The sequence below is a fragment of the Festucalex cinctus genome, chromosome 6 (genome assembly GCF_051991245.1).
Source record: "Festucalex cinctus isolate MCC-2025b chromosome 6, RoL_Fcin_1.0, whole genome shotgun sequence".
Taxonomy (NCBI): Eukaryota; Metazoa; Chordata; class Actinopteri; order Syngnathiformes; family Syngnathidae; genus Festucalex; species Festucalex cinctus.
The window spans coordinates 12260110-12524988 of record NC_135416.1 but is presented as its reverse complement, the minus strand read 5'-3'; the positions used below and the strand labels follow the sequence as shown (position 1 = coordinate 12524988).

Genomic DNA, 264879 nt, shown 5'->3' with positions numbered 1-264879 from the left:
AGAGACGCAATGCTGAGGCCACCAAACCGGAACCCCTCAACGCCTTTGCTGCGCCTAGAAATTCTGTCCATAAAAATTATGAACAGAATCGGTGACAAAGGGCAACCTTGGCGGAGTCCAACTAAATGCTTTTAAATCCATCTTAAACACATTTTAAAATCATGTTTTTATTATTTTTTAAATGTACTCTTATTTCTGTACTTTATTCTTAAATGTTATATAAGTTTTCTGTTAATGTGTATTAATGGTGTCAATGTATGTTTTTTTTTAGTATGTTTTGTTAGCTAGTTTTGTTTTCTTTGCTTAGCTTGTGAATGTTAACAGTTATGTTTGTTGATGCTTTTAGGTATTGTGTCTTTGCTCGTGTAAAGCACATTGAGTTGCTTTGTATATGAAATATGCTATATAGAAATAAACTGCCTTGCCTTCCAAATTACTATGCACAATGGTTTTCAAGACATTTTATAGGTTGTTGAAGAACAGAAAATAGTAATTTCTTGAATTGTAGCATTCTGAAATCAAAAGCCATTTCAATCAAAAACATCATCTAATAACAAATCAAGTTACATTTTAACATAGCACCTCTTACAGTATTTGGTAGCAGCCTCACAAGTCCCAAGTCCCCTCCACATAAGAAACCTAATAAGTAGTTTTTGCTTAATTCTGTAATCTGTATACTGTATTAATAATGTATATAATCTACCTTGTTGGAGTTAAAAGAGAGGATTTATTACAGGTGGCAGAGGGAAAAATACATCGTGCCACCTTGACTTCACACTCACACCTTTCTCAATTTGTTTCTGCAGTGCCAGCAGCATTCCTCTTTTCATTGGCACCCAAAATATGGCAGAGGATCAAAAAGGTGGCTTTGTGCTAAAACATGAGAACGTATTCTTATAAAACTGAAGGGAAAAGAAAATAATCTTTGCCACCTACAATCGAAAATCTGCTTCCAATAAAGACTTGGCAATCCACAGCATGGAAAATAAAGGTCTTGGCACTATGTGAGGAAATATGGTATTCAGACCGCGACCCTTGTGAGGAATAAGCGGTCAAGAAAATGGATGGATGGTATTCAGATAATACACCTACAAAAGCAATCAGGGACTGATATCTACTGAGAGAAAGGTGATAAATTGTGTAACAATGCAACAGAGGTTGCTGACACGAGTTGTAAAACACCTTTGACATTTGGGTGTTGTTACTTGTCTTGTATCTTTGTTCCGCAAGGTAAGTGAAAATTGTGTATGTCACATAAGAACCAGCTCTGCTTCAGCTGTGCAAGATCACTGTGACGGCTGACCGAATTTCTGACATGCTAAAAATGATTCAGATGGCCGGCCGGGAGTTGCCAATTGCTTCTGGTCGTGACACCTGATGTGACTTCAATTCAGGATCAGAATCAGAAAGCTTAATGTGTACTCAGTTTTGACGTTTAAGTAAGAAAATAAATGATAACCAAAACAACCGTATGCTTAATTGGAATAACATTACATTTCTTGCTTCATCAGTGACCAACAGCCATTACTTGTACAGTATATGTCAAATTTTAAACCCACATTTGCTCTATATTTAAAAACAATGGTTATAAAGCTCGACAGGCCTGTCTAATCTAACCCACATGCCAACAATGCTTTGCCGATTCTCTCATCTGTTCTGATGAAAGACTCTTCACACTCGTTATGTGTATACGTGTGTGTCTTTGTGTGTGTGGGAACACCAGACCCGCCAAAAGAAATTCTACCTTAGTCTGGGCCAACAATGAGATACCGCAGGGAGGGTAAGCAGAATTTTCTCACTGTAAATCGATTATGACTTACACACCCACGTTTGCGCATTCACATAGTCAAGCTCATCCATGTACGCACAGATGTTTCATCTAATTGGTTGTGAGTGCATGGTGGATAGACTCATCGCTCTGAGTGTATCCCTGGTTAATAGACTGCGGCATAGCACTTTCCCCTTATCCGACCGGTATGCATTGACAAGTTAATCACAAGTTGAATATACTGTAAGGCCTCTCTGATTCATAACTTCACGTCTACGGCATATAAAAAATAATGTGAAAATACTGAAAAGACATTTCAGCTGGAAATGAGCCACTATATTACGTTGCAAAGCAATGCCATGCCAGCAGGAATGTGTGTGAGCTTAATACAGGCAGTGTCATTTCACATAATGGTGAATACAAGGAAGTGAGGGCCAGGCAGGACTGCAATAACCAAGCTTGGCGTGTCTCTGTATAGATGTATGTGTCAGTTAAAGAGCAACATTGTGCTTTCAACAGAGGAAGTGAGAAAAAGGTCACTGTGGAGATTCTGTAACAAACAATATATGAGCATGTGTAGTGTTATTGTATGTATTTGTATGTGTGACAAGTGATGTTTTCGTTGCTAAGTTGGTGTAACATCCTGTAAGGATGGGCTATACTGTACTATAATCCAGGGGTTCTTGTTATGTTCTGGGGTTGGATCCCAAACACGCAGGCACAAATAAGATTTTAACTCTTTATTCGCATAACATCGAAAGGCCTAGAACAAACTTGACTAGACGAGAAAGAACCAGAATGTATCGAGAGTCACGAGACGCCAAGCTCCCTTGGGCTGTGGAGATGCACAGAGGAACAGAGGTAATAATCCCACAAAACACACTTCTCAGACAGCTTATAAAGACAGTGAATCGATCTGATTGGTTGTGGCTAGACATGTGGGTAACAGAACTGACTGGGAACTGATTGGCTGTTGATCAGATAAAGAGATTAAAGAAATCTTGACATCACATAGCTCCTGACATCACATAGCTTAAGAACAATTGAGACTAGATTTTGTTACATCAGTTCAAAACAGATACTTGATCGTACAGTCGTGACACAAACTTAACCCTGGCGTGACCCAGTCATGACAGTTCTTAACCTTTTTTTTTTTTTTTTTTTTACTTTAGGGCCCAATTTTTGCAATAAAAAGTGGCCCAGGGCAGATTTAGAAATTGATTTATGTTGACTTATTATTGTTTGTATTTAATAACAAAAATAAATCTAGTTAAGGTTTATAAGATCGTTATATAACATGATACAGTGTGGTCATTAATGACATTTATATGCTGTCTGTATGTGTTAATCACTGACGACACCCAATAAGCAAAGGATGCCGGAATAAACCTCTCAGTTTTTGTGCGCCTTTATGTGGATATGTGTGTGGGTTTTTTGTTTGTTTGTTTTTTAACAAACGTTTTTCACATGCTCAAGTCAAGCCCAAGAAAAGGCTCATTAGTTTGAACACTAAATTTCTTTGTACTGTATTCAAGTGAATGCAGGTTGAAAAGGATTTGCAAATCACTGCTTACACGGTTTTTGTTTACATTTTACAGACTTCATTGGAATTGGGGTTTGTAAGCAAAGGATAGATACAAGTTAGGACAAATGGTTTAATTAATCATTGGACATTGGAAGCAGTAGTTGATGTCATGATTTATACAAAAGAAATTTACCTATATTTCAATGAAGAGTTGTCGTGGAAAGACACCCCCACACACACACACACACACACACAAAAAACCCTCTTCAACCATTATGCTTCTCACGAACTCATTACTTGAAGCCAAATGTTTGCACTTTAAGTCAAATGACCTAATCTTTTTCTGTAATAACAACGTGTGAAATATGTGAACATTAGGGCAAGTGTGCCATGAATTCTCTTTTCAGCATTTCCATACTTTTAAATTTTTACAAGAGTGGATTTCCAGAGTCCTTTAAAGTGGTCTTTTCTTTTTTCCAGAGTCCTTTAAGGTGGTCTTTTTTTTTTTTTTTTTACCAATCATAATTTGTGCAGAAAAGAGCATGAGAAAGGGCACATTTGAGTTTATGTGCCAATGAAAGTAAAACTGTGAATGCATTGCACATATTGCTGGCATTAGGCCAAAATATCATACCTGACAATTTGGTAAATTTAATATTTTTTCCTAAATCTATACTCTTGGTCAGTCCACATGTGTGGGTGTTATTTTTATGCAATTATTTGACCAATCTCAAGCATTGAAAATGGCTTGTGCTATTTGACAATGTACAAACATGCTGTTTTGGGGGTCTCCTGAAAATTGATGATTTTGAGACGTACACAGAATGTATGGTATGTATAGAGTAGGCTATATATTCAACATAATATTAATGTTCTTTGTAGTGCTGCTCATGCAACCTGCATGTTTGCTTATTGGCCCATATTTAAATATGTATGGATTTGTACTCATCAGTGTCACCTTCCTGTCTCCTCCCTTGCTTGTTCACATGTTCCTGATCTGAATAAGTAATGAGAGAATGACAGAGAGTGAGGGGGTGGACATCTGAATCGTGTCAATCAGACAGGTGAACAAATAAACTAAATATATTGTGAAGTAAAGTTTTTGTAGCCTATATAATATGTGATGCGAATCTTTACCCATGGATTCTCATTAAAGTTGCACTTCAATACAAGAGCTCATCCTCCATTGGGATATATGACATCTCTCCAAGTATTTTCATTTGAAAGAGACATTCAGTGATCCCTAGCGCTGTCTAGTGGTCAAATAATAGCATTAGAAGCATCTTGTATTGCTCCCGATGACACGTTCGCAGCCGACGTAGGCGACATGAAGCTGTGACGAAACCAGGAAGTGTCTCTCCCTCTCTCTCTCTCTCTCTCTCTCTCTCTCTCTCTCTCTCTCTCTCTCTCTCTCTCTCTCTCTCTCTCTCTCTCTCTCTCTCTCTCTCTCTCTCTCTCTCTCTAATTGCCTCTCTTACCTTGCAAGATCTCCACAAACGTCACACCCAGCGACTCATTTATTGGCTACGAGCAACTTCCTTGTCTCTTGTCAACCTACGGGAGCAGTCGGGGTCCAAAAATAGCAAAGATGCCGATTGCTGCATTTCGTGTAAGTATTTTATTTTAAGTACATTCTGGACATGTCATCTACAATTCTGTCACCCACCCACTCCCAATCCGGCAACAGAAAGACGTAAGTTCGCCCCGGGCATCCTTTACATGTCATGAGTGTGCGCTCCAATATGTCGTCCAAAATTCCATCAGGCATCAGCATGCTTGCTAATCTATCTAGTTGTGTATTTAATTGGATGCTGGCAGCCTGGGTTATTGATTCACAAGGGTGTGTTGAAACTCAAGGTGGGCTTTCCATCTCTGTCTTCTGTCGAACAGAGATCCCTGTTGATCTGCATGCGCTGTAGTCTAATTGATCATCTGGCACGGGTGGAAGTGGCTGTTGAAGCAAGTCTGCAATTTCACCCTTGAGGATCAGTTACGCAATGCAGCGTATTAAATGCCATACAGATGTAGAGCTTGCGGGACCCTCACTTTCTTCCACTATTGAACCGTCAACCGTTTATTGTTGCTCATGTGCCAGATAGAATTTCCTTGTATTTGATGTTAGGTAATTAAAATGTTACAAAAACATTCACTGAAGCTTGAGTTGTGAAAAAAAAAAAAAAAAAAAGTTGGGTCGATACTTGTTCTAGGCTTAATCTCCCACAGGGATGACCTGTAACAACTTTGATGAGCCAGGGACTTTTCGTCCAACAAAATTAACATTTGGCTCCAGGCACAGCTCAGGAAAGACTTACGCAGCTGTCAACATGGCTGTAAATTCCTACCATTGTGTAATTGCCTGACCATCAACTATCCAGATCAAGTGTTTTACTATTCATGTCAACTTGACCCTAAATGATACCCTGAATTCCCATTTGACAACACAGCAACTTTCCAGATGAACGTTGTGCGCTTTCTCATAGTCAGTTGGATACATTTGTTGTGTGTTGAACCCAAAACGGGCCGGATGAGGTCATGGTGGAGGACATACTCATCGTGTCTTATTGTTTGTCTTAAAATGGGACGTGACTCCACAAACCAAGAAGGGGAAAACAAAACGAAAAACAAGACTCTTCAACTTCCAGTGTGGCTCACTAGTGTTTGGTCTGCATGTACCTGCAAAGACTCTCAATAAGGTCTGGTGATGCTCCTGATGAAACAATAGATGATCCCTGATCCCAAACGTGGATCAGCGCATCAATCAGGTGTCTGGCATGCAGCAAAACACAATGCCACAGCGGTGCTTGATTGGATTCTGGTTTGAGGAACTGGTGGCCAGTCAATAACATCAGTGCCTTTTTCATATCGGACCTGAATATTGTCCACAGTGTCTCGAGTCTATAGACTTGTATGTCTTTCACATGCTCAGTGTGAAAATATCTTCTGGGGTACTGGAGCACTGCGTGATTGTAATCACCACATGATTGACTGGCGACGAGTTCAGTGTAGTCTTTCTTTTGCTTATGAAAATGGATGGATGAAAGTGAGTATACTCTAATCCATGTAATAGCTTATGAAAAGGCAATCAAAACGAAAGCCATGATTTTGAATTGACTGCCCAGCATTTGAAATAGTATAAACACAACTTGCTCTGTTTTGTATGGTCAGCCATTCCTTCAGACTCATATTCCCAAACCACCAATTTTATTCTGTTCTAAATGCAGATGAACATGGCACTAAGTTAAGAACATGCGCCTGTAGCTGTTATAGCCTAATAGACTCAACATTATTCACAAACTCTTTCGAGCGCCACCATACTTGATTATATCTACGAGTGCCAGTGAATACATTACAGCGCCAAAAGGAAGTTGTAGCTTAACTTTGTCCAGAAACGTAGTCTCTGAGCTCAAAAGCTTCAGGGTTGGAGCATCACACAGTGGAAACACAATGTTTGGATGAGATTTTGCGAGAAATGACGGCAGCATGTACCAAAGATAAAAAAAGATCATCCAAACTGTAAAGTCCAGAAGCCAAGATCTGTCACGATGTGGGTTTGTGTCAGGGTACTTGGCAATGTTAACATACACTGGTGTGATGGTACCATTATAATGTATTAGAAGAGAAGATTAGAGTGATTTTGGAGCAATTTGATGTGCAGTACTATATGTATCATACCTTGATAAAGACATTTGTCATTGGTGCCCATGAACTGTGATGAAAAACCTAATTTGACTGTCACATGAGGTTCTACTTTTTGTTTAGCGTGAAGCGCGGTCTAAATTTGTTCAGAGGTGGGGTAGACCTTGTTTCAGTATTTTTACAGATGCGTGCCAATGAGCATTTATAACTAACTTGTCGCATTTATGAATTAAATGATGACTTCCACATACACATGATCCGCGGACGGCAGAATCCGTCTTTCTGCACCTCGATAAGATGCACCCAAACTGTATTAGACTACTTGCGCCCACACTTAGACGTGGTTAAACTGTCCGATGAGTAGCGGACATGTCAAAGTAAACGCCCTTGTATGATGTGTTACATACATTACATTCATTAAATGATGTAAGACAGTGAAAGATTTTGAACATAATGTGAAGCTAAGGTTAGCCTATCTTGCCAATTGGGCCCTTGTTGTCTACACACACACACACATTCTTAATGACATCCATGGAGAGAGGGTGGCCTAGACATGGTTATAAAGTGTCTCTCTGGCTGAGTCAGACGAACAGGATTTTATGAGGCCTGGCACTGCTGTGTACGTATTTGTGTGTTTGAGAGTGAAAGTGTCTGCCTGAAAGCAGATGTAATTAAAGTTAATATGTGCAATCACATTTATTTATTATCAGTCTGCAAATGTGCTCTGAGGATGGTTTATGAACCGATACCAAATCCATGTACGTAATTTGACATTTTAGGGCATCATCAGCAAGTTGTGACCATGTATAATTTTCTTTTGAGTTGACTTTCGTGACTAATGGGAGACGATAGGAATTAGTACTGAGAACTTTCTTTGAAAGAATTAAACATTGCACATTGAAATACTTGCACCGGCACGAAAATCAAGATGCGCCCGAGCATACAAGCCCTCAATATGAAAATAGTACCCAATTGACTTAATTCCCTTTGTCGGAGGACTCGGCTGTCGTATGACGCCATCTATATAACAGCTGTGGGAAACACCCCATCTGTAAAACAACAACAACAACAAAAACTAATGAACATCTGGAAATGAAAACATGAGCTGTTTGTCAACACCGACACCACTCAGCTAAGGGAAAGCTGTAGTCATAACATGCTTACAATTTCCCCCGTTTACAGTGTGTCATTAATCATGTAACCATAATAGTAACATACGGAGGTCCGACTGTCATCACACAGCTAATTTAGAGGGAAAGTGATGGAGCCAATAACTTTATGTTAACCCTATTTAGTACTTTGATGTTTAGGATGCTTATGACATGTAAACATGCAGTCTGTTCAAACTGGAATGTTACTGTAAGGCGTTGCATTTGAGTCAAGACTAAATACCTTGATTTCAAACATCTCCATTTACAGTCCTTTGTGGCCTTTGTTTGCGTGCTTAGCCAGATCAGCCTGAAAGCCAACGTAAATCGAGTTTATAATCACAGCAGTTTGAATGGATTATTTCAACGTTCATTATTCCCATGAGGGGGATTTGTTTTGGAAATCTGAACAAATCAGGAGTCATTTAGTTTAACATAATGGACTGCATTTGACCTTAAACGTTCCATTGTATTTCTTTATCTGATTTATCTCAAGTGTGTAGCAAAGTATTTACAGTAATTACAGTATTGAAATTCTTTTTTTTTTTTGTGTCAGCTTTCCCTCCGCCGTAGTTGTTTATGTTTTGCAGTTGCTCAGAGAGCTGTCCCACAGACCTCTGAGAGCACGCTGATCCTTCCTTCAATTCAAACTGTTCCAGAAACTGTTTGAAAGCGTCTCAGTAGACAGGAAATCGGCGTGTGGTTGGTTTTTGTGCTTCGTTAGACACCCTCCGGAGAAATGCACCCACCATGTCTGTTTGTACTGGCTACATCATTTATGACCACTTTGGATATGGTGGTTTATCTATGACGAACTCGCCGGATATATGCACCAAAAAAAGGGCCAGTGTGCGAAAATAAACAAATGCCACTTGGCATGTCAAGTTGTACATGATTCTCCAGAGCTTTAGAACCTCAGCTTTCAACAGTTTGAAAGCATTGATTGAATATCTACATGCATTGGTGATGCTTATCAGTCTTTAGGTTATGCAAATAAATTCAACCATTAATTGTGTTCACTCTTTATTTGTTTCCAGCATTCAAAGGGGTGTGTTCACTTGTCAGTATTGTACTGGCACTTGTTTCTTATGTGTCATAACCTAACTGTCTTTGTGAGGAACGATGGGGAAATTTCCTGTAACATTATCCCGAAAAATACACGTGACGTCTGGGAAAGGTTTTCCAAATGTCACTATTGCGGCTCGCTAGAGAAACAATTTCAACAACTGGAAATAAGAAAAGTCATACGATGGAAATGATAGGTGTGGAGGTAGGACCGAGAGGTCAGCATCTATCTTTGTCCGTCCGTCCGCTTCACTCTCTTTCCCCCCGTTGTTCAAAGAACACAGATTCCTCTCATTCTCCAAGTGGTAATTTCCTTACTGATGATGGACGTGTCCTGTTTAAGTTATGACAAAAGCGCCTACTAACACACGGTCACCTTGTGGGTTGGGGAGCGGCTAAGGGTTGGGTGACACACAAACACACACGTGTGCACGCGCGCAGGTCAATGAGGATGCAAAGGTTACGCTAATTGTTTCTGGAAGATGGATTTCATCGACTGCTTTCCAAAAAAGATACACAGATTGTCTCAATTTCACCCTTTCAATGAATTGTGTGTTTAAGCGACAATTTGCTGAAATTCGACCCTAAAATAACAGCTCTAAAATCTAATAGCGGTGCAGATATATAATAGGGAAACTAGTAAATTTGTCACTGACATAGCAACAATGGATGGATATAGCAGATGAATGGTTTAAGAATTGGAATTGAAGTGCAAGTGAAGGCAAAGGTGTTGTAGATTTTGGCTTAACTGGTTTTCTGTAGCTATCTGAAGCTGAATTATACCCACACACACTCCTCTCCCAGGCAGCATTTTTTTGCGTCTGCAATAGCAATACATCCCATCCCATTAAAAACAACAGCTATTAACCCATTAATTAATCCAAAAATTTGATGATGATGAGGTATTAGCCACCCTTAGTTTGTCTTGTCTTCTGCAGTTACTATGTCCCTTATGATGATAACGTGATCATTTTGTCAGTTGCTATGGTCCTGTATTAGTCACTGTAGTCACACTTATTTTATGAGATAGGCCTTTATTCTGTCATATGGAATTGTACATTGCCCTAGCAAGAGTTAGTGTATGAGATTGTTGTCAATACGTCAAGGTTGCTTCCGTGCAGCCAGCCCTGCTCTCTCAGACAAGGTTTCTCCTTCAAGTGTTTTCTTCAAGGCCATCTCAATCCAGCCCTGCTCACTATTCTTACTTTGTATTTTCGTATATAAAGACTCACCGTTTCCCAACTCCCATGTTTTGTCTGCATTTGGGTCCGAATCCCCACCTGATGTAAAAATAAATAAATGAAAATCTGCTGTTTAAGCAAATCATTCATGATAGATGCCAGAAAATAACTTGACCAAATGATATTCAGCCAGTTTTTCATTCAAATGCTTCCACAATTGATTTACCTGCTGGCCAAATTTTGAGACACAATACTGGTCTGCACACAATTTGATAATATCAGATTATTGTTCATTTTTGTCATTTCTGTCCAGCTTTTAGGTTGTGTTTCCAATTTGTAATGGTTGATAAAAAGCATGAAGAATTGGACATGTTTTTCCATTTAATTAGGCAACAAAGTCCTGTTTCAAATCTCCATGAGTTAAAAAAAAAAAAAAAAAGGCATCTTGAAACTCGAGAGCCGATCCTCTGTGGAGAAGTGGGAATATAAGTATGCAAACTTTCTACAATTTGAAAATGTTATCGTTGCTGTCACTATTATTTTATCTCAAGCTGGTGTGCAAATCCGCCTGTTGCACACATGGGATCGTACGCAAAATAACAGATATTTATAAATCTATTTTCATATAACCAAATTCCCAACAACTTGATCTGAACATGGACTTTCATGTTCTCATCATGTTTTAGTAATGTTGTGTCAGGCGTGGATGTTATGAGAGTAACATGAGACTGAGCCTCACTTCTTATCACAACCATCAGCAGGTGGCCTCTTACTTTTATAGACTCATTACATATACATACCGAAACCTGTGCACGGGTGCCCCCAAGTTAAATACCTGAGAGCCGAAGACTGCAATTTCAGCCTCTACCCCAACCCCCAACACCCACATACACACGGACACACAAATTCGCTCTCACATACCTCAGAGTAGAGCGACCGTAGCGGAGCACATTGCACTTCCCAGTTCAATCTAATTTCACATCCACAAACATCGGATCAAACGCATGTCACACTTAAACGTTTTCATGCACACATCCACTTCAAATACATACACAATAACTGTGTACAGTCTAAATGGGGAAGCCTTCCACCTGCCACAAATCTTGTGATGAAACGGAACCGACCCTCGCTTTTTTTTTTTTACAGCTTGTTTTAAGCCTCATTTCCAACTGACAGCATACTGTACTTTGAAGTAGTTAGTGTGCATTTTTCCGCGTTAACGTTGTAAAGTCCAGAAGATATGACTGTATTATATCATCCCACTGCTTAGCAGGCCTTCATTGAGTACCGGTTTCTGACTTGAGTGGGATGTGTAGCGTAGAAAGAAGAGAACAAAACAATTGCGAACAAAGAGGCAGTTTGTTTAACCTCCAGATAATCCCAGCTCATAGAACTGCTGTGTTGTTTAAACCCCTGAATTTATTTACAAGTAATGAGTTACTGTCGCACTACTCACAAGGAGTGAGAAAAAAATACAGGTATCAGTAGTTTTTGATACAGTTTCTGTCAGATGTCCAATTTTCTGCGTTACAATAATACATTAACTCATTCACTGCCAGTCATTATAGAAAATTTTTACATTTCCAATACTCACGTGATATTACATTCAATAATTATATATACACCGAATCTACCAAATAACAGAATAGACTCCCTACTTTTTGTCCCGTCCCGTTCTTTTATAATTGACAGCAGAAAAATGTAGGTTTGCCAAAATACAGCCATTTCTCCCATGGACTCTGAAACTGTGTTTATTTCCTATAAAATGGGGCTATGATGTCATCTACCGGTGGTTGGGCATCAGTAAAGTTGTTTCCAAGTTTGATATTTACAGTGGAGCATGCTCAGATTCGCCCCCATTTAGCACCGCTCTAAAAAATACAATTGACAAGTATACTTGTCAAAGGCAGTGAATGAGTTTTAATAGGACCAAATCAATTTTAGTTGTCACTTATTGTAATATCTTTACTCACATGGTAGAATGGATACACATGTGGACAAAATTGTTGATACCCCACTTTTAATAATAATAATAATAATAATAATAATAATAATAATAATAATAATAATAATAATAATAATAATAATAAAAAAATAAAAATAAAGTAAACGAAAGAAGACAATTATAATAGTAATGATGAATGAAAATGTAATAAACATTAACCAATAAACATCATGCATTGTTTTTGAATTGCGGTTCAACAGAATTGTTTAAAAAAAAAAAAAACTCCTGAAACAGGCATGGACAAAACTGGTGGGAATCGTAATATTTGTTGCATAACTTTTCGAGGCAATTACTTAATTCAAACGCATCTACGTAGTGTTTCTTAACAAAGTGACATCACCAACTACTGGCCTGGCATGTATATTACAGTCTTGTATTTGCTAGTTCTTGTGAAAAGAGTTCGTTTCAGCAATGTTGTCATCTGTATATGAAAAGCAGGAATGATTTCATGAGTTTGTCATTTTTACGAGGTCGCTGTTGTATACCCTAAGGCTTTTTTTTACATATCATTTTGTGCTGCTACCTGACCCTCAGAAGAACTTGTGTGAAGCCTTCAGCGGCTATGTGGTCCCGCGCAGGATGTAGGGTGGGGATTTTCTGCAGCGGCTACCACAAAAGCCCGGAGGCCATGATTACAATAAAAGCTTATTTCATGCTCTCCGTGGCCTTATTCCCGGCCTTCGGTTTACCAAAAGTATCTTGCAGCTCCTGGTTGTACGGAACAGCTTCAGGGCCTGAATAGGTGAATAATGTGACACTGCTTCAGCGATCTTTATTTCAAACGAGTAGCCTTACATTCCAAGAATTTGCAAGCGCTGACTCAAAATTATACCTTTACATAATGCTCTTGGTTGATGCTGTCAGCGAGATATTCATTTAATATCTACTGTATATCCTTGTGGTTGTAGTTTGTCATATTTTATAACTGTACTGCTACATTGAGGGAAATTTCACTACATGTAATGGCCAAAACAATATAGCCTATTAAATACGAGGGATGTAACGATATCCAGTCATCACGATACGATATTATCACGATATAAAGGTCACGATATGGCAATTATCACGATATTGTGAGGAGGTTGGCGATAAAAAAAAAAAGGTACAATATTGTCAAAAAATGAGCTCATACTAAAAAAAAAAGAAAAAGAAAAAAAATCACACTATTATGCTTTTGTACATTATAGCAATGCATATAAACACCTACAATCTCTAATAACACTTAATTTTGACACACTTACTTGCTAATACAAGCACACATTGAGTTCCTTTCACATTTTTAAACATAGAAGGGCCAAAACATGCCATGGGAAAATTAAATGGCACTAAAAAAATAAAAAAAAATAAAAAATAAATAGCGACCAGAGGATGCTATAACTGCACAAATGAAAATCAACCCAACTTTTTTTTAAACAGGTGTGCTGCTTTTATTATCGTAACATGATGATGACGATATTGTGGCGAGATTTAATATCGTGATATCACGATATTGCCATTATCGTTACGTTACATCCCTATTAAATACAGAAATTAGTAAATGAAAACAAGAGTCTCGCAAATTTGTATCACCTAGAAAATCCAGTATGTGTAATGTCATGTCTTTCTGTCTTCATGCTAATGTTGTCCTGTCTTCATGCTAACGCTAAAGAAAAAGTAAGCTAAGCAAAACAGTAGACACAGCTCTCAATAGGATGTAGACCTTAAACTACAAATGACAAACTTGAGTGTAACAATTACACTCTCAATTTTTTTTGGAACTCCCTTGGAATTATTAATTTGTCGCAAACGACGACCCAGTTTGCGCTACATGAGTGACAACACAAATGATGAGTGATGAAGCCGCTGATTGACAGGCCAGTCTGTACCAAAAATGTTGAGGTCAGGATGAAATTAAATCACCTTCATTTGTGTACCAATCTCCCAAAATGGACACCAGGATGGTATTGTAATTTCCTGTGTGTGTGTGCGCGTGTGTATCCTCTCTCTAACTGATATGATGTTTGACATTTCATTTACTGCTCCTGACCGCTGAGGTTAATAACGGCTACCAAAAGCAATCAGGTTCTCTCAGACACACACAACTGTGCATGGAGACAACATATCCAGAAAGGCACGTGCACATTATATGCACATGCAGGCAATCCTCACGAGTGGTTCAGTGAGCCGAATGAGATGTCACCCTAAACCAGGAGTGTGGAAACATCGACAAATGTCATCCATTTCAAATCCACTCAGTTGTACGTTGCTTAAATGAACACGTGTAGATGACCAATACAAATCATTTTGTCACTATCAGAAATGTAATCTCTCCAGGAAATGAATTCCTATGACTCTTAGTGAACACAAAAAACTAAACTTTGAGGTTGGGGCCAAGAAAAAGAAAGTGAAGTGGAAATTGGAGGTTAGAGCATAAAGAACAAGAAGTTTTCGGGTTGTTTGGGAGTCTGATGACCTGCAGGGTTTGAGTGATGAAGAACAGTGGGAGGTCTCCTTGAAAGAGGTCGTGTGTGCGTTTGTGTGTGTTGCTATTGCATGCGTATCATGATTTGATTTTTCTGCTTTAAAAGTACATGTACAGTTGGTGTGCTTTCAGCTGTATGCGTGCGTGCGCGGCCCGGGGACTCGTGCGTTTTGGCAGTGAGTTTGCTCTCATGATTGACATTACCAAGCAACCACAGAAAGGAAAATGGGAAGTGGACCAAGTGGACATGGTGGCAGGAACATAGAGTGATATCAAGGGACAAGTTGTGCAATTGAGAGGTTTGCCAATCAAAACCACATTCATTATTTTCACATAAAGAAATAAAATGGCATATGTTGGAACATTTTGTTATCTTATAGGGAGGGGGGTGAAACAGGGGTAGATTGGAACTTGTTGCCAGAGAGCGCATATAGACAAACAGTCATTTACACTTACATTTACACCACTGGGCAATGTAAAGTCTTACATTAACTTTACATGTCTATGAGGTGGCATAGTATGACACCTACAGATTCTTGTTAACTTCTGTATTGTCCTGATTGAAAGTCATTGTGACCCAAACTGCTTCTTCTGTTTGAGGATCACAAAAAAAAAAAAAGTCCTGCTGATGGGATCAATAGAGCTCCTTGCAGAATAAGAAATATGCCAAAGTAAGTAATAATGTGACCTCTGTGTGACAGTAGACTTAGTGAAGGTGAATCAATTTATGCACAAAAAGGCTTATTAAACACAAACGGCTGGCAGACACGTTCGCCGTCTGCTGCTAACTGACAGCTGTAAACATGAACAATGGGGCCCATCCTGGTTCATAGCTTTTACACAGTCATCACCTTTGTTTTGGCCTTATGTGAATACAATGATGGGATCATGATAGTAAAAGGATATTGGTGTTTTATTGTGTGTGCGCCAGGGCATGCAAGAAACATGAGTTTTGGTGTAAAACATCTCTTGTGTGGTGGGACTTGAGATGTGATCACAGGTTCTCATGCACATAAGTATGTACAATTAAAAAAAAGATTAAGTATATGGATACATAGTGTTGCAAAAGGATAGAACGTTTCTAGTAATTTAAAGTTGGTAACTTTCCAAGGGTATTACCCATCTAAACTGTGTTCCAAATTATTTGGCATAAGCATTTTTTGTTCACGTCCCTGAATAGTGTATGCAATTTGGACTTAATAAACATTTTCAAACATCAAAAGAGTTTCTACCAGATCTAAAAATAGTATTTTGATTTATTTTTTGGGGGTACAGATGAATCATTTTTATTCCATTGCTACCAAAAACATGTTGCTAGCTACTAGCTAGTGCTATGCTAGCAGCCTGTCAGTGTTTGCTGAGTCGCGAGGACAAGCTTAGTGTTATTTTCTGGGGTTGGATCCCAAAAACGCAGACACAAATAGGAGGTTAACACTTTATTCGCATAACATCAAGAGGTGTGGAACTAACTCGACTAGACCAGAAACAACGAGATGGCAATCGAGGAACAGAGGAGCAGGTGGCCAGCTGGACAGATGAATAAATCGGCACCAACAAACTTCTCTGTCAGACTTATATAGACAGCGATGTCTATGTGGCTAACAGGACTGACATGGAATTATCTGATTGGCTGTTGACCAGATAAAGAGATTAAAGATTCTTGACATCACATAGCTTCGAACCAGTTGAAACTAGCTGCTGATTACATGCTAATTGCATCAGTTCAAATAAAACCAAGCACTGTAGTTACATGCCCATTGCATCTTGCATCAGTTCAAATAAAGTCAAGTAAAACCAAACATCAGACTTTTGCCACAAACAAAACACAATCATGACACTTAGCTGGTGACTGCTGTGTTAACTTTAGCGAATACCGAAACATCTGTCCCTAAATCCTTGGTGCTTGTCTTGGATGTTGGCAAGGGCTTCTTTTAGTGTTCCACGGTTAACACATAAACATGTCATTGTTTCGCGAGGACTCAACGTGTAACATTTTGTGTAGGTGTGACTATGGGGATTCATGAGATTTCCATATCTCTGCCATCTCTTCTACCATTTAAACAGCTTGATGCTGTCAATCGCGTTCCACTCCTTTATCAGACAATTCGCCGACATATTTCCTTTAACACCGAAATACAGCGGGGGTACACTGTATTATAAATGTGATAGTTGAATTAAGTTGCTAGGCTCAAGCATTCAGAGCTTCCTCTGTGTATTTCTATCTGTCACATCAGAAGCTTTTGCTCTGGGCACCAAGTTGTGGGCATGATGTGTATGTAGCCTTCAGCAACAGTCTACAAGTGTCCTTCACTTTCCTTCCTCTCTCCTCTTGCTCTCCTGTCACTAGTTATCAGTCTTGAAGTCCAGCTGTGGTGTTTTTCTGCTGGGAGCTGTCACACACATGTGTCATGCCCATGTGACACTTCACACGCTGGCTGACAAATGTGCCACTCCATTCTGAGTGCTAATAAATCATTTTGGAATAGCCTGGCACATGTAGGGTGACACATTTATGTCTTTTACCCGTGGCCACCTTATTTCACTGTCGTATTTTGATGTAAAAATTTGCAGCTGTAACTGTTCACACTTGAAAATGTTTAATAATTACTCTTTAACAATCCTGCAGCATTTTGCTTCATCAGCTTTAATTTCAGATTTCAATGCTGGTATTTCAACTTAATGTTCTGTAGAGGTACCCTCGTAAGAATCACCCTGATTACATTCATATTTTCTTTTTTTAATGAACCTAGCCTGACATGGAATGATTTTCTTACAAAGTTATAATATCAACATTTTTGATAGTGTCAGAAAGTAGAAACTATTAGTTGGAGGATTTGCTCCACTTTCGCGAGTTTAAATTAGTGTTCATCATGTATGTGTGCATTTTGTATAGGAAATGATAAATACCACCTTATTTATTGTCATCAACACTGCTGTTTATGTATCCTTTTGCCAGTAAGAGGGACATTTATTGTGTGTTTTTCCAGCAAATAATGAGCATCACTATCCGCCTGCAAGTTCTGTTTGTAAATCCTCATTGATGCAGTCCAAAAATGGCGATTCCTTCCACCAACGACTCCCCAACATGACAGACGCTCTTCACTGACACCCAGTTATTTTTTGCCATATCTTAAACGTGTTTATGTTTTGGGGTTTGAGGCTCATTATTTTTCAGAAGACTGGCCTATGAGAAAATGATGTTTTTCCTACAGTAAACCCCAAATTAGCTCAATTTATACTACAGCGCATTGCAAGTACTGCTCAAATTGCCTACGGAATGATCATGTCACGGGAGGACAAGTCATACTTCATAGGCCTTAGTTGAGCAAGCGCCAATGAATTAAAACTCACAAGTTTCACTTTTTCTTTGGATTCTGTGGGGCTTTCAAGTCATGCCAAGTCAAATATGATACACATAATTTTACAATTGGCATTGCTAGTATTGGTTAACTCCTAAATATTTAGCTCCTAATATTAAAATATGAGATACAAAAGAAGATTTTTATATTGTCCAGCCTCTCTCCCTCTCTGTCTGTCCATTCATCCATTTTCTATACCGCTTATCGTGTTAAAGGTTGGGGAGCTGAAGCCACCTAACTTCTGATTTCAAGTAAAAGTCAAGCTATACCTTGAACTGTTGCCAATCAATCCACACTCCACCCTTCACACACAAACGCAGTCCATGTGATTCATTCTGAAACTTCACAAATGAAATTATGGCTTTTTCCTGGTCACATCACATATTTTCGTGGCCAGTCCGTTGCTAGGCAGGATTCCGAGCAAAATAGCAATTATGCTCACTGTGCTATTTACTATTTTTTCTTGATCTGTTGCTCCATAAATTAGAGAAAGCGTATCCTGGTATGTGTCCACACCAGAGGTGACAAAAGTGCTCACACTCTGTCAGGGCCGGACTGGGACTCATTTTCAGCCCTGGAGTTTCAGGGCTCAGACCGGCCCATTTTAGTTCGCAATTTAATAAACAGACACAATTTTACAGTTTGTGGATTAATGTAAATTATATGAGCATTCCCGCCAACGATATTCATATTGCATTTAATAAAAAATGGAATTTACAATTGAATGCTCTTATAAGAGTGTAGTCTTTTTTTTTTTTTTTTTGAACAAGAATGTGAACATAAAATGGGCAAAAGAAGACAGTTTGCACTTCACAAGACACACTTAACAAATGAAGTTAAACCAGCAAGATTAAGGCAGCTAACACTGTACTTCCTGTTAGTACTCTTACTTTGAAATGTGTTCTCACCATTTCTGGTGCACACTCTACTGAGCTGACTGACGCTAACTTGAAGAGAGCAATGGTAGTCGTAGGAGGCTTTGCCATCATGCTTTGTTGCTGTTACTAGTAACACTTGTGATTGTGTTTTGCCTCTTTTATGTGTTATTTTTGTATAGACAAGGTTTAATATTTACAATATAATTGATTTACAATCAGACAGTCAACATAAGATGATTTACGGACTGTTTATCTGCTGCCTGTGTAATTTTGAAACAATCATGCATGCTGCTTGGCAGACCGAAATATAGGACGGCCCATTGGGAATTGTTCCTCCTCTCCAGATGGCCCAGTCCGGGCCTGCACTCTGTACTCAAGTTAACAAAAATAAAAATATTTACTTAACAAAAGTAAAATTATAGACTCTGAAATATCCATCCGTCCATCCCACTTGACATTGGGTCTGCCAAATCACAGCATTGCTATTCCTCCATGTCACTGTTGTTCATGTTTTTTTCCCCGCCCTTTTCAGTTCACCGTTAACTTTACCTCATCATTGGTGCAGGTTGAAAAACTAAACTACTTTGACAGTGAGGCGTAAATAGACGAATATATGCAGTAAAGGTGTAGAAAGATGTCGGAATAAAAAAAATCGAAGGTAAAGTGCAGATAATTGAAAAGTATTTGCACCACCACTGATGCATACAAACAGTACACGCACCAGACACATGACACTGCTCAGCCGTACAAATTAGGGTTATTCAATCAGTGGGATACAGCATCAAAGCAAATAAAACCAGCAGTCACCATGCCACCGCAAGCCCTCTGTCTCCAGCCTTCACACGCTTCCCACACCCCTTTTGAAAATGTCACCCTGATCAAAGGCATGCATCTGACAGAAGTTTTGGGTGGTGAAGCAGGCGGCTGGCGCGCTGCATGTGTCAGTCGAGTCAGCTGCACGACTCCTCATGAAATTAAGTGTGGAGAAGGCTATAACCTCACACACTCGTACGAACTGCCTCCCAACAAGGGGAAATCCTGTGAGCCATCAACCAAGTATTCTGATTGCGCTTCCTCGCCAAACGAAAGTTTGGATTTGTATATTAAAAACAAGGCTGGGTGTAATTATCAAAATTACCCCTTTTCTTGGTTTCCAGACTCATTGACGTGAGGCAAGTTATTGGCCCAAAACTGCCTCGTGAGTGAGTCATCAGCAGCAGCGAAACTCCCAAATATCACCAAGAGACACTTTTGTGATTCATTTCGGTATTTCAGGATCCATCAATATTGTTCTTGCGGACGCTCCAAAGAGCATCGACTGAATTGCGCTGATTCCTTTTCCTGGTCTTGTTGGATGCTTGTTGCTAGGCAGTATTTGATTAAATCAAAACTGAATTTGTTCTCTTTAAAATATATAAGCTATTAAAACTCATTCACTCCTAGCCATTTTCACAGAAGCAATTCCCGGCTGTTTTACTGGATTTTGACTTATTTTGCAAGGCCCACAGAATATTGTGTTCTTTTGCTATAAAAACATGGAACCTATCAAAAGAAAGATTAAAGTCTCTACTTTCATCAGGAAAAAAAAGGATATTTCTTTCTGTTTCCGTTTTGCAGCAATTAGCATTACAATACAGCTAAGTTTAATCCATTTTCACAAATCCATTTAGAATTGTGAGTAATTGAGCTTTTTTTTTCAACATGGCCCTGGTTGATCTCCTTTGCTCTGCTGCCACCTGCTGGCCGTTTGTGTAATAAATACCATTTCTGCAACCGTTCTTTGCTGTTGAGAGGCTGCATCAGAGCCTTCTCTATGCTTTAGCATAAAAAAACAAACAAACAAAAAACGTATAAACACGCCTTTGGGACACAAGTTATTGGGAGCAAATGAGTTAAAAGGCTGACATGCCTCTAAAATACCATCTTCACATCCTATCATCTTGAGCCTTATGTTATGATGATGACAATAATGATGATGATGATGATGATGATGATGATGATGATGATGATGATATACTATATGTAATGTTTGGCATCTTCTATGGAAAATCAAACATCGCTCACACATAACAGTTAAATCCTAAATTATTTATAGTTTGGCCAAAATTTGAGTTTAAGTGAAATGTTTTACTATGTGTTTGTTTAAAAGTTATGCTATCGATATTACTCACATTTTGACAGTTATTTAAATTCCTGAACTTACTGGACAATTTTGAGGTAACACAATCTTTTTCACTATTTTAAAGAACCGTTGAAACAACTCGTTTAATTTAGAATTACAATCATCTCTCTCTTCTAGTTGAACCAGGAAATGTATGAGAAGATGTTGTGAACTTTACAGTTCAGCTCCTTTTTAGAGAACATCAAAGTTGTGAAAAGTTGGAAATGTGCTTACAAAAGTTTGGGGAAAGGTCAAATTAAATTCATCTGTAAATGTTGTGGTGCATTTTAGTTTCCAAGTGAGACGTGTAACTTTAGATATTGTCTTGTTTCATTCGCAGCTACACTATACTGTACCTTTTTTCTACAAGTGAAAAAAAATCACATGGGCAGGATTTAAATCATTTTGGACTTAACTGTACAGCACACGCCGTGTGATGTTATTGGCCAATCTCTGTCCCTGATGTCTGAAGTTGACACTCAGTGACCTGGCCATTATGGCATGTGCGTAGGCTATTTGTTTGCATGTGTGGACGTCATTTGTGAGGTAACACACAATTTAGTGTGAGTGTTCTCATATTTATTTCTCTCAAAAAGTTCCACACCTCACAACAGCCTCACTTCATCAGCTGACCTGTTTGAGAGGGTGGGACTGGATGGGAAGCTGCGGATTGTGTTAGTGGGCATGGCAAGTGAGGGATTCTTCTCAGAATATGAATGGAAGTGTTTTATGTGTCTTATGACAAGTTTGGTCTGTCACACACACGCACATACAGAGAAAGGGCTGCGAGAATACGTACTGCATTGACGCCATTTTGGCAGAGGTCACAGTGACACAAGCTGTATGAACCGGGAGTGTCCATGTCAATTTAACTATAAGATGCGATGCGGGCCTGACCAACATTTGGCTTGGCTGGAAGCCTGGAAGCTTTTTAAATGGACAACGTTTAATAACTTGTCAAGTGTCATTTTGCAGCAAGTTTAAAATGCTACGTTTTGCAACACAGAATCTGGCTTTTACATCAAAAAAATGTGTAATGTGTTCATCACTTTCTCATCTTTCTCAGAAATGACATGGGAACGAGGGTGGAACTTTGAGCACTTTCCAAGCTTTTGACATTGGAACCTGTTCTACTGGATGAGGTAAGGGCTTTAAATTCATTTCAATTCGATTTAATTAAATCAAACAATTCTGTTTTGAGTGGATAAGAAAAAAACAAAACAAATTCATCTCCAAATAATACACTGATAAGGCTCCTCCTTCATGTTCCTTAATTTGATCATTTTGTTCACTTAATCCCTGCTCTGTTCTCTGCAAAAGCACTAACTAAATAAATAAATAAATAAATAAATAATCTATATCTTTGGCCAGATCCACATCAGGCAAGGTTTAGCTGAAGTAGCTATTGTGTAATCTTGCTAACAAACAAAGACAAAAGTAGAAAAGCAGCAATCGAAGCAGAACTGAGATGTTGTTTGGTGATATGGATTACATTAATTTGGAACCTCTTTAAACGTTAAACATTTGATATAAAATTAATGTGAGGGAAAACAAATCTACAAAAGTCAGTAAAGAGGTAAATATGCCAATCATAGGATTATTAATTCAATGATTTGTGGCATCTAAAAGCATTTGTAGATACTGGATATGTTCTAAACTGACTTAAAAAAAATCTGCGATTATGGACATGCTTTAAAAACATTTAAACTTGTGAACAAACACATTAACTTGAGCAAAGTCTTGTTTTTATTTTATACCTCATACATTTTATTTTTAAACCCTAAAATGATCGCACACACGACAATTCTGTCAAACGAAAGTCTTCTAGCTTAATGCTAACATATAATGCAAACTGACATAGATGGGCTAATGAAATTAGCATTCATGTTACGCTAATAGTGTAACCCTTATAAATAGATCAGACTTGGGGACACGTCATTTAAATGCCACCAATGTGTGTTTATGGATATAGCCGTTGTCCACTTGAAGCCAAATCTTTCTGCAGCCGTGGCCTCAAGTTGGTATCATTGGGAGTCAATTAACACTTGGCAAAGCGACACTTTGCACCGCTGAGCTGCCCACAGGGCAACAACCCACATGTGCATGCATACACGTACACAAGCCTGATTCATACTCAAAGTGTGCAATCACACATACTGTATTCCTACTCGCACCACCAGCTGTGTTTGTGTGTGTGAGTATATTCAGCTTGATGTCAATGAGGCAAGCCCTACGCACTCTGACAGATGACACGGTCGGACGTGTGTGTCCCTGAGTGCTGGACTTATGGGAGAATGGGCACTGTCAGGATGGCTTTTTTGTAAGCAAAGAGCCACAAGGGACACACAAATGTGTGAAAACTGTCAAAGGAAAGCAACCATGGAAAGATTACAGCTAACCAACTACCGGTAATCATTTTGCATTCAATATGTTTACAGCATCCTAACCCTTGGGTCTTGATTTATTGCGTCTAAAATACGTGGAACAAAGGATGTTTTTTTTGTTTTTCTAAGAAATTCAATGGGTTGAAATAAGGTATGATTTATTTCATGTTTCATGTGCTCATAAGCTTTTGCTGCTCAGTGAGATCCAGATATTTGATTGTATTAACAAAAAAAAGTAGGCTGTTCAAGTTTTTTTTCTCTGAATAATCTTCAAAATGACAACCAACATAGATATGTTCAGGTGAATTTCATTGGCTTACATGTTAAAATAAATAAATAAATAAATAAATAAAATAATACCTTTTCCGAAAGTCGCATGACTTATTACGATGCGGGCCTGATCAACGTGGAAGCATTTTTATTTTTATTTTTTTTTAAACAGACTTTTAATAATGTGTCAAGTTTCATTTTGTAGCAATTTCAGAACACTTCATTTTATCACACAGATCTGGGTTTTACATAAAACATGTCCAAGACTGTCTCAGAAAATTTGAATATTGTGATAAAGTCCATTATTTTCTGTAATGCAATTAAATAAGCAAAAATGCCAAACATTCCGGATTCATTACAAATCAACTGAAATATTGCAAGCCTTTTATTATTTTAATATTGCTCATTATGGCTTTGTTTTTACTTGGTCTGAGGAAATATTCTAATATTTTAAGATAGGATATTTGAGTTTTCTTAAGCTGTAAGCCATAATCAGCAATATTAAAATAATAAAAGGCATGCAATATTTCAGTTGATTTGTAATGAATCCAGAAATAACATAGAATACAGAAAATAATGGACTTTATCACAATTTTGTAATTTTCTGAGACAGTCCTGTATGTGTAATGTGTTCATCACTTTCTCATCTTTCTTTTATAAGCTTTGAACGTTCCCAAACCTTTTTACACCAGAACCTACTGGATGAGAAGTGTTTTAAATTAATTAATATTAAATAAAAAAAAATATATATATATATATATTTTCATAATCTTTGAAATAATGACCATTTACATTCAAAATAATTTGAATGATTTGATCTGATTCCATTATAAATCCAGTTGTTGTAGTTACTTGGAAAAGTTTTTTATTTTTTTTTATTTTTCATTTTCACTATTTATATTTATATATATATATATATATATATATATATATATATATATATATATATATATATATATATATATATATATATATATATATATATATATATATATATATATATATATATATATATATATATATATATATATATGTGTGTGTTAATTACGGTAATTTTATGTGCATAGAATGACATGCTACCACTTTTCACTTTTATTTCTTTAGTACAATTTCCCCAAACAAATATTAGAATTTGTATTAGTTGATCTGTGCCTCTGAAAGTGCTTATAAGCAGACCCACCACTATTTCGTACTATGATTTTTATTTATTTATTTGTTATTTTGCTTCCTCTGCCATGTTTTGACAACTTCTTCTTTTTTTTTTTTTTTTTTTATCTCATAGCTGCAATGCCTTGCTGAAAAATGTGTCAAGTGATGAATACAATACAGCTCAGATCCTTTGGTACACTTTCCTAGTAAATTCTCGTGAGAACACGTCGCCACAGTTTTATATCCATCATCAGATATCCATCAATAGTGGCAACGCAAAGGAATTTATGATGCCAAGGAAAAAGAGCTGTGTGTGCTGGAACTCACCAAAGACAAGGTGTGTTTCACTTGCGTTCTGTGGAAGTACATAAGTGTTGAAAGACGAGCGACATTTGACATGCGACGCCCAAGGTCGAACGAGTCGTGCGTTCTCAGCAGATGCGTTCATTGTGTTTTTGTGACAGACGGCGACAAGGCTACAGTGGGGAAAATGCTACGCTAATGCCACATGACAAGGTCATATAGAGTTGACCTGATCTCCAACTTTCTCTCCTTTTCCACATCACTTTCCTTTTCTCTCTGTGAGCTCAGTTGACTGTTTGTGTTGAAGGAAAAGACCTCGCGGTGGTGTTTGTCTGTGTCACGTTGAAGCGTCGTCATTTAGCCTCGGACGCTTGTGCCAATTGTCGTCAGCGTCGATTCTTTTACCAAAGTGTTTGTTTTTATGGGGTTCCACATTCAAGCGACAGAACGTGATGTATTTTGATTTCAAATGAGACAATTAGAGCACAGTGACCGAGGTGGTTAACACTGCTGCCACATGGCACTTTGGGTTGGGATGTGGGTTTGAATCTCGGGTTACACTCTTTCTATTTGAAGTTCGCTTGTTCCCCTTGTGCTTGTGTTCTCTGGGTATTCTGGATTACATACACCCACAGTCCAAAGAAATGTACGTTGGGTTGGGTTGAAATGAAGACTCCGAACTGCCCATAGATGTGAATGCGAGTGTGAACCCTGAACGTAACGTGGATGAACCTCTTATGCTTATAGCCCATTCATTGGTGCCTATTTGTCCTCTCAAAAGAAATTTCTTTGAAATTTGAATTTGAAATTCTTTAAAAAAAAAATGCATCACAGGCATTTTGTTTTAATGTCATTGCTTTATTGTACTGAAACTCCTCATAGAGCAATAAGACTGAAAGTAACACAAGTAACATAGAATTAGCAAATATCTAAACTACAAATGGCATGTTGACAACATAATGTATTAATTCAACATAATTCAACATAAAGTATTATTAAAAATAAACAAATAACATTAAAAATATATTTACTGTAACAGGATTGTGGCAAGATTTTAGCTCCCTCCCTCATACTTGAAATATTATCGACTATAAGTGAACTTCCTTTTGGGCTTTCCATGACTTGGAGAGATGAACTTCCTGTTCACCACGTAACTTGTGGAATATTCCAACTTTTTTTCAGAGGATTTTTTATGTCATTCTTAAGTTTAATTTTAGGAAGCAGGGAAAGGTAACATGATATTTTTTCAATGCTCAAAGTAGGTCAAATAATATTTTTTTTTCTTAATATGCAGTCAGATCAATGTGCATAACACTTTCCTTTGTAAAAAAATAAAAAATAAATAAAAAATGAGGGGGGTATTTTACGATTTTTTTTTTTACACATCAATCAATCAATCAATCAATCAATCAATCAATCAATCAATCAATCTAGCACTTTCCCCAAAAAAAAAAAGCAACTCAAAGTGCTTTACACAGTTTAAAAACAAATCCCCAGCCTACCACATTACCGACGTGGTTGAACGGCAACATCATGTTTTGCGGGTTTTTTTTTCTCAACATGGCCACAAGAATGATGCTCAGTATCAGTACAGCGTAGGCGATCTTACATCTGAAATATGCATGTTTGAGTGAGAACAAATCACAGGATGCTCGATAGCACCTCTAGTAACATCATCCAGAACCTTCTTTGTAATATATCGGTTGCCTTATTTATTTACATGAGGGGCGCAGGCTAATAGAAAATCTCAAGGTGCAGTTCTACATCACTGCAAACTAATACCACTGTATTGAACAAAGTGGCGTGTAATGTATGTTTAAAGGGGTTGAGTGGGTGAAAGTAAGTAAGAGAACCACTCAGAAAGGAGTTTGAGGGTCAAACGAAGGGTGACGTAGTGCACATGTGTGTCATTTTGTAGAGAGGGCAACTAATGAGTCTTTTAATCATCTGGTTTAAGTCACTGGCCGAGCGCCAAAAGCCTTCAGGATAGACACGTGTGTGTGTGTGTGTGTGTGTGTGTTTGCATAGTACCACCGCACAGTTGTTGACCTCAGCCTGTCTATTGTGTTGGAGAACAGCAACAACTATTTTCTGTGGCCAAACTTATAAGATCCGCAATGCACGTGCTTAAACAACTAAGGTCTGGGTTATATCTTCAAATAAACGTTGTGGGCTCCCATTTTAACGTGCAAGTACTGCACATATATATGATAGATAGAGATAGATAGATGGATAGATGGATGGACACATGGACAATTTTGCTGAACAATTGAAAATGTACTGAATTGCATCCAACAACACTGCATCTGCAAATATAGTGTCATGTTGTATTTGAAAAAGCTTTAGATACGCAGGCGGACAGATGGACGGACGGATAGACGGATGGATAGATAGATGATAAATAGATGGATGGATGGATAGACGGATGGATGGATGGATGGATGTACGGACGGACGGACGGACGGACGGACGGATGGATGATGGATGGATGGATGGATAGATGGATAGATGGAGGATAGATGGACAGACACATGGACAATTTTGCGGAACAATTGAAAATGTTCTGAATTGCATCCAACAACAATGCAGCTGCAAATAAGCAAAATAGTGTCATGTTGTATTTGAAAAAGCTTTTTTTTTTAATTATTATTATTATTATTTTAAATCTGAATGTTGTTATAGTGCCAGATAAAAAAAAAAAAAAAAAAAAAAAAAAAAAAACTTAACAGCCTCAGTGAAATGGTTGATGTTCCATTGCTCTGTTTGTGTGATTGCACAGAGTATCTGGTCAGTGCATGTGTGTACGCACATCACCTTGCTCCTGGCGAGACGTAACTGTGAGCATCAATTTGACCTGCTGTGAGGTCACGCGCATGTACACTCCCGAAGCTCTACCTCCAGTCATCTCCAAGTCAGCTGCCTTTTCTCTGTTTTCTCCCGAGGTTTACGAGTGCTGCATAAGACTTGACGTCTGACTTTGAGGGGAGGAGGACACAACAAGAAGACAGAAAGTTTAAGGGAGGCACAAATTCACGATTAATAACTGAAGTTCGTTGGAGGCAGAAAATATTTTAGATTCCAGTGGGAACACCTACAGAGATTTGAGGAGTTACCGAAGAGGGTGTAATTAATCTCTCCACTATGAATTCTGCATGTTTACTCAAAAGCTGTAGAAGCACGTTTTAATCAATCAGACTCAAAATGTGTTCGATTTTTGAGGGGATGGGGGGGTAGTAGACTGGAGTATCTGAAATTTCCTCACAGCCTACTGTGTTGGAATGGTGATGGCATATTTTGTACCATCACCAACCACTTTAGCAAGGCTGACCTACTGACAGGTCAAGATTTAAAGACTAAGCAGGAAATTATGACAACAACTAAATTACTGGTAGCTAACTGTTTATTTGCATCACAAATGACGGCGTACTTCACCTGTTTTCTGAGTTTGGTCATGTGACATTTGCAAGCTGAGCCATGATTTGTTGTTTCCCAAGCAACATCGTTGTCATTTACTGTGGACAGCAAGTGACTTAATGGCCGCCCCTTCAGATGGAGGCAACACAGGTGGATTTTGCTGCTTAATTCATATTCCATAAACGCAAATCCAAATATTGTGTTTAGAAGACATAGAATATATTGTTGTAAAATAAATAAATAAATAAAATAAAATAAAAATATTGTTGTAAAATAAAAATAAAACAAAAATGTTTGGTTGATTTCCCCTTTCACTAATCCTACAATAGATGTGACTGGATATTAGGGATGGGCGAGTACCGATACCAGGTATCCGTATCGGGCCGATAACCAGCCTTTTTTCAAGTACTCGAGTACTCGTGACGCAGATGAGTACAAGCGACCGATGGCAGAGGGGAAGACGTTAAGTGAGTCCTCCTTGCCTGTAACTGGCGCTCGCTTGCAGCAGTTTTTCACCAAAACTTCACCGGTTTGGAAATACTTCAAAATTGTGAATTTTAAACTAAAGACTATTGAAGAGTGACTGCGCTGGGTTTTTTTGTGTCAAAATTAAAGGAAATATATTTGTTTAAAAATATATTTTAGTGATTTTTTTTTTTTTTTTTTTTATTTGTCAAAATGTACTACTGGTATCGGCAGTTGGTATCGGTATCGGTGAGTACTGAGGGTCTGAGTATCGGTATCGGTCTGAAAAAAAGTGGTATTGAACATTCCTACTGGATATACAAACAACACATTTTTTTTCTTTGTCCTCAAACTGACCTTTCTCTTATTTCATGGCTCCACTTCAGAATTCCTCACCTGTCTGTGCTTCTCTCCGCCTCTCCTCTGTGGATCTGCTTTCTCCATCACCCACTGAGGGAATCTGTCAAGGATATTATTCATGTGATAAAGACTTTTCGCTTCCTGCTCCTGCTGGCCTGTAATAAAATCTCTATGTAAACACGGCAGAGTGGTCCGCAGCAGACATGACACAGATCCTTGTCTTGTTCCCTCATTAACATCTCGGGCTTGTAGGCCGTGATGGAGCCGCGTAGTACAGCAATGTTCTTTGTACAGGAAATGTGGATGAACAATCTTCTTTGACATCTAGCCATTTGTCTATCTATCAGTCAGTCAGTCAATCTGTCAGTCCGCCTGTCTGATGCAGTATTTACTGTGCCAATATATGTAGTACAGAACCTCACGAGAAGCCTCTTTTTTTTTTTTTTGTTCCACCTTGTATGGCAATCAATGCACTGAAACTTTGTATTTCTCAATGAAACCTGTGCAACTGTTGACAAATATTTTGGCTCACTCCCCATGAGAAAAGTGCTCCAGCTTTCTCATGTTTGAAGGGTGCATTCTCCAAGACTGCATCCATCAGCTTCTTTTTTTTTTTTTTTTGAAGATCTCAGAATTGTTCATTCGATAGTCTTACCGATTCAACGTCTTGTCATCATTGCTCATTGCATGTGTGCGTGCGTTTGCGTGCGTTTGCGTGCGTGCGTTTGCGTGCGTGCGTGCGTTTGCGTGCGTTTGCGTGCGTGCGTTTGCGTGCGTGCGTGCGTTTGCGTGCGTGCGTGCGTTTGCGTGTGTGCGTTTGCGTGCGTTTGCGTGTGCGTGCGTGCAAATACGTATAAATTTATACTCATTCATTCACCTAAAACCTTATAAATATCCCATTACCCTTCGCCTTAACCAGGTACTTCAGAATCTTGCCAGAGTCGTGAGATTTAAATGGTCAGGAGACCAGAGAAAAGGTCAGAAAAAAAAAGAAATAAAGAGAAAAGAAAGGTAAATCAAAGTGACATCCAGCACCGACCAAACACTTCCTGCCTTCCCCATGATTACAAAATCAAAGTCTTACGCCAACCCCGGAAGCCTCTAAATTCCAGCAAATTTAGCGAGATCTCAAGAGCCCAGAGGAAAAACTACAGAGAGGAAGGAGGGAAGGATAGATAAAGCAAAGTGAGAACCACAGACACCAGCACCAACTGATTCAAGGGGCTGTGGGAGGGAGAGGGTACTACTGTTGAGTTTCAGTAGATGCTGGTGCGACGGATCTGGCATGCATAAGGACCACCACCAAAGAAAGAAGCCGTCAACCGCGGTCCAGCAAAGCGAGCCCCCCCCCCCCCCCGGAATCCCCAGGCCGCGGCAGCACCAAGGCCACCCCCAAGCCACCCGAGCGGACACCGGTCGGCGAGCCGACCCAGACACCCGGAACACCCCCGCCCCAGCCCCGGCCCACACCCCCGAGCCCAAGGCCGCAGAACGAGGCCCATCCATCAGCTTCTTTAGCACATTTCGCTCTCGAATGCCTCGTTAATTGAGAATGAATTCCTGCACGGATTCAGGGCATCCTCGGCCAGGTGGAGCAAGCAGCCCCTGTCATGTTTGTGTGCCAGTTATTTAGTTGTACCTTACATACTTCGTAACAGACCCAGAACATTACAAAGCTTCTTAAATATTTCACAGTAGATTCACACATTCAGCTACTAACATTTTCATTTGTTCTAAAAATACAAGTTAATAACAATGATCTTGATATATTTTTAAGTATTTTTTTTGTAGAATAATTTAATTTTTTTGTTTCATTTACAAGATGAATAAAAAAACTTGTGCTGTCCATGCTGTATTATTTATATTGATTTTGGGCTTTTGTTCATACAAGAACTTTGTCAAGGTCTTTTTAAACTCCTTTTGGACTGGAAGACACATTTTTAAAGATACTCTTCCCCGTAATATTTTTTGTTTTATACTACCAAATCTAATGAATTTCTTGGTATTGGTTTATTGGCTTCACATTCAAGTGTGGTATTCATAACTATATTTGACATCACTGTATTGAAATGCCATTGTTGTGTCTTTTCTAAAAATAACTTTCTTCTACTGACTGATGACAGCCAGAATGCCATTAGCAATCGGGGTTATATTTACAAGTTGCTCTGACATTGCCATCAAGGGATTTAGAGTGGAGAGATTTTTTATTTTTATTTTTTTGAGCCGGTAATAGAATGTGGACATAGTTTTACATAAACAGGCAAGACAACTTTTAAACGTATAACCAGTTTTATATGCACGGTATACATGCTGGGAAATAGTTTGTGAGGCTTTTCATCTGCAAATATACAGTATATTGCATTTTTCTGCATTACCGAAATGAAGAATGAATTAACTGGCTCTGCATATACTCGCTAGTCGTTTCCTGACATTATCGTCAAGGCAGCTGTCCCTGCGTGTGTGGTGTGAGCTTAAGTGACTGCAGATGATTGTGTAGCAACACCCTCGAGTAGCTCAAATGGGCACACGCATATGCACCTTTCTTACACATGCTACATATTTTTCCACAAAGCGTATAACCAACAGATGGATGAAAGGTGCCAAGAGCCCTAAAACCACAGGGAAATTGCATTTCATAAATCCAATAGTAATATCAATAACAGCTGAATGGAAGCAGGGAACGGGCTGTTTTTCTAATGATGCTAAAAGCAACAGATAATGACGCTTTTCAGCCATCTAACTACATCTAAAATTCCATATCACCTTCCCGGACAAATCGGTGGTTAAAAAAAAAAGAAAAAAGAAAAAAAAAGTTGCCCTTGGTGATTTTATTTTGTTTAAATGGGAAATTCCTAAGAGGATCTTTTAGTCACTTAGGTCTTTATGAGTGCTATTTAGAATGCTTCACTGATGCGGCTTTTGTTTATGTGATCTTCTTATACGGGAAAGTGAGCTTGCCTGAGTGTGTACACACAACAACACACAAACATATCAGTCAGAGGTGTACTTGGTTTCTTATAACATTGTTTCATTGCTGGCATATTTTTTGTCGCTCCTAACGTACGTCTCTGTTTGTTGATGCAAAGACTGGAATGGAATGGAATGGTCTGTGTGTGCGTGTTCATGGGTGTGATTAATGGGATGAGTCTTAAGCCGTTTCAAGTCATCTCTAAACACATCTATATTTATTTGAACATGCACATGCTTTCTTTGATTTGTGGGATTTTTTATAGAACTTATATTGCCTTCATATGTCTTTATCCTTCGCCCTGGTGGTTTTATTCTACATTCTCTCTTACTGCCTCTCTGGGCTATACTCTTTCATCCTTGTTTAGCCTTAAAAGTGTACTAAAGAAATGCACACTGCTACTCACCCCTTTTATCTTTATTTGGTTTACTTTTTTTGGTTAAAGTAATATAATAATTTGCAACCTAATTAAAAACTACTTATGTTTGCACATTTGCGTGTCCATGTTCTCCCTGTGCTTGAGTGCATTTTTTCCCCCAGGTACTCCAGTTTCCTCCCACATCCTCAATGTGAAATTTATAGTCTTGAATTAATATAGCGTTGACTATGTTTCCCAAGGGCAACAGCGTCAATTGCATTTTTCCACTTGTGGTCAACTGACGAGTGGTGACCAGTCCAGGAAAAATATAGAAAATGGTTGGACCGTATATATAAATAAATAATAATAATAAATCAGTGTAATATCATTAGAAAAAAAAATGAATGTGATAATTTCATTAAATCCTAAAATAATTGATTGATTACATAATGACTACAATTATTCACTCAAACCATTTTAATTAAGCTACATAAAGCTGCTGTGAATTTTTGGTTTGGAAAAACCCTCATCTATTTTAGTTTTCTACTTGTCAAATGATATATACACACACATTTCCCATGAGTTTACAGGCCGGCCCACATATCTAATCCCAGGACGTTTCGGAGCACTCTGGCTGCCATTCACAAATGTGAACAGTTGGAGAAAGACAGTTGCACTTGCACACAGTTTAGGGGAGCAAAAGGCATGAGCCCACTTGAGTTTATTTTCTTTGCCCCAACTACAGGCCTGATTGAAATGTTAATACAGCAGAGAGTGCTGCCGTTGCCTGCACTCCATGCAGATAAAATGTGCTTTCCGGAGAGCGCAGGAATGACAAAAAGAGCAGAAAAGAGAGAGTGAGTGTGAAGAAGTGGGACAAAGAGGCTGGAATGTGGGAACAAGCAGTAAAAACACGGGAGGCCTACACCCCGTGTAATCGCCAGAGTAATCCTTGTAAAATAACCCTGCGGAGGTGGGTTTGCTGTTTAGAACTAGGAAAATACAAGCATAGATATCACTTTCCTCTTTTTTTCTGAATTGATGCAATGCTTTAGTGTTGATATTTAATTGTCACGTGAGCCTGCTTATATTTGGTTGCGTTTAATCGTTTTAGAAGAAGAACAGTCCATTATCCTTCAAGGGACGCTGGATTTAGAAGTGCAAGCAGGGTGCAAAGAGATGTCAGAGTGAGTGGAATGCGCATGTAGTACTCTGCACTTCCAATGTGACCATTTGGTGCCTTGCTCAGGAGCACTGCTCTAGGAACAAACTGGATTTTCTCAAGGAAAGAAAACTGGATTTTCTCCTGGAACCAGTACCGATTACTTTGCAAAGATTAATGTGAGTTGTGGGATTATGTTTTGGAGCCTGAAAGCTTTTGAAAGAACTTTTAAGATTGTGACTTTTTCACCCCCCATTAAAAAAAGAAAAAAAAAGAAAAAGAAAGTAAAATTACGGGATTATTATGATAGCTTTGTTTTGGTGGGGAAAGAGAGAGGAGAAGTAGCAGTACAACATGCCAAAATCATGGCAAGGGTCTAGTGCAGTCCTTCTCAAATAGGGGGCTCATATGACGCCAGGAAATATTAATTAATTAATTAATTAATGTATTTATTTATTTATCGTTGTATTACAAAAAGGTGGAATTGCACATTCACTACAGTAGGTGGCAGTGACACGCAATATAAGACAAATTACTAATACTATTTAACTGGCACAAAAAAGCCGGCCCGGCATTTTGACTTAGGCCCGCTGGCCCAGCCCGACTCTTGCCTAACATGTAGTTCTGCCACTGATGTATTTGATGATGTTTCAGTTTGCAATCTATATTCGAAATGGATTAACGGACAGGCCAGTCTCTTGGGCTAAAATGTCGGGAAAGGATCATTGAAAACTACATCGGCCCTAAAAGACGTCTTGTATGCCAGATGGCTAGTTCAGCCCGGCCCAAAAGAAATAAGTCAAAATGTAAACATTTCTACAGAGGTAGTCGCTCTAATTTGAATTTTTGAATTTTTAGTCCTAATAAAGAATTAGAACCTGCTGACTTTTTCACATCAGTCATCATTTTAAAAACACTTTCCAGAGTATTAAGTATTTGCTTAATGTCAGCGAGTAAACAGATTTTTAGCGCCTGGAAATTCAGGCTGACACAAAAATAAGGGAACTTTTTAACAATAAAATAAAACCAAGAGTGATGGAAGAAATAAATTAGCTCCTAGGATCATTAGAAGACACAAACCCCTCCACCACGATAAGGTGACGGCCATTGCCGTCATACCATTTTCCTCATATTTCAAATAGTCCTACAAATGTCCAAATACAAACATTACCCTTCTGCTTATAATCCACCATCAACAAATGGAACTTTTAGTATAGTATGCTCCTGCAGTGTTCATTGCAATACTGTTCCCTGCTTGCTCTTTAGGCGGACTGTCAAGGGTAAAATCCCGCACTGCAGCATTAATAGGATGAATTTAATCTCCGTGAACCTCAGTGGATTAGTAATCAAGTCGTATAGGAGCAACACGCTTTCATGAGATTTGCGGCGCTGCATTAACATCCAAATTCCAGCCTTGATCAATGATCCTCTTGTTGCCGTTGCCTCTCTGAGCCATTGAACTTTATGTGGAACTGGACTGGCAATGTGTTCATATACAAAACATGCATATAGGATGCAGGCCACACTAACGCAGACCCCCTCCAATGTGAACACAAACAAACATCTTGATTGGGGTATTAATCATGCATGAATGCCCCGCGTGCATACACAATCATGCACCACGCCTCTGGGTTGTTAAGCAAATTAATTAGGCCAATGTTCAATAGGCTCTTAGCTTTAATGAATAGAGCTATAGAAATGAAGGAGGGACAGCAGGACAGAGCTGAGAGGAACGTGCGGCAGAAGGAGAAAAATGAGCCGGCTGTGGATCAATCCTTCTGGCGCTGCTTCGGAAGTTAATGAAGCTTCTTGGCTGACCAACACTCACTGATTTGTTTTTCAGTTTAAATATATTTATTATAATTTAGTGACTTTTATTCTCCTTGGGATAGTCCCTGCTGGGGAAGCTCTTACACTGCAAAACAAGGATATAAATTTGTATTTATGAGATGGAAAGGATTGTTTAACTAATGGTTAGCCATCCCGCTGAGGATTTTTCACGACACCATCCATCATTAGGTCAAAGCGTCTCATATTAAGTGAAATTGACTCTTTGTTCATGGTTCAGTTGGCACACTTGTGATGAACTTTAAGTGAAACATAAAAACGCAATGTTTGGAAGGTCCCTTTTTTCAGGAGCACAATGCCAGAAGATTCAACCACTACTACCCTAAAACTGTTATTTTCCTTTTGATTGTGAGTACTTGCATTCAAAGCAGCTCCAGTAACCCACACAGAAGAATGATAAACCTTCACCATGTGGTAAAATAAGGGATTGTCTTGTGAATACATATTGATACTTTAACGAGGGAATTAAACTTGCGGTGACGTGCACTTTCCAACATCGCAGTAAATTCCATTCCCTGTCTATGGTCCATGTTTTCACTCCTTGCTATTACTGGTACCATACTTTGGTGGCATCACACACACACACACACACACACACACACAAAAGAATGATAAGCAAAACAAACTTATATGACCTGATTTTTTGTTTTATTTTATTGCTGGGACAAGTCTAGCTTACCGTGTTTGAAACCGATTTGGGCCCCACTGGACGTTCCGATGCACCAAGCTGCCGCGCGCCGGCGCATCTCACAATTTTGTGACAAAAAAATAGAAGATATTTTAGACTCGCCAAAACCAGGTCTAAGTGGATGGCGCAGGTGGTGTAATGGAAATTTGACGGATTTGATCAAGGCACAGGCAGATTGATTCGGAGGTCCGCGGAAGTATGTGGTGCCTGTCATCATATCATCGAACTCATTTCATGATCATTATTATTATCATCTTACAAATATTTGTAATAACAGATTCTAAATTGAATGGTTGAGCGTTGTCTTTCTAATGCCCCTCTCTAATACTTGTACAGTTTTAATCTGACATTACAGGTGAATTGTACAACCAGTAATGCACGATTTATGACTTGCAGTTACCTGGCACAAGTGCATAACATCATACATAAACACACATGCACATCATTTTTGTGACTTGTCTAATATAGAAAATCAGGAATTTCTTTTTTTTTGTAATTCACCAAGAATACTTAAAAAAAAAACAACTAATGAAACTGACACGGAAAAAAAAGATGTTACTCTAAATGGAATATTTGGCGGCAGATACCACCAATTTTTCCATCGCTTTCTGATGAAAATGTTCCCTTTGTGATGATTTTGACATTTAAACATAATTGTCTGATAAAAAAAATAAATAAAATACAATTTGAAAAAGTTGATGGAAACGTGTCAACTTAAATAACTCATGAATATTGGTTTGTTGTGGAGAGCCATTATTATTGACTCTGCTTTCAAAATTATTACATTCAATTATGAAATTAAGATGTTTCTTTTAATTGAATTGCCATTAAAAAATATTTTTTGAAATGGACATTTTTTTTTATCAGACTAACAATATTCTTCAACTTTTCTATTTGCTCTTTTTAGGTATGTAACGATATCCAAACAACATGATACGATATCATCATGATATGAAGCTCATGATACGATAATTATCACAATATTGTTGGCGATATTTAAAAAAGGTCACAATATTGTAAAAAAAAAAAAGAAAAAAAAGAGCTCATACAAAAACATAATATTGTGCTTTTGTACATAACAGCAATGCAGATAAACCACCTACAATAACAATAACAATATTGAGGCGCTTGTTAATGCACGCACACATTGAGTTTCTTCACATATTGACTCTGTTCACTGACATATTATGTTCACCATCTGGCAATTAGCCTAGATTTTAAACATAGAAGAGCCAAAACATCCCTAATAAAAATTAAATTGCACAAAAACAACTAGCCACTAGAAGGTGCTAGAACAGCACAAATGGAACTCAAACTGACTTTTTTTCACAGATGTGTTCCTTTTAAATATCGTGAACATCACGATTAATATCACAATATCACGATATTGCCCTTATCGTTACATCCCTCCTCGTTTACCTATAAATGATCATTTGTTATTCTTGCTATGTTGTATTGTGGAAAACAAGACCCCTTTATTGAGTTTTGTGACGTGTGCGTTTGTGCCGACATGACCTTTCTGTGTGCGCGAGCATGTGATTCGATGTCGATGTGGCGTGTGAATGCATATGCTCCTTTGTTTGAACATGTGAACTTCTGAAGTGTGTGTGCCCGAGAGACGTCAGACCGATGTGTAGTTCACATTAGTCGTGTTTGATGTCTCCATCTGAGTCCTCCATCCTCCTACTTCAACACCACTGTTTGATCTGCGCCAATCTGCTCCTGATCATTCTGCCTTTGTTTACGCTCAAAGACACTTTCCCTTTCTCCGATGTTTCACCGAGCCGTGTTCACCCACTCTCCGTCACTCAGTATGCCGAGTGTGTGTGCGCGTCTGCAGCTTTCAGTGCCTTTTGTTGCGCCTGCAGATGTGAATGGAGCAAATGCAGAAAAGTCAAGGTTGTTTTACATCTGTGTAGCTGTCCTTTTGGCCTGGCCCTGGTATTTCTTTTCACTAAAGTTTTTTTATGATCTTGATTGGATTTACAAGAACTCACTTTTATCTGCCGCTTGATCAAGTATTTGGAGTTCCAGCATCTTGCACTGTTTTAGTCAAGGCATCCATCAGTTACAGCTGTAACTCTGTAAGATGTATAATCTAATCGGATGAAATACAATACAAGAGCTGCTTAAAAATTGCACAAAAATTCTAATGTTCACTTTTGATTGATGCTGTCAGAGTGGTATTCATTTAACAATATAGGAAGAAGTGTTTCGAATATTTGGTTGCCTTATCTTTGTAATGGCAGAGTTTTGATACAATGCAGTGTTGAGTGTCTAATGAAGTGTCCGGCGATTGTGCGTTATATATTTGTAACTTCTATTGTGCTCAGGAGTAACTCCTGGTTTTACTATCCTGCGTCGTCCCATCCAAACCACAACCTCACGATAGATCCTGAAGATTGGTGAGGTCATTCTTGCATATTGTTCCACTTTGAAGTCAAAAATAAAAAACCTGAAAATAATGAAGGCAAGGTCTCTTGTCTGATATGTGAAAAAAATTAAGAAACGAACAGTATATGACTCTACATGCAATGCTCATAATAGTAGCATTCTGCTTCGCATGGTAACAATAAAGCCTAATTATTGTTTGCAAGACAGGACAGCTTCTGTCAGATGGGATTTAGTGTCGTCATGGTAACATGTGTGGCTCTGTGTGTTTACTTAGCCCTGATCAAACAGTGGAATTTGTGACTGGTGGAGGTCTTTTTCGGCAGAAGTCAGCAATTAAGAAATCAATTAACCAAACCAACACAGTGCACTTGTAAGAGGTCCATGTTAGACAAAAGACAGTTGCAGCCAGCCAGCAGCAGGGGGTGTACAAGCTTGTGCTCTTTCACTTGCACGTGTCAGACCTCACACTGTCTTCCTTGGAATTCATAGTGTAATAGTGATAGTGGTGGAGCAGATTGCTGCAGCCGGGGCTTGTCTTGTCACTGTCCGTCACCCTGCCACCTCTCTTTTTCACAGCAGTGGACTTGCGCTGATTAGATGGGATGCAATTAGGTCATAGGACGTTGACATAATGGAAACCAGTCTCGTTGTCCCGTGTGCTCACAGTTCCTGTGGGACTGAAAAGAGGCCTGTTAAACTTTATTAGTGCGAGCAGACCACAACACGCTGGGCCACCGAGAGAGAGAGACAGAGAGAGAGAGAGAGAGAGAGAGAGAGAGAGAGAGAGAGAGAGAGAGAGAGAGAGAGAGAGAGAGAGAGAGAGAGAGAGAGAGAGAGATACAAACGCAACAACAAGAGGCTATTGTGTGTCAGAGTGGAGCTGTAGTTGTACCACAGGGTAGAAGAAGCATGAATGCAGTCTTACTTTTTTTTCTCATATGGACAGCATAGTGAATACTGAATGAAACGTATATGCATATCTGTTTTATTTCATTTCAGACTGATAATCTCCTTTACATTGTCCCTGTGTATCCTATTATGCAGAGTCGTGCGTATGTGTCACAATGCCAGGAAATAGATTTTCGTAGTACTGTAATGATTAAGCTCTTCAAAAGCATTTTTTTTTCCCTCTTGCGCTTCACCAATTTTTTGGTCTCAAAAACTGTATTCTTAATTATTAGATTGGGGTTTCTTGTGTCCAGCCACATTTGTTTTTGCGTGTAAAAAAAAAAGTTCCTAGGCGCTTCACCATGATGGTGAACGAGTGTCCCAAAACTGGTCAGGGGGAGGAAAAAGGAAACAGTCGTAAACAAAAACAAACATGTCCTACTTTATGTTTTGTATAAAAGTGGATTCCCCAGACAGGAAGTATCATCGCAAAGCAAGTCTTTGACACCACATGCTGCAACCATTTTCACAACGCTCTCACCTCGCCTCGAACACACTGATTGGTGCATATCCGGGAGTTTTTCTCTTCTTGGTTTTTGTAATGTCACATGAGAAGGCTGATGTCGCACTTCACTTGCTCACTGGATATGTCTCGGAGCAGTAGCTATTTCTTGATGTGAAACCAAACCCTCTGAGGAATGGGGCAACCCTTAGCCTGTAAAAATCCATAAACTTGCTGGATCATTGTTTAAGCAGCAGGGTCAAAGTCTGTGGAAAAAATAGATTTTTATAGTCCACAAGTTATGGTCAATCAGAGGAACTGAATACTTTGCAGTGTTTTCTCTTTCAAAGTAGTCTGGAGTTGAATGCACATTCCCCCCATGCATTCATGCACTCCTAGTGAGATTTTTCTGTGATCCTCAACAGCGCTGTTTTTGCGACCATTCGATGCTAATCGCATTGTGAACAGGCGTGTTGTCCTGCCACAACTCTCACCTCTTCTCACACACTGAACGAAGCAAACATCGCAGGATGTCTTTGTAGATGAGTTGGTTGATCGTTTGACCCACGTGGAAGGGGAGTACTTGCAGTTTGATTTTGAATGATATCTTTTCGAGGACCAGTCCTGGAATGTTTCTGTCACAACTCATATGCATGCACTTAAATCTGCCAACAGTCTTTCATAATCACAAAAGCTATCTATCTATCTATCTATCTATCTATCTATCTATCTATCTATCTATCTATCTACCTATCTATCTATCTATCTATCTATCTATCTATCTATCTATCTATCTATCTATCTATCTAGCTAGCTAGCTAGCTATCTATAGCTATCTATCTAGCTATCTATCTTTCTCTCTCGCTCGCTCGCTAGCTAGCTAGCTGCTAGCTCGCGGTCTATTTATCTGTCTCGCTGTCTAGCTAGCACATTTAAACTACATACAATATTATTTGAGGTAGTTGTTTGTAATGCAGTGGAATCTCTTCGAAGCATCACTTTCATAAAGTCAGACATTTTGTACCTAATGTTGTGTCCTGTGAATGTAGATTCTAGAGACTGTAACTCAAGATCAAACAGGAAATGATAAAAGCAATTTTGGATCTCCTGTGGATATCTGTGATGTGATCAGTTGGTGTAGGTTCTACATGTGAGTCTGCTTCTACTCGGTCTTTTACAAGTGAGCCAGCTCAGCATCCTGCAGGAAGAAACTGACATTGGGCTGTCATTAAATATAGAAAGCAAACCTAAAACAGCTCAAAGTCGAGTGTACGAGAAGCTTCCTGCTTGTCGAGTCTCTACTGACTTGATTTTGAACATCCTCAGTGTGTCATCACCGCTCAGATGGGCGGCAACATCTAAAGAAAGCAATAACATCCAGACTGCTTTTCCATCAAGAACAAACATGAATGTCAGAGGTCACAAATATCTTTCCATGTCTCTATCGGTATATGGTTGCCAGTTGTGTGACTCAGCAGCAACATGTGGAGGTCTGCATACCTAAAAGCCAATAACTCTCCTCAACGTCTGACTGATATCACTCTGCACACTTGCCCTGATCTGGAAATAATCATTTCCTGTGATTTGGGAATATCGTGTCATGGACATGAAACTTTTGCCTGTTTTCATTCATCACAGACGACGTAGCACATGTTTGTGTGTCTTTTCCATTCACCTTGAATGACGTGGTGCTCGTTTGCTGTGGGACCGACCGTGTTATGCTTCATTTTGATGTGTTCAACCTGCATGGGGGTAAACTTCATTCTTTGTCTGCCTCGCCATCTTAATTGTTTCCATATTGTTTGTTTGGAAATTTGTCGAGTTCTCCATCGCACACGACCAGGATCGCAGCCAAGGAGCCCCCCCACCCCCTCCCCAAAACCAACGCACACATGCAGGCACACACAAAATACCATGTTAAGTGCTTTAGTACTTCTATCCATCTGTGATGTCTTCACCATGTTTCTGTACACCATGTGCATGTGTGTTGCTGCTTAAAATGTAAACATAAATTGTTAACCAATACTAGAACCATCTTTATTTTGAAACACATCTTCATCAAGGAGGACTGAGGAAGCTGAGATCAGCACGATTATTTTTCAACACTATTGAGCATATTTAGTACAGTGGATCTTCTTCAGACTTGATTAAGGTCGAAAAGTCTTTGAACGTCTTTAGTATATATAAAAGCAGGTCACATGCAATATTCGAGCAGCACTGTGGCGTACTGCTCCAACTTCCTCCCACATTCCAAAACATGCATGTTAGGTTCATAACTGTGGATGGGAGTGAATTGGGGCTGATCAATTAATCAAATTCAAATATACATGGCAATGTAGTAGAATGCAAATGACAAAAGCTGCAATTTTTGGAGAGACCGTAATTTTGGTTGATCGGTATAGTTTTATTTACCGGTATTTATTTATTTATTTATTTAAATATGTACTATATATTTTATTTATGTAATGTCTATAAATGTTGAGTGCATAACAGAGTCACAGATTTCTTTACATTAGTGTTGTAATCTTGAATTATGAATTACTGATTTATGTCGACGCTTGTTTGGTAGATTTTTGTGAAGTTGTTGTTGCGAAAGAGTGTTTGATTAGTTCACATCCCTAATCAAAGTACAGTAGATTAATAAACTGTCTTTCATCCATCCATCCATCCATTTTCTTGACCGCTTATTCCTCACAAGGGTCACGGGGGCTGCTGGCGCCTATCTCAGCTGGCTCTGGGCAGTAGGCGGGGGACACCCTGGACTGGTTGCCAACCAATCGCAGCTGTCTTTCATTGTGACTCATTTTCCATAACTTTAGTGTAACCTCTAACACCAAATTTTTCATGTACGATAAATCTGATTTTTTTTTTTATTAATTTGTTGCTTTTATTTGATAACAAATAAATGATATTTATTCATTTATTTATTTATTTGTTTATTTATTTATTTCGAAAACCATGACCAAGAAGCAACCAAAGTGGCTACTTAAAGAGTACAAGGAAGACTCAGAATGCTGAAAAGGTTTGACAGAACTGGGCTGAGGATTTTGTTCCACCTCCACCAAGTAGACTTGAATGTTCTCAGAGAGTAAGGATCCATCCATTTCCATTCTTATCATCCTCACAGATAGCCTCACTCGTTCGCTCCCAACTTGCACACACACCAGCCCGTTTTGATGTTTGTTTGCGTCGTCATGGCAATGCCTCTGCTTTCCTGCCACTGCAAGAAGAAAAGGTGAGGGTGGCACCCTTTTCTTTCCGCTTAATCTTGTCACTTATCTGTCTCTTCATGTTTATCCCCTCTTTTTTATCTCACAGGCTCCTTTATTTTCCTTTCAGCTTTTCTTTTATCCCAGGGATGGTCTCACGTGAAACACTCACAGTCTCTCCTTCTCTCAGTAGCCACACAGAGACTAAAAATATTGCCCTTCCTTTCATTTGGGGTGCTTTACCAACTGTGCTCGCCCTCATCATGTTTCACAGAGGTCACATCATACAGTCGCAGCAGGAACTTCATTTCCCATCGTCCACTTCACGCTGAGCCAAGTCCATCTTTGCGCCGCTTTACCGTTAATGCCGCGCAGTCAGACGTGATGTTTGACAGATGAGAAAAGAGACTAGTTGAGACATATGGATGCTGTCAGCGCTATAAGTGGGGGATGCTGGGATGTGAAACGAGAGAGCGCAAGTGGTTGGCCAACTATAAGGGGCTTTCCTAACTTTAGTCTCCAGTCTATTGTTGTTAGAGAAACATGTGGTCTGAGTTTGTTTTGGGGAAAAAAGAAGGACAAGGTCACACAGTAGTTGTTCGCGCAAACATGCACATATTTTTATGGATGCAAATAAAATGTGTGTGTAATTTACACAAATATAAATGTCACACAAAGATTAAAGAATTAAATGATATGTAATTAGGTGGATAAAACGTGATTTAGTATATTAAAATGAGGCTTTTCCCAAAATTTTCATTACCCTAATTCTTCATCTGGACTAATTCTAGACTAATTCTAATCTTTTTCTCATTTAATTTGTTCTTTCCGCTTCTCTCCTTGTATGCCTCACCCGGCACTTTCTTCCCACACTTTTTGTCGAAGTTGGCCCAAGCAAAGACAAGGAAAACCCCACAAGCGTGCGGTTGCTGATGACAGGGATTGTGCATGCATGGAATTTCATCAAAAACACAATAACACACACAGTTGACTTTTTATGAAGTGCTGTCGTCGTGTATTTTCCACCTTAACCTATTCAGCTGTTTGGGAATGCCAACATTAATTCTTACGAAGGTTAATGTTTGAAATCGAACTTCCTGTTGGATTGTTTCTCGTTGGCAAAGGGATGCCAAGTGCATATAATATTAATGATTAACAATTTTTTGCTCACATGATAGCCGATGGAATTGACTCTTGGGACAGAATATGCCTTCCGCTTTACAAATGAACTGTTTGCTGAGCAGTTTGTGTGGCAGTAATGATATTTATCTTAATTCATACATGGTGGTAACAGATGATCAAGGGAAGACCACCTGTCTAATTTTGTTGCAGCAGTTATGTATTTAGGGACCTGTCTTACCTGAATGAAAATCAACTTTAATCATTTTGTTTTTGAGCCACTGTAAAGCAAATGTATCCAAGACAAGCTTCTGTTCTACACTATATTTCCCACATATTGTTTCTTTGCGTTTGACTGTCGGGACTCTGCAATGTCCAACGATAAGCAGAACTCAAGCGCATGCTATCTCATTCAGCGAACGAAATTTTAGAGGCAGATGACTCGCCCTATTGGCACACCTCTTCATCACAGGAGTAGATGAAAACTTCCTGAAATGTTACAATACTTTGCACCATTAAGACTGATGAGAAATGTTGTTTCCCATGTGGTATTTTAAGGATATTATTATATTTAGGTTTTATCAAACCTATTGGATATTAAATCAGAGCATGAAGCCATAGCCTAGGAATTAATTTCCTCCCGGGAGCGGGGCTGTTTTGAATATTTCTTCTGATCATGTTATTACCCGTAATCCATCATTCTGAATCATCCTCATTGACATTTATAAAAAGAGCCATTGGCATCACTGCTTCCATGCGTAAAGTTTATTAATGATTAAGAGTGATTAATATTAATTGGGAACTAAAACCGGTGATACTCAATGGCCACATTAACTCATGGAGCATTTTTAATTAGCTATCCAATGAATTTATCGTTTTTCTAAATGTGCGTGTTTGTGAATGATTTAACTGACCCGACAGTATTACGATATAAATGCGAGTAGCCTGCTTGCATGACGGACTTTCTGTAGTGCGTGTGTGTTTGTGCGCGTGCGTGTGGACATCAAACAGTAGATCCATAAAGGTGAATGTCAATCTTTGATGCAAAGCTTCCCACCATGTAACTTCCGCTTCAATCAACATCGACACTGCAACACAAACGCACACACTTCAAGTCACATCCAACAACATTTCCCCAATGTTTTCACATCAAATCTTTATAAGAATAGAGATGCAGCAACCATATAATGAATGCATCACAATGAGAAAGGTCAACTGCCCATGCCTCAATAAATTGTGTAATACTGTACATTACACCGCTTTTGTAGCCTTTTTGCTTTAGTGCAGCAACAAAGTATCAACAAAAGTTATGCAAAACACATCTGACATGACATTGCACTTATTTCTAAAAAGACCATTCTAATTCTAAGACTAAGAAAGTAAACAGAGGAGCTCCTGATCATTTGTAGATGTGGTATCAGTATGAATGGATTATGCCAGCTCGATAATGAAATAAGTTGCCTGTTGATTTTAAGTTTTCATCAGCTCTGTGACTGCATCTGCGTAGAAGTAGAACCAGTCCGATTTATTTATCCTACCTAAAGCACAAAATTGTTTTCTAACACCACAACTATTATTTAAAGACGGCATTATGGGAGATTAAAGCGAGTGGAGGCACATTAATGAAATAAGAGTCTGGATCCTGTTTAATTCAGCTGTTTCGTGCTGAGAATAACTGCGCTGCTGCTATGCCACACTGCTCTAAAGTGCACACAGGCAGAATATTTCACCCTGTAAAGCAGCAGCAGCAGAGGATGCAACTTGGAATAAAAATTTGATGTCTGCTCAGATGCGACACAGACGATGTTGTCCTAAGTTTTCAACGCTATATAAAGTTGCGGCATTCGAAATGACACTTTCGTTTAGTTAAGTCACACTGAAGGCCTGTTGGCAAAATCATTCACATTGTTTTCTCTCCTTAGTTAATCGATTGATGCTCGAATCTGCTCGATTCAATATTTCTTTGTTTGCAATGATATAGCAAGGATGTGTTTGCGTGCCCCCGCTGCAAGTATGTCATAATTGCCCTCCTGCTGTTCGCACCTCAATTAACCCTAAAACTTGACAGCCGAGCGACAAAGCAGGCATCATATTAAAGGGACAGGAGGGATAACACGAGTGATTGCTTGACTCCGAGAGGGCCGATAAGGAGATGATTGGCGACCTTCCCTCATTCGGACCCCCCGTCAACCCCTGAGAGGCGCTTGGGGGCAGATGGAGGAACAGAATTGAGTAGTTGGATTTGTACAATGGCAGCCTGAGCCGGCTTTACAAATGCTTCACAAAAACATGGAGTGGACGGTGGGTGAAAGCCACTAGCCTGGAGGGGTGCTAAAATATGACCAATCCACACATAAGGGAGCTCCTTTTCGAAAATGTGTGCCACAGCCGGTTGCTTGTGTGTGAACATAACCTCTTAGATGGTAGTGACGAGGAGGAAGTTGGAAAGGAAAGCAGGTGTAAGCAGGAATGAACCCATTTGCTGCTCTTAAGAGGGTCTTTCTTCCATCTGTCCTTTCTCATAATGTTGACAGAGGGAAGCTAATGAACTTTTATCCCATTACCTTGCTGGCATCATCCCTCAGCATTGGCTGCTCAAGGACATGCACACGATAGGAACAAAAGTATTTGGACACCTGCTCATTATACAGGAAGTGCTATTAAGACAATATGGAAAATTTAACTTTACTGTAGAAACATCTTGAGGATGACCAAAGGCAAAAGCGACAAATGTTTTTTTTTTATCTGAATTTATCCATCCATCCATCCATCCATCCATCCATCCATTTTCTTGACCGCTTAATCCTCACAAGGGTCATGGGGGGTGCTGGCGCCCATCTCAGCTGGCTCTGGGCAGTAGGCGGGGGACACCCTGGACTGGTTGCCAGCCAATCGCAGGGCACACAGAGACGAACAACCATCCACACTTACAAGCACACCTAGGGACAATTCGGAGCACCCATTTAACCTGCCATGCATGTCTTTGGAATGTGGGAGGAGACAGGAGTACCCGAAGAAGACCCACGCAGGCACGGGGAGAACATGCAAACTCCACCCAGGAAGGCCGGAGCCCGGACTTGAACCCAAGTCCTCAGAACTGGGAGGTGGACGTGCTAACCACTCGGCCACCGTGCCGCCCCCTGCAAAAATATATTTTTCAAATTGCAATTTCAGGCTCTTGTGTGAACAATTTTTCACAATAAAACGTATTGTAATCCCTTCGTGAATACTTTCCAAATTATAATAACTATCATTTGTATGAATTTTGTCTCTATATTTATATAAATACCTACTTTGATCTGACATGAAGTCACACTATTGTAGCCTGTACAAAGCATTTAATGGCTCATTAAGCGTCGTGGGTGCAAGGCGGTTTCAAATTGCTCACAACACATCACCCGCAAGGGGACATTTGAAGTTTATCTGCCAATGTCATGCACGGACCCCCACAAGTCTGTTTCCGCAATGTCAAGTCCGGCGTAGTTTGGCACACTGAGCGCTGAACCCGCCTCCCTCTGCAAATGAGGAAGGCTGCTATGATTAGCCGGGAAAATGCTTTGTTCGATTCCACAAAGGCGTGCAATGGCGCAAACGCCCATTACGCCCAATTTTATTGGCGCGAAGTCTTTGAAAATACCAAAACAAAGAAAACTCCACCCATGTTCACGATTAGAGTGTGCCGTAAACAAAAATAGGGCCAAAGGTGGCTTAGCAAATACTCAAAAAGAATGAGAAAACTTAAGATAAAAAAAATTCTAATACAAGACTGATTGATGAACTAATTAGACGTCTGTCCAAATTTGTCTCTATATTGTGTATGATTAAAGTCAGGATGGAATATTGAGCCACCTCAGACTTAAAATCAATGTGCAAATATGTTATGTTTACAAGTGTGCGCGTTGGGACAAACACAGACATTAGCGCCAAGGAGAGCGGAGGGTCAGGCAGGACACATTGTCTTTTTCAGTCACTCCGCAGAGCTTATTGATTTTTCCCACACTCCTCTTTTATGCTCCCTCACCTCCTGTGTTTTCCCCTCATCCCCTCCAAAGGTCCCTCCATGTTTTCCTCCTCTCCCTACCTTTCTACCATTGTTGCCCTTTTTGTCAAACCTCACCTTTTTCTCCCAAATCTCCCCATTATCTCTTTTACTCAAACCATCTTGCTGTTGTTGGGCCCACGCAATGTTCGTCATGTGTCTTGAATGATTTATTTACACGTGAACTACTCACACTCTCTCAGGACACGGGACTCCGCACTTCATCCTTCACATCCTCTGACAGAAAAGAGTCGTCTCGTATGAAGACTCATCTGCAGGAGATCAGTGATTTACACAGCACGTCAGAAGTTAAGACCCATGTCTTCACCACAGCTTACAAGCTCTATAACTCATTCACTCACTTCTGCTGAACGCTGCTCTCCAAGGTATGCATCAAAGATGGAAAAACAGACTTAAAGCATCAGTGAGGAATAATTGTTTTCTCCCGTTCACACCACCATGGTAGACAAACAACTGTGGCGAATGTTAGCCAACTTTAAACAGGCTAAGCTCATAAATATTCAACACATTAGCTACAGTAGTGGGCCACGCACACATTTGGTATCAGGGCCTCAGTGGGCATTTCCCGACTTAATCCACCACAAAAACACAGTATAACAGCATATATGTACTATCAAGGACGAGCATCAACATGAGTGTTAGGTGAACGTCTAACATGTCAGATTACTTTTGTCTAAAATGAACATGTGAGCCGTCTCTTTGTTGCCAACTTCAAGGTAGAGGGTTTGGTTTGCCACTTCCAGCCATTTTTTCGATGAACATTGCCTAGCTAGCTTGCTAGCTACCTACCTACTTAGCTAGGTAGCTTGATAGCTAGCTAACTACTTACCTTTCTTAGCTAGCTAGTTAGCTACCTTCCTGTCTATCAGGAAAGAATCATTTATTTCAGTTTTAAGGGTTTTTTTTCTTTTTTTTTTTTTTTTAGGCTTTCTTAAAATGGATGTCCTAAACAATAGGCTACTTTTGGAAGAACTGATTTATTTATTTATTTTTAACAGTGTCCAGGCACATGTAGTTTATTCCCGAATAAAGCATTCACTTTTCCTTTGTTCTTATCTGTCCTTTCTTTTATCAATAATTGAAAACAAATACGTGTGAAGTATAATAAATAATGTACATTTTTACAACACAAACGATGTTGCGTTCAGTGGTTTTGAAACTTTGTATGTATGACAGTTTTTGTTGTGTTTTAGGCACAGGATCAGAATACTGAAAAATGAGAAAATATGTTCATTTCTTTAACGCCTTATCCTCATTTGGCTGGATGGAATAACAACAGTGGGACGCAGAAAGAAGACAAAGAGATAAAAGTGTCATTAGTAGTCTAGTCTGTCCGTGTTTATTTGCACACTCGCACCTAGACTACAACTGCTTCTCCAATTTTGTCGAGACAAGGGATATATGGGATATATTCTATTCCCCTGCTAATCTCAATTTGGGTTTGGATTCAGACAGATATTTAATCTCTTGTCTCAGTGTTGCATCTCAACAAGCCAGCACTAGACAGTGTGCAATTAGGTATCACACACTGACACGTGTTTCATTTTGTACTTACAGGTGATTTTAACATGGTGGTGACACTTAAGTTTGGTCTAAGGAACAGCAGCAGAGTGAAAGCAATGAAAGGTAATAGTGTGAGAGGATTAGAATGGCTGAGAGTCTATTGTTGAGGGGGAATCATACCTTTTTGGATGTGTTCTTCTAGATTGAACTCACCTGAGCTGAATCTCTCGTGTGATACAACATGACATCTTTCATTTTTCTGCGACAGCTGCAATGTCGTGATGTCGTTTTTCTGTGATTCTAATTAAACTAAGGGTCAGCATTTTGACTTAAATTTAAGTTACCAGATATGGTTGCTCGGGACTGCAAGAAATCTCCATGGAAACCAATTTTTGGCAATCTTTAAGTGCATCGTCAGTGTTACTAGTGCAAACATTGTGGTCTTAATTATAAAAGGGTCTCCAGACATAATGCTACAAAAACTTTATTGACAATCTGACAGGTTAACAATCATTCAGATGATGCTGCGAATTTACATGTTCAAAAAGTTGAAGACCAGCAAACAAACAAAGACAACTTATAGCAATTGAAGTGGTATTTATATTAACAGTTGCAGAGATTTTTTTTAATTTTTTTTTAAGTATAGGCTACTATATTTAGAAAATGGTTATGACACACAATATAGTGCCAAATACATCTGAGTAACAAATACAGTCCAAAAAAGACATTTAGAACACATCCCTCAGACAGACTTATTTTTAGAAATGTACAAATCTTTCTTGTAGTTTGTCTCCACTACTACTTGTCTTTCATGTGATGCGCAGCGACAAATTATTTTCCAAAGAGACCTAAGTGACAAGTGAAACCTGAAACACTTTCCTCCAGCGACAAGGGAACGTTTCCGACATACCAGTCCGATCATGCGGGTCCCATTCAACCTCCTAGCATCTCCCCAGGCTGCTGGGAATGTGTGTGCCTGTGTACGTGTATGTCACAACAAAGGTAGTCAGTCCCTCACACACACTTGAGTCCGAGTCAGAGCTCTTTAAGTATATTCTCAAACTGGCAGTAGGTAACGGAAGAAATGTGTGTAGCTTTATACAGCTGTGCAACCAACCTCTGTGTTGACAAAGGCAGTCTAAACACAAACATCATTGGTTTTTAATGATGTGATAATCAGGCAAAACACACACACACACACGCACGCAATCAGTCGTAATGCGATTAATTAATACACTCCACGCCCCGTTTGTGTGTAAGGATGAGCTTTGAGCTGCATGTGTCTCAGTAGCAGCTGTTTTGAAGCCAGGTGGCTGACCAATACATACGCACACCGACCCCCACACCTTCAACTTTATTGCGCGGCCATCAAACAAACACAAACGGCTCCTAAATCAACAGACTTGATTGAGGAGCATCAGAATTGTATTGGACAACCAGGAACTCATTAGCAGCCATTCAGTACTTCCCACGTGCCAAATTCCACATCAGCGTACATTTAACACTGGAAATTGTTTTCTCCTTTGACTTCATAATTGCAGCGGTGGAGGTACAAACCAATGTCTTGGAAAAATGAAACCTTGAATGAATTTGTATTTTCATGGCAACCTGTTTCATACAGTTCAGTTTTGTTAGATTAAATTAATATTTTGGGTTTACCTTGCATGAGTTGAATACATTTGTGTCAAAATAACTGATAGCTAAAGAATATTGGAAATTGGGAGTATTTGTTTTCAAACAACAACATATAGAGACGTAATAGTGAGTGTTGTTTTCCATGAATAAACATTATGTCCAAGTCAATATGGAAGCAAGGCCGCAGTGTTAGCACATTTGGTAACGCTTTATATTAAGGTCCTATTAATATGCATTAATAAGAGGTTGTAAGAATTAATAAGTTATAATAAGTCCTTTATATGATGCTTGTTAAAACTATTATGTGTTTAATAGTCTACATAAGTGTTAATAATGGGATTATTACAGTTGTATGAAAAACTTAACTGAGCTTCTTGCAGCTACTGGATCTAAAGCGAGAACAGTGCATTATTAAGACTAATAAATCTTTATAGATGTTTTATTAAGCTTTTAATAAACGCTTAAATGAGCTTTCTGCAGCTACTGGATCAAATGCGAGAACAATGAATTATTAAGGCTTATAAATGTTTATAAATGTATTTTTAAGCCTTTAAAAATGGTTAACTAGCTTTCTGCAGCTACTGGATCTAAAGCGCGAACAATGCTTTATTAAGGCACATTAATTATTAAGGTTTATTAATTACACATTTAATAATTGTTAACAATGGTTTCAACACTTCCACATCTGGAATAAACACAAAATGTGATTATGGTTGATACAATACTGAAGAAAAAAATACAAAATAATACAGTTAAGGTTCTATTAATATGACCTTAATATAAAGCGTTAACGCACATTTTAGCATTAGCTAACAACATCTTCATCATTAACTTCTGAACACAGCATGATTGAGAGGCATTTGTATGAGACAAAATTACCCCCAGTTTTTTATTTTTTTTATTTTTTATTTTTATTGTGCTGTATGTCTTTATACTTTGTGTAATTTGACAGAAGGTCACACACCTTTGTTATAATGGCAAACAAGAAGTTTTTTTAATTGTGAAAAAAAATTGCATCTAATTTTGAGTCAGTAACAATAACAGTTTTCAAAAACCACCAAAACAAAAATTCACCAAGCAACATGGATCAATGGGAAACACATCTTTACATTCAATGGCGTTATGGCCATTTTGCTCATTTTCTTAGGGCTAAAATGCTGTAACAGCAATTCATAGTACCTCTTTGGTCAGCTTAATTAAATATCTTGTGTTCAGTCTCTCTACTTATACTTGATAGTTTTCTGGAGGTTGCTTACAATTAGTGGTGACTTATGTAACTGAATCCAAACTTCATGTGCAATATGTTTCACCTTTTAAGACATTAAATAAAATAAAAAAAAAAAGGAGCTCAAGTGAACTTGAGAATGCGCGCAAGGCCATATTTGACAGGGAACGCCTCATTTTAGGGTTGTGCATAAACAGCATGAAGGTGCATCAATGACAAACTCAAGTGGACGGGAGTTTGCACCTGTGTCTTTTCTGACATATGCACATGGAAGAAAATGACCTTTAGAGCTCATTAACAAAGTTCAGGCATTTGCAAGAGCAGGACATCTATGAAGTTATTAAACAATTTGGTCCTCGTCCCAATTTGTATTTTTCAACCTTGCTTCATTTCTGCTCTTGACTGAGTGCCATTCTAGTATACAGTATATGCGGCATCTTTACAGCAGTCTCACTCAGGCTGAAGAAGAACATCAGTTCCAGCACTCACTGGTAAACATCACAATTGATTAATTATTAGAATTATTCCATCCACAGGAGGAGGAGGAGGAGCTTCTTGGTTGACCAATTCCACACCAGCTGTTGTCCCACTGATTAACTCTCCAGTGCCTTGGCGCTTCCCTCTAAGCAATTCCTGACACACCGGCAGCTGCTAAAGGTCAACGGATCACAAAAGGCCGTTATGATACATCCTGCGGGATCCTATCACGCTCACTTTTTTTGAGCCGAGTAGTCACGTCAGTAAATGATTGTTGATGCACAATGCGTAGACGTGAAATGAAAATGGAATACTGTGTTTTGATACTCTTCTGGCAAGTGTTTGCCATTTGCCTGTGTGGACTGGGGGAAGGTCATGCATGAACGGAAAAACGCCTTCCCCAAACTAGGTTGGAATTAGGATTCCAGGATGACCTTAATGACTAGCCCTAATTTTGTACACGTCGTTTAACACCAAGTAAACCTCATGGTAGCACTACAGAGAAATAAGAATTCTGCTAAGACTTTTAATAGCAGTCATTGTAGCACTTGCATGATATTCTGAGGGTCTCATGTTGACTGACAGACATAGTGGTACATAGTCACTATGCGCTGGTCACTAATGAAATGAAGTGTCTATGTTCAGAAGTGTAGCCAAACTGCCATTTCCTTTACCTGTGCAATTCGTTTATGTTTGTTGACTTGTGTTTCAGGTCTTGTTTGAGGCGCCGTTGTGTTGTGTACGAGTAGAAGGTTACAACAGGTCGTGTCAGGTATGTCCAAACAAGTCCCATCCCCTGAAGCACTAACATGTCACTTGCTTTCTTCTTTTGCTCTTCCCTCACTTCCTATATGAATTATCGCCATTGGTGACCCTCCAGTCATAACCTCCCAATAACTGCCAAAGTTAAACACCTTGAACTCATTCACTACCAGCCATTTTCACTGAAGCAACACACTTCGCTCCCGGTTGTTTTGCTGGATTTTGACTGCTTTTGCAAGGCTCACAGAATATTGTGTTCTATTGCTATAAAAACATGGAACCTACCAAAAGAAAGATTAGAGTCTCTTCTTTCATCAGGAAAAAAAAAAGTATGTTTGTATGTGTTTCAACTTTGCAGCAATTAGCATTAGAATATAGCAACGTTTCATCATTATTCAAAATTGGCTTAGCATTGTGGGGAAACAGCTTGTTTTCATCATGGCCATGGTTGATCTCTTATACTGTGCTGCCACCTGCTGGCCGTTTTTGTAATTACTACCATTTTTTTAATCACTCTGCAGTTGAGAGGCTGCATCAAAACCTTCCGTATGCTCTAGCATAAAAAACAAAACAAAACGTTTAAATACGTCTTTGCGACCCTTAATACATGCAGTTCTTAAAAGTGAGAAGTAGAGTATTTTAATTGAAATTAAAACATTTTTTTTTACAGATGTTTATATTTGTTAGTGATATAAAACTTAGCCAGAAAAAGTATTTCAATAGATCAAATCTGTGACACATTGATACACCAATTTTCTGTATTCTGTTGTAATGTGTTTCTAGATTTTCACTAAAATCGCCTTTTGTGATTATTAACCTAGATTCGATCAAACCGCAGGTGTTCAGTGAGTCAGTCTCGGGGGTTCAACGGAGGTCAAGACATACACATTGTGTCTGTGTGTCCATTCTTTTAGGCCCACTCCCATAGTTTGTGACAACTCTTCAGAACAACAATGCTCTCAGCCTTTTGGAAGCACCAAATTGGAGAAAGCCTTTGAGAGGCTCGTACAGTTTGTTACAACATGCCTTTGAGAGCAGTTCATTTCGAGGCTGGTAGACAGAAAAACAAAGAAAATGAACAACAGATTTTGTTTTGAAAATAAGAACTTGTGCAAGTTCAAGTCTAAGAACCACTGTTAGAGAATTACTCCCCTTTACCAGCTAAAATGCATTTTCTATAGGGTTTCAGTCGACAGTATACATCGACCCGGCCTGTCTAAAACCATCCACTTGTTTTTGTCTGATGAACACTTGTTTCTACAGCAATATGTTTGGAGTCATTCTCCATCCCGTGCATGTGCTCGTCCAACCTTTCTGGGACGATTGATGTGAACCATACATTTGTCAAAAGAACTTTCTGGGTAAAACATGCCTGGACCCGGGAAAAATTACCTACATTATGATCAATCTAAGGTATTCAACACATGTGGGTAGGTGATGACAAAAATATCATCTGGGTTAAATATTTAATAACAAATCAAGTCATAACTTGTGAAACATAATATCCACAGGCGTATTTACAGTTTGCTCAGTAGGCACCACTTTTTCCAATGTAGTCATGTACGTATCTATAAATAGTTCATCATTTTATTGAGGAGGCATGTTTTGATTGAGGCGCTAGTGCTGAAAATAGACCAAACATGATTGCAACTCTTCTCGTTCTAGTAATATAATGTTAAAAGCCAAGTGTAAATCCTCACACAGTCCTATTAATGTGTCCGGCAAACTAGACACCGACTCCCCGAGCATGCTAAAAAAGCAACATGGCCTCTGGGTGTCTTAGATACAGCACATGATCATTAGGCTACTTGGAAGTCCTGCAACTAAACTCCAACGTGGGACGGGTGTTCCTCCTTTTGTCGCTTTTGGGGGAGGCGGCTAATTAAAGCCTCAGGTGAGGTGTGTTTTTATGCGTTGTCTCTCTCCTGACACTCTCTTCCTATTTTACAGGTACTTGAGTATACATTTTTCTGACAACTTTAGATTTTTACTCAGACATCAGAATTCAAATCTGTATTTTATACTCTTTTGTCAAACTTTTTCCAACCTCTATATATGACAATGTGATGTAAAAGAGTGAAATATGGATTTGATTGAGATCCTGAGGGATATAGAAGCCACATGAAGGCACGTGAACCTGAGCATTAATGACAATGACGCAATGAATTTGGAGTTGCAATATATTCCCCATCCTTAATTCATGTTGTCAATTCCAAGAATTATTCGTAGCTAATGTGTTGTGTTCTTTGTCAGTTATTATTGTTATTTACCAGCTTCTCACATCCAAGAATTCTTTGTAATATGAAAAGCACATATAGGTAAGATTTATTTTTGAAGCTGTTGTTAGTTAATGTAGCTTTTTGTTACTCTGTTCACAAGGTTTGTAATTATTATAACTGAGTTAATAAAAGTGGGAAACAATTTTGTTTGCAGATTTTTTTTTGCGTGTGTTTGTGAGAAGTTATTTAAATATGTCAGTGAATGACAAAACAAAACACTTTTTTACATTTAAATACATTTCAGTCTGTACTTTACTATTATGGAGCTGAATCAGGACTTACTGTTTCACCAGACTTTCTTTCTTTCTTTCTACTTCTTAAGACTACTTTTGCCCACCTTTGCTGTCTTCAAGTATCTGTTCTCTCTCTCTCTCTCTCTCTCTCTCTCTCTCTCTCTCTCTCTCTCTCTCCCCCCCCTTCTGCCCCCCTCCCTCTCTCGCCTCCAGTGTCTCTCGACCACACATTGTGGGCTGCAGCGCTTTGACGCACCAGACTCAGTTGGATTGTGGTGTTACGCTCAGCTCTCACTATAGTGTCCTCCTTCACCATAGCCACGCCACGACCGGTACCTGTGACTGACTGACAAGCGTTCAGAAACAGTAGCCTATACGTCCACATCACCTCTCCTGTTAGCCGTTTTTTTGTTGTTGTTTTTTTTTTTTTTTTGTTTTTTTGTTTTTTTTTGGAAGTAGACGGAGCGCGTCTGTTGTTCTTCGCTGGACGGTGTTGTGAATTAATCGCCACAAGAAAGCCTTTACCTGGAGTATGTGCGAGTGAGGTTGAAGGGGGTGTGCGTGTGCAGGGGTGCATTTAAAGTGTGCGTGTGCGTGTGTGTGTGTGAGTGTGGATCAGCACAAGAAGGATCGAAGTGCCAGGGGGATTTGGCCGCTGCACGCCGCGGCCATGTGGAAGTTTGTGCCGCTGTAGCGCAGTCAGAGAGTCGCTCCTCTCCGAGCTCACTTCTGGGGGACCCCACTCCCGGTTCTTAATCCATCGCACCCCCCATTAAGGAGATCCCAATGTAAATTTAGGACGTAAATTTTTAGAGACGACGAGGAGGACGGAATCCCGCTGAGTTTGCTGAACACTTTCCAGGATCTTTTTCATTCTCTCGCTATTTTGCGCTCCACTTTCCACTTGCCGCAATGCTGGGAGCCCTGAACCCCGCGGGCCTCGGCCGAGCTCTGTGTTCCGCGCCGGGGCTGCTGGTGGTCGTCCTGGCCGTCGCCGTGTCCGGCCGGGGCGCAGCCGGGCAACCGTGCCCGACTCAATGCTCCTGCACCGGGACCACAGTGGACTGTCACGGCCAAGGACTCCGCAGCGTGCCCAGGAATATACCCCGCAACGCTGAAAGACTGTAAGTACTTTGAATTTGCATGTTTTCACCATAACATATATTGAGATAAATGTTGACGCGCAATTAAGTTATTTAGTTCACATTTTAAGCATCAAGTTATGTTGTAATGGAAAAAGTTTATCATAACAAAAATGTTAGCATCAAGCATGATAAAGCAGCAAGTGGAATCTCATTTTAGGACAAATAATCTTGTAAGTAATTTCAACTGACGTGCGAGAACGCCCACAAAAGTATAATTTGACCGTGGGGACCGACATCAATAGACAAGTGAAGGGCCATGCATGCGTGATGTGGTCGTGTTTGGTGGTTTCGCACTGTTGCATTAGCGCGGCACCCGAGACCACATCGGTTTTGTCTGCAGACCAGTGAGTTAATCAAAAACGGATTTGGAAGCCAAGTGAGCTTCGAGTTAAACAGGCTGTATTCTATTAGGCGAAGATCAAATTAAAATTGGCCCTGCAGTGCAGCGCGGCAACAGCCGCAGCTCGACCGCCATCTCTCCCGGTGGATGAGACGCTTAAATTACATGTGCACACTGTGTGTAAGTTTCATTTGAGACATTCGACAAGCTGTATTGTTATTTTCACCGTTTCTCTTTCAGGGATCTGAACGCAAACAACCTGACTAAAATCACCAAGGCCGATTTTGCTGGACTGAGAAATCTGCGCGTGCTGTAAGTGTTTTTTTTTTTTATTTTTTATTTTTTTTTTTTTAGAGTTTTTCGTCCCATCCTTTTGCACTCATACACTTCCTTCTCTTCCACGACGCGCAATGCGCCAGAATCCGTCGCTGCAAGTGTGGTCCGTATGCGTTAAATTTTAGCCCAGGCACCTGTTAATCTGCCAGTGTAAGTGCGGGGGGTTTATTTTAAATGGCGGGGCCTCGGGGGCCCATGCGCCACAGTGAATTAAAAGCGCTGGCGAGGAAGTGATGGAGGCTGAGGAGAGGAGAAGGTCGTCATTACGCGCAACCACGAATGACAGGATGGATGAGGGGAGGGTGAAAGGGGAGTCAAGTAAGAACGAACAGGTTGCTTACACAAGTGCGCGCGAGCGTGTGTGCGCATGCGCGTGTGACTCAACATCCAAAAGTGAATGGCAGCGGATACACATTGTTAGAATTCCTCAGGAGATTATGTCCTTCTTGAGTGTGTATGTTTGTGTGTTCTTATAATGCTTGTTTCCGGTCTTCCGGTCATCAGCTTGCTTGGGTGTGCACCTTGTGTTTATCATGTGATTGCATCAAAATGTGTGCTCGTGCAAGGGGGCTTGCTCAGCATTCTGGTGTAAGTGAATGAGTAGTCACAGCTAGAAGGTTAGACGCGGACTAAATTGGATGATAGATGAGTCTGCGTTCACTTTTAAAGTAAATTCTCGGCGGCTATCGACCGCCTGCTGATTGTCTTTTCTCCCTCTCTCCCTGATGCTGTTTCAACAATCTATCACCTTTCATCTTCATCAATCTCTTTCTTTTCCACACCCACTGCAACCACTTCCACTTTCATCTCAGATTGCAATCTCTTGTGACTGCTTGTCAAACTCCTTTTTTCTGAGTCCATTAAGACACACATTTGGGGCCCCATTTTTTATTTTTTTTTGTCTCAAACTTTCGACATGCCATCTCACTCCTTTTTGCTTCTCCCTACAGGCAGCTTATGGAGAACAAAATCACAACAATTGAGCGAGGAGCTTTCCAGGACCTGAAGGAGATGGAGAGGCTGTGAGTGACCTTTTATTTTATTTTTCTGAATTCAGCAGCAAATTTTATACGTTAGTGAAGGGGTGCAGCTCAGTGGCCATGGCTACATCTTTTTGTATAGCCCGCTAAAGCTAATCATGTGTGCCTATGTCCTCTTTCTTGCCCAATTCCTGGCTAAAAATTGCATTGTCTCCATTTCTAATATAACATGAAGATATTGTAAGCATTTTTGCTAGGTGGCGGCATGGCTCAGTGGTAGAGTAGTCATCTCTCATCCGTGAGGTTGTGGGTTCTATCCACACCATGTCGAAGTGTCCATGTCGAACTGATTTGCTCCAAGTCGATATATGGCAGCAGCCAACCACTGGTGTGTGAATGTGAGGCTTCAATTTTAAATTATATAAAAAAATATCAGTCCAGTCCAGTACCTTCAAAACTTCAAGTGACACACCATTTACCATTCCCATTTAGCAAAAATGAGTTTGACACCCCTGTGCAATAGCCTCTTCCAATTTATGACTGTAAACAGACAAGTCTGTTGACTAGCAAACAAATGGTGATGAAAACAAAACATTGAACTAATGCGATCCATTCACACATACATGTCAAATATATGACTTTGACTTAAATCTGAGGAGACAATTAGGAGATGAAGATACCGAAATGCAAGTAAGCAGCAGTGAGAGGTTGTTGGGGTGCGCTGGTGCATTCTCTGGTATTTAGCATCCAGCCCTCAGGCAGTTATGGCATAATTAAGCCTTGGTAGTCTGAAAGCGACACAGCGAGTCTGGCATAAAGACAACAGCAAGAGGGAAGGGGGATGTGGACCCCTGACTGGTGAAACGTCCATTGTGTGGACTGTCAACCTTGCTTGATGTTTGAGCAACTTGTATATCTAAATGTGTGTGTATGTTGTCGGACCAACAAGCAATGGCACACGAGAATGCAGTCGGCTGTTACAGAGTTAGAAAGCTTTTAAGGCGTGTTGAAAAAATGCAGCGCATGCATCGACAAACCCGCAGACGAGCATCGGGGCACATCCTTTAATCAATGTATAAATCAATCGGGAGTTGCGCTAATTCCCTTGGCTCACTCCATTCTTCAAGTCCTTGTGTAGTCAATTCAGAGTTTTGTTTCTGAATACATTATAGGGAATAATTTGAGAAAAAAAATAATTCTGTTGAGTTAGATTTGTATGTTGATTAAAACTACAATTGGAACGCTGTTTCTAAATTTACAGTCAGGTTTTTATCTAGCACGTCAAGTTTTTAAGTTTTACCCGCCAGATTAGCAAAATTCCACTGATTCGCTGTAGTAAGAACAACTGTTAACAATCAGACTCATTTACAGCTCTGTGGTAATTTGTTTGTACAGTTACAATTGAGAGTATAGTTGGAATTAAGAGGATTAGTGCTGGCTTTTCGCTTGACAATGTTGTTCTATTTAATTTTTTTGTAGTTTTTATTTTGGGTTTTTGAGTTTTCAAAGATTTTAACTATTTTATCTTCGTGTTTTGTTTGCATACATTAGTTTCATATTTTATAAGAATATGGGTATCCCATAGCTAAAAGAAAAAAAACTGAGATCAGTTTTTGATTCCGATCTCTGACCTCTCAAATGACACACCCCGAAATATTGTTGACGGTCTTCTCCAGAGACTGTCCAATTCTATTTCCTTGCTTGTTGGTGTACCAATCAGGTCCACAAACAGTTCACAGACTGACTAGAAAATTCTTTAGTAGGCGTCATGTTGCGGCTATGGTGCGTTTCTCGGCATTGTAACTGCTCCTTGTCGCAACAGGAAGAGAAATGATGTTCTTGGGTTTGTCTGCAAGCAATGCAAGACTGGATCCAGCTAGGTTGCTCCCGGAATTGCTGCCTGTGGCTGTAGAGGGAAATAGTTAACTATGTTGACGCTTTGCCAGGAGCCTTTGACAATGATAGTGCCTTGTGCAAAAGGAGCAAACGTGCTGCAGTTAACTTACCTGGAGTTGAGTAAGACTGATTTTCTTTTATTGAAATGTAATCTATTGTATTAATAATGAAATAACTTAAAAGATACAAAGAATAAGTGATAGGACTAATAAGTTTTCAACTTCTTCCTACTCCCTTGGACATGTCAATTGTCATTAATGATTGTATGTTTCTTCCTTATTTTAAATTCTCTTTTCTGCTACTTGTCTACGTTAATATGTTTGTGTTCAATAAACAAACAAACAAACAAACTGGCTAGAAAGTGGTGTAATCCAGAATTTATTGCACCTCGTAGCTATATGCTAAATCGAAATTACTGTATTGAGTCTGCAGGAATGCCTATAAAACATACAGTCAATATTTCCATTGCAAAAAAAAAGCCATAAGAACAATCACTAGAAAGCAATTTTGAGATCCAACAAATTCACAATTTCTTCAGTTAAAATTGTTGAAATTTTATAAATTGGTAGATTACAGCATTCTGCAAATGATGCAAAAGGCGCATAACAAAAAAGCAAGTACAAGTTGAAAGGAGCTTTTAAAAACAAGATTTAGGACCAGACTGGAAGGAATAATCTAAAAGGAATCATCTTAGGACTAAAAGGAATTATCTTATGGAAGAAATCAAAGAATCCAATTCAAAAATTACATTTAAAAGAATGACTTAAAGCCATTTTTGTTGTTAGGAATGTCAGAAGTCAAATTGTAAACCGAGTACAGATATGATTCTGAGACATGCTGTCAAAATTGTATTTATTTTGTTTTCTTTTTTGAATTTATTTTGTTGTTGATGTTTATGTTGTTGTTTTTTTAGTTACTTACTTTACCATGTAAATGAACGGGGCAGATACTAGAAGACTTGTTTTCTTTCTGCTCCTTTTCATTAAATGATGAAGAATATTGTTGTATATAATTTTTTCCTTTTATAAATGATTGAATTGAAAATGAAAAATGATTTTTTTGGGCTATCTTGTTTGGTGTACAAAGTGGCTAAGTGGTTAGCCTACTTTCATAGCTAAAGTCCAGGGTTAGACTCAGAAGCGACATTTGAACAAAAGGTGTAGCAATTTCGTGTTGTCCAACAGGATGCGCTTGTTTCTTTGTTTGTTTTATTTCCGAAGGCGACAAACACCTTTTGATGGCAGCTAACTTTCTGACACAACACGGTTCTTTCTATAGCCCTTCGTAAGGGTCTTCAACTGTAATTCACCATCTCGGGCGTCGCATGTTCGCAAACACAAAGATGGAGCCAGCCATCAATGGCCCCCCTGCAGCTGCCGGACAATGGCGCATCTCCCAAGTCTGGAGTCTGGGGCTGATTTCAAAGGCCTCCGTCCGCCAGGAGGCTGCAGGGAGCCTGCTGGGCAGCGCTGCCCAGAGGAGAGGGTCCTAAGCTGGGGTGATGGATCCACAGTGACTGCCCCCCACCGGGTTGGAAAACGGTTCCTCCCTCTTTTTTTTTTTTTTTTTTTGTGTGACAGGGCCTGCAGGGCTCAGCCAGGGTGGGGTCAGGTGTGGGGCAGTAGCTGGAGGGTGTGGAGGTGGGGGCGTGTGTATAGGCATGTCGCAACATACACATTCACATACACAAACATCCCTCATGCATGTGCATTCTCTTTCGCAAGGCTGCACTGTCACTATCACTTGGATTCTTCGCCCGACAAAACACAAACTCACTTTCTTCTCCCTTTTCTTGTGATATTTTTCATCTCTCCGTCTCTATTTTCATTGTCGTGTGCGTTTTGGAATGTCACACATTCCTCCCTGTGGGTAGAAAAGGAAGGCGACTACTTGATCCTCTGATCATAATCTAACATTTGAATAGTATATGGCGGCCATCCAAAATCTGTGAACTAAGTAAGAAACTCTAATTATAGGATTTCCTAGAACATACAGATAACGGATAAACTAATCAGCCAGTAATTGAATGATCACATGTCAAAAGCTCGAAATGGTGAGTACGGTAATTTTAAGTTTTATAACAAGTCTTGAGACGCGTCCATCAACAGAGATTACGCAAGATTGTTGTAATGTTTTGACACCGTAAATAGCACAGAATCATTTGTCTGTAATAGACAGAGTGATTTAGAAATAATATACTCGACTTAAATCATTCGCTGGAGCTTTGAGTGATAGCATTGTTGCGGTTGATCATCTCTGAGCAAAGTCTTTGGGCGTGTGTGCGTGAATATGTGCGCGTGCGTTTTGTTTATTGAGCAGCGGAGCCTGAAATTACTTGCGCTGTGCGCTCCTTTCTTAAAAGGCACTGGAGATAGTTTCCCCTATTGGGCGCACTGCTGCAGCCGATTTTTTTTGTATTTGTTGCTAAACACTTGTTTGCTCATATCAGATGAAGACCTAATGAATTTGAATGATGCTTGCTGGTCAAGGAATTCACAGCCGAGATGAAGATTGTTATCTGCAATTCTTTTGGAGATCAGATAAGATTGGCTGAAACCTTGAGTGCATTGAAGGTTCTTTTGCAGTGTAAACCAAAAACATTGCTGTCGCACTGACTAGGGCTGCACAATATATCGGAAAAATATCGATATCACGATATTGGCTTATGCAATATGCATATCGCAAAGACATGCATTATGTTTGATATGGAATTTTATGCTTTGATCTGAATTTGACCAGTCAGATTGTCAGGTTTACCTGTTTGACATTTATTAAACGTGACAAAAAAAAGGAGAGAAGACACTCTGGCTCGAGGAGAGGAACTGACTGAAACAATTCACTACTGCGCTCTCTGTAAAAATCCCCTCCACACTCTCTTGTTTTATTTGGTTTCCACGCCCCAAGTTCCATGGGTGTTACAACCCTAATAATGCAAATGCAAAACATAGTTGGAATACTTAACGAAAATGTGCACTGCCATCCAATAGTTGAACATAATCAAGAGGTAATTACAATTAATTAAGAATACATTGAGTTGGATTATTTTTCCGCGTAAAAAAAAAATCTTTCATTAGATAATAAAAATGTAATTTCTTTAGGTACATGTTAAATATCGCAATAATATCGATATCGCTATATTCAGCAACTATATCGAATGTTTTTCCAATATCGCGCAGCCAAAGCAATGACTACATTTACATGCAATCAATAACCTTTTCAAAACCCAAATTTTAAAAATATTTGGGCTTTGAAAGGCCATGTAAACACACAAAACCACAAATATGCTCTTATTTGTGTTTTTAAAAACACAAAAAAAGACCCCTGAGTTACCCTTTTTTTTCAAACCGGAATACTTTGTCATATAAATGTGTATCGAGGTAGCTCAATTGAACGAGTCATTTGTTTTATGTTTTGCACATACTCTATTTAAAAGGAATTTTGGTCTTTTGAGTACTTAGAGTACTTGTACGTGCGGCCGTCTCACACGCACTTGCGCTACCTACCGAAATTACACAACTAGAGATAAACAAAAATAGTGAAAAAGTTTGACGTATCGCAAAAAATACACTTTTGGAGCGAGGAGGAAACCGACTTCTTTATTAGTCTGGTGAGTGATCTGAAGATAACGGTAGGAAATAAGAAGCGGAAGTGACGTCTATTTGCATCATTATACTGTCCGTTCGTCACCGTTTAGATAGAAGTTGACGACGTTACCAGGTAGCGAGTTACTCTGTCTACTGCCGCATGTAAACGGGTTATTCTAAATCTTTAAGTAACCAGAATTTTGACCTTAATCCGAATATTGACAGCATATAAACTTAGTCACTCATTTAGCAGACATTTGCATTCATCGGCCACAGTGTTAGGTTCACCAAAACAAACTAATGATGTTGAATTCAAGAGCTGCAGCAAAAATCTGCCAGACAAAAATGCTCAGTTAATTTTACGAGAAAAAAAAAAGTTGTCGTGCATGACAGTGAGTAATTTCATGAGAATGTTGTCAAATTTTGAGTGTCACTATGCAACATAAAGTAGTGCTGTCACTATCCAATATTTTTAGAATCCATTAATGTATTGATTATTCAATCGATTAATCAACTAATCGGATTCATTTTAATTTTGCATTAAAGTGTATTACAAAAGCATTATTTTTTCCTGATTACTGTTTATGAACCAGTGATTGGTGTTTATTTTGTACTAGGTATTTGTATAGTGATTAAAAAAAAGGGGGGGGGGGGGATTAATGTTGTATCAATCAATCAATCAATCAACTTTATTTATATAGCACCTTTCATACATTTAAAATGCAACTCAAAGTGCTGGACATCCATAATGCAATAAAATAAAAGAAAGAAAAAGCCCCCCCATCCCCATGATCGTACCCACAGACACACCCAAAACCCAACAAACACATGAAAACCACAACATGGCGGGGCACAGATGTACCCTGTAAGGAAAGGCACCCAGGAGGAGTTCATCCACAGTGAGATGGATGAAGACCAAGCATCCCTCTCACTGTGGAGGCTCCCCCATGAGAAAACACTGGAGCTAAAAATTTTATAACTACCAAATAAAAACATTTAAACACTAAAAGAAAACGGTTAAACACGATAGAAAAAAATAAATAAATAAAAACAAAGCTACAAGACAATATAGATTAAAAGTTAAATAAATAAAAGGGGATAAAAAAGTAAAAATAATAATAAGTAAAATAAAATAAAATAAAATAAAAATAAAAAAGGTCAATCAAATGCCAAACTAAAAAAGTAAGTCTTAAGCCTCCTCTTAAAAACATAAATATTCTCTGCAGACCTGATGCTCTCTGGCATGCCATTCCATAGGTGAGGACCATAGTGGCTAAAGGCAGCTTCACCATGTGTCTTGGTCCTCACCTTTGGAATAGTTAAAAGGCCGCTGCCAGAAGACCTCAGAGGCCGCGAGGGGTAATAGGGTAAAAGCAAGTCAGATAAATAAGATGGGCCAAGACCGTTAAGACATTTAAAAACTAATAAAAGCACCTTAAAATCAATCCTGAAACGCACGGGGAGCCAATGCAGCGATTTTAAAACTGGTGTAATGTGCTCCCGCCCTCCGGTCCCCGTCAGCACACGTGCAGCTGAGTTCTGAAGGAGCTGTAGGACTGAAATATTCTTTTTGGGAAGACCAGAGAGCAGGGAATTACAATAATCTAAACGACAAGAAATAAAAGCATGCATCAGCACCTCCGTGTTGGCCTGTGAGAGAAACGTACTATGTAACTCGGTCATTGTTTTCCAAGGACTACAAAAATCAGTAAACAATAACTGTTGACATGCTGAAATAGGATTTGGATGCATTTAAAATAAAAAATGGCTCCAAACGTTTACTCGATTATTAAAATAGTTGTAATTACTTGTCGATTAATTGATTAATTTTGACAGCTCGATAGCATTTTCTCATCTAACATGAAATTTTAGAATTTTATCATGTAACATGAATAAAGTTCTCACTCACATTGGATTTCCAAAATTTATTTAACTTTATTCTTGTGATATTATAATTTTTTTTCACGTGCTCCTCCTTTTATCGCAGCACTACTGTATAATCTCTAACTTTTCTTTTCTTTTCTTTTCTTTTCTTTTCTTTTCTTTTCTTTTCTTTTCTTTTCTTTTCTTTTCTTTTCTTTTCTTTTCTTTTCTTTTCTTTTCTTGGCTTGGGGGCTCCTCAGCACATGTGCCTTAAATTGTGGCCACTGAGTGCATGCTGCATGTTGACATCCAGAGAAAAGTTTAGTAAAGGGCTTAAGCAATAACTAACTTGTGATAGACTGTTTGTTGGTACAAATTTTATGTGTTAACAACACTAGTGGTGTTGGCGGTGTAATAATTGCCTTCCATGGCGATTTGTCATTTTCCTTGCCAGCAACAGACTGCAACTCACTTCATATCAGCGAGGCTCTGAGGTGTGAAAACTGAATGTGTGCGTGTGTTTAATATGTTTTTGAATGCTCGGCCGCCCAAAATGCCACACGGTGTTGGCAGAAATGCGTATGTGCGAGCTTGTGGGTATTTACTGTGTAGTTTGTGTCGCCCTAGCATCTGTTTATGACTGCGGGGATTATCGCCACGCTGCAGCGAGGCATTCACTCGTTGCAGAAACTCTCACACCTCCGACTTCTCTGACTTCATCCACTTTAAGGACACATTTTGCTTAATAGCAAGGAAGGTGATTTCGTACACAAGCACATAGTTAACTAATTTCAATGTGGATAACTGATTTGATATACACGTACATTGAGTTACGAGCTCTGTCATGGAACAAATTAAACTCGTAAGTGAAGGTATGCCTGCAATAAGTCGTGTAAAAGCAGAATTTCTGACACAGCCCTTGTATTGGAACATGTACCTAATGTTTTGGCTACAGAGCAATCATGCATGTATCGATGCAACAGATGATGTTAGCTAGTCTGACAGCATCGCATCTATTTTAAAAGGATGAGCTCATACCCCAATCTCCTCCACACCTCCATCAGAAGCAGCTCCAGCAGTCTCATACTCTTTCTCAGGGGAAGTGTCGCCCACTGAAACGGGCGCAGGACCTGCTGGAATTGCGGGGGCCTCTCTGCAGGATGTGGGGCTTTTAGCCTCTTAGCCTCCAGAGCAGCTGTGAGGGGAAGACGGGTGAATAATTTAGAAACATCACTTCTGCTGCATGTTAAATATTTATAATAGGCCTCTGATGTAACGGTGAAGGTGAACCTGTGTGCATGCGTGTGAAGATGTTTGTCATTGGGGATGCGTGCAGAAGGCTGAATAAGGGTCAATAGTTAAAAAGCTGATGAGTGACATCACACAGTTCGGTAACTTTCTCATGAGAAACGGTGGTGGTTCAGCAAGACCTTCTCTGCTGTCCTAAACCCAATCAGAAGCACTAAATTCCAATATTGAATCCATTCATTTGTATGAATTTATTCACAACCTTGGGTTACAAACTTAAAAGGAGACAGGACGACGGTCCTGTTTCAATAATAACACAGATAAATTCTGAAAAAAGTATTATGGTCTGTTTCTTTTCTAATTCATTGGTTGATTTTGATATACTGATACAGGGAAATCTGTATAGTTCTGTACAAAAACTAAAATAAATAATCATTCATGCCTCCCACATTTTGTACACAGTAAATTCTGTAGTGTACATTTGACTCTATTAAATAAGTAAATTTTGACTCAGTTTTAGAGTAAACTAGGAATTACACTAGGAAGACAGTAAAGCAAAAAATAAAAATAAAATAAACAAATAAATAAAACTCACTAAAGGGTTAAGGTGCAAACTCGCGACCTTCAGCTTGAGAGACTGAGAGACTAAATGTACAATAATATATTTTTTTCCAAGTTCAGACTCTTAACATAAAAGTTGGAAAAAATATTATACTAATAGGAATTTGGCTGCATCTTTTAGTCATTTATACAATAATTTTATAATCAAAAATTGAGTTAAAATTAAAAAGATGTACTGTAAAAAAGGAGTGTGATATCGATTTTGTGTTGAGGTAATTTTTCTGCCACTAGATGGCATAATTGCATTTGTAAGATGTTGGTGACCATTCAGTGCAATTTTCTTTATGGAGCTTTCTAATTTTTAACATGAAGTAACTTGTGAAATTCTGCACATTTTTAACATTGTAAACTACAACTTGACCTCAGTCTCCACAAATACGCATTATTATTACATTTATTACTGCTAAATTTTGACGTGGACATGTCTGCTGCGTTGCAACTGGAATTCCCCCAGTGCAGGCTTTCCAAGTAAGGCCTTAAATGCCAAGTGGCAATAAAGGAACTTTAAATTACCTCAAAATGAATGCACTAATTTTCACACCCCTAATATCAATACATAGGTAGTCGTGGGGACCAAATACACGACTCACCGTTAGTTTGAGGTCACGTTTTTCCGTTGATCCCCAATTTCTTTTTCCTTCTCTTAATTGCCTTCCAGTCACGGCCGCCACGGCATCTGTTGCTTGGACTCGTCAATGTGCGTGTTTGCGTGTGTGTGTGTCGAGGTTAAACAGTTTCAGCAGCCTTTCACTCACTGTGTCACTCAGTTGCCTCACTCTCCCCTGACTCACATCAAGACACATCCGCCGGCAGACATGGGCACACAAACCTCTTCACTCCACTCAAGCAGGGTTAAATGATCGCACCCACATTATTAAACTCACCCGAGTTCTCTCAACGCTTCTATTTGTGTGTGTATGTGTGTGTGTGATGACGGGCTGTTGTGAGTTCTTCCCCTGTGAGGGCCTTGTTTACTCAGTGGGGTCCCTTTCACACATTCGGTAGCCCGGCCAGACCGCCTGTTTGTTTTTCCCACATCGTCTTCTCCTCTCTCCCTTTTGTGGTTTAAAGAAAATCTCCCCCCCTCTTGCCTACATTGGAACTCGTCTTTTTCTCCCCATGCCTTGCCTGTCTTCCACCTTCTCCACTTCTCTATTTGCCTGGCAGCCATGTTGCCATCAAGAGTAACCTGGAGTCTGCTATAGCATTAGCTGCACTCGCACATTCTAATGGAACCCAATACAGTACAGGGAGCTGGAACAATATGATTTGCTACAAAGATATCACTCAGTAGTGGCAGGGCGGGACTGACACAAAAAAAAAACACAAAAAAAAGTCGGCCCTGGCATTTTGACTTAGGTCCACCTGCCCGGCCCAGCCCAACTCCTGCCTAACATGTAGTTCTGCCACTGATGTTTATTGATGATGTTTCAGTTTGGGATCTACATTTGAACTGGATTATCACACTAGTCCGACTAAATTGTGAGCCAGTCTCTTGGGGTAAAATGTAGGAAAATAATAATTAACTAATTTGCTCCAAAAAGGTATTAATATGTTCTATATTAAATGTTTTAAGTGTCCCAAAAACGTATTCAGACGTTTATGTTGTTGATGTTTTTTTGCTAGCGCATACAGCAGGCTAAGATGCACCCTCTGAACTACAGAGAAAGGTTGAAGCAATGGTAGTAATTACAAAAACGGACAGCTGGTGGCAGCAGAGTGTAAGAGATCAACCAGGGCCATGTTGCAAACAAGCTGAATTCCCCATAGTTCTAAATAATTTGTGAATGATGATGAAGCGTAGCTATATTCTAATGCTAATTGCTGCAAAACAGAAACAGATAGAAATATACTTTTTTTTTCCTGATGACAGAAGAGACTCTAATCTTTCCTTTGGTAGGTTCCATGTTTTTATAGCAATAGAGCACAATAGTCTGTGAGCCTTACAAAATCAGCCGCTGAAGGGGGTTGCTTCAGTGAAAATGGCTGGGACTGAATGAGTGAAAAAGCGCTGCATCGGCCCCAAAAGAGGCCGGCCCACCGGGCATCTGCCTTGTATGCCAGATGGCTAGTCCAGCCTTGAGTAGAGGGCACAACAGAACACAAGCACACACATAAAGTGAAATGCCAATATTGTTTGCAGTTTCTTTGTTTGTGGAGGATCTCACACAACACAATATTACCATTTCTGATTGTGGAGTGAGGCTCCATTCTGGTTCATGGAGTATAACAAAATGTGAGCAATAGGTTTATTTTGGGGCAGTGGTTGGGTTTTGTGGCGTGGCGCGGGTCCATTGTGATTTAAACTAAGTCCTCTTATTTTTGTGATCCAGATTCTCGTGATTTGCAATTTTTATGCCAAACGGTTGTGTAGTTTAAGTTTTATAAGCGGCAATAATGTTGCTTTGGCTGACACTGTAAGAGTGCTAATTATTTAACTGTTTATTGCTGTCTTCTTAGTGCAAGCTAATGAATGCTAGTGAGTGTCTTGATCCACCTTTTTCCTTACTTCTCTACAATGGCAGGCATTAAACATTAAACAGCTACTTTACAACACCCTTAATTTGAAAGACATGGTTTCCTGGTTTTCTGATACGCTTTCTGTCTTTTTTTAGGCGCCTGAATCGTAATAATCTGGCGGTTTTTCCTGAGCTGCTCTTCCTGGGCACGACGAAGCTTCACAGACTGTAAGTCCTGGTTTCCTTTGTCCTTTCGAACGTCCCCCGAGCTGCTCTTTATTGTTGTATGGAAGGCCTGACATCACTCGGGTGACAAATGGCTTGATGACATTATGATGACATCATTTTGGACAGAATTCTACAACGAGGTTATATTAAGTATCCATTTCTGTTCCACTGGGTACAAGCTACACAAATGTAGATATTTTACTTTTGGATATTTCTACACAAATCTTTCTGCATCTTTATTCATCTCATGGCCAATGATTGTTATCGAGGCCATTTTGACCTTTTACAAATAAATTCTAATCAGTGTAGCTTTCTGTAGATGTGTTGAAATGCTCTCCAAACAGTCTTAATCATTCCATTAAGGAATCATTAGTTGGACTGTAAACCTCAGTCCACCCAAGTCTTGATTTTTCATCTCATCTCATCAAGGTATTTTCACTAATTCTACACTCCTAACTTTGTGGAACTCATTTTCTCTTCCTAATCTGCGCTAACTAAATTGAGAAAATCAAAAGATGCAAGGGCCAATTTGAGGTTTTTTTTTTTTTTGCTTTTATTTATCAAACACACCAAAATTACTCAATAGAGCAATTGCATATTGTTTATATATTGCAGTGTTGTTGTTGTTGTTATTTATTTATTTATTTTACTCATTCATTCCCAGCCATTTTTACTGAAGCAATCCCGTTCGCTCCTGGCTGTTTTACTGGAGCTGGACTGATTTTGCAAGGCCTGCAGAATATTGTATTCTAGTGCTATTTGAACATTGAACCTGCAAAAAGAAAGATTAGAGTCTCTTCTTTCGACAGTTAAAAAAAAATAAATGTTTCTATCTGTTTACATTTTGTAGAAATTAGCATATTATTATTCACAAACCTGCTGAAAACACTGGAGAAAACAGCTTGTTGCAACATGGCCATGGTTGATCTCTTATACTCTGCTGCCACCTTCTGGCCGTTTTTTGTAATAACTACCATTGCTTTAAGTGACCTCTTCAGGTCAGAGGCTGCATCACTGCTCTAGCATTTAAAAAAACAAAACAAAAACTTTTGGGACCATGGCAATATTTAAAATAGAATGTTTTTATATGTTTTTAGGAGCAAATGAGTTAACTGCTACCTGAACAGCTTTCAATTGGGCAAATTTGGGGTGTTTGAGATGATTTTGTAACCCATCAGAAAATATCAACCCCTGGACTCAACAGCAGCCGAATCCCAGATCTACATTCAGAAACAAAGCAGGAGCAATATGTCTTAAGGTGACAGTTTTTAAAGCAGTTTTACCTGGGAATTATTACTGTGGTATTTTCACAATTTGGACCTTGGCACAGAGCAGAAAACGGAGAAAAGTTTTGCTTTTATTAGCTTTATTCACCACAGTGTTATGACGAAAAATTGTGTTACTTGTTTAATTGTAAATTAAGAAAAGCTCTACAGTATGGAAAACAAATTGATTAGTAGCAGATGCCATTTTTTAGTATATGCTGCGGCTCACTTAGGCCGTAGTTTGGACACAAATGCTCGACACAATCAGTGACTCCAACTACTCGTTTTCTTTTACACTGTAATTTATTACGTCTGGTGTCCCACTACTTTTGTCCATATAGTGTATCTTGCAGCCATTTTGGTCTGGCGCTGCTGTGGAAGCAGCTCAACAACAATGATGTGGTGGAACATAGACAAATGTGACGGAGACGTGTGATTTTCACTGGCTCTCTCCAGTGAGGCCAGTTCAGTAGCTAATGGAGATTAGCACCCCGACAGCTGCTGTTCACTGTGTGTGCATGCATGCGCCTGTGCGCTCATGATGAATCAGGTTTCTCCTCTTAAGTTACATTTGGCCTTTCATGGGTAGTAAATAGTTTTAGTCACAGAAAATCAACAGTCGTGCGCCTGCCTGCCGATTGTTCCCGCACCTTCCAGCTTTGTCGCAGCGCTTAGCGTAAAACGATCTGTACATCTCAGACTGTGGGAACTAACTGCTCGTCATGGTTGTTTGTGGTCTCGGGAGAATAATTATGGTGTATATACTGTATATACATATTTATATATAAATGCAGCTGAATATATTTATCTAAAACAATATTGACATGTTCTCAGATGATTCACATTGTGTGAAAGTTGTTTATGTTCTGCGGCAGCTCCGGTGGTTGGCTGTGCTCAACCTGTCATGTCTGAGGTTGCGTGTCTGCTCGTGCACCACTACGTGTGCGCGTGCGTGTGGGGGTGCGCGCGCGTGTGTGTGTGTGTGTGTGGGGTGTGTTGCTCAAGGCCAAGACTTGGCATTTTGCTCAGCGTGTGGTCCCAAGGTAAAAATACATCCCGGCTATGCTTCTCTCCACTCAGCTGTCACAGACAAACGGCCTCTGAGTGCGCCAACATACGTTTGTGTAGCGGCAGTTGTGTGCGTCGGAATCCCTGCTGGTGTTCCATCTTCCGAAAACAAGTCTGCCTCATCCGTCATAACACCATTCCCTGGGTGCTGGTATTGGCTATGGGAGGTGTGTTAGCATAAAATAGATCATAAAAATGCACGGAAAGAGACAAGTGTGCTCGTTGACAATGACGAAAATCGTTGCCAAGCCGACACCTCGGCAGCCACAAAAGTGTGAGCGCATTTGTCAGACGTATGGAAGTCATTTAGTGTGCATTTCAACCGCAAAGATGAAGTCAATATTAATTCTTTTGTGTTTGCCTTTCCCCCATGCGGTGTCTTATTATATTTTTAGAAAACATAACACGAAACCCTTGAGAATCTTGACGTGGAAGTGGAACCGTGTTAAGTTTTCAATTGGGGTCAGATGGTATGTGCGAAGTCTTGGCTTCTTCCAACAGTACTGCTATATATATGAACACTTACTCAACCTGCTATTATGAACATTTTTCTTTTCACTCTGTTACAGTTTAAAACCGTGTGTGTGTGTGTGTTATGCTTTTAAACGTTGCTTAGTGCAGTAGTTGAAGGCTTCATGTCCTCAATTTTCCTGTAAAGTAAATTTCATGCTGCGATTGGCTGGCAACCAGTTCAGGGTGTACAACCGCCGACTGCCCAAAGCCAGCTGAGATAGGCTCCAGCACCCCCCGCGACCCTTGTGAGGAATAAGCGGTCAAGAAAATGGATGGATGGAGTATATTTCATATTCTTTTTCTCACTACATTAACATATATTTACTATTGGAGACTATGATGTTTTACTGTGTAAAGCTCTCAATCTATCAAGTAATAATGGAATATTTTTGCTACATATCCTTGAGATCTCAAATTAAATTTCCTTTGAATATACAATTCAAATGTCAATTGATCAAACTATTTGGAAAAAGGGTTTGTAACATTGTGGGTTCATATAGAAAATGCAAATGAAGGACACGAGCCATTCCGCTGGTCATTAATTTGTTAGGAATTTAGAATGAAATGTTCTCATAGAAAATAATGAGGGAACGCCGTTCCAACTTTTTATTTTTTATTTTTTATTTTTTTTATGTAGATACTTGCACCAATTAAATGTCAGGTTTACTTGTTTGACATCTATTAAACATGACACAAAAAGGGGAGAAGACACTCAGTTCAGGGCTCGCGAGGAGAGATGAGAGGAACTGACTGATACAGTTCACTTCTGCACAACTGAAGATTCTTCTCCTCACCCTCTCTTTTTATTTGGTTTTCCACGCCGTTTGCACGCCCCGAGTTACATGGGTGTTCCAATCCTAAAAATGCAAAGTCAAGGCATAGTTGGAACACAGTGTACTTTGTTTATGTGTTGTGCATGCGAGTGGAAGATTGCTGAGTACATGTGTGGTCAAGTTTGCAATCATTTCCATCCATCCACCCATCCATCCATTTTCTTGACCGCTTATTCCTCACAAGGGTCAAGGGGGGTGCTGGCGCCTATCTCAGCTGGCTCTGGGCAGTAGTTGGGGGACACCCTGGACTGGTTGCCAGCCAATCGCAGTTGCAATCATTTCTTAACAGAAAAAGGCGACCTCAGCAGACTGGCTCGAACCATTCTGCTGCATTAGATGTTGTGGTTCTTCAGCTTTTTGTGTCATCTTCAAATAGCCAGGTTATGTGAATGTGAGTAGGAACAGAGAAGAGTATTCTTCATTGCAAGCAGAAGCAGTTCTTCTTTGCAGCAAATGTATGATAACTTATTATTTACAATTATTCCTACATGCGTGGTCACTGATACTGAGACCAAGTACCAATACCACTAGTACTTATTATACATAAAATTTCCACAAGAAAAAAAGATGGATAATTTTAAAGAAAGACTTATATATCACAATATAGCATTTCCCCCTAAAATTGCATGAAATTAATTGCAATTTTCTATTATTCTAATTTCTAATTTGTAGTTCCAGATAGTAAAATTGCCACAAGAGGGCGGCCATTACTGGTATCTGTCACCGTCACGAATACTGATACCTTAAAATGACTCACGCATCCCTAGAAATAATGAAAATCAAATGAATCTGTTCCAGCGTAAAACAATCACCATCTGAAGTCCTTTGTTAGCTATATTTAAGGGCAATATGTTGGGTGAAATATTGATAAATATTCTTAATTGCCATACAAGTGCAAAAGAAAATTAAATCCTGTTAATATAAAAAGGTAAAAACAATCATGAATCCTCTGCTGACTTTTCATGGTGGCACCCATGACAGCCGCTCACAAAAAGTCTGCAACATGCATGAAGTTACGAAAGTTATGGAAGAATTCTAACTCAAGTCAAGTCAAGGCTTTAAATTTAAAAAACTCGTTAAATGGATACTTGACTCATTTAAACATTTTTAGCAATAAAAAGTTAATGTTTTGATAACTTCATTATTTTTCATGTACAATTAATACATTTTAAAATAGATTTTTCCACTTGACATCATCTGTGCTGAGGAAGTAGGTAACGACCAGTTATGGCTCAACTTGCTGACCAAACCCAGCATGACCATGATTAGTCGTTACCTACTTCCTCAGCACAGGTGATGTCATCTTCAGTGGAAAAATGTCTTTTTAACGGTATGAATTGTTCATGAAAAATAATGAAGTTATCACATCATTTATAGACAAAATATCTTTTCACTGCTGAAAATGTCTCAATGAGCCAAAGCATTTATTGTTTGCACTTCTCAACCAAGCCAACATGCAGTGGACACACATAAATCATCACAATTGGGCCAAAACCTGAACAGCTTGTTTATAGACACATTTACAAAAAAAATGTTCTCTGTTGTCTAATTTCACAATTTCATTCACTCCGACTGTTTGTATACAAGCAATTAAAAAGTCAGTTTTCCAAAATATATTTCTTTTTTTAAACACCTGCGTCCTCAACAGACACGTTTATCCAATACCGCAGGGCACAGACTGCATTGGGTTACACACATCTGGAGACACCATGTGGCGGGCAACACCCCAGCAACCATGTCTCTCAGTATTTGCCAAGGCACACACACACCCACGCACGCACGCACACACGCACGCAGACACACACGCTGTCCCCGTATTGTAATGTAGAGTGCTGAGAACCGCAGCTGTGACTGTTTGCTCCAAGCGAGAGCTGAGAGAGCGAAAGGGAAGGTGATTGGGTCCAGCAGAGCCAGTTCATTAGATGGACTCTGTAAAACATGATGGCCCACTAAAAGATCAGCACCTTTGCCAAGAACCCCGACAACCGCCAAGCCGCTGCGCAAATCACCCGTCCGGGCTCACCCACAGACGTGTGTGCGTGCAATCATGGACTTTATGACCACTGAACTGACAAGGTTCACTTCTGGCACCTTTTATGACGTTCTATTCTTTTATTAAAACTGTAAAGTAAATGCTTGGGGATTGATGAAAGGATGGTGTGCTAGATGAAAAGAGAACCTTTTGTTTTTTCCATAAGTCTGGTTTTGTTTCAGTGTGAGTGAGTTCAGATTGATGAGATGTTTGGATTTTATTGTTATTTTCCTGACTTGCTTCTTTCGAGTGTCACATTGATCTCAGATCGTTCAAACATTGCATTTTCCTTTTAGTTAAACAGGAAGCGAAACTAATGTGTTGGAATTTTAAGATTCTCATCATAAGTTCTAACAGTCTACGGACCACACGGATTTTTTTTCCCGTACTTGTATTTTAAGAAAATTTATTCATCCATTCATTGTGGGAATGCTTCAGCATATGTTATTGTGATTTTTATTCTCCTCACTTTTTTGCCACGTAACAACTCCCACATAATACTTCCAATTTACACTGTTCAAATTTCAACTAGCTTCAGTCGGGGGCCGACGGCTGGATGTGCCAGTTTTATCTAAATTCCACCTTTGATGTCCGCCATGGGACGCGACAAATCCTTGTGAATTCATTGTTGTCATTCATTCAATGTGTATTTCACGCATGCGATATGTCACGAAGATCATGTGACTGTCCTAAATGCCCGATACAGTACGTAACACAAAAATATTTATAAAAAGTGCTATAAAATTACAACTGATCAACATAAATTGCCTTTTTTTTTTCCAAGGAATAGTTGAAATTAACCATTTCACAGAATAGCTGGTTAGCTTTTCATAAGTCTTGTGTTCCTTTAACACTACTCAGAACCTATATATGTGGTTGACGCAGGGTAGACAGCGTCAAACACTCTGAATCTATTATATTTTTAAAATCATCGTGTTGGGTGGCACAGTTATAGGCATACAAACAATCAGAGTGGAGGGTGATCTCGTCACACTCAGGTGCTGCATACCTGACATACAGCCAGAGAAAGAAAGAATAAATAAATACATAAATAAAACAGTGTTGTATACCTTTTGGTCCCAGAAACCGCAACGACATTGTTTTTATAAAACGATGACATCAACCACACATTTCAGCATAGCGCAGAAAGTCTGCATCTTGTTCAAATTCGCCAAAAGAAACGTTACACCACCTGCACCACAACTTAGACCTACTCCAAGCCGGTCTAAAATCTATTCTACTTTCAGTCACCAAACAAGAAAATGCCCCAGGTTCGATGGAACGACATCTGCCAAATTCCCAAACACAGTAAAATGGACTTGCCCCGGCACGACAATGAAGATGCGCCAGCTTTTATGCACGTACTCTGCCCATGAAAATAGAGTGCTAATTGTGTGTGTGTTTGTGCATGTAATAGCGGTTAATCCTCAGATAAGCTGTGCCATGATGGGGCTTTACCAAGTGGCATTGTTGCTTAGCAGCCTAGTAGGTTGTGCCTTTGTCTTTTGTAAACCCTGATACGCACACACACACACGCACACGCACTTGCACTTGCACTTGCCACCTCGGTTTAGACGACAGGCCCTGTACAATGGTCCAAAGAGTGCAAATGTTTGGGAACAAGTGGATCTTCTTGGTGTGTCGACAGTTAAATAACATGGAGGAGGAAAATGAGGAGAAAGCAAAATGGAAGGCGAAGGTCAGAGGTAGAGAGGATAACATTTTTCTCCTGGTAAATAATGTTTTTTAATTAAGAGAAAACAAATCCAGTGCTTTTAGTTACCCCAGTGACGGTGACCTCTTGGGTCCCAGAGAGGTGAAAGGTCAAGAATGTCCCAGTCAGGAGATCTAATCGGGAGGTGACACGTCCAAGGCGGAATGTCCTTCTAAATATTTACAATATTGTTTATTTTATTTTATTTTATTATTGTATTTTGTATTAAACTAATTAAAGTGGTGATATGTTTGAAGATTTAAATTAATATTTAATAATATGAATTTCATATGGATGCTGCCTGATATTTTTGACACTTTCCAGCATTGCTAAGGTTGTTTTGTGTGATGAATGAAGATATATTTAGCGATTGCTTACTCATAATCCAGTATATAAATATGTCATGGTGTCCGTCCAAGGGAATGATTTAAATCCCTCTAAGCATCTCGGTCTCCTTCCCATCGTGGACAAACACACACACACACTTGCACCAGCTCACCACTTCACCATTCAGCCCGATTTCCTGCCCCCTCCCGTTTCTTTGAATGCGCTTGAAGAGATATGAAACAATTCTCATGCACACACTCTCATAAAACAAAAGAGCTCTTTTCACATCTTCCCAACAGATGCTGTTCAACAGTCCAGGAGTCATTCGGACTCACAGGAAGCATCCAACTAAACATTTGTTACGTTTTTTTTTTTTTTTTTTTTTTCAGGAATCACCTTGAGTGCAAACAGCATGAAGGTGCTGAGTGTCAGTGAGTCACTCATTTGCCTTCGCATGAGTAACATGATTGACGTCTGAATTGCTCAAGGCCACTCATTCCTAAGAAGTGATTTTACCATTCATATCCCAACACAATGCCGCAATTCATTCGGGAGAGATTCGGGAGGGCTTTGCCAAAGCCAGAGTGGCATTTATGAGAGGGCACCTGCACAAAAGATTATGTGATACAGACAAAATGTAAACGTGAACTGAAAACGCCCCGCTTCAATTTGATCACAGCCAGAACAAACTTTTCTGTGGGTGAGCTGAAAAAAGTCCAGGCAGTTTGATTTGGTCACCCGCTGCTGCTGATTCGTTTTTAAAGACAGATTGTGTGTGTAAAATCACATTATTATTATTGTCCGTCACTTCATTAAGTGCCACCCAACAAAAGAGACTGAGAAAGAGTTTTATAATAAGATGCTATACAAGACTCGACTATTTCTCCTATGGGAAATAATGAAAAGGGAAATAACTGTCACCATCACACATTTAACTTTTAACAATATCAACTGCTAAGTGTATATGTAACGACTGTTAAAATTGACACATTGAATCAATATGTGTGCATTCTGTTCTTCTAACATTAAAATTCAAAATTTTACGACCAAGTAATGTTCATTTCCTCAGCATATTTTACTACTCTGTGATCACCGGCATCTCCAGCAAAAATGAGAAAAACAAAATGCTTTTGGTAATTTACTTATTCTCAGGGTTTCCCCCAGTGCTTTACAGGCCAGGTGGGCCGCCAGCCCTATAAAGCACTGGGGGAAACCCTGCTTCTGCACTGAAGTTACATGAAAAAAATATGCTGATATGTGATATCACAAGTTTTTTTCTAAGAAACTACTGACATTTTTTTCGTGGATTTCCAGAGTTTACTATGAGAAATCATCAGCTGCAATGTGGGAAATTATCCAATTTCACTGAGTTGGTCCAAAAATCTTGTACTTACGACAAATAATGTAACTTTTCTCAACTATCAATGTCAGTGACATATCGTGTTTTTTTTTTTTGTGGTGCATGAGTTATCCAAAGTAAAAAGTCTGCCTGGGCTCAGTAAAGGTTGTGAAATGTCTTTTAGTTCATAAAACTGTCCACGCCACTGATTTCATTTAAATTTGGTGTCCCTAACAATTTCAATCATATTTTAAAAGTGCTGTTCAGTAGGGATGTAATGCAATATCCATCCATCCATCCATTTTCTTGACCGCTTATTCCTCACAAGGGCCGCGGGGGCCGCTGGCGCCTATCTCAGCTGGCTCTGGGCAGTAGGCAGGGGACACCCTGGACTGGTTGCCAACCAATCGCAGGGCATGTAATGCAATATCATATCGCAAAACTGGCACAATATATCGTCGTGGTCATGTCACGATATTGAAAGCAACACATCTGTTAACAATATCAGGTTTATTTCCATTTGTGCACTTCTACTAACCTCTGGCGGCTATTTTTTTTTTTAGTACAGTGTGATTTTTACAAGGCATGTTTTGGCCCTTCTATGTTTAAAATCCACCTTAATGGTCAGATGAAGGGGCACGTAATATGCTTGTGAACCGAGTCAACATGTGGAGGAACTCAATGTCCTTGCATTAGCAACTGCTTCAATATTAAGTATTAGAGATGGTATGTTGTTTATATGCTTTGCTGTAATGTACAAAAGGACAATATTGTATTTTTTTTTAGCATGAGCTCATTTATGACCGTTCTTTTGTATCGCCAACCTCCCCACAATATCAGAATAATTATTGTATCATGACCTACATATCGTGACAATATTGTATCTTAATGTTACATCCCTACTGTTAAGTACGGCTGCCATTAAAAAAATAATAATTTTCAAAATCCACCATACGACAAAAGTAATCTTGCCTACAATGACCAAATATGTTGCCACTTTGGCACAGCGACTCACTCAATCACCTGTTGGGTGTGTGCTTGTCAGAGGTCGGTAGCTCACATGTGAAAGGTCACGCGGCGCATCCAACGAGATCTCCAGGATAATGAACATGCCAGGCGGGAGTGACGGCGAGAAGCTGCGAGGGTTATGCTCCGAAAAATGAGGAGACACCAGCAGGGGGGGGGCGAATGCGAGCCAGAATGAATGAAGCGTATTTAACGCAAAGATTTAGAGACGTGTTTGCTGTCTTAAATGGTGTGGAAAAAAAGAAGAGTGGAGGAAGACAATGAAGTGATGACAGAAGTGTTTTTGTACGTTGTGAGTGAGCTGTGAACGGGACAAGGAGGGAAAGTCAAGAAAGTAGAAGAGAAGGAGGTAAAGTTTATCAGCCATCACTGTGTAAATGGCAGGTAGCCTGAAGCCTGGAGTCTGCATGTCTGTTGCACACAATTACTCAGGTGTGCGTGTGAGTAACTTGAGCATGCATGATATGGAGTGATACATGTGCAATGCCAGCAAAAACTACAGTTGTGTGTGTGTGTATGAATACTTGTGAAGTCGTCGACATAATCACTAGCATGATATTAGCGTTACTAGTGTGTGGTGGCTCCGCCCACCAAGCATCTAAATCATAATTCGGTTTCATGTTGACTACTTTTTCATCACTTAACACGCCGTGCTTATTTTAATCATGCTAAGTGGTGGGCTACGCAGCAGCAGGACATGTTCATCTTCCTCGGCCACCCTCCCTCTCTCTGCAGGTATGGATCCGTGCGCGGCGCGTGTTGATGGATGCGTGGGTCCGCTCGATGAGTTATGGGAGGGATTATGAAGTAATCAGGACAATTTATCATGCACGGCTCCTCCACTCGCCCAAATCGCATCCACTCAGCAGTATTGACCTCGGCGTTATAGCTCTAGCGCGCTAATAAAGTGTCGAGATTCTCTTTTAAATGACTAAATAATCAGCGTGTAATTAGTCATTGGAGCAACACTTAGGACTTATCGCAGGAGCAGGTAATATTTCATCAACTGCTGCCCTAACGCCAAGCGAAGCTAAGCTGATTCTTCATCTCAGAAGCCGTTTCACAGACATCCGACAAAATTTCCGCAAAATGCCATAACCATACTTCAGGAATTTATCTGTCTGCACCATTTACACAGAACGCCGTAAAGCGGAATATTACCGCAGTATACTGTGTCAGTTCCAGTTTCTGCTGTGATGTATAAAATATATTTTACTAGCTTGATTTCAACATACACTGATGCTTGTTGCTGTCTTTCTCAGCCTGAGCGATGCTACATATCCATCCATCCATCCATTTTCTTGACCGCTTATTCCTCACAAGGTTCGCGGGGGGTGCTGGCGCCTATCTCAGCTGGCTCTGGGCAGTAGGCGGGGGACACCCTGGACTGGTTGCCAGCCAATCGCAGGGCACACAGAGACGAACAACCATCCACACTCACACTCACACGCACACCTAGGGACAATTCGCAGCGCCCAATTAACCTGCCATGCATGTCTTTGGAATGTGGGAGGAGACCGGAGTACCCGGAGAAGACCCACGCGGGCACGGGGAGAACATGCAAACTCCACCCAGGAAGGTCCAAGCCTGGACTCGAACCGGAGACCTCAGAACTGGGAAGCGGACGTGCTAATCACTCGACTACCGTGCCGCCCCGATGCTACATATTTTACAGTAAAAACATGTCATCGTACACCAGCGCCACGGCTTTGTCATTGCTTTGCAGTTGGCCTCTGACACTCAAGGTTATTTTAGTTTCTGTCCACAGAAACGTCCCGCTGTTGACAAAACAAACACAAAATAGCAAAATACAGGCTGGGTGGGGGGGATTAGGAAAAAAAAAAATCACCACCACACATAAACAGAAGCCCAGAGTTGTAGACTGAGAAGGAGTTCATGTGTATACATGCTGCATTTAGATTTTGCATTTTGAGTGAAAACGGAAGACCATGCCTTTAACTAAAACTACCAAAATAACTAAAACTAAACTTCAAAAAAAGATTTCATTAAGGAAATAAAATAAAAACGAAAATCCTTTTTTTTAAAACAAAAACTGACTGAAATTACCTTTTACATTTTATAAAACTATTCCGACTTTGTTACGTATGAATTGTGGGGGGAGGTCAGAAATTCAGAAGTCTCACTTTAAAAATTCTGAGAATAAAGTCAGAATTCTCACTTTAAAGTCAAAATTCTGAGAATAAAGTTAGAATCCAGTTTGTATTTTTTTATTTATTTTTTTATTTATTTATTTTTTTTTTTACGGTACTGGGGGGAAAAAAAATCTAAAAAAATGTTGCCTTTTGCCGGCAGTGTCACAGGGACGAACGAGGGCAATCTCTGCGAGAGTCGAATGGGGAGAAAAGGTTGTGTTGATGTCAATCAGTCAGCAGACCTAACATGGCCGTCTCTCTCCGCCCGCGGGTGCCGGCCTCCTCCCTCTCCTCTAATCCTCCATCTTGGCTACATGTCAAGCCGCCTTGTCCAGTTGCACAATATCCCCCCTCCAGGGCAGGCAACTGCATCGCCTCTCTGGCTCCATTAGTGCCACTCCACAGGCATAGTCGGCATTTTCCAGCGGGACCGTCATCGCCGGCCACTGGCACCCCCTGTCACGCTCAAAACTCCTTCCTCGGTCACCCTCATCTTCTTCCTCTCCATCGCTCTCCTTCATCCCTCCATCATCGTCCTCTCCCCTCCATCCAACGCGTTGGTTTGGAGAGGCTTACGCAAGACCCTCATGCATGCTAACAATGCAAAAGAGGAAACTGGAAGCTGACCAGTGATCCCTCCCTGCGATGTTGCTCACAAGTTTCAAGTCCCTGGCATTATTTCGCCCCGAAAGCTGAGTGTGTTTTGAATTGACCACGGCGACTTAGCCTCATTAAAACGCATCATGAGGCCAGGATGAGACCTGCGCACACCCCCCCCCCACACACACACCCCTGTCAGAATGTGATGCTTTTGAATAGGAATGAGAAGATCAGCGCTGTGAGAAGAATAGAGAAAGTGGAGCTGCGTATATGTCGCTAGTATCTAATGACAGCTTCCACCTCAGATGCGTTATTATCCCATTACTCTTCTCTATCATTTCGACAGTAGCACAGAGTGCACCCCCAACCCACCAAGCACGCCCCCCTAATTGAACGGCTTGCTCTTAAAGGACACTGACCTCTCTGCAAGTGCCCGCCGAAAAAGTACTCTCCAACACACACGCACACGCACACCTACACATGCCAACAAGATTGGGTAATGCCGAATAAAACAGATGCTATCTCAACCAGGGAGCCAATAAACTATGCAAGACAAGTTAAGACTCTCATCATTCAGGTGTTCTTCTTCTACACCACCATGTTTGCTTACCTGTTTCTATAGTAATATAGTCCACAATAATAAATGTGATTTTTTTTTTTTATTCTTACAAAATAATAGTCAAGTCAGAGAAAAAGAAGAATAATATAAATAAATGTATGCCAATATCATCTAAATAGCACAATGATAAAGTCATCATGTTAAGCAAATGTACAACAATTTCATAGAAGAGAGAACAGAATTATGAGAAAGATAACTGCCATCATTTTTTAAAGGGTAAATCAACCTTAAACATTTCTTGACAATAATATGTAACATCACTAGTCTAAACATGATGTTCTGATTAATATTATATTTGTGGAATATGAGTTATGCAGCAAAATCCAGCAGTTTTTCTCCATCTCATGGGGCGGCCATTTTGCCCCTTGAAGATTACATCACAGATGCTCAGGGCTGGCAACGACAAATCACAGCTCACCTGTTTTCTGAAGCTGAGCTGTGATTGGTTGCTACCTTAGACCTGAGCAACCATGATGTCATTTACACTCAACCGCAAGTCGCAAAATGGCCGCCTTCTGATATTGATAAAAACTGCTGGATTTTGCTGCTTAATAACTAGTATTTAGACTAGTGAGGCTGCATAGAACATACTATTGTCAAGAGTTTCATGTGGCCGTTTTACGATCATTACTTTAAGTAATAATAAATTAATTTCATGCAATTTTAAGGAAAATGTTCTTGCGGTATTTGTTCACAAATACTACAAGAATACATCTTGCACTGCTCCCACTGATACGTTCACAACCAACCTTTTTTTTAGGTTGGACCAATTGGGCGTTGTTCAGGGCGGGACATGCAGCTGTGACGAAACCAGGAAACGCAGACGCTGGGGGAAAAAAACAAACATAACATCATAACATCAAACAATACATCAAGTCCCTCCTTTGCCGAACGGATCTACCGAGTGAAGTTCCAGATTGAAAAGCACTAGTGGTATCAGTAACTACTCAAGAATTTAATACTCGTGCGGGTATCGGTTTGAAGAAAGTCATATTAAACATCTCTAATTTTTTATGAGAAAAAAAGTCACAGAATTGTAAGTAATGGTTGTTCCAGAACAAATTATACCAAATGCGTTCATCAGAATAAAGTGAAAAATAAAAAAAATAATAAAAAAATTCTACATGCATGAAGACGAGAACTGTCAAAGGCTGTAAAATCCTCACATTGAAGACACGTCTTGTGCTTGCTGAACCGTTTAGTAGCACTCAATAGTTTTGAAAGAAAAGTCCAATCCAAGTATTCCCTTGAATCCACTTGGCCTATGAAACATTTCACGCACGCACACACACCGCAGTGGACTCCGCTCATTCACCCACCCTTGTTTTAACGACAGACTTCTTCAACTTTATGACTTTCAGCGCGATGGAAATACAAAGACGAATTCTCATCCTTCGGGGAAATTCAATTATGGACAATTGGCAGGCGTGTAGAGACACAGAGGAGAGGGGGCTGGAGGAAGGAAGGGAAGAAGAAGAATCAGGAGGTTTGTGCGTGTGCGTTATGTGCAGGTCTCTTCCTGTTCCTGGGTCAGATACTCCTGACAGCTCATTGGCAAACTCTCCTATTAGCACACAAAGAGGAATTCTCACAATCCGTTCCTCCAAGCCGTGGATAAATAAACGATGAATCCAATTTTTTGTCATCATTAAAGCTGTCAAACAAGTGGCTGTAACATTTGCCCTCCGTCGCTCTTATTTCTCAGCTGCAGACATACTTCGAGTCAATAGTAATTATTAGTTGTTTATATTGTAACTTGGACTGCCTCATCTCATTTTGGCGCAGCAACTGCAGACAAAGTGATAATAATGATGTGTTTATGCGTTGCTGTTTGGGTCTTCCTTCACTTCTCTCTTTGTTTAATTCATTCTACCTCCATTATTCTTTAGATGTGCGTGTGTGCAATAACTGAGTGTATTGTTGACTTTAACGAGGCAAAAAAAACAAAAAAAAAAACGATGGATGGTTTAGTGCGAGGAGGAGGGTGGGCTCTTCCGGTATGACCGGTATGAAGTCAGCAGTGGGATTTAGACACCTGCAGGTTAATAAATACACAACTTTTACTGTAATGTGCTTGAGAAAGAGACACAGAAATGATGTCAGCCGGTTTTACGAGTTTCATAATTACAGTATAAGCACGAGCCCTTAGCAAGTGACGTACTGTCAATGTGTGAGTGCGTCCCATAGTTAACAGAAATAATAGTGACCTGGGAGGTAACATTTGTTTTGTATGGCGGCAATTCATGTTGTCAAATCAATATATTGATCTCTGGAGGAACCCAGTCTGGTTTTGTGTTGTATTTTTTTTCCCCCTAGGTGATTGTTCACCTGCCCAAAGTTCCTTTCAAAGAATCCAAACCACATTGGCGTGTTCAAAAACTTTCATTGCTTGGCTTTGTTTGCACGACCCCCCCAAAATAGTGAAACTATATCAGCATATCCAATCCATCTGTGTTTGAAAGCTGTCTTCGCTGAAATATTCACAGCATAAAAACACGTGAGAAAAGTGCCTGTTTTTCGGTTTTTTTTGACAAAGAAGCACATGTGGTTCACATTCACTCACTCATACAAACACTTTCTCAGCATTGGCTGCTCTAAATGCAAGTTTCATCTCTCGTTTGATTGAAAGTGGTGATCAAATGATAACAATTAGGAAAGAATGTGGACATTTCAGAAGTGCTATTTTATTTTATTCTTATCTTCTTTTAAGACAAACACATTTGATCAAATTTGAGTGACTGTTTTCAAAGATGACCCTAAATCTTGGTGAAATTTTAGGCTAGTATTCAGAATGTCAATTTCTGTTGTACAGGTATTATATTGGTGTTCCACCTTGAATTATCTACATACCAAGGTTGTTTTAGTCAACAAAAATACAGAAATAACTACAATTAAAATTGGGGGGGGGGGGGGGGGGGGCATTTTATTCCATTCAATTCAAACTTTTTATTTAATTCTTCAAAAATGAAATAAAATAAAAACGAAAATGCTTTAAAAAAAAAACAACTAGCTAAAACTACACCTGATGTTTATAAAGCTTTATAAAAAGTAACAATAATTATAGCAAAAATGTTGTTTGTTTGTTTTTTTGCCATACTTGAGCTTTAGGGATTCATTTTAAATGTATTGTGCAATGTCCTAACAGAAGAAGGGACAAAATATGAGTCGCAGTTTACTTTATTAATTACACAGTATTTAATAACCTTTTTTTGTTTTTTTGTTTTTTTTATCTTAATACAAATATTTAGAAAAACTAAGAGAAACACCAAAACTAATAAAACTAAATTAAAATGGAGCATTTTCAGAAAAATAAAAACTAACAAACCTGCTCTAAAAAAAAACAATTAAAACCGCCTGAAATTAAAACAAAAAAAGCCCAAACGAAAACTAACAATAATGAAAAATCCCAAACTACACTATTTTTACAGACTAGCATTATTCATACTTTGACATCCTTTTAGAGTTAAAATAGAACTTTTATTTGCTCAGCGGATGTCTTTTGGAGACAACACAACCTTTGGAATCATTTTATGAACAAGCCTGTAGAAAATGAATAAATAAATAAATAAATAAATAAATATAGCACATTTATTAGGCCCGCTCTGTATTTCCTCTAGAATTTCTGTAATGATATAGAAACATACTAGAAGCAGCTCAAATGCTGTGGGTTCAAATCGGGGCTCCGACATTCCTGTGTGTAGTTGGCATGTTCTCTCATAGCTTTCATGGGTTTTCTCCAGGTACTCGGGTTTCCTCCCACATTCCAAAAACTTGCATGTTAGATTAACTGACGGCTCGAAATTGTCTCACAGCCCATCTCAGCTGACTTTGTGCCAGAGGCGGGATGCACCCTGGACCGGCCCCCAGCCCCTCGCAGGCGCATACTGCATAGACAAAGATTCTTTCACACTCACACCTACAGACAGTCACAGTCTGCAGCACAATATCTCTACATATATCGTATATTATTAGCATTTACATGACTTTCTTTAAACTTGTGATCTTCTGTGAGTTTTAAAATATTCTAATATTCTTATATATACTCATGACTGCAAGATTGAAGTGGTTTGTGAATTATATTCCTATTGTTGTGTTGTGAAGGCTCACAGAATAGAATGCTATAGAATGCTATGAAAACGGGTGAGAGGAGGTGGGAGTGGGGGGTGATGGGGCGATTGACTTAAAGGGAGGAGAGAGGAGCGGAAAAGGTTATTAACTACATTATGGCCTGACAACCTGCATGTACAGACAAAACCCGCACAGGTAATAGCAGTTCTTAGTATGTGTGTGTGTTTGGAGAAGTTCATAAGTTTAGTGATGTCATCTTGACAAGGCTCATTTGAACTGAATGCGCATGTGTGTGCGTGTTTGTGTGTTGCTTCTAAAAGCACATTTTAGGTCACATCTTAAAATGTCTTAGCGCTCCCATCATGCACTGCTTCATTTCCCCCAGTCATCACTGTCCCACAATCATCTCATTCAGGAGATGGAGGCCATCAGACTGCCTCCACTTTGTTTCCGAGTCGAACCTTAGCCATCTCTTCTCATCATCGCTTACTCGCATTTGAACGGCAACATTCCTTCCCCGCCTTCCCACAGGTGATGTGCTGATGGTGATGACGGATGTTAGTCAAGCAGAATGGATGCTTCTGATTGAAGTGTGGGGGCAGGGGTGGTGCCAGAACAGTCGTTTCTATGGTAGCAATTAAACAGTGAGAGGTTTCAGGTCAAGCTTAATTAGCATGCAAAGATGAAAGACAGATGAGCATGACTGGACCAGACCATTTGTGTGTGTGTGTGGTCACGTGTAAATGGACAAGAGGGGATAACACTCCGACATATCCCTGAAAAGTGGGGACCTCAATGAAAAGATATTTCTGAGGTCCTCTATTGTTTAAACTTCCATGTGAATGTGTCAATCTTTCTTCAACAACAATGTACAAGAAAAATATTAAGACTAGTTACATAAGTGAAGGCTGTGAGAATTTGTATTTTCCAACTGTTGCAAAGTCACGACCCACCTTTAACTTAAAAGTATAGAACAACAAAGAACATGTTTTGTTTAAAAACAGCCTCTGAAACACACATGGAGAATATATTATATTCTCATAATCTGTTTAAAATGATTTTTTTTTTCTTTTTTTTTGTTAGCTGCCAGCGAACAAACCCAAAATGACTGCACGGTCCACTTTTGGTTTCCGACCCACGAGTTGAGAACCACTAAAGATATGAACCTAAATCTAAATTACACTGAATTAATGAAGTGAATAAATCGTTACACCATAACATAGCAAGTGAGGTGAAATTCACGACACATTTTTTGTCCCCTTTTTGTATGAGCAGCTTTCTAATTTTAAGGATTATTTCCTTTAAGACAAATTATTAAAAACATTTTTTTTATGTGAAGTGTTCCTTTGAGGAAGGACAGTGGCTGAGTTTAAGTTTGGGATGGAAAGTTAACTCCGGCTTTCCTGTGTGGAGTTTGCATGTTTCTCCTGTTACTCAGGCTTCCTCCCACATTCCAAAAACATGTTAACCGAAGACTCAAAATTGTCCGTAGGTGTGAGTGGAAGTGAACAGTTTTACTACAAAGGAATGTGATTTTTTGCGATTGGCTGATGACCAACTCAGGGTGTAACTCATCGCTTGCCTAAAGTGGGATAGGCTCCAGCTCGCCAACGATCCTTGTGAGGATAAGCCTCATAGAAAACAGATGAATGGATGGATTGTGTTTCACGAAGTAATATGTAAAACTTGTCATCAGAACATAAAATAAAAGTTGAGAAATGTGAAGACAAACACAGTTAGTTGTTGGGTGCTGATACACTTCAGAGTTGGCAGCAATGCTTCATGTACCACATTAACTTAGTCACTGTTTTGATTAAAAACATCGGCAAATAAGGTTTGGTGTAGATCTGCGCAGGGGCAGGCTGGACTGGGTTTGTGTATTTTCACACGCATCTTGGGGGAGCTAAAAACGGCTGTTTTGTGGGTGTGAACACAATTGACATGATTTGCTGCCAGTCTTTGCCCCGGCCCCATGGTGTGATTTTAGGAATATAATATAGTCTAATAAATACAAAAATAAATATTATTAACAACAACACATTATCGCACACCGTATTTCTGAATGAAATACGATGACATTTGCCACACGTATCCGCTGAGATCAGAATCTGTCTGCCTGCACTGCGATCAAATTCATCAAAATCGCATTCAACAAGTGACATTTGCCTTACACTACAGTTCCAACTTCCGCCAGGCACGAGTTTCACCAAGTTTAAACAATCACTTACTTCACATAACATCTGGTGTATATACACAAAAAGTCACAAAACCCAACCAGAATTGTGTGCCGCTTGTTTAGATCAGTGCTTGTGAGATTCACCAAGGTCAAATATAACATCATACATCTTGCCTGACCTTATATTCCTTGAAATTCACATCGAAATCCGGAACATATGACCTCGGCGGCTTTGGACTTTTTAGATTCCACGACATGGAAAAAAAAAAAAAAAAATCCTTCAGCTCACATGCTTCTGCTTTCACTTTCTACGCGCTAACAGCTCAATAGTCACTGCACAGGAGGCTGTCAGCTCTGTTATTCCCAGCTCAATGATAGAAACCCCACTGTGTGCACGTGCGTGCGCGCGCGCGCACATGCATGTTTACGCTGATTGATATGTATTACCGAAGTAAGGCGAGCTGCCATTAAAAGCTTGGAAACTGTGGGGCAACTTTGAGCTGTGACTATTAGGCTGAAAGTTTCCGGTGTTGGCAAAACACAAGGGATTGGTGAGGCAGATGTTAGTGAGAAGTGTGTATGCGTGTGAGGACTAACAGTAGCAGGTGGTAAGTTTTATTCACCCTACTGGCCCACACTCGGGCTCTCATGGGGGGGATTGTGGAGCCATCTAAAGCTCAGCTGTTCTTGTGTTGTAACTACACGTGTGAGCAGCACTGGGACACCTTTTTAGTAGAACATAATACGCTTTAAAATTAGATTCAAACATGCTCATAAATATCTCGTCCACATTATATGCTCTCTTTTTTGCAGCTTTTGTTTTGAATAGTTTTTAGATTAGTGAATCGCAACTGTAAGTCTTGCCTTGTTAGGCCTACTTGCAAAATGATACGCGTGTAATTCCACAAGTCCATATTTCCAAGATGAGACAGTTGGGAGTGACATGAGTCACACATCAGCAGCTTGTGAGGAGATACAGGTTATGGGATACCGTTCCGATAAAACGGAAAAAAAAACGAATAAAAGAGCTTTTCAAGATTGTTTTGTGCATTTCGCTCTAATATACAATATGGATATTGGCAGCCAGCCAAAGAAAGCAAAAAAAAAAAAAAAAAGTGGGAGTGGAAAGGGCAATGGAATTGATCTCTCCATTTTGGATTGTGTATGTGGGATTATTTTGCCTTACTGGTCAATTTGTCCAGAAACGGCTGCTATTTTTAAGAGGTGGCCCAAGACACACTTATTTAGTTTGGCATTTAAGCGATCTTTTTAACCCCTTGTATTTATTTAGTTCTTTTATCATATTGTCTTTTAGCCTTGTTTTTACCTTTTATTCTGTTTTCTTTTACTTTTTAAACCGTTTTTATTTTGTTTTCTTTTAGTTTTTAGCTCCAGTGTTCCTGGGTGCCTTTCCTCACATGGTTTCTCTGTGCCCCGCCATATTTTTAGCTGTGTTTTTGGGTATGAGTATGTGTGTGTGTGTGGGGGGGGGGGATTATTATTGTATTATGGATGTTTTAATTGTTAATATCTTGAGTTGCATTTTAATGTATGAAACATGCTATATAAATAAACCTTTATGGATTGATAACGGGTATAACAAGACAGACCTATTTTGCCAACCTTGCGAGTTTTGTCCGACCTTTTCCAAAAAGTGTCTTTTGAGTCTTTCTCAAATGGTTCATGAAACTAACCATCTGGCATGTCAAGTTTGGTCATTTTAAAGAGAAATTCTCCAAAGCTAATTGCTAATCTGGTCAGGTGTACACCAAGCCACGATCAAGCCAAAAGAATACGAGGCCCTCAACCTGGCGGCCCAGCCGGGCAGGTTTGCCAAGCCCAACATCAAATAAGAGTTACACACTCCAGCCAAGACAAAAGATGGCCAAAGTGGCTGTCAGAGAAAAGAAGGATGGCAGCGAAAAAAGAGAAAGGAGAGATTGTTTGTTATTAAATTCTCTTCCTGGGGTCAGTGACACTGAGGCTTTTAGTGGCTGCTGGGAGCACTCTCCTGTAACACCCTGTCTAATTGGTTAACGACATTTGTCATAACACGGCTCCACCATCCTTCATCCCTCGCTTCATGTTGTTTGCCGCTCTCCATTTCTCAGTGAGAAGGCTTTATGTCGTCGCTCTGTACTCCATTCTTCTTCCTTCACCTTCATCCTATCTTTTGCTTGAGATGAGTATTGATTGAGGGAAGGGAAAACTATCCATCTCCCTCTGTGTTTGTTCCTTTGAGAGATCAATACGTGTGTGATCGTTTAAAGTCCCCCCGCATTCGGTTTTGATGAATATCACCAAAACTTTCATGCCATTGCCATCCGTCAAGAAACCATAACGTTAATTAGCTTTTCTTCACTGTTGGTTTGTTTGTGGGGAGGATTTTGCAAAAACAACAAAACCGATTTTCACAGAAGTGGGGGATTAAGAGTAGGGATGCAACAATAAGCGCAATATCGTGATATTGTGATATTAAAACTTCCGCAATATCGTCGTCGTCATGTTCACGATATTTAAATGCAACACATCTGTTAAAAACGTTGATTTCCATTTGTGCAGTTCTAGCACCCTCTGGTGGGTAGCCTTTTAGTGCAATTTAATTTTCATTTGGGATGTTTTGGCCATTCTATGCTTAAAATCAACACTAATGGTCAGATGAAGGGGAACCTAAATATGCCTGTGAAGCAAGTCAATATGTGGAAGAACTTAATGTTGAGCTGTTGTGAGAAATGACAAGGTAGTGCATGATAGCAACATTCTGTTTGCCTCAAACTAAAATCATGTTAATGGTACACTGGCTTTTCTCAAGGTAGATAGCATCTTTGTCATTGCTGTCACCTCCTTCCGTGCGCTGTAAAATTGGTGGACCAAGCAGGAAGCATATCATGTTCTGTTAGCACTAGCATTACTGTTGGGAGCCCGCAATTAGTCCGTGTGCAAACTAAAACTGATCAGGGGCTTTAAGTTTCCGCTCATGCAAGTCCGTCCGTTTCGGTTCGTCTGTGTGTCCGTCTGGACTTCAGTTACCTTAGAAGCCTGCACCAAAAATAACAACACCCTGTCAGGCCTCTTGCAGCTCCCGTCTCACATTGCCCATAAACTTAACAGCTCGCCGCTTTGCCTGCGTCTGATTTCGGGGGGCCCCGTTTGCTCCACATAAATGTGATTCACTCATGAGCGACTCTCCAGAGTGCACGTTAGCAGCTCATCGTTGGAAAGTTCAGTAATTCTTGTTTCCGCGAATATATCATCCCCCTTCCTGAAACCCCAATTTTTAACCAACCCCCCTCGAACCCTTGGGGCTGGCAGCAGTGACCCATATGTGGCATGGAGCATCAGAAATACATCTGAACCCCTCAAACCGAGTGTGCACCCACAATGCATACACACACATGCGCTCTGTTCTCTCCCCGAGGAGGCCTAACAGCAGGCTCCACACGTTTTCTTCCTGTAGAATGTATTGATGCAGACATGCTTCCATTCACTCAATTGCACACGCACGCACGCACAAACTGTTTTTGTGAGGACACCTTGCAAGCATCACAACTAACCAATCGTGTCATAAATGATGTTTCAAGCCGCATTTCTTATTGAAAGCGCGACAGAAAAGCACACGCAGGCGCATGGATGATATTAAAGGGGCTAATGGTCTTAGCGCAGCAGAGCCTCATATGTCATAATCTTGTCATGATACTTTCCTAATCCTCCTCTAATCCACTTCCCCCGCTGGAAAAACAAAATTAGGATTAGCTCTCCATGTCTGCGTTACACGAACATCTTCTCGTTTTGTGTGCGTTGCTTCCATCCTCCTCCTGCTCTTTTGTTGTGTGCAAATACAACATTGTTAATACATAGACTGCAAACAAAGAAGCAACCCCGACACAAAAAAAAAATGACATCGAAACAGACACACACATATAAGCGCACACACTTTTATATTGGAGCAGATGGCGGCTGTATGTGCTTGTTTGCCCTTAGATGATCATTCATATGCACAGTGGAAATTAACATAGCTAAAAGCTGCCCGTGCACATGTGTGTTTGTTAGTGTGTCCGTCTTTGATTAGAGCGCCGTTGTGGGACGAGGGGGCCGAATGGGAGAACATTTGGCGAGTGTGTGTGTTATTAACATAGGGTCCAATGACTGCGACCCGCAGAAGAGCTTTACTTTGCTCCCTTCACATATTGCCTTTCTTCTTTAATACAATGTGATATATATCAAGAGTGGCTGTCATTTTAAGGTCATTAGTTGTATTTACGCTACTCCTCTTATGTGACGGTTAACCAATTTATTGAACACCGGGGAACAATAAATCACATATATATACAAAGAGGATACTCAGGCAGGCGCTGCTGTCAACCACAGCTCACGCCGAAACCATATTGGGGGCCACCCCACCAGGCCCCGCCTCTTAAAGGCACAAGCAAACGGGTGTTTCAATAAGTTTGTGTATTTAAAGCATAAGAGAGTGCCAAAGAAAGTGTTTTTTTTAATATGCCAAATTGTCACCTATTTCAATATTTAGTGTTGGAATAAATACAAAAAATGAAGTAAATTTAATATGCTAGGAAAAATGTTAACACATGTAGGCCTGCTTGATCAGAGGATAAGCTTTGCTGCTGTTTACAATTGAGATAGGCCGATGTTTTTTTTTGTTTTTTTTTGTTTGTTTGTTTGTTTTTTTTCAGGGCGAATACCGGTTAGTAGTAATCAAGGAGGCCACAAACCGATGTTTGGAGCCGATATTCATTTTCAGTTAAAGGGCAAATATTGCTGTCAAAATGTTTAAAAATGCAAACTCCAGCTATTGACTTTGTTGGATTTTTTTTAAGCATATCTTTGTAGAAGAACTTTTAAAGATTTGCAAAATATTGGAGTTAAAAAAAATATATATATATATATATATATATATATATATATATATATATATATATATATATATATATATATATATATATATATATATATATATATATATATATATATATAAATATATATATATATATATATATGTATATATATATATATATATATATATATATATATATATATATATATATATATATATATATATATATATACATATATATATTTATATATCAATAGACATATTTGTTTAAAAAAAAAAAAAAAGTTGATCGACCTCCCATTAAAATGATAGCTTCCTATTGTTTTCTACAGTAAATAAAGTTTTCCAAAATTTCCAACTATCTGAAATGTTGAATTTTTACTTATCTTAATTTTAATTTCAAACAAAAACAGAAGGTGCAGAGTGTTCCCATGCAGGGTCAGCAGCATCTCTTATGACGTTAAGTGTAAATTTAAATACAACGTTGATTCTAAATTAATCTATTATTGGCTGTGTGATTCTTTAAGAAGGCTAATTCCGACATTCGTCAAAATGCTGAATATCGGCCTGGCTGATAATCAGTCTGTCCCCAGTATACAATCGCATGTGCATCATGATAGCTGCATGAACATTGATGAAATTCTGACTAAATTAGAAATGCAAGCCAATGTGGAGCAATAAATGCTGAGTTGGTTATTTAAACTAATAATCATGATAAATTAATGTGATGGCACGGTTAGAATTTACTAAGATTCCAATGGATATAACATTATCAATCGATACTATGAATGCCTTACATCAGGGGTGTCAAACTCATATTAGCTCAGGGGCCACATGGAGAAAAATATATTCGCAAGTGGGCCGGTAAAATTGTACATAATTTTTAAAACATGTCCGTCAATTACATGCAGAGTTTTGCTATTTGTGGGCCAGCCCTAAATTGTGGGGCGCATCTGTACAAATATTGTCCCAAAATTTTTTTGCATAAACGTGTATATTGTTCACTGATTGTGTGCCGGGTGCCGTTAATGAAGTTATAAGGACGTTAATCCTTATCTAATGTGTAGTTGAATGTGTGTCTTATTCAGCATGTTAGTGTTTGATTCATGTTTTTATTTTTTAAACAAACTAACTTTAAATTGTGCTTAAAATAACGACATTCAGAGGAATTCCATGTTTAAGTTGCATTGCTCAACTGAGACTTACTTGTGTAATTATGAATTTATAAGCTTTGATTGTGGCCGGCTGATTAATTGGGCCGACATTACTTATTTTTTTATTTTTTTTTTTACTTTACAAAACCATCTCGCGGGCCGGATTAAACCCCATTGCGGGCCTGATCCGGCCCCCGGGCCTTATGTTTGACACCCCTGCCTTACATTATTGTTCCAGATCAAAGTACGACCTAACTGTAACTGGCGTTTGTAGGTGAGGTTAAAAAAGTTGTCTGGAGTGTCGCAGCTGTGGAAATGAGGTTAGAGAGGAGTGCAGTGTAATGGCGGGAGAGACAAAGCGTATAATACGACAGCAGGAAAAGGCTGCCGGGATGTTTTTGTGCGCTAGCGGCAGCGACGATCTTAAAGGATGCACAAAACTGGGTGTGTGTTTATATAAGTGAGAGTACATGTTTGTGCTCCTGCCCTGAAGCTTTGGGCCACTAATGGCCAGTCGAGTCTTTGTTAGCGAGTAGCGGCGCTTTTGAGCTCCCGCGCGCAACAACAAGCCTCCGTGACTGCGCTCGTGTCAGCGTGCGTATTTTGACTTGGTGTATATCAGCTTGTGGCGGTTTGATTGCTATCGCTCAGAGTCAGACTCTTGCAGGTCATTGGCTAACTGTTGCCCTGGGAGACGACTCAGCGGGCCATGATTGGCAGTTGACGCTAATGCACTCTGACAGCCTTGTTAGTGCAACCTGATTGGTCAATTAGTAACATCACTTACTATGAAAACCCCAGAGATATATAGAAGAAAAGTATAGTGGTACGACTCTATCCAGTCCAATCAAGTCATTACATTCTGTTTTTATTTTTTATTTTTTATTTTTTTTTTTTTTTGTGAAGCAATGATTGGGTTTGTTGTTTGTCACATTGCAAAAGGGATGTTGACAGATAAAAGGTAATGGAACGAGTGGCAATTTAATTTTGTGGAGACGGCTGCAATGTCCATTAATTATGGATGTGTTCCGCAGGAAAGCATTCAATAAGCAAACGACACATGCTACCATGTCAAGGATTCCAGCTGTCTGTTTGCGATTATGGCAAAGAGAGCAAGCAATTTGGATGTGCATTGTATAAAGGACCACATTGAAAAGAAAAGAATATGACCGTGAACTCTCATTTATCACGAGGGATACATTCCAGACCAACTTGAAATAGGCAATAGCGGTGATATACATTTTTTAGAGCGCTTCATTGTCAGCCAAGAGTGTGCACACATCATGCAGAGAAATACGGAAGAATGAGGAAGTGGGATTTCTTTTTTTTTTAATGTTTGACTTGACAGCAACAATGTATAAACCTCGCCGTCAGGCTGTCATGGCTGCTTTAGAGCGCCTCATTGTCACGGCATGCAAAAGCCCCCTGATGACCCGGAGGGATGTAATTCCAGCCACCAGAGACTTTTGCCAGATTTACTTTTGCGTCTTAACCATGTGGTTATGTGCAGGCATAAGTAAAATACTAGATGAATTAGCATCCATCTTCTGAAGTCATAGAAGTCGGACTTGATTGACATTTGACAGTTGAGCAGGATGTTGTTTCACTGCATTCAGCGGACATGCCTACTGCGGTATCCTCAATTTATATACATCTATACATGTATGTATGTATATATATATATATATATATATATATATATATATATATATATATATATATATATATATATATATATATATATATATATATATATATATATAGCGGGGGGAGAGAGTGAGAAAGAGAGTGCATAAACTGCATTTACGTTTGTATAGAAATGTATACATTCTCGAGTTGAAGTTATGACTTTATCTTCAGAAAATGACCCTTTTCTCACAAATGTACTTTTTATTCAGTGTCACTTCCTCCGTCGTCTTTTCTTGAGCAGCTGAAACAAATGCTGTCCCCTTGTTTGGCTTTGTAGCCTTTAATAAAGTTGTCTTATTTTGAAGGTCAGCCACGTGATGAACTTGTGATGTGGTTGGCCCAAGTTGAGCCAATTGGCCAGCTAATAAAGTAATATTATGTGGGGTGACAGGTGACCTGCTGCTTGCACAGAAATGCCACACCGCATGTGAGTTAATAAAGTTATGCATAGTTGCTTTGAATGGATGTAATGCGGTTGCCATGGGTGATGCGGCATGTTGAATGTGGGAATTTGTTCAACATTTCAGAATGGCCTAAAGTGATGATAAGTTGCACTCCGCACTGCAGGTGCTCACAAAAAAACGTTGAAGATTTTTGGTCCCTGTGAGCCCTCAAAAATATGTTTTTGTTGACTTATAGACAATCGATCATTAGTTTGTGGCGGCCTGTCAAAATATTTGAGTGACGTGTCAACAGAATTTGAATGTAAGAAAAATGAAAGGAAAATGAATTATGTTCTACCACTGCTAAATACAACCACAAAGATTCCCAAAAAAATAAAAAATACTACTCTCTTGTTGAATTGATTTTTTAAGCAGCTCTTTCATTGGATCTGGTGGATGCACTGTGTGAATGTGTGAATGAGGCACTGCAGGGACGCAGGCAGTGTATGTGAGATGAATGCGCTGATATGACAGTGATATATGGAGATGTTTACAGTAAATGGAGAAAATGAGGATGTCGGGAACAAAGAGAGAGAATGATTCTGAAAAGGTGTCAATGAATAAGCGGGCTTCATCCATCTCTCAGTATCACAATACTGCCTCCCTATTGTAGAGACAAAGGAATGTAGTTATCATGACATGGCTGCAAGGTCAGAGCACGCGCAACGCACACACTCACACACACGCGGAATTACTGTGGCGCCGTCACGCACCGGTTTACTTCTCTTCCGCAGGCTCGGAACTCAAAACACTCGTAGCTTAAGTCATCAAAACATCAACACAATTTCAGTTCATAGGAAAAAGAGCCTGCGATTGGCTGGGATAGGCTCCAGCACCCCCGCAACCCTTGTGAGGAGCAAACAGTTCAGAAAATGGATGGATGGATGGATGGATGGATGGATGGATGGATGGATGGATGGATGGATGGAGGAAAAAGAACTCTACAGTACTGTGCTTTATAAAGACATACAGTAAAGCATAATTAATTAAATGAAATTTACAGAAACAAATAATTTGTACATCATGATAATTCAAATGGATATTGTGCTACTCAATCTGTACAGAATGTTACAGACACCATGGAAAGTATTTAAAGAAAAATACAGCTGTAGTACATGTAGATTTAAGACAAAAGTACACAGTCGCATATTAGTCATTTTTGCAGAGGATAAAGAATATATACCTTTGAGTTGTATTGTATGATTTGTCTTCATGTACTTGTTGTTCCGCTCAAATGTTTGGTCGCAACTCAAGCCAAAAAAATAATAATAATAATAATAAGCCAGGCATCTCGTAAGTAGTACTGTGTTTTTCAAAATGTACACAGTGGAACACTCAAGTTTGATTGCATGCTGCTTCAGGTGGTTGACATCTAGTTTTCTCATGTTTTGAACTACGTTTTCTGAGAGGGAATGGCAGAAATAGAAATATTCTGTTTGAGTCGTACTATTTCCACCATAAAACTATTAACATTTGAACTGTATTACAGTGTAAATAAATAAATACATAAATAAATGATCTAAATGCGAGTTCACTATTGATATTTAGGACTCCACTTTAACTCCACTCTCAGTGCACACGAAACTCTTTTCGTTGATTCTCCGTTGTTATTTATGTGCCTTTTATGGAAATAGCTTTCTTGAAATGTCCTTATGATTTGGAGTTAATAGCACCAACTGTTGCTTTGGCATATGCTTGACATCCTGCGACATTGTTTTTGTTTCATTTTTGCTCCGTGGAGAGAGGTGGACATCTTCCAACAATCCCATTACTGTACAGTGTTTTCATTCTTCTTCAATGCAGAACCAATCCCGCACCTTACATAAACATCCATGCACACATTGAGCCACTTGTGAGGAATTTAACTCTGAGGTAACTTTATATAGATTTTATGATTACACCTCTATGCGCATAACTTCTATGTTTGCAAGAGTTCACCAGACATAGATGGAGTGTAGAATAATGTGACTTTGAGCACTTAATACTACTGCGCTTGATTTGTGCAAACTGTGTGGGAAGGTTAACTGCAAGCAGAAGAACCTCATATTACCTACCTCTTGAAATATGTTGGTATGCGTATGTATGTATGTATGGAGAGAGAGAGAGAGAGAGAGAGAGAGAGAGAGAGAGAGAGAGAGAGAGAGAGAGCTGATGGATGAACTTGCAGTCTGGTAAGCAGGGACATTCCCATCTCTGTTCCCTCTCCGTGCCATGGAAACCAGGCGGGAGGGCTATGGTGGCCCACAGGAGCCAAATGAGGCGGCAATAATGCAGCGCTTAACCCCACATTGAAAAATGACTTCATTCTCTCATCAATAGAGCAGCGCCTAACGCCCCGCCACGCTTATGCGTGCACATACACACGCAGAAACACACAAACATGGACGCAGAAGTAGTTGAAACGTGCCGTGGGTATTCCCCGTGATTAAGGTGTGATACAGTTTGCCGTTTTGTGGTTCACACACCCACGCACACGCAAATTAAACCTCTCATGCATACACTCAATGCAATACGCTGCTAGCGCTGGCAAAGTTTTTGTCTATTAGGGCTTGGAAGGAAGTTATTGTTACTGAGCGACTTCCTATTATCATTATTAATGTAACATATGGACTTAAGTAGTGTGATCAAGGAAGTTAATATGCCCCTTTTATCCATGGATGCCCTTGTGTGTGTCTATGTACAGTTGTGAGTAAAATACTGTAGTTGTATTTGATGTTCAATTTAAAAACAAATAAAGAAAAAAACTTGTGCTTATTCCACAATGACACACATTTTGTGACTGTTTTTTGTGTTGGGTCCTTGTGATGTTGTCAGTTGCTATGTATGTGCTGAATTTGTCACGCTTATTTTGTCCTATGAGCCTTTATTCTGTCATATAGACGTAAGCATGGCACTGGTGGGAGAATGCTCAAAGACACATTTGTCAGTATGTTGAGGTTTCTTCATTGAGATTTCTTTGCCAAATTCTTTCTTGAAAGCTATCTACATCCAGCCCTGCTCTCTGTTTTTAATTTGTATTTTTGTCTTTAATGTAATCTGTTTTTCAGCTTTCGTGTCCTAACTGCTTGGGGTCCAAATATCGCACCTCACCTTGACAAAACATATATCCCTCGACATAGCTTCTTTTGGTCTTTTGCCCTTTTTGTGTCATTTCCAGCCAAAAGATGCCTGCACAGTAAATTTTGTGTAGTACATCTTACTATAGAAAGACTATATCGTCACCCTCGTAAAATAATTGCCTAAGTCTTTTTTTTTTTTTTTTTGCAATTTTTTTTTTTGCCTTCATCATCTCCTCATGATGCAAATGCTTCTATTTTTGGTGTTTCCTGATTTTTTTTTTTTTTTTTTTTTTTTAAATGACTTAGCCAAAAAATTAAATTAAGAATGTGTCGATATTTCGTCCCAGTCTAAACTAGAATAAACTTTACACTTGGAAGAAAATTCAAAACAAACAAAAAAATCACTCAAGGGTGGAAGAATGATCACAGAACCTTCAGCCAATCAACCAGCCGTGCCAGGCCGTTCCTAATGTGTGTCAGTATATCGCTGATGTCAGGAGTCCTCATACCTCCCACCATTTTTGGACACACCAGCAATAATATCCAACAGTAGGCGTGGCTCAAGTGATAGAGTGCCCATTTCCCATGCTGAAGATTGTGGGATGGTTCCTGAACCCTTTTTTAAATTTAACTTTTTAAATTATATATAATATTTTACCGTCTTCCGAGTGTACAGTTCACTCTGTTTAGACTGGGACCGAATATAATCTTTTTTAGAATAAAATTGACTCTACGAAATTTACTGCATATTCACTAAAATAACTCCAAATTTGACCAGAATGTGTATCATTTTTGGGTTACTGTAACTAAAAATGTGTGTCTGCGAGAGACACAAAAACATGCACAAAGAGACATCCAAAAGGCTTTTTATGATGCTTCTTGTCGTGTCCTCTGGCTCTTTGCTCACTTTGTGTTGCTATTGTACAGTATGTATTTGTGCCATGCAGTGTACTGTCTGTTTTTGTGTGTGCGGGCCTCAGAGAGACTTGAAGGCAGCTGTAATATTACAAGTTCAGCCCTGAGGGTAGCGAAGAGCTTTTAAAGAAAGAGCAACAGGGACTGTTGATAAAAAAGCAATCAGGCATGGCAGACAGACAGACAGTGAGACATCAGACGGATAAACAGAAAGAGAAAATGAGAAGGAGAGCGTGAATAAAAGTCTGGATTGGAGAGGAAGATAAAAAACAAATGTTACTGTGCTTCTACGCAGCAAACAAACAGTCTGGGGTTTCCCCATTCCTTGCTGTGTTTGTGTGTGAGCGTATGTTTGCATTGGTGCAATTACAGAGAGGTGCCACTCACTATGTGTATATTTACCTGAGTAAGAAGAGGGCATGTGCATTTGCCTCCCCAAACCACTTTGCACAATAATCTGTCGAGTTTGTTTACATGTGTGGTGGCCACACCGTGCTTGCGTGCACGGGCACAATTTTTTTGTGTGTGCGTGTGTGTGTGCGCCCCAGGGCAGCCTCTTTATGCTGTCTCCTGTGTAGAGGCTCCAAGTGAAAGCCTTTTGAAATGATAAGCTTGATTTATCAATGGTTGCACACAGCAGAGTGAGGCAAGACCTACAAAGACGTGAGCAAAGATGAGCTCCATCAAAGCGAGGGCGGCCTATTTCAATAAAAAGGAGCATGTAAGGGGAATCAAGTCATTACTGGAGGTGAGCGACCCATCTTGCATCTTTACCCTGCTTTTGTTATCATGAGCTGAAAAAATAAAAGGGATCTTGACCAAAACAATTAATGTAAAAAATAATAATAATTAAAAAAAATTAAAAATACTCTACTGCAGAAGAGAGCAGCAGGCAACTATTGAGGGTAGGGAGTTTTGTTTTATGTTGAAAAAAAAAAGTGTATAAAAAATACAATTTTTTTTTCATACTTGAACCCAAATAATGACAGTTGTTACGTTGTCACAATTCAGACTTTTGGTTCATTTTGTAAACGCAAAATGTAGTCTCAGTTAGTTTGCTTTCCTTTTTTAAAGCATTTTCATTTGTATTTCATTAACGAGTAAGTCAACCTGAAACATTTCTTGATAATAATGTTACATGTGACCTCACTAGTCTAAACATGATATTCTGATTACCGGTCATATTATATTTGTGGAATATGACTTATGCGGCAAAATCCAGCCATTTTTATCCATCTCAGGGGGTGGCCATTTTGCCACTTGCAGTATCATCAGTTCACACTTTTCAGGTCTGAATTGGGTGTTCACTTGTGCACTGTTGGTGAGAATGTTGCCTGTGATTTACTGAGATTGTGTGCTTTAACTGAGATCCTAGTTGGTGCTATATTGCATGTTCACTCTCTCTAACAGTGGGGGAGACCACCATATATAAAAGAGGGATTTGTGCCTTAACTTGATGGTTTTCACCTTGGAACCTTTTGGGAGAGCAATGCAGTTTGAAGTGATGGAGTTGGAAGTTTTATGAAAGGCAAACAAAGTTTTACATAAGAAATATACGGTATTGTCCCGACATTTTTGGGGAAGCCAGCAACCTCATCAAAGCCATTTCTTGTTTGATTAACTCGTCCTGAGTGCTGTGAAATGACACAGTTGCAAGGAGTTGTAAAGAGTTTTGTCGTAGCGATATGGCATGACTCCTTCTTGTGATTAGCAAAAAGATAATTCAATACTAGGGGAAAAAAATTGTTAACCTCATCATGTTTACGCACAGCTGTGCTCTTCTGATGTACCATTTATTAACCTGCTTTGGACAAGATGAAAAATGGCTGGGCAAAGGTCACCTATTTGAGTGAAGTGAACTGTTTCCACCACCTTCTTGGATGGAGTCCGCCATTTGAGGAAGTTGGGTAGATGAAGATCTTAGGTGGGTCATGTAGGTGAGCATGTGTGAGAGCAAAGTGATGACAAGAAGTTGGATGTGTCTCATCTTGTTAACCTGTGCGAGACAAAGTGACAATTGCTCAGCAGGACCCCCAATACCACCCCCCACACCTCCCCCATCTCCTTTACCGCTCAGGCTTCAAGTGCTGCATGCCACTATTTGGAATGTTCCCTTTTTAGTCGGGCACCTCCAGCGTGACCTCCAAAGACCCCTGTGGTACAAAGAACCAACACAAGCTTCTCCACCAACACAGTTCACAAAAGCACTTGGGTACAGATTGACTACAAATGGTCATCCGAATGCTACTTTTAGCACTGCACTTCCTCTTACCGCCTGTCAATCACGTTAGTATGGAGGCGTCTTTGCATTGCATTCCCTTAAGTGCAGTCTGGGCCTCCAAGAGCACATATGCAGTCAGTGAGATCTCCTCCCAGATGCTCAGACATGTTTTTACCACGTTGTGAACTGGCAAACTGGCAGCTCACACAATTTTGTCTGTTGTCAGCCACGGTGGTTAGAGTGCGTACTCCAAGCAAACCGCCATTCCTGCTGCTGGAAACATTAAGCGTATCACTTCCTGCATGCGCTCCGCAGCAGTTTTTTTTTCTTTCTTTTTCTTGGAAATATGTATGTCACTTTCGAATAGGACTCATGAGGTTGTTTTGTGGGGACGTTGACGACGCAACATGAAAATAAAGCAAAGTTACCAAGCAACCGGTAACATGGAAATTTACACAAATTGACAATTTTCTTCTTTAAGAAACATTTGTGCAATTTTGTGGTTTTCTTCACTTTTAGCATGATTCTCATGGACAGGGAAATAACAGATGACCGAGACCAGAGTCAGAAAATGTGTATTTAAAGAGGGTGACATGTGTGTAGACTTCATGTTAACATTTGTGAACTAACACCTGATACCCTGCATACTGTATCTGCCAAGAAAATGAAAGTGAGTCTTCCACTGTTAATGCTGCAGACTGAAGCACATTGTATGGATATGGTGACTTGCGCGGTTATGATGTAATGCATTCAGAACAGACTAGTATTGCATATGCGATTCTCCACATGGGCAAACTTCCTGTCTCGCTTACATACAAAATGTCTAGTCAGTGTCTCAGTGTGGAATTAAAAGTGACACAATAGTTGTTGCTTTTGTTTGGTAATAATGTTTGGGAAAATTGCTGACATACATATATATATATATATATATATATATATATATATATATATATATATATATATATATATATATATATATATATATATATATATATATATATATATATATATATATATATATATATATATATATATACACACATTGCAACACTGCTACTTGTTTGCACCTTATTTAAGTGTGAGCTAATGAGTCAGGAAATAAATTCCTCATCTAACATAACAACGGAGACTTAAAGGAAGCACGCTCACCCTCGTTCGTATTCACCAGGCTACTGAGGAAGGGAGTGAGGAAGAAAAGTGACAAAAGAGATGTTATGGAATAGGAAAGGAATGAAAGGAACAAGGAGGCGATGGAGGCTAAAAGTCAATAAAGTTGTATTTAGAAGGAAGTGGAGAAGAATGCAGGACGGAAAAAAACGAGTCTGATATAGGGCACAGGCGACGGGAAAGGGCATGGAGACAAATAAACTCAAGTCGTTAGATTGTAGCAAGGAAATGAAAAAAGCAGGAAGTGGAAAACCGAGGCACATGTGTGACTGGTAAAATCTGAACAGGAAGGAAATCTTGAGGAAATATCTGTGCTAAGATCAGGAGAAAGACTGGAGGAACAAGAGCAAACCCTTTCGAAGAAACGGGGGAAACTAAGGAAGCAAGTGTGACCGAGTGTGGGTGTGTTAGAAGTGAGAGGTCAGTGTCTGTCTTCAGCAGGATTAAGCTTCAGCCTTATTACAGCTTCATTACATTAGTTCACTTTATCCATTACACACACATACACACAGTGAATATATAATACAGTGGACTCTCACATACTTGTGCACACTTGAATATGTAAAAACAGGCCCCTTGTCCGTCATTCTCAGAGGGATCAGGCCTCGGATGAGGTATCATGTTAATCACTTTAAATGTGTGTATTTGTGTGCGTGCGTGCGTTGGTGGGCGGGTGCTTGTGTATGTGCTTCACAGCTGTTCAATGCATTACCCACTCGCATGGACACTGCTAATCTAATTTAGCTAACAGCCCTCAAAAAGTAGCCTGTAAGCTTAACCAGCGCCCCCTATGCCCCCGTCGCTGGAATGTGGCCCGTCGAAAGGCACTCGCCAAGCTCGGACCAAGAGCGTATTTGCTATATTTGGAAGAAGCCATCACCAGGTGGCTCACGTTTCAAACCAAACAGCTCGTCGAATGCCGTGGTTGGTCAACCGAAGAGCGGCATCACTTAGCTCTGCAGCCGCCCACGTCAAATGTATCTGCTTGTCCTGTGGAAATGAGGTGCGCGATGCTAAATGAGTCCCGACCGATTTATGGGTCACGGCAGAAAGGCATTTTGTAAAAAAGAAAAAAAAAAGATGATAATAATAATAATAATAATAAGAATAATAATAATAATAATAATAATAATAATTTGCCACAGACAATGGGTGCCTGCTTCAGTAAGGATGTACTGATGATGACATCAGCGAAATAGTTTTGATTGAATTGGTAATTAGGCGATAACTGCAAGGAATAGTAAATCATTACTGAGGGTATACCAGCAGGCGGATAAGATTTAAGACTTGACCGTATATTGAAGATTGGAGGGGTTGCAGTTTCTGAAATGTGATGACGAGCCAGTGAGCTGATGAGAGGAACGGGATGATTGATTTCAGGTTGAATAACAGGCTGTTTTTTTTTTTTCCTGGGCCTTCCAAATTTGAGGTAAATGTCCAATAAGTAACAAAAAGATGCTGAACTTGGCTCACAACAGCATACAAACAAGGAAGTCACCAAAACGAACCCAATATAAATTTAAGGGGAATGTCTAAATGTACCCCACCTACTGCCCGAAGCCGGCTGGGATAGGCTCCAGCACCTCGCGGCCCTTGTGATGAGTAAGCAGTTAAGAAAATGGATGGATGGATGGATGGATGGATGGATGGATGGATGGATGGATGGATGGATGGATGGATAGATGGATGGATTTCTAAATTATTTTTTTCAGGGATTTTAAATATTTACTCTCCTTTTGGAGCTAAACATTATAAACATCAGAAACAAACAGCGACTATAGTGACAAGCTAGCTTACAACATTTGGTGGGGGTATCCAAGCATGCCAATTGTCCTGGTGAGGCTAATGTTGTTGCGGCACTAGCAAAAAGCTAGCTTTAAAAATTTAGAGGGATTTTTTTTTTTTTAAACATGCCACTTGTCCTGTTGTGCCTAATGTTTTGGCAGTAACAACAAGCTAGCTTTAAACATTTAGGAGGAAAAATGTAAACTGGAAATTGGCAAGTGTGTCTTTGTAATGTTGTTGCGACATTAGCAACAAGCTAGCTTAACTATTTAGGGAAGGGGAATTCAAACATACCAATTGTCGTGGTGTGCCTAATGTTGTGGCATTAGCAATCAGCTATTCTAAAAAAAAAAAAAAAAAGGAGGTAAAGCTCGAAACATGCCAATTGTCATGGTGTGTCTAATGTTGTGGCACTAGCAATAAGCTAGCTTTAAAAATTTAGGAAGAAAAATGCAGACTGGAAATTGACTAGTGTGTCTACGTAATGTTGTGACATTTGCAACAAGCTAGCTTAAATATTTAGGGAGGGGGAATTCAACATGACAATTGTCGTGGTGTGTCTATGTTGTGGCACTAGCAACAAGCTAGATATAAAAATTTAGGGAAAAATATTCAAACATTCCAAACAGAACTGTTCAATGTAAAGTGCATGTGTGTGTATGTCTTTGAGTGTGTGTCTGGATGTCGTCTGGCTGGTACCCAGGAGACTGTTTGCCTTCACGGCCCATCTTTCCAACCTGCTGCTCACAGGAATGCAACACAGACGCAAACACATTTGGATACACACAAATGCTCTTTTTTTTTTTTTTTTTTTTTGCTCACTTCATCACAATCTGTGTTATGCTAAAATGTAGTGCAAACATACAAAAAGCCTCAACAAACAACCATGATTCCGTACATGTAGTCCAACTCATGCATAGGTTTTGCAAATTCACCCCTCAGCTTTTTTTTTTTTTCTGGTGGTCTCTTAGCCTCTCGCTCTTTGTCTCACTCCCATAATCTCCACATATTGTATTTGTTTTGACACAGCCCAATAAACACAAATTGTTCTCAGGCGTCGGCCTCTGCCAGTAAGTGCCGCCTTCAAGTGCCAGGGCTGCGGTGCGGGCCTGCGGACAGATGGTGCGGGACAGCTGGGCCGGGGTGACAAGTGTGTGCGACCCGAGCCTCTGCGGTGCTGAAAGAAAGAAAGACAACATTGATGGAGAGAAACTATTTGAAGAGGAATATTTCAGCTAGTCTGTGATTGCCAGGAGCTGGCAAACAGAGGCAAGGCGGTGGGTCGGGGGTCCGCGGAGACATCTTGAATAGATTTGGAGCTAGAGAAAGACAAAGAGTAGTGATAAAAGGGAGCACAAACTAGATGCTTTCTGACAGTTGGTTCCTTTTTTTTCCTGAATAGCGCTTCGATTTCTTTCCAATGGCCGCAAACGTTCCGTGTTTTTGTCTGCCTCTCGGGCCCCGCCCCCTTCCTCGCTCCTCGCCCGGTCCAAAGGCATCACGCAGGTGTCGGACCCACCGCCTGTAAACCCTCATGGGCTAATCACTCTCAAATAGCCTAGCGGCTGACTGATGGCTCGCTTATTTCGCTAAACAGCCCCGAGTGGACGATTGACGAGTGGCTCATTCTCACGCCGAGTTCAAGTGAGCGGCCTCCAGGGATGAAAAAGCAGGAAAGCTTCTCTTGGAGCACACGTGACGCATCATCCCAACGTGACCTTCTTCTGCCCCTGTGCTGAAACCTCAATGACCACCTCTCATTATGTCTTCAAATGTGTCTCCACCCAGCACATTTTTTCCACGCTCGTGGACATTTGCATGCGCAGACACGGCCTGTGAACTGGACAGAACACCTAAAACATGGACGATAATACATTAGGGAAAGTCGTGTGTTTGTCATAGCCATCTTTCCAGCCAGACTAATGGGAACACATGCTCGGAATAAACAGGGTTGAAGGACAAAAACCCACTCCTAAATTAAACTCCTGAAAATTCTTTTAAGAGAGAGAGAGAGAGAGAGAGAGAGAGAGAGAGAGAGAGAGAGAGAGAGAGAGAGAGAGAGAGAGAGAGCACATTGTGTTGTGTGCTGAGAGGTAGGATCCCAAACACAGGCACAAATAGGTCTTTATCTATTTATTCACAGTGAGAGGCAGAAACTAAGAGAGCGATACACAGGAACAGTTGAGCAAAAATACGGCAAAACACACACAATTAGATAGTCAGACAAATAGAGAGTCAATCAATCTCATTTGTTGTGGCTAGACATGTGAGTACTAGTACTGACATGGATCTCTGATTGGATGTTGACTCTGTAAATACAGATAGTTCCTGACATCAACAAACATCATATAGCATAAAAGATCCTTGACATCATATAGCCTAAATCTAGTTGAAACTGGATGCTGTTCCATCAATACCAAAACAGACACGGAACGGGTCGTGAACTCTGGTGCACGGTCATGAACTCTACTCAAACTTAACCCAGGCGTGACCCCAGACATGAGACCAGACCCAAACATGACTCCTGCATGACTGATGGGCCAAAACTGACAGTTTGTTCAACCATTAACATTGCATCCTCAAAGAGAACAAACAATTTTCAATACTTCAAAAAGTATAGATTAAAAAAAAGAAAAAAAAAAAGAAAAAAGAAATTTACCAAATTGTGATTTAGAAGGTGAGCTAATTGATGGTAAATTCTTTGCAGAGGTGCCCACTTTTTCGGCGAATGCTTTGATGCAAAGTCTCATAAAAAATATACTGACTGAACCGGGTCAGTACCTGTGTTAATTTAACAAGACATTTTAATTTAGTTTTATTTATAGTCTTTTGACTAAAATTCATTCAAGTTTTAGTCATTATTTAGTATTTTAGTTTTAATTAAATTTTATTCGACAAAAAGAGCAATTGTATTCAACTAAATTGTCAAATTAGTCGATGTTTTCCTTCAACATACATTTAAACTTTCATACAAAACAATTATAACACACATTTGTAACTGTAGTTTAACACGCAAAACACATTTAACACAATGGTGTTTTTATTCAAATTTATTTCAATTAAACATTTTGAACTGACAATGTGCCACCTAAATTAAAAGAAAAAAAAGTGCATAATCGCCTGATTAATCTTACAGCTGCATGAAGAATGTAAACATGTTTGAACATTAAATAAAGTGCAGTGAACAGTTTCTGAGTGGTTCTTTTCACCCACCCACGTTTCATTTCTTCTTCTGATTGGATTTTGTGAATTTTCATCACTGTTGTTTTCATTTTTTTTTTCAGTCATTGACGAAAATTTAGTTATCGTCATTTTCTCAATGAATGGCTTCTGTTTTAGTTTCTGTTGGATTTTTGTATAGAACAAAATTTTCGTGACGAAAACTGTGACGAAATTTTTTTCAACGAAATTATCACTGGTCAGTACAGACGGTCCTTCTCATAAAAAAGTGCAACGATACATTAAAAACAAGGTACAAGAGTACAATTAAACAAAACAAATACTCAGTTATAGTTATGATTAAGGACGGTACTTTTTTTGTTTTTGGACGTTTGACACTTTTTGGGATTAAACATGTACGTTTTGGCCCTGAAAAGGTACAGTTACCATTAAATCCCAAAATTACCCTAGAGTTTACCTTTCAGACAGCTATAAACCCGTCTGTGTCTCTCGTGTAATTTTTCTGCATGTTTTTATTTTACTCAGAACAAATTAGAACTAAATTAGAGCCTCTCTGGTTGGAAAATGTGAACTCCAAGTGCTGCAAATAGACGCTTTGCATCACGATGGCTCATGACGTACTTGTGTGCGCGAGTTGTGATTAGTCCCAGTTTTTTTGTTTGTTTTTTTGAAAGCATGACAGGTCTCACACACAGACACACACACCGAGACGCACATGCACACACTGCGGTTATGCCACTAATATGCTACTTTGCCGTTCATTCCTGACAAATTCTCTTGAACCACAAAGGCTCTCTTCCAGAGCTCAGCTGTCAATCACACCATGAACACTCAAGGGAAGCAAGAGATCTTATTTCGTGTTTGTTGAGTGATTTAAATCCTTTTTTCTTTTTTTTTAATCAACTTTCAAAATTCGTTTGCAGATGACAGCCAAAACAACGTATAGACTGTACGGTTTATGAAAATGATTGAGGGTTACAAAATGATTGCATAGCATTAGAGCCTGGCCAACCATATTCAGTCTCACCGTCTTCGCATTTCTGCCGCTTCGACTTTCATCTTCATTCTTTTGGTCGTGCGCCTGAGCTGGAAGCTGGATGACATTTGAAGAGAATGAGGGATTGAGTGATGGATGACAGGAGTGAGCGATGGGCGGGAGGGCGCATTTGTGATTGATAGATGAAACTAATCACGCAGGAGGAGAAAGAGACAGAAAAGTATTTCTTGGTAGCTCAACAATACATTTTCTCTTCCCATGGGATTGATGCAGGCAAGTAGGGAGGAGGCTGCTCCAGTTTATTGGGTCATGGAGTTTGCGACAGATCAGGGTCAAAGATGCGGCCGAAGACACTTACACCAACACACATATGGTGAGCCACGCGTCTGTGCACTGTCATAAACTATTTATCGATTCCATTTCGTATATCCCATGTAAAAGGCAAACAGGAAAAGGATATGATGTCATGTGGCCACCAAGTGGTCTGGCAGGATGTCCAGCCGTGGCTCTTTTAGCTGTGGTGCATCACTCTGTGTCTACGCCGAATGTGTGTTTTGGACACTCCAGCAGGCCGTGGCCGCAGTACATTTTGCTTTTTGTGCTGAGCTGGTTCTTTAAATTCACACACACATCCACGCAGGCATGCTGTCATAGTCGACGTGTAGGTGTTAGATTTAGCGCTATTGACTCATAAAGACGGAGACGGCAGCGAAGCAATGAGTGAACTCTGTTATCGGAATACGATGAATACTGTCTGGCTGATGGATTAAACTCATTACGCAGGGAAGGGGCGTGGGTGGGGAGATTTGAGGATGAGACAAAGTAGTGATGGAAGGGAAAGATGGGGTAAAAGTAGGGATGTTCGATACCACGTTTTTAGACCCATACTCAAATCTTCAGTATTCACCAATACCAAGTGCCGACCCATTAGTACTTATAATACATAAAATGTCCAAAAAACAACAATGACAGATAATTTAAAAAAAAAAAGATCTATATATCCCAAATATAGCAAATTTCCTTAAAAATGGCAATTATTTTTTCAATTTGCCCTTAATGACAAGACGTAGAGAGGGAGGACTCGGGCGCAGGAGAAGAGTTGGCCGTAACGGCTGCAGTTTATTAACAAGAAAAACAAAACACCTCTTACTGAGGGGAAAACGCTGAACATAAAGAGCTCTAAACTGGAGAGGAGAAAAAAGGGCACTCAAAATAGGAACAACTAAAGGCGCTCTGCTGGGGAGGAAAAAAGGGGCAAAGGCGAGGCAAGGCAAAAACGAGGACTGTTGCTCAAGAGCTGTGGAAACGCTTCCATGCACTGGTTGTGACACTTTGGCAACGGATGGTGGTGGATGATGGCTATTATTGGCTGGGTAATTGGAGACAGGTGGAAGAAATCTTGGGCGGGGACCGGTAATGAATGGAGCGGGAGGAAGGGCAAGTGACCTGAGGTGAGAGGGTGGTTAGTGATTTCAAAATAAACAGGAAATGACTTGACAAAATAAAAAATAAAAGTGCAAAGAATTCCTCAAGCTGTTTAGTGTGCGATGTTTAATTATATCTTGTCTTGAAATCCATGCTTTTAATTTGGAAGGCTGCTCTGTATTTCCGCTTCCTGTTTCACATTCTCCGTTCGTAATTCATCTCATAGCAGTGCAATCGTCAATGATGATATACTATTTAGATCTGTCTGCACTTCAAAGCTAATTAAATTGTTGAGTACAACTGAAAATTTATGTGCTCTCTTACCGGAGCCCCCTGTGGCGGTCAATAAATGCAAAAGAGCGGAGGCCGGTACTAGTATCGATATCCGTTGCAAGTACGATACCGTGAAATGTGTCCTGGTATCGGCCCGATACCTGCTATTGGTACTTCCGCATCACTAGGTAAAAGAACAGCGAGGGACTGAAACGTAAGGACTTGTCAACTTATAGGACTTTTCATTAGGTACACCTTCACAATGCAAAGTGAATTGAAGCCTTAGTTGTTAAGGGTTAGTTGATTATTATATCCATCCTTAAGTCTGTTTGAATGTGCATGTGTATCCTCAGTGCAAACCTCCATGTGTTTATTCCCACTCTTTTTTTCTATTTCTTGGGGCCACAAAGTCCAAGTTATCTGCTGTGCAAGTGTTTTATTTTTATGGCGAATTCCACACACACACAAAAAGAGTGCCATTCCTAAAATGTTTGTACGGGGCATAGTTCCCATAGTTCCCACACAATAAAAATGTCATAGAAATCTTTATAGTCTCATAAATCCCTTCTTATTTAAGGCAACCAACACCCAGTTCCTTTTTTTTTTGTTTGGGGGGGGATGATACTTCATCATATATAGTATATGCAACCATCCGTTCTCTGTTCAGGGTCACAAAGACCTTGAGCCGATCCCAGTTGACTTTGTGAGAAAGGCGAGCTCCACCCCGGACTGGTCACCATCTCAAAAAAACGATGACAAGACACGTTTCGGTGTGATGCTGATTCTGCAGGTGTCTGCATAAAGTCTAAATATCATCATTAGAAGTTAGGATGGCCGTGGCCTGTAGAATATATCATTACTGCACGTCATCCATCTCTTGTGTGTATAAGCGACAGATGTATTCCTCACTCGTCTGTAATTATATAAGTAAATATTTGAGATGATGTCATGCTCTCAGACGGCTGACTAATGTGTCTCTGGCTTGAAAAGAGGTGTAATGAGCCTCAGACAACCCGTGTTGTGCTGCGTGTGCTATACATAATGTGTTTCTTCACCATCGACAAAAATGGAAAGCTACGGAGATAGATTTGTAGGCTCAAAATTCACTCAAAAAATAGATTTGGGGGGTTTTCACATTTCAATTTTCAAAACCTGACCCCAGGAATGTGAGGCAGACATGTTAACCAGTAGGATAGTGTAACTACTCTGAACGAGTAGCTTCCTAAAGCAATAAGCTTCCATTCAGGATTAAATCCTGATGGAAATGTATGAAAATTATGACTATCTGTTGGAGGAACATCTCATTCCTCATCACTGCCGAGGTACCTTTAAGCAAGGAACTAATCTCCATGCGTGCAAGTATGTGAAGTAGTTCAACATACTATCTAAAAACAGCTAAACGTTAACTTTACTTAATAACATCCGCAACGTTATATAGTGAATTGTTCATCTGGTGTTCCGACATAATCAACAACATTTTTCTGTCTTTTATCATGTGGCATAATGTATTGAGGTTTTTCCAGGTTCATACTGTGCCTTTAACTCTTTAAAGGGGCAAATCTTGAGCCTTGTTTTCCCCGTTCTCCTTCCATATGTTTTTCTTTTCTTTTTCTTAATTTTTTTTTATTTTTTAAATCTAAGAAATTCAGGGCACTGGAAGGCAACCTGCCAGGCTTCTAGTTATGTCTCTTTCTTTTGGTCACTGTTGTTTTCAAGTTTCTAGTATGGGTTGTGACTGGGTTAATTGCCCTTTAAGGGATTAATAAAGTAATATGAGTTTGCATTACATTAAATCTAGGGCTGGGTTTCAATAATTGAATGATTGATATTGACTCGATTTTGCTTTTGGAGCCTGATATCGATTCATAAAACTATAAATTGATCATTTTAATACAGTATCTGTTTTCCCCACAAATTCATAAAAAAATAGAATTTTACATGCCTTTTTTTAATCTTACTGTTTTCTTGAAATTTACTGTTCACATGAGTTTTTTTTTATCTTAAATTTAAGAAAAATCTAATTTATTGCAGTCTAAGATAATTTAGATCTTAAATTTAATTTACAATTATTGAATTAAAATTATGAACATATTTTCATCTCGTTAGTGTAATATGTCATTGTACAAGTTAGTTTCATTAATAAACTCAATAATTTAATCAGTTTCCGCGTCCGCAAAATTACATTTGGAATGTAATGTTTGTGGAGTTCTTATCATGATCTTGATATTGAAAAGAATTGATGTTCCATAATTAATATCAAATTGAAGCGAAGTGAATCGAAAAAAAAAATAATCTAAATCGAATTGAACTGAAGTCTTGTGAATCAAAATTGAATCGATACCCAATTGGAAATTGGAATCGATACCCAGCCCTAATTAAGTCACATGGATTTAAACTCATATGACATGCAATGATAATTTTAACATAAATATACTTTTTTTATTTGGATATTAGAAATGTTCTCTTTTATTTATTTATTTATTTATTTTATTGATTAGCCAGGCTCAATCGGATCAGGCAGTGCCCACCTCATACCAAAATTCAGGCTCAAGCTTCCCTATGTCCTTTTAAAGGTGGTTCAGGATATGGATGACTGAGTTATTTAGCTCCTCTGCCTCACAATGAGATGTGCAGTCTTTTTGTCACACCTCTCCAGTCACCATAAATGGTGTGTTGCCAGATAAAGGGGTTAAAGAGCCACAAGACCATGTCGCAATGCAGCAAGAAAACACACACACACACACACACACATTTTTTTTCGGAGGGAGGGTGGGTCGCCAGCCTGGTCACCAGACATAGGAGACACCCCACAAGGTGTCCAGCCTTGGTGCAGTCGCCATGGCAACCGTCACACCTGGCATTTAAAGTATTCATGTGTGGGAGATGCAGGAATATAAGTTAAGCAGCAAAATCCAGCCATTTTCATCCATCTCAGGGGGCGGCCATTTGCTGATGATGACATCACAGTTACTCAGAACTCAGACAACCAATCAGAGCGCACCTGTTTTCTAAAGCTGGGTTGTGATTGGTTGTTATCTGAGAACTGAGCTACTGTGATGCCACTTTCACTGGCAAAAAAAAGTGGCAAAATGGCCACCTTCTGATACCATATTCAGACTATTTATTCTTGTCAAGATTTTGGGGGGGTTCACTTCACCTTTAATCAATGTTTTTGTCAATATTCATCCATATGATCCAGTTCAATTCACACATGCACACGCTCACGGAGATGCATTATGGTCTTCCCATCCTGCATGTGCCTAAATTTCTTCATCCCAACACCTCCGTCCTCATTTTTCATCTTACCCTTTTCCTTTTTTCCCCCTATCTCTGCTCTTTGCCCATTCACACATTCTTATACTTAATAGGATTAAAGTCTGCCAAAGGGATTTGAACAAGATGATTAGTAATACTGCTCTGCCAACTCTGACCTGCGACCTGCCACACACGAGAATCCCGGTTTGTCCCTCATGGGAACAATCTCGTGACATTGCGGTCGCAGACAAAAGAGTTTCAGAAACTGTATAACAGTCAGCACGAGAGCCTGCGTGTGTGTGCGTATGTGAGTGTGAGTTGTGTCCGATGTGAGAGAGGGAGCAGGGGGGGGACGTGAGGGGTGCATGTGTGAGAATTGAGTGGCGCTCTTTCATAGCCAGGTCTCTTATAAGACACACACGGCGTCAAAAGCCCCTCTCACTCTCAAAAGACTCTTTAGAAAAGCAGCAATAAGCTCTTCACATGGGAGACATGACTCTGACACGCACGCACACGCACACACGCTTTGCACCACCACAGATGAGGAAAAACGTGCACAACAGAAAAAGAAGGCAACATAACAATTAGTATAAATCTGCAAAACAAGTACTTTATTAGACTTCTTTGCATACAAATGGACTCAAGTGCAGAAGGAAATTGTAAAAATACATTTTTGCCCTTAATTGTGAACCATACACATTTTGATAACAATGTGGACTAAAAACCTCACAGCATATTTTTCCTTTTTTTATTAACTCATTTGCTCCCAAAAACGTATAAATACGTTCTATTTTAAATATTTTAAGTGTCACAAAGATGTATTTATACATTTCTTGTTTTTTTTGTTTTTTTGTTTGTTTGTTTGTTTGTTTGTTTGTTTGTTTGTTTTATGCTAGCGCATACAGAAGGCTTTGATGCTGCCTCTCAACTGCAAAGAACGGTTGAAGAAATGGTAGTTATTACACAAACGGCCAGCAGGTGGCAGCAGAACAAAGGAGATCAACCAGGGCCATGTTGAAAACAGCTCTATTACTCACAACTCTAAATAGATTTGTGAATAATAATGAAACTTAGCTACATTCTAATGCTAATTGCTGCAGAACGGAAACAGATACAAATATACTATTTTTTACTGGTAAAAGAAAATACTCTAATCTTTATTTTGGTAGGTTCCATGTTTTTATAACACTGGAACACAATATTAAACATAATCTCAGCAGAGGTTGAATAAAATAATGAGCCTATTGTTTTGACAAGGCAAAAGTAAAAAGTCAACATAAAAACCAGGCAGATATCTGAAAATTCTACTTAAAGTATTGTACTCAAACATTTGTACTTCCTACCACTGCGCCAGAATACTGATCATCACAATGGCGGTAGAACGCACCCTGACAATCCATTAAATAACATTTTTGAACATCCTTAACTGTCACACAAATGTAAAATGAGTTAATCACTCAATAATAAGATTCATTCAAATGTGACTGAATCAAATGACTCAATCTTGGAAGGTGCTCGATGTAAACAAGAGAAGAAAATTTAGTCAACACATTCACCAATAATTTTGACGGTATGTCAAACATGCAGAAGGGTCATTATTGTTATGCCTGGGAGGTGAGTGTCGTCGCTAAACAGAGAAGTGTTCATTCCGTTTCATTTGTCTTTTATAATGATGTCAACTTTCTTGCTTAACCCATATTGTACTGCGTAGCCAGGACAGAGACTTGTACCAAAAGCTTGATTTCTGGTTCTGTGTTTGTCAGCATCACGTTTTTGTAAAGGTGAAGACTGTCCCCTGCAGTGTGGACAGGTGGTTTTAAAATTGGTGGAGAAAGTGTATGGCAGACTGTTTTATCAGTATCTTGTGTGTTAATGTGTGTGTCTGTGTGATGTGGGCGTGTGTGGGTGGGGGGGTGTACTTCCACTTTCAGGGGGGGTTCCTAGCTTGGCAGCGTGATACAGTTCCTGTGTGGCTTTCATACCTCCGGTTTGATCAAACAAAAACCCACTCACACACTCTCTGGGCTCAGTTGGAGCCTCTTTTAATGAAGGCAACCTCCCAGTTTAGGCACATGGGGGGGGCAGAGGTTAAGGGTTAAACCTGGGGAAAGGAAGTCTTGAAAAAAACCCAAAAGAAAACAGGCCAAATTAGGGAGAAAGAGCGAGGTGAAAGAGAGGAGAATGTGGAGGTGGGAGAGGTAAAAAGTAGGAGAAGCCACCGAGTGCGAGAAAGGGAAAGTTGCGCTTTTGACATTCGCCTTAAAATGCTTTAAACGAAGATGAAATTGAATGAGATGCCTTGGAGGCAAACTGTGGAGAAAATCCACCCTTAAGAACCGAAGAAGTCAATTTCCTAACTGGGGTAAAAGTGGGTTTTTATTCCCCCAGAATACTGACAAGGCTTTAAAACCTCACATTTACTCGCAACGTCAATCATATGCTCCAATTACTGCATGCCTGTTAGTCTAAGTGTTTGGGTGTGTTTTACCGTTGGGGTTATAAAAAAAAAATATGAATATATACATTTGCCATTAATCTCATAGTAAAATGTAAATGTAAGACAATCAAAAATGCATTATTCATTTTCTTGCCCTTTATTAGGCACATCTATGCAATCTGATAGGTTTCAATGCAGGACATGTAGCAGACATTATGCCTTTACAAAGATAATTATTATAATAGTTTGGATTTACACTTGGGCGGTACGGTGGATGACTGGTTAGCACGTTGCCTCCCAGTTCTAAGGACTTGGGTTCGAGTCCAGGCTCCGGCCTTCCTGGGTGGAGTTTGCATGTTCTCCCCGTGCCCGCGTGGGTCTTCTCCGGGTACTCCGGTCTCCTCCCACATTCCAAAGACATGCATGGCAGTTTAATTGGGTGCTCCGAATTGTCTGCAGGTGTGCTTGTGAGTGTGGATGGTTGTTCGTCTCTGTGTGCCCTGTGATTGGCTGGCAACCAGTCCAGGGTGTCCCCCGCCTACTGCCCAGAGCCAGCTGAGATAGGCGCCAGCACCCCCCGTGACCCTTGTGAGGAATAAGCGGTCAAGAAAATGGATGGATGGATGGATTTACACTTTAAATATGTATGTCAACAGTGGTACACTAAACTGTACTGAAATATTGGACTTTTTTTTTTTTTTTTTTTTAAACCTCTCACATGGCTCAATCAGGTAACCAATTGCCAGTGTGCAGCACACGTATACCACTCTTGCATTGCAATACATTAGGATGGGTGTGTCCAAACGTTTTCTTCTGAGGGCCACATACAGAAAAATAGAAAGATGGGCCAATTTGCAGTTTGTTTTTTACTTCAATTTATTAAACACAGTAAAACCAATCAACGTTGTTTATAGTGTATGATGTCATTATTAAAAAAAAAACAAACAAAAAACTGCTAGGTCAAGGCTTAAAGGTGATAAGGCAAATAAGTTAATTTAGCTGTAATTTTATGTGTGGCTTTTTAATTAACATATCAATTTATTTTATTTATTAATATTTAGTGTTATGTCAAAAGTTATTTTTCATCTATGCCACGGGCCGCCAAAAAATGGACGGCGGGCCACAAATGGCCCCCGGGCCGTAGTTTGTACACCACCACATTATACCAAACTAATGAATTGTGGGGAAATTGTGAATGCATAATCACATCACGCGGAACTTTATCTCCATCCTAAAGCAATCAAACAACTATTTGCATGCCTCCATCTTGCCGCATAACGCTAATTGAGATTGAGAGGCGTACATGCTCGGCGAAACACGGCAAGCGTATACCAACACACCACAAATGACAGCGAGGCTTGTCCGTACCTTGAAACACAGACATAAACACTTCAGCGGACACTGAAGACACATTGGATTCCTCCGTTGCACTGTCGATGCAGACAGTAGCTTGCAGAGAATGGACTGTTTATTTGGTTTTAAAGAAGCGGCGGTTAAAAGAGCATGACTGCTTTCAAAGCCCCTCTGGTCCTGTAAAAACAGTGTCAGGATACACTTTATTCGAGGCAGACCGGCCACTGTGTATGCGCGTGTGTGTCCACAAGCAAGGACCGTGTGTGTGTGTGTAAAACAACCAAAAATGAAAGCCTGGTTTTTCCACTACTTTATGAAGTCTTATTGGTGGATCATGCTGGGATGTACCTCCAACGGAGTCGTGGATTGTGACGTGAAATTGTAATCCAACATCTTCTTTTCAAAGTCAACTCAAGACCAATATTGTGGGTCCTCCCTCCCCATCACTTGCACAATAGGCAGGACTTTGAAGAATTAATCAGGCTGTATGTATTGGCACGAGTTAAAAGGAAAGAAAGAAATTAATTTAGAACAAAGTATGACATTTGACAAGAAAACGTGTGGCTGCATGACAATCAATAAAAGTGTTTATTGCAATTATTCTCTGATAATCTGCGACTCAATAAAAAACGAGGTTTTAGCCCTAGCTGCATTATTGCATAGTCTGTCACACACACAGGGGTTGACTCTACTCCGCTAATAGCGCAAAATATTGCACCACAACTGCACCCGCAGTCTGCGCTCAGTTATCCACCTATTCACTAAGGATATTGCTCTAATCATATACCGGCGCAAACACGCCCACAAATTCTGACAGCTGGGAGCAAATTTGCACCTGATTTACCACACATGGCAATGGATTTGCGCCAAGAACAGGGTTGTTATAGTAACAGGTGTGAGAAAGATGACATTATCAGAAAGCCAGGTTGGACCAAGAGGTGCGGCATTTTCCTCATTTAGCGCCATTAAGCTGTGCAGAGCAAAGAGGACGACAACGACGTTATTCATTCATAAAGTACAAATTATTGGTGCAATCCTTTATTAAAAATCTATTTTCAGAGGTTGATGTAAGCATACAGTATGCATCTGGCACGTACTAAAAATGATCGCAAAATGGTGGTGTAAGTACCGGTCTATTAAAAAAAAAAAATACAAAATAGAAAGAAAGAAAGAAAGAAAGAAAGAAAGAAAGAAAGAAAGAAAGAAAGAAAGAAAGAAAGAAAGAAAGAAAAAGAAATAATTCAAATATTTAAAAAAAATCTCATCATCTCAAATGAAATGATGAAACAAATGTATTAATTCTGTTTTAAAATAAGTCTGTAACATAACAAAACAATATGCGCACGCTAAAGTGCTGCAAATACGTTCCACCTGCCCAATACCTACACATTAATTGTTATAGGGGTCACCAACATGGTTGGCCCCAAGGACCATATGAGGAGCCCGTGGGCCTGTTCCAAGCATAGCTCGCCAATGATGGGACATTGCGATTTCCTAGGAATGTTTCAGACTTGATCATTTGAAAGTGTAAACATTTGTTTTTTTTAAAAAAGTAAAGAAATGAAATGCTGCATATTGACTTTTAGCTGTTTCTTACCTTGATAAATCATCGATGAATTGTAGGAAATCATTAACAATGGTCAGTGTCAGAATATTCTTCTATTTCCTTGCAGCGTCTTAATTATACCACAGTAACCTGAAAAAGTTGGCTTTCATTGCATCCTTGCACCCATGCAGGCTCATCTATCAATCATCGCCACTAAGTCTAATGGTGCATTTACTTTTCAGTTCATGCTTTAGAGTTTAAGTGGACGCACATTACCTCTTGAGACTTGTGAATCCTACTTTACGTTCACAACGTTTCTGTTCATGCTTCATAAGCGCCAAGCGTAATGCAGCTGCAGTAGGAGCAGGTGCACCAGGAGGACGATAACCTGACTGCCTAATTGTGAGATCGCAAACTCAAGAATGTAAGGAATGTCACCGGGCATTAGCTGTTAGCCGATTAGCAGGCCGAAGGTCATGGTGCAGCAGCAGGGGTCAAGAGCTGGGGGTGGTGCTGGGTGAAAGGTCAAATAGTCTGTCTGGAACGTGGCCTGGATTAGCCCGACGGCTGATGACTCAAACAGTCGGAGACCCGCTTTTTCCGTTGAGCATCCAGTTTCTCTCCTCTTGTGAAGAAATGCCAATGTGATGTGTTCCTTACATCTCGCAGCAGCTGCATCCATTCTCAGATACGCAATCTCATTTACGTGCTTTTATTTATATCAGCACGTCCCTGTGCCTACGATGATATGATTAACACCTCATTTGTTGACTATTATAGCGCACACTCACTGGCACTGACGATGGTTGCATGCATGTGCTTGTGTGCCATATTAACTGGTGATATTGCAACCTAAACTTTTTCTATTTTTTCTTAATTGTTTTTTTTTATTCCCGTGTGGTTTTCCTACAGCAATGTATTAGGGCCACGTGTAAGTATATATTTTATTTCAGGGGGTGGGGGGAATATTCAGAGAAAAAACTCACAAATTTACGACTTTATAAAGTGGTAAATTTGGAAGAAGAAAAAAATCTGAAATTTACCACAAATATACGTAGCGTAGCTATCATCTAATGTGAAGTTTCGTTGTTGTTAATGGGACACTATTTATAGATTCATTCTTAATTTAAACTTTACTTATCATACACGGCAGCTAGAGCGACCACACTTCCTGATGCCCTATCAGCTGACTAACACGAACCAATCAGAAGCTAGCATACTTTAGGTAAATGCAAGTGAATGACAAAGAGCAGCAGATTCGACACATCTTGTACAAAAAAAATACCCAAATGTATGACTGTGTAAATAATAATTCTGCAAACATAAATGTACAAGTAAATACTGTATACATTTTAACAAATTAACTTAAATGCTTGACCGTCAGGGTGTGGAACCTCGCAAAGTCGCAAATGTACGTTTTTTTTTGTTTTTTTTTTCTGAATATTGCCCCCACCATCTAAAAAAATCTATATTTAGACGTGGCCCTAATACGCCGTCGTATTTTCCCCCATTTACCCCAAGCTTATCAGTATTTTTTGATGACTTTTTGGGGGTTTGTAAAAAAACAAAAAAACAAATATATATATATATATATATATATATATATATATATATATATATATATATATATATATATATATATATATATATATATATATATATATATATACATATATATATTGTATTTTATTTATTTTTTTAAATTAATGAAGTATCTACTCAAAGTGTGGTGGCGGGCTTTGCCCATCCCTCAACTATGCAACGGATGCATAGTGACAGGCAGAACAATTAAATGCTCTTCCTTTCTACTCTATCCACTTTTTGTAACATTTTTGTTGAGTTGCGTTGAGTTGCGTGTTTAGATTTTTTTGTCCCAATGTAAAATATGTGCCTTGGTTGTTGCTTGTATCATGCTGAAAAGTGTTTCTAATATATGGGAATAGTGGTATGGTGTGCATTATTAGATTGTGCTTGCAGGAAAATAATTAATGTTTTTTTTTTTCTTGTATTTTTATCCTGTTGTGAAACGATAACTTCTTCAGTCACTCTCAGGGCAGCGCAGAACGCTTTCATGGAATCAGAGGTCACTAGTGCCCCCTAAAGGTTGTCTGAACATTTCCTATAGTTCACCTGATGCTGGATTTTCAGAGCCAATAACATTTATCAGCGTAGTTAATGTACATACTTGCACTCGCTCCCGTGTTGTTGGGAAGGAGCGCTTTGTGTGCTCTGCAGCTTTCCTGCTGCATTTGCCAGAGGTGCTGCTATAAACAAGTGTCTGCGAGATGGCTGAGCTTTAATAACCCTCTGCCCCCTGTCTTGTCTCCTTCTCTCCATCTCTCTGGCTGCCCTTTCACTCTGTCCAGTGATCTCAGCGAGAACCAGATTCAAGGGGTGCCCAGGAAAGCCTTCAGGGGAGCTGTGGAAATCAAGAATCTGTAAGTTGGCGCCACTTGGCAAAAGGTTTCCAGACACATTGTGTGTGTGTGTGTGTGTGTCTTGCCCCATGTTTACTCATGTGTCTGTCTGTGCATCAATATTTAATTGCCTTAAATGTCATGGGCCTCCTGCTTGCTGTATTGACTGATCATTAATAACCCCGAGTGTGTGTGTGTGTGTGTGCGTTTATGTACGGTATTTCTGCAGTTGTTCTATCTCTGTTTTGCCTCAATCAGAGTTGTGATGATGAAAGATAATTGTTGGTGATTTTGCAGGTATGGTCATTTGCACAGCAGTCTTTTTGTAAATATGGATTGTTCAACATCAGATAATTGTGTTGAATTATTGCGCAATTATAATAAATGGGCAGGAAATTGTCTGTCCGTGTGCCCGTAAAGAGTGAGAGAGAGAGAGGGGGAGTGGAAAAAGGTAATGCATACAAATGAAGCGTCATATAGAAGAAGAAGGAGCGCATACGAGAGGAAAAGAGGAATAACGTCTGCAAAGAACAAAGAACTCCAGAGACAAAAGAAGCTGCATTTACACTTGGCTTGACTTTCACCTGCTCCCTGTAAGGCATATTAGCATTGAACAAAACACAACTTGTCTTTTGTGTGCGCATGTGTGCAGCCAGCTGGACTACAACCACATCAGCTGTATCGAAGACGGAGCCTTCAGAGCGTTACGCGACCTGGAAGTACTGTGAGTAACAGTTCGTCGAGTCGAGATGCACACGAGAGAAGCTGCAAATGGATTCATGTTTGACATTTATTGTAAATATATTTAGAGTTTAAAACCAAATTATCATTATTAGTAATGATAGTGACTGATGTTGGAAGTTAGCAGATACACTGCAGTGTTAAATAATCATACTGAATATATTTTTACAGTTATTTGCGCCTTTTTACAGTATTTAATCTGAAAGTAGACCGTTTTTGCGATATCAAATTGGAAAAGCGTTTTACTCCTACCTCAAATTGTTGAGAAATGCACTGCACACTTCATTATGCACAATCAAATGAGACACATTAGGTGAGCTTTGGCTCGTTGATAATTATTGATATTATAAAGTAGCAATAGTTCCGTTGAGATGTGTCTTAAATTAACATACTGTATCTCGTCATGCAATGGTTTGTCATTCTCGAAACTGAGTCATTCATCTGTCGTCACACAGTGTTGGCATTAAGAACACAGCTCACGAAATCATGAAAAATCATGTTCTTCAAATCTGGTGAATTTTATTGTTGAATTAGGGAGGAGGTGCTTACGGAGGATTTAATAATGAAATCTATCAATTTAATCTACCAACTGTCGCACAAGTCGTGCTTTCTTCCATTTGGATGTTGGATTTCATCAGCTCTGATGAAATCTTTATGACTGCCTACAATCACGCATTTGTAGAAATGGCAGAATTTCTGATGTACCTCTTGTAAAATAGTGCCTTATACTCTATTGTGGATTGTGGATATGTTATCGATGTCAGAAGGCAACTAGCAGACTTTGTTTTATCATTCCATAAAAAAATAAAATGTTTGTTTGTTTGTTTGTTTGTTTGTTTGTTTGTTTGTTTGTTTGTTTGCCCCCCGTCCCCAAAAAATAATAATAAAATAAATAAATATGTCTTCAAAAACCGGCCATTAAAATTCACTATAGTTTTCCACAAATGTTGAGAGAAAAATCCCAGAACAACCAGGAAGAAATTCAAAATATGAAAAATCTTTGAAAAGAAAAAGAAAAAAAAATCTGCTGATACTTGGATCCGTGGGTGGCCAACTGTGAATATCAACTGTAGTTTAAAGTTGTAATATCACCATATATATATATACACAAAATAAGTTCTTGCACTTAATATTTTTGGTCCTATGTGGCCCCCAGTAGCACTGAGGAAAAATTGTGGCCACCTCCAGCATTTCAGTTGCCAATCCCTCATATGAACAAGACTGGATTTTATGGTGGCGACTAGGAAATGGAATGACAGTAACAAGTTAACAACCGTCCTCTCTCCTCAGCACCCTCAACAACAACAACATCAGCCGCCTTTCCGTGGCCAGTTTCAACCACATGCCCAAACTGAGGACCTTGTAAGTTACACCACAGAGTACACAACATCATCCCCAGGGTTGAGTTCTCATCTCACCCTGCTTGTTTGTACAATTGATTGCTTCATCTCACCTCTCCTCCATCGCGTACCTGCCTTTCCCTATGCTGCACATCCTCAAATCTATTGTTTCTCTCCTCCCATCCATCACGACCATCTTGCCACTTCTCTGCCCCGCCCCCCCCTTACCCTCTCATACCCCCAGTCGATTGCACTCCAACAACCTGCAATGTGACTGCCACGTGGCCTGGCTATCGGAGTGGCTGAGGCAGCGCCCCCGTCTGGGACTTTACACGCAGTGCATGGCCCCGCCACACTTGAGGGGGCACAATGTTGCAGAAGTCCAGAAGAAGGAGTTTGTCTGCACAGGTAAGGTGGATTAGTAACGCAGGGTTAACTAGGATGTTTAGACCAGACATGTCTATTCGGTTCCTCTCTAAACAGAGTGAAATTTACACTTGGAAGAGAGTAAAAAATTCTGAGTAATTTTTACTCCAAGTATTTTTAGTGTCGATGACAGAATTTGCCTATCCCATGAAAAAGATTTTTCAGTAAAATTTTCAAGGAGAGATTCGGACTAAATTTTACGAATTTATTTAAACAAAAGTTACACAAGGTTTAAGGAACGAACTCACAACCTTCAATTTGGGAGACTGCCACTCTATCACCTGAGTTATGCCACTCTTACTGGTTGCTTACATCCAAAAAGGAGACCAATTTGGTCTTGGAGTTAACGAAGATTCCAACTGACACGAGTGATTTACTAACACACAGTAGGAGCTGCATGGCTCAGGTAATCTACCAACCTGAAGTTGTGGGTTTGTTTTATTTGTATTTTTTTACTCTCTTCCAAGTGTAAATTTGACTCCGTTTAGAGTGGGACCAAATAGACTCTGTTTAGAGTAATATTTACCCTAGAGAATTTACTGTGTATAATCTATATTATATTAAGAGCTTGGTTGGTTAATTGATTGTTGATGGAGTCTTAAAGTAAATAATAAATACAAAAAAAAACTGAGTGCATGACATTCAATTAGCAGAGGTTCTGTTTACTTGCACTATGGCGAAAGTATTTACAGGAGTTCAAAACATCCATAGAGACATTCTATTCCATCCATCCGTCTACATTTTTACATTGCAAAGTCATCTGAGATAGACTCGAGCTCAGCTGCAATCCTAATGAAGACAAATGCTACAAAAGGGATGGTTGAATATACTGCAATCATATATTGATTGGTCCTATATATTCTGCATAGTCAATCAAATGGAACATAGTCAAATATTTGCTGGCTGTATTGACTCTGCTATGCTGTGCAAAAAAATACAGTATTTGCTTTGTCTTATTGTTTCTTCCTTACTGTCTGTCGCTCGTCCTTTTCAAGATGAGGATGAAGGCGAGTATTCGACTTCTCATGCTTTTCGTAGCTTTAAACCACACAACTTACACTTATGAGTGTACATTGTTAAAAAAAAAATGCAAGTGATACAGAAAGCAAACATCTTTCTCTCACTCTCTTTCATTCACTTCACTGAATTCTGATTGAATTTTGATTTCGACCATGTGTCGCCATTCAGGTTACCAGTCGTCATCTTCGTCCTGCAGCGTGTTGCAGTGCCCCGAGTCGTGCACCTGCAGCAACAACATTGTGGACTGCAGAGGGAAGGGTCTCACAGAAATACCCACCAACCTCCCTGAAACCATTACTGAGATGTAAGACACACACTTCACTTCGCCTGCCACACACATAAACGCAGACTCAACAATGGGGATCATTCGCTGCTCTTTCGCTAACGTGCCGCTCTATACGATAGTGTCATCTGTGGTACACAGTTCTCGCTCACAGCTTGTCTCTCTCACTGCAGTGGAATAAAACCACACAGCTGTGAAATGAGAAATCCCGGTCATGCAGCTCTTCTCTGATTAAAGACAGTAATGACAGGATGAGAGAGAAAGAATTAAAAGCTCAATCTGAAGGACGAGGTAGATCATATCTTTATCTGAGAGAACGGCTGCGAGATTTAAAGTGGCAGAACTTGACGACTGGGGAGAATGACTGAGCTGTGGGCAGAAATCTCAAAGACTGTATGAACTAAATGCAGCATTATTCTGAAGATGTCTACAAACTCATGGGGGTAAGTCTCTGGGAAAGTTGGATTTCTGAGGTCAAACCATTCCACAAGAATAACTGAAGAGGAAACAATCATTTCAGGTGTCACACTGCATGTTCCAATTCATGGCACCAGTTATAAAGTTCTGATGGGACCTTCACCGGTTCTTTTATCCTTAAAGGGATACAAGACTTATGAAATACTAACCAGCTATTCTGTGAAATGGTTCATTTTAACTCTTACCTGAAAAAAAATGTCAATTGATGTTGAGTGATTATGATTTTATAGTACTTTTTATGAATATTTTTGCATTAAGTTATTACGTGCATAAAATACACATTGAATGACATGGCTGCCAGTGACAACAAAGAACTCACGAGGAATTACTGCATCCCGCGGCGGACATCAAAGGTGGAATTACGCCTGATAGCAAAGAAGCACTTCTTCAAAAATAGTACAGCCACTCGCCAAACATTTGTGTCCAGCCGAAAGTGAAGATGAAACCGGCCGATAAGGACACATCAGCCGCCGGTCGTAATTGGGGAGTGTCTGCAAGTTGTGTGTTACAGAGGCTCAAATTACCAGTCAAGTCACCATTGACATTGTTTACCCTGGAAATGTAAGCAAGCAAGCTGGACGGTAAACATCGAGGTGACTTTTACTCTACCAGGCCATGCTACATGTTGTGTGCTAAGTACGCTTTAGCCCACATTAGGAGAGGCCACCTCCCACTGCCCCATACCCACATGGAATAACATGAAACTGGACGAGCTAAGGATTTTAATCTGAACAGAATTGGCGCAGTATTTGGGATAGAAGACTTTTTCTTTTTCTTGCCCATTACGTCAGCAAACTCCCATTCAAGTGAGCGACGGCAGCTGTCGTTTACGCACGGTATACGTCATCACGATCACGTGACCAGGATAATGGCGCGTTCACCACGGTATATGTTCTTATTTTGATACTTTATTGGTTTGCACTTTTATTCTTTATACACAATGCCTAATAGAATACTGGAAAATGAGTTATAATTCTTATATCACTTTAATGCTCGCTATACTCATAATAACAACCAGGAGACTGCATATTCTCAGTTGAACTGGATGCCAGAAAGATTGAGTACACAGCTGTGGAGCCTTTTCTGCTGGATGCGGAAGAAGGTCTAATCAGTTCAAAATGGTTTCTGCCCATTCCGCTCTGTCTCTCCCATGTGAAAATATGTGACCTGATGGTCTTAACTAGTTTCAACCAGAAGAGTATGCCAGAGTGCAGATAGACGCAAAGCCGGTGTTAGATTAGGGCTCTTGATGACTAGATAGATGACTTGAGCTAGGCCGTTATGTCGCTGTTATTTGTCCTTGCTTGGCGCCTTTCTATCTGTCTGCATTCTGACATACGTATCCAGTAAAAAAACAGTTAAAGCCATCAGGCCACACATTCTCACATGGGGAGGTTGAGCCGTCCGCCCATGTGGGCGGGCGGCCTAGACAGTATAAGTGCAGGGACGATTTTGAATCGACCAGTTCCTCTTCCGCATGCTAATGGAAGAGGGCTCCGCAACTGTGTACTCGATCTTTCTTTTCATCCAGTAAACAGTTCAACTGAGAAAATGCAGCCGCCTGGTTATTACTGTATAATATCGTGAGCATTAAGATACAAGAACCAGTGGAAGTTACCACCCAGAACTTTACACCGGGACAGGTCACAGCGATACGGCCAAGCTTAAGTCACCTATCAAATCATTAAGTGGCCTCATCTAACACAAACTTGATTCACATCAAATTTCAATCTCAAGTCAGATCAAGTCTGAAAGATTGTTCTTCCACAAGCTCCGCCGTAAGTGTTGATGACAGTCACGTCTTCAAGACGGTAAAGAGGAAGAAACATAAGTCAGGAGTTTGCTCCAGCACGGCGATGCTCTTCAAACCCAGGAACTGTCTGATGCTCACGGCACTCACTGTGAACATTCACTTTGTCCTGACATAACTCTCGCCTCTTCTGATGCAATGAATGAAGAAAAACGCCGCAGGATCACTTTGTAGACATGCTGGTTGACCATCTGGCCCTGTGGCAAGAACTCAAATGAAGAACAAAGAATATGATCAATGACTTTGACTTTGGGCTTCGGCTGTCTTGCTTTCTTCAGCCTTGGGAGGAGGCATCAAACTTTTTCTGTTTGATAACTTGGTTGTAGATCCATGACTCATCACAGGTGATGAATAGCTCTGTTCTCATTATCACCGGCTCTGTCGAAAAAGGTTCATTGGCTGAGCTCACATTTTATTATACTCCATGGCAATTATAATGAAGGGAAGCGCTGATGGATTGTAGTTTGGGTTTTAAAATATATCTTTTGTGACACCAGTCCTGGAGGTTTTCTGACACTCCTTGTAACCTGACATGACTTTATAATGTACAATATGAATATGATTTTGCTCACTTTACAGTAACTTCTGGTGTTTATGTTTTTCTTCTCTTTTTGTATTTTTCAAATAGTTATTACTTTGATGCATGTTGAACTGTCCTTTGTGGACAGTTTGTCCTTTCAATTGTTCAACCTCTGGGGCATTCACCATCATAGATTTCACTGAAAAATAATTTCAGTGACTGTATAATAGATAAGAACATTTTTTGTTGTCATTGGCTTATCTCACTCAAGCCCACAAAAGATGTTTACCTTGACATATTAAATTTATAAGCCCTAATGCTCTGAATTAACTTTGGGATTTATGCACACAGATTAGGTCGGACTTAACAAGGCTCAAAAAGCGACCTGTCGGTGACTTCTCTGGAAATTGGAAACTACTTGAACGGGACTCAGTTCAACTGATTTCATATCCCGGTTGACTTCAGGGACGTCACTTCTATGACAAAATATGATTAGGCAAATTTGTGGCTTGTGGACAGCTGTGAAACACCAAAACCTATTTTGGCATCTTGTGACATGATGTGGTCACAAAATGTCTCCAGTGATTTGAGACTGTTAAAACAGGTCTTGTACTAGTACGGAGTTATTGTTGTAATACAATACAAAATAAAAGAACACATACTTCAGTTATGACAGGCAACCACTAATATTATAGTGCTCTGACTAAACTGCACACATTTGGCGTCTTAAAACACACCACTGGCGTTTTGGAGCCATCGTTTTACCACTAATAGTTGGGGTGGTCAAAATTAATGACTCTGGATGTAATAATGATGATGTATGTGCAGAAATGATGAAAATATAAGCTGATTCCTCGCTTTGGGGGGGGGGATGAACTCTTGTTTCCTGGCTCCCGTACAGCACCAGAATTTCATAAAAATCCACAAAACTTTTTCTTCCACTGAAGATGTCACAGCTATGATGGAGGCAGAAAAGTACTGTGAATATACAATCCAGTGTAGTAGAGAAGTGCAAATGGAAAACAAACTCACTGGCAGGAAATATTTCACAGTCCAATGGTTGGCTTACAAACGGTCGCTCTAATCACGGTGATGTGAAATATTTTGAACATGACTGTCTGTTCTATCATTTGAGCCCCTCCCTAGACCGTGTCAGCCATCATCAAAGGGACTTATCACAAATTGTTTGCGCAATGCCAGAGGCTTCCAAAGCGCCCCCCCTAATTAAGAATAGCAAAACGATTTCAATGTTCAATTACCATCCATCAATGGTCTGTGCATGTTTGGTTTCAGACGATTGGAGCAGAACGCCATCAAGGTCATCCCAGCCGGGGCCTTTTCTTCTTATAAGAAACTGCGAAGAATGTGAGTAGAAGGGGAGATGTCGTAATCACACTGACTAGTATTATATTCATATTTAGATAAGATTTCACCAGACCCAGCACAGTTATTATTTATTTATTTTTTTTATAAAAATACATACAATTTTTATTTTTTATTATATACTATTATCTACAATTCGGTACATCTAAAATTTCGGACATACATCTATGGAAGACTTTCTACAATAGTCACACCACGTGATGGTTGGTTGCACCACATAATATTTCAACTTAAATCACAAAAATTTGCCATCTAAAAAAAACAAGCTAGCTAACCAGACAAGTATAACTATAATGAAAATGTATATTTGTTGGAGAAAAAAAAAACTATTAATTGCTGGTAGTTTTTTCAAGTCATACCACATATCCTTGTCCAAATATAACCATAGACGGGCGGCATGGATCAGTGGTATGGTGGTCATCTCCCAATCCAGAGGTTGTGGGTTTGATCCCATGCCATTGTGACCATGTCGAAGTATCCTTGAGCAAGATACTGAACCCCCAATTGCTCCTGATGCTGCATCATCAGTGGGTGAATGGGTAGTATGTAAAGCGCTGAGGGCCTTGTAAGGTGGAAAAGCACGATATAAATGAAGTGCCATATGCTATATACCAGTTGCTGAAAGGATGACTTTTTTCATAGTTGTGAGACAGTACACAGTAAATATTGTAGAGTAAGTTGTACTCTGAAAAAGACTATATTCGGTCCCAATCTAAACAGAGTAAACTTTATACTTAGAAGAAAATAAAATATTCACACACACAAAAAAAAAACCCTCATAACTCCATTTTGGGTCTTTTGGACACACCAGCAATATGTTAACTAACAATAAGTCTGGCATAGCTCATGTGGTAGAGTGGCTAACTTCCATGCTGAAGGTTGTGGGATCGTTCCTCAACCATTGTGTGTTTTTGTTGTTGTTGATTTTATTGTTTGATTATTTTACTCTCTTCCAAGTGTAAAGTTTAACCTGTTGAGAGTGGGACCAAATATAGCCTTTTTGAGAGTAAAATTTACTCTGTGTACATCAAACCTGATAGCTGCTCCACATGCATGATACAAACTGTTGTCTTTAAATGTATTTCAAAATAAAAGTCCTAAATTGGTTATTTCATTTTGATCGCACCACCTGATAACTCATAAAATGGGCCTCATTGACAAACTTATCCATCAGTAAGTTATACGTACACTGTTGTCCTATGCATTTTTATTCTATTTTCACTGTTGTGCTTTCTACAGAGATTTGAGCAACAATCAGATTTCAGAGTTGGCTCCTGATGCCTTCCAAGGTCTGCGATCCCTCAACTCGCTGTAAGTACTCACCGTAGTCTTTTCCAGTGAAGACAGTGATGTGTTTTAGCCTCTCCAGCAGCCTCACAATATTAGCCCATCTCTCATAAAGTCCATGAAATATGCAAAACATTTGACAAACATACACTAATAAATAGAGAAGCAAGTTTTGGATGAGTCACAAGCAATCTGATTGAAGCCAGAAACAAATGTTTATAAGGCCTGTCTTATAGAGGAGAGCGTGACCTGGAATTGACTTGTAAACATTTTCAGTTTAGCAGGAAGACTTGTGCTAAACGTGTTAAGTAAATGTGACAGAAGCAGACATTTGATTGCTAATTCTCTTTTTGAGAAGAACGACCTCATCGCTGGCCCGACAGTCAGGTTTGCGTGTGAAGCCTCGCTGGGGCCGACGAGAGGGTGGGAGGCAACGTGAGGTTATTGTGTGTAGGAGTTATATTAAGATCTCGTCTCTCCACAATCAATAATTCATAAAATGCTGAATTGCTGAATGGAGGCTTCTGCCACCTCATTACACTTTCGCCACCCAGCCAATGAATGGGACAGCCACCTCCGTGCTGACACATCACTTACAGTACGACTCCTACATTAGGCTGCAGTGCGCGTACATTGCATGTTATGTCGATTTAATTAAATGAGCCATCGATTGTGTCTGTGTTTGCGTGCGCGCTCGGGTTTCCCAGAGTTTGCCACTCAGCACAATGAAATAAAAGACAATTGGAAACACATGTCTGTACACGCGCAGATTGACCAATAACTGCATTTGTGCGCGAAGGTATTTTGTCGAGCAAGGAGTTTGGGTTCTTGACCTGTGTTTGAAGTAAGCGTAAAGAGTCTTTATTTTTTTTTTTTTTTTTCTTTTTCTTTCAATAACAGAGTACATTCCTCACGGCATGACGGCCGTCAGATTTATGGAGGCTTTGGTTTCACCACTCAATGTATTTTATGTGTTAAATATGTTGACATGAATGGAGGGGCTGGCGCGCTGTCAGAGCTTAAAATCCGTGAAATGGAAAGAAAGGCAAAGTATTATTTATCAAGGGCCTTGTTTCGCCATGTGTTCTTCCCTGTATGGTTTTGGTTTAGGTGCAGTAATATGAAGGGATGTAAAAGGGGAAGTCAACCCAATAATCTGATCTATGCAGCCCCACTGGCCTAAAATATGTATTCTGATTCATATTTTGATTGCAGAAAATTAGTTCTGAAGCAAAATTCAGCCGTTTTTATCCACCTGAGAGGGCGGCCATTTTGTCACTTGCTGTTGACTGTAAATGACATCACAGTTGCTCAAGGCTCACATAACGGCCAATCACGGTTCAGCTAGTAAATGTCACATGGCCAATTTCAGAAAACAGGTGAGCTGTGATGTCATTAAAAAAAAAAAAAAAAAAATCTAAACTATAATTTTAATCTGCAGGTAAGATTGCATTTTGTTCGACCGGTCTTCCAGCCGAAGTTTGAGAAACAGATAAAGATGAATGGTCACTTTGATTACTGAGCTTTTGCAAGCTTTTGGTAAAAACATTGTTGTGAATGGAAAATATGACGGCATATAACAAAAATATAATAAACAAAAAATGTCTGATATGCTACTAAGGAATGCGTGTAAGTTAATTTCCCAGAAATAAACAAGAGTGTTCTGGAGAAGATCATATCTCTTGTTATGAGTTGTTTTGGGAGGGCCAAAGACTAATGCATACTTGTGACATTAAGTATTGTATAAGCAACAGAAGAAAACCGCTTATCAGCTATAGCAAATGATAGTTTTGTTTTTTATACTAATTTAATGTCTAAGAAGAGTGGAAATTGGATAATTCCCGTTATACACATTTGTTCTATTTTTCCACTTGAGATTCTTTTTATCCATTGTAGATATAATTTACATAATATTCTTGTTAAGAATGTGAATAATAATAATTTTTGAACGTGTGTTTGTTTTCCATAGCGTTCTGTACGGCAATAAAATAACCGAGATCTCCAAGGGGCTGTTTGAAGGCCTGTTTTCTCTCCAGCTATTGTGAGTGGACGCACATTCACACATTTTTATTTGTATACACTTTACAATTGATTTTCATCTCAAAGTGGTGATTGTGATGAAAAATCATCACAGCCGACCTAACATAGGAAACCATTCATTGGAGAATAATAACGGGAAATGCCGCCATTGTCATTATTCACCAACTTTCATTGCACCTTTTCTGTCTTTTCAGGTTACTGAATGCGAATAAGATAGCGTGTCTGCGTGTGGATGCCTTTCAGGACCTCCACAATCTCAACCTTCTGTCTCTATACGACAACAAGCTGCAGACCATCGCCAAGGGAACCTTTTCATCACTGAGGGCCATACAGACGCTGTAAGTAAACAAAACTCATAACTGTGATACTGAAAACAACTATTTGATTTTCCCCGTAGACACGCAAGGAAATACACTTAACTCATTCACTCCCAGCCATTTTCACAGAAGCAATCCCGTTCGCTCCCGGCTGTTTTACTGGGTTTTGACTGATTTTGCAAGGCCCACAGAGTATTGTGTTCAATTGCTATAAAAGCATGGAACCTATCAAAAGAAAGATTAAAGTCTCTTCTTTCATCAGGAAAAAAAAAAGTATGTTTCTATCTGTTTCCGTTTTGCAGCAATTAGCATTAGAAGGGAGCTAAGTTTCATCAGTTTTCACAAATCTATTTAAAATTCTACGTAATTTAGCTTTTTTTTTCAATATGGCCCTGGTTGATCTCCTTTGCTCTGCTGCCACCTGCTGGCCGTTTGTGTAATAACTACCATTTCTGCAACCGTTCTTTGCAGTTGAGAGGCTGCATCAAAGCCTTCTGTATGCTCTAGCATTAAAAACAAAACAAACAAAAAAACGTATAAATACATCTTTGGGACACTTACAACATTAAAAAAAAAACGTATTTACACGTTATTGGGAGCAAATGAGTTAAAAACCTGTGCCTAATTCGGTAATTTTCTAAAGAATTCACGACTCTGTATTAATAGAAAACGAGTATTAGCAACCTGCTATCAAAGAGTAAGAGTGATACTGTCCAATATCTTATGTGCACACTCTATGTGTGTGTGTGGTAGGCATTTAGCCCAAAACCCGTTCATCTGTGACTGCCACCTGAAGTGGCTGGCGGACTACCTGCAGGACAATCCCATCGAGACGAGCGGCGCCCGCTGCACCAGCCCTCGGCGGCTGGCCAACAAACGTATTGGACAAATCAAGAGCAAGAAGTTCCGCTGCTCAGGTACGAACGAGTGTTCCTCCTCTGACTGAGCATTCACCCGCACACACACGGGGAATCGCAAGGTCCAAACTGACAAGCTCCCGTCTTGCTCTCGCTTTCATACTGTGTCTTCCTGCTTGGTATTTTCCCTCAGACTGTTTTTTCTGTGTGTGTATACACACATACACGGGAGCAAAGAGTATTTTCTTGAAATCCAATATTTGATTTGTTGTTTCCTTCACCTTTACTCTCTCTTTGTTTCCCTGCAATAGCTAGAGAACAATATTTCATCTCAGGTATTGTACATCAAGCATGTGCGTAAGTGTGAGAGTGGCGTGTGTGTGTGAGAGAGTCACAGGAAACAATATGCAATCACAGTTTGGAGTGCCGCGCTTTCACCAACACCTTTCATATTCTTCACACAACGGTCTAACTTATGTTATATACACAGATAGTGTTATCAGCTGCATATCTTCCCCACTCTGTGTTCCAAATGAGGCATCATTGTCCACGTGAACTGGCAGTTTCTAGCTGTCAACTGCTAATTAGCTGACTAGAAGTGTTTATCACCAGTACTTAATTTAAGATTCAGCATTCAATTAAGTCACATGAATTATTATAAATGTATGCCAACCTATAACTGCACACAATTGGTGATGTTTTGCATTCAAATTAAGACTTACACATTATAAAACGTAATCTAAATGTTTTATATCAGGAATTTCAAAATTAAACAATTTCGAGACGAAAGCACAATTGTGATGGACTGAAATTCCTTTAATGTGATTGTTAACACGAGTCAAGAGCAAATATTAAATCAGAGATGGCTTTATGTGTAAGTATTTTGACGCTGATTTTAAAAAAAAATGGCTTTACCTTTTTAATAGCACATCAGGTCTTTGAAATGTATTATTTATGTTTTTAAGTTTGAATTTTAACATGTGTTGTAATTTATTAGCTATGACATTTCGAGAAGAAAATTCTACCTGTATGTGTCTTATAAATATTACTAAATAAATTACGATATTACATATTATAAGGCTTTACACAAACAGGATTTTTCAGCCAATCAGTGAACAGTGAGCTTGATATGATAACCGATCACTTTTTTGAGCAGAAGATGGTCAATATATCTATTGAAGTGACTTTTACATTTACCTTACAGTCAACCACAGCCAATCGAAGGAGAAAAGGCTTGCCCGGTCCATCAATAGTGAAACACACATATAATTAACAAATGCATTCGGGGGGATTATGGGACATAAAACTAAAAGGTTCCATGGAATGTCTTATGTCGCGGAGCCAATAAATGACATCATTGATTGATCAGGTAAATTAAGACATTACAGCCGATCATTGCAAAATATCGGGTCATTGTAAAGTCTACATATATTAATCTAACTATATTCATTTGATGACGATGATGATGATGATGATTTATTATTATTATTATTAGTATTATTATTATTATTATTATCCATCCATCCATTTTCTTGACCGCTTATTCCTCACAAGGGTCGCGGGGGCTGCTGGCGCCTATCTCAGCTGGCTCTGGGCAGTAGGCGGGGGACACTCTGGACTGGTTGCCAACCAATCGCAGGGCACACAGAGACGAACAACCATCCACACTCACACGCACACCTAGAGACAATTCGGAGCGCCCAATTAACCTGCCATGCATGTCTTTGGAATGTGGGAGGAGACCGGAGTACCCGGAGAAGACCCACGCAGGCACGGGGAGAACATGCAAACTCCACCCAGGAAGGTCCGAGCCTGGACTCGAACCGGAGACCTCAGAACTGGGAAGCGGACGTGCTAACCACTCGACTACCGTGCCGCCATTATTATTATTATTATTATTATTATTATTATTATTATTATTATTTTATTTATTTTTTATTTATTTTTTATTTTTTTTATTTATTTATTTTTTGTTTTTGTTTTTTTATTATTAGTATACTGTATAATAGAGAAACCAACAAAATATCAGTAACTCCAGCTAGGACCATGCTCAGTTCTATATGATAGAATAAAGGCCTATATGTCAAAATACAGACAAATACATGAGCTAAAAACCTCATCAACCGCATAGCAAGTGATAACATCATCATCACAAGGGAAAAATACAGCACCATAATGACACAGTGACCCCAAGACCCAACCCAAAACACAGTCAACAGTCTCCACCTTGTTTCTAAAACATTCAAATGCTTGTTTTTTGCGCTATAAATAAAGTTGAGTTGTATTTAGTTGCGTTATAGTCCTAAAACAATTTCTGTGTGGAACAAAAGTCACAACGCATGGAAATATGTGCATTTTTTTAAATACCCTTGTTTGTGTGACATGGCCTTACACTTGATTGATCACATACAGTATTAATCCCACTTATTGCACACATTCTAATGAGAAGAGTGAAGTTTTGCATGTCGGACTTTGTGCACATGCACGTGGAGCAACAAGGCAAACATTATGAAGCAGCAACCCTCTTCACAGACGCAAATGAAAGAACACCACAGCCGTGTGTCCACCAGCCGCTTTGTGTGTTTTGTCCGCTGTATGGCATCAAAAGGTCGCACGCTTGCCATGCACAGAGGGGTGCTGGGAAATATGCAAATTTGACATCCGTTGTTGGGTTGCTGCTCACGGTCATTACTGCAGCAGCACACAGATTGTGTGTATGCGTGCGTGCGTGAGTGCGTATTCACTGCAGTCATTAACTCTAAAGTTCACCACTTTTTTAAAGCCCAGATACCACATGGTGAGAAAATTTGAATATTTTAAGGATATGGTATTGTCCTTTTAAAAGTTGACTAAACATTCTGAGATATCATTATGATTATAATCCGTTCATATGGCACAATAGTTTAGATTCTATTGCTTGTTAATTGTTAACTCATTCACTCCCGGTGACAAGTATACTTGTCAATTATAATTTTTTAGAGTGGGGATAGATGGGAAGAATCTCATTATGCTCCACTGTAAATGTCAAACTTGGAAATAACTTTACTGATGCCCAACCACCGGTAGATGACATCATTGGCCCATTTTATACAAAATAAACACAGTTTCAGAGTCCATGGGAGAAATGGCTGTATTTTGGCAAACCTACATTTTTCTACTGTCAATTATAAAAGAACGGGAGGGGGCAAAAAGAATTCTATTCTATTCTGTCATTTGGTAGATTCGGCTTATATACTATAATTATTGAACGTAATATTGTGTGGGTATTGAAAATTTTGAAATTTTCTAAAATGGCTGGTAGTGAAAGAGTTAATAATTGAAAGTCGGGATGTATTTAAAAAGGTGAACGTTTGAAACAATCTAGAGCTGTATTTTTCAGCTAATTCTCTGTTTTGACTTCAGGACAGATGTTAATTGTTTATTATTGCGATTGTAGATCAAGCAAATGAGCGCGTGTTGGATGAAAGTGTGTGGTTATGCCAGCACACAGACGCACACTTGCAGATGAAACACATGCCTGTGAAACCAACTGTGGCCAAACTTTCCTTTCTCCACTTTTTTTTCTGCCTCCTGTTTGAATAAATAAGTAAAGTCCCTTCTTCTCTCCCCTGCACTGCCTCTCTCACACACTCAGGAGTACACCATGTCAGCTGTAAGTAACACGCACACACAAAATAGACGCCATGTTGCGTCGAAACGAACCTTACTCTGTCCTTTGACCTGACCCCTCTGTGCCTCCCCGTGTACGTTTATAAACAACGAGAAGACGATGGTGACCCTAACACACAGTGGTTGATCTGTTTTTATGTGTATGCGTGGGTGTGGTAGCGTTCCTAGAAGACTGAGTGAGCTTCTCTTGGTTTCAATGGCGCTGTAACTCTCCTCCCACCCCTGCAGTCCGTTTTACTTCCTGTTTGTTGTGTCTGTCAATGCGGGCATCTTCCAGTATTCCAGAGTGTCCTTCTCACGCCTGCTTTTTATTCCGCTTCCTCTTCTTCCTCCCTCCCTTCTTCTTTCCTTCATCCCATTCACTTTATCAAAGCAGCCTCCTCTATTTTTCAATAATATGCTCCTCATCCCTCAATTTTCACTGTCGTCTTTGAAAATTCCGGCTTCCGCTCCTGTCTCCTACAACACCCTTCAACTCCTTTCCTTTGCATTTCTACCAAACTGACTGGCATCTCCTCCCATCGCTCGCTATAAGATAATTCTCACAAGTTTGATCTAAAAAAAATATGTGGAGATAATGGTGAGATTTGTCATTTGCCACCATGGTGCATTTCATCCTTAAACTGAAGAATGCGTAATTGTACTGTGCTTTTTGTCAATGCACAGGTTGTATTGGAAGGGCAATCGTACACCACTTTCAAACAATTCTATTTGTAAACCTGTGTTGTGTTAGCAAATACTGTCAGTGGAACCTCTGAGGTAAAAAGAAAAAAAAAAACAAGTTGCAGAAGGTGTCTTGACAAGAAAAGCCAAAGAAAAAGCTAAAAGCATAACTTTTTCTCGAATTCTCGCTGAGCTCCAGAATTCATAACGTCACTTTGAACGCCATCATTTTGTGAGACATTAAAGCAGAACAGATGGGCCAAGTCATTACTAGGTGAGATAATTAATTTTAATTAGGGATGGGTATTGCCGCGACACCAGCCTTATTTTAAGGTAACTGTACTTGCGATGGTGGCCAATATTGGTATCAGCTGCCCTCATGTGGCTGTTTTATGATTTGTAACTAGAAATTAGAAGAGAAAATTGTCTTTCATTTCATGCAATTTTAAGTAAAGATGCTTTATTGGGATATATAGGTCTTTATTTAAAATGATCTGCCATTGTTATTTTTTAATAAAACAACATACAGTTGAGTATTCATACTGGTATCGGTCTGAAAAAAAAAATGGTATTGAATATCCCTAGTTTTAATGATAGAAAAATAATAAATTTTTATGTTTTAATTTTATTATTTGAAATAAATTTAGTTATGAATTAAGTAATTATTCTGTCAATTAAATAAAATGTGCAGAGTATATTTATTTTTTATTTTAATGACACAATAATTTATTATTTTCATTGTATTATTTTTAATTAAATTAAGTGTAATTAATTATTTCTCACAAATTATTTAGACATATATTATGTGGAATTGGTTTTATAACGTAATTCTTCATGTATCATTTATTTTTAATTAAATGTTGAATAAATTTGTTAAATATGTTGTTGTTTTTTCATTTTACTTATTTTACCTATTTTATTATTTAAGATTAATCAATTAACCAATTATTTGAGACAAATTATTTAAAAAAAAAATAGTAAATGAGTAACTAATATATTTTATTGACCTATTTTAGGGAGGGAAAAAAATGAATTCATGCAAAAACTATTATAGGACTCTTAATCATTTTCATTTTGGTGGGCCAGATTAAAGAACATAGCAGGCCAAGATGTGGCCCGTTGGGGACACATTCTTTTTAATGAAAACACTGGTCAAACTAGAGTCATTCATAGCCTGAGGTTCCACTGTACATGTTGTCTTGGTTGGTTGAGGTCGTCGTTAGTCCAGTAAAGGTGTTATTTGACCATATTGGTTTGACACCTGTTGTAAGCAAAGTTTCTCACTGTTCAAACATCCACCCTCGGCAGCAGTAAAAATTGGCCTTGTGACCCAAATTTCTGTACAGAATTTTTTTTTTTTGCAAACTTTGTGGGAAACGACACTTCCTCTCCCTTTCGTCTTCCTCGCTCGCTGCCCCCTCCCCTCCCCATCCCCTTCCCCGTGTTCCAGCGGAGGAGCAGTCAGTCAGCAGGTTGTTCCTTTGTGCTTGATCTAACCATGTGGCTGCCAGGTTCCTAAAAGTGGAACATGGTTCTGTCAAGCACCATGGAACGGCCCTGCCAATCCCTACAGCATGGCCAAGATGCAAGACACAGCAGCCTGTGTGCTGCATGTGTGTGCGTGTGCGTTTCCAGTATGACACGACTACCAGTGTGTGCAAGCGTTTTACGTTGAATTCACCTCTGTCTGTGTTTGACAGGATGAAAAAAGCCTGTATGTATGGACGTTTTTGTTAACGTTCGAGGCGATTCGAGTAAACGTTTGGGCAGCCGAGTGACGTCGCGCTTGTGATTGTAACCAGGTACGGAGGATTACCGCAGCAAGCTGGGAGGGGACTGCTTCGCCGACCTGGCCTGCCCCGAGAAGTGCCGCTGCGAGGGCACCACGGTGGACTGCTCCAATCAAAAGCTCACCAAAATACCCGACCACATCCCTCAATACACCGCCGAACTGTGAGTCACTCAAATGACTGCAGTTGATCACCGTGCGGCTTTGCCTTCGTCTCCTTCTTCGTCTATGTGGTTGTCCTCTAAACATCCGCCCGCTCTCTCCCCTCAGGCGTCTGAACAACAATGAATTTACTGTCCTTGAGGCGACAGGGATCTTCAAAAAGTTACCCCATCTGAGGAAGATGTGAGTCAGACATGTAGCGCAGCATAGTAGCGATACAAAAGTCACGTTCAGGCCACGAAGAGAAAACAGTCGTCTTTGTTGAGTTACCTTCCTTTCATGTTAGCTGGATTCCCCTGTTTGCACCCTCAATTGTCTCACATTTCTTTGATGTGTCTTTGCTTTTTCTTCCTCCTGCACAAGTAACCTGAGTAACAACCGCATCACTGACATCGAGGAGGGCACTTTCGAAGGAGCTTCGGGGGTCAATGAGCTCATTTTGACCTCCAACAGATTGGAAAATGTACATCACCGCATGCTGAAGGGACTCGGCGGCCTGCGCACGCTGTGGGTACACACGCGCACACGTACTGTACACACATAGTTGCATTTGCAAAGACACCATCTGGATAGGAGTTTTCACATACCATACCTCATTAGCAATTATGAAAGACTGAAACTCAGTTCTTCTTGACATATGTCAGCATTACAATTCGGACATACAGAAGAAAGAAGGTCAAACAGTTATTTGGGAATTGTACTTTACTTTATTACAATTTTTGTCTTGCACTCTACAAATACTCAATATTAGGAATGTTTGCTAGAATTTTTTTCCCCAGACAGATATTAGTAAGGCTGGCATCAGAACTGATACTGATGCTTGGTATCAGTACTCTCGGCCATCCCTGAATACTCAGTCACCTTTTATTTTTTGTCTTGCTCTACACAAATTTCTCTCTCTCTCTCTCTCTATTACATTTTTTTAATCAGATTACCATCACATCTTAAAATTTTGATTAATCACGATTAAACACTTAATTAAAAACAGATTTTATCAACATTTTTTTGCCCACCAAATTTAAAGAGCACCTGTTATGTGTTAATTCTTTCGACATTAAATGTTATGAGGACGTCTTCAACATTTTTTTGATCCACTGCACTCTCAGCCTCCTATTTTTCTAATCAGTTCATTACTTGCATTATTAAAAATGAAAAAAAAAATACCCCAATAGTTTGACATGAACAAATATTCTGAATGTCATACGTAAACATTTTTTAAATTCTTACTTTAATGTATGTAGTAGTGTTTATTGTTCAAACAACCTTTAACGTAACCATCCACTGTCAAGCCAAAGGATAATCTGCGATCAAAATTAGTAGTGTGATTCATCTGTGTTAATACCTGATTAATATGCAATACTTTTTTGGTGATTAATCAATGAATTCATGCTTTAACTTTAACACCACTAATACATGTATATATATATATATATATATATATATATATATATATATATATATATATATATATATATATTAGGGGTGTTAAAAAAATCGATTCTGCAATATATCGCGATACTACATCGCGCAATTCTCGAATCGATTCAATAGGCGGCTGAATCGATTTTTAAACTTCCATTTTTAATGGAAAAATATTCAACAAAACGTCTTACTTTGGGTTAGGGTTCACACCTTGAGCATGGAAGAATGTTTTATGAACGGAACATTAAGCCTTAATATTTTATTTTAATGCTGTTCAAGCATGAAACAGATTACAACCTGTATAAGACTGAAGTTTCAGGTAAATAAATAATACATTTTCATACAAATCTTACACTCTACAAGTTTACTGATTAGTATTTTCTAAATTTTAATGAAAAAAATCACAACAATCGACTTATAAATTCGCATCGGGATTAATCGGTATCGAATCGAATCGTGACCTGTGAATCGTGATACGAATCGAATCGTCAGGTACTAGGCAATTCATATATATATATATATATATATATATATATATATATATATATATATATATATATTTTTTTTTTTTTTTTTACTAAAATGTAGCATGTTTGAAGTAAAACTCACTCAATTTAAAACAAAAAAAGTCTACATGTGGTTAAAAAAAAAAAAAAAAAAAACAATGAAAAATGCAAAATTATAACCCTGGAATGGACACACTTCAAAATGTAATTGACAGTTTTCATCGAAGAGTGTCTGTGTCATGCCTTGGAGTCTCAATGTGTTAGCCAATATTGTGGACCAAATCCAGTCACAATATTCTTCTGTTGGAATATCTGGACAGCTATTTTAACTCAGTGTGTTTGTATATGTGTGTGTCTATGTGTGTGTGAGAGTAGCATGCTGCGGAGTAATCGCATCAGCTGCGTGAGCAACAGTAGCTTCGTTGGTTTGAGCTCAGTGCGTCTGCTGTCGCTCTACGACAACCAGATCACCTCCATGAACCCCGGCGCCTTCGACACGCTGCACTCTCTCTCTACTCTGTGAGTACAGACATGAAAAGTCCAAATAGTAAAATAATGCAATTAATGCGTGACTGGCCGCCTTTGGACTCCTTAGCAACCTTCTGGCCAATCCGTTCAACTGTAACTGTCATCTGGCCTGGCTCGGTGATTGGCTGAGGAGGAAACGCATTGTAACGGGCAACCCTCGTTGCCAGAGTCCTTACTTCCTGAAAGAGATCCCCATCCAGGACGTGGCCGTCCAAGACTTTGCTTGTGAAGACGGTAGGATGGAGCGATAATAGATCCGCATGGCCGCCGGATATTCTTTATTAGCTTGTTCCTGTTTTCCGTTCCATTATGCTCCGTACATTAGTACCCATTGTTGGGAAGATTACTTTGTAAATGGAATTGGTTATTGTTACAAGTTACCCTGTTGAAAATGTAGTAGTAGGGTAAATATTTCAATTACTTTCTCAAAGAAATGTAATTAAATTTGATTACTGTCTTTATTTAATTTAGTAAACTGTTAAAAATTTTCACATTTTATTACCTGACAGTGTTCAAATCTTTCAATAATACGACTACACAGACAATACAATAAAAGACTATATAAGATTGAACTTTAATAACTTTTTTTTTTAAATCATTTTTACCACCACAATAAAACAAAACTGCACATGTCAGTGGCCTTTTATTTTGGCCAGTCTAAGTCACACTTGTGCAATAATCATGCTATAATGTGTGAGGTAAATGGCTTTTTGTATAGGTGTAAATTGTTTTAGAGCTTTGAGTTTAGATCACGAAACATGGGAGCACAAATAAAAGTGTTGTTTGTTTTTGTCTACAGTATTTGACTTTACATAATTTATAAATATATTAAAGCATTTTTTATTGCAGTTTTAATTTAAAACAGCATTTTAAAAACTGTATAAGAATACCTCTCTGACAATGTTAATTATTTCCAACTAAGCAAAATTATTGAGTGGTAACAGCAAAACTGTGGAAATATGTTGCACCCAATGTCATCCCTCCACCACTGAACACAAAGGTCACCCTTTTGTGTTTGCTCCGTTTTGAGAAAGTCATGATACGTTTGTCATTGCATACGTTGCAAATCAGAGATATAAGTACAAATAATAACAAAAGTTGCCGCAGTAGGTTGTGCCTCTCTGACCGGCTCCATCCCATCCATCAGGTAACGATGACAACAGCTGCTCTCCGGTGCTGAGGTGCCCGGCGGAGTGCTCGTGCCTGGACACGGTGGTCCGTTGCAGCAACAAAGGCCTCACCACGCTGCCCAAAGGCCTGCCCAAAGAAACCACTGAGCTGTGAGTCATTTCATTCAATGGATATCTGTCAAGTTGACCTGTTTGACATCTATTAAACACGACACAAAAAAGGAGAGAAGACACTCAGTTCAGGACTCGCGAGGAGAGAAGAGAGGAACTGACTGATACAATTCACTCCTGCACTCTCTGAAGATTCCTCTCCTCACCCTCTCTTTTTATTTGGTTTTCCACACCCCTAGTTACATGGGTGTTCCAACCCGAAAAATGCAAATGCAAGGCATAGTTGGAACATAGTGTACCTGTTTGTCTATGTGTTGTGCATGTGAGTGGAGGATGGCTGAGTACATGTGTGGTCAAGTTTGCAATCATTCTTAACAGAAAACAGGCGACCTCAGCAGACTGGCTCGAACCATTCTGCTACGTTAGATGTTGTGGTTCTTCAGCTTTTTGAGTCATCTTCAAATAGCCAGGCTATGTGAATGTGAGTGGGAACAGAGCAAAGCAGTTCTTCATTGCAGCAAATGTATGATAACTTATTATTTTCGATTATTCCTACAATGTCGCAAGCTTTGCAAACAGGCGTGTTTATCGTCACTAGGCCTGATAACATTTCATGAACGCAGTGCTGATGCAGTTTGAATGTTGCAGCGACTCCTCTAGGTCTAAAATGGCCCAGAATGGCAATTTAGTCTTTAGTTAATATAAGACGAAAAAAATAAGCTGAAAACCTGGGGCATTTATTTCATCATGCCATTTCTCATATTGACATAAATGATTAATAGGAGTTGATAACAACTTCAGCTTAATGCGTGTTTGTGTGAAAGCAAGCTGGAAGAGACGGTTACTGAACTTTAATAAGGATTCCTGTGGGAATATTACACTCTTGTGTTTGTTATGGCTCATGCTGAAACGACTGCACACTCTGCTGGAGAGGAGGAATTTCCCACATGATTCGATAACATTTTTCTTCTTTCCTCATTCTCTCTCTCTCTCTCTCTCTCTCTCTCTCTCTCTCTCTCTCTCTCTCTCTCTCTCTCTCTCTCTCTCTCTCTCTCTCTCTCTCTCTCTCTCTCTCTCTCTCTCTCTCTCTCTCTCTCTCTCTCTCTCTCTCTCTCTTGTCAGGTATCTGGATGGGAACCATTTCACTCAGGTTCCTGTGGAGCTCTCCGATTACAAACACTTGACACTCATGTAAGTGCTCACATTCCACGTTTACATGGAGGGAAACGATGCACACGTTTATAATATTGAGTGTGCCTCGGCCCTGTGGTCTCGCTCTTTGCCAAAACTAACCCAATGGAATTTTGTCAGAGATCTGCGATGTGTCACTCGGAACGCGCGTACAGTGCAACTGAGTGAAGAAGAGCATTATGTTTCGCATAAGGATTTGGGCATGTGTTGACAGAACGGCATGTGTGTGTTTATGTACTTGTTATTGTTTCCTTTTCAGTGATTTGAGTAACAACCAGATCAGCACATTGTCCAACCACAGCCTCAGTAACATGTCCGAGCTGCTTACCCTGTGAGTCTGGCTTTACATTAGTCCCTTTGCGCTGTGTGTGTGTCCCCTGAGCCTTCTAAAATCAAGTGAATATAAAAAAATCAAGATTCATGCAAAGTTTTCACCATGCCAACCAAATGATTGTGTGCATTAATATTTGCATCTATCCAAATGAAAGTGGACAAGAGTACGACTAAGCAAGCATAACTCTTGCTGCAAATAACAACAAAAAAGAAGTTTCTCCTTCCTCGTCTATGTCTTCATGCCAACAATCTGAATTTGTGTCAAAAGAATCCTGAGCTACAACCGTCTGCGGTGCATCCCAGTGAGGGCCTTCAATGGACTCAAGTCTCTGCGTTTGCTGTGAGTGTCATCAAAGTTGAGCTGAAGTGCAAAAGCGGAGCCAGGCTTTTCTCACGAAGATCTCTTTCTCAGGTCTCTCCATGGCAACGATATATCACTCATACCGGAAGGAGCCTTCAAAGACCTGTCATCACTTTCACACTTGTGAGCAACACGCACACACTGACCACTTCTTTACACCATTAACAGCTAATGAGATCCAATAAGAGATCCAATAGAAGAACTCTATGAAAAATTCTGCCATTACAAGGTGTAGTACAACCACAATGAAAAGAATAATAAAAACTACGATGGGGGAAAAAAAATCTTGTGAGAGAAAATACAAAATATTATAGGAAAATAGTAATAATATAACAAAAATAAAAGCGAGAGAATGACTACGTTCCCACAGGAACGTAAACATAACTGTGTGACCTGCAGACCATCTGTATTTGGCCACCTGCCCTTAGGTAATATAAAATATGTATTCAAAAATATTTGTTTAAATCATTCATTTGGAGCAGGAACGGGCAAATTAAATACTGGAGGGGGCCACAATGTTTTTATCAGTCTACTGCGGGGACACATATGACTAAGTACACGCTTCTCAACCAGATGTATGGCAAAAATACCATTTTATCTTGCTCTTACTATATTTTATTTTTCATAATTATTGCATTTCTCAATGCATGTATAAAATATTCACCATACTAACACAACAGATGTCTGAAGATAAACAACAAAATAACCACATACTGCGATTTTTTTATTCCCCCAACACAAAGGTCTCTTGTGCATAAAAATTACCAAATTACCATTTAAAGGCAGCCAAAGAAAAACAAAAACAAACAAACAAAAAACAAAAAAAAACAGCTGAACAGCAAATCAACACAAGTGCAAGAACTCATTTTGTGCATTTTTCCACAAAAATCTATTTTAATATTATTGAGGTACTATGTTTGTCCTACATATCATTCCAAATCTGCAAAAAAGAAAAAATATATATATATTATGAAAACCCAATTTACAGTATATTTTCTGAAAGCTATTTTTCTTAATTTTTTTTCATAAAATTTGAACGTGTCCACGACTCATTCTTATTTTTCCGGTGAAGAGCATTATTATATATATATATATATATATATATATATATATATATATATATATATATATATATATATATATATATATTATATATATATATACATATATATATTATTATATCAGCAAAGTAATTAGTGCAAGCTACATGTTGAATGCAAAAGATTGTGACGTAACAATGGCCTGACAAGACGACCGCATCAGAAAACTTGATTTCATTTTTCAAGTGAAATCCGTTTTATCTTGCTACTCTTCCCAGTTACTAAGATACTTTTTTTGAAAAGTAACATTGAATTCTAAACCTTATTTTTGATATTGTGGATCTCAGAATATTCTGCAGGGGGAACTGCGAAAGGGGCTGTAGAGCGTGTTATGTCTTTCCCTGCAATCCCGACCTCTCACCTCATTGTAATAAAGAAAGAGAATGTCCCACATCCACTTCAGGGGAGAGTTTCTCAGTGCGCAAAAAAACGAAACCTGACGAGTACATTGTGGCCACTTTTCATTCATTTTGATTTACAGTCTTAACTCGTACTCCAAATATTTGTGCAATTCTCTTGGTAGTCTCGCTCTCCATCAAAATAGTGCTTTAAAATCGTTTTCACTGTTTTCTTTCCACTTGATACAACTCAGAATACAATCCAATACAAAGCAAAGCACAAATCAAACGTGATGAACATGACCCGGCATTGAGCGTTGCATGTCTGTGGCAGGGCTCTGGGCGCAAACCCTCTGCACTGTGACTGCCACATGCAGTGGTTGTCCGACTGGGTGAAGAGCGGCTACAAGGAGCCCGGCATCGCCCGCTGCGCCGGGCCCGGTGACATGACCGACAAATTGCTGCTCACCACGCCGTCCAAGAAGTTCACTTGCACAGGTACGCATAATGTGTGCTTACTCGACTTTTAACAGCACTTCAGCACATGAAAGGAGAACCCACAGAACCTATAAGGTCGAACGCAATCGATTCTGCGATGGAACCGCTGATATTTTTGTAGTTGCAAATAAAAGAATGGGACGGATGTTAGCAGTTCCTAATGTGTTTTTTAATAGAGAGTGTTGAGTCATATATAACACAGATTTTTTTGCTGAATCAATTTGGGTAATAATACATTTATCAAGACTCCAGGTGCCAATAACGAGCTTAGGCCAATCACCAACATCTCGGTTCAAGAAGCAAAAAAATTTAAAGTGATCTCAAAGGCATATTTATTTAGGTATCATCGGCATGACAGTGTAAGCTAATGTTTTATTTACGAACAATATATTATCAGCAAGCGGAAGCATGCAAATGCCAAACAACAGAGGGGCGAGTACTGATCCCTGTGGTACTCCACATGTAACATTGTCATGGATTTGACAGTGCATCCTTTCTGAGTGGTAAGAACTAAACCAAGAAAATGAAATACCAACAGACATTTTGAGACATTCTAATATAGTATGTTATGATCGATGGTGTCATGAAAAATTTGGTGAAATTGTGGAATGTATGACCTTGGGGGCTGTTCTGCTTTATAGGTTCAACTGTACTCGTCTCTAATGTGTACTTTACATGTTCAAAATGAGCACAATTGAAGACTCCAAGAGACCACAAGTCGCTAATTAACAATTGAGTACTGTCTAGAAAACATTTTAAACACTTTAATTTTGATAGGAGTTTTTATGAAGTTGTACATGAGCTTCCAATGAGCATGGAAATGATGAGTTGCAAATTTGCTTGTGAGCATAGTTTTGAATCTCATAACACTAGTGAATGTGAACTTGAACCTTTTTCTGCATCCTTCATGACAATGATCACATGACTGAATCCTATTTTTAACCTAACCTAACTGACGCACTGTAGAAGTCCCGGGGCCTTGTGGTTTTCTGGTGCCAGGTAAAGTAGCCCATCACGTATTCCTCCTCAGTTGCGCCTCCCCCGCAGTTCCTTCAAATTGGTCCAACCTGGCTTTCCCTTGTCTTAACCACCCAGACTCCTTTCCCCTTTTTGATCCCCGTGTTTGGTCCTGCATTATGTATTGTTGTGACCGAAACAAAAGTCATTCACTCAGTGCAAGTCAATGTCTGTGCGTAAGTGTGCGTGGGCGTGTGCTTACATGTGTTTATCCAAGCAGTCTAACTTCCACTCTGAGCTCAAAACTATGCAAACTGATCATGTCTGTGCTTTTCGCTCCATGTGATGTGCTTGCATCAACCAGGCCCAGTAGATATCAGCATCCAGGCTAAATGTGAGCCCTGCCTGTCCAGCCCATGCAAGAACGAGGGCACGTGCTTCAATGACCCCGTGCACTACTACCGCTGCACCTGTCCCTATGGATTTAAGGTACACACAAGGTCTTGAGTATCTCATGAATAAATCAACAGATTGACATTGTTTGCGAACGTTGTGAGGATTTTTAATGACCAAAGACTGCTTTTGTGTTTATTCATAAAGGGCCAGAACTGTGAGGAGCCCATCCATGCTTGCATTAGTAATCCCTGCCAGAATGGAGGAACTTGTCATCTAAAGGAAGGCGAAGGGAGTAGTTTCTGGTGAGATGCTTTGAGAAAAAAACAAATAAAAATACAGATTATAGTCATTGTTAATGAAGGAATTGGTTCACTGACTTATACAAGCTACATTTTAAAATCCTTACTTTGATTACTGAGCATTCAACAGCATGAATGGCCACTCACAAGAAGGAATCTACTCTGTCCTCATTCTGTCTCCCAGCTAGATAAACATTCCACCAAAAGGCCACCTTCTCTTCATTGGGCTGTTTAAAGGGGAAGTCAACCCCAAAAAATGTTGTATGAAGGACCACGCTTTTAAATGTGCTATTTTGGTTAATATTGCGGTAGTATAATATGAGTTAAGCAACAAAATCCAGCAGTTTTTATCAATATCAGAAGGCGGCCATTTTTCCACTTGCTGTCTAGTGAAAATGACATCAGAGTTGCTCAGGTCTTAGGTAACAACCAATCACAGCTCAGCTTCAGAAAACAGGTGAGCTGTGATTGGCCATTGCTTGAGCCCTGAGCAACTGTTTTTGTTTCTTTGTTTGTTTGTTTCTTTGTTTGTTTGTTTCTTTGTTTGCTTGCTTGCTTGTTTGTTTGCTTGCTTGTTGTTTCCACAAGCATCACAATTATTCATCACAACTGTGATGTCATCTTAAGTCAACAGCAAGTGGCAAAATGGCCGCCACCTGAGATGAAAAAAAAAAAACGGCTGGATTTTCCTGCATAACTCATATTCCACAAATGTAATATTCATCAGAATGTCATGTTTGGACTAATGAGGTCACATATAACATTTTATTGTCAAGAAATATTTAAAGTTGACTCCCCCTTTAATATTAGCGGGCGGGATGCTAATTGGGGTCTCCATGAGGAAATGAACAGCCGACACGGACAATAAAACTACACAGAGCTCACATCTGTATCACACCCTCGAAAGCGCAGCTTCTCTCCTGACTTTTTATATTAAAACATCTGTCTCTTTTCATCTGTAGTTTCATTTTTTTGTATAGTAATTTTTCCCTCTGTGGCATTGGGGTGCTGTGGGTAGGCACAGTGAGAAGCTGGTGTTGACAACAAAATGAGATATTAATCCATCCATGCCGCATGAGAGCTTTTATTAGGCCCATAATATACCTCGCTGACTGCGCTCTGTGTGTGCGTGTCCGTGTATGCGTGTGTGAACAGTACTTACATACTCAAGGCACGCTCATGTCAACAGAATAATGACTTGCAACTGGGAATATGTAGATAATGCTGACAATGCAGTGTTTGTGTGTGTGTTTGCTCCCAGGTGTGTGTGCCCCGAGGGCTTTGAGGGCGACTCTTGTGAGTTTAACATCGACGACTGTGAAGACAACGACTGTGAGAACAACTCGACGTGCGTCGACGGAGTCAACAACTACACATGCATGTGCTCCCCAGAATACACAGGTAACACACGGCACAGGCCGTCTCCATGGCGACACGCACACCCACATCAGCGCTCTCCTCCAGTGTTTCCCAACATTTATTGAGCCAAGGCACATAATAACAATAATAATAATAATAATAATAATAATAATAACAATAATGATAATAGATTCCATTTATATTCCACTTTTCATCAGCGCAATCTCAAAGTGCTTTAGAAAAAAAAGAAATATACATTTGCCACTAAGTGGCCAACTGTCTGACAACAGTTTTAATGGTCGTCGACAGTTTTTCTTGTCGCAAAGAAACTTTGAATATGTTCAAAACTTCCTTTGGGCGAGAAACAACATTAAAATTGTTGTTGAACAGAAATATTTGCTACGTTGCTACCATCACAGCACGCAAACGCCCCTCAGTTTGATGTGACCTTAGGAAATTCTCATTGCACATCACCAAGCAAAAATGTCTTTAACTCATTCCAACCCAAAGACGTGTAAATACGTTTTTTTATACTTTGTTCTTTCCTACCAAAAACATATTTATACGTTTTTTTGTTTTTTAATGCTAGAGCACACAGAAGGCTTTGATGCAGCTTCTGACCTGAAGAGGTCACTTTTTTTTACAAAAAAAGGCCAGCAGGTGGCAGCAGAGTATAAGAGATCAGCCAGAGCCATGTTGCAACAAGCTGTTTTTGCCAGTGTTTTCAACAGGTTTGTGAGTAATGATAAAACTGAAGCTACATTCTAATGCTAATTTCTGAAAAACGGAAACAGATACAAATATACCTTTTTTTCTGATGAAAGAAGAAAGTCTATTCTTTCTTTTGGTAGATTCCGTTGTTTTTTTTTATATAAATAGAAAACAATATTCCGTGGACCTTGCAAAATGAGTCAAAACCCAGTTGCTTCAGTGAAAATAGCTGGGAGTGAATGAGCTAAATGTGTTTATGTAATTGCATATTTTGGGGGAAAGAAAGGAAAGTAATTGACAAACACCCCCTATGAAGTGTTAATAATTGAAACTGTAAATATACAACAAACTGATTGCAAAAGACTTGAATATCGCTTTAAACTAATCTTTCAACGTTAGCCTAAATTAATTACAGAATAGTTCACTTAAGAAATAAATGTACTCAAAGCGCTTGAACATAACAAGGTTATTATAGAAAATGGAAACTAACAAAATAATTGAAATACAAATTGGAAAAACATCCGTTAACAAAAAACTAAAATGCTTTTTTTTTAAAAAAGAAAAAAAAGAAAAAATTAAACTACATCTCATTTTGATTTAACTAAAATTATAGTGAAAATGCCATTCATTTTTCTCTTTGTCAATTAATTTCATACATGAGTTTCAGGGGTCTTTTTAAATTTGAATTTTTTTCAGTATTGCAGTATTTTTGTTCAGAAGAAGGATGGTCAAACGTCGTTTGAGAATTATAGTTTACTTTACTACACAATACTTAACCCTGGAACACACACATACATCAAAGACTCCACTAGCACCCCCAGCCAAATGTAGCTCCTCCCTAACATGCAAAGCTCATTTCTCAGTCAAGATGCATCACTTCAACATACTTCCCTTTGTGTGGCATATTATGAGAGCACATCAAAGCAAATAATTGTTGTTGGGGGTTTTTTTTCAGCTAATAACTAGCAATGCATTCCATGAGGGGGGAAAAAATGCAGATAGGTGAATTTGTGAATAGTGAAGTGCAAATATGCGAGGGATTACTGTACATTGAAATAGTCTGGGCCAAACTGTTATTCTGTAGTAAAAGTGGCAACATATTGATAAAAGGTAGATTGTTCTGCCTGTTAAATATTGTGCAGTAAATATTATTTATAGTAAATAGTAATTTTCCAAGCAATTAAGTGAAACTGGATAATTTCCCGCGACAACTGTTGATCTCTCACAGCACACTAATGTGCCTCGGCACAATAGTTGGGATCACTGCTCCACTCGACTCTGTTCTAACACTGCTCTGCTGTGTGTCTGCTTTAGCGTTGCGCTAATCACGTGCGACTGCTAACCTTTGTGGCGGTGTTCTCTCTCTGTGTCTGGCTGTCATTTGTCTTTCTCTCATCTCGCTCTGCTTTCCGCCATCCGCCGTCTTTTCTGTGGTTGCAGCTGCTACCAATGAGGTGGAGAGAGGTTAGTTGGTTCTTCTCGCTGTCCCTCTCTCCCTCCTCCCTTCCTTGCAATGATTTAACGGTGCTAATTGGAAATTGGAGATTCATTCAGGCATGTAATGCTTGCGCACTGTGTTCAAAACGCATGTCCTCAATTTCCAACTGTTTTTAACGGAGCGTTTTTGTTTTCATGTTTGCTTGCTGCAGTATGCAGATATTGTACAGAGACCGGGGCTATTTGTATACTTTCATATATTTCTTAAGTCTTAGCTACATTTTTTGTATTCATGACATTTTCATACTTTGTGTCAGTGCAGAATTATAAGCCATCAAATAGAGAAAGTGAACATGTGACATGTTGTCCCACCAGTGGGTAAGTTGTCACACTATATGGGGTAAGATGTCACACTAGATTTTGCAACTAATAAAACAAGGACCAAATTATCCTTGTTCTACTGTCTTTTTTTTTTTTTTTTTTTTTTATCATTGATCTTGAAAATGTACCATAGTAAGTGAGGAAACTTTAACATGCTGGCATGTATGTAGGTCATAGCTCTCAGCCTCAAATTCCTGTTTTGCCAAACACTGGAAATTTGAGATTAAATTGAATTTTAAAAAAAATAAATAAAGCATTTCGGTTAACGGATGGATAGATAGGTGGATGGAACGAACGAACAAACAAACGAATGAACTTAAACCAGACCTAATGTTGGCATACTGTTCCAACAACTGGAAAACCATTTTTTTTAAATGAAACAAAACCTGGTGAACTGATTTCCTCACATCTGAAGGGCAATTCTGGCATATGCAAACCGAGTTGCCAGAGGTGCATTTTTCATTAGTCCATTTTTTGCATATGTGACAACAAACCCCAAAATGACTTGAGACAAGTTGCCCCAAACTACCGTGTTGGCTAATACTTGCTCTAGTTTAAAGTTAGCTTAAAACAGAGCTGATGTATGACAAGATGCCTGAATCCACATGATTTGCTGCTAGGATTTGTCAAAGTACAACGCCTCTTTCAAAATATATGAAGTTGAAAATGTTTACTTTGGGTTGTGCAAAACAGATAACTGGCGCTCATCTCAGCTCACAACGTGCTATTCTCTTCTCAGACAGTACACAACCCCTGACCATTTAGATGAAGAAAACTAGTACAGTATTCCACTTTTTGGTGGATGAGAAAATTGCAATGTGTGTTACAACTAGCCCCAGTCTCCTCTATATTATTGCTATTCAAAACTAGTCTGAAATGCAATGTTTTGATCATGCAGTGGAAATGATTACTTGATTGTAAAATATTTTTAATGCAGTTCCATGAATGTTGAGTTTTCATGAATATAGCTAGCAGCATTGCAGAATGACTACTTTAAGGTATGGATAATTAATCAAAATGAGAATATTCCATTCAAATTATCTCACCAAAAGACCAAAAAAAAGAACAAAACATCCAACATATGTTGAATTTGCTTCGTCTCCCTCTGCTTGCGTGGTTTCTCTACCTCCCTTCCACATTCCAAAACATGCATGTTAGGTGCACATGCCGTGAATGTGAGTGTGAATGCTTGTTTGTCTATATATGGCCATGTGAGTGAATGGCACCCAGTCCTTGCTTTAGGTATAGACCCCAGCTCACCCATGACCTTAATGAGGGCAAATAAATATTCTGGATAGAAACATAATAGTAGATATTTCTAAACAGAAATAGTTTTGCCGTCAAAATCCCGCTCTATAAACTTTAACAACACTTTTTCCACACAAAAGGTTCTAAACAGGCATGAATCCAGTATCACACATCAGTACACATAACACAGACAGGTCCCCAAGTGATTTCATAATTATCCCCACTGAGGATGCTGTGCAGTCAGGATCTGTTTTATTCCCACGTGATTTCTTTTAATCAATTTAAAGTTGCGAGTTTGAGGAGCGCCAAGGATGCGCCTGGGAATATCATCAGGGACATGACATTCCCAGAGATGAGATCATTTGTCAGACCTCTGCGTTAGCCCTGCCCACGGGAGAGTCATCCATCAAACAACACACACAGAGTATAGGCGCATGTATCTACTGGCTTGTCAGAGTTGTTGGAGCTGAAAGTATCTATGTGTGTTTTTTTGTGTGTGTTTGTTCCCAGGGGAGCTTTGCGAAGAGAAACTGGATTTCTGTGCTCCCGAATTGAACCCGTGTCAGCACGATTCAAAGTGCATTCTGACCCCTGAGGGATACAAGTGAGTAGGCGAGACATAAACGCACACACTAGCAGTGCTGTCTTGTTTTTCTCCCACTGCACCTGAGTTGTAGCATGTCTCGCACGAAAATACACTAAATAGTTGCTGAGCTCATATGAGAGAAGCTCTAATGTGTGTGCGTGTGTGCATCATAGGTGTGAATGCACCCCAGGTTACACTGGAGAGCACTGCGAGCTGGACTATAACGACTGTGATGAAAACAAGTGTCAGAATGGCGGTCAGTGCGTCGATGCCATCAACGGGTACACCTGTGTCTGTCCAGAGGGCTACAGGTGAGGGACGCAAATTACATAACAATATTCTCTTGCATATTAATAAATTAGAACTACATCATAATTTGAAAAAAAATAATATAAATTAGCAACCTTGAAATTTATTTAAATTTTGGATTCATTGATTAGGATTTCAAACTAGAGGAGGAGGGCTCCCCCTTGTGTTGTGTTGTAGCATAAATTTGCTAGACAGCAGGGGTGACCAAACTTTTTTGTTTGAGGGCCGCATGCAGAAAAATGGAAGCTGAGGCTCATTTATTTTTTAATTATTTTCTTCTATTTTTATTATTCAACACCCTAAAATCAATTAAGCAAGCATTATATTGTTTATGTTGTCCAGATAATTTGATAAACTGCTACATAACATATTTCTGTTGAAACTAAGGCAAATAGTTAAGGAATAATCAAGATTTCAAGGTGGCCGAAGGGCCTGCATCCCACTAAACTAGATCCACCCCTGCACTGACCAGCAGTTGGAGCCCAGCTCCACATTCAGAACCTCCCCCCCCACCCCAAAAAAATAAATAAAAAAACTGAAGAAAACTATACCTCGCCTATTGCCCGAAGCCGGCTGGGATAGGCTCCAGCACCCCGCGACCCTATTGAGGAGTATGCGGTTAAGAAATGGAAATGAAGTCAACTATCGTAAAATGATTTATGATTTAAAACACTAACTTGAGGATCAATAATGCAAGATCATCATCAATTGAAACTTGAACAAAGCATATAGTGCTTTTGCTTCTAAATTTTAATGAATGAATGAATGAATGAATGAATGCATTTTTACAATTATTTTTATTCACTAGTGTTTTGTAGAGAAATTAACTTATTTTAGTCCCATTTGTATATGTCCACATTTAGAAAATCTCTGCATTATATAGCCCAATTTATTAGTACTAGTGGCCCCTGTTTTTTGACACCCAACCATCTTCTTTTCTTTTTCTTTTTCTTTTTTTTTAAATTAGCAATAAAAGGCCATGTCAAATGTCATTTTTAATATATGCCGTGGGCCGCTGAAAAAATGGATGGTGGGCCACAAATGGCCCCCGGGCCATAGTTTGGTCACTTGCTAAACAGTGTCTGACACAAGTAAATGAATTCTTACGGTCAGTTATACACATTCATTCAAAAAGAACCTGTCGGCTCACAAAATAGTTTTGCGCTGTGACAAATTCTGAATTTTAAGCTATCAAAACATGTCCCCCTAGCTTTGCTAATGTTGAGAACAGACTAGCCAAAAAAAAGCTAAATGAGCTAATGAAAAATGGAAAAAGATATTTTAAAAAACACCGTATGTGTTTGGTTTTTTTCAGATTACATCAGCAATTTTTTTTGAAAGTGAAAGCTAATCCTCTTTAGGCTGCCATAAGGCACAATGCTTTCGTTGTAAGTCATTCTCATCAAACAATTTTTTTGAATTAGCGTGGGGAATATTTTGTTTCTATGAATCTCAATGACTGACATCACTTGTCTTTTTTTTATGTTAGGAAGCTAACATACTGTAGCTTTCAGATACATGTCAGGGTTTAATCAAATGAAAATAAAATGCTGGACAACGAATGTGAAATTTTTATTGGTGCGGTGGATTATATACTTGAAATAGCACGAAGGTGTTGGGCATGTTTAGGCGTGTTCCTCAATGTATCTCCGTGTGTGTGTTGCAGCGGGTTATTCTGCGACTTGTCCCCGCCAATGGTCCTCCCTCGCACCAGCCCCTGCGACAACCACGACTGCCTCAACGGCGCGCAGTGCGTGGACGTGGGAACGGACCCCCGCTGCCAGTGTCTGCAAGGCTACGAAGGGGAGCGCTGCGAGACGCTCGTCAGTGTCAACTTTGTGGACCGCAAGTCTTACCTGCAGCTTCCTTCCAATCTGATCTCACCACAGACCAACATTAGCCTGCAGGTGTGGAGAAACTCGGGGCGCTAACTGGCAAACCGCCAGGCTTACTGATCTGTCTCCCTCTGGTGGTCATTTTCGTGTTTCTCCTCATGGGTTCTCTCGCTGTGTTTTCAGATTGCCACAGATGAGGACAGCGGCGTGCTATTATATAAGGGTGATAATGATCACATTGCGATGGAGCTTTATCGGGGTCGCCTTCGGGTCAGCTATGATACTGGCTCTTACCCTCCCTCCGCCATATACAGGTATGTAGTACACAAACAAATAGAAGGGCTCTCGCTGCCACAGTTCTTACATGACTGATGATTTCATTGTTTGTCCCTCAGTGTGGAGACAGTGAATGATGGCAGTTTCCATGCGGTGGAGTTGGTAGCATCAGACCAAACTTTGTCTCTGTCCATCGATGGCGGGGCACCTAAATCCATCAACTCCATCAACAAACAGTCCACACTCAATCTCGACTCCCCACTTTACCTGGGAGGTAAGAACAGAGCCGTTATGCATTCATCAAATGTTTATTATTGTGATTGCAGTTTGTAGTCATGTAAAACTGCACTGTATCAAACTGAGGACTATAATATTTTCCCGCTCTAACATGCATCCTCCAAACGGTTAATGTTAATTTTATCAAACATTTTTAAATTTTGTCAGTTTTAATCCAGTTTTAATTTTGCTTTTTATCACAGTTAGTCAATCTCGTCACGTTTTTATGGAGTCAATTTTTAGTCGACTATAAATCTAGCATTTTGGTCTTTATTTTTGTCCAAGAAAACAGAATTTTATTCATCTAGTTTTAGTCAACAAAAACTGTCAACATTTTAGTCTAGTTTGAGTCAGGACAATCATTTTACCCATGTATATTTTTTTTGTTAGCAGATAATGTTAATTTCGGATCTAAACTATTACACATAAAAATTTTCTCTCATCATTTTGATGAGAAACATCTTTACACACAGAATTATAGTGGCTATTATGGCTCCATGCTACGAGCTAGTAAATTAGCCAGTATTAGTTAGCGGGTCGGATTAGCAATATTGCTGGAACGTTATATCAGTTGGATTAATGCTACGTTCTAATTATAATTTACAATTTTATTTTCAACTTTGGGGGTGTGCACGGTGGTCGTCACTGTATGCCCTGCGATTGGCTGGCAATCAGTTCAGGGTGTACCTGCTGAGATAGGCTCCAGCACCCCCCGCGACCCTTGTGAGAAACAAGCGGTCAAGAAAATGGATGGATGGATTTTCAACTTTACCATGAATCCACCTCCTGTTTGTGCATGTAGCACTCGCTAGCTGCAGATCGGTGTCACATGACCACATACAGTGACAGATTAGCAGACAATAATTTGTGTCGTCTTTACTCATGAACTAAAATGTCCATAGATTTTAGTCCAGTTTTTATTAAGTGAAGTACATTTTCATCTTGTCTTCATTAGTCGACGAAAATGCATACTGATTTAGTCCCAGTTATTGTTTATTAATGAGGGTTTTAGTCTAGTCTAGTTTTCATGAAAATTGTGTTAACAAAAATATTTCTGTTTAATTTTTGTTACTGAAATGAACACTGTGTTTGAACTGTGTGCTTGCATTGCAGGTATGCCAGAGCGGGCTTCGGCATCCGGAGGTCTGTCAGCCCTGCAGCACAGCTCAGGTGGACGAAATGGCACCAGCTTCCACGGCTGTCTCCGCAATCTCTACATCAACGGGAAGCTCCAGGACCTCGGAGCGGGGCTGGGGTCGGGGTCAGGAACCGCGGACGCCGGCGCTGCACAGAGCACCACTCGACAGTGGCTCGGTCAAGGGGTGGAGCCCGGTTGCCAGCCCTGCCAGAGAGGGGCCTGCGTCCAGGGGGACTGTTACCCGACGGGACATCGGGGCTTTACCTGCACCTGCCACCCGGGCTGGACAGGACCAGTTTGCGACCAGCAAGTCAACAACCCCTGTGATGGCAACAAGTGAGTTGGATGATGGGTGAATATAGAAATTTCAGGATCCCATTTAGCTCATTTAGTTCTTATGATTTGTTGAAAATAAATGTTTTACAGAGGATTTGATTTATTTTTTGCATCCTGGACTATAGTTAGTTCATTTCTTCACATAATTGCAATGCACCAGATTAACGTTTGTACTTTTCTATTTGGACTGGGCTTTGGCGCCACCTCATGTTAGTTTAGGGAATTTCAGAAAGAGTGAAAATCTGAAACAGTTAAAATGGCTGGAGAAGAAATCAGTACATTTTGGTAAAGGTCCTGATTGAGGATGCTGAATAAGAGTTTATTTTCACTTTCTTCATTTAAAAGTTGGGCCTGTGCTCTACTCATTCCAATTCTATCGCAAACATGCTTTCTGCTATTTCTTTTTTAATCCCCAGGTGTATCCATGGTACCTGCCTGGCCATCAACTCCTACTCTTACTCCTGCCGCTGCCAGCCCGGATTCAGCGGCGTCCTCTGTGACGAGCAGGACCAGGAAGCAACCAATCCCTGCAGCCTGTCTCGCTGTAAACACGGCAAATGTAGAGTGTCGGGACTGGGCAAGGCATACTGCGAGTGCAACAGCGGATACACCGGAGAAGCGTGTGATAAAGGTGGCAATCATAATACTGTGCTGATTGATGTTTACGAACTAACACATGTCTTGAGCTTTCATAATCACAAACTTATATATAGCTTTTTATTTAAGAGAAAATCCCTTCTAAAAAGTATTTTTGGCGTGTGTGTGTGCACATCTAACAATCTTTGTTTCTGCATTAACTCTTGTAACGCCTTCCTTTTCTAAATCAGCTTCACCCGAGCTTCCGCTTAATCCCACACGAGGGGTCACTCAGGTGAGACTACATGATCCTTCCATGTAGTTTATCCTGTTTTCATCCACTGTGTTTTATTTACTGTTTTTTGTTTTTTTCTCACACTGGGAAAATCTTTTTTTATTATTATTATATCGGCCCACAATGAAATAGAAAACCCAAATACTATTAAAAATGTGTAATGTATCACTACACTAGACTTCAAACTGGTTGAGAGGAGACTAAAAAAAAGTGTTTTTTTCCCATAATAAAGGGCCAGTAACGGACCTGACTTTGTGATGTTGGCAACAGAAAATGGCCATCCCCAAATTGTTTTCACAGAGTTGAAAGCAGAAAATTTTCCAAAATGAAGAATTTAGATTTAAAGGCAAGGAAGCCCAGCACCTAACAGAATAAATTATGAATAATTATTATTTATGAAAACCTTTAAATTTTACAAACATAGCCTACATTTTATCCTCTTGAAACAATTTATGTAGCTTTAGTACACAATAAATGTCATGACAACATAATTTAATTTTTTAAAAAGATGTTAACACATGCTTTGAGTCTGTCCTTTCATTTTACGCGCTCTTCATCTTTTACTATCCTCTTCACTTGTTCTGTGTTGTTCTGTGCCATTAAAATCCATTTTTATGTCATATTCGTTATAATTGGACCACATAGTGGGAAACACTGGGAAATTTAAAACAAAAATCTGTTTAGTATGTTTTGTATGCTAATTCAAACTAAAATTGGCATGCTGTTTCCAAAATTGCAATGTTTTTTTTTCGAGCACGCCAAGTTTTTTTTCCTCTGCAGCTTACCCTCCAGATAAGCAAAATACCACAGCAGTAGTAAGACTGTAGTAAGAGTTGGTTATGATTGGACTCATTTAAGTTGTTTGTGCAATTGAGACACACTCTCAATGTGTCAGTACTATCAATATCTTCAAACAGAAAGCTAGCATAGTAGGAATTAAGAGAATTGGTGCTGGCTTCTCTCTTAACCTTGTAACCACGGGCATACCAATGTAAGTTCAATTTCATTTTATGCTATTTTGTTGTTTTCAAACCTTGTAACAATTGTTATTTACATACATAAACTTTCTCTTTCTTGTTTTTTTTTTATGAAATAAGGGATCCTATTGATAAAATACTTCATGTGATCGAGAAAAACTGATGTTTTGGATTTTGCAGCCAAAAATTTGTTAAAAACAGCTGAACAAAAAAAAGGGTTCTGTCTAGTGTAATTGACGTTTTCCTTTTTTGCAGAGGTGGCCTGCAGAGGGGAACGGCTCCGAGATGTCTACCAGAGACAGCAAGGCTACGCGGCGTGCCAAACCCAGGAGAAGGTCTCCCGTCTAGAGTGCAGGGGCAGCTGCCCGGGGGGAGCAGAAGGACAAGGGACCTGCTGCACCCCCCTCCGCAGCAAACGCAGGAAATACACCTTCCAGTGCACTGACGGCTCCTCTTTTGTTCAGGAAGTGGAGAAAATCGTCAAGTGTGGCTGTACAAAGTGTTCCACATAAAAAAAAAAGAAAAAAAAAAAGACTTTTCTCTTTGCAAGATGTTTTGTGTACCTGCCCGCCTTACTTGCTTCCCATCCTCTTCTTTGAGATCCTGACAAAGCCTTCCATCAGTTTTTTTTTTTTTTTAAAAACCCTGATAAAAAAAAGAAAAAAAAAAAGAAAAAAGAAACTTTACAGTTTCTTTCCTTGTCAGTGCTGGACTGATGATTGATGCTTCCTCGGTGGGGATGTTGAATTGTATTGTAAAGTACAAAAACAGACTTATTTTTTATTATGAAGTGGAGAAAAAGACAAAAAAAAAAAAAAAAAAAAAGAGTTGACTTTTTCCTTGCATCTACTTCTTTTCATCGATCACGATGACTCCGCCACTGTCTCTTCCCTGGAGGATCCGATGGTCTCTGAAGACTTCCCTGCAGGCATCCTCAGAGAGTCGCGTGTCGGAGGAGAAACATGAATTGGTCGTGCCATGTTCGACTCATCACCACACAAAAGAGACTGTGTACACAATCCTCAAAACTCTTTCATACAGCTACTGAACAACACTCTCACCCGTAGAAGAGTTATTTGCTACCTTCCAGGTTCAATACACTATACAGTACTCCCCAGTCATGAGTATTTATTGTATCATAAATACCTGTACTTATTAAGTAGGTCCTCCCCATGTATCAATTCTGATTCTTTTAATATATATTAATTTATATTTGTCCTTATTTTTGTATTAAAAAGACATAATCTGTCAAGATAGCTCAACTAACATAATGGTGTCCTTTATTTTGGTTGAAGAGAAGTTTTTTGTTTTGTTTTTTTTATCTATTGTGCTTGCCAGAGACCTCGGTTACATTTTAATCTGCAAATGTGACGTGAGGACGCTGTATATTTTTGTCACGTTTCCTGAGAGTTTGTACTGTGCCATTACCAGAAGGTCTTTATATTAGAGTATACGAAACACAGATCTTGTGACTAGTAGCATTGACCCTAGAGGATGCCTAGAACTGTTTGTACCTTTTTAACAAATTTATGCTTAAAGGATACTGTGACTTTTTCTAAATGAAACTACTTTGTTAGCCCCTTGGTCTCTGATGTTTAACATGTTGCTGCTAAGTTTTTGTACCGTAGACTTGGATCCTGATCTGTATGTTATATAGAATTTCCTGCTCCAACTGTACAGGGGCACCTTGTGTAACAGATAAATATGTCCCCCACCTCTACACGTGTGCATTGTGCTTTATAGATCCCATCTCTATCCCCAGACTAATGTCAGTTACCTGACTGATGTTTGTTAATTAAAACCAATATTTACCTCACACTCTTTATCGCTGCCTTTTTTGTCACAAATGACATTTATTTATTATTTAAAAAAAAAAAAAAAAAAGTAATTTAAAAAAAACAAATGGCATGCATGGACAAGTCCGACGTCACGTCAAGAGACAGGACAAATAATAAAATTAATTTTTAAAACAACAGCATTTAGATCATTACTGTGCTTAAACCGTTTTACAACTTTCCACACAAATACATCTTTTTACCAAAAGAGGCCTCTCCTGCAAGGCACCTTGTCCATGATGGGTGTTTGAATCCCAAAAGAATGATACCATATTCTGGTGGCGGCTTGATTGAGAGAAAAAAAAGGGTATTTTATTATTATTATTATTATTATTATTATTATTATTATTATTATTATTATTATTATTATTATTAGTATTATTATTAGTATTATTATTAGTATTATTATTATTATCATCGTCAATAAAAAAAGAAATACAACCAAATCATTTCGGGTGGCTTTAGGGAGTTTGCCTGTCGACTGCTCCACACTCCAGTCCGGTAGGTGGCGCTAATAACCAAAGGTTGGTGCAGCAGAGCATGCAGCGTTTAAAATCCAGAACTGATCTGTGTATTACATTTTATGTCATGTTATATAGAGATCAGTGGTTTCCAGCCTTCGCTTCCACGCCTCTTCCGGTCTCTTTCCAACATGGAGGCGGGCGGAACATCAGTATGCATTAGTTTTTCCAGCGATTTCGTTGAGGCAGGCTCCCGTTTGTAGTGCATCTGTGCGCTATTCCACTTGTGCGTAGGGGACATCACAGAAGACCAATTCGAGATCGAAAGGTGGACCGAGCGCCGGCCATCAGTGTTGCCTCCTCGGCCAGGTCGTTCAGCAGCAGCAGCAGCTGCAGCAGCAGCTGCAGCAGCACCCGGTTAGCACCCATCATTAAGTGACTGCACGGAGCTTTACGCTCGGCGACAAGGCTAATGCTTAGATGTTTTAATATAATAGTGTGCTAGCTTGTAGTTTGTACGTCGACAAGATAGATTTGAAAGGAGGGAAGCGTGAGCTTCCGAGCCAGTGCAGTGACGTCAACATGTCGGATGCTGCAGAATCTCTGCTTGAGACCCAACCCCTGGAGAATCCTGAGGAGGTGCGGGAGACAGGTGACGCTGATGATCAGGAAAAGGCCGAGGTCATGTTGAAGGGCTACCTTCAGAACTGCGAAAAGTAACATCTCATTTTTAATTTGAACTGGTCTTAATTTAGTTCTTTTTGTCTGTTTGTTTTACTATTTCACCACTCATCATGTCATCACGTAATTAACTACGTATTGAAATCCTTTTCTTTTTAGGTTTTATGTCTTTTCAGAGTTCTTGAGAACTGAAGGCGAGGGCAAGAATAAAGTGTACACTGGCTTGGCCAAGTGCATGCAGCCTGGGTGCAAAAACAAGGGGGTGACTTACACATCAGTTTCCCGGGCCCATCTTACCACCCACTATCAATGTGTGAGTTAACATTTAAAAGTTTAAAATGTATTTTAACTCATTCACTCCCAGCTATTTTCACAGAAGCAATCCCGTTCGCTCCCGGCTGTTTTACTGGATTTTTACTGATTTTGCAAGGCCCATAAAATATTGTATTCTATTGCTATAAAAGCATGGAACCAATCAAAAGAAAGATTAAAGTCTCTTCTTTCATCAGGAAAAAAAGTATGTTTCTATCTGTTTCCGTTTTGCAGAAACTAGCATTAGAAGAGAGCTAAGTTTAATCAGTTTTCACAAATCTATTTAAAATTGTAAGTAATTGAGCTTTTATTCTACATGGCCCTGGTTGATCTCCTTTGCTCTGCTGCCACCTGGTGGCCGTTTGTGTAATAACTACCATTTCTGCAACCGTTATTTGCAGTTGAGAGGCTGCATCAAGTCCTTCTGTATGCTCTAGCATTAAAAAAAACAACGTATAAATATGTCTTTGGGACACTTAGAACATTAAAAAACGTATTTACACGTTATTGGGAGCAAATGAGTTAATTAAAACAGACTTTCCTACTTAGATACAGAATAATTATAAAGTATAAAATCTGTTGTACAATTACTTCTGATTGTAATAATTTAATCAACATTATTTCCACTATTTATTATTTTTGTTCAAATAGGTTCACCCTGGAAAGAAGCGCAAGCTCAGAGCTGCGCTGGGTGAGAACAGCAAGCGTTTCCAGACCAAGAGGCGAAGGCTCTCCATGGGGGAGGAGTTCTGCCAGGACAGGACCAGGTAACCTTGCCTGCAAGCTGAATTCTCGTGGTATTTGTGAGTTCACAAACTCCTTAGAATCCATCTTGTAGCAATCACGCTGATTTTCACCAACCTGAACCACCAATCACAAAGCAACAGTGCATTTGGGGACACGGTATGCTTCTGTGACGAAAACAAACTAGCGCCATGGGAAACAAACAAACCTAATATGGCGACATTGGTGGAGGAATGCACGGATGCTGCAATTAATTCTGTTCTCGTAGAATTACCCAAAGTTTCCTTTTTTAAAGAAAAACAGCGAGAGGCGCTTCATGCATTTTTAGCTGTGAAAGATATTCATTCTTTTATCACCTACGACGACGACAACTTCATCCGTTGCCATAATTGGTCAATACAAAAGTTTGCTAAGCGAGCACAAGTTGCAGCATTGTCCATTCAGCTCAAAATATTGTCCAGAATGTCCCACCTCTCCCAAGCAGATCACAGTTTGATATTGTGAAGAACTCGGAATAAGCAACAACAGAAGTGATTTTTTCATCTGAACCCGAAAACCAAAATTACATCTCACAATAACATTTGGATGGATATGACAGAACTTAACAACAGCTTTTATTAACCTAGAAGTGAAGTGGACCTAAGCCAGCACAGTTACATCAGCACGTCGGATGGTGACGAGTTTCTGAGTCATACCCGTCCCCTGGAGGATCCTGATGAAGTGGATGGGGACAACATCGAGGCGATCAGTGAGCTTGAAGGCTACCTCGAGAACTGTGAAATGTAAGAAATTCAAATTTTTCGTATTTAATGTGAGCGGCTTGCGTCACTTAATAAAGTTTATTTGAAAAGAATTGATCACCACTCGCCCGTTCGTTGTGTAATTCAGTTTTTTATTGTTTTGTTTTTTCAATAGGTTTTATATCTTTTCAAAGTTCTTGAAAACTGAAGGCGAGGGCAAAAATAAAGTGTACACTGGCTTGGCCAAGTGCATGCAGCCTGGGTGCAAAAACAAGGGGGTGACTTACACATCAGTTTCCCGGGCCCATCTTACCACCCACTATCAATGTGTGAGTTAACATTTAAAGGTTTAAAATGTATTTTCATTAAAACAGACATTCCTATTTAGATACAGAATATAAAGTATAACGTGTTGTACAATTCATACTGAATACAAAAATGTAATAAACATTTTAACAAATGATTTTTTGTTCAACTAGGTTCATCCTGGAAAGAAGGCCGAGCTCAAAGCTGCACTGGCTGGAAATAGCAGACGTGGCCGGCACTCGGAGCAGCTCGCCGAGTCTACCCCCAGAAAGGGCAAACCCGCCATGGGGCGACCTGTCAGGGAGTTCAGCCAGGACAAGGCCATGCAGATGTTCACAAGGTGAGGAATAATAACCTAGAAAAATACTTATATCTTTCAGTTTTAAATGTGATGATGTATTTTTAAGTATTTAAAATTGACAACTTTATTTAGAATGCAGCCAATGCAATTAAACATTGTTTATTAGCAAACGTATGAAATTATTCTTAACTTGCATTTACAGGTGGTTGGTGGAGACGCATTCCCCCCGCAGTCTTTGTGAACACCCCTATACCAGGGAGTTGTTTGCCTACCTGAGTCCTGAATTCAGGGTGAAGACCCCGAAGGACCTGAGGAGAGACCTGGACAAGTTGATGGACGATCTCTTTGATCTGCTGTCCAAACAGAAGTAGGTGGTGGAGAATTACGAAAAATAATCAAATAGCATTTTTTTTTTCACCTAAAAATTGTGATTGTGATGTAATTTGTGCTTAGTTTTTTTTTCAACGTCCCTTTCAATTATCTTTAAAAAGAAAAAAAAAAGCAATAATTAGTCTTTATTACAATAAAAATATCAGATTTATTAAAGATGACTGACAGAAACAGGATTTTTGGCCATCACTCAAACTGTCACTAACCTTCTCAGTTAGTATGACCCCAGGGAACATGTTTTTTTTTAGTTATTATTATTTGCCATACTTTTAATATAAAGTGTAATTGCACATCCACTACAGTAGGTGGCAGTTGCGCTCTCATTGTCAGCGAACGCACAAGCAGTATTACCTCCTCTGCAGAGGTGTACTTGCAACAATTTTATATGCAAATGATGCCATCATGTGTTAGTCATGGCGGAGAGTGTGGGAGGGGCCGTAAAATTGTCACTGTGACGCGCCGTGTACTTTGTTTGTGGGGGCTCTGTCTCCTCCAACAGAAAAAATAAGTGTGAAGTGTGAACATCACTAGTCAACATGGTGACCTGTGGTTGTATTGGCTATTGTTTTCATTTCACCGATCACTTTGCTGTGTGTGTCCATTTTAACTTCATTTGGCTGCGCTTGTGTGTGTTGAGTGATAGACCTGTTCATAGAATAAATTAGCATGAGCTTCATAGCCAGCACACCTGTGAATGACAGAGACAGCGAAACGGAACAGAGCCAGCTCAGTGACGCCAGCATGTCTGATGGCGACGAGTCTCTGAGTCACACGCAGCCCCTCGGAGATCCGGAGGAGTTGGAGGAGACGGATGACACCGCCGGGGCCATCAGGACGCTTAAAAAATACCTCCACAACTGTGAAATGTAAGAACGTTTCATTTTTAATATTTATTTGAGCTGGTCGCGTACCAAATGTATTTGACCACTCACTAGTCCTTTGTTGTTAGGTTTTATGTCTTTGCACAGTTCTTGAAAATTGAAGGCGAGGGCAAGAAAAAGATGTACACGGGCTTGGCCAGGTGCGTGCAGACTGGGTGCAAAGAGGAGTGGGTGACCTACTCAACAATTTCTAGGGCCAATCTTACCCTGCACTATCAAAACGTGAGTAAAAATTGAAAACCTGAACGTTTACTTTAATTAAAGCAGTTATACTTTCCTACTTGGATACAGAATAAATATCAAGTACAAGATACATCGTACAATTAATTTTGCAAGAATAATTTAATAAACTTTACTTACAATTTTCATTTTTTTGTTCGACTAGGTTCACCCTGAAAAGGAGGCTGAGCTCCAAGTTGCTCTGGCTGGAAACAGCAAGCGTGGTCGCCCATCCAACACGAGTCGGCTCTCCATGGAGGAATCTTTCACGCACAAACTCAACCAGGACAAGGCCAGGCACATGTTCACAAGGTGGGGACAAATAAAATGGACAAAATAGTGGCATTATCTTGCAGTTTTGTTTCACTTTCAAGTTCTTCTATTTACATGTTTAGTATTTAAACTTGGTTAATCATTGAGGTTTATGAAGAAATGTATGAAATAATTCTAAAGTGTCTATTTGCAGGTGGTTTGTGGAGACACTTTCCCCCCTCAAGCTTTGTGAGCACCCCTACACCAGGGAGTTGTTTTCCTACCTCAGTCCGAAGTTCCAACTCGTGTCCAGGAAGACCCTGAGGAGGGACCTGGATGTGATGAAGGACAAGGCCAAGCTGGCGATCAAAAAACTGCTGTCCAAGCAGAAGTGGGTGGCAACCACTGCTGACAGCTGGACGGTGCACAACCGGTAAAATGACTACAAATATTTATTTCATCATATCATATTACACTTTACACCATTTTATGCTTATAATAAATGAAATATTAAACATACATCTATTACATTATCAGGGTTTCGGCAGGTAATTAAAAAAGCATTAAGTCATAAAATGGTTTTGCTGAAATTAAACGGCATAAAAAAAAAAAAAAAACTTTAGATACAATGCCCAGAGGCATTAAACATTTAAATACAATTGATGTAAAAACCATTGTTGTTCTTAATTTATTTTACATGTATTGTGCAAAGGAGGTACTATAATACGGAAGCGTAGCGCTGCTAATGTGGAGTAAACATTTTTGGCTGGCGAGTATGTTCGAACATACTCGCAAACATGTTTGAACATATTCACAAATATGTTTGAACATTAGGGGTGGGGCGATACGGGTAAACCACGATTCGATACTGTGACGATATATGGCTCACGATATCGATATCACGACACACGATGTCTACGATTTTTTATATTGTCAAAAAAAAAAAATTCAATATATTACGATATGTGACTGATAAAGCCAAACAAATGCCCATAAAAAGGAAAATGTCTAATTACTGTAATTGCTGGACTATAAGGCGCACCTGATTATAAGCCGCACTCAGTACATTTCTAAAGGAAAAGGCATTTTGTACATACATAAGCCGCACCTGACTATAAGCCTCATGTGCCCACATTGAAACATGAGATATTTACAAAGAAAGACGGTACACAGAAAGGGTTTTCAAAGGTTTAATAATATACCTTAGCTTTTCTTTCCAAACAGTGCCTGTGATGCGGCAGTAACACAGCAATACGGTAGTAACTAACAGGGCTGGTTAAAAACAACATACCGGTAAAAGTCACTGAGACTTCTTGTATTTTCAATCATCAGGGTCTGTTTATGCTCATTTTAGTCATGCGGCAAGTTACATTAAACTTGCGTCTTCCTCGACACATATATTCCACCTGTCTCACTCTTACCTTTTCAGCTTGAGCGCCTTTGGCGGCTGTCAGAAAAAAAATCCATATATAAGCCGCATCATTGTATAAGCCACAGGGTTGAAAGCGTGTGAAAAAAGTCGCGGCTTATAGTCCGGCAATTACGGTATGCATTTATTCAATGCCAAAACTTTGTACAATGTACAAAGTTCTGCACAGTGCCTCACTGCCTCTTAGTCTTTTAACTGTAAACATTGTAAAGTGAGACAAATTAAACTGCATAAACATTTATAACATAACACTGCACAACTGGACACATTACATTGATATCTACTGTTAGTGTATCAATAATTTATTGTAACAGAGAGCGCAACAATATATTGCGATATTGATTTTTTTTCGCAATATATTGCAAATTCATATTTTTCCCACAGAACCTTCCTGGGCATGACTGTCCACTGGATTGACCGGCTCAGCCTGAAGAGGAAGATGACCACACTGGCATGCAGGGAGTTGAAGGTAAAAATGAAAAGGCACAATGTTTGAATTAAAAAAAAATAACTACACATTGTTATATTGATTGGAATTATTTCACTTAGTCAGTAGTGTAACATTTTAAGTCTAATAGTTGCTGTTTAAATCTTTTGAACCAAACGGTTTCTCTCAGGTCGGCGAGAAAGATTATCTCCTGAGGAGAGTCATCCATGACGTCCACCAGGAGTTTGCGATTGTCCAGAAGGTGGCAGCTATCACCACGGACAACGGCGCAAACTTTGGGGAAGCGGAGAGGAAGCGGGAGGAGGTTGAGGAAGAAGCTGAAGAAGAGGTGTTGGGAGAGCCCGGGGACGTCCAGGGACGACTAGACGGCGAGGACGCCGATCCTCAGATCACTCTGCCAACTCACCGCCGCTGTAGGTAAGAATTAACGGATTTTGAAGATTTTAACTTGAAAGTGTGGTGCAACTTACTAAAGGAATTGTCAAAAATACATTTGATAAAGAAATATTAAAACGTGTTTCAATATTAATTTTGTTTCAGCGTGCATACTCTGGGCCTCATGATGTCCGTTGACATCAATGTGGTGGTGGGCTGGAACACTCGCTGGCGCAAGGCAATCGCCAAGGCCCGGCACCTGTGGAAGCTCCAGAAAGAGTGCCCCGTTGTCGCCAATCAGATCAAGGATGTCGTCAAGAGGACGCTGACAGCGCCTATTGGAGTTAGGTACGTTTTCAAAATTAGTCAAATTGAAAATTGTACGTCATCGCCAACGCTAATATCTACATAATTTACTGTTGTTGTTTTTTTCCTCTCACCAAAATCCCAACCATCAATTCCATTAAATCTGTGTATTTGAAAATAAATGTGTTTCTAGCTGTAGGTGGAACTCCTACCTTGACAGTGTGAAGTTGCTATCGGAGGTGCTGTCTCTGCCTCGGCAGGTGGAGGCCATCAACGACATCATAATTAATCAGCCCGGGGGCAAGGCAGGTTCGGCAATTCTGGATCAGGATGTCAGGGTATAAAAAACATCATGTTCATTTAATTCATGATGGGGCTGTGCAATTAATCGAAATTCAATTAATACACTCCACTAGGGCTGGGCGATATGGACCAAAACTCATATCCCGATATATTTTGGCTTAATATCGATATACGATATACATACTAACCCTATATACTAAGTCAAAGGTAAATATAACATGTCACAAATAGTTTTATTTAGGGATGTAAAGAGACCATGTCACGCTGATTACATCATCTATCACGCCTCTCGTTCTTGTAGACAGTCCGGTCTCAAAAAAAAAAAAAAAAAGGCCGGCCGGCTTGGCTCGCCCCACACTACTTTCTAGACTAGCACGTAGCAATCAACATGTCCTCCTCACAGTGTGGTGTTTCTTCTACATGGCAGAAGATCAAAACATTTTCAGCAAGGATTCTAAGAGGGGGAAAGAAGGCTTTTACTCACCTGAAAATCCGTCATTATGGCAGAGCCGTTTTGAACGAACGTGAATGAGGGAGCAGCTGCAGCAGCTAACGGCGCTAAGCTAACAACCCAACAAGGCTAAAGCCATGAACGCCAAAGTTATGGCATTCATAATGCTAGACAAGCAGCCATTTTCTGTAGCTGACCCGCGTTTTGCAAGTTAATAGCATATTTGGAGCCACGTTGCACCCCCGCCCCGTAAATAATAAAAATAATAATAGTGATTATTATTTTTCCCATAATCGAGCAGCCCTAATTCATGAGGGTCGCAAAACAATGACGTTTTCTTACTTTATATTTATGAACCACCTGGTGACCATATAGGTTTTTCAGCCAAAACAGCCAATTTTGGCCACGGTCAAGTCGGCAACTCACCTAGTTTGCTTTTGAACTTTTCAGGTCCTGGAGGAGTACTGGGATGTCATGAAGCCTGTGGCGGACACCCTGAACAGTCTACAGGGGGAGGACAACGCCTACATGGGCATCCTCCTCCCGACACTCCTTGTCTTAAAGAGATGGCTGCAGCACCAGCAGAGGGGCGAGCTGCTCTATGCAAGGCCCCTGGTTCAGTCCCTTCTTAGAGGCTTTGATAAAAGGTGCGTGGGTGTATATTTTTTTTTATTATATATTGACGATGTTATGTTTTCACCATTTGAAGCTGATCTTTGATTCATTGATAGGTTTGTCTCCCTCTTTGAGGACCAAGACCTGCTGATGGCCTCGGCCCTGCACCCCTCATTCACCCCCGCCGTCCTGTCGAAGATCGTCCCCGACCAGGCCAACGCCATCAAGGACAGAATCTTCAAAGAGCTAAAGGCTATGGTGCAGTCTACGGAGCAGCAACAGGCAACTCAGGCCCAACCTCAAGTGAAGAGCCACCAGGACAGAGTTTTCAAGTAAGGGATCATCATTTTTATTTTCAAAGCTTTAACTATTGTCTATTCCTCCCATTTTTTTTAAAACTGAACTAAACAGCTATTGGTGATTACAGGGAGCTGTTTGGCACCGACCAGATGTTGATCAGTCAGGATGTGGACCAGGTGCTTCTAGCCAGCATCCAGGACTGGAAGCCCCAGCGGGAAGCCCTCTCCTGGGCCGCGTTCCCCAAGGCGCACAGGGAAGCGTGGGTAGACTTATTCATAAAGTACAACACCCCCCTCCCGAGCTCTGCTGCCGTGGAGACGATGTTCGCCAAAGCCAGCAACATCTTCAAGCCAAAAAAGGCCGCCTTGTATGGCGGCAACTTCGAGAAGCTGGTGTTCCTTAAGGGGAACATGTCCCTGTTGGGGTACACCAGCTACAAGGGACAGTTTGGGGAGGAGAAGCAGGAGGAGGAGCAATAACATGCCTGTAAGAATGTATATGCTGTATATTTTTTGCGTGTATGTTTTAAGTGGTCCAGACATTTTCTACATGAGTAAACTTGTGTGTTGCTACTGACTGTCCAAAAATAGTGGTGTATTGTATTTTAGCGATGACGGAAGCATGGTTAAAATAACAATGACGAACTGACGGGCCTGTCACGAGCGAATGATGCAGGTGAAATTTACTGATGTGCCCACCACCAATGAGAACAATACTAATACATTTATTTAAAAAAACAAGAACAGCAGCAAAACTGTGGGTTAACGTTTTGTTCTTCCACATAGTACTGTATGGATTCCAATGTACAGTGCAAATCTGTTTCTGGATTTGTAGTCTTATTAATAATGTACTGTATTTCAGTTATTCCCAACAGCCAAAGTAACTGGGTCAAAAATGTCACATGCCAATCAATTTTCAGTTAAAAAAAATTAAAAAAATCTATTTTGGTATTTAAATGTTTAAGAAGGGGCAGCACAGTGGGTGACTGGTTAGCACGTCCGCCCCCCAGTATTGAGGATGCAAGATCGAGTCCGGGCTCCAGCCTTCCTGGGTGGAGTTTCCATGTTCTCCCCGTGCCTGCGTGGGTCTTCTCCGGGTACCCCCACATTCCAAAGACATGCATGGCACGTTAATTGGGCGCTCTAAATTGTCTCTTGGTGTGCTTGTGAGTTGTTCGTCTGTGTGTGCCCTGCGATTGGTTGGCAACCAGTTCAGGGTGTAACCCGCCTACTGCCCAAAGCCAGCTGAGATAGGCTCCCGCGACCCTTGTAAGGAATAAGCGGACAAGAAAATGGATGGATGGATGTTTTACTTCAAACGTGCTACATTTTAGTGAAATGTAATAGCATGCTGTCAAAATCACATGCTGTGATTTTGCACATCAGTTTATTTCCGGTCCGGGTTGCGAACGCGCAACCGAGGGGCATAAAGTCGGAAGCACAAGTATTTTTGACGCAGCCCACACGTCGTGAAACGAACCGGAAACAAACTGATGTGCAAAATCACGTGCCGCCTCTTCCATGGCATATACCCCATACGTCACCACCGGGGGATCCACATAAAAGAGACACTTCAGAGAAAGTTAACTGTTTATTAAACATGGCGGCACACATTATTTAGCCAGGGTTAACACATTATATATTATATATATAACACTTGGGAATTTAACAGCAAGATGCTTGGTAAATTGTGGCAGGAAAAATAATTTTTCAGGTTGCGGGCATAGCTAGCGAGCTAGCTAAGTGCATGCTGTATAGGTAGAAATTGGTCAAATATAAGTAAACTGGCATTTGTGCCAGATAGCCGGATTGATCAAAGCCGCCCATTTGTAGACTAGGGTAGTCGCTAACTAGCCATCTATCCAACCAGTTCAGCCTTGTTATGGTGGGGAAGGGTAACTCATGCTGCACGCCCAAGTGTTAAGTGGTCAAATATTTTGATGATCTTTTTAGTGATCTTTTTAGTGATCTTTTTCGTGACTCCATCAATGCGTGCATACTAACGAAGTTTTAAATGAACAACTAAAATTCAGGTTGCTGTATCCAAAAGTACACACAGGAAGTTGCTGAAAGATGAGTTATTGAAGAAGAAACGTGTTACTGTACATAACATGCATTCCTGGCTTGCTGCAGAGATGCATTAAGCCCCATCAGTCCCATCTCATGCACAAATCCAGTCACATGCATCGCTGTGCTGTGCTGCGACTCTTCACAGTTCTTCCTGATTATCCCATTGCTCAGCTGTGACGAATACACGGAACACGCTTCTCTCTCACATCCCTCCAACTGCCTGTTGAGGCTCGCTTCTATGCGTTTATATTCGTCTGACTTCCCCTTGATGAGTTTGAGCAGCTGCATGAGTGATTCCATTTTTAGTTTGCCCACTCTTTGTTTTTCTGTTTGTGTCGTCCGATAAACCTCTCGCTGATGTTTGAGCAACTCCTCCATTTTCTTCTCCTGCTCCTTTTCCTCCTCCAATCTCTGGAAGAGTTTGTCCAGTTGTTTTTGCAAAGCTTCTTTCTTCATTTCTTCGGTCTGTTTGATGTCCATTTCTTTCCTTTCAATTTCCACTTTATATATTTTCATGACGTGTACCATGCATTGTCTTAAAATCTTCTCCTTCATAGCTACTTCCTCAAGTACTTTGGTAACTTGTTCCAATCTGTCTTGGAGAGCTTCCCTGCTCTCCTCCTCCATATGGATCGGCATCTCCTGAATCTCTTTCATTGCTTCCTTCTTCTCCATCTCTTGTTCCTCCATCTCCACTTCCCTTTTCTGCTGAAGGTTTTCAAACTCTCTTCCATACCTCACTCGCATTTCCTCCTCGTGCTTCTTTTTTAGCTGGTTCTCTTTGTGAATCAGCAACCTGCGCTCCTCCCGCTGCATGCAGGCCAGATCCTCCTCTGCTTTCTGACGCATCTTGCTGGTGTAACAGATTCCTCCATTATCCCTCAGCATGCGATCCACAATGGCGAGCAGCTCAGATGTCTGCTCCTTGCTCCCGGAACTTTGGTTGTTGAAGACACAGTACCTCCCTGAACATTCTGACACCAGTTCCTCCAGGTATGGGGACATGTCTATCATACACTGCTTGACAGAAACTCCGTCTTCCAGGCAGTCTCCATGGGTAAAAACCACAATGGATAATTGTACAGCATGAGAACCAAGAGCCTGTTTGAATTGACGCACCGCTTCCATCTCCTCCTGAGTGAACCGCGAGATCCGAATAATGAGGAGAAAGACATGCGGCCCTGGGAAGAGCAGACTAACAGACTTCCTTAACTCTCTCTGTACCTCCTGCGGAGTCTGCGAAGTGTCCAGAATTCCCGGAGTGTCCAAGAGCACAAGGTGCCTTCCGCAGATTTCTGCACAGGCTTTCCGAGACCGCAAGGTGATGGAAGAGCTGCTGACTTTTGCATCAAAGAGTTTACGACCCAAAATACTGTTGCCGGTGGAGCTTTTCCCACTACCGGTCTTCCCCAGCAGGACCAGTCTTATCTCTGACAAAGGGGGAGATGAATTTCCACCTGGATTTACAAATGCATTTGGGAGTGGTTTTTGAGTTGTTGAAATTGAGGAGGAAAGTGACAAAATACATACCTGGCTTTGTCTTGGTAGACAGTTGCTTGCAAGAGGATGGCATGCTGCTTCAGGTTGTTGGCCGGTATGAGTGAAGAATAATAACACATTGGTGTGGAGGCTCAGTCACATGAGAGACCTCTTGGACCTTCTGTTATCAGCCATGATTCAAACATCTTGAGCAAGATTGTCTCAGTAGTCTCTAAGACCTTTCTTATCATTAAGATTACATTTTAAGGACATGGTCCAAATGAATTGGAGACCCAGTAAGCTAACAGTTTGAGGGAAGTTGCATAATTTGCCTGTGGTCAATGTGATCAAAGTCTGTAAAGTATTTCTTATTACATCAACCAGCATGGATAGCAGACGTGATGATAGTGTTACAGTGGAGTGTGGGACTTTGAAGTACACCTAATAAAGTGGCCAATAAGCTTCAATATTGTTGTACTTACAGATGAATGCCTGTCTTTCAGTTCATCAATAATGGAGAGTCCATGAAGCGTCTCGGTGTGGCCTATTTTACTAGTGCCTTGCAGTCTGATATGTCCAACAAAATGCCACAGGGAACAAAGTGACATGCAAACACCGAACAATACTGACATATGAAACGCCTTCCTTTGTAGATACACAGTTCCGATTCATTCCACCTTTAAGATAGGGAATTAGGCGACTCGGGGGATAATTGAGGATTAGTGTTGAAAACAAACTGTCAGGATGCCTTGGCTATAATTAGGATGCTCATGAGGAACACCATGACGAAGAAGATCCACATGAAAAATCGATCCATCACTTTGGCAACCTTCTTCCACTCGGCAGCCTTGACACAAGTCGTCCTCTGCTCACGGAAGCAGTTCGCCACGTACTGGATGTTCTTCACTACCTATAAAGGAGTGACAAAGTAGCCTATGTGACCTCAGGGAATTTTTGTTAGTTTTTTTAGTAGAATAACGTGTAATTGCACATCCACTACAGTAGGAGGCAGTGGCGCTCTCATTGTCAGAGAGTGCATGTGGCGTATTAGCACTTCTAAAGAGGTGCACTTATTACTAATTATAGTCCCCGCGGACAGTGAGCACACAAAATATTTTGTTCTTCTTGGGATGGGGGTTGGGGAGCATAACAATTTTTGGAGAAGCACTAAATGGCTGATCGTTTTATGGATTGTGGTTGTGATCTGGACTGATGATGAACGCGAGCGTTGGCGTATCTTTGCCAATGTTTGTTACCAAATTTCCTGGTCACATAACCCCAACCAAATTAATATTAAAGTCTATGAGTCCCATTTATGGATTTTTGTACTTTTGATCTGAGCCTAAAATTGAAATCAGAAAAAAATCCAGCAGTTTCATTTTTGTGTTAAATTTAAACAAACAAACAAACAAAAATCACTTTTGAATTTTTAGACTTGCCAATTGACAATTCCGAACATCCAGGCAGCCATATTTCTTATATTTCCACAATGCAACGCTTCATTCCCACGGCGTATTGCCTTTCTTTTACTGGTGACTAGCATACAAACCACGCATCAGTCAAACATTTCATCACATTTTCAAATCAAAATAATCATCACAAATCAAATTACAGCGATCCAAAGTCCAACACTTTTCAAGGACGGAGACGGTCTATCCCACTTGGTTTGTGTCAGTAACTACCTCAAAGCGTTCAAGGCAAACAAAAATACAAGACAGAGTAAAGGCCGAAAGTTTGGACACCCCTTCTCATTGAATGCGCTTGATTTATTCTCATGACTTGTGATTTACATTGTAGATTCTCACTGAATCCATCAAAACTATGAACGAACACATGTGGAGTTATGTACTTAATAACAACAAAAGAAGGTGAAATAACTGGAAACACGTTTTATATTTTGGTTTCTTCAAAATAGCCATCCTTTACATGTTTACTGCTTTTGGCATTCTCACCTGTGGGAACTCCTTGGCTGTTGGAAAACAATTTCAGGTCTCTTGGAGCTCAGTGAGAGACTGCCAACAGTGTACAAAAAAAGTAATCAGAGCAAAGGTGTCTATTTTGAAGAAACTAGACTTTTTTTGTTAAGTACATAACGTCACGTGTTCATTCATAGATGTGTCCAAACCTTTGGCGTGTACTGCGTTAGCGGGACACAACGTGATTTGGTATGACTGTGTTTACATGTATGTTGTTTACATTTACCTCAAAACGCTTTGTGGGGGGAATGGGACACAAACCCTCCTCGAATGCAGCATAAGGCCGCCATTTTGACTTGTGAAGTAAGCTTTGAATTGTCAATTGAAAACAGTTACACTATATACAACACACAACCATTGCGTATGTTTTTTTTTTTAACAAAATAACTGCAAATCTCAATATGAGTGTTATCCGCACAAAGCAATGGGATAGCAGTTTTGTGACTTTTTGTTCATATTTAGGCCCTTTGAAATGATTCAGTAAGAATTATTGCTAGGTTTGAGTCAAACACTGCTTTAATCCCTTGAAATTTCATAAATGAACAGTGGCTATGATCCCTATAGCAAAGTTGGCTGTTGTACCTGTACATGTTGGAGGCAGGGGCAGCTGCAGGGGCAAGCCGGGATCTGGTATTTCTCCTCAGGATAGAGAATCTGCTCCTTCAGTCCTCCGTTCAAATGCTGGAGGTATGGAGGATGAGGAGCAGCCTTGTAGTTCTCATCATTTGTGACGTAATGCTGGTAGTGCTGCACTGCCTCTCTCTTCCCCTCTGATCGAGAGGCGTGGCTTTTAGAATGATGTTTGTTGCTTACTTGGCCATTTTCTTGTTGTTTTCCATGTTGGCTTTTGCCGTGTTTGTTAAGATGGTGGATGTCACAGCTGTCAGGGTCAAAGCTTGTGTCACTCGTGGTATCGTCAGGGTACAGAGGGCTCTTCTCACACTCGGGAGTGGTGCAATTCTCTCCGACTTCATAAACAAAAAAGATTTTGGACATGTAGTCTATGATGAGGACTTTAGCCCAGTGAGGGACGGGCTTGGCCTCGACTCCACAGAAGTGGATGTTCATAATGAAGATGGTGAGGGATGTAGAAGCTGTGATCATGGTCATGGTGGCAATGTAGTATTTCCCTAGAGAAGAAGAAGGAATTTGTTAAGTGTAACACCCTCACACCCTCTGTTGTTGTGATAGAGGTAAAAATGAGGACGATTGGTCACCCTTTGTGCCAGGCATCGTGTCTCAAAATGCCTTAAGATGTCTTAATAACCAAAATCAAGAAATGCTGGTACAACAAGACATCTTAAGACAAACATTTGAAGACCTCACTCCTTGACAGAGTAGCACATGGGATGCCCCCAAACAGATTTTTGTCTTGAAGACACTTAATGTCTTAAGACATCTTAACATATCTTCATATTTTCTAGAGACATCCAAAGACATCTTAAAGCGGAAGTCAACCCAAATATTTTTTGCCAATAATATGTTCTATGCAGCCCCACTAGTCTAAATATGGTAGCCCAGTTAATATTGTGCTAGTGGAATATGAGTTAGGCAGCAAAATCCAGCTGTTTTGATCCATTTCAGGGGACAGCCATTTTGCCACTTGCTGTCGACTGAAGATGACATCAATGTTGCTCAGGTCTCAAGTAACAACCAATCACAGCTCAGCTTCAGAAAACAAGTGAGCTGTGATTGGCTCAGCTCAGCTTTAGACACCAGGTGAGCTGTGATTAGTCGTTGCCTGAGCTCTGAGCAACACTGGTGTCATCTTCAGTCAACAGCAAATGGCAAAATGGCCGCCCCCTAACATGGATAAAAATGGCTGGATTTTGCTTCATAACTCTTATTCCACAAATATAATATTAATCATAATGTCATGTTTAGATTAGTGAGGTCACATATAACATATTGTCAAGAAAAGTTTAAGGTTGACTTCCAATTTAAGACTCACGTCTATAGACATGCCCTATAGACAATATAAAAGGTCTCGACATCATCTTGAGACACTTTTTGTTGGAACAATCACCTATCAATTGGAATAACACTAACCTATATAGGGCATACTTTCTGCTGGCGGCATGCTCTCGGCCACCAGCAGCTGGAAGACAGTGAGCGCCAGCAGCACGGTGACCCCCAGCGACACCTTCTCCCCGGAGTCAGCCGGCAGGTAGAAGCCCAGCGGTGCCAGGAAGGAGATAAGGAAGCAAGGCAGGAGCAGGTTGAAGATGTAGAAGGAGGAACGGCGCTTGAGGAGCAAGGTGTAAGTGACTTCAGTGTAAGGATCCGAGCAGCAGCCGTACATCATCACGCTCCTCACCGCTGGCATGCCGTGACACTCCCACTCCACGTTCTCCACAAAGTCTGACAGGTCGCCGCTGTCCATCCCCAAGCTAACGTCAACCTGTGTCACAGACAAAACTGAATGTAAACAAATGCAATAAATGCTTTTTCCTGAGGGACACCTCCAGAAAAATTGAAGGAAACCAGCAAGGGTTTTTTCCACACCTGGTTCCCATTGTAAGTCCAGGAGCCAAAGGTGAGGTTGCACTGCTGCCAGTCAAACGGGAAGTAGGAAACGTCCACCACGCACGTGCTCTTTGTGATGGCTGGGGAGTCCCACACGATCTCTCCGTTGTAGCGCAGCTTCACGTTGGTGTTGGATGGACCTGACGACTCCTCATCTGCTCTGAACATGCATCAAACTCACGTTAGATGGAAATACGACTGCTTTTAGGGACAAGACTTTGTTTGAGGGGAGTTTGCTAACTTGTTATAAAGGACGATGTCAGGCTTCCAAACCAGGTCACTGGGGATGTTGATCATCTCCAGGTCATCGTAGTCCTCCTTGTTCCACTTCAGGTAGGCATCGTGCCACACCTGCCTGATCCACAGGTATGTGGTTAGTACCTGATTTCGCTCGTCCTGCACACACACAAAGAAAATTCAACTGAATCAAAATGATTCACATTTACAATTATTTAAAGAAATGAGAAATTCATCCACTGGTTCAAGGTTACAGCAGTTTTCAAAACGATACACTCACAGTGAAATTAACACGTTTAATTGAGCTAACCCTAGCTACAGTTTAGCTCAACATTAATCTGACCAGTTTAGGGGGGAAAAAAGCTTACTTAAATCAATCAGAATCTGTCTGCCATTAGGATTTGGCAAGATTTCTTGAAAACATGATAACATCTAGCTAGCCTAAAAAGCCCAATGTTTAAAAAAAAAAAAAAAAGTAATAACACCTTTTTAGATTTTTAAGAAAAAAACAAAGCTAAAAAACTGCTATTGGTTAGTAAAAAAAATATCTTGGCAGACAAAGAACATGCTTTGATTCTAGTTTCCTAATCTTGGATGGATTTTAGTTTTGTGTATTGTTTTCTGAGTTATTCTTTTTTTTTTTTTTTTTTAAGTTGTATTAAATGATGGTCCTGTAATAATTTAGCTGGAAATGACAAGTCAAGAAAGTGGCAAAATAATGTGCTAAAGATCAATGCAACATAAATCTTTTTGTTTTTTTGTTTTTTTTCCATTTGATGGCTTTTTGTTGAAATATAATATTTCAAGGATCTAAGTAATTTGCATCATAACCTAAATTATTCTGATCAACTAGTCATTAAAAGCAGATGGCTTCTTACAAAGAAGAATATAAATGAAAACATATTATTTATTTTTAATTATTAAAAAAATATTTCATTTAAATTGATATATAAAAAATTGTTAGTTTATTTGTTACTGTCTAGTTTCGCCTTTTTTTTCGTTTTGCATTGCAGACATTCTGCACTTTTAAATATTAAACAGATGTACAACTTGGAAAAGAAGATGGGCTTTTTGTTTTGTTTTTATCATTTCAATAAATGCGTTGTTAGCTTACATCTTTTTTTTTATTCTTTTTTTTTTTATATATATATTGTTTTTTACAATTGACCCTGAAAATGAAGTGAAATGCTGTACATGTTTCTTGTCTGGCAGCAAAGACGTGCAAAATGCTCATATTTAAATTTGAAATATTTATTGTCACTATGCTGGAAAGAATTGCCTGTAGAATTTACAATAAATGACTCGCAAAAAAAGTTGCTAGCTAATTATTGTAAAATCTCACTATTGTGTACATTTATTACAGCATATTATTACATTTTCATTTTTATTTTATAATTTTTTTAGTTTTTTTATTGTATCTAAATTACCGTTACTGTATTCTTATAGGTATTGCAACAATATTTTTCAGTAGCACAGTCTTGGCCAATGTCTAATATTCTGATACCATAACCCAAGTGAGTTTTCATGTCAAGTAGAGTATCATAGCTGTGCATTTATGATGCACTGGGGCAGATTTGAAGCGATGAGTACTGACAGGTTATTTCCTTTCCACTCACCATATCTTTAATCTGCGACAGAGTGATCTGAAGGGAGACATTGAGGGCTTTGTCGGTGTCCCCTACAGGCCGCAGAGCATTCGAGTAGTCCTCCATCAGGTCACTCAGAAGTTTGCGAGCGTAATGTCCCCGGGCACCCTGAGACACTGATGAACAACAGGATGAGAAAAATAAAACAAAAAGTTTGATGGTCCATCATGCAAAACTGACCTTGCACTAGAAGGCTGATCCAAGCAATTAGTGCCACCTGTTTCATTTTCAACAAGATGAGGGCGTGACTAAAGACAACCCGAGTCCCAATCTACAAAAGTCAATCTCCTCTGAACTCCATTCTGTACTGCGTAGCGTGCACGTGCATTCAATTCTTGAAAGTTGCCTCAATGCTTCACTAGTTGTTAGTCGCTTTTTGCCTCTGTCACCGTGTGCATATTAGATGTGTGATGGCTGCTGTGTAACGGGAGCTGACGCACGCACATACCCCCGCAGAGTACAATGGCGCGGTCCCGTATCACTGACAGTATGTGAAACGTGACGCTGGCTGCAGAAGCTACCCGTGTACATGAACACAAGCAGCTGTGAACACAACCACACTGCTATACAATGGCATACATCAGTGTCTCATACACACACATGCACACACAAATGCTGACCCTCCGTGTGCCAGGTTAGTCATCAGCAGCACACGTGTCAGGGAGCGTGTGACACGTCATACACATCAATGGACTTATCACAGATCCGGGATCAGATTTCAGCTCACAGTGGGAGTCATTGACACACAGTACATAAAAAGAAGATTTGAGTTTGTAATGTAAACTTGAGTAATCAGAAGGGAATGTAGCACCTATAAGATAATAATTTCCTGAAAATGTCATAACATTTGCACTTAATTTCAACAATAAAATAATTAAAACTAAAAAAAAAAAAAAAAAAAAAAAACTAAACTAAACTAATTATTTAAAAAAATATATATTGTAATACCATTGTAACTAGAACAGAAGTGTCAAACTCATGTTAGCTCAGGGGCCGCATGGAGGAAAATATATTACCAAGTGGGCCGCGTCAAGTAAAATAACGGTATAAAACTTTAAAAAACGATTGCCGTCATTTATACGCATATTTTCATGGGCCAGCCCTAAATTACTGAGCTCAACTGTAATTATTGTTCCGAAAAATAACACAAATGCAAATGGAACGCGGCAACACTTTGCCGGTAAACGTTCCAGACGTGTTAAATCCACCTGATTTGCATATACAAAAATTGTTCCCAGAACATTATGTGGCGCAATTTATGACGTGAAAAGGATGCTAATCCTTACTAGTAATTGATTATTATTTTTTTTCGTATTTAACACGTTTTTCGGTCTATGATTAAAAAAATAAATAAATAAATAAATAATCATTTAAAAAAAAACAAAAAAACAAAAAAAAAACGTAACTTTAAGTTGTGTGTAAAATGATATCCAGGACGATTCCCTGTACAAGTTGCATTGCTTATCTGAGGACTGCTTGTGAAATTACAAATTTATATGTTTTGATTGTGGCCGGCTGATTAATTAGTCCAACATTACAATTTTATTTTTTTTTTAACTTTTCAAAATCATCTCGCGGGCCGAATTGAACCCCTTTGCGGGCCTGATCCGGCCCGCGGGCCGTATGTTTGACACCCCTGAACTAGAATGTAATTGGCTATTTCTTACATTTTCCGGTGGCCTTTTTTTTTTTTTCTCAAAACTGATAATTTAAAACTTGACAGATAATGTACTACAGATATTCATTTTCAGTCCAAAGTTCCACATTTTGTATTCCAGCAACAACAGGAGTGTTAAATTTTGGTGTTAAAATTTTCAATGTATTTTTTAACACTGTCTGATTTTGGAATTATTTGACAGAGAACCAACTCTGCAGACTTATTAATCTAAGTAAGCTCCGCCCACTTGAACTGCTCTACTATAATAGGTAATGTAATAACTAAGGTATTACATTTTCTGTTAAAAAAAAAAAAAATAGGGATATCTGTCAGGATTTTTCATTACATTATTGGTGAAATTGTTAAATTATTGGGTTTTATTACATGTAAATCTTATTACATTTTCAGGAAATTATTACATTTTAAGGTGCCACTGAGAAGGCCTCACTGAAGAATCTGGTAGGACGCTGGTTGACTTCCAAATTCCAATTTCAAAACTATCATTCTTATATGAAATATTCAAATTTTAAATAATCTGTTCCAGGCTCTGTGGCCAATTACACTGAAATTAAGGAAAAAGGAAGACAATTTGTTGCCACTGTGTGGGAAATTAAAATTAAGTTAACTAATGTAAATAATAATAATAATAATAATAATAATAATAATAATAATAATAATAATAATAATAATAATAATAATAATAATAATAAACTACTCATTCTTTCATGATGTCTAGCATGTATTTGCTGCATGTTGTGTTTTGGTTTGTGTGGAATCTTTTTACATTCACTCGTTATCTTATATAATCTTTATTGTTACACACTCTTTGCAGTAAATTTCAGGTTGATAATGTATTCAAGTAGATTGAGATGGATCCCTCGACAAATAGCAAACAAGGTCAATGTGAGTGAGAAATGTTGCATGCATATCCCAGGTGTTTCCTGTGTGTGTGTCTGTGTGTACATGCACAAAAATGAATGTTGCGGGCTTGTGGGTTATAAGGATGCACACATCAGGAGTATGTGGAGACTTTTGCTATGCAGGTGTTGTTTTGTATCATTACATTTCCAATTAATGCCAACTAACAAGCAAGCAACAAGTCACACTCTGAAAGGTTAGAATGGTAGAAAATAATTCAGAAAGTTTTTCGTGACTGTTTTTTTTCCATGTTCCTTTATGGGTCATATTGACCTAGCAAGGGTAAAAGTGAAAACAGGTGTGGCAGCAAGGATTAGGATCTTTTGGTGTGCTGTACACCTTGATTCAAAATTTGTGAAATTCGGATCTCTGTGTGAACAGAACTATGACAAAAGTATGACCTCAAACTGACATAGCCTACATTGTGCACAGACTAGCCAATATGTGTGAATGAATGAATTAATGCATTTTCCCAAACATGTATAAAAAGCAAAAAGTACTTAGAAAAATCAAACAAAATTGACAACACATAGCATATGCACGTTTGGAAAAGGAGTAGGAAGAAGCATAAACGTTTTTAACTCCTACCCCTTTGTGACTTAACTTATATGACACTAAATATGACAAGTTTATATAGAAATATAAGCATAATATACATTTTTTATTACTATAGTAGTTTGTGTGGGTTTTTCATTCTCATTAATGTTTAGTTGGCGCGTTGTATGCTTACTAATATGATAGCTTGCATTATTTACTTGAAACAAAATTACATTTGTTAATGAAGATTTGGAGAGTTAAACAAGACTTATTTGCTTTTGCAAGAGAACTAACATGTTTTGCAAATTTGGTAAAAGGTTTTATTATTTGTGTGAAGAGGTTTTGTGCTAAAACAATCACAAAAGCCTGTAAAAGCTCGTGACTCCATCCAAACCTCTTGAAAGGCAACAGTGTTTACATTTTCATCTTAAATATTATAATAGCATGTCGAGCAATGCAACGCATGGCTGGATAAATTTAATAAGTGTACTATTTCTTAACCTCTTAGAATAGAACGTTTTAGTCTACATACATATTTATAACACAGGCTAGTTTGTGAAAAGTTGTCATGATTACACTTGTGCTTTTATTTTATTTTCAGCATAAACTGTAAAGCGGCAATTCACTTCCAGTTGCTCATTTAAAAAAACAAAAACAAAAAACACGACTACCTGTGTGAGCTTTTGTGTGTGCACGTTAATCTGCGTGTGTGAGTACATGATGCAAGACGGGGGATAAGACATTGCGGTGACTGCGTGTGAGCACAATAGCAGTGAAAAGAAGAGACCACAGCAGACTATTATGTTATATTCTCTAACCATACATTGCTGACAATATACTTCAAGACAAACATTACAATCTATTAAACATTTACAAAAATAACAATGTTCACGTTTGACAGATTTTGAATTGATTGTTTATTGTGCTTGTAGTTTGCAGTGGTGCAGCATCAAGTTTACAGATAGCATTATGGCTAATTAGGCTACATGAGCGGGGCAGAATATTTGAAACGATTCTCAGAATGATATAATTTTATTTTTTAACTTATATACAGTACTACTACATCTGTATCTACCACCACAATAATAAACTTATTGTTAGCTTAATACCTTCCTTATGGTGTTAAAACAGCACATTATTATCTTTATTAAAGCAGATTATTTTATTCAGCTCTTTATTTAAAAGACAGGCTGGTCATTTCTAAGTATGTGGTGGGATGTGGTTGCGTATTTTCCGGAATACCGTGAAAAGGAGTGTCGTGTCATCTTCACCTGCTGTCCACAAAATGCAAACATGGAAAGACACTATTTATTTCTTGTTTGTTTGCTTAGCCTTAATTTCGTTTTACTATATCCTTGAACTGATTCGGATCACTTAACAAAACAAATTTGACATGAAGTGGCAACTTTTGTGACAAGGTCACAAATTCTGTGCTCTTACCAGTGCTAATCAATTCCCTTACAATCCTATCTACAACGGTCTTTGCGGAACAATGCATTGTATTGACATCAAATGTAAACCTAAATTAAAGAAGAAAGGCACGAAAGCACTGCCAAAGCTTTAAAAAAACAAAAACAAACACAATATATATTTTCTGTTTACCACTTTATTAGATACTGTATATAGATTTTTCAGTAACAAATGACAAACACATTTCAACTAAGATGGCCGAACCTTTGAACTCAGGTTGTTAAACCAAACTAAACTATAAACAAACCAAACCGTTAAGCCAAACTAACAGTGACTGACAAAAGACAATATCAACAGTTAGATTACTGACAACCTAACAGAGCAGACCATGTACCAGGAAACCAAACATTAAAATGAATATTTAATCGTAGACGTACATGGCTCATCAGAACCGACCACTGCAGCATTTTTTTTAAAATTGGAAGAAATATAAAACATTGGTCATAAGATACTGTCTCAAAATATAACACAATAGCAATGCGCTATTAGCAAAGTAGCAATTCAAACGTAATGAATCTGCTAACTCCTCAATGTAGCTTACAAGTGTTTACATCAAGTGGATTATCTCTTTGAGCTCTAAACAAATAATAATAATAATAATAATAATAAAAGTTTCCGGATTTAGCCCAAAGTACAACAATACACTTTTAGCAAGAAAATGAATTATACCTCAAACAGTGAAATCTTGCTGGGTTCCATTTTCATCAAGTATTTGGGAGCAACATTTGAATATTTTTGCTATTGTGACTGTTAGATACACATAACCAATACAATAACAAATAGTTCCATTAATATTTTTGACAGTGTCACAAATAATAATTTTAAGTTTGAGTAACATTGCTTATGGTAACAAACATTTTACTATACATTTTCATTTAAAAATATTGTTCATACCATTTTTGAATGTTAAGTCTTAGACTCTCAAAATGTAAAACTTAAACATATATATTACATTATCTGTCAAGTTTTACATCAGTTTGGAGGAAAAAAAAAAGAAGCTCCACCTGAAAATGTAATTAATCCCCAATGATGTAATAAGGTATTACATGATCATTAAAGCGTTATTACAATGTCGGGATTTTTTTTTCCAATGACATCATTAGGTTTTAGTACATTTATGATGGAGTTAAGTGCAAATGTTTACATTTTCCGGAAATTGTGACACTATCGGTTGCTATAGAATTAAATGCGCAAGGTCAAAAGACCTTGCACTGGTTCATGCTGAACATGCGTCGTCTGGCCCGCTTCCTGCTGTGGCTCATAGCCGTCCGCACGGCGCACTCGAAAACCTGTTCCACCCCTCGCTTGGTCAAGGACGAGCACTCCAGGTAGCCTTTGGCGTGCACCTCCTGAGCCACACGCCTCCCCTCCGCCGCAGAGACGCAGCCGCCCCGAAGCGAACCCGACTCCCGCAGGTCCGTGTGGGTTCCCACCACCAGCACCGGCACCGTGGGTAAATTCTCCCGAACCTCTGCCATCCACTTACTCCGCACATTAGCCAGAGAGTTGCGGTTGGCCACAGAGTAGCACACGAGCACCACGTCGGCCTGCTGGTAGGATCGGGGCCGGATCTGTCTCAAGTTGTCCTGGCCCGCCGTGTCCCAAAGGCCCAGACTGATCAAAACACCGTCCATGTAGACCTCCGCCCCGGTGTTGTTGAACACCGTCGGCTTGTAGGTGTCGGGGAAGGTTCCTGAAGTGAAGCTGACCAGAAGGGATGTCTTCCCCACCGCACAGTCCCCGACCAAGACGCACTTGACAGACATTTCTACGGATGGTCCTGATCATCTGTTTGCTTCTCTTCTGGGGAAGCGCGACGGCATCAAGCTCCTCAAAGGTGCTGCACGCTGTTTGTTGTAAGGTTACGGACTTCCATCGTTTTGTCAGCAGGTAAACAAGGCCATATGGCAGGTGTTCTGTGAAAAAACATCAAGAACAGATATAACCAACGGACTATATTAGGGCAGGGCTGGACTGCCCATCTGGCATACAGGACAGATGCCCGGTGGGCCAGTGTCCTTTGGGGCTGATGCGGTGCTATTCAATTATCAATTTACTCCATTTTACCAGACCACTATTTAGTAGGGGCAGCCCATTCATCCATTTACAATATCGAAATCAAAGTGAACCAATAAACATCAGTGGTAGAAGCTATGTGGTAGCCAAGCCAAGGGCAGTCCGGAATCAGGCTGTGCCGGTGGGCCTAAGTCAAAATGCCAGGGCCAGTCCTGTCCTGGGTCTGGGCAATAAATCGAATTACAGTGTTCCCTCGCTATAATGCGGTTCACTTTTCGCAATCTTGCTGTACTGCAGATTTTTCCATTCAATTCTGCATGTATTTTTTTATTTATTTATTTATTTATTTTTTACAGTAATGTACGGAGCCCCTAAAGTGACATGGGAGAAAGAAAAAAAAATTAAATGTTTCTCGTCCGGACGAGAAACTTTCTCGTCCGGACGAGAAACATCACCTGCGAGCGGGAACTAGGAGAGCTAGCTTGTGGCGGCGGACGATAGACCACTGTTCAACTTGCTTTCAATTCGTTTTAAATGTCTCTCAGACACAACATAATGGTGCCGACTTGCAAGTAACGCAACAATGTCCTTATAATAAAGTCCCAGGTGAAAATAGAACCTGACTAGGTCCTGTGCTATCATTTTCACACATGAACACAAACTGAAATGTAGTTAGTATAAGGTCTCCCACGCAAGTATGCTGGTTTCTCGTCCGGACGAGAAACTTTTCTCGTCCGGACGAGAAAACTTTCTTGTCCGGACGAGAAACTTTCTCGTCCAGACGAGAAACATTTAAATGGGTTTTTTTTCTCCCATGTCACTTTAGGGGCTCCGTAGTAATGTACGTACCTATAATATAAAATTTATGAAGGTTTGAAGATTGAGAATATTTAAACAAGAGAAATGTGAGGAAAAAGTAAATGCCTCGATGAGAGAAGTGTGTGGTAAAGGTTTTTAGAGCCTTAAAACATTTATAGTAAACGTAAAACATGAAGCTAACTGCTTCGCGGATGTCATTTATTGCGGGTATTTTTGGAACACTGTAATTCGCGTACCGTAAACGTCATTTTTAAAAATTGTTGAAAATTTGTGAAATCATGAAATTGAGTTTTGTCTTCTAGATTATTAAAAGCTGTTTTTTTTTTTCATGTTCTTTTACATCCAAATGTTATAGTGAATTGTAATTTTGCACAAGTGGCAGAATGCTGGACGGGTGGTTTACAAAGACTCAACTTTATTTATAAAGTACTTTAAAACAAGCGTTGTTCTATACAACGTGCTGTACATGGAACAGAAATCGGTCGCGCAGTAAGTAAAACAAGAACAAAAACATTAGTAAGTATAATAGTAAATAAAATTTAGATCAATAAATTAACAACAAGAAGTAACTGAGTGAATAAATAAATAAATAAATAAATAAATAAATAAATAAATAAATAAATATTCATAACACAAAATACAGCACCAAAACAATGTTGAGTCTAATGGCGCACCAAAAGCCGAAGAATACGGATGGGTTTTAAGGCGGGTTGCAAAAGTCAATAGAGAGGGAGATTGCCTAATATTTTGTGGAAGGTCATTCCAAAAGGAGGGACCGCAAAGGGTTGATCTCCTCTAAGCCTCCGCTTTGTCCTCTATACCTCCAATTGTGTCTGGTCTGCCGACCTGGGGCACCGGGGTGCAAGAGCTCAGCGAGGTAAGGTGGGGCAATACAATTTAGAGATTTAAGAACAAACAAAAGAATCTTAAATTGGACTCTAAATTTTACAGAGATGAGAGGCCTGGATAGGATAGGCTAAGACATGTTTACAATAGCTACCAACTACTAAATGGTGGCATTTAAGCACAAACTATGAATGTTAGGTTTATGTTAAAACTGATTTAGAATCAATATACATTATTGTTGTCTGAACATTTTGCACAGGAATTATTTTTGAATAAATGAATCCTTTAAATAAATGTTTATTAGGTTAAAATCGATTAAAATTGTAATCGTCCTGAATGACTGGGCGGGAGAAAAAAATAAATCGAGATTTTATTTTTTTATTTGGCCATATCGCCTAGCCCTAGGCTATATACTGTACAGGTAAGTCACCGATGTCAAACTCAAGGCCCGGGGGTCAGATTAGGCCCGCCACATCATTTTATGTGGCCCGCCAAAGCAAATTATGTGCGTCAACTTTGTGTTTCTTGCTAAATTGTGTAAATTACAAATTGTCTTCAATTTTAAAAATATTGATATATTGCAAGCAATTTCGGCTTCCAAGTCACCGTTTAAAATAAACGTAAAACAAGTTTTGACTGTACTCTGATTTCATAAGTAGTTATCATTTTTTTGTTGGTTAAATGTAATACGAGGCGATACATTTTATTTGGGTTCACAAATGTAACACTACTCTGAAAGTAACTCAAAATATGATGTGGCCGGCAACAAAAATGAGTTTGACACCAATGCCCTGAATAAACGGTAACACATTCAGATCTCTGTCCCTCCGTCTCACAAACACATTTAGTACTTTCCTGACGTAAAAGGGTCACATGCAAAATAAATTAAAATAATAATAATGATAATAGAAGTTCTAAATTTCACACACAAAAAAATAGAAACAAGTGAATGCTGTTCTACTATAATTTATAAAACTTAAATCAGGAGGCTGTCAAATAACTTTAGTATAATTTTAAGATAAGATTTCTACAGTATGATAGTGGAGCTTTTTTTCTGGCTATATTACAGTTGACTTTTTTGTATGATAATTTTTTAAATTGTCATTATTAATTCTGCTACTGAGCTTTCAGACTTTGGCCTTGCCGCTGATGAAGAGATACATTATACATTAATGCGTATAAGAAGAAACTAAGTTAAAATGTGCAGTAAAACCTTTCAATGGATTTGTGATTTTCCCACAGGAGTAACACATTAAAAACTCACTTCTTAGATTTCATATTGCATTTCATTAAAACAAGAATTTAAAATCCAATGAAATGTAAGTGTTCTTTCAAAACTTACCACTCTTCAGTCTTTTCCCGTCTTGCCAGTTGTCTTCTTTGCAGATAGCCGGATGTCTCTAATCAACGAATGTAAAAGTTTGCTGTTTACTTATACCCGTTTATTTACTTACTTCCTGACTCCTCCATGTAAGAAGACATAAAAGGTTTTAGTACTTGTCAGGTGACAAAGAGAAAAGCTGGTGAAAAAAAAGAAGGCAAGACGTGACAAGTACAGCACATCCGCTTGTTGGTGAGAGGAGGGTCACACATCCCTCCCCCACAGAAGCAGCATTTTACAATACATGTTCATATTTCTCAGTAGCTTATTTGTCTCAACATTTCGGGAAAATGCAATTATGAACACCTTTGTACGTTTTCAAATTGATCAAACCATGAAAAACAGATTAAATACATAAAAATAATAATAATAATAATAATAATTATTATTATTATTATTATTATTATTATTGTTAGAGTTATTGTCATTGCACATGCACAGCTACAGAGTGACGATGTCACTCAACAGGCTCAAAAAATCCAAGAAACATAAAAAAAATAATGACCAAACAGAGGGTGACAGGACAGAAAGGCCTTGCAAAGCTTCGCAAAACTAAGAACAATAAAAATAAATTCAAAGATTCAAAGTTGTGGATCAGTCCAGACCACATAAAATGTTATTATAATTGGCTTCATGCATTACGTCTGACACGGAATATATGCTTTCACCGTTGTGTGTCAGATTGTTGTTTTCAGCATTGAATATGGACCAGCAGACTTGGGGAAATCACTTCAACAACGCTATTATTTTCTTTCAACCGTTGTACAGTAACATACAAGGAGCTTCATGTACAGTGGATATAAAAAGTCTACACACCCTTGCAAAGTCAAGATTTTGTCATATAAAAAATGAGCCAAAAATAAATCAATTCAAAACTTTTTTTCACCACTAATATGGCCTATAATTTGTACAACACAATTGTAAAAAAAAAAATCCAAAATCTTTTCAAAAGGGCAAGTAAAAATAAATGACAGATAACGTAGTTGTACCAAGTAAGTGTAGCACAAGTGCGCACACTCTCATATAACTGGGATGTGGCTGTGAACAAATTCTTTCAAACCAGTGGTAAAATGCGTTAAGGTGAATGAAAACAAGGATGAACTTTTTGGCCATAATTACAAAAGGTAATTTATATTTGACACAAACAACACTGCTCATATACCTTCAGTGGAGCTTGTTGGCTTTGGATTTTTTCAGCTGCAACAAAGAAGACACGAAAGGAAATAAACATTTTTGAAATAGCCATAAGTGATAGCACAAAATCTCCAGGCTTCTGCTAGACAGAAAAAAATATATATCAGCAATAAGTCAGGAAAAGCCTAGTAGAGCTTTTGAAATTCAATTGGGGTTAATCAGGCCCTTAAAATGTTAGCAGATGCATTTAATATTTGTCAATGGTCACCGGTAATTCTGAATGCAGCCACATCCCAGCTAAAGAGTTAGTTAGTTACATTAGTTCAGCTGTTTATTTACCCCAAAAGATTGTTTTAATTCAACTGAGTTATACTTTTGTATCACAAAAACCTGCCATTTTTAAAAGGGTTGTGTATCATTTTTATAGCTTCTGTACGTCAATGTTGGGGGGCATGTACCCAGACAGTCAATACTGTACAGTATGGTTCAAATAGAATAGAAATGTTCTCAAACTGGTTCTGTATGTGGCAAAAGTATCTTCAGTGTCAGATGTAATGCATGAAACTGATTACAGCAACGTTTCAAACATGTTGGCCCTTGATATAATACGGCTGTTGGATCATTTGATAGATCATGGGAGTGGTCCAGACTGATCGTAGTGATTAATTTATGTATCTTTACCGACGGTCGTTACCAAACACTTGCTTACAACATGAATGGTTACATTTTAGAATCCAAATCAGTCGCGTGGCCCGTTTTTCGTAATTCTGTTGACTGTGAATGGATTCTATCAACAATCGCTATTGTTGTCATTGTGGATGATTTTTACATATAAATGACATACAAAATATTTTTTGGGCGGGTTGACATCCATTTTAAGTTTTGTTGCTGTTAAATTTTGGGTTGAAGTTTTTTGTTTTTTTTTGAGAATATGTAATTTTTCAGTTCCAAAAAAAGCACATACTGTAATGAGGTTTCACGTATTAAAAATATCACTTTACACTATTAATTCCAGGAAATGCAAGAGATATTTATTGATAAGCATATGTGAAACTAGTACATGGAATCACAGTCTCATCCTACCCCTAGGTGGGATTAATTAATTTTTTTTTAACACAGGCTCAAATCTGGATTAAAGGCAGGATTGGATTTCCAAATCTGCATTTGAATTATAAAGACTAAATGTGCCTTCAAATACCCAATTTTGAATCGGATCTGGGTTTCAACTAATCCACTAGGTTTAATCCTAATGGATTATATTTGAAATACTGGCCCCTTTTGTTCAGATGGACTGGCATGAAATTATTATATATTTATATAAAATGTAATTATCTTTTGTCTGTACTATTTCTCGCCTAAAATTTTAAATACGGCAGTAACTCTTTGAAAATAGGGCTTCAAGCATGGCTGTTTCAGCATGAGAGTCATTAATACAATGTAAAACCAAGGTGGCAAAAAAGCCAATTGCCAATTTTATTTTAATATGCCTCTTTACCACTGCTATTGCCGACCCACATACAAGCAGCATAGAAAAATGGACCTGAAGGATGGCGCAGAGGAAGAGAAGTTCCGGGTGATTTCACTTTCACACCAACAATGACTCAAGAGCAATCTGAAGAGGGGGATGGGTCGGGGGTGCAATATTCTGGAAACATAACACATTTATTTAAATACTAAAAAGAATCTACCAATTAGACAAGCTGTAGAAATGGAGAAGTGGGGAGAAATCCCCTGGTTTACTAGTAAAGGCCTTTCAGTGGGGGCAGATAACATCAAGTTTTGAACATATTATAATCCTCATCATTAGTTAGCATTTACAATTTACTTTAACAATTTAAAAAGCATAAATTATGCTTTTTAAATTAATAATTTAAAATAAATAAATGAATTAATAATTAATTTACTAAAATAAATTAAAATAAAATAAATTATGCTCTTGATGCAATACATAACAGAGAAATGCGATTTTGAGTTTTAAACAAATGTAATGATACAGTATTTTCTGGTACATGTTGCTCAATTCCTTTCCTGATTTAATAATTTCATGACGCATCAACTTTATACATGTATTCAAAAGTATAGGTATCGGTATCAGTATCAGCAATTTTGACTGGGTATTTCCTTGGTATCCGATTTCTACCAAATCTTGTAGTATCTGTTCAGCAGGGGCCACTGTTGTCCCTGCACTTTGTTGGTTGCAGTATGACATTACCTCAAGCCTTAACTCATTGCTGTTCTTGTCATATGGGAATACTGTACAATTGATTCTTGAATATTGTCTACATTAAAGAATGCCCAGCTGGACAGGACATATGCTCTAGTTACTAGTAATCACCACTTTTTTTGCTTATGTCTTTCAAATGTTTTTTATAATTGAGTTTTAGATTCATTTAGATTTAATTACAAATTGACAGTACAGAATCATATCTAGTTAATATCAAAGTGTTTAAAATGTTTTATTTCTTGATACAACTATTCAATTTCAACAATTAATAAACATTGGATATGAAAAATACAAACCTCTCTTTACAAAATGTACAACACATCGCAAAGTAAGTATTCATTCTCAATTATTTGGTACCTTAAAACACCGGCAAACAGCATGGGTAAAACACGTTAAACTTACAGAATGTATGTTTCAAACTGAACATACCATCTAAAACTATAAACAATCCTGAGCTGAATGTTTTTGTGGTTTACTCAGCATTCTTTTATCGTTTGTGTTGTCTTATGATTCTAAATATCTTAAAAGACATGGAGAAAACTGTAAAGCCGACAGTGGTAACACTATAAAAAACAAATAAAAATATGAAAAAAAAATCTTACAATCTTGGTTTTCAGATGTATAAAAAAAATAATCATTGCTATAGTCATTGACAGAAGATAACTACTCGCATCAGAATCAACGATAACATCAGTTTGACGAATCTTCATTACTTTTGGGGCTGTTTTAAGACAGGAGAACATAAGACATAAGAAGGAGGAGGTAGAGTGTACCATACTGATCTGTGTGAATGTATTAGCATAGTTCTTCATAGCGGTTTGAACATGTATGCGCTCCCCGTCGTCTTCTTTACTTCAAAGAGACCACAAATAGACCCGGCTTTGGTTCTGTAAACCTGCGAGATAAGGAAAGATGAAGAAAGGAGCGACTACGAGACAGACATGTGCATGCGTGTACGTGAGTGTGTGGATGAGCGTGCATGTACCTGTGGTGTTTGTTGTTGAGGTAGTTCATAACGGCAGGACGAATGCGGGCCACGCCCCCCTGGCTGTGGTTACCTCTTCCTGTGATGACAGAGAGCTGCGGTCCACACAGACCTTGTTCACAGTCTGCACACAAGCAGTTAAAAGAATACATTTGTAAAGAAGCAGCATGCGAATAAAAATTCATTCTTTCAACTTCAACTACCATGCTAATATTCGGTTCTACTGTAAGTTCTGACTCAAGTCCACATAGCCTACCTGCGGTCTTGTCGTGGAGGATGCGGCTCAGATGGTCCAAGGCCTCGGCCACGTGCAGCCCGTGGAGGTCCAGGATGTTCTTTGGCAGAAGAGAGGAGTTGACCCTCTCAAAGATATGAACTGCTGCACGGTGGTTGGCTTCATGCATCCGCTTCCCGTGTAGTTGTCCCTATTGGAAAAAGTGCCATAAATGCCTTTTTCATCCAGCATCACATATTTTCTCCTATTTGACACAACTAGGGATGGGATTTTAAAGAAGCGTCTGCCTATCGACCTCTGGAGGGGCAAATCAAATGGTGACACATGGAACAATTTTGATTATTATTGTGGAAACTATAGAGATAAAACATGCACACAAAACGCTGGTTTGTGATCAAATGAAAATTTGTGGCTCCTTACTGGACAATTTGGTAGGCAAACCAAGAACTGCTTCTCTGGAAATGGTAAAATGGAGGTGGAGACCGAAATTAAAGACAATGGACAGGGATACAGTTGTAAGATTATTTATTTTATTATTATTTTACTTTATGATGATTTTTTTAAGGCTCAGAATAAGCTACAAATACATTTGGTAAAACCTGGCACTAACACACAGTTTGTGGCAATGGTGTGCCTCTTTTGCTTACTCAGATGTCAAAGTTCTTCATGGGAATGATATAAAACACACAAATTACAGGTAGTATTTTCAGGCCACATTATATATCAATATTGTGGCCAAATGAAAATCTCATGTCAAGTTTGGGGCTTCTAGGTGTTGGAGGAGCTTTTTTTTTTTTTTTTTTTTACACAGTGAAAAGTGGGACACTAACATATCAGGACAATAATAAAAACCACATCAACAATACATTCATAACACTCTTCACTGTTAAAATTAGCTCACTGTGTGCCATTTGTAACTTCGGAACATCTTACTTCATGTAATAAACATACAATTCGGCTCACTAAATAAAATTCTGAATGAATTAAATTATGCCCAACTTTTGGGAGAAGCTTACCTGTTGTGCATAATATGAAGCCACCTCTTTGTGCCCTTGCTTGTACGCTACTGCAGCTTTGGAAAAACTCTCAAGCTGCCGACTTCTTTGCAGATTGGCTTCAGCCCTGTAGTCCTTGTACTCAGGATCCACAATATCCTGATATGTCGGGGAGTGAGCTATGTCAGAGTCTGGAAGTCTCTGATGAAAAATAAAGGAAAATGAATAAGATCAGGGAAAATACAAGTAGTACAGAAAGGCTACTTTTGCAATACCTCATCAATCATATAATGGACAAAGCATAAGTGACTGAAATTTAATATGAAGGGCCTACTCAGTTGTTACGTGTTAAACACAGTCATTCTATGCTTCCAATTTTGTGGGAACAGTTTTGGGTAGGTCCTATTCTGTTCCAGCATGGCCATGCAAAGGCCTGGTTCGGTATGTTGAATATGAAAGAATTTTGGAGTCCTGAACTTTAACCTCATCTGACGCCTTTGGGATTAATTACAACAGTGAACCAGGCTCTCTCTGATGTCAGAAATCAGTGACCTCCTCTGGATTAAAAGACAAAAAACTCCCACAGACACACTCCAACATTTTGTCGAAAGTTCCCATTCAACAGTTATTGTATATAGGAGTAAGGTGCCCCAAAACTTTTGTTCATATAGAGGATCTATTTGGCTGGGCTTGTGAACAACTACCTTTTCCCTCTCTTTGCTGGGAGTTCTGTGGTGATCGGATTGAGGCAGTTCTGGCGCGACGACGGTCTTGACAGGCCCCTGGTCTAGTAAGGAGTTCAGATAGAGCTCCGTCTGGCTGAGACAGTAGCTGCAGATTTAATGAAGAAGAAACTGATTGGTGGCTGACAGTTAATTCAAATGAATAATATGAGTGACAAAGAAAATGGCTAAAACTCAAAGCAAGATTTGAGTATTACTTATGAGCCCGGAAAATATCTTGAAGAAAAAGTTTGTCAATGGAGGGAAAACGCGAGTAGAGCTGATCCTCTTTTAGTATGGAGGCCCCATCGCGCCTGCTGAGGTCGGCTTGATTTTGTCTTGACTGAAAAAAAAAGACAAGGGGGATGTCACGAAGGGAGATCAGTAAGAAGTGTAAAATTACACAGTGTATTTACCTTCTCCATGTTCTCCTGCATAGCTAGCTCCTCTTTTATAATGTCGCGGAGAGAGACACGTGGCTGGGAGACCTTCCAATGGTCCATCACTGGCATCCCTGCATCTTTGCCACTCAGAATATGTGATGCTGATCTGCCCATTTCAGTGTCACTCCATGGTACTGTACCAAATCAAGTGAAAAAGAATATGCAAAAATTGTCCTTTTGTCAGTTAAAATGTAAATCAGTTCGATCACCATGGCAGTCAGTGGTAATGGTAACTTAAAGCAGGTACAACTTCCTCTTAGCATTGAATTACGGTAACCATATTTTCCATTTAAAAAAAAAAAAAAAAATAAAAAAAAAAGGAGGATGACATACATAATAACAACAGCATTTTAACGTATGTCTCTCCTGTATGGGTAGAAATTAAAATAAAACAAAAAAGAATATTCTAAGCCCAACTTTTATTATTTATTTATTTTTTTTAGATGGAGTGGGTGGGACTCAAACTGGCACCCTTCGGTTTGTGAGTGCAGAGTGTTACCAGTGAAATAAGGGACTGTATTGAACAGCTCAGGAAACGAGGTACATATAAACGCTGACCTACTTTTTGTTGTTTCAAAAAAACAAAATACTTTTTTTTTTTTTTTTAATATATAACAAAAATAACATGCACACACAAAACACCCCCACCCCCACTTTTCCATTAGACAAACGGCCCACTGCACGCCCCGCCCAGCCCCGTCGTTTCAGCTGTGCTGAGTAACTGGTGTTGCGATCCGGTGAGTTTGCCCATTAGTGTGTTTTCGTCACTTACCGTCCAGAAGCAGTTGGCTGGAAAGACTTGCTTGTCTCTGCCGTTCCTATGAAGAAACAGGCTTAACGTGCATAAATGAACTAAGATTGAGACACAAAAAATAGGGTTGATTTTGTAGGTGTACAGCTATTGCTTCTATTGGTTATTTACAAATGTTTGCTGCTCACCTGGATAGTTTCTTTCCACTTCTGGTGAAGCAATTTAGCCAGGTTCATATCCATCTGCACTGCATAGTCTTCAGAAGAGCAGCTCCCTAAATATTGTGGGCACATATGTCAGATCATAAATCATTAAAGGTGTGTGAATTTAGGCAATTATTAGCATAACATTTGTAATTTGCACTGTTACCTGGTTCAACTCCCACAGGTCCAAAGAGTTCTGTTAGTTGCAGTGCCAGCTCAGTGGGCAGTTTTAGCTCCACACTGTCAATGTTCAGAACATGACAGCCTCTATTTCCAATGGCTCTCCTATCGTCCTTCTTCTGTCTTTCTTCTCGCTCCAACTCATCCAGCTCAGCCTGCAGAAGCCGGTTGACCTCTTCCAAACTGGCAATCTCATCAGGAGTTGCAAAACTTAACTCCTCGATTATTGCTTTGTATTCCAAGTCATCATCATCATCATCATCAGTAAGCAGGCTTGGACTAGTTGTTAATGTGTGTGAATGTGTATCAAGCTGCTTTTTGGTTCGGACTGGAGAAGCTTTGCCACCAAATACTGTCGAGTCAGTATCGGAGGTCCCACCAATTTCACTAACTAGCTCATTTGCAGATTGTTGATGCACATCGACAACAGCAGTCGGCCCTGCATAAGGAAGTTCATCAGCCAACATGGCTTCAAATGAGCTCTGTTTAACTTTAACAGCTTCCTCCTCATGCATCTCCTCCAAAACATCTTCGTCTCTGAAGAGGCTTTCTCCAGAATCTAGTAACAGGTTGATTGTCCATTCCAAGTCTTGGTGGCATTTGTCATACAAGTCCTCCAGCGTATCCAAACTCACCAGCTTAAAATGACGACTGAGGATGGTAAGACTCTCAAGACGACTGTGAGCTGCCGCAAATTCTTTGTCGTCCACCTGTGTGCTTTTCTCGTGCACCATGCGGTATGGTACTGGATTGCAACTGGATGGGTGAACTGCAACAGCAGCAGAAACTGCAGACGCAACCTCCGGCACGAATTGTGAGGAGACGCCACATAGGATTGTGATGTCGCTGCTGTAGTTGCAGACAGCGACAACGGAATCTGCTGGGCCATCTTGACGATTAAGACGCCAAAGAAGGGCAAAGTCCTGCGGTTCAGTCTGGGTGGAACAACCTCTACCCGAAGAGAGGGGTGAGTCAGTTCGGAGAAGAACCTCTTCTTTGAGCTTGGTGCACAAGTCTGGTTTAGGACTGAGGTTGTTGTCACAGTCAGGATGTGTGGTGATGGTAGACTGACTAACATCAACCTTTTGTGATGTGCTATTGGTACAGTCAAGTGTTTTTGGAGGAGGAGTCAGACAGTTATGAGTGAAGGTGAGGGCTAACTTGCACTGCTTCCCTGATCTGCGACCCTGACGCTGCTTTCGCTCTTGACTGCATCCAAGAACACAACTCTCCGGTTCCAACGGTTCCATGCTTTCAGTTGAATGTTCTCTTTTAAGCTTTACTGTCACTTCAGTGTCTGTCTGCTCTTTGCATTTGTTCGTGTCCGTAGACGCCAACGCTATACCATATTCATGCTCAGTGCCACGGCTTTCTTTCGGCTCTGTAGATTCAGATGTGGTGTCTGCAGCAGTGTCTGATTCTGTTCCACAACCCATGTCTAAAACTGTGCTTGTAATAGTTTCATTTTCACTTTTTAAAATCTCACCATTATCCTTGGAAGATTCCGCAGCTTTCCAGTCTAAGACACAATCTGGTAAATCAACTCTGCCATTGTTCTCTGGGTTGGTTCTCTGGTCTTTTTCCTCATTCTCAGACCTACAGCCAAGGGATTCGTCAATCTTATCTGTCTCCAAATTCTGCCCTTGGCAAATAAAAGCAGGTGATGAACAAGAAGAACCAGACTGACAAGTAACCACACCAGTCTGAATGAGATCAAGAAGTTTCTGGAATTCAGTCAGATTAGTTCCAGACAGCACTTTGCCTGTGTCATTGTTGACTTTGTTAGACTCCCCTCTGTCTTCACTTCCATCGCTATCTTTATAGCTTTGGGTTGTCCTAACCTGTCGCTGCTCTAGTGGCCCTTCAGATGGCCAGTCATCTACAAATTGCAACATCTTGGACATCGCTCCCTCTTGCCTACCTACCTCTGATGACGCTTCATTGTTTGTCTGTTCTTTCTCTGTTGCCAAGCCATCTGACTGGTCAATATCTGTCACCAGATCTGTAGAATCAAGCTTCCTAGTTGGTCTTTCTCTTGGCACCCTTTGTTTAATAGACTCAGAGAAGGCCACTGGTAGTTCATGACTGCGGGAGTCTTCATTCATCACTGATTCCACAATGCAATCGGGTATCCCCTGTTGTCCACCAGGTTGGTTTAGGGCATCCAGCTCACAATCCAAAGCCCCCAGATCCAGGGCATCATCCTTGTGGAATTGTTCTGAGGATCTTCCAGTTGGCTGGAAATCAAGTGAATCTGTTGATTCGTGGTTGTCATCTTCCAACTTGTGCACCTCACTGGGATGATCAATAGATGACACATCAGGGAGAGAGGAAAAGAGATGAGGCTGGGAACTCTTACGTCGGTCTATCAGTCCAGGTTCACTGACAAGGTCGGGACATTTTGCTTCAGGAGTCATACACCTGAGGGAGGAAGGAAAGGTATGATGTATATACAGTAAGGTAAGGTCATGAAAATGTATTCAGATTTAACAATTTCCTGATGCATCAACAAAATTATCAAAATGGTATTGGCGATACTGGCCCATTATTAACACGGCATTGGATAGGGACCAAATATTGAAGCCAACTTAGTGATTTGATTGCTCTTTAAAGTCTTTTCTGACCCCTGGAAAAACCAGTCAATACTGACCCAATAAAACAAAACTGCACCTATTATCAAAGTAAACACATTACAACCCAGAAGAAAAAGTCTAAAGGCAAACTTAAAACGCATATTGTTACTGTCATTGTCAATTTCAACTGATCCTGCTGTTTGTGATTGACACTTACTGTATGTTTCTGTTCTCCAAGTGAAGGCGCTGTTTCCACTCAGGCATTAGTGCACCCATGATGGAATTGACTGTTACATAGCGCTCGTAGCCATGCAGCATGCGCCGAATTGCTTCCGCAGACACGCAGTGCTTGCTGCGTCTGCACAGGAGCACGGACAAACACAAAACATAAAAACAAAGATTAAATTGCATTTCTGTGTTGACAAGTGACATTTATTTCACCAATCTTGAAAGAAAGGTTGCATAAAATGTTATGCTCACCTCTCTAGCTCTCTGGGCTTGTTCTTCCACCAAGTATCCGGCTCACGAAACAGCACTTTGTAATTGTGTTTCAATGCCTAACAAGTAGAACCCATCAAATCAATATACAACATGACCATTTTTTCAGAAGCACAATTTAAAAAAGGATGATAGTACAGTGCTGAATACAAGTGCAAAAAGTGGTCATTTTAACAAATGCACTGAAGCAGGTTACTGACCTGGGCCACATAGGGCTTCATCTCCCATCCTTGCATGTTTGTATTGTCAATTATGATGGGGTTAGCACCTCTCTCGAAAGCTTCTTTAGCTATTGGGTGAAGGTAAAATAACAGATTAAGCATTCGACCAGTAGTCAAAATAGAGATATGACTGCTAAATCTCGTTTAATGACAACTACCTACAGTACATCTATGTGGAGTTGCAATGAATAAATCGACAACCAAATGATTAGCAAATACATTTGGATATTGTATTCATCGATTGAGATCTTTTCTAATTTAAACGTGTGTAATCAACATTTTTTCCAATTTTCCAAAGTTACGGACCAAAAAAGGCAGGAATTTATTTATTTATTTATTGTTTTTTTTCTCTACACTATCAATTTGAAATGTACTGTTTTTCAATAAAGGGGTGGAATTAAAAAAAATGTTTATTTTGTAAATCTAATTCACATACAAAATCATTGACAGATTAATTGATGTTTAAAATTGTCTGTTTACCTCGCTTGTGGTTCCACTCATGAGCTTCCCCCAGAGTTGTAGGATCAAAGTGATATTGTCCATCAAGAGTGAAGTACTCATCAGTGCTTAGTGCAACTCCACCTGGATTATGTTCCACAAGAGCTCTGCAGAGATGAATAAGGACAAGAAGATTGTATGGACAACTGCTTATCAGCATGCTCTGTAAACAAATTTATCAGACCACCATCATTCATCCATCAGTCTAAGAGTCTATCCAGCACCATGAAGTAATTAAGTACAGTCTCCTGTAGCCATTTTTAACACATGGAATTACAAAGTGAATTAATCTTTTCATAAACAAATTTCATCCGGCTCACTCCTTGACATCTCTGTTATAAATACAAAATTAATCAGTTTTCTTCTGTTCAGGAATGCAATAATGACAATTATTTACAAAAGAAAGAATGTGCATGAGTATTGTTATATTATTATTACATCCCAAAACATGTTCAAAGACTTTTTTTTGTTTTTTTGGGAAGAATCGTCCACGATCTGCCAAACTGCTGCTTGTTGTGGAGTTAAGTTAACTGCCACCATGCAGCCTTGAAACTTTTGATCACAAATCGAAGCAAATTAGCAAACCATGTTTTTGTTTTTTATCTGCCAGACAATTCTTCAAAAACTTGTAAATCAATTACCAATTAGGTTGTATAGCTTCTACATCTGTGTTTTAAGCATTATAGATATGTAAACACATTTTGTTAACTACCAGGGCTGTACATTTTTGACAGCTGTGACAGAAACTTTACATCCTGTCTATTTGTTAGGAACTGTTGGAGATATTGTTCATTTCGTACCGAGCCAAAGTTGATTTCCCACATCCGGGTGGGCCGCGTAGCAATACAAGCACCTTCCCTTCCAAATGAAGCCTGCTAGACCGAGCAGGTGCAATTCCACCTGGATTATGTGCAACTGCAGCCCAGGATTTGGGAATCGTAGCAGAATGTCTAAGAGGTGCTTGGCTGAACTGGCCTCCCCAGGTAGAGGGATGTCCTATTGGGCGGTGTGAAGGTGCAACTGGGGTGATAAAGCATGGTCCTGGGTTTGCTTGTAAAGAGGGAGAGAAAGCAGGTGAGTGAAGGTTCCACGATGTTGTTGTCACCAGAGAATTAGGTCCTCCATTTGCATTTTCAGTGTGTGTAGGGCCAGTCTGTTGTAGAAGCATTTGGGATGAGTCATTTTTTTTATACAACTGAAAGGCAGAGGGACGCCCTGAAGCTACTAGATCCAACTGAGGCTTTGACTCTTCTGCCAGTAGATGTGTGAAATCAACAATCGATTTCTGCCCGTCACCGCTGCCACGTTCCCAAGTGCTGAGCCCATCAATTGGAGAGGGGGCTCCAGAATGCAACAAGCCTCCGTCAAGACACGGCCGCCCAGCAGCGTCCCGCCCATACTGAGGCTCCTGGTTAGACTTAAGTATCTCAGGGAAGACTTTCTCTGAAAACTGTGGTGGAGGTAACGAGGAAAGGTTCATGTCTGCAGACAAACACTGGCTATTAATCCGATCTTCCTGTTGCGCAGTCAGGTTTTGTAGCTCCTTATCAACTTGAAGGTCCAACTCTTCTGTCAGGAGACTGCTCGACGATGGAGAGGTGAGTTGATCTGACACTCCAGGAGAGTTTGGGTCTTGTACAGGTTGAGAAACATGACGAGTACTAAGCAGGGCTACGGCAGTGCTCTCAAAGCCGGACACTGGAGAATGAACGGGGGCTGCGAGTTCAGCAGCAATTGACAGTTCCAGCAGGGAATCCATGGCATTTTCCACTACAACACAAAACATCAAGTAAGTTTATCCTGATTATTACAAATTTACCATTTAAATTACCAGTATTAAGTTTGACATGGGGACTGGCATGAAAAGAAGAAAAATAAATCTGGATTGTGTGAAAATGATTGCTTATCAATTGCAACTGAGGAAAAAACGAGAGGACAAGTAGAGGCACTCTAGTTACACTCAGTCGGCGTGCAGAACACTGAGAAATCACCAAGCAAATAGAAAATAGCTCATAAATGGTCAAAATAATATATCGCTAATTTTTCTCAGGGTCAGTAAGTACCCTAATTCACATAGGCTACTGTACATTTATGTTTGTGATTCTCTGTTAGTCATTTATACATTTTAATATAAAGTGGCTATTTTGCTGTGACAGCAACTCGCCACCTAGCACTATTTTGCCGTGAATCGTGCGAGAACTACAAGTATTACGGGTTCGCCCCAAAAAGGATCGAATCTCGCTCTGTACATTTGTTTTATTTTATGGTTTGTTTGTTTTTGTACTACAATTGACTGATTGTTATGGTTCGGCTGGTAACGCCAATAACAGCCTATCGGCGGTGGGGGGGGGACTTCGTTACGACACAGAAGAGGGTGACGCGATGCAGCAGCCACGCCCGCTGCATAACCCGATCCGGCAACTGACCAGTCGTTCACGGCAAAAATACTGCTCGTTGCCGGTCACGGCAAAATATTCACTGTCTTTAAAAAAAAAAAATGCTGATTTCATGTATTTCAATGTCTTAAATCTAATATCGTAATAAATTAATATCAAGAGGAAAATAGAACTTATTAGTGTTTGTTTTCGTTTCGGTTTCGTGATTTACGAGGCTTTGCTGCTTAAACTCCTAGCAACGATTTGTACCTTTAAAGTCAGCTTCAGACAGCACGATGTGTATGACTTCAGGGTCCAAATGAAAGAATATCTCTCGCATCTTTTGGGTGATTTTCTCCTTGTCTGAGTCTCTTTTGCTGGGTGAAAAGTTGAACGTCGATGCGACTTCGGAACCCTGAAGTGGTCCGAGACCGAAGTTTTCACCGGGAGACGGCCCACCCGGATCTCTGCTCGGGCTCTGTTCGTTTTTCTTTCTCCGAGGCATGGTAGCACGTTTGAGATAAATCCTTCAACTCGTTCACGTTGAGCTAACTGCGAAGCTGACGACAAACAATGATTTTGAGCAAACATTCACGGCAGAAAAAAAGCGACTCCGGAAAAGATACCATTGTTCTTCCCTATCATCAAGCACGAGCAAAGTTCAACTCGTCAAGGTTATAACGTTTACATCAGAGCAAGTAGTGAGAACTTAAAAAGGTAGCTATAAACAACCAAGCAGCGTACACTACACAGTCGTTAATGGCCGACTTCGGAAATCGTAACGCTGATTACAAAATAAAACCTTTTTCTCCTGACGCGTCATTGTGTTAATTTCAAAATAAAATATTTCTTCCGGCCGTGCAAGAACCTGAAATACTTAACACTTGATATATTTTCACACCACAAGGAACTCCGCCTCATTAGAATTAATCATTTAGCATAAAAGGCAACAATGCACTTAAGCAATTACTGTATTGGGAAATTTTGACGATACCATCAACAACAATCCCAAGGTTCTGAATGTGATAGTGTGTGACATTGACAATCAAAACATTTCATTCGTCAAACAAATCCAGTCATCGTGGTGAAATTTCTTAAGCAAATGAGCTAAATGTGCTGCACTTACAAAAAAGAAAAAGAAAAAAAATGGGCCATACAAATTCGCTAGACGGGGGCGCTTTAGGCTTTCTAGCTTTTGATAGCCCAAGCCATAAACCATAAACTCTGAGTTTAAATTTCTCCAACAAATACTCCCTTTTCCCTCTGTGTGTTTTCTGCATGTTTCAACCAACTACATTAAAAGGTATAGGCCGCCATTAAGGAAAATGTCTTATTTGGGAGATGGCAGGACACTTCCAGCTATTATACAACACTGATGTTTGCAAAACACGTTTGTTCATATTTCCCATTAAGTCCTTCTATTCCATTAAGTTCTAATATTGTCATAATTCTTGCAATTGGTTTACAATACAACTACAGTGTGCTAAATAAAATGTGACAGGAAAATAGAAAATGATATAATACATACACAAGCTATAGGCATAGCCAGTATGGTGGAAGGAAGTTTAGCACCTGGTTCAAACGTTGGCTCTGGCCTTCCTGTGTGAAGTTTGTGTGTTCTCGTGATATTTCTGTGTAGTCCAGCATCCTCCTGAAAACATGCATGTTAGTTTAATCGAAGACGAAATCATAGGTGTCAAACTCAAGGCCTACAGGGCCAGATCCAGCCCACCACATCCTTTTACGTGACCTGTGAAAACAAATCATGTGTGTCCACTTACATGATCCCTTCTAAAATCTGTAGCAAAATTCCAAGTTGTATTAAATCTCAAATTGTAATATAACAATAATAACGTTGAGATTTTGCAATAATTTGTACTTACATTTTTAAATATAGTAGTAATCCATCAATTTGTTGTGGATATGTTGCTGCAACTTGTCCTGCCAAAAAAATAGTATCAATCAATCAATCAATCAATCAATCAATCAATCAATCAATCAATCAATCAATCAATCTATCTATCTATCTATCTATCTATCTATCTATCTATCTATCTATCTATCTATCTATCTATCTATCTATCTATCTATCTATCTATCTATCTATCTATCTATGCCAACAATGTGTCGTGACAGGAAGAAAATGAAAATCTCATGAGATGTCAATCAGAATCCTGCATGTAACAGGCCTTCATTTTGGTGTCATTTTTGTTTTGTTTTTGTTTGGGTTTTTTTTTTGGGGGGGGGGGGGGTTATGGTGGGACGGACATAAAATGTATCCTTCAAATGTAAAATCATGTGCCTTGGCTCAAGAACAACTGAAAAAATAATATTGACCTACTCGGTTTTCTGCCAGGTATTTGGAACTGTAGTGTTCGCTGAAGCCAAAGGGGGGCGCTCTACACTCAGCCGTCCCACAGATAGCACAGACTGAAAGGAATAGAGCTTTGTGCGGAAAACTAAACCCAACCAGTGTAAGACTAATGAATTAAATCGGCCCACTCGAGAGGTAAATACTAGCAAACGGATGCTGTGCAATTCAGCTGTGAATATACTCGCGCTGTTTGGAAACATCCGCGTGTAGCATTTCTTTTCGAGTGTTTAGAATCGTCCGTGGAAGCAAGTTACTGGTGTGAGAGGAGAGCTCAGGGCAACGGTAGCAGACCTTGGCACGTTAACTAGAGGCAGATGCGTTGAAGTCCAAAAAGACAGCCGCAAGTAAATGTGCTCATTTTTTAAACTTACTAAAGTTGATGTATTTGTTGGAAACCTCGGGATCTAACCGCCGGTGTGGGTGTTTTATGCTTCGGTGAAAGCATACTTGACTTCCACTGTGGTTGTCTGTGGAGGGAGATGTGATGGGTACCTGAATAGTTTGCGGCCTAACATTAGCAAGCAGCCAGCTAGTAAGCTAACGCGCTATATGTAGCAGCTACTAGCTGTTAGCAGCTAACCGTGCTTCCCGCTAAATGTCAATGCTGTTTTGCTCCATAACTCCCTTGCTAACTCATTTGATAATCCGTGAGACAGGAGTGAACACAGGCGACTCACTTGTGCCTATTTCATGTGTTTTTCCTGAAGACCCAGCCCGTCGGGATGGGTCTGTTGTTGTAAATGTGCTGATCTAATTAGACGATGCTTTTAGTTGTATTTACGGAAACCTGGGATTGAGCTACGAGCTTGTAAGCTAATAATATATGCATATAGCTGAGTGAATGTTGCCTTTGTAACTTCAAAGTTATTCGTCACCCCCCCAGCCTTAAACAGTACCACGCCATACCAGCTGCGCATGTTGGAAAGTAAACGATTGGAGAGTAAAATAGTGCTCAAAACGAGTTTTTTGTAAATGTGGTAGCATGGCGCTGTTGAACTTTTGTTTTCCGGCCCATAGAGGCCAGTAGAAGACCGCTTGGTTCAGACGTCGACCAGCATGGAGTTCCCGCAACAGCAGAAACCGGCGGGCGACGGGAAGATCTGCTATCCTCCTGGAGTCAAAGAGATTACGGACAAAATCAGCAACGATGAAGTGGTCAAACGGTTGAAGGTAAGCGCATGCATTTGATTTTCGTTCTTTGGCTTGTCTGGCCTCTGGCACTAAGCCAAAATTCTCGGTACAAGAGTGGAAAGCTGTTTTTCCTATCAAGTCATATGAGGGCCATACCACATTTCATACATATATTGCAGCAATTTAACTTAAAACACTGCTCGCTTTCTCAACTTTGCAAGCAGCCAATCGTATTGTGTATTACACGTCCTCTCAAAAAATGAAAGAGCTCATTACCGGTGACAGCCCAAATTTAAAATGCACCTCCTATGTGTTAATTTTTTCGGCATTTAATGTTAAGAGAACGTCCCATCCTCCTCTTTTTCTAATCAGTTAATTACTTGCATAATTTAAAGTGGAAAAAAATGACCCCAATAGTTTGACATGAACAAATATTCTGAATGTCACATGCAAACATTTATTAAATACTTCACTTTAATGCATATTATGTTTATTGTTCAAACACAACCTGTGCTACCTTTAACGTAGCCATCCGCTGTCAAGATAAAGGATAATTTGCAGTCAAAATTAATAGTGCGATTAATCTGCGTTAATACAGGATTAATGTGATAATTTTTTGTTATTAATTAATTAGTTAACGCTTTAACTTTGACAGCACTAGTATAAATACACTTTGTCCAGAGAAACGTCCCGCTGTTTACAAAACAAACACAAAATGGCAAATTACAGGCGGGGGAGGGAAATCACCACCAAACATTAACATAAGCCCAGATGTGTAGACTGAGAAAAAGTTAATGTATACATCCTGTATTTAAAAAGTTCATTTTCCTGAGTGAAATTGAGAGACCCTGCCTTTAACACAAATACAATACAATCACAACAAATCAACATTATTCCATTCCTACATACGCTTTGAAGTTTGAAGCAGTTCTAGATGAAAGAGGACAGAACCAGTCACCTTTCAGCAGTTGATCAGAGATGTCACACAAGTTTGCTACAAGCAAAGTTTGCTTATAAGCTAGCTCCTGAACAAGCAGCTGCTGCGTTCGTGATGAGCACCATACACACAAAAAGAATGGTCCAATTTTCCAGTCCCATCCAAACTGCCTCTCCTCCAAGCGCCGAACCACCACCGTTAGACAGTCCAGCAGCGCCGACCTCTCCGCCGAGCAAAAGGGGCTGTGTTTTCCTGATGTTTTACCACCATGTCTCATACATGCAGTAGATTAGATGGTTGATTTGACCTGTCAAATGCTGGTCCACTCCTCTTCAATGGCAGTGTGAAGTTGCTGGATATTGGCAGGAACTGGAACCCGTAGTCGTATAATCTAGAGCATCCCAAACATGCATAGTGGGTGGCATGTCCAGTGAGTATGTTGGCAATGCAAGAACTGGTCTGTTTTCAGCTTCCAGGATTGTTGTAAAGACCTCTTGCAGTTATGGGGTCATGCATGATCATGCTGCAACATGAGATGATGGTTGTGGATAAATGATGTACATTACAACTGATAGAGCGTATCCAAAGGAGATATGTTGGACTGTGAGGCAAATGGTGGTCACACCACTGGATCCCCAATTCAGTAAAAGTTCTGTACCCATTTTGGCCTTTCAGGGCTCTACACTAACTTTAGCACTGGTGTGACCAACTTTTTTTTAGTTAAGTCACACCAGCACAGGATTTGATCACACGCTTTTTGGGGGGGAAGTACAGCATGATCATATTTGCTGAAGCAAAGTTCTCTTAATAGGAGTGAGGTGGATTTATTATATTAGCAACGGAAACATGCTCACTGACACTAACACAGATTACATTGCACAATAGTTAAGAGAAATAGGAATTTAGTCTATTAAGGATCACAGACATCTGCTATATAGTGTAATTCAGCTATTTTTCCAGCTAAAAATATGCTTGGTTATGACAAATACTAGTATTATACCTTCTAATTTTGTTGGTTTGTTTAGCAATGTGTTGGTCACCTTTCCTTGTTTTCGTTGACATTCAGGAACACTCAGAACTTGAAGTAAAATTCATGTAATAATAATACAACCAACTGTACATTAATTTTCCAACTCAACTCAAGTTTATTTATATAACACTTTCAAACATCCTGAGCTGTCACAAAGCGCTTTACAGAAACACAAAAAACATAGCATAACACATTAACACCAATACAATACAATCACAACAAATCAACATTCTCCCATTCCTCCATATGCTTTGATGTTTGAAGCAGTTATAGATGAAAGAGGACAGAATCAGTCTCCTTTCAGCAGTTGATCAGAGACGTGATCTCATGATATTCTCCTATCATGTATGTGAATACAATATGGCCGCATCCTTCCTAGAAAACATGTTTTATCTCCCATTTGTGGTTTTGTTTTATGAGTTGAACTTAATTCATTATGTTGTGGAAAAAAGACATCTTCCATAAAAGAGAGGTGAAACAGCGTTGAGGTTCGATGCAGGGATGTAGAATTCATAGAACTGATCCTGTTTGGAAAAACAGGTTGCTGGAGATCAGACAAGTGTTTTCCTTTAACTTGAATCAACTGTAAACAAACATGAAAGCATCATTTCTTTTCTTTCTGTTTAGTATTGTAAACTAGTGCAGCCATATAAAAATGTGTAATATCCTGTATATCTGAGATACAGCTGTACAATTTCTAGAATACATTCATCCAGTGCCCACATAATTCCTCCATGTTGGCAGCAGGCAGCTTGTGACTGCTTGTGCTAAAAGGCGTACAAGTGGTGCTGAGCACTCTGTTTGCCCATCCCCCCCGCTCCCTCAAATGCCTTGTGTGTCTGCCTCGTTTTCTCTCTCATACTACTACTCGTCTCTCAAATGTATGATAGCTGTCTGGTACTGCAAGCAGCTCCATGATTTGTTGAATAAACAATTTTATGTTCACCTTTTTCATCACCCTTATTTTTTTCACTTTTTTACCGCCAAATATTAAATGTTATTCACAAAGTAAATTTAATAATGACGTTCCAATACTATTGCTCACTTGAAAAATTAGCAAGTTGATTTAAATGCCATGAAATAAATGCATGAATTGTAAACTTTTGTCTCGCTCAGTCATTTTTCAATCTGAAACCCAAATGTCTTCAGTATACAACAAAAACAAAGAAGTTGACCTTGCCATTCCAATATTTTGGAGACTATACGTCCAAAAATAGTGGCGGCTCAAAGTACAAACCATACCACCAAGTGGTTTATTAACTGACAAAAGCCAGTGTCCTCAACAGTGATGTAAAGGTTTGGTTGTCAAGTGGCCAATATTTCCATGGTGAAATCACAAATCGTTTTAGCCCTCGGCTGATCTGACAAAATGTTTGCACTTTTCAATGGGCCTTTCTTTGTAGCTGGCATGCGAAATGTTTTCCACTAAACAGTGGGATGGCACTGCTCCCTGTGGTTGTGGCCTGTCATCCCTCTGTGTGGATGAGCTTTTCCTCACAGGGTTTCTCTGTGCCACTGCCTTGTCGTTTTACATAGTTCTCAGGGTTTGAGTGAGTGTGGGTGTGCTCATGAGGAAGTTGAGGAGAGGAGTTGGATTTTCTTTTTATATTGTACTGTGGATGTTTTAATTACGCCACACTTTCAGTTGCATTTTTATGTATGAAAAGTGCTATACAAATAACGTTTAACATTTTCATTAGTGAAAAATATCATACTTGTCTGTTTGTTTTTGTTTTTTACAATTATATTTTCAAGTTCATTATTATTATTATTATTATTATTATTATTATTATTATTATTAAATACATTTGTATACAGCCCCTTCCCCAACCATGAAAAATAACACCCCTACCGGGCTCCTGGTACTCTGGAGTTAAAGCACGCTCAAAAATTATGCCTCACATTTTCTCACTATTGCTGTGCTGCACAGATGGTAGTGAAAACCTACATGGACATGGATCAAGATTCTGAAGAGGAGAAACAGCAGTATCTTGGCCTAGCACTCCACCTTGCCTCAGAGTTCTTCCTCAGGAACCCCAATAAAGATGTGCGGCTACTTGTCGCCTGCTGTCTGGCTGACATCTTCAGGATCTATGCCCCAGAAGCCCCCTATACCTCGCATGACAAACTCAAGGCAAGGAGCCCACAGCGGTTAAAATATTGCACAATACAATCAAAATCATTGGAGAATTTTTGGCCTAAGCGATTTGTGCTTCTGTCTGCAGGACATCTTCCTCTTCATCACCAGACAGTTGAAGGGACTGGAAGACACCAAGAGCCCTCAGTTTAACAGATACTTTTACCTTCTGGAGGTGATGCTGAAATATGTTATTGATAATGGGCACAAACTAAAATACATAAATGTTTATTGATTTTGTCTCTGTTATAGAATTTGGCATGGGTTAAATCATATAACATATGCTTTGAACTTGAGGACTGTAATGAGATCTTCACCCAGCTTTTCAAAACCCTCTTCTCTGTGATCAAGTAAGAAATCTACTCATTCCTAATATTGCATACATATTTTGAGTTCTAGTCATTTTTGCTTTGATTTTTGCTACAATGAAATGAGTGTTTGCTTGACTAGTGGGCGGTCATCCTTCTCAATGTGGATGAGCTCCTCTGGGTGCCTTTCCTCACATGGTTTCTCTGTGCCCTGCCATGATTTTTGTCTGTGTGTGTGGGTGCATGCTTATGGGGGATGGTGGGGTGGGTTTTCTTTTTATTATACTATGGATGTTTTAATTACTCAGCACTTTGAGAATTATGTACAGTAAGCTATTTTTCCCTGTAGTTTTTACTTTAGTTTAATTAGGGGTAGGTGGTGCACACATTAGACATTATATTTACATATCATATTAGCATTAAAATACACATTTTGCAACCCATAGATGCCAGTATACAGTTTTTTTGTTGTTGTTGTTGTTTTTTTCTTCCCCATTTTCCTTGTACTTGTGTATATATTATGCACCACTACTCACTGAACTGTATGTTACATGTTTTGCGTAATTTCCAAGACAGTTGATTTGTGGTCACACAACCATGTCCGTCTTTCTCCCTCCTCCTTGCAGTAACAGCCACAATCAGAAAGTGCAGTTGCACATGATGGACCTGATGTGTTCCATCATCATGGAGGGAGACGGAGTCACGCAGGAACTGTTGGATAGCATCCTCATTAACCTTATCCCTGCTCACAAGGTGAGAACTTAGACTTCAAATTACATTATGAATATTTCAAAGTCTTCATTGAACTAATATTGGATTTATGTATGTATGTATTTATTTCTTTATTTATTTATTAAGAAGACACAAACAGCAATGTTGTGTATGTAACTTTTTTTTTCATCCAGAATCTGAACAAACAAGCGTACGATCTTGCAAAGACTATCTTGAAGAGAACCGTCCAGACCATAGAAACGTGCATTGCAAATGTATGTGGCTGCATGCGCACAATACTTACTTACCTTATTGATTTATTTTTCCCTTTAGGAAAAAAATGTATTTTATCATCGTGTTGTTTCCTTTCTTCAGTTCTTTAATCAGGTTTTAGTGATGGGAAAATCCTCTGTCAGTGACCTGTCGGAGCATGTCTTCGACCTCATCCAAGAGCTCTTTGCCATCGATCCTTTGCTGCTTACCTCTGTTATGCCACAGCTAGAATTCAAACTCAAGGTTAATGACACACGCACATACCCTTAACTTTCACTTCACAAGTTAACTTGATGCATTTCTTGAATGAATGACATCCAGATGTTGGTACAGCGTCTCGTCATCCAGAATTTCCTTTTGTCTAGTAATATGATGTTTTATACACATACAGTATAGATAAAGTATGAATAAATGTAACACATCATAGGTGTTTTGGATATTTGCAGAGCAATGACGGAGAGGAGCGTTTGGCTGTTGTACGCTTGCTAGCCAAGTTGTTTGGGGCCAAAGACTCGGAGCTGGCCTCACATAACAGACCTCTGTGGCAGTGTTTCTTAGGACGGTGAGTTGCGTGGACTCCAAGTAGACATGGGTAATGCCACGGAACAGTTTCTACTAGTGGAAAGTGTATATTACATGTACCGTACTGTAATATAATTACAATTATAATTTTTGTTTTTATCAACTGTCCGTTATGGCCATTTAAATACTTGTATAGTATATACATAGTGGCCCTGCAATATGCTAGTTAGCCTAGGGAGCCGTCATTGAATTTTGATTATTCTTTGATAATATACTTATGCGGACATGACAATCAATGTGGTTTAAATGTTTTCCAAAAGTACGTTTTTACATCATGACCATGATGTCTGGAGTATTTGTTGCATTCACTGCTCTGAAAAAAAAAAAAGGACCACTGTATTGGAAGAGATGCCAAGTCAAACGTTTAGTCATCAACAATCTCTTCATTCACTTTAAATTCGTTGATGAGTAACTTATTGTTGTCACTCCAGGTTCAATGACATCCATGTTCCGGTGAGGTTAGAGTGTGTGAAGTTTGCCAGCCACTGTCTAATGAACCACCCAGACCTGGCCAGAGACCTTACAGGTGTGTACATACTTTGGGCATGTTCTTTACATACACAGTTTTCTTACTTTGGTTTTCTCCTTCTTATTCAAGCCACTTCTCACATGTATTCTCCAAACTCCTCATTTAGAGTTTTTGAAAGTGCGTTCACACGACCCCGAGGAAGCCATTCGTCATGATGTCATAGTCACTATCATCAATGCTGGGAAGAAGGATCTTAATTTGGTCAATGACCAACTATTGGGCTTCGTAAGAGAGAGGACGCTGGACAAGAGGGTGAGTATGTCAGAAGGCAGGCAGGCAGTCACATTATTATTCCTCAACACATACACTGAGCATTATTCCAAGGAATGTTTTGCTCCTGACAGTGGCGAGTACGTAAGGAGGCGATGATGGGCCTGGCTCAGCTTTATAAAAAGTACTGTTTGCACCATGAGGCGGGGAAGGAGTCTGCCCTGATGATCAGCTGGATCAAAGACAAACTGTTGCACATATACTACCAGAACAGCATAGATGACAAGTAAGAAAGCATGTACATGAGATAAAAATGTATGTAACAATCTGTAATGTAGGATGACTTCATAATCAATACGATGAGATTTCTTTTAAAATGCACATCCTGAATCTTGTTTTGAGTGTGAAATGTAACAAGGACTCTTCAGTTCATCCATTGAAGCCTTCGTTCTCTGTTCTGAAGGTTATTAGTGGAAAAGATTTTTGCCCAGTTCATGGTCCCCCACAGCCTTGAAACGGAAGAGAAGATGAAGTGTCTCTATTACCTGTATGCCTGCCTGGACACCAATGCTGTCAAGTCAGTAATCCTGCGTCAATTATCGTTACGTTTGTGTTTTCTGGACAAAGTACAGTGGAAACTTAAAGATCGAACACTAGTCGTTAGAGGTGGGAATCTTGGGGCACCTCACGATTCGATTGCGATTACGATTCAGAGGCTACGATTCGATTATAAAACGATTATTGATTTTCCCCCCCAGGCAGCAGAAAAAAAACAATGTATTTTTGTGCTTTTAATGTTTCGTACATTAGTTACAAAAATAGTACAAAAGTCCTCTCAGGCCTACATAAACTACTATTTCAGTATCAAGTTAACAGTTCAAAACAGTAAATAAAATACTCAAGTCCTCATTCTGTAACAACAGCTTTTAAGTATATTCAGTCTTCAACAGAATAAAACATAGCATTGAGCAAAAATATATTATTTTTATCCACTCAAAAGTGCATTGAGGTATAAATGAAAGACAATGTGAACTACTACTTCAATACAAATGCCTAAAAAAAAAAAAAAGTGCTTTCCTGCTTTTTAAGTTGTGTAAAGATGAACATGTAAACATTAAAGTTTCTCAGAGGTACAAAAAAAAAAACCCTCAAGTGCTTTTCTGCTTTTTAACTTGTGTAAACATGAACGTGTAAACATTAATGGGATCGTTCGGCTTTTTTAACATGAATCTCAATTTGATCCTCACCTCCCGTGTGTGCGATCAGCACTGACTTCTTTCTGACAGCGTTCGGTGACACCAGTTCTGGTTCGACGTTGGACGAGAAGAAAATAAAAAAAGAAAATAGTCCAGCAAGATGGCTGGGGTCTCGGAAATAAAGCGTTTTTCTTCTAAAAACTATTTGTTTTCAAAAGCGTGATACATTTCCACCACAATACTCTTTTCTGAATAAAGTCAGACGCCATTACCGCCAGCCACTACTTTTCTGTTCGTTCGTTCGTATCACTGCGCGGCGCCCTGTAGAACGCTAACCGACGCACTGCAGCCAGCTAGCTGATACTTCCGCCTGAAGTTGTTTGCCTTTTCGGAGCAGGTCTGATCTCACGAAGAGGTGGGTTGGTCAGCTCAGCCATGCTTGTTGTTGTTTTGAATCTCGAGGCGTGAGTTGCGGATGTGTACTCTCGGTCCGTCCCAAAAAGCGTCCCGAAGACCGCGCGCGCTACTGCGTTTCAGTTCCGCGTACTTTTCGCTCGTTTCGCTTCCCTTGGCATATTTATATAATCGGAATTTGGACGTTTGTGAATCGTTCTCGATTGTTCCACGGCCGAATCGTGAATAATCTAAGAATCGGAAATTTTGCACACCTCTACTAGTCGTTCTGAGACCTGATAATGATATGGTACTATTATTGGCCTGATAATTATTTTTAAATATTTTGGAACAATAAGTCAAACTGTCACCATCATAAATCATTAGTACAAAGGCTAAAGTTGTAGTACCAATGTAGCTTTCTCAAAAAATGGTAAAAAGAAATTATTACGATAAAAGTGTAGGGAGTTTTCCCTTTACAATTAATTTATGTCCTACGATGACCGCTTAATCATAATACACATTTGTTTATTATTGCAAAATATACACACCGAGCCATCATTAAATGTAAATGATTGAGCAAAGCTAAGGCTGTAGTCTAGAATTGTGGCTCACTTGTCCTTGCTTATTCCTCCTAGGGCATTGAATGAGATGTGGAAGTGTCAGAATATGCTGAGGGGCCTTGTTAAAGAGCTGCTTGACCTTCACAAACTGCCTGTGGTGTGTTGACTCATAGGATCTTCTTCTTGCTTTTATGTAGATGTAACGTGTACAATAACCACAATTTCCTCTCTCCTTTAGTCTGAGGCCAATAGCACTGCCATGTTTGGGAAGCTGATGAATATTGCAAGTCAGTAAGCCATCTACTTAAAGGGATCGTTCGGATTTTTTAACATGAATCTCAATTTAATCCTCACCTCCAGTGTGTGCGATCAGCACTGACTTACCCCTGACGGCGTTCTGTGCCACGAGTTCTGGTCCGGTGTTGGACGAGAGGAAAATAGTCCAGCAAGCTGGCTGGGGTCTCGGAAATAAAGCGTTTTTCTTCTAAAAACTATTTGTTTTCAAAAGTGTGATACATTTCCATCACAAATACTCTTTCCTGAATAAAGTCAGACGCCATTACCGCCAGCCACTACTTTTCTGTTCGTTCTTATCACTGCGCGGCGCCCTGTAGAACGCAAACCGACGCACTGCAGCCAGCTAGCTGATACTTCCGCCGAAAAGGCAAACAACTTCAGGCGGAAGTATCAGCTAGCTGGCTGCAGTGCGTCGGTTAGCGCTCTACAGGGCGCCGCGTAGTGATAAGAACGAACAGAAAAGTAGTGGCTGGCAGTAATGGCGTCTGACTTTATTCAGGACAGAGTATTGTGATGGAAATGTATCACACTTTTGAAAACAAATAGTTTTTAGAAGAAAAACGCTTTATTTCCGAGACCCCAGCCAGCTTGCTGGACTATTTTCCTCTCGTCCAACGCCGGACCAGAACTGGTGTCACCGAACGCCTTCAGGGATAAGTCAGTGCTGATCGCACACACGGGAGGTGAGGATGAAATTGAGATTCATGTTAAAAAAGCCGAACGATCCCTTTAATAAGTTATTTTTATTGTAGTCAGTGATTGTAAAATAAATCAACACTATTTTTCTTTTGTTTGTGCATTTTCAGAGAACCTTCCAGATGCCGGCAAAGCTCAAGATTTCATGAAAAAGTTCAACCAGGTTCTTGGTGAAGATGAGAAGCTCAGAGCCCAACTCGAGATTCTCATTAGTCCGGCATGCTCTTGCAAACAGGCAGAGATCTGTGTGGTAAGAGAACACGGAGCGTTACATTTTACACATAAATAATTTCTTGCTGTTTTGCAAGTTGTATACGAAAGGCATGCCAGGGTTCCTACACACGTATGGAAATAAATTTGATCAATTTTCAGGTATTAAAAAAAGTAAGGAAAATAAAAAATGAAGTCTGAACAAATATTTATTTTTACATAACAGTATTGTTGAACAGTCACAATATTTTCTAAATTAGAAAATGAGTTGATTCTCTAACTAATTAAATCAATCCAAATCATGTTTTATGCCCTGTCAAGCACAGTTTGTGTGAGAGCCAACGTCTCTTGAAAACATCCCGCCTCCGTTATCTGATTGGCAGGCTGTCTGTCCAGTCTGCTGACCCATGACCCTTATCCAGCCCCCAAGTAGCATATCATTAAGTTGCACTGTCCCAAGCACTGAACTTTCGACAAGACTGATGACGGTCGGCTTTCATGTGGTTTCATGTGGGTTTTGCTCTTTTTTTTTTTTCTTTTTTTTTTTCTTTCTTTATTTTAATATACCTCAATTGCTTTGCAGCATGCTAATAATGGGGAGATGCAATTTCTTAGATTCTTATCTTGGTAATTGCACATATGAATAGAATACCACAGAATTTATTGTATGTCTTTCGCCTCAATTTTATGTTCAGACACTTAGACACCAAAACATTGTGAGCAGATTGAACTGTTAATGTGTTAAAATAAACACATTGAAAATAATTAAAGTACGTTTTTATTTGTGATACATGGGTATATTTACTCTGAGGGGGAAAAATGTCTGGAAATTAGGGCATGGAAACAACAGTATGGAATTTTGAAATTCCAAATGATTTAATCAGAACATGAGTATAGCAAGTGTAAAATGTAGCAAATTCCAAATGATGTAACACCTAACCAATACATGAACTAAATGTTCCCCATTCTCTCCACCTTTTTGAATGTCACTTGTAGTAGGAATACAAAACTGTCAAACTGTCATACGTGTGATTGTCACAGTTATGTGGGTCAATATATTAGCCTTAACCTACAAGCTAACAAATGTGCACCAATAAAAACACCATTACCGTTTGTTGTCTGTGCAGAGGGAGATCACTCGGAAGTTAACGTTTCCCAAACAACCAACCAACCCTTTCTTGGAGATGGTCAAGTTCCTGCTTGAACGCATCGCCCCCGTCCACATCGACTCTGAAGCCATCAGGTGTGTAAAAATGTATTTTACAAAAGATAGTGTCATCTCCTGTGAAATTCACTGTGAGGTGAAAATGGAACCAATACATTCAATAGCTTCATTCTCATGTTTACCATTGTGTAACACCATCAACTGGCTTTTCTCATTCAGTGAGACACCATGTGGTTGTGAGGTGTAACTGCAATTATCAGTTTGGTTTGAAGGTTAACCCTTTCTTGTTTTATGGAAAAACACCATTAGGGCACACAACACTGTGGCTTAATACATTTTCTTTTAATATTACTTCATGAATATTATTATGTTGTAGTCTGAAGAATGAAAAACAGATTTAAGATAACCAAGGCTGTTTATTTTAGTGCTTTGGTAAAACTGCTCAACAAGTCAATTGAAGGCACAGCAGATGACGATGAGGAGGGTGTTACCCCTGATACAGCCATCCGCTCAGGCTTGGAGTTACTCAAGGTACATGATCCCATCAAAGGTCATCTCATATCATTTTTAGAATTTGATTAATTGCAAACTGATCATCTGTCATATATTGGATGATTTGAATTACCCAAAACAATCCTAATTCTTTCACAAAGTTGTCTTAAGTGTTATTCTTATTTACTCCTTTCAGGTTCTGTCCTTCACTCACCCCACAGCATTCCACTCATCAGAAACCTATGAGTCTCTTCTTCAGTGTCTGAAAATGGAGGATGACAAGGTGGCTGAGGCAGCGATCCAGATATTCAGAAATACCGGACAGAAAATTGAGACAGAACTACCACAGATAAGATCGTATGTGTTGGTTGACAGTGAACACTTACCAACGTTGAATTGCCTCCTTACTTATAAATGATCCAATGCATCCATCAGGACTTTAATTCCCATTCTACATCAGAAAGCTAAGAGGGGGACACCTCACCAGGCCAAGCAGGCTGTGCACTGTATACACGCCATCTTCAACAATAAGGAAGTGCAGTTGGCTCAAATTTTTGAGGTAGAGGACCGGGGGGGGGAAAAAAACCTCAATGTTTGAGATGTTTTCGAGAAAAAAATCAAATCTTAATGTACTGTGTGTCCTACAGCCTCTGTCGCGGAGTCTAAACGCAGACGTTCCTGAGCAGCTCATCACGCCGCTTGTGTCATTGGGGCACATTTCCATGTTGGCACCAGATCAGTTTGCCTCACCAATGAAGTCTATCGTGGCTAACTTCATTGTCAAAGACCTGCTCATGAATGACAGGGTGTGTGCAAATGTGCTCACATTTTACTATGGTTGATTTAAAGAGGTAGTAGTACTAGTAATGTTTAAAAATAAATAAATTGTGTTTTGCTTCTGTGTGTCCAGTCGGTGGGAAACAAGAATGGTAAGCTGTGGACCATTGATGAAGAAGTTTCACCTGAAGTTCTGGCTAAGGTAGGAGACATGCACACATGCACTTTGAAGCATTTATCAGCTTATACTGATTCTTTGGCACAATCAGGTGTGTGTCTCCTAAGCAGGTGGCATATATTTCTTGTGCATTTAGAGAGGCATGTTAAAGCAATACATGCACCCCACTATTCACACAATTATTTGTGTTCATCCAGGTCCAGGCCATTAAGCTGCTGGTGCGTTGGTTACTAGGAATGAAGAACAACCAATCCAAGTCGGCAAACTCCACGTTACGCTTGCTGTCAGCCATGCTGGTTAGCGAGGGAGACCTCACAGAGCAAAAAAAGATCAGGTAACTCAGAGTTAGAAAAGGACTATCAGCGTCAGTCGATCCCAATTCCTTTTTATTTATTTATTTATTGACAATATGGGCCAGACATTTTTCCACTTGCTGTCTACTGAAGATGACATCAATGTTGCTCAGGGCTCAGGTCACAACCAATTACAGCAAAGCTTCAGAAAACTGGTGAACTGTAATTGGTCTTTGCCTGAGCCCTGAGCAACATTGATGTCATCTTCAAGTGGCGAAATGGCCGCCCCCTAAGATGGATAAAAACGGCTGGATTTTGCTTCATAACTCATATTCCACAAATGTAATATTAATCAGAATGTCATGTTTAGACTAGTGAGGTCACATATAACATATTTAAGGTTGACTTGCACTTCAAAATGAGTTATGGCAAATTATTTATTTATTTATTTATGAAATAGGTTATCTAAAAACCTTTTAAAGACTGTGGTTGGGGATAATTCTCAACAGGTTGTTTTATCTTCCTATTTCTTTCTCCCTGCAGTAAATCAGACATGTCTCGCCTCAGGCTGGCCGCAGGTGGCGCCATTATGAAGCTGGCCCAAGAGCCCTGTTACCATGAAATCATCACGCCTGAACAGTTCCAGCTGTGCGGCCTTGTTATCAATGTCAGTCTGTCCTTCAATTGGCATTTAGCAAACTTATTAGTGGGATGCTTTGCAGAGACGGTGCATTTCTTCAACTTTGTTCATTTAATGACTTTTACCGGGGCCCATGAGTGTAAGGACACAAGTTGAATGCATAGCGTTAAATGTGTCGCTCTGTGTTTCCTTCCTGCATGCAGGACGAGTGCTACCAGGTGCGTCAGATCTTTGCTCAGAAGTTGCACTTGGCTCTGGCTAAACTCTCCCTGCCACTGGAGTACCTGGCTGTCTTCGCCCTATGTGCCAAGGATCCGGTGAAGGAGCGCCGCGCCCACGCCCGACAGTGCCTACTCAAGAACATCTCCGTGCGCCGGGAGTACATCAAGCAGAACTCGCTCGCTCAGGGTAAACATGCTCACATGTCCATAACATGGTCTGGAATATCACTAGGATCAACAATCTGATGGCTTTCTTTTCACAGACAAAATGGTCTCCTTCCTTCCCGAGTATGTTGTTCCTTTCATGATCCACCTGCTGGCCCATGACCCAGATTTCACAAAACCGCAGGAATATGAACAGCTCAAAGACATTAAAGAGTGTGTGGCGGGTGATATATTTTTGTGTGGTTTGCTTACAAGTGACTGCTACACAGCCATGTTTTTGTGTGTTTCACTCAGATGTCTGTGGTTCATGCTGGAGGTGCTGATGACCAAGAATGAGAACAACAGTCACGCCTTCCTGAGGAAGATGGTGGAGAGCATCAAACGGACCAAAGATGCCCAATGTCCTGAAGACGCCAAAGCCAATGAGGTACACGCGGCAGAAAATGTGAACCAACAAGTACTGTTGTCACGAATGAGTTATTTTGTAGTCTTTCCTCACGGTTCGTTGTTGCATTTTCAGAAGCTGTATATCGTGTGTGACGTCGCTCTCTTCGTCATCGCTAATAAGAGCACCGCATGTCATCTGGATTGTCCAAGCGAGCCCACTATATGCCCCACATTCTTCCTAGCACTAGACAAGGCAATAAACGTGTCATTTGTACACCTTTGAATATCGATTTTGTTTTGACAACATGCACATGCATTTCATTCTGATTCACTGGTGTGTTTCAAAGTTGATCCTTATTGCTCATTTTATACTGTTTTCTTAAATTTTTCATCAGGACTTCAAAAATGACAAAGACTACTTGTCAGGAGAAATGCGGCAAATGCTGCTCACAGGAAAGGTAAATTTTGGGAAACATTGCTTTAGTTATGTAAGAACATTTTAAAGTGACGTCCACTGCTACAATCAAGTGTTAGACCTAAAACACTCCAGATACATGAAAACATAATGCCTCAGTGTAATCAGAATTGAATCGAGACAACAGAACTCTGTGGTTGACGATCCAACTTTAATCCTGGAGGGCAATTCTTATTCGGCAGATGGTTTCTTTCACAAACAAGTAGTTTGCTTTGTCCGAAATTTGGGCACTTGTCGTCAAAGGAATGTCTTTCGTGTTCAAGATGCAAATGTACTACTGACTATTGGCCCAAAGAAGATACCCTCTAGATTGGGGCGCGTGTTTGTGTAGGATTACGTACATAGTCTATCACTAATGCCACGTTAGTGACTATTGGGGGAAAATATTTTTGACAAACACTTCTTCTAGGCAATAGTTGTTTGCAACTTAAAAATAATTTGTTGATACCATCGTAACAGAACGCCCTGTATGTTTTTTTTGTTTTTTTTGTTTTTTTTTAGTACCATAACGTTCAAAGTGTACACCAGCTCCTTAATCTTAGTTGTGCAGGCATACTTCATGTTGGGGGCATTAAGTGTCATTTGTGTTTATAAACAATAGTCTTAAACTATAGCCAAATTGTCTATTGTCCTTGTTCTGCAGCCAAAACAAGCTCCAGTGTTAGTGACTGTCAACAAGACACTGACTGTACCGGGAAGAAAGATCTTTAAGACCCAAGCAGTCACAGATACAAGTAATACCAGCACCAACCCCTCGCCTCTAAGCTCTTCCACTGTCAACAAGAACAGGTACACACTTCTTCTTCTTGGACGTTTGGTCACTGTAATGAAAGCAATTTGCTCTTCATCTTATGTGTTTTAAACTTGCAGCAAAACCATCACAGCCACAGAGCCCACAGAGAGTCAAACGCAAGAAAATAATGAGAACCCGGTCATCAAGAAGGAAGACGTAAAGAAGGTACGCTCTCGGAATCGATTGTCAACATTGTCAAGTACAGCTCATTACATACTGCAGATTCACTCAGTCTTAATCTTGTTCCCGCTGTTCTAGATCGAGGAGAGTAAGAACACGAACAACACAAACACAACAACCGCCGATGCTGGAACGGAAACGCAGCCCGCGAAACGGCGCGGCCGGCCACCCAAAACGGGGACGGTTGCTTCTCCCGCGCCGGCAAGCAAAGAGACGACAGCACCGGCAAGCGGCGGCACCGGAAGAGGCAAGAAGAGAGGAGCAGAGCCCAACTCGAACCCATCGGCAGAGCCCATCAAGGTGTCAAAGCAGCAGAATGACGAGGATACAAATCGACAGATTGAACTGCAGAGGTAAGACTTCGACAGAGTTGTGTGAAAATGTCAACTGAACTGAAATTTTCAATGATATATTGTTGATGGCAAACGAAAACATGTCCAAGAAGAACAAACTTGTTTTTTCTTTTTTCTTTTAATCTCCCTCCTCCCCAAGGTAAAGAGTGGAGCCATACCTGTAGTGAAAGGGCCAGATTTCTTCAAACCCTCCCATGCCATCGTATATGTTCCTCTTGCTGAGCTCCTCTGGGACATTTATGGACCTTTTCTTAAATCTGTCACACAGATCTACATTTTACCGACACGTGGACTATCATGACATCCTAGAAGGTTCTAAACACTCTGTAGTTATAATTTGAAGCTCATTGTATGTAGGTCTTAAAACTTGTTATATTTTTCCCCTTTTTTGTTTTGTCAAGCTACACTTTTTTTGTGGACACATTTTTAAGGAAAAAAAAAAAATCATGGACATTTTACAGAAATTTTAATCCGGTATGACTATTGCTTATTAAATTCCCTGGTAAAAATCCACCAATGTGACTCTTTGCCTCTTCCTCAATATTCCATTTACAGTGGTACCATGACTTACGAGTGACACGACTTTCGAGGTTTTTGCCGTTTTTGCTCACAAGTCTGAGAAAAATTTGAAATGAAATGGAAAAAAATACTCATGTATGTGGGGCTAGACCGTAATAATTGCATTTCCATTCATTTCAGTGAAGAAAGTTTGAGTTACAATTGTAAGTCAAGGCACCATTGTCCTGAACATTATCCACTTCCAGTTACTAGCTCAAACACGTGCACTTTGTAAATACTAATGAACAGCTTTAAGTATCAGTACAAGACACTGCAGAAAACGATAGATTTTTCCGAATTTCTGTTTAGGTAACTAACAATATTTATGTCTTAAGTGCTTAGGCTTGGACTTGTCTTTGTTATAAGGGCCAACTTTTTTTCTGATGGACCAAATGAAATGACCATTATGTAGTCTGACCTGCTCAACCAAGCCTGACCAGGAACTCTGAAAGAAACCTAAGTTTTTACAGTTTTCATTTGCATTGAATTATTTTGTTTGTCAGCCTTTATCCTGGAGTGCATAAATAGTATATACTACTTTGAAATTATTTTTCAGTCTTTGTTCTGTTTTATAATTAAATCGTTTGTACCTTTCTTGTCAATTATTTGCTTAGGCACTTCTATGAACCACTGCATATGGAAAATTTCAGCATGGTGCGCATACACCCTCATCATGCTTATAACACTCCAAAGTTCAAAGGCAAACCTCACCTATAAAAGTCTGACTTGAAAAAATGTCCTCACACTGAACTTTTCTGCAGACAACCTGCAGGTTTTTAGCCACCTTTTAAACGATGGATAGTGACAAATATTGTTTTTTAATCTTTAAAACTGCTGAAAATTAATCGATTTATGTTCAACTAAAAGGTCCTTTTTCTGTAATCTTTGATATCCCTTTACAGGGGGTCACTTATGCTTTTGTCAAATTCATCACATTCCAAATGAGAATACAGTATTTGAAAATAAAACAATGTTCTTATGTTACTAATTATATAGTGTTTCCTTTAGCCACATTTGTATCAAAGCTCTAGACTGTATCAAAGCATCAGTGTCTCCGGTGATCATGTTTCTTAAATGCTTTGTTCTTTGTCATGTTTTAGGTAAATGTTTTTTTGTTTTTTTTTGGCTGCACCAGATGTCTATGGCACAGTGTTTTGTTGTTAGATGGCGTTTTCCTATAGTATTGACGGTTTCTATCTTTGCTACGTGATAGTCATGTTAATAAGATTAAATCAGGTAAGGTCCAGGTACCAAATGCATGTCCGCTAGTTCTTGAATATGGAAGCATACATGAGATTTTGTCAGCTGTGTAGCAGCATGCATTCATAAATAATTACTTTTGATTTCCTTACATCGTGCAAAATGTTACATATTTTTTGTTTATTGGACATATAAACATAAGTTGCAGAACACATTTAAAAGGGAAAAAACGTCAACATGAATGTAAAAAACAAAAAAAACACGCTCTTCGTCTGATGTTGTCAGCTGCTGATAGGATTACAGTACTGTTGTTTGGCTGATGCGTGTTTACGCTGTTCACTACACTCGTGCTCTACTATGATTGGACGGCAGTCCTTATGACCAATGAGATGCTTTTGTTTTTCAACCCCCTCCTCCTGTCGCCCCTCTCCCCCACCGGGGTTCCCGGATGTATGTCGTCAAGCATGGCAACTTTGCTCACGTGCAGCAAACAAACGTTGCAGTGATGCGACACATCAAACCAGCTCCTCTGTGTGAGTAGACATCATCGGTGAACTTGGAAGCTTCGCGATAAACTCAAGTGTGAATTCTGGTCTGCAAAACTAAAAGTGAGTTTTTGTTCATCTGTTTCTAGTCCCGGTGTTGTTATTTCTTAAAGGACCGTAGACCTCATTTTGTTTGGAGTTGCCAGCTGTTGTTTAGTTCTGTTTGTACAGCGAGACACTAGTTAATTGGAAAATCACGTGTTGAATTTAATAATTTTGCTTATGATAAAATTACCTTGAATTTTAGTAGTACTTAGCATGACTTTTTTTCCCCTGTTGTTTCCACACGAACCGGCCGTCGCCTCTAAAAAGTACCGTTATGTCACTTTAAAGGGGTACTTGACTCATTGATACATTTTCAACAGAAGATATTTTGTCTATAATTGTGATAACTTAATTGTTTCGTCAACAATTAATACCTTTTAAAACTTTTTTTTTTTTTTTTTAACTGATTGAGACAATCAGAACATAGTTACATTTAAGAACGTTTCTTGGGTATTTTTCCTGACTAGCTCTAAACATTTCAAAGGAAAACAGATCAACCATCTTCGGATATTACACAATTGAAGCCTCAGAGAAAAAAGCATTTAAAAACTAACTTTGCCACTTATCGACTGAAGATGGCATCAGCTGTGCTGAGTAAATGGGTAATGAGTGCCAATCACTGCTCACCTGTTTTCTAGGTTTGGTCAGCGAACTTAGCCGTGATTGGTCGTCACATATTTACTCATCATCTTACGTCGGCAGCAACAAAATATTACCTTCCTACTGTTGAAAATGGCTGAATGAGTCAAGTATCCCTTTTAAAATCGAAATTGAGGCAAACATCCACTCGCAAAATGTTTCATTAAGTACACGTGCGCCTGCTTTGCGACTGAACAAAATTAAACTTACCAGGTGGCTCGATGGATGGATGGATACTGTTCAACCACAAGTTAACATACAATATGAAAAGACGCACATACTTTCCCCCTTACTTTGTGACAGGTGTCAAGGAATTATGTTGAAAAGAAACCAAATGTTTCTTCCCAGTTTCCTTGTCATGATTGCATGAAGTTGTACATAAATGTATTCAGCACATTGTGGCATCCTTTGTTTTCAGTTTTCTTGTCATCTACAGTTCTACACACGTGCATTGTTCAAGTCTGAAGCATGCATCTCAAATGGCATGTTTTATTATCATCAGCATCTCCCCTTTTATGCCCACAGCAGCCAATGATGCATATACGTATTCTTTGCATGAGATTGTTTGCTGATGAGTGCTGCGCAACCTTACATGGTCAAAATGGATGGAAAAGTGTATGGCTTGTGAATGGCCACCATGTTCAAGCAAAACCATTTATTCAATATGTATCTCCATACATAGAGCGTGATGTGATTCAAGGACAGTACAATAATACATAAAATGTAAAGATTTGTGGCACCACTAATACGCAACATTCTGCTTGACTGAGTTCTGTTTCTATGTAATAAAGGCAAAGGCATAAATGCTGATTCTTTGTTTCAAATACTTCTGCTGTGCCCTGTGTAAAATGGTCTATTATCTTTGCCAAGAGGTCAGAACAAAGTGTCCTGGTTTGTGCAGCCATCTGATCAAAGATAAAGCTTCCAAGCATGGCTTCTTACACATCTAGGCGTTAGTGTATTGCGCTGCCATTTAATGAGCTACGGTGCATCTGCTGAAAGGGACTTTCTTATTCCGTCATTAGCCGTTTCCACTTGGGACCTTGTTTACACTGAAAAAGATTGTGAGTAATGTCCTACCTAAATTGGGATAAGCACGTCCTGCTGGTTACTCAAAAGATTACACTGAATAAAAAGTGAAAATGGAACAGTGTGATTAATTGTTACAGATGATTATACAGTATGCTGACGCTTCCTAACTGAGCAGTCTCCTCCCCCAGTCTTTGTGTGAGTGCACTGCGCTGACGAGCAGGAGTTTTGGATTTCCACTTGCTTATGTGTGTCCCGACTGGAATCTTTCTGCTTTGTCGTCAGGTCAGGTCACGTCACATTTGAAGATATGGCAGAAGGGGGCTTTGACCCTTGTGAGTGCATCTGCAGCTATGAGTACGCAATGAGGCGCCTCATCAGCCTGGTAAGTGTTGGACCTTGATATAGCAGATTGGATCAGGATGAAAAGGAGTGTTTTTGCAGTATAAAGAAGTGTTTAGTTTCTGCTGTAAGTTAAGTGGAATCTTTAAAAAAGGAGAAACAAATGGGATGGTGCCAAGTCGCACTGAGCCAACATCCTGGTTCCTGCTCAATGATTACCTTGAGCTGCTTTAAGATGTGGATATTTCATTGTCTCCCCCCCACACTTTTCTTTCAAGAAATGTATACAGTTAGAGCATGGCTTTCGAAACATGTACACTATTGCCAAATAAATGTAAGTGTTGTCAGTTTTCCAGTGACGTCATCATCCTGTACAGGTGTAACTTGTATGACAAGATGCAGCTGGCTTGAAAAGAAAAGACAAGGCAAGGCTATTTCTGCGGCTTGTAGAAGGGTGTTGTCCAAGTAACAACAACAGTGGAACCTTTTAAAAGGGAATAGTCCGCTCAAGAATCAAAATGTCTCCCTCATGAAGACTTAAAATTAAAAGTTTTAACATTTGTCACAGTAGACCATTGTCATATTCATGCAAAAGTGAAAAAATAAGGAAAATATGAATATTATATGTCTCAAAGTAAAACCAAAATTCCAAGTTCACTTCAGTTTGTAAACGCATCGACATATTTTGAGAGGTTCTGTAGAATAAAGTGTTTATTGTTTCATGTTTTCTTAGGAATTTGGTCACATAGTCATGGCAAGGAAAAATAATAAACTTCCCAGCATGATATAAGCAATGTCATTTATTAATTTTTGTACATCCACAAAGTAATTCTTTTGTAAGCGGTTTTCCTGTAATGTGCAACCTATAAAGGCAACGACTAATGCCGAACATGGAAAATCAACAATTTACTGTTAACAACTTAAATGGAGAGTTTATTTTCATTTAGTGTTATGCTCTCAAGTGGCTGACCTGTATGCCTTTATTGCAGTTAATGATATCAAAATTGTACTCCAAAAACTGCCTGTATACACGCTGTGATTGGCTGGCGACCGATTTGAGGGTGGTACACCACCTCTTACTCATTGTCAGCTTGGATTGGATGCAGCTCATGCGCGACCCTAATGAGGAAAAGAGATATGGAAAATTTATGGCTCAGCATGATCTGTACGGATAATTGTTTGTAATGACTGTAACTGTTAAATGTTTTTATGGGAAGAACTAGAACAGGTATGTCCCAAAAATTTGAATATTGAGGGAAAGTCCATTTACTTCCAGAATTTGTTTCATAAAGTGAAACTTGATTGCTAGATTAGTTCACCACATGAAGTGAAATAAATTTCCAAGATTGTATTTGTTTCCGTTTTGATGATTTTGACAGAAAGTTGCAAAAATCCAGTGTTTTATGTGACTAAACAAAGAAATGTTGGCCTTCTGAAAAGTGTATCAAAGTAATATGACATCAGTAGAGTAGACAATAGACCCACAGCAAATGACATGGCTCCCAAAACATTTGCTAACAGTGGAAACTTCACACTCGACTTTAAAGTCAACCCGTTTTTTGACAATATGTTCTATGCAGCACCACTAATCTAAATATTAGGGGTGTGCCCAAAAAAATCGATTCATAAATCGAGATTCTCATTTATTAATTAAATCGATATTAATATCCAAACATCGATTTTGAAATAAATGGACTTTACCTCAATGTTCTTACTTTTTGTCACATATCTGTATGTCAAATGGCGTCATCATTGCAGTGATAATCTGAGTGAAGAACCATCAAAGTGCTCCTCCTTTTGATTTTCTGTCTTATTCTCTCCATTGTTTCACTTCCAGCTCAGAAATTCTCAATCGTACTGCACAGACACGGAGTGCCCTTTGGAATGTGCGTATGACATCCTAATGCAAGCGTATTTCAATGCTGGAGCATAGAAAAGCACTAAAGCAGTATTGTTTTGTGTCCAGTGCCTGGGCCGAATGGAGGTTCCCCCATTGGTGGGCAAGAGATGACCCTCCCCATTATCATGATGGGATGGATGGTACTAGCTGTAATCCTGTTCTTGCTGCGCCCTTCTTCCCTCAGAGGTGCCCCCTCCACTGGAAAACCCACCGAACCCCGCAATGTCAGTTTTACTCGTATCCTTGTGTACTGTTCTCACTTTTTTTTTAAATAGTTGCATTTTAAAGAGCTTGGGCTGAGCCATGCCGAAATAGCTGAAGAACTTAGCCCATCAAAAATATAATGACTTCACCTTAAGAACATTTTCAAGGTTTGGAATGGGATCTGCCAGAGCTCGGACATAAATCCAGTTGAATTAAGACTTTTTGTTTACATACTGATCATGTGAAACTGACAAATTATGAATCTGATTGAATCCAGAGTGTATTGCCAATTCCGATCTTAAGTCACAATGTCGTACTCGGTGAAAGGAAGCTCTCCACTCATTGAAAAGCATTGGACTTTGGATCATTTTAATTTGATTTGTGAGGATTCTTTTGATCTCAAAATGTGATGAAATGTCATTTGACACACTATAACAATCTTCATGATTTGTATGCTAGTCATAGGCAAAAGCAATACATTATGCTGTTTTTCTACATGTAAAGGAAGCATTCACATTGCGTTGCGGAAATATCAGAAATGCCCGGATGTTTGGAATCGTCCCATCCCTGAAAATTATTGGCCATTTTGTGTTGTGTGTTGTAGAGAGGCGGAAGAGAACCACCAGCGCCACCTGTTGACTAGGAGAAGCAAGCTCTCTGCCTGTGCTCAACTGGAGCTGCAAGTTCTCCCAAAGTGTGTTACTGTTGCACAGATAACAGCTGCCCCATGTCAGCATTCATTAAAAGATACTTCTCCTATCGTTACTGTTCTAATTCCATTGTGTTTTGGAATACAATCGTTGGCACTGGGTCGAAACCCATGTCAAAATTTTGTAAATTTAATATTTTTCCAGTCTATACTATAGGTCAATCAACACGTGTGAATTCTGTTTTTTTTTTATTGACAAATCTAAGGAGTTGAAAATGACATTCTGTCGTTGACAATGCAGTGTGAATGGATGAACAAACATTATTTTTGGTCTCCTGAAAAATTATGAGGTACGATTTCACTCTTTATGACCTCACTCACTAGTTGAACCCAACGGAAGCTCATGTTTTTTAAGGTCAGGCCGTCAAATGTTTGAAAATGAAAACAAGTGATATACTGTATTATGTAATTTATGTGTACACACACTATATGGATACTGTATGAATGTATGTATACTACAACCTTGTGTAATGATCAGTTTTTGAAGATGGTGAAATGAAGCAAATACTGTATAGCAATTAGCAAAGCCAAGGGTGAATGTACCACATACGATAGTCCCATTGGACATACAGGATTGTTGCTCATACACACCATTCATCTTTTGGTTTGCAGCCTTGTTTTAAGAGTGAAATGTATTTTGTGTAATCACCATAATTATACAGTGGCCAGTCATCTTGCATAATTGAAAATGTTTCATATATTTCATAAAATATGTAAAATTAAGTGGTAAATCCACTTAATTTCTTATTTTGCAGTCTGAGAGACAAGTCATGAGTGAGTCTTGTTAAAAAGTTTACTCAAAAGGGGAAAAGTATCGGTAAGCCTGGATTGTCATGTGATGACTTAGAAGTTTGAGTTAACTTGTCCTTGTAATTTTAACATTAAAGGTACAGTAAGTTCTGATTCAATTTTGTTTTTAAACACCTCATTGCATTTTTTTTCACATCTTGAAGAATCAATTGACAATATTGGTAATTTGCTACAATGTTTTGTCTCAAATTGTAACCGTTGTAACAATGGCAACTACTGCATAAGATGTCTACAAAGACACTCCCTAATTTTAGACACAAATTTGGTTACTGGTTATGCTTCAAACATTAATGCCATAGTCCAGCTCTGCCCCCTCTGATATCAGCAGTGATCATGGGTACTTCAGAGTTAGTTATACCTATAATCTGGGGTTGCAGTAAGTGTATTAGCCTTGACCTTACAGACATCACAACTATTAAGTTCCAGTGACATTTGCAGATCACACGATTGCCTTATGCAGCATGGCCAGCAGGCTTTGTGAAATCGCCTTACATTGAGATGTAACTGTGGCAGTGCACCATGTTGCTGTAAGAAGAGTAAGTCACCACTCACCAGACTCAAGAGTCAAGACCATGCATGACCTTATTTGGGAAGCAAAGCATCAAATTGATTTTTATCTCCAGGTAACTGATCAGTTAGAGCCTATCTCAAAAGGAGAGACCATAGGTGTTGGTGTTGAAGGCCTTCAGACAAAAATTTATAGCAATGTATTGCACGTTAAAGGCTTGATTTTTAAATAACGCGGGCAACATTTCCGTGTGTTTTGTTTAAAAAAATAAAATAAAAAAGCAGTAAGAATACCAAATATATATACAACCAAGCTACCCAATTAAAATTATGCTCAAACCCGTTTTTAAACGGATGATAGAACAATCCAGAGAACAAGACGGGATGAATGGGAGATTTTATTTTTAATTGCAAAACTTCAAAACGTAATCCGCGGCACAAAAATGTGGGTCCCCCCCCCCAAACAAACTACAGATTGTGTCAGAAACGTAGGACTAGGCACGCTGACGTTAACCACTAGTTTGTAGCTCGCCATTAAATAAAAAGAGTAATTCCATCATCATTTGAACATTGTTTTCATCGTGTTTGTTGAATACACGTGACGTCACAAAAAAAAAGCGTACAGATACAAAGTGCAACGCGCATGCGCAATGACAAACCGGAAATAGCGTCTCCCTAGGTGACCGTCAACAAAATGGCATTTCCACGGTAGCTTTTGGACGTTCTTAATCCAGCCATCTGTTCCTTTGAAATTAATCGATTTTTTTTTTATATTCGTAGGGACGACTATACGTACAGTGATACCCGTAAATCATGTCAGTCATGTAAATGAGCAACTCTGCGGACTCTGTGGCGACTTGTTGCTGTTAGCAAAAAGTAGCGAGCATGCTAAGTCTTAGCCAATAAGCTTGTTTATAGTTTCAGACATGACAAATGAAGCATTCGACATTCTTGCTTACTCGCAAAGTCCCAAAACATCAAAAAGAACAACGTTCCAGGTAAAGACCTTTCCATTATTATTTATGGTTACCTCGTATGGAAAATGGACTCGGGTGACTCGTTGTGTCTTTGCAGGATGAACTTGAAGCTGCGCTCACTGTCAGAGCTAGAAAAACAACATCAATTTTGTATTCAGAAAATTTGTATGAAGATGGCGATGGTAAGACAAATTGCATAACGTGACTGTTAAAACATTTTATTTTTCGAACTACATCGGACTATGCAAGTTGGATTAATTAAATTGTAAATGTCATTTGCAGCTTCCCTTATGTCTCTTTGTCGTCTTTTCGCCTACAAAACCTCATGAGAGCATGCAGCAAACCTGCCTAAACAGCCCCCTAAACATGCTATTCTATTATTGAATGTGTCCTTATTGGATTGTTTGGACGGCAGTGCATTCCCATTTCCCAAACCATTTGCTCACTTAGGCAGCAACAATACATTAGCTAGGAGAATATTGTTTTTGTTATGCTTGTTATGCTTAAAGCGAAAATTAGTCATATATACATTTGTACTTTTCTCTATGCCACAGATTTTTTGGACAACCTCCTTAAATCAAGAAAAAACAGGTCTGATGCATTCAAAGCCAGCAAGAATAAAAACAGGATCAACGACTTTGACTTCTCTGATGATGATGAAAAACAAGAGACAAAAAAAAGGACTTCTTTCTTGAAATCCATGAAAAGAATTTCTGTGGATGAAGATACGATTGCACCACAGCGTGAACACAATACGACAAACAGTTGTCTGTTATCAAGTGAAGACATACAGTATAAAAATGATGCTGTAAAGTTGGCCAGCCGTTCTCCCACAAAAGACAACACCATTAAATCGCCGTTATCCCTGTCACGTGATTCTCCTCTGGACTTTCCCTTGCCTTTCCACAGCAGTATATCTCCAGCACCCATTAGGCCTGAAAGTAGAGCCGAGAGTAGAGACACAGGTTGTGAAGATCGCTTACGGGCTTCATTAGACGCTGACCTTAAATGTGTGAAGACATCTGGTCTGTTTACACCATTCTAAAACAAATACTTTACATTTAAATACACACATGCTCACCTGTTCCATTCTGTATATCGACTATGTAGGTATCGAGAAGGAGACTCCCAGACCCAAACCTAGACAAAGAACTTTGGGATTGAACATTCATGCGACGGAGAAAACAGAAACTTCACCATCAGCTCCCCTTGCCACCAATATTTCCAACACCACTGACATCTCAGCTCCTGAAAGGATCACAAGAAGAAGCAGCAGTCACCACGTGCGTCGTTTTATATTTTACATTTGCATATTACACAATGTTGTTATCTATCCTCTGGCATCTGAGTTACTCACTTTCCTATCTGTAAGGTTTATAAAATATTTGGAACTGCAAAGCAGTGCAGTTCTGCATCGCTGATAAGTGATGAATAATAATCAATGAACGGCCCTTTATTTTTTCTCAAAAGATATCAAATGCTCATTAATCAACATTGATAAATTAATACCTTAACAGCGAAACAAAGCAGTCCAATGTTGTGCCAGGCGAGTATAATAACATTTCATGTTATCAAATATATGTGTCAAAAATGGTCATGTGTGCTGTTGTCAGTTGACAGATGAATGCCGTGCGGAGTCATCTGATTCAAGTGAGCAATCAAACATCACATTTTAAATAGATTGTGTATTAAGCAGTATTTTCTAATTTGTATTTCTATTGTTTTTAGATAGCTTGACTTTAGGCGACACCAAAGATTTACGGAGGACATATTCCAAATCGTTGAAAGAGTCGATTGTAAGATGTTATGTCACAATGTGCCTTTCTGTGGATCCTTCTTGATCATTTCTGTTTAATAAGATTACTATTCTTCCTTTTTCAGGAAGAGCCGGGAGAACACACTGTTGCTCAAGTCACTCAAGTTCAAAGCAAATCTGATATCAGGTCAGTCATATTATCTAGCTTAATGTATGTCTATATATTTGTGAAAAAGCTTTTTAAGCCTCTTCCGTTAATTTCATTTCAATTCAGAACGTCCAGTTCTCAGTCTCAGAGACCCAACACTAAGAAGGTGGAATCAAAGTATCTGGGAACGCTCAAAATTCTGGATTGTAAAGTTTCCCAAGATTGTCAACCACAAGCTGCCGATTCTCTCAGGGCCACTGTTTACCAGGTCAGTGAGACAATGCCATATACGTATCTTGTCTTCATTTAAAAAAAAAAAAAAAAGTGCACAGTATGTTTGTGTTAGCTTCAGGAGAAGGCAACGGAATATTTGATTTGATGTCAGTCAGAACAAATCTTATTTTTATTCCTCCAAGGAATGGCTCAGAAAGAAAAAGGAAAAATCATCTGAGAACTTACACAAAGAGAAGATTCTGCAAGAAGAAAAGAAAAAGGTGAGCAGCTGAGAAGATAAGAACCTCTCAGCACAGTGGACATCTCTACCAGACTACGGTAAAACAAAATTGTGGTAAATGTTGTCATTTTATGCACATGGCTGACTGTTCCCCAAACCAAACAGAGAGAAGAAGAGCAAAAGAAAGACGCTGCTGCGTCATACGAGGCTTGGAAAGAAAAGAAAGACATGATGCTCAAAGCCAAATCAAAGGAAAACAAACACAGAATGAGGAAAGAGCAAAAAGCGGTGGAAGAGGTAGAGGAAAAAAAGATAGCAGCTGAAAAGGTACAATTGTCATGTGTATCTGAAAATTATGTTGGGGAAACCTTCTGTAGGAAGATACAAATGAGCTACAATTGGTATGAAAAAGCAACATCTAAAATCCTTCAATATGATTGAAATTTTGAGAATATCTCAATTTTAAGGGAGTCAGAAATATTTGGACAAATTGACATATGTTCATATAAACAAATTTTAATATTTACCCAAAAAAATCATTTGCTTTTTCTTGCAATGCATTTGGTAACTGAAGACAAAAGTGAAGGTAGCAAACCAGCTCAAGCGCCAAACTTCACACAGTTATTAATTGCAAATAGTTTTCAACAGAGTATTACAAATGATGTTTATACTTCAAAATCGTGGTGGAAAAAAACAAACTGTATTCCGGATCTAATTATAACGGATGTCATGGCAGGTGTTTTACCAATGGAAGCATAAGCATGATGAATTACTCAGAGAAAAGTATCGACAACAAAGAGAGACTGAGAGGAAACTTGCACTGAAGAAACAGGAGGAGGAGGAAGAAAGAAAGAGAGACAGCAAATCAGCTTTTTCGAACTGGTAAGTGTAAAACACAGTTTGGACACCCGCGTAATGCCTCAGCAAATGCACAGAAGCTTTCACACAGGCAAAAAAAAATAAAAAATCCTTTGCCAGGTTTAAAGCAAGCGAGACACAGCCATCCACTGCCAGTACACAAAATACAGTATACTGCATATTGTGTTTCCTATCTATCTATCTATCTATCTATCTATCTATCTATCTATCTATCTATCTATCTATCTATCTATCTATCTATCTATCTATCCATCCATCCATCCATCCATCCGCCTACCAGACAGACAGTGTGAAAGTGTCAACTCAATGTCATTAACTGTCAACCATTCAATTATCTTCCCAGGTGTGAAATGAAGACAGATGCACGATACAAAAAAGTCTCATCAGAACACCAGGACAAGAATAAAGCAGAGGAGCATCGATATATCCAAGAGGAAAAGGACAAAATGGCGATAGAGATGTTTGAACAGTGGCTAGTAAGTACAGTTTCTCGCGTGTATAAGAACTCGTTGACTTCTCTCGTCATAGCAGAACTGCATGAAAGTTAGAGAGCTTTTACACGATTTATTTTCTATTTTAAAACAGGCAAAGAAGGATATACAACAAAAACGACAGAGAGAAGAAAGGCGAATCCAAGTGATACTGCGAGAAAGTCCGCCCCCACCATGGAGCCCTCCCAATAAAACCATTCAATTTCGAAAATAACATTTGAAATCGGCGATGTCCGCACATTGTTGAATTGCGTTGCTGAATTTCGTGCACATGGCTTGGGATCAATGCATTGTGACTGGTGACCAGTCAAGAGTGTAGCTCAAATTGGCTTCCACCACCTTAAACAGGTAAATGGAATCATGTGGATGATAAGAGTAGCATTTTATAATAAATATATAGGGCTGTTTTTTTTGTTTGTTTTTTTAAACTTTTATAGAACAGTAAGAAAAGTGTTGGTTGGTTTTATAATTAGTATTGTTATTTCATGTTTATGTAACGTCCTTACGAAAGTGTAAGAAATGTTTCCAAAAATAAAATGTCTCAGGTTCGTACAACAGGGTATTGATATGGCAATTTTTTGTTTCGAGCAAGCAATTAACGCTTCCTGTGCAAATGCTAATTGCTGAGCTACGCTCTCTTGTTTGTGGAATCCTGCATGTTTACAACTGAAATGCTAAAACAAATATAGATTTTATGTATTATATCTCCAAAGCTGTGTATTCTCTGTTCAACCCTAGGAACTGAATTTTGAAAAATTGAGTTGTACAGGCTCTAGGTCCCAATAAAGCTTACATTAAAATTTGAAGAAAAAAAAAGTTTTGAAATTATTTTGGTCTCTGTTATATATATATATATATATATATATATATATATATATGTATGTATGTATGTATGTGTGTGTGGGGGGGGGGGGGGGGGTGTATATGCATGGCAGGTTAATTGGGCGCTCCGAATTGTCCCTCGGTGTCGTGTGAGTGTGAACGGTTGTTCGTCTCTGTGTCTCCTGCGATTGGCTGGCAACCAGTCCAGGGTGTCCCCCGCCTACTGCCCAGAGCCAGCTGAGATAGGCGCCAGCACCCTCCGCGACCCTTGTGAGGAGTAAGTGGTCACGAAAATGGATGGATGGATGTCACATAGTGAATATTTTAGTCCAAATTTAGTACATAGAAATCGTGATCGCACAACTTCAAAAAAACACAGGGCGAGGCAAAAAGTCTGTCGACTCACTAGAACATTTCGACACGATGGGCGAGGCAAAATAAGTAACAACGTCATTCTGGTGGTAACATGACGGGGGTAAAGGAAGTGGGGGCGTTTGAATACACTAGGGAGGGGTGAACAATTAGAAAAAGATGTTTGATGTTAATATAAACAAGGAGACAAGAAGCAGACATGGGTGACTCACAAAATGAACTAAACAGCCCACGCTTCTTAAACCGACCAAAAAGAGAACAATATTACACGTTTTTAATACTTTTACACAGTCTGATTTGTGTACACGAACCTGTGCTTTTACGTTGAAAATCTACAAACAGGAAGCTTGCCTGCTTGCGTACGTCAGTGTACGTCACATCGAATCTTTACTCCACACTGACAGTCGCTTCTCATCAGTGATCAGATTGAAGCAGTCAACTTGTTAAAGAACCCATTGGGAGGTAAGCTTACTGATTGAGTTACCCAACATATTACTTTTTTTTTTTTTTTTTTGTAATGAATGAGTGTTGTTCAGGTTTACAATCGCGATCGTGTCACTCGTGTCTTGAAGAAACACTGTAGGAGGAACAGCTAAAGAATTTTCCGAAGTTGGGTGTCGTGTTGGCAGAGGTAAAAGAAGCCGGTTGCTTCGGGCAAGCTAGCCAGATAGCCACCTCAGTTTAAATTCCCTGTGCATCGACTAAGAATAATTCCGAACCATCTCGGGTGAGATGTTGCTCATCTGTGGTGGTAAACTAGTGGTTTGTTGCTAAGGATTCAAAGGATCATTCAAGGTGTGTGGGGGACGTGGCTAAAGTGGAATGAAAAGCTCTTTATCTGACCTGGCTATCACGGTTCGACTGGCACTCAGTAGGTTTAGGTGCAACTAGTACCAAGGAAGTCCCAATTCTTAACATTTAAGTTTCAGACAAGGCACAGTTTTAAGTGACTAGCACAAATCAAAAAGGTCGAATCGAATCATCACTAAATTTCAGGTAAGTCAAGTCATCACAGGTTGTAAGTCAAGTCATACAAGCTTGCTCAGTCACAACAAATTGGAGTGATAGTAAAAACTCTTTCACTGGTTGTAAAAAGAATTCTATTTGTTCACTGGTTATTAAAAAAAAAAAAAAAAGTATATTTACACCTTACAAGAAGATTGGAAATTCAGATACTGTACAGGTAACTATATACAAATGCTATATGTATCCTGATATTTTTCCTTAAAAGTACATGAAATTAATGGCAATTTTCTGGCTGCCAAGCTGCAGAAATGTCTACCTGCTGGTACATGTGATAACAATCTCACAACTTCCTCTCCCCTAGTAGCCTACAAAATGTTAATGTTGTCCATTAGGTGTTGTTAAAATGAAGACTTATAATTAGGTGACAAAGGAACCCAACCCTTGATTTATTAAATTATATGCTGAAACCTAATATAAGCTCATTGGACTGCTGCAAATTAAATGTTTGTTTGTTTTTTAAATACACAGATGTTCCAAATAAAGAGTATCTGTTGCATTGGTGCTGGCTATGTGGGAGGCCCAACATGTAGTGTGATTGCCCAAATGTGTCCGGAGATCACGGTGACTGTTGTCGATGTCAACGAGTCCCGAATCAGAGCCTGGAACTCGGACACGCTTCCCATATATGAGGTGAGGTGTCAACTTTATTTCAATGTCAACTTTATTTCATAGTGCAGTGTAGGTTCAAAGTTAAAGTTTGAAGTTGCCTCATAGTGCTCCAGGCTAGAAATAAAAATTGTAATTTAATTACGATTCAAAATTAGCATTTTGCACCTCAATCCACCACATTGAAAAACAAAGCTGCAAACGAGCGTTTATGTACACAATGCACAGCTGCGAAAAGCTAGGGAAATTACTGAACACTACGGGTAACTGGTTACGCCTTTAATTAACACTGATTGTTCCGGATATTTAAAAAAAGAAAAAGGGTGGTTGCCAGTATCAAGGGCTTTATCTTTTCTTCCTTTTCTTAAAATTCTTCAATTTGGCACCAAGTGGGGGACTAGAAAAGCAGACTTCTTCATCAACACACAAGCTGCTAATCAGTCATCACATTTTGGCTGTCAACCAGCTTACAACGTCACTGGCTCATCCCCGCGCTGTAGTTCCATTCTTTTTTTTTTTTTTAATAAAAAAAAAAAAAAAAAAAAAGGTGAGTGATGTGATTTAGGCCACTTTGTCCTGCTTTGGAAATCAGTTGCAATTATCTGACAGCGTAAGATACTCTATTAATATTACCAGTAAAGATTCTCATTATTCATATATTTATCATGAACTAAAATGTATTAAATTAGGAACATTGTCACATTTCCTGAGCTAGATAAAGTCCTTAAAATCCTTCTTGATGAAAACACACATTATTCAGAACGTTATTCAACATTTTATAGTTTAGTTTACAATTTCAATTGCTTTTATACTGTCATCATGATGATAAAAAGTATCATTTTTGCAATGTTGGACGATCTTCGTTAAATGTGTGGGGTATCAAGAGCATTACAAAAACCCGCTTTGTGAGGTTTGTTTTATTATTAGCCATCCAGATGAGTGGCATGCACGCCAACTCCAGATAAGGAGTGGCTGCACGCCGAGCTTCCTTTATTGCCTTGCCTGATTTGAAAGGTTTCAGTTCATCATGGTTGCTGGGTGTGGCCAGAAATGTTGATCTGGACAGAATTTTAGAGGGGCTTCAGTTGAGTAACTGTCGACACGCAACCATTTGTGACCAGAGTATTTCAACACCGATGGGGGGAAAACCGTTCCAGATGGCTCATTGTTGCAATGACATCATCATGACGAGTGTGGGGTTGTGGCGCCCCATTCACTAATATGATTTCTGCTTCTCTCCCCGCAGCCCGGCCTGAAAGATGTGGTGGAATCATGCAGAGGGAGGAACTTATTTTTCTCCACAGACATTGACTCAGCCATCAGGGACGCTGACCTTGTTTTTATCTCTGTGAGTTTTCCAGTCACGCCCATTCCGACACGCACAAGTCTCTTCACTTCAAACTAACAAGAGTGCCAATGTAGGTAAACACCCCCACCAAGACCTACGGCATGGGGAAGGGCCGCGCCGCAGACCTCAAGTTCATCGAAGCGTGCGCTCGCAGGATTGTGGAGGTGTCCGACGGCTACAAGATTGTCACAGAGAAGAGCACCGTCCCCGTGCGAGCCGCTGAGAGCATTCGACGGATCTTCGACGCCAACACCAAGCCCAGTCTCAACCTCCATGTGTGTGTGTAGCATCAGTATTGAAAGTAGGTCTTGTGCTCTCCTATGTTCTCACCCACGATGCACCTCGGCTTCAGGTGCTGTCCAACCCAGAGTTCCTTGCGGAGGGAACGGCGGTGAAGGATCTGAAGGAGCCCGACCGCGTCCTGATTGGTGGAGATGAGACCACAGAGGGTCAAAGGGCAATCCGAGCGTTATGTGCCGTTTATGAACATTGGGTGCCTAAAACCAGAATCATCACCACCAACACGTGGTCGTCAGAGCTGTCTAAACTGGTGCGTGTAGGGCAAATAATTATTAACTCATTCACTGCCGGCTATTTTCACTGAAGCAACCCCCTTTGCTCCCGGCTGTTATACTGGATTTTGACTGATTTTGCAAAGCCCACAGAATATTGTGTTTGGTCTATTGTTAAAAAAATATGGAACCTACCAAAAGAAAGAGTGGAGTCTCTTCTCAAATCAGGGAAAGTATATTTCAATCTGTTTGCAGCAGTTAGCATTAGAATATAGTTAAGTTTCATCCTTATTCACAAATTTGTTTAGAACAGTGGGGAAAGAGCTTTTTTTTTTTTCAACATGGCCCAGGCTGATCTCTTATACTCTGCTTCCAACTGCTGGCCGTTTTTGAAATAACTACCATTGCTTGAAGCATTTTCTTCAGTTCAGAGGCTGCATCAAAGCTTTCTATATCCGAGTAAAGTCTTTGGTAATATTTCAAGTAGACCGTATTTTTATGTTTTTGGGAGCAAATGAGTTAAAATAATAATAGCAATAGAAAGTGGGACAGCATGATGGGTGAGTGGTAAGCAAATCTGCATCACAGTTCTCAGACTCGTGGTTTGAAACTTTACTTTGACTCTTTATAACAGTTGCCACTTATTAGTTGTTTTGTATCACCTTCAAATAACTTTTGCGTATGCAGGCAGCCAACGCATTCCTGGCGCAGCGAATCAGCAGCATCAACAGCATCAGCGCGCTGTGCGAGGCCACCGGGGCTGACGTGGTGGAGGTCGCCAAGGCCATTGGCATGGACCAGAGGATAGGGAGCAACTTTCTCAAAGCCAGCGTGGGTAAGAGAGGCAGCGCCATGAACTTTTTATATGATTTCACAAATCTTAATTAACAGCCTTTTGACCAAAAACTAGTGCTGTCAAACGATTCAAATTTTTAACTAATTAATAGCAGTTTTCCATGATTAATCACATTTTTGTACTTGCTTCTACCTTCTTCAAAGCTAGTAACAGATATTTGAGTAAAATCTTGAAATGAATGTAAAAATCATGAAGTAGAATGTAAATTACCATCAAAGACTGTTCTAATAGCTTTCTTTGATTCTTGAATAGTTATGTAAAATACAACTGACAACACCTCCAAGTAGCTGTCTTAGACATTCTTTAAATTTGGAAACTATTTTTCCAAGATGAACGAAATAATGTGGCAAATTAGATTGTCAAATGCTTGCATTTGTAAAGCCTTTATTAATTGTACACAATTATGTATGTTTTTTTTTTTTTTTCCCAGGTTTTGGTGGAAGCTGTTTCCAGAAGGATGTGCTCAATCTGGTGTATCTATGTGAGGCCCTCAACCTGCCAGAGGTGGCCTCCTACTGGCAACAGGTGAGGACAGCAAAGCTTCAAGATACATATATATAGTACACAATTAGAAGAAGTTTATTTTTATTCTTATCCCCCCCCCTCAGGTGATCGATATAAATGAGTACCAAAGGCGGCGGTTTGCCTGCAGAATCATCGACTGCCTCTTCAACACGGTGACAGGCAAAAAAATTGCTCTGCTCGGCTTCTCTTTCAAAAAAGACACAGGTGACACAAGGTCGGTTCACTTACCCTCGCCCTTGTAAACATTCCTACGTTAATCATAAACCTGGCATTGAGAAAACGGGATCTTTCAACCTCAAGGTCCATACTGTCACCTTCTCTGAGCACTTCCTGTTTTGTTTGTAACCTCAGAGAGTCATCCAGTATTTACATCTCCAAATATCTGATGGATGAAGGAGCCAAACTATTCATCTATGACCCCAAAGTACTTAAAGAGCAAATCATTCAGGACCTCTCTCAGCCCAGCATCTCAGAGGACAAGCCAGAAAGAGGTAACATTTTTGTCAACGTGTGAATTTTGCGTCCAAACGCACTACACAATAGTTTAATTGTAATTTCGAGGTCAAAGTATCTCAGCTGATAAATATACATCAATAACTTGGAAAACTACATGGAAAATGCTGACTCATAGTTCTGACTCAGTTTCAGAGCTGGTGACTGTGACCAGTGACCCCTACGAGGCGTGCCAGAGCGCACACGCGTTAGTCATCTGTACTGAGTGGGACATGTTTAAGGTCACTAGTCTTTTCTTTTCTTTTTTTCCTTTCCCCTCTCGCTCCCTGTAATTGACAAACAAAAATAGTTTAGCCACCCAACTTATGTCACCACAGGAGCTGGACTATGAGAAGATCTACAAAAAGATGCTGAAGCCTGCCTTTATATTTGATGGACGCAGAGTGCTGGACCACCTTCACGCACACCTCCAGGACCTCGGTTTCCAGGTGAGAAAAATGCTGGACAGATACATTTGCATAATATGTTGCAAGTTTGAATGCAATCAATTATTGGACCATGAACAGGAAAAAATGGAAATCTGATTCCAAAGTCATAAAATTATGTCAAAACTTTCTGACGAAGTTTCCGGAGACTGGAAGAATCAAAGAAAGACATTAGAAGTGGAAATCATCGGAAATATGTGAATTGTTCAGTTTCCAAATGTAGTTGTCAAAAACGTGAGGTGCCACTGTAACTTAGATCTTAAGGTGAGTTGTTTATCTTCCTCTCGGCAGATTGAGACCATCGGGAAAAAAGTGACTGCAACACGAATCCCCTACACTCCCGCTGCTGTATGTCCTCGCATCAGTGCCAACGAGCCTCCGGCCAAAAAAGCCAAAATGTAAAACTGTTGGCACGCAACACATTCCTCCCATAACATTTTAATTGGACTCTGTCAAATCCTGCCTTATGATCTAAAGCAAGCCAGACCAACCGTGTGACTTACGACTCCCCCATAATGGGTTGATGAGTTCATTGTTCAGTCCTAAATTTTGATTATAATCAAGCATTTTTTATGGTTGAACCGTTCCAAACACATAAATGATTTATTGAATACACTAGTGTTTATCATACAGTTTTATATGTAGTCAAGCATGACTTGAGAGTGTACTTTTTGTAGTCACATTCCAACTGTTTGTAATACGTTTTTATAAATATTTTTTATAAATCATAATGCTGTACGTGTCCGCTGTACATGTGACTGAAAGGGCAAATGCAATAAAATGTAACAAGTGAATGTGTGATGATAAGGTGTCTGAGAAAGAACACTTTTCTGACTGCTTTGGGATTAAAAGGTTTTAATTAATCACAGGAAAACTGGATTTAAGGTAAAAAGGTATTGATAAGATTTGAGTGCAAGCATTAGTTTATTTAGCTACAATAAATAGTTATGCCAAAGCAATGTCATTAAATAACACCACCAACAGCAGGTGTGTCAAGAATAATTAAACAGCTTAGAAAGAAAATGTCAGGGGCCCCTGAAGGGTGGGGACAGGATGTAATTAGAGGCCCCCGAGGTGCAAAGAATGCAGTTGCAGTTTCTCTTCGTGGACAGTCGACACCCTGATGCTTCTCTGGACACCTGCTGGTTTGTCCCCGTTCACCTTCTCTTCAATCATCTCTCGAAAATATCCATTATGGATGCTCCCCGTTTTATTTCATTGCGTTGTGCATATGCTTTTCTCCTGTTCTGTGTTGTGCATTGTGCTGCGGCGTGAAATAAGGCATTATGGCACTGGTATAGAGTGACTGGGTTTGTTGCCATTCATTCTGCCGTGACAGTTGCTGCTTTTTTCTTCTTCAGCAAATTCTTCAGGAAGAACTCTCCTGTCAAGTGTGGAGACAAAGTAGTTAAGCTAATTTAACCCTGGGATGGATGAACTTGCCCAAGCCAAATTGGATTTTAAAAAGGGGCCAGGTCCTTTGTAGATGTACAAGAACATTGTTTGCATCATTTTATCATCCTTGTATTTTTTTGTTTTTACAATAAGCCAATAAAGGACTATAAGTACATGTCACTCGTACACACCAGATCTTGATCAGTGATGTAGTTCACCTGAAAAGCTTATTGATTAAATAAATACACTTTGTTGACCATAAATAAAATCAAGATTCATCAGTTTTAATCATGAACCCATTGAGGGCGTGATTCAGAATCGTCTCAAGCGATATGACATCAAAATTTGTCCTCCATGTGATTCTATACACTTCCAAGCCTCGCGTCTCACCTGCTTTGTAGGAGGATCGAACCAGCGGCCCACTGGCAGTGTAAACAAAGCCCATGTCATTCCCAACTTTCTCCCAGTGAGCAAACTTCTCTGGGGTGATATATTCCTCCACCTAAGCCCGCACACAAATTCCCATCAATGACATGAATTCAAATGTGCTTTTGGATCGTTCTGGACTGTGCCTTACCTTTAGGTGGCGTTTAGTGGGTTGCATGTATTGTCCCAGTGTCAGACAATCCACTGCGGCCTCTCGTAGCTCTGCAACATCACCAAAACTGTCACATGACCTCAAGATCATGTCAGACTAAATACTTGAACATTCCCACTGCACATACCAGTCAGTGTATTGTGAATTTGTTGGTCAGTCTCTCCCAATCCCAGCATGATGGACGTCTTTGTAAGTAGAGCAGGATTGGCCTTTTTGGCGTGCTTCAATACGCTCAGAGATTGGTCAAAGTTGGCTCTGGGATCTCGGACATGCCTAACATTGGAAAGAAAACTGAAAGTCATATAGGCAGGTATTTTAAATTAATACACATTTTTACACTAAAAGACGTAAAGAATGTTCATCCCTACATGATGAAGCGCAACTGTAGAAAACGTTTTAAAAATGAAAAGGAATTATATGCTGTCAGATGAAAACATTAGCTAGAAAGCGCACCGTCAAGTCCACCCAATTGTGGTACCTTTGCAGCTCACGGACCGTCTCCACGTTGTGCGCGTATACATCCAGACCCGAGAGGGCAATCTTCTCCACTGCTGCTAGATCGCCTCGAAAATCAGGTGTCAGACATTCAACCAGGATCTGAGGGTTTCTACATGGAGATAAAAGTATGGATGCATTCACAATGCATACAATGCATTCACATATTTATAAATTATTGTTCTAATTAAATGTTAAAATCTCTCTCTGGGTATCCTATAAGAAGGCATATCTCTGAGCACATATCTTCTACAACAGTCCATGAAAATCACAATGTCTCGTCGCTGGTAAGCTATTTTTAGAACAGGCCTATGGGCCACTTGGGGGCTACCTGGCGCCCCCTTGTGAAGCATCCTATGCACTTGGCAAAGTCAGGAAAGAGAGCGATGAAGGATCCTAAAGGAGTGTTTACCTTTCCTTCAGGTGAGAAACAGTCTTGGCAAAATGTTCCGCCCCACCGTCGGCAATATCTACCAAAAACAAGGGTCAGATCTGAATAGTGAAGAGACCATTGAAGTATTTCAATTCCAATGAATGTGCTACATTCCCATATGTAGGTGCACTTTCTGTGTCATTTGTTATAATAAATCTGGCTTGTGTTCCAACTGCCTGTTACGAAAAGTTAAACCTATGAGGCGTGATTTCCTTAACTTTCCTTAATTTTAACCCATGTGACTATAAAATTGTCATATCGTTGTAGTCATGTCACAATATTACAAACAACACATCTGTTAAAAAGGTGAGGTTGTATTGTCTGTGATTGGCTGGCAACGAGTCCAGGGTGTACCCTGCCTACTGCCCAAACCCAGCTGAGATAGGCTCCAGCACCCCCCGCGACCCTTGTGAGGAATAAGCGGTCAAGAAAATGGATGGATAGAAGGTTGTACTGTATTCCATTTGTGCAGTTTCAACATCCTCTGGTGGTTAGTTTATTAGTGCAGTTTAATTTCATTTTGGCATGTTTTGGCCACCTATGTTTAAGACCCACAGTAATGGCCAGACGAAAGGGAACGTAACACAATGTGTGCGTGCATTAGCAAATAAGTGCCTCACAGCCTCAATATTAAGTTTTTTTTTGTTTTTCCTATTTATATATTTTTATTTCGACATAAAGTTGCCTACCATGCAGCCTTCAAGTTCATTGACCTCGCCATGGAAAGGCAATCAATCAGCAAACTCCTACAATTCTGGACCTTGTTTTTGGTGCGGTACTTGGAGTGTTTTTGCTCTGTTTATTTCCCCCAGTCTCTAACATCAGAAGTAATTTTCTCTTGTGCTTGTGTGTATAATGTTTAATGTATGTCAGAAAAAAAGTTCCTTTTTTTAAATTTAGTATGTGCTGTTCAATTATATACCAGTACACTCGAAATTTACACTATAAAGACAGGTTTGATAGCTATATTAGCTAAGTCAATTGTTTTTAGTGACACAATATAACACTGTTTCAACAAATCATTCATCACATTGGAAAACGGCAACAACTTCATTCCTGTTGCATTTAATACAATTAATTTCTCAATCATAATGTAGAATTTAAGGTGCCCAAAAAATATGAGAAATCTATTTTATTTGATCTAATATGCCGTCAACAAGTTTTGCTATTCACGTCTTCTTGGATAACTTGTATTGTTAAGGAATTTAGGAGCCCAACTTACCATCTCTGTCCACAGACGTGAGCACCACATAGTCCAGCCCCCATGCTGCGATAGCCTTTGCGGTGTTGTAAGGCTCTTCAGGGTCCAGAGGCGGCGGCAGGCGAGCAGTCTTGACAGAACAAAAGCGGCATCCGCGGGTGCAGGTGTCTCCCATCAGCTAGCCATGAGAAGAATTGACAAAATATAACAGATCAAAATGCTCCTGAAAATGCAAAAATTGACAATGGTCGTACATTGGCCTAAGTTGCATGTTACAGACTGACCATGATGGTGGCAGTGGCTGTAGAGTATTCTCCTCCGCCCCAGCATTCGCCAATGTTAGGACACCTGGCTTCCTCACATACCTGATGGAACACACCGATTCATGCTTTGAACTTACAGATATGCAATAGCTTCACGTAAAAACAAAAAAGTGCTGTTCTTGCTCAACAATTTCCAAGTTAAACACAGTTACACTTTGTTTAGCTTACGGTGTGAAGATTGAGGTCTCTCAAAGAGTTTTTCAGCCTGTTGTAGTTCTTCCCAATAGGGATTTCTGTCTTCAGCCAAGGAGGCAGCCGAAGCCTGCAAAAGAGTGACTTTTATAGTGCTGAAACAAGAATTGACATTCTTGTGTGTTCTATAACTATATCTAATAACGCCAATCTGTCAGTGGGGTATTCCACTCTGGAGGACTGCACGCTGAAAGAACTAGGACAACGGAAGGCAAAATTCTCTTGGACCCTCCACATCCTGGTCGCCACAAAGCCCCCCCACCTCTGACACCAGCATAGATGGTCAGCGCAAAAAAAAAAATTTTTTTTAGTTGGGTCGTAATTGTGACAGGCGCACACAAGCTCACCGCTCGCCCTTCTGCCTCTTCAAGTTGCCTCTGTACTCTGACCAGTTATCTTTCTCGGACAGTTCTCCTGAAATGAAGTCCTGCAGCGTGGGGCCATCATTATCGCTCAGTAGTTCTTTGCTCCTGTCAGCCGGACTCAGAGAGGACTTGGCCGCAGATGATATGCTGCTTGTGTAGCCCTACAGACGTAGGAAATCGAGAAATCGATAGCTCGCATGTCTTAAACCAGGTCTTTACACAATACACATTGCACACTGTCGAGACGATCCCCGCAATCAATGACTTGTTTGTAAACTTTGCTGTCACTACTCGGACCGTTATGAAAACAGGTCATGAACCAGGCTACACCGAACGACCGAAGGGACAAATAACAAAGATGTTTCCAAGAAACAATTTCACAGTGTTGGAATGAAATACTGACCTGCGAGATACTTGTCGCTCCCAGCCACGGGCGATTAACGGAGAAACGGCCGACTACAACACGGCTTTGGTTGAGTAACGCCATGACATTGGCTAGCAAGTTTCAAGCCCAGCTAGCTAGAGATCGAACAACGAACATCGACGAGCGATTGTGCTGGCCTGGTGTTGCGTTCAAGTGACGGCGCCAGAGGAGGAGCAGAAATTCTTAAAATGTAGTCATCCCATTTCCCCCTTTACGCGCTCCATCGATGTTCATATCAAAACTGTATTTTCTTCTTTTTGAACAAAACAAGTTGCTTCGTGTCGTTTTTACTCCACTGTCTTGGGCGTTTTTGTGTGAAAGTAGAAGTTCCGTTTGTTCAGCTCCATTGCTCACGTCTGATGACGTCATTTACGTACGCTACAACAGCGCGGTGACGTCTTTTCTCTCTCTTTTCCTCTACTCCCAGCGAGGTGAGGTTGACAGAAAATGACTGTCATCCAACTTAATCAAAGTCAATCCCTCGAAATTTCACATTAGGTTTAGTTCTAACCTGTGGGGGTTTACGCTACTACTATTGTTATTTTGTTGGAAAGCGTTATTTTGTGTCGATGCCACGTCTGGGATGAATGTATGAGGTTTTTTGATAAGTGATTGGGTTGGCCGGTTTAGGCCGACAGTGCCGAATACCTCAGTGAGCTAACCTACTTTGGTTGAAAACATTATCGCTGTCCATACGTAACAAATGATGCGGTATATTGAATGAAGATGCTCGAATTTGAGTCATGTAGGGAGTCTTATTGCTCCTGGTTCGTATTAGCTTTATGCTAACTTACCCGCTGTGTGGCTGCTGCTCTCCTCTGTTTTCACCCTAAAATAAGTCAGAAGAAATCGGTGCTACCGTTTTCCAATGTAGTCGTGTTTAGACCTAAAGTAAAGTGATTATTTGTCATTCAAATTACAGAATGAAGACCATTCTCAGCAGCCAGACAGTCGACATTCCCGACAATGGTAAGAAACCGCTGTCTTGTTGCGTCTCTTGTTGGCTTGTGCTCACTTTGTTTGCATCTTGTTGCAGTCGAGGTGAAGCTGAAGGGGCGGACAGTGACTGTCAAGGGTCCCCGTGGCAAACTCGTCAGGGAGTTCAATCACATAAACCTGGAGTTGCGTCTGCTAGGCAGGAAAAATAAGAAGGTATGGAAGGCCGAGGCCTATTAGACTAGTTTGTCGAAAACAAAATACTGACATTTCAGAATGAACTCAAAATGCACTACAAACTTGAAAATTTAACCTAATTTGGCCTTCTCAACTTTTGAATGCACATATCCAAATTTTTAATGTTTCAGCTACTTTGCACAACTTTGTGTTCTCAATCGAGGAGCTGCATGTCAACATTTGAACATTTAAGACATGCACTCAAAAGATGTGTTGGTTCTATAAGTAAAATACACAAAAATAAGCCCCAAACAATACAGCAGAACAATTTCTGTTCTGTTGTTGCAATGCCGAATTCAAGCCTCTACTTTATTTAGCAATGATTTTTTTTTAATGACTGCCAGTGAGTATCACAGTAAAACTGCTTTCTACCTATTTATTGTGATGTTTCTATTTTTGTTGGAAATGGGTTAATATTGAGAAATAAAATTTTGTCCATACCGTTCAGCCCTTCTAGAGGTGCTCTGTTAATGTATTATGCACCCAGTAATGTTTTGTAACTTTTAAAAATACATATATATATATACCTGTTTATTGCTAAACATATTTTATGTTTAGTTAACACTTACAAACAAGCATTTAGTTCACCAAGTAAATTTAGTTGTGACCTACAAGAGTGGTGTGTATTGAATTGTGCTTAAAGCTTAGAAGTTCCTCTCTCTGTAATCGGCAAATGTGTTTCTAACATGAAGCTGATCATATTGCTCGCCTATTTCAGTTGCGTGTAGAAAAATGGTGGGGGAACCGAAAGGAGCTGGCAACAGTTCGCACCATCTGCAGTCATGTCCAGAACATGATCAAGGGAGTCACTTTGGTAAGATTCTGACTGCCGAATTAAACCTTCATACTTCACTACTATATGTTGACCTTTCACCACCTGGTCATACTTCAAGCAGTCAAGACCATTTTTGTGTTAGTCAACTCCCATCCATCATTGACAATGTTTGATTTCACTGCTCCTTCTGCCATGATTCATGTCTCTGCCGTCCTGTCTCATTTACAGGGTTTCCGTTACAAAATGCGTTCGGTGTACGCCCATTTCCCCATCAACGTTGTCATGCAAGAGAACGGCACCATGGTGGAGATCAGGAATTTCCTCGGCGAGAAGTACATCCGCCGTGTCAGAATGAGGACGGGTGAGTACGTGGTGAATGTTTAGGTTTCATTTGTTGAAAGTGTTATTTGGATATTTGCGTTCCATGTTTGTGCACTTTTCTGTGCAGATATAAATATGGGACTTTCTAGAATTCTAATTAACATTCTGATTAGGGGTGTTTAAAAAAATCGATTCGGCGATATATCGCGATACTACATCGCGCGATTCTCGAATCGATTCAATTAAAAAATCGATTTTTTTTTTTTTTTTTTTTTTTTTTTTTTTTTTTTTTTTTAAAGAGCTCAGAATTGTTCATTCGGTAGTCTTACCGATTCAACGTCTTATCATCATTGCCTTTTTTTTTGTGTGTGTGTGTGTGAATCGATTTTTAAACTTCCATTTTTAATGGAAAAATATTCAACAAAACGTCTGACTTCGGGTTCGGATTCACACCTTGAGCATGGAAGAATGTTATATGAACGGAACATTAAGCCTTAATATTTTATTTTAATGCTGTTCAAACATGAAACAGATTACAACCTCTATAAGACTGAAATTTCAGATAAATAAATAATACATTTTCATATAAATCTTACACTCTACAAGCTTACTGATTAGTATTTTCTAAATTTGAATGAAAAAAAAATCGCAATAATCGACTTATAAATTCGTATCGGGATTAATCGGTATCGAATCGAATCGTGACCTGTGAATCGTGATACGAATCGAATCGTCAGGTACTAGGCAATTCACACCCCTAATTCTGATAGTTTATAGCACAATTCAAACATCTGAAATTGGGAACTTTGCTTTTTTTTTATGCATTATTAAAGGAAGCCTAATAGATTACCATAAAATGAAGCTGTTCAACGCTGCACTACAATGTCCTACTTGAGAAAAGTTGCTCTTGCTATGCTCTTCCCAGGTGTGATGTGCACAGTCTCAGCAGCCCAGAAGGACGAGCTGGTGCTGGAGGGCAACGATATTGAGCTGGTGTCAAATTCAGGTATGATGAGCTCACACATAATTTATCAATAGTAAATCAATTAGATTGTCAAGTTAGCCAACAATTGCAAGAGATTTCCAAACCATTATTTTGTCGTATATGCTGCCATTGCTTTGAAGTGAAGATGCTGATCTGATTCTATTTATGTGAAGTATAAGAAAAAATTGAATTTTAATTAATTTTCGTCATGGACTCTTTCAGATATATTTTGCCTTTTGGCCCATTTTAAAACAGCTTTTTCCACTCTTAAAGGGATTGTTCGGATTTTTTGACATGAATCTCAATTTCATCCAATTTCACACGCAGTGATACGAACGAACAGAAAAGTAGTGGGTGGCGGTAATGGCGTCTGACTTTTTTCAGGAAAGAGTATTTGTGATGCGAGTGTATCACTCTTTTAAACACGAATAGTTTTTAGAAGAAAAACGCTTTATTTCCGTGACCCCAGCCAACTTGCTGGACTATTTTCCTCTCGTCCAACACCGGACCAGAACTCGTGTCACAGAACGCCGTCAGGGGTAAGTCAGTGCTGATCGCACACACTGGAGGTGAGGATGAAATTGAGATTCATGTCAAAAAATCCGAACGATCCCTTTAACATAACTGGTATTTTTTACTTTTCTGAAAATTGGCTCAAGCTGAATAATTCACAAGCATGCTAATTAAACTATGTCCAGCGTATTCTGCTCTTGATCCGAAATAACAAATATTGAGTGTTGCCTAGAAAGTTGTTCAACCTGGCCGTCATCTGCCTCTGCAATGTTTTCCCTTCTGATGTTTCACCCCAATTCTTTATTTTCCAGCTGCTCTCATCCAACAAGCCACCACAGTCAAAAATAAGGATATCAGGAAGTTCTTGGATGGCATTTACGTGTCTGAGAAGGGAACGGTTGTGGATGCGGACAAGTAAAATCTGAATCTGCACCCAAGGTCAGAAAAAAAGGAGATTTTCCATGCTTTTCACCAAACATGGACATTGGTTTGTAAAACGTGTGAAATTTCAACAGTGGCCCTGATGAACCAACATGTCAGCCTGATTAAGACCCCAGAAACTTCCTTATGGCATCCATCAAATATGTTCTGTTATGACCAATAAAGTTGGAATATTGTTTCATCACCATTGTTTTGTTTTTCTTCCATTTTTTTTAATTAATTAATTAATTTATTTTTTAATTTTTACCCCCAAGTGTGGGCTTGTCATCTTTTTGCTTTTGGTCCAGAGCAGAAAAGTGAAGTTTGCAATTTTCAAAATGTTTTATTTCCCCCATATTTGTCTAAATTCTCAGTGTGACCTGGCAGTAGTACATGAGTAAAAAGATCTGTACTAAGTCACTACATTTTATCACTGAGTATTATTATTTTTTATATACAATCAGAAAGAGGGAAACTTAGCTCTTGTGCAAAACAATGCATATTGTCCAGCTAATAAGACTTGGGGTGGAAAATACTTCTTGGTAGTTTATACCACCAGGTGGGACATGTTTAATTTCCCTTTTGCATTTTATTTTTATTTTCTTTATATGTTAATGCAACATGAATACTTTTAGTAAAGGGAGATTGCATTTTGTCAGGTTTAAACACCATCTATGACATTTTTAAACTGCACAAATGAGGAGACAGACATTAAAATGAGAAAACAAGGCCTTTACTTGTACAAGGAGAGATGAGCGAGAGATGTGTGCTGGTCACAATCCTTTGGCCCACTCTGACACACATTCACATTTCTTGTCTTTTCATGGAGTTTGCTAACAAATGGTTAAGAAAGGAGGCGGAGAAATAGCAGTGTTGTGGCATCACAAATACAACAGTCAAACACAGGAGACATCCTTTGATCACTAATCCTTGAAGGCTGTCTTTTGTGCTGGTGTGAAGTTCTTCATTCCCGCATTCCAGATGTCCTGAGGTTGAATAAACATGCAGCAGCTCCAAACAGATAGCACAACACTGAATAAAATGCTTTTACAATTAAATCTGTAATAAAAGAGAAAATATGGAATAATATATACTAGGGGTGTTTAAAAAAAAAATCGATTCGGCGATATATCGCGATACTACATCGCGCGATTCTCGAATCGATTCAATAAAAAAAAATCGAAATTTTTTTTTTTTTTTTTTTTTTTTTAAGAGCTCAGAATTGTTCATTCGGTAGTCTTACCGATTCAACGTCTAACCCCGGGTTTTCACTGGATGCGGTTGCGGTGCGGTGCGTCTTGACTGCGTGCTCCGGACGGGTCATTTTTTTTGTCAATCCACACCGGCTCCGCACAGCTGCGGTCCGGCAGCTCCGTCGCCGCCCACTTCCCAACGTGTCTCGCGGGACCGCGCGCGCGCGATCATGTGGCATTTCACAACGAGAGGTGGACTTCTTTTGATTTAACCTTTTCTTCTTCTTCTGCTATGAGATTCCATGCAGCATCCTTTTTTTGGTTGTCCTTGTAAAGTATATTAATAACGAGAGTCGGGTCAGTGCGGGTCCACTCTTTATTTCTGTCTTCCCCGTCCGGCTGCCGCTCAGTACGGCAAGCGAGACGGGCACAACAAGCAATCGCGAACATCAAACTCACAATACATTACAGTCCTTATAAAAAGGATGTGCCGTGTCATATATTATTTTGTGGTTTTCCACCTCCAATATAAACCTCTCCTCGTCCATGTTCGCTGGTGTCTAAACCGTGAATGAGCACATGGCCCGGCGACGCCCACGTCACGTTTTGCTGAAAAACTTGCGAAATAGGAGCTGGCGAGTATTTTATTCTGAAAGGTAACCGGAAATTTATTTTGAAACTGCCTCGGTCTTCCTGTCCCGCTCGATGTGTTTTGTGCTAGCTTGCCATTTGCCGGAGGCCTACCGCTGCGGCGTCCGGCAAAAATAGAAAAAAGGCTATCCTTGCGGAAGGCTTGCGGCACGCCGCAGGCCTTCCGCAGTCGACACGCAACGCACCCGCAAGCGGTGTAAACTGCACCATTCGAATGAATGGAATCTAATTGCTTGCGTCGCCGGACCGCACCGCAACCGCATCCAGTGAAAACCCGGGGTTACTGCCTTTTTTTTTTTTTTTTTTTTTTTGTGTGTGTGTGAATCGATTTTTAAACTTCCATTTTTAATGGAAAAATATTCAACAAAACGTCTGACTTCGGGTTAGGATTCACACCTTGAGCATGGAAGAATGTTATATGAACGGAACATTAAGCCTTAATATTTTATTTTAATGCTGTTCAAACATGAAACAGATTACTACCTCTATAAGACTGAAATTTCAGATAAATAAATAATACATTTTCATATAAATCTTACACTCTACAAGCTTACTGATTAGTATTTTCTAAATTTGAATGAAAAAAAATCGCAACAATCGACTTATAAATTCGTATCGGGATTAATCGAATCGAATCGTGACCTGTGAATCGTGATACGAATCGAATCGTCAGGTACTAGGCAATTCACACCCCTAATATATACATAATAATCCCAACACATTTCTAGTTATAAAGTACTGTATTTCTTCTGGTCCCAGAGATGGAAAGGTCAGAAGGTTAATCTGATTATATTAATAACTGTTGCAACACTTAGAACATGACAAAATAACCGGATGTATATGTGGATATGTGGTTTGACAGCAGATTATGATAACCTGTTCCTTATTATATTTCTATACACACACATTATTTTTATATATATATATATATATATATATATATATATATATATATATATAAATTTAATCTAACAAGAGGTCATTCCACAATCGAGAAAATATATATGGAGAATTTTATATATATATGGGTAAGTCCAATAATGACTTTAGAGCTCTGTTAGATTTCAGATTCACCGTCCTTGATTTATTAAAAGTAACAGTTTGGCACAGGTTCGGACGCTGAATGAAGATGTAGATCAGCTTGCTTCTTGTTTCTTTTGTCTCCATGTGAACTGCTCACATTTGTTGAGCTTTCTTCCTGCAAATGTAATGGATGCCAGCTTGCGCTGTGCAAACATACAGTACATCAGTTAAACCTCAGTTTTTGGAATCTTTTAAAGAGGGTGCTGGCCTCGAGGTTGGCAGCCCAAACTTTTAGCTCAATGGTCAAGCCTCTCAACTGCCAACCGGTGACACAGTGGAGCCGTGGGTTTGAAACCCAGTTGGGCAGCACAGGGTCTCCACCGTTACACAAACACATTCTGCCCAAAAGGGGGTGGTCCAGCGACTTGATACAATCTATCCATTCATAGTTAGCCTTGATCATTTCATCCCTACAATGCTAACAAAGACTTAAGTACATACCTGCAATCCTTACAGAGACCTTGCACACACAAATGGAAGGGCAGATCTGCAGGGCACATCTTCCCAGCATTTGTTCACTGCAGACAAAATTAAACAGTCATCTTTTCCTCACAGTGCGGTGAATTGTATACAAAATATTTCACCAGCTTTCAGTCATCATCGAACAATGTTACTGACCACCACTATTCATCTGAAGACAGCACTGTGTCAGGTCGTTATCTGGTTGTAGTGGACACCAGAATCTGAATATCATTTGGGTACCGTCTGACCAGAACCAGGCTCCACTCTGTAAAAGTGATGAGTCTGACCGAGTCCATCAGGAAAAATAATATTCAACTATAGAATGATTAATTACCATTTGACAACCCGTGCCTCCAAGCCAAGTGGGTGTTTGAGTTAGCGTTTGAAGGAATTTATTTTCTTCATCAGTGTGGACAGATGCAAGGCTCCCTCCTAAGAACTGGCAACGTACCTACAGTCGGCCACGCAAACATGTTTATTCCAAGTCAATACCTTCAAACAACTCAACAAGCCATCTTAACACAACTGACCTGAGCCTCAACCCAGGTCTTGACCTTTGCCTCATAGTAGAAACACCGGTTCTTGTGTTTGGTCCAGGCAGGTGGACAGACTGCTGCAGACGTGACAGTGTGGTTGCCAAACAAAGAAAAAAAAAATAGTGTGTGATCAGATGCCTTATTGATACTGATGGATTAACCAACCACATGTACGCGGATACTCACCCTGAGCTGAAGCCAGTGCCAAAATGGAACAAAAAATTGTACACACAGTAAGCATCTTAGTGAAGAGTTCTGATGATGAAGAAGATGGGATGAGAAAACCTATTAAAATCGTTATTCAAAAGGCTCACTTGAATCAGAGTAATCTGGATGCGAGAGAAGACAAAAAGTTTGTGAATGCAAACCTGCAGATAAGCGCTCCTCGCTCTGGTGTCCTGTGTACAACTTGTGAACAAGACCTACTCTTCAGCAGAAGTGTGTTTTTAGTGCCATCTAGTAGTGAACTAATAGAATGCAAGGGTTTTGAAGCACGCACATTCCCGTGCCTCACTGAGCACTCTTATCCTTCTCTCTCCCCAACAACCCCCAATTGTATCTGATTGCAGACCGCAGAACGGAACACTACGCCCCCAAGCACGGAACACTCCTCCCCCAGCGGAACACTACGCCCCCGCAGGCTACGGGTAGTCTTAGAGGACAAAAGTCGGAACAATACGCCCCCCAATCACGGAACACTCCTCCCCCAGCGGAACACTCCGCCCCCGCAGGCTACGGGTAGTCTTAGAGGACAAAAGTCGGAACAATACGCCCCCCAATCACGGAACACTGCGAGCCAGCCTTATTGTGTGCATTAGGTTAGAAAAAGCTTTTCAAATTTGAAAGGTCTTTCTTTAAAAGTCTGTGTCATTTGTTTAATTGTAATTTTCTATATAGAGTACTAGTGGCATCCATTACTTGGCATCAGTATCAGTGAGTACTTTTTAGGTTGTACCGAAATGTATTCATCATTCACAAAACTAACAAAACATTCTTTTTCATATTTATATAAATTGCTTACCATGGCAACTAAGAAAGAATTGCCATATTGACAAAATTTAAATTGATTATAGTGGACTTCAAACTACAACATACTTTCATGACAAATTGCCGTCTTATCATGAGTTTGCAGATGTGCCACAACATATGCAAACTCTCCACCTTTGGCACAAATGCTGCATCTGTATCGGTTCAAGCCTTCCAAAATGGGTGCTGGTCCATCTTTATAGACGGTTCGATGAAGCTGAGTGCAAATTAGAACACATTTTATTTGTATAAATCTTTTGTCATCCGGCTGTAGAATTGGGCAATTACAATCCAAAAACATACCAACATAAATACAAAAAA

At 39.6% G+C, this 264879-nt stretch overlaps 12 protein-coding genes across 29 annotated transcripts; 7 read left to right on the top strand and 5 right to left on the bottom strand.

Moving 5' to 3' along the window:
- Positions 1 to 57103: 57103 nt before the first annotated feature.
- slit2 (slit homolog 2 (Drosophila)) lies at positions 57104 to 166955 on the top strand. Of its 8 annotated transcripts, XM_077524313.1 has the most exons (40): positions 57104 to 57966; positions 58568 to 58639; positions 59614 to 59685; positions 71471 to 71542; positions 125393 to 125464; positions 126096 to 126167; positions 127475 to 127546; positions 127769 to 127932; positions 129139 to 129274; positions 133354 to 133425; positions 134683 to 134754; positions 136700 to 136771; positions 136965 to 137108; positions 137841 to 138004; positions 141579 to 141596; positions 144079 to 144229; positions 144336 to 144410; positions 144591 to 144734; positions 146531 to 146674; positions 146751 to 146917; positions 147831 to 147963; positions 149047 to 149115; positions 149375 to 149446; positions 149717 to 149788; positions 149861 to 149932; positions 151582 to 151745; positions 152712 to 152744; positions 153067 to 153191; positions 153303 to 153400; positions 154659 to 154798; positions 156908 to 156931; positions 159044 to 159137; positions 159293 to 159430; positions 161095 to 161335; positions 161447 to 161577; positions 161659 to 161813; positions 162929 to 163289; positions 163706 to 163920; positions 164117 to 164160; positions 165393 to 165633. In XM_077524313.1, exons 1-40 carry the CDS (start codon positions 57755 to 57757, stop codon positions 165483 to 165485), a joined length of 4641 nt encoding a protein of 1546 aa, XP_077380439.1. In that variant the 5' UTR covers positions 57104 to 57754; the 3' UTR covers positions 165486 to 165633. The 8 variants fall into 8 exon arrangements, with proteins under 8 accessions (XP_077380439.1, XP_077380432.1, XP_077380433.1 ...); XM_077524306.1 differs by lacking the exon at positions 164117 to 164160 and having other exon boundaries at positions 165393 to 166955; XM_077524307.1 differs by lacking the exons at positions 141579 to 141596; positions 164117 to 164160 and having other exon boundaries at positions 165393 to 166955.
- A 630-nt stretch (positions 166956 to 167585) lies between these two features.
- On the top strand, positions 167586 to 177063 carry LOC144020710 (uncharacterized). 4 transcript variants are annotated; one of them, XM_077524446.1, is made up of 19 exons: positions 167587 to 167850; positions 168032 to 168149; positions 168274 to 168427; positions 169078 to 169193; positions 169797 to 169952; positions 170086 to 170239; positions 170390 to 170556; positions 170720 to 170884; positions 171609 to 171773; positions 171857 to 172010; positions 172174 to 172319; positions 172474 to 172692; positions 174073 to 174157; positions 174306 to 174553; positions 174677 to 174859; positions 175011 to 175155; positions 176022 to 176218; positions 176303 to 176518; positions 176614 to 177063. In XM_077524446.1, exons 2-19 carry the CDS (start codon positions 168118 to 168120, stop codon positions 176963 to 176965), a joined length of 3054 nt encoding a protein of 1017 aa, XP_077380572.1. In that variant the 5' UTR covers positions 167587 to 167850; positions 168032 to 168117; the 3' UTR covers positions 176966 to 177063. The 4 variants fall into 4 exon arrangements, with proteins under 4 accessions (XP_077380571.1, XP_077380572.1, XP_077380570.1 ...); XM_077524444.1 differs by having other exon boundaries at positions 167931 to 168149; XM_077524445.1 differs by having other exon boundaries at positions 167586 to 168149; positions 169800 to 169952.
- Positions 177064 to 178063: 1000 nt separating this feature from the next.
- LOC144020713 (uncharacterized) lies at positions 178064 to 180662 on the bottom strand. 2 transcript variants are annotated; one of them, XM_077524451.1, is made up of 3 exons: positions 180517 to 180662; positions 180086 to 180132; positions 178064 to 180012 (listed from the first exon to the last, which is right to left on the bottom strand). In XM_077524451.1, the coding sequence occupies exons 2-3, from the start codon at positions 180126 to 180128 to the stop codon at positions 178583 to 178585; spliced, it is 1473 nt and encodes a 490-aa protein (XP_077380577.1). In that variant the 5' UTR covers positions 180129 to 180132; positions 180517 to 180662; the 3' UTR covers positions 178064 to 178582. The 2 variants fall into 2 exon arrangements, with proteins under 2 accessions (XP_077380577.1, XP_077380578.1); XM_077524452.1 differs by lacking the exon at positions 180517 to 180662 and having other exon boundaries at positions 178064 to 179985; positions 180086 to 180226.
- A 101-nt stretch (positions 180663 to 180763) lies between these two features.
- On the bottom strand, positions 180764 to 187065 carry chrna9a (cholinergic receptor, nicotinic, alpha 9a). Of its 3 annotated transcripts, none has more exons than XM_077524448.1 (8): positions 186600 to 187065; positions 186390 to 186535; positions 184778 to 184932; positions 184516 to 184696; positions 184328 to 184411; positions 184060 to 184255; positions 182593 to 183140; positions 180764 to 180944 (listed from the first exon to the last, which is right to left on the bottom strand). In XM_077524448.1, exons 1-8 carry the CDS (start codon positions 186643 to 186645, stop codon positions 180774 to 180776), a joined length of 1527 nt encoding a protein of 508 aa, XP_077380574.1. In that variant the 5' UTR covers positions 186646 to 187065; the 3' UTR covers positions 180764 to 180773. The 3 variants fall into 3 exon arrangements, with proteins under 3 accessions (XP_077380574.1, XP_077380576.1, XP_077380573.1); XM_077524450.1 differs by having other exon boundaries at positions 184060 to 184153; XM_077524447.1 differs by having other exon boundaries at positions 184060 to 184411.
- A 4076-nt stretch (positions 187066 to 191141) lies between these two features.
- Positions 191142 to 198816, bottom strand: rhoh (ras homolog family member H). Of its 2 annotated transcripts, XM_077524647.1 has the most exons (4): positions 198738 to 198816; positions 197226 to 197260; positions 196025 to 196082; positions 191142 to 192917 (listed from the first exon to the last, which is right to left on the bottom strand). In XM_077524647.1, the coding sequence occupies exon 4, from the start codon at positions 192765 to 192767 to the stop codon at positions 192198 to 192200; it is 570 nt and encodes a 189-aa protein (XP_077380773.1). In that variant the 5' UTR covers positions 192768 to 192917; positions 196025 to 196082; positions 197226 to 197260; positions 198738 to 198816; the 3' UTR covers positions 191142 to 192197. The 2 variants fall into 2 exon arrangements, with proteins under 2 accessions (XP_077380773.1, XP_077380772.1); XM_077524646.1 differs by lacking the exons at positions 197226 to 197260; positions 198738 to 198816 and having other exon boundaries at positions 196025 to 196193.
- Positions 198817 to 199623: 807 nt separating this feature from the next.
- n4bp2 (NEDD4 binding protein 2) lies at positions 199624 to 210890 on the bottom strand. Of its 2 annotated transcripts, XM_077524868.1 has the most exons (16): positions 210371 to 210890; positions 208526 to 209495; positions 207708 to 207832; positions 207207 to 207295; positions 206989 to 207065; positions 206726 to 206866; positions 203922 to 206356; positions 203741 to 203826; positions 203574 to 203619; positions 202775 to 202935; positions 202577 to 202701; positions 202341 to 202467; positions 201658 to 201837; positions 200663 to 200831; positions 200407 to 200530; positions 199624 to 200316 (listed from the first exon to the last, which is right to left on the bottom strand). In XM_077524868.1, exons 1-16 carry the CDS (start codon positions 210603 to 210605, stop codon positions 200271 to 200273), a joined length of 5136 nt encoding a protein of 1711 aa, XP_077380994.1. In that variant the 5' UTR covers positions 210606 to 210890; the 3' UTR covers positions 199624 to 200270. The 2 variants fall into 2 exon arrangements, 1 of the variants encoding a protein (XP_077380994.1); XR_013284001.1 differs by lacking the exons at positions 199624 to 200316; positions 200407 to 200530; positions 200663 to 200831; ... (1 more) ...; positions 202341 to 202467; positions 202577 to 202701 and having other exon boundaries at positions 202872 to 202935; positions 203574 to 203653.
- Positions 210891 to 212468: 1578 nt separating this feature from the next.
- pds5a (PDS5 cohesin associated factor A) lies at positions 212469 to 230309 on the top strand. Of its 2 annotated transcripts, none has more exons than XM_077524286.1 (33): positions 212469 to 212609; positions 213492 to 213644; positions 217503 to 217706; positions 217798 to 217884; positions 217962 to 218059; positions 218644 to 218770; positions 218923 to 219003; positions 219104 to 219244; positions 219448 to 219563; positions 220015 to 220109; positions 220219 to 220364; positions 220457 to 220608; positions 220786 to 220899; positions 222550 to 222631; positions 222713 to 222761; positions 223578 to 223717; positions 224805 to 224920; positions 225268 to 225373; positions 225531 to 225691; positions 225770 to 225893; positions 225982 to 226140; positions 226245 to 226313; positions 226487 to 226623; positions 227126 to 227249; positions 227426 to 227630; positions 227707 to 227821; positions 227903 to 228035; positions 228129 to 228248; positions 228391 to 228453; positions 229114 to 229259; positions 229341 to 229428; positions 229522 to 229796; positions 229936 to 230309. In XM_077524286.1, the coding sequence occupies exons 2-33, from the start codon at positions 213531 to 213533 to the stop codon at positions 229937 to 229939; spliced, it is 3891 nt and encodes a 1296-aa protein (XP_077380412.1). In that variant the 5' UTR covers positions 212469 to 212609; positions 213492 to 213530; the 3' UTR covers positions 229940 to 230309. The 2 variants fall into 2 exon arrangements, with proteins under 2 accessions (XP_077380412.1, XP_077380414.1); XM_077524288.1 differs by lacking the exon at positions 212469 to 212609 and adding an exon at positions 212629 to 212818.
- A 1658-nt stretch (positions 230310 to 231967) lies between these two features.
- On the top strand, positions 231968 to 237870 carry smim14 (small integral membrane protein 14). 2 transcript variants are annotated; one of them, XM_077524502.1, is made up of 5 exons: positions 231968 to 232087; positions 234098 to 234197; positions 235992 to 236040; positions 236121 to 236278; positions 236863 to 237870. In XM_077524502.1, exons 2-5 carry the CDS (start codon positions 234123 to 234125, stop codon positions 236899 to 236901), a joined length of 321 nt encoding a protein of 106 aa, XP_077380628.1. In that variant the 5' UTR covers positions 231968 to 232087; positions 234098 to 234122; the 3' UTR covers positions 236902 to 237870. The 2 variants fall into 2 exon arrangements, with proteins under 2 accessions (XP_077380628.1, XP_077380629.1); XM_077524503.1 differs by having other exon boundaries at positions 231991 to 232162.
- A 1055-nt stretch (positions 237871 to 238925) lies between these two features.
- On the top strand, positions 238926 to 243796 carry map9 (microtubule-associated protein 9). Its single transcript, XM_077524501.1, has 13 exons — positions 238926 to 239282; positions 239359 to 239443; positions 239816 to 240286; positions 240372 to 240544; positions 240875 to 240911; positions 240990 to 241057; positions 241143 to 241204; positions 241292 to 241433; positions 241582 to 241659; positions 241785 to 241946; positions 242356 to 242501; positions 242842 to 242974; positions 243084 to 243796. The coding sequence occupies exons 1-13, from the start codon at positions 239211 to 239213 to the stop codon at positions 243201 to 243203; spliced, it is 1749 nt and encodes a 582-aa protein (XP_077380627.1). The 5' UTR covers positions 238926 to 239210; the 3' UTR covers positions 243204 to 243796.
- Positions 243797 to 244516: 720 nt separating this feature from the next.
- Positions 244517 to 250788, top strand: ugdh (UDP-glucose 6-dehydrogenase). Its single transcript, XM_077523925.1, has 12 exons — positions 244517 to 244645; positions 245678 to 245839; positions 247062 to 247163; positions 247238 to 247438; positions 247516 to 247713; positions 248363 to 248510; positions 248962 to 249056; positions 249140 to 249270; positions 249408 to 249547; positions 249699 to 249790; positions 249887 to 249997; positions 250286 to 250788. Exons 2-12 carry the CDS (start codon positions 245678 to 245680, stop codon positions 250394 to 250396), a joined length of 1491 nt encoding a protein of 496 aa, XP_077380051.1. The 5' UTR covers positions 244517 to 244645; the 3' UTR covers positions 250397 to 250788.
- Positions 250789 to 250832: 44 nt separating this feature from the next.
- On the bottom strand, positions 250833 to 255565 carry lias (lipoic acid synthetase). Its single transcript, XM_077523926.1, has 11 exons — positions 255400 to 255565; positions 254979 to 255157; positions 254608 to 254701; positions 254401 to 254481; positions 254138 to 254294; positions 252895 to 252952; positions 252466 to 252594; positions 252115 to 252260; positions 251967 to 252037; positions 251780 to 251891; positions 250833 to 251378 (listed from the first exon to the last, which is right to left on the bottom strand). Exons 1-11 carry the CDS (start codon positions 255481 to 255483, stop codon positions 251317 to 251319), a joined length of 1173 nt encoding a protein of 390 aa, XP_077380052.1. The 5' UTR covers positions 255484 to 255565; the 3' UTR covers positions 250833 to 251316.
- Positions 255566 to 255773: 208 nt separating this feature from the next.
- On the top strand, positions 255774 to 259815 carry rpl9 (ribosomal protein L9). The gene is made up of 8 exons (XM_077523927.1): positions 255774 to 255851; positions 256343 to 256389; positions 256457 to 256572; positions 257312 to 257407; positions 257597 to 257729; positions 258615 to 258695; positions 259499 to 259625; positions 259703 to 259815. The coding sequence occupies exons 2-7, from the start codon at positions 256344 to 256346 to the stop codon at positions 259603 to 259605; spliced, it is 579 nt and encodes a 192-aa protein (XP_077380053.1). The 5' UTR covers positions 255774 to 255851; position 256343; the 3' UTR covers positions 259606 to 259625; positions 259703 to 259815.
- The last annotated feature ends 5064 nt before the right edge of the window (positions 259816 to 264879 follow it).

Excerpts from the sequence above, each read along its gene's own strand:
- slit2 (XM_077524306.1), top strand. The coding sequence starts at position 57,755 with ATGCTGGGAGCCCTGAACCCCGCGGGCCTCGGCCGAGCTCTGTGTTCC. Across the intron at positions 149,447-149,716 it reads ATGTCCGAGCTGCTTACCCT|AATCCTGAGCTACAACCGTC; the intron begins GTGAGTCTGGCT and ends TTGTGTCAAAAG. Across the intron at positions 154,799-156,907 it reads GTGCTCCCCAGAATACACAG|CTGCTACCAATGAGGTGGAG; the intron begins GTAACACACGGC and ends CTGTGGTTGCAG.
- LOC144020710 (XM_077524444.1), top strand. The coding sequence starts at position 168,016 with ATGTCGGATGCTGCAGAATCTCTGCTTGAGACCCAACCCCTGGAGAAT. Across the intron at positions 174,158-174,305 it reads TGGCATGCAGGGAGTTGAAG|GTCGGCGAGAAAGATTATCT; the intron begins GTAAAAATGAAA and ends GGTTTCTCTCAG. Across the intron at positions 176,219-176,302 it reads CTTAGAGGCTTTGATAAAAG|GTTTGTCTCCCTCTTTGAGG; the intron begins GTGCGTGGGTGT and ends ATTCATTGATAG.
- LOC144020713 (XM_077524451.1), bottom strand. The coding sequence starts at position 180,128 with ATGCCATCCTCTTGCAAGCAACTGTCTACCAAGACAAAGCCAG. Across the intron at positions 180,013-180,085 it reads GTCTACCAAGACAAAGCCAG|GTGGAAATTCATCTCCCCCT; the intron begins GTATGTATTTTG and ends TTGTAAATCCAG.
- chrna9a (XM_077524447.1), bottom strand. The coding sequence starts at position 186,645 with ATGAAACAGGTGGCACTAATTGCTTGGATCAGCCTTCTAGTGCAAG. Across the intron at positions 184,933-186,389 it reads TGTCGCAGATTAAAGATATG|GACGAGCGAAATCAGGTACT; the intron begins GTGAGTGGAAAG and ends GTGTGTGTGCAG. Across the intron at positions 184,412-184,515 it reads GGACTTACAATGGGAACCAG|GTTGACGTTAGCTTGGGGAT; the intron begins GTGTGGAAAAAA and ends TCTGTGACACAG.
- rhoh (XM_077524647.1), bottom strand. The coding sequence starts at position 192,767 with ATGTCTGTCAAGTGCGTCTTGGTCGGGGACTGTGCGGTGGGGAAGACA.
- n4bp2 (XM_077524868.1), bottom strand. The coding sequence starts at position 210,605 with ATGCCTCGGAGAAAGAAAAACGAACAGAGCCCGAGCAGAGATCCGGGT. Across the intron at positions 207,296-207,707 it reads TGAGTGGAACCACAAGCGAG|CTAAAGAAGCTTTCGAGAGA; the intron begins GTAAACAGACAA and ends TTCACCCAATAG. Across the intron at positions 206,357-206,725 it reads TTGGAGAACAGAAACATACA|GTGTATGACTCCTGAAGCAA; the intron begins GTAAGTGTCAAT and ends TTCCTCCCTCAG.
- pds5a (XM_077524286.1), top strand. The coding sequence starts at position 213,531 with ATGGAGTTCCCGCAACAGCAGAAACCGGCGGGCGACGGGAAGATCTGC. Across the intron at positions 220,609-220,785 it reads CAGAACAGCATAGATGACAA|GTTATTAGTGGAAAAGATTT; the intron begins GTAAGAAAGCAT and ends TCTGTTCTGAAG. Across the intron at positions 227,250-227,425 it reads TGTGCGGCCTTGTTATCAAT|GACGAGTGCTACCAGGTGCG; the intron begins GTCAGTCTGTCC and ends TCCTGCATGCAG.
- smim14 (XM_077524502.1), top strand. The coding sequence starts at position 234,123 with ATGGCAGAAGGGGGCTTTGACCCTTGTGAGTGCATCTGCAGCTATGAG. Across the intron at positions 236,041-236,120 it reads CACGGAGTGCCCTTTGGAAT|TGCCTGGGCCGAATGGAGGT; the intron begins GTGCGTATGACA and ends TTTTGTGTCCAG. Across the intron at positions 236,279-236,862 it reads AACCCACCGAACCCCGCAAT|AGAGGCGGAAGAGAACCACC; the intron begins GTCAGTTTTACT and ends TGTGTGTTGTAG.
- map9 (XM_077524501.1), top strand. The coding sequence starts at position 239,211 with ATGACAAATGAAGCATTCGACATTCTTGCTTACTCGCAAAGTCCCAAA. Across the intron at positions 240,545-240,874 it reads GAAGAAGCAGCAGTCACCAC|TTGACAGATGAATGCCGTGC; the intron begins GTGCGTCGTTTT and ends TGCTGTTGTCAG. Across the intron at positions 240,912-240,989 it reads TGCGGAGTCATCTGATTCAA|ATAGCTTGACTTTAGGCGAC; the intron begins GTGAGCAATCAA and ends TATTGTTTTTAG.
- ugdh (XM_077523925.1), top strand. The coding sequence starts at position 245,678 with ATGTTCCAAATAAAGAGTATCTGTTGCATTGGTGCTGGCTATGTGGGA. Across the intron at positions 248,511-248,961 it reads CTTTCTCAAAGCCAGCGTGG|GTTTTGGTGGAAGCTGTTTC; the intron begins GTAAGAGAGGCA and ends TTTTTTTCCCAG. Across the intron at positions 249,271-249,407 it reads AAAGACACAGGTGACACAAG|AGAGTCATCCAGTATTTACA; the intron begins GTCGGTTCACTT and ends TTGTAACCTCAG.
- lias (XM_077523926.1), bottom strand. The coding sequence starts at position 255,483 with ATGGCGTTACTCAACCAAAGCCGTGTTGTAGTCGGCCGTTTCTCCGTT. Across the intron at positions 254,482-254,607 it reads GAGACCTCAATCTTCACACC|GTATGTGAGGAAGCCAGGTG; the intron begins GTAAGCTAAACA and ends GTGTTCCATCAG. Across the intron at positions 251,892-251,966 it reads CCACTAAACGCCACCTAAAG|GTGGAGGAATATATCACCCC; the intron begins GTAAGGCACAGT and ends GTGCGGGCTTAG.
- rpl9 (XM_077523927.1), top strand. The coding sequence starts at position 256,344 with ATGAAGACCATTCTCAGCAGCCAGACAGTCGACATTCCCGACAATG. Across the intron at positions 256,573-257,311 it reads TAGGCAGGAAAAATAAGAAG|TTGCGTGTAGAAAAATGGTG; the intron begins GTATGGAAGGCC and ends CGCCTATTTCAG. Across the intron at positions 258,696-259,498 it reads TGAGCTGGTGTCAAATTCAG|CTGCTCTCATCCAACAAGCC; the intron begins GTATGATGAGCT and ends TTTATTTTCCAG.